This window comes from Ciconia boyciana, chromosome 10 (assembly GCF_034638445.1).
Source record: "Ciconia boyciana chromosome 10, ASM3463844v1, whole genome shotgun sequence".
Taxonomy (NCBI): domain Eukaryota; kingdom Metazoa; phylum Chordata; class Aves; order Ciconiiformes; family Ciconiidae; genus Ciconia; species Ciconia boyciana.
Genome location: NC_132943.1, coordinates 40,040,684 through 40,327,892, shown reverse-complemented (window position 1 = coordinate 40,327,892; position 287,209 = coordinate 40,040,684). Strand labels below are relative to the sequence as shown.

Sequence of the window (287,209 nt, the reverse complement as noted above, 5' to 3'; positions counted from 1 at the left end):
CATGGGTTACCTTACTTAGTGCAAATGTAACGGCTGAAATTTTGGCAATTAGATTACACAGGAAAAAGACAGTTTGTGTTAAACAGCAACTCTGATGAAAAAGTGTAAAAACATAACCCTTTTGCCCTAGTCTTTTTTTCACACTGAGAACGGCCAGCAAGCTGGGTGTAATTGTGATGTTTAGCCCAAATCCTCTTCTATCTGAAGGAAGATGGGTAGGACCAAAAGCAAGTCCATTTTTCTAACTACATCAGCTAGCCTAACTCAAAAATATTATCATTCCTCCCAAACTGTGCCTAAAGAACAGCAGGTTTAAACACAGGAAGAATGTAGCAATAATCTTTAAACTTCGCACACTTAATTATGTAACAGACAAAATAGCCCTGTAGGTTTAGGCTTTATGGCAAGTGGCATAAGAGTGGACTGGTTTTCCATACAACTCTAAGCTGTCCAATTGGACATTTTCAGACTTGACATCTCACTTGCCTCAGTTTCCAGAACCCACCACAAGACTCCCTGTATGAAATTGGGCTCAAAGCACGATGGCACCTGGACTGAACAACAACTGCAGGCATCTCGAGCTACAACCCTGCCAGTGCTCTCATTCTCCACCTGTAAAATGGAGGCGAATGCCCTCTCGCCAACTTCAGCCATTCCCCAATACCCTCAAGTGGTGAGCGCAGTCCGTATATGAGAAGTATTGTGACCGTTAAAGCACTTTGCCTGTTTCATCATCACACAGAACACAGTGTCTTAATTAGCATTTGATCAACACTACCATTGATGTAGATTAATATTAACAAGTAACCATGATTCTCAACATTGAGAAAACATTGATGAAATCGGTCCCTGTGTCTTGGGATGACAGCAGTACCGATACACACAGGCCAAAAGCTTCATTCTGAAAATCCAGTCTGAACTGGCACTGGAAGCTAGAATCCAGCTCTGGGTCCAGGTTTTGCAGATGGACTTTGTAAATTCATCCAAAGCCTCCATGCCTGAATGTTTACTCTTGCAGACACGTGTAAGTCTGGATCTCAGCTTTGCAGCTTAGTCCACCTTGGAGTTATCAAGCATGATGACATTTCATTGCAAATATAGTTTTACAGAGCCACCGGTTGTTAGGATACAGCTTTGTTCGCCACAGTTAACCGTACCATCTCAATTCATCACGTACCCACTGTACCATAAATCTGTTAATTAAAGAGAGACTCATCTCCTACTACAGTATTCTTATAACAGCCTTCCTCCTAGGCACATATTCAGTTATGTTTCTTTCACTGTACTTTATCAGCTTTGTTTCCACTGGTCACAGCTAATTAGGACTGAGTGAGCTGTACTATTGTAGATCTAAAATGCTGACGTTCTAAGCAGCTCATACCCATCTCCTGCCTATGTCCCCAACATGGGAGGGCGAGAGGAACCTCCTGAAGAAGCAGGACTCTCCATAGCAGCCTCCCTGCTCTCCCAGCCGTAGCAACCACTTTATATGGCCCCCTTAAAACTGCCCAGGAGAAAAGACTAAGCAAAACTTGACCAGGCTCAGCTGGTTTCAACACCAAAGCTTGTATGCAGCTGCTGTGAAGCACAGCCCACATCCAGCAGGTCAGATATGAAAAAGCAGCAGAGCAGAGGTCTCCACATCTGAACGCTTACAGAAGGGACCATTTGACTTGGTCTCCGTTAAGCTATATGCCATTATCGATGCTGAAAGCCTGTATGAGGAGCGTTGGCTTTGCCCATAAGAGTTCCCTGCTTTTTCTGTAATTATATCAGTGAAAATGAGGGCCCTTAATAGGGATATTTATAATCTTTGCCTGAACCATCCTCTTTACTCCTTAGCCATTACTGCATAAAGATCTTTACTTCTGCACAGGGAATTTATATTCCAACTGTGTCAGTTCCTCTAATAGTGTATTGGCTGTTCCTTTATTAGAGAAAAAAATTCAAGATCTGTTAAAACGGAGGAAAAAAAGATCCCATGGGGGTGAATGGTCTTTGGGTTACGTCCCCATGGAAGCTTTTTTCCTCCTGACAAAGCCGAGTAAATTTCCACAGACCAAGCATTATTGAGGCAACCCATTAATAGCAAAAAAAAAAAAAAATCAAGCATTTGCAATTTTCTTTCCTTCTCAGGTGTTGTCACATCAACTTGTCTCTTGTGACAGTGATAAACCATGGCCACTGAGGACACATGTATGTTGTCCACAACTGATGGAGAGACAGCGAGCCTCCAACAAAACATTTCTTTCCTCCAAAGCAGATAAGCGGTGCACATAGTAAAGACATATATGGTAGGTAAATTGTGCATTAAGGCACACAGTGCCCACTCCTCCCTGCGGCATTTTATCCGCTACGTGACAAAACACTGCCAGCGGAGCCGGGATCCCTGCCAGGCAGAACCGCACAGTCCAAGCACCGCTTTTACTCAGGTTTCTCATCAGTGCCTTGTCAATATAGGTAAAGGGTCTTGAAATTTTCCTGAACAGCCAACAGATCCTCAGACTCTGGTTACCTTCTCCAAGTACAGAAAGACCTAAAAGTCCCTTTTCCTTATCTCAGCTTTCAGAGCATTGGTTCACATTGTAAAATCTTTTCAAAACTTCTCCATGCATCACAGACTTTCCTTTCCTTTAAAAAGAAAATTATTTTTTAATGTTTAAAAAAGCGAGGCACTTTTACATTTTCATGTATTGGGTCTTAAGTGCGAGGCCATTTTGTAGCTCACGCCTTGAATTCATTGTGGTATTTCCCCCAGGATGTTGTGCTACCCAGTTTCTCTCCGAACCAGCAACTTTACACATTGACAAACTATAAGAAGGGCTTCTGCTACAGAATGAAGACTCAGTAGCTGTCTACTTGGACAGCCTCAAAAAGTGCTTAACTTTTAATTGAATGCTGGAAAAGAAACTGCAAAGTGCAAGAGCTCAAAACAGCATGAAGCCTGCATAATTATCCTTCTCCTTGCAGTTCCTTGTGCAGACTAGAGACTAATTAAACATGCACGCAGGCTAGAAAATGATTTGCAAAGATATATCTTTTGTCAGTTTGCAAGGGGACCTAACCAGAAGGAAAGTACTAGCAAGGAACAGGAGCCATTGCCAGTTGTCTTGTACCATCATTTTCACTAGTACCTTGGTTTTCAATTTCACTTATCTAGAGCAAAGACAAATTAGGTTTTGCATCTGCTTTACAATGAGAGGAACAAAGTAAAGGACAACAGCGAACTCGGGCCCCAGGCTTCAAGAGCAATAGGGACACATATGCAGGGGTTTTAAGGCATTTCGGTGCTGGCTTCATGCACTACACAAGTATATTTTCCATTATAAAGCTACCTATCCTAACATGACCCATTTATAACATAGAGATTTTTAAAAGCATTTGTCTTCTTTCTGTTGCAGAAAGGCAAAACCAAGTAAAGCCTTCAATCTTAAAATCCATGTGTTAATATTTATCATGCTAACAAAAAGGTCTAAAACATCTATTAAAAAACATATTTAGTACAGTATTTCTCCAACATACAATCATTACCTACCTCTTCTTCCTCCTTTCCAGGAGAAAAAAACATCTCAGCCTGCTCACCGGGGCCTTAAATCATGTCTCTTTTCATGTCCAAAGTGAAAGCACCTGCTCAGGCTGGCTCTCAGCTGGCAGGATTGAATTAGAGCCCAGCAACCATTGCCCTAATAGGAGGCAATATTATTAACTTTAATTCATTCACATCAGCATTGATCAGAAGCAGCTACTGAGTATCAGGAAGACATCGGGATGTCAGTACATGGCGTTCAAGGCCAGCGTAATTACCACAGAAATGAAGGATGCTGAGATCAGTCCAAACAATCGGGTGTAATTATAATGGAAAATTCGGATCTTTTGTGGTTTTCACCCCGCATGCACCATCTGAAGACTCACATCGTTCAAAGGCTTGTGGTTTCTGTGAGTCTGGAGTCCAAAACAAAGGTGTCAGCTGCTCCAAAAACTGTAGCTGGTGAGTACATTTTTAAGGTGATGATGACAATGTTCAAATGATATTTCCCACCAGTGAACCACTGTAAGGCAAGGGAAAGGAGACTGCACTGCTCATAACTGATGCTGCTCCAGGCTTTCAAACCCCTGTGCAAATTCAAGTGAAATTTTAAGTGTGTTATGGCACTGTGCGGCTCTGGCAGAATAGTTCAATGCCACTTGAGGATTCCAGGAGGGCTGGTGGAGCAAGACTGCAAGACTTTGGATGTGTCAGTCTCTCCAATAAAGCGTTAGGTTTAGGTATCCAAAAGCCTGAAATCCCACATGCAGAGGGATGCCTTCCTGAAAACACATCTGCTGTGAGAAGGGCTGTGACAGAAGTTGGGAGGGGAGAAATCTTCCAAGATGAATGATCCTTTCTCATCTTTACCAGCCATTGCACTCCATCATCATTTTAAAACCTCCCATGTAAATAAATGCACCGCTATATCCTGTCTCCGGTTCTCCTCCATTTCCCGGGCTCCTCTCCTCCTGCCAGACATCCCCTTTCTCCCTCCGCACCTGGGGAAGCACAGGAAGGGTTGGCAGGATGCAGCATTGGCAGATGACTGGTCTCTTCTGCTCTCACTCCAGTCCCTCCAGATGAAGCCCCTTTCATTAGCACCACTGCCCCCCACCCCAGCGGGAACCTTCTGTCCCCAAACTCCATCCGTCCTCTTTCCAAAACACGGAAAGCAGGAGGGGACAGCGGGGACGAGAAGGCTGGTTGCCCACGTGTCCTATGGCAAGTATCACGCTCGGATTCAGCTCAGTGAATACCACGCTGGCCACGCGTGGGCTGCCTGGGGCCGCTTCATGCCATAAAATATCCCAGAGCTGCCAGGGAGTAACACTTTTAATTTCCGTGTGGTGAAACATCAGCTCTGGACGAGCTTTGCAGGGCCTGGCGGCGCGTGCACGACCGGACTGCTTCGTGTCCCCACGCACGGCTGGCCCTGCGCTCCCCTGCTTGCACGGCCCTTATAGCTCAGCACCTATAGCTCATGCAGGATGCACAGCTCTTGCGAGCGCAACCGGGGCTGCTGCAAGTCCCCATTGCGCGGCCAATGCTGCCACCCTAATGCAAAGCAAAGAATATATGTGCACCAGGCGGAGAGCCTCCGTCCCCGTCCCTGCACCCTGGCCGCGCAGCCCTGCGGCGTGCGTGCGGAGCCCGCCGGGGAACCACGCTGGGGGCATGGAGCTGGGGGATGCTTTACCCGCTGGTTCTCAGAGCTTCCAGAACGGGCACAATCGGCCTCCTGCAAGGCGCGGGAGTTTATGGGAAAGCCGTCCCAGGCTGGTAAAACGGATGCACGGTGCTACAGGTGCGGCCCTCGCTGACGGAGAGCGGGGAGAAGAGAAGAGAAGAGAAGAGAAGAGAAGAGAAGAGAAGAGAAGAGAAGAGAAGAGAAGAGAAGAGAAGAGAAGAGAAGAGAAGAGAAGAGAAGAGAAGAGAAGAGAAGAGAAGAGAAGAGAAGAGAGGCCGCTTGCCCTTCTCAGCCCCTGTGTGGCCAAATGAAGAAAGAATTTCTTACATGCTCTTTCTCACGGTCACATGATGTGAAAAATCGTTAAAAGAAACCTGAAAAGAGTATCCGGCAGAGCATCAGACCGATGGAAAAAGACTTGGCGCTGTCATTTTTATCCGTCTTGGGACACTAGGTAACAGGACCGTTTTAAAAAAGCATCGAAATGTGCCGAATAACTAAACCAAATGCTCTTGCCTATTAGTTTAATATTTTCCCTCTGTGACTATTTCACTAATTTCTCCTCCAATGAAAATTGCCTCCCAAAAGCAGGCGGGGAGGCCGTTCGGCGGGCCTGCTCCCGCTAGGAAAATGGCAATGCTGACACCTACCGTCGGCAGCGCTCCGGCACCGCCCGCAGCCGGCCCGCCGCGCCTCAGCCCCGGCCCCGGCCCCGGGCCCGGCCTGCCGGGCCTGCCGGGCCTGCCGGGCCTGCCGGGCCTGCCGAGCCTGCCGGGCCTGCCGGGCCTGCCGAGCCTGCCGGGCCTGCCGGGCCTGCCGGGCCTGCCGAGCCTGCCGGGCCTGCCGGCGGGCTGGGGGCAAGCACCCACCCGTCAGCTGAGGAAGTGTAACCCGTGCCCTGATGGGCCGGCCCGGAGAACGACCCGAAGGGCAGATGTGTAGAGGAGGGCGTATTGCACCGATCGCGTTTTTGTCGTTCCAAAGGTACGTACGTCGTGGGCTAAGGTGCCTTCAAAGTATACATACTCAGTGCAGGTAAACTTGCTTTAGGAGACCCACAGGACTTTTACGCATTCATTCTCTCCCTTTTCTAGATTTATTTTCTCTATGAAGTTTTACACTGAGTTTTCCTTTCATCCAATTAGCACTAAAATATTTTTTCGTCACGGTGCAGATAGGAAACGTTTCATTTCCTGCGGCAAGAAAGAATAAACTGCCCCCGAAAAGCCTTAAAGCTGACAAATGAAGCTTATAACGGTGTTTGTGCCTCTGCTGCGGCGTTTGAACGCTGCGTCTCTAATAACGTTGAGGTGACGTTCCGGAGGCCCTTGTTGGGTATGTGCTAGGAACCATCAACGGGGGGAGGAATAAAACCAAATGCAATACTGAGAGACACTGGCTATTAATAGAAACAGAGAAATGGTGTATGGCCGTGCATACGCTACGGAGGATAAGCAGAATCCACCGTTTCCACGCACGGCAAAGCAAGCAAAGTGGCTTTTTCAAAAAGTTGCAGAAGTTTATTGTAAGATGAGTTATTCCTAATTACATTTTTTAAGAGTGCCCTTACTGGAGCATTCCCAATTATAAGCAATTAATTTATTTATAAACCGGTACTACAGCCATTCCCGCTAGCATCTCCTCGACACATTATGCACGACAAGCAGCTATTGTTGCAAAGTACAACTGAAATGATCCTGCCATTTCTGACGTATCTCATCAAAAGTCATTTGAAAATAACAGAAGCTTGGGGCTTGTTTTTCCTCTCACATCTTTATCAATATTCAGAGCTAGTATGCGAGAGGCCCAGCTGTGGTGCATTGGCATGAAACTATGTAAGATCAACACCTGATGAGCATTTTAACTATAATACAAGGTGTATTTAAGCAGGGGTGATGGTTTTGGTGGGGCTCTTGGGAGGAAGGCAGCAGCTGGGCTGGTTGGAAATTGTCTAGTGAATGACTTCATCAAGAAGAGCAACTCCTCAGACAGGTTGGTAATGGTGGGGCTCTCTGGTATGCTGGAGAGCTTGAGCCAAGCCCCTGTGTTGCTCAATTTGGGCTTAAATCTCCTTCCTGCTTCCCTGCTTCCTTTGGTGTTGGCTAATTTGGAGGAGCAATGTTTTTTCTCCCTGCTTCAACAATATTGCATTCTCAATCAGAAAGGGGGGACCTCAAAAAAAGCTCTGTTTTTGCAAGCTAGAAAAATGGTATCTTGCTAAGCTGTTCTCTACCCTAGTATTTATGTTGCAACACCATCTGCCTCCTGCAATGTGTTTGCTGTATGTGTGTACCCCAAAGAGCTGTTTGCTTGGTGGATGGATGCAGGAAGACCAGCGAGGTCATGGTGCTGCCTCTATCCCAGTTGTCTCTTTGTGGTTAGCTCAGATTTTCTCTTTGCAGGGGGGCTTGCATCTCCCTCCTGCACAAGAGTGCAATGTCTCCTGTGATGATGTTCATTTGTCTTAGGGAAACATTTGCAGACCCTCACTGGGGTGGAGGAGTTCATGCTCTGGGCACTGAGCACAGAAGAGCTCCCAGGTAAGCGTCAGGGAGGGAGGAGGAGGAAGGACTGCATGAGCCAGCAAGGTGAAGCCTGGCAGTCTGTGGGATCCTGGTGGCTAGGAGCCACCCGGCCACCACTCAGCAAGGAGCTAACACATGGTCATCGTGGCTGAAGCTCCTTGGGGAAAGAAGGGGGTTTGGACAGTTTCCAGGTACCTGCAGCCCAGGAGGTCCTACCTACAGCCCTGAAGCTAGGGGAGACTGGGGCTGTGTGGAAGAGCTACTTTGAGGGAGATGCAGTCCTTTCCAACACAATAATAAAATAAAACCCAGCTGCCTCTAAATGGGAGGAGGAAAAAAGCCTGGAGAGCAATGCTCTTCTGCCCCAAGTCAGAGTATTCAGCCCTACCTGCATGCCAGGGTGCTAAAACCAGTGGTGTATCAGCAGAGCAGAGACAATGTGGTGTTGGCACAGGGCTGGCTGCTCTCACTTGGGTATCTCATGGGTTTTGGGCACCTTCTAACTTTACTAACATGTAGGGAGAGGTAGGGGAAAGTATTTCAAAGCAATGATATAATCCCACTCTCTTTTTTCAGCGTATGAGGTAATGAACATCTTTAGTGCTTAAAGGTGCTGTGAGAAGCTGCAGGGCATGTGTGAATGCCAATGTTTTATGGAAGGGGTGGTTTTACTGCCAGCAGACTTTTAAAAAAAAAAATCCCTGCAGTTTATATTAATAAGACTGGATGTTATTGCGTGTCAGGAGTTATTGTGATTTATAAAGTACTTCTTACTTGGTGTGTAATGAAAACACTTGGCTCTCGGTCCCAGTCACTAACGGGAGATGATAGTAGCTTTATCTGCAATAGCCAACTTGACCTGGAACCTTCTATCATTTTTAATGATATTTTAGTGCTGCCTTTTGCTTTCACCTGAGCTTAGGGTAGCCTCAACTTTCCTAATGTGAATAAATAATAGAATCCTTTTTATAAAAGAAGGAATTTCAGAAGAAAGGGAGGCAACTGCACTGCTTGGTATTAATGCCCCAAATGGCACTGCTCCATGAGTGCAGATCCTCATTGTGCAAAGCTGTGGAGTTGGTCCTTTAATAACATGCTCTGCTTGCTGTTCCCAAGCCTCTCATTCAGGACTATTATTCTTCTGTTGAGAATTTGACACATATTAAAGATGCCAAAAATATAACAGGGGGAAAGGGGTGGAGATGGGTGTAAGTAGATGGATGGGTCCAGAGCTAAATAATTGTTCCCAAGCGTGCTGCTTTGAAAAAACACCCTGTATTTAACACCAAAAGTGTATTACTGCAAAATAGCTGTGAGTGGGGAAAAGACCCTTTCAGAAGGGGACTCCTCAGGACCATGCTGGATTATTCTTTGCCCCAAAAGCATGTGCATATATGTAAATTTTAAAAAGCAAGAGAACTGACATGCACAGGGCTGCCTTTGCTACTCCCCTGTTCAGCTGTTCTTTAAATGATTAGGTAAGGTATGGGTATAGCTTTAACTGGGGATCACTAGCCCTGCAAAGGCAGGGCTGGCCCCTAAGATAACGCCTTCCCTTGTTGGCTCCTACCATGATAACACAACCCAGTATAAAACTTTCTACCTGTGCCTCATCTTTGCAACGTGAGCTGTTTTGGTGTAGTCCTATGGCATCCCTGGGGTTAGAGCACATGGGAATTACTGGGGAGGCTGGGAAGAGCTCAGCAAACTCCCTGAGTGGGGAAAGGTGTCAGAAATAGCTCCTGCCTGAGCAAAGCCCCAGTGCACAGTAATACTGCACTGGCTCCATCTAGCTGCAGGGAAAGTTTTATTTAAAAAACAAAACTAGAAGTAGCTAATGCATCCTGCTGGTCTAAATCACAGGATTGTATAGGTTGGAAAAGACCTTTAAGATCGAGTCCAACCGTCAAATGCAACAAGGCTCGTGCCCTCTCCTGGGAGCAGCAGGAAAGCTGGGCACAGAGGCCCCCTTCTCGTGCAGAGCTGCGTTTCCTTGGTGCATGTGGATGCAGGGCTGCAGGAACAGAGGAGACCCTGCCCTTGCCTGTCCTGCTGTGCCTGCGACTGCCTGTGAGAAGCCTGGCCCACCTGGCAGGGAACCAGCAAAAAAGCATCATGCTTGGGCTGCTTGTAAGTTGGATGCCGGAAACAAGTACAATATAACTCTTTTCCAGGAGCGAGGAAAAGAGCTTCCCACCTAGGGGACTGAAAAAATCTCATAAATACCCAGAAATGTGGACATTTTTTGGTGGAGAAGATGGGTGATGTCACCTGATCTTGTCTGCTCTTGTCTTGTCCCTGAGCAAGGCTGGCCCCATCCAGCCCCACTTGGCATGGAAAAAGCTCCCATCAGCCTCCCATGGAATTTCTATACTTGTAAAACCCCATGAGCTATTTCACCAGCAGCTGGGACATGTGATAGGGCCAAATCAAGAAGCTGGAAAAACCTAGGTGAGAGGAATTGGTACTAGATATCTTGTCACTGTACCTGGCAGTCTGGTCTTTTAGGCTGTGCTTATTTTATAACTAAATGTAAGACTAGGTCCAAGGCAGAAATACGATGTAAAAGGAGAATAAAGATAAAATACACTTAACTTTAGGCGATGAATGCCATCTTCCTTTGAGATGGGATGGTGCATCAGGAAAATGGCAAGGGATAGTCTTCTATAGAATCACTGTAGCAGCCGTGAGAGCCAAGTACAAGGGATGGTACAATTACCTGAGAAAATGGCAAATATTTTACAGGCAGCCTCCCTCTGGAATGCGGGTGGAGAATGACCACAGATGCTTACAGGAGACTTAATTGTCCTTGCCAGCAAGGCTCATTATCCATACATAAACATATGTGCTGCTGCTTAACAGCAAAGTGAATTTTTTTCAAGAGAATATTTTAGATCTGAACTGCTTGAGTGTCAAATTAGTTGAGTCTGGCTTCATTTTAATTACACCAGCCATTGGATTGTGCAGGAGCATGAGGGATGTGCTACTTTTGTAGTCAGAAGAAGAAATGTTTGCAAAATGACTACCTATAAAACATTGCTCTGTCATTCAGCGTTGCCACAGGAGCAATGTCGGAGGTCAGCAATGAGTCTTAATGTGTCTTTCAGTGGGTTTTTGCTCAGGGCCTCAGCCAGGGTTACCTTTTTGAGAGGTTTCTGCCTCTCATTGATTGAAACTATGTAAAGTGAGAGCTGCACCTTGGGTCTGTTGCCCTACACCTCCTGCAGTCTCTTGTATCAGAGCAGGCAGGTGGAGAACACAGCCAGGTTAGACTAAACTTTATTAATCCTCGTTCTGCATTTGTGTAAGGCACTGGAGAGCCTGATCCCAGGGAAGCAGGCGATTTCCTGCAGGTATTTAACAAGGTGTGGCAGGAAAATGGGGAGAGGGCAGCAGCTCTGGAGGCAGAATTGCCAATGAAGTGGTTTTCTCTCCTCAGGCTCCATTTAGAACCACCTTGCTGGTGATGAGCATGAGGCCCAGGTACTTCAAAGCATGTGTAATGTTAGGAGTGGGCTCAAAGAGCAGCCTTTGAAGTGTGAATTGAAGAATAGTGGGTTGGGCATGGGATGAGTGGGGAGAGCATCCTGACAAGTGGAACAGGTTGGGTGAAAGGAGGGAGGGAATTTTTTTTTGCCAAGCTAGCATATCAGTGTTAACCAGGAGACCTGTTTGCATCTCTTCAGCTTGGTCAGATATTTCAAATAATAAAGTTAACTGTGGCAGTAATCAAGCTGTTGGATATTGTAATGGGTGAAGTATAATTGAAACATGCCAGAACACAGCTGCTGTCAGATGGTGCTCGATGAATGAGAGGCTTGTCATGGGCTGGTGCTCACTCCCCCCTTCTCATGGGCAGGAGTGAACAAAACCCATTTCAGCAAGTGAGCTGGGCTTGGCTGGGCATGGCACCCCAAGCTTGCAGAGCTTGGGCAATCCTGCACTTCACAGAAAATTAAATAAAATCACCAGGGTTATTTTGCATGTCCCCCAGTCCTTTCTGCAGCTCAGCAGTGCAAAGGGATGCTGCTAACACCCAGCCTCTGCTGTCTCCCTGCAGCCTGAGCATGGCATTTCTAAAGCACAACTTGTGATTTTATTTTTTTTTATTTCCTAGGACTGAAAAAGATGCTCAGCACAGCATGGCTGCCTGTCAGGGCAAGATACATCCTTGTATGGGTTTCTCCCATGAGCGGATGGCAGATTTTACAAGCATGTTGTTGGGGTGTCTTACTTTTTCTGATAGCCAACTCATTACATTTGAATGTGGATTTTTGGGGATGATGAAAGCCAAAGTTACAACATTGTAAGCCTTTAAAAAGTCCATCTGTCCTTGTACTGTAAACTTAGCAGAAAAAGCTCTGAGTGTGCAGGAATGGAAACCCAATGCCTGCAGCAAGTCTCAGCTCATACTGTTTGTGAATAAAGGTTAATAACGTTTGAAACTCTTAAAACTCAGGGTTCAGTCTATTATCCTTAGGCAAAAAAAGCTTTAAGAATTAATTCAGGATTTCCCTTGTCAGAGCAGGGCCCTGAACTGAGGATCTGCAGCTCCTGAGTGCTGCTTCCAAAATCCCAAGCTGCTTGGTATTCCTCGTATCAAAATCAGGAGGGGAAATATGAGTGATGGCTGTTCCTTCTAAATTGGTACTGAAACAGGGAGTCCTGCCTGCTTGTACCAAATAAAACATCATCTTGGCAGGGCTGCTGTTTGATGAGCAGTTCAGGCTATAGCTGGTGTCAGACTCCATGCACAGCAGGAAAACAAGTAGCACACTTTGTCCCATCTCTTACCAAGAACAGCAAACCAATATGTACAATCAAGCCCAGGCATTAAAAAAAAAACCCACCCACAACAAAGCCAAAGTATAACTGACCAAGCAGCAAGAGATTAAAAGCCAGAAAAAGGCATTACAGTCTACCATAATCCCCACCTCTTCCTGCCAATGTTTCAGTGTTTAGGGCGCTCATTCTCACTTTTCCCAGCTGAAGGTGCTCAGTGTTCACTTTTTTCTACCTCCCTTGTTACCATGAGCTTTTCCTCACAAAAAAAGGAGATTTCTAACTCTAATGGGACATCTAGAAAACAAAGTGATGTCCCAAGACTGAGGCAGAAGTCACAAGCAATGCTAACACATTGAACAAAACAGGCACGAGATGAAACAGACAATTAAAAGAACACCCAACATATTTATATCTCCCTTCTCATTAGTAAGACCCAAAAAAAGGTGCAAACCCACAAAAGAAAATCCTCTAGTGAATAGGGAGCATGAATAGCAAGCATATCTGAGCCCCATGGGCCGTTCCTGCTCTTGTGGGGGGAGTGATGACTGCAGCCCCACAGCTCGAAGGAGCTCGGCGGGACAAGAGGGGACACAGGACTGGGGGAGCACAGGAGGACGAGGGCTGCTACCGAGATCGTGCCCTTGTTTGGATTCCAAAACCCCCAGTGCTTGGCTTTTCCCCTGTATTCAAAAGTTATGAGCCAAATCCTGCAGAAACTGTCAGTGGTTTTAAAGAAAAGCACCCCAAGCCAGGTTTTTTCATTGATCTGCTTTTGTTTTCTTTCTGGGTTTTTGAGCCCGGTAAGTGTTGCTGAATCAGGGTTTTCCATAACCATGAGAGCTACAAATTTGCCTCTGGAAAACTATGAAATCACTTGGGGTACTGACAAAAAGTCTGGTGATGGAGCAGCTCTGGGATTTGGCTGCAGCTGAAGGTGGTCACATTAACAGCTTTCAATTACCATCAGCTACAACCTGAGGTCTGGGGCTTGTTAAGGTAGGAGTATTTTTGGTTTAAAAGCCTCCTGTGCCCCACTTAAGAGTGCCCTGAGTGAAGGGGGGAGAAGTTGGAGCTCTCAGCCATGTGGGGTTGTGAAGCTGCTTGGTGAGTCCTGTTGCCTTTATCCTTTGGAGAATCTGGAGGTCTGTTCTCCAGCTGGTCCTCTGTGCCTGAAATGGTTTTGCAGGCTTGGTCCTGGGTATAGCTGGTGGCTGCTGCCCACAGCATGTGGGGTCTGTCTCTTACGGAGTGGCCTGAGTCCCAACTTGGTCCTCCAGGAGTGAGCAGAGTATAAATAAGGATGATAATATTCCTTGTTTGTGCTAGTTTGGCTCGTTCTCTTACCTTGCTTGCTTGTAAAGAGACAACTTGCCCCATGTGCCCAGCTTTCTGCAGCAGAGCGCTCGCGGAGCCTAATCTCAGCCTGGTCACAGTCTGGGTAGAAAAGCCTCACTTGTGCTAACAAGGTCATAAATCTTCCCCGGTCCCACACTGGACTGATTGCCCTTCTGAGGAGCTTGCTCGGAGCCTCTGAAATCGCTGGAGTCTCCCACTGTGTGTAGATCAAAGGGAGCAGCTCTCTGTGATAAAGGTAGGAGCTATCAGGATGTCAATAAATAAATTGGACTTCTGGCCAAGCTGTCAGAGCTTGTGTCTGAACATAGGGTGGGTGACAGCCAGGCACTATTATTATGGAAAATACCATATCTGAGATGATATCCCCCTGACCCTGTCCTTCCAGGTGCAATACACACCAAAAAAGTCTCTGCCTTGAAGATTTTACTGCTTGAGCAGGGTTACGTGGGGAGGAAGGGAATTGCTCCGGGTTACATGACAGCTTGGGGCAGAGCTAAGGATAGACGTGGGCTTTGCCAGTTGTTGTCCTAGCAGAGCTCGCACGCAGCTCCTGCAACAGGAGCAGGCTGGCAGCTCTCATATTGCCTGTGCAGGGGAGGGACATCTTGTAAAAATAGTCAACAGTTTCTCTTTTCCCCTATTCTTGCTCACTTTCCTATTTCCCAGGGGACTTCTGAGAATACTGATGCTGTAGTGTTTGTGCACGTGGAGCAGGCTTCCTCTAACGTTTGGTCTCATCCCACCGAACCCATCTTGTGTGTCGGCTGCTTCCCCTGCTCTCCTCCTGCACGCCTTCCCGGGGAGCAGGGGCTGCAGCCTCCTCCTCCGTTACGGTGTCTGAAAGGGCTCTGCCAAAGTTTCACACGCAGATTTGCTGCCATCGAGGTTTTCTTCGTTTTCCCTTAGCTGAATTATTGTGAACATTTAAATTTAGCAAGAGAAGAGCCTCAAAAGTGTCGGCTTCTGTGCTCAGGGAGAGAGATTGCTGCTTCTTTTAAGGTTTTCCTAAAAAGTGCATGTTGCAGAAGGAAAACCCATGCAAGCGAGGCAGGCCGCTGGCAAAGCAGCGGCCTGCTTGGCTCCTCCTTGCCGTTTTCAGGATGCTCAGGTGCTGTTTCAGGGCACAGCAACGAGCTTTCCATTGCCAGAAAGGCTGCTCTGTGTGGGTGACTACTTTGTTTTCTTTCCTTTTTTCTTCCCCCCGCCCCAGCCAGAGCCTCGGCACAACTTCTGGATCTCCTACGTTGCCATCTGACTGCAGCACGTGCCTTGCCCGGCGCTTGGCACCCGCAGAAGGGTGTCCGGGCACGGCTTTTAGCGAGGAACCGGGAAGTCTCTGCGCCGTGCTAGGGATGCGCTGCAGCCCCGGGTTGACGTGGGTGATATCTCTCCTGGGGCTTTTTGCCCCGATGCCCTAACAGGGAGCTCCTTCTGCAGAGGAGAGAGCAGGCAAAGGAAAGCCAAAATTCAGGCTTCTGCAAGATGTGCTGTGTATTAGCTAGCTTGCTTTCAGTGACTCAGGGGGGATATCATCATCGTTTTACCTCTTGCTTATTTTTGAGACCAGGCAGAACACCTTCCTTATTTTATCATCGCAATTGCATAACATGCAGCGCTTCCCTTCCTCCCTTAAAGAACTTGCTTTACAAATCATCGCCTTTTCTTTTTTTCTTTCATGTGATGGCAAAAGGAGGCTCTTTCATTACTGAAATGTACTCGATGGTTAATTGTATGCATGTGTACTTCTGAGTTTGCCCAGAGGGCTGTGATAATCCCCAGATCTGCTGCAAAAGCCAGCCTGGTCTCCCCATCCTCTCTCCTCTGGGCAGCTTGTGACAGCCTGAAGTTTAAATAGGTGAGGAAGGCTGGGGGATCTCAGGGATGGGCCATTAGGACATTTAAATGTTTCTCCTAAATGCTAGGAAGGGCCTCAGTAGGGAGGAAAAAAAAAATAGGATGCTTAATTAACTGACCAAGATAATTAATACACACCCAGCTTCAGGCCTGCAGGGAGTGTACTGGAGTCAATGGGAAGAGCCACGTGAGGTGTGGCAGACGTTAACCCTGTGCTTTGCCTGCTGAATTGGCACTGGGATGGGGACGCGCATGGGGTGTAAAGCCCTGGTTAAGGGATCCTGCGAGCTTGGGGAAGACTGATTGGGTTTAATGCCAAATGCCCCTGGCCTGTGGACCCAGCTGTTAAATAACAGTGGTAACGCTATCCCCCTGCTCCATCGGTGAGGCCAGGAGAAGTGTAGTGGACTAATGGCTTTTATAGCCGAAATATTAGGAAGAAGCCATCCCAACTCTCTTAGAGCATCGGGGCTTAGGGGATTTTCTGCTCCTGGCCCGAAGAGGCTTCCTGCACAGGGCAGAGCCTGTTCCTGCCCGACCCCGGCATGCCTGGGGCGGTGGATGGGGATGCTGAGCTTCTGCAGGTGCCTTTGGGGAAAACGCTGCCAGGCTTGGGATCTGCCAAGCCTTCCCTGTGGGTAGACTGGAGGTGAAAAACAAGCGGGTTTGTTCCACGCTGAACATGCCCACGTCTTGTCACACAAATGTGCAGCACAGATGAAAACAAAAAACAAGCTACAGATGGACACTGGCAACCTGTCGCTAAGCACAAGCCTCTAAATTCAAAATAAACATAATGCAGCAGCTAGCGTCTTCTGAATGGGATCTACTGAATTCCCACTGCAGATATTGTAACGTCCTGATCGTCATTTGCAACCGGGACTTAATTTCATCCCAAATTTTGTCAGCGTGTAAAATAACTTCCTTGGATGGGTCATAAATTCTTATATTTGTTATTGGTGCCGCAGCAGAGTGTCTGAGTCCCGGTGAGGTATAGGGCCCCTGGGGAATTGCAGCAAGCTTGCTCAGAAGAAACTCCTGAAGATGACTGGAGCTGTCCTGAGACTCGCAGATGCTGCTTAGGTCATCCCTGCGAGGTGTCTCTAATCTTAGAAAGCACTAATAACAAAGGCGCCGCAACCGCCACGGGCAGTTCATCTGTTCCCCTGCCACTGGAAAGTTTTTCCTTCGTGCCTCTCCTAGCCCTCCTTCGCTGCAGGTGGCACCTCTTGCTTGCCCTGCCCTGTGCTACACAAGCCCAGGAGAGGAGGCAGCTCTCCCCAGCGGGTCTGGCAGGCTGCACGCAACAGAAATAGCCAAAGGAAACCACGCAGACGTTGTTCTTGACGTATATAAAACTGTCCTGGCTAAACGGGGTCATTTCTGGAGGGCGGGAGCCAAGAGCAGCCCGGAGAGGCGGCGGCAAAGGCGTTTTTCTAGAGCTGCAGCTCCTCTGGGCTGGCTCCCATGCAGAACTTCTTCTGGAGGCACTTAAGAGGCTTTAACTTAAGCTGCTCGCGATGTGCCAAGGCTTTCTTCTCCTACCCAAGGAGATAAGAGCAGCTGCGCTTGGCCGGACCCGAGCTCCCTCTCGCCTGGTATTTTGTCTTTGGCTGAGATCGGAAGTGGTTGTGAGGAGGGGAAGGTGGGCGCTTCCCTCCCCTAACCTCCTCGCCAGCCTCACGCCCCGTGGCTGTGGCTCCCGGGGCACTGAAAAACCCTGTGCCCGCCTCTCCCTGGAAGGGGGTCCCAGTCAGGCACGGGGAAATCAAGGGCCAAACTGCAGAGAAAGGTTTGTTGTTGACTGTGGTGGAGCCCCTGCAAAGTTCTCTGAGCTCCGAGTAATTAATCACGGAGCACGTGTATTTGTGTGTGTGCCCAGAGTAATTAACTGAAGTGAAGCACATGTATTTCCAATCTTACATGCTGTGGTTAAGATAGAAATGAAGATGACCGTCAAATTGAATTATTTCTGTATTAGCAAGGCTCAGGGACATCTCTACAGCTACGTAATGAATTTTAATTGTGCATATGATTGATTCCTGTCAGGGTTTCAAGTGAGATACTGCATCTGTATCCCACGAGGAAGACACTAACTATTAGCGTATAGGAAGGTATATGGAGAGTTAAGATTTGGGGACCTATTTTCCTTTCATGTTTGAAAATTTTCAAGCTGATGAAAACAGAGAAGCTCCTCCCAAGAATGTCCCTCTTCCCCGACGGACTGAAAAAAGGATCTCTGCACATCAATATACAGCTTGATGTTTTATACTTGGATTTACACAAAAAGAGAACTGAAAACAGAATTGATGCTCTGGTCCTGCAAGTATTCTCTCAAATGTCACAACTGACACCAGCCGCTCCATGGTGAACATCTGGGAGGTCCTCGCATCTCACTCCTATTCATGTTCGCCTCACTTTGATTAGTTGGGGTTTATTACCCAATATCTGCTCCTCGAGGTGCTGTGCGGCCTCCAGGTATGTCAAGGAGTTTCTCGGTACGCTAACACGCGTGCAGAGAGCAAGTCACAGCACAGGGAGGACTTCTACAGCCACAGAAGGACTTTGCTGTCGTCTTCTCTCTGCCGTGATGTTGCTGATAAACCTGGACAAAGACGGTGGCAGCGTGGTGACTTTCCCCGCCGTTAAAAGGCGCGTCGTTTCTACCTCTCCGCGGCACCACGCAGGGATGCTCTGCGATATACGTTGGACAAAAGTTATTCGTGGTTAAGCTGGTGGAGGAGACGCACACGTGAGGGCAACGCTATTCCAGGTGGGGTCGGGGAACGCCGAAATGGGGAACTCCAGCAGAGCGAGGCAAGTCCTGTGCGCGTCTCCCTGTGTCGTGAAGCAGGTATAGCCCTTCTGTGTGACACACGATTTTTAGTTATCCGCATAGTAATTTAACATAAAACACTTTTCAAAGGGCTAAGCGTTAAAGCACAAAGCAGAGTTACAAATATAACCTTTATCATTACCATTGTGAGGAAAATATTTCCATTGCTTAGCTTTCGTTTGCTGATGAAATACCATCTAGTGGCATCGGAAAAAAAAAAACCCCAAACTATGCTATGTTTTAATTGCAGCCTGGCTTTTGATCAGATGTGTATTTTGGAAAAAAAAAAAAAAAAAGTGGCTTTGTGTGTATTCTGTGTTACATTATTATTCAGTAAGCCCTAAATCACAAAAGCTCCTACGGGAAGATTCATTATCGCATTAAGCACGAGATAGGGAGGGGATGCCTTGCTGGCAGCCGCAGACAACGTGTTGCTGTTTTACTTTGTTTGGGTTGGTCCCCCCTCCCCTTTGGGGGCCATGTGCTCTAGAGAAACAGTTTAAGACACAGTTGGATGGAAAAAAAAAAAAAAAAAGAAAGAAGAAAGCCAGAAAGAGGCAAGTGACCTCAGTGCAAAGCGCTGCTTCGGCAGGCTGGAGGTTTCTAACGGCTTCCCTCCGACTTCAAACACCTCCCCAGCCTGCAGCGAGCCCTCGCCGAGCACCTTTGCAGCCTGATAAGCATCGCCAGTGAGACACGCTGCGGTACCCGGCCTCACCCCACGGGCATCTCCTCGTCCCCCCGAGGAGCTGGGCTCTCCAGCCCCGCGCCAGGGACTTCCACCGTCTCTACTTCTCTGCGATGCTGGCTTTTGTCCCCTGGTGTTTTCTCCCGCCCTCTGAAAGCTTTTCTCGCTTTCCGTGGGGTGATGGGGAGGGTGATGGCCCACCTCTGTCAGGGAAAGGACCTTCTGGAAAGAACCAAAACTCTTTGCAGAGCACCCAGATCTCCGTGTTGCAAGTAACAGGGAAATGAAAGCATTTTCTTCCCCGAATCGCTGATTTACGGTGGCTCAGCTTGTGGGTGACCGATCTGAGCCAGCAGCGGGGAAAAAAAGAGCCAAGATTTTGGAAAACGCTCAACACCTGTCTTCTGACAGGAGGCAGGCTGGGGGTGCGTCGCATGGGATGCTCACTGACAAATAGCCTGGCAAGCAGGGCTTTTTTTTTTTAAAAAAAGTGTAGGCCATGTTCTCAAAGCGACGATACACTTAAAAAAAAAAACAAAAACCAAAAAGGATATTAAAGCCCATTTATTCTGCTTTGAAAACTAAAATCCATGCGATGGAGGCCTCGCCTGGATTGTTCTTTTGGTTACAAAACCCCGTTCTTCCTGCGAGGGAATTCCGCAGTTTCAAGACTGACTGGTTCCCTAATTTGTGTCTTTAAAAAAAACAAAACCAAAGATACATCGCTTGTGTGTTACATTTTATTGATGTTACTGTAAAATACATATTTGCTTGCATTCCTAATTGGGGAAGCACAGATGGCAGTGGCTTCTGCTAGAGTGATATGCTCTTTAAAGTATCTGGTAACATTACAACAAAGTATAGTCATTAAAATGAGTCTCTGCCTGTGCCGCAGGAGTTTTGTTCTCAGGAGCAAGGCGCTCTCCTGGTTTAAGGAGGGAGGGCTTGGTTTAACCCGTCCCTGGGCTGGTACCTGGCACGGCGGGATAAATCCGGCACGGCAGGATAAATCTAGCGCGGCGGGATAAATCCGGCACGGTTCACCTGAGCACGAAACCGCTCGCTTGAGGGCGAATGGATCCTTCCTGCGTGGAGGCGTTCATAAGGGGGTGATGTGCCCGCAGGGTCTGGCACTGGTAGAAGTCACAGGTAAATTTATTTTGGTGTCGTGTTCCCTGCGGGCAGTGCGAGCAATGAAAGGGGAGCTAAGGAGCAGCGGCTGCCTCCTTGGCAATGCGTTGGTGCTTACGCCGCCTTGAGGACTTGGCCCTTGGAAGGGTAGCACTGCTTTGAAAGAAAAAATGAGAAAGAAAGAAAAAAAGGTAGCGTTGGGTGCAGGTCGTTCATCTTCTTCAGAAGGCTGTTTTAATTCTCTCTTCTCATCCAAATCAAGCTGTCACGAGCAACCGCAGAGCAAGTGAGCAGCATTTTGCAGAGCGCTTGCAATGTGTTGGCAGCTAGCAGCGAGCGCGCGCTGGGAGGGAGGGCGAAGCTCTTTCAGTCATTTCGTTTTAGAAGCAGTTTTGCGAGGAAGCTGCCGCTGGGTATCCTATGCTCTTTGATGCGCTCCTCTCCCCCGCTGCAGCTCCCTGCCCCAGAAAGCTCACCGCAACCAGGGCGTTTCACCGCCGACACCTCGGCCAACTCTGGTTTGGGGACAGCTCTGCATACGCCGATGCCCTTACGCCTCCCCTCACGTTAGGAGGGTTAAAATACTAACAGCTCGTCAGGAGCTGGAGTTTCATTAACTTTATGTTTTGAGAGGCTCCGCTCCAGCCGTGCGTTCGCACGCGTACCTGGTGTTACTGGTTTTGCAGTCTCCGGTGAGACTGATCGCGTGCTTGGCTTCTTGCAAAGTCCCCGTCCCCATCGGCCAGGGTGTTTTTGGGGACCTTCCCGAGCCTTGGCGGAGCTGTGCGGGTTGGGGAGGGGGACGGCAGAGCCCGCTCCCGCAGCCTGGCTGCCGGCAGGCGTTATGAGACACACGGAGCCATCAGCTCCTTCGGTTTTAATTAGAAGCCGTAACTATCCAGCTCGCAGAGCTGTGCAGTTACAAGGGCCTCCGGATTGTGGTTTGCTGCGGAAATTAAGGCTGGCTGGTAAAAATCCAGGCCTTTGGGACAAGAGGGAGCGAGCAGCTGACGGCAAGGTATGGAAAGCATACGTCCCCTGCCTGCCTGCTCTGCTTCCTTTTGCTGGAGTGGAAAAGGTTGCTATAGGATGGTATACGATGGCTATAGGGTCATTATACACCTTCTAATGGCAAGATTGCCCTTCATTCAGTTGTGGCAGGATTGAAGGAGCCGTAGGGAGTGCCATGGATGTAAACACGTCTCGTTGTTTAACACAAAGTGTGATTTACTAATGAGTTGGGTTTTTTTTCCCCCCCTACTACTTGTGGGTTGAATTTCGTAGGTGTGTGAGGACTTGAGGGAGAGGGAGAAAAGCCCCAGGGAAGGGTCCAAAAAGGTCCAAATGGTCCAAAATGGCAGTTTGGGGATCCAAACCATTCATCAAACCCATGCTTCAGGGGGTGGAACTGGGGCCTGTGACCCAGGTGCCATTTGCCAATGACCTTATTGATGTAGCCAGCTTTCTTCAGCAACTCTGGAAGCAGCAATTCAGAATCTGGGATTCCTCCTACTATATCCTGTGGCGTGTATGCGTTTCTGGTGTGTGCGTTCGTGGTGTAAAAACCATTCCTCACTGGGAGACGGCCCGTCAACAGTGCTGCCCTTGACAGAGAACAGAGGGGGTTGGCAGTGTCAAGATCCAGGAAAATCCCTTACAGCATCACGCCCTCCCGTTGGACGCGTTTCCAGCGCCCGGGACCGGGGAAGGTGGGCCAGCTGACCCGCTCTAAGCTTCATACAAGCTGTCAACGCGCTGCTAAGAGAGAGGCAGCTGGGGAAGAAGATGCCTCCGGCTCCCCGAGAAGATGCTCGCCCAGGCAGCATCCCCCGTGGGGCACCAGCACCTTGCTGGAAGGACGGGGGACTTCGGGGGAGCGCTCCCCCAGGCAGCGGCGAAGCGCGTTTCACGCGGAGCAGGTAAGCAGCCATAGATGCACACGCGGCATTGGTTTTGTCTGAGGTATCCATACGCCTCCAGCCAGGGGCTGCGCGGGGAGGAGGGTGGGAGAGAGGGGGGCGAGGTACCAGCTGCGTTACTAAGCCCGATCCCGAACCCTTTGAAGTCAATAGAAAAATTATCCTCGACTTTGATACACTTCGGATTGGGCCTTTTAAGTCATGTGAAAGACATTCGTGTTGTTAAAACAACAGCAGAAGATCACTGTCGGTTACATCTGCCTTTATTTTTTAATGGCAATGGTAGGTTTAGCCTTGGGCACTATCTGAGACTCATAAATAACCCATGTCAAGTGTAACACACCTACTGAACAGCCACAGAAGACAGAGGACTTGGCTGTTTATCTCCCTGCATTTTTCAGTAACGAGCCACTTGTACGTTAGGAGGGGTAGATGTCCTCTAGCATTCATTAATAAAGCATCCTTAAACAGCCAGGCTTCTCCTTGATCATGCAGGGCTAATGCGATAAATATCTTCTTTCCACACTCTCCTGACAACTGAAAGACAGGAATGCAGTCTAACTTACAACATTAGTTGTGCAAGAATATTACAGGACTTATTTCTTGTACGCATGTGTCACAGCTAGGTACGGCACCCACTTGCTGCCAGGAGAGTGAAGCAAAGCAAAGGCTTCCTGAAAAAGCATTCCCAGTACAGCACTGGAGTCAGCCCCCATGGTTACGGGATGCTGTGAAACCCCATGGGAAACCCAGGGTCGCGTCTAAACGTTATTCCATAGGCGCCCGCGTGGATGTGCTACGCAAGCCCCAGCCCGCTCGGTCAGCGGGTGCAGCTGCTGAAGGTCGGATGCCACCATCAAAATACCTTTGGGACCACCAGTCGCTGTCAGGAGTCAAAGCGGGCCTAAGCTATCTGAACCTCTTCATCGCTGCTTTCATCCAGTGTTTGGGTTTCTATTTCCCAATGGTTCACTGCAGCAGCAAGGCCTTATGTAAATAGATAGCACTGTCCACACCGATAATGTATAGGTACCAGCCATGTGGCCATTGACCTACGGCACCGGCGCGTCCCACAGCAGCCACGGAGAAGCATTGGTTTAATTCAGGCAGCGCAGAATCCCACCGGAGACTCAATGTAGACCATTGCATCACTTGCAGCACGCCAGTCCTTGAAAACCCTACAGGTGTGTGAGCTTGCATTGGGTTTTTTGCTTATCTAATGTGTTTTATTTACTTCCACCTCTTTCCAAGTATGTAGGCGTCTTGTCCGAGCCCTCCCGTTTTCGGAGAGGAGAAGGGGACAGACTCAGCTGCTGAGTGCTGTGCATAGATATTTTTTTCTCCTCTTTTTTTTCCTCTCTTTTCCCACCTCTGCCACCTGCTAATGACCGAGGAGAGCTATACCATTCCTGAACGGCCCAGTAGCTCTGGGGCGGATGTTGCTGGGGGCTGACTGCTGTTTTATTCTGTCGATTTAACAGTGAGGCAAAGCCAGGGCTTCCCGTTTAGGACACCTAAGATATTTTGTGGGGAACAGGGCTGCAGCGAGCTGCGTTCACAGTAAAAACAGCGGGATTACTGCGGACGCCTGGTCTAGAGCAGTCTGAAACGCTGATCCAAAGAGGGTTTGTTTCTAAGCTATTTAACCCCTTACCAGAAGAAAAAATGCGGTCAACCATGAAAGGGAATTTAATAAATGCAGCTCATACATAAATATTTGCTTCTGCTCCCAAGTGCCCGATTCCTCTAGTTCCTCTCGTTAAAGAAGAATCCCCGTGGGACACTCAAGTTTAAAAATGTTTCTGTTTCCAAAGCTTTTTAAAGACCTTACGTCCATACAGCCTGTATTGCTGTGGGGCAGGGAGAGGGGCCCGAAGGGACCGGCATATGCAGAAGCAGCTGTCCAACAGCCCCCCTCCTCCCTGGTAGGGGTGCGGAGCAGACCCCCCTCCCTCCAAAAAGTTGTTACCCGTTTTCTTCCCCTCCCTGTGCCCTCGCCTGGCAGCAGGTTGAGGTCTGTAAGGCTTTCCCCTTGTTGGGAGCAGATCCACCCTATCCTCAGGGCAGCAAAATTCAAGGAGGAGCGCAGTGAAAGAGCATCTCCGGAGCTGCCAGCCTATTTCCAGGCCGCCCTGCCGCGGAAAGGGCGAGCCGAAGGACAGAGCTGGGGACAGCGGCAGCTCTTCCCTCTGCCGCGCTTTCGTGCCTAGGAACTGGGCTACAGGAGCCGAAACAGGATGGAGCAGGCAGGGCTTCAGGCAGGAGGCTGCCTTTGGGGAGTGTGAATTAATCCCCCTCCTTAACCCCTGTTTAAATGGTCACGGGCTGGGGGGTATTTTAGAAGAAGCTAAAAGGCAGACATTTCGCTGCCTTACCCCTATGGCTTTGGATTTGCAAAGGACTTTGAGTATGCAGAAAGATTTTTACTCCACGGGGGCAATGTGTTCTCAGCGGTCTCCTTTTCTTACCCTGTCTTTTCATCTCCCTGGTCCCTTTCTCCCCGTCGCTGAGCCATGTCTTCCCTGAAACAAAAGCCTCCCTAAAAAAAAAAGACAGTTTAAGCACTCAGCCTGTGTTTTCCTCGCTGAGATTCGGACACGCAAGCGACAGTCCTTCTCAGCAGAAACCTTAGAGAAAAAGTGTTAATTGCTGAAGATTTGGGGTTTGGTTTTGCTAACCACAAATGCAAGTGGAAACAGCCTCATAGGATACGGTTGCGCTGAAAGCTGGCAGGTGTTAAATAGCACACCCAGGGCTTCGGCATCCTCCGGCTCCGCAGCTTTGTGGTGGTTTCTGACTAATAGGCACCAACTTCATTTTTACCTTTGAGGAGCCTTGGCAGATACTCACCGAACCCCCTCTTTCCCCCGGGGCTCAAGCCGCACTAAGTTAAAACCTTAGTTAAACCCTCGGAGGCATAGTCCGTCCCACAAACCAGTGCATCAAACCGGGCTGCTACACCAGTGTCTTAAAAGCAGCTTTCCACTCTCTTGCATGTGGGCAGAAACCCCGAGTCCTAATGACATCTGTACGAAACTGCCTCTTTCATGTCGAGCAGTTTCCATCCAAGACATTGAACTGAAATTTTATTTTGACGTACGAAGTGTACCTGAGGTTAGTTTCTTATAGGCCAGGAGATGGGTGCTTCCAACCATCGGGAAGCAACCACGAGATGGTTGCTTCCACTTTCAGAAAACAGATCTTACTCAAAGACCATTTAAACATCTCCCTTCTCCCCCCAGCCTCCTCTTTCCACCTCCTGATCTTTTTCGCAGGTAGGAACAAAAGGGGTTTTGCTGACTTGCTGTATTTCTAGCACCAGATGCCACAGTGGGACACCTGCACACGTGCCAGTTGGGAGAGCCAAAGCCCGGACCTGCTTTGGTTTTACCAAACGGGGCCGTTGGCTCTAGCGCACACACACGATCCTGTGTCTAGACTTTACACATTTATGATCCTCTGCGTGCAACAGGGCTTTTTTAGTACAAGAAGTTGGTTATCGGGCTTTGCAAGATCGGGAACGCTCTAAGTTTCTCTTTTAACGTCTAAAAAAAAATATGGGGCAGCCAGGAAGCTCCTGATTTTGCCAAACCTCACAGCATTTCTGCTTATATGAAGAGGGTTTTAAATGAGAGCTTGTTCTAGCCCTCGTGCTTCCAGCCGAAAGGCTGAACGTGGGACCTGCGTGCGTGCCGAAAGCCCAAACCGGAGTGCTAGCAAGGACCAGGACCACAAACTGAAGATTTATTTTCAGGTGGGTGAAGGAAGAACCAGCTCTCCCCAGCCCTGGCGATTCAGAGCGCTGGTAGTCCAAACGCAATCAAACCAGCGTTGAATCTAGGACAACCCCCTTGGGTAGAGGTCACCTCATCCCCCCGGCGCGTTGCAGAGGAGACGTGGCCGAGGGTCTCCGAGCAGAGGCAATGCCAGCGCACAGGCCGTGGTGCCATGAGTAAGGAAGGGGCTGTGTGCTCCTTCTGCCTGTCTCAGATACGAAAATGGCTCCTTAAATGCAGCTTTTCCCATTCAGAGCCTCATCCTGCCCCGTATGTCTCATCTCCTCGCCCTTCCCCCTGCACACCTGCCTCTTTAGTTGGGTAGCTTCCTTCCTCTGCCCATGGAAGCTGCCCACACGCCGTGCTGGGGCCAGGGGACACCCAGCCGCACGGCATCTCCCTTTCTCCACCAGCCCCCGACCCCCTGGGTGCCCCTGGCAGCGTTTTGGCCACGTTTGACGGAGGGGTAACCGCCGTCAGAACAAGCAGCACCCTCAGTTTTCATGACTGGGAGCAGGTGGGGAGAGGGGAGGCACCCAGGTGGGTGTTCGCTCTCTGCCAGCACATCTGGAGCCCACAGCTGGCAAGCAGGGCCACAGCTTGCCATGCCCTCAAATGGAAGCGGCTCTTCCGTGCAGAGAAACCTTTTTTTGGGGAAAGAGTGAGAAATGAAGGAAGCACAAGAAATACACGGAGGCTGGGAGGGGGCGATGAGGGGGTGGTGTAGCCAGAGCACAACTCCCTCCTCCTCCCTGCCTGCCCTCCGTTGTGCCCCTTCGATGCCGCAGCGCTCGACCCCCTCCTCAGGGGTGTCAGAGCCCGAACCCCGCGGGTATTTTGGGCTGGGCATCTCGGACCCCCCCATGGCCTCCCCCTGACCGTGGGGACGTGCGGTACCTCTCGGGGCTGGCTGTGCCTGAGTCCAGCAGTAGGTGATTAAGCATCCCTACTGCATGGCCCAGCCAAATTCATCCTCGAAACAAAATTAGAGTCTTACAATGCCATGGGAGGGGAAGAGGTGAAGGTGAGTATTTTGCGGGGGGTGTTAGTACGGCGTTTTTGCGTTGGTAAGATTTTCTTCTTATTTTATAAAACTCAAAACTGAGAACTGGATTTTATCAAAATGTCCCTTCTTGCACACCTGGTAAGAGGGAGGAAAGGAGATTTTTTTTTTTTTACCTGCAGAACGCACAGGAATTAAAACATCTCTGCAGATCTTAAAATCCTGATTACTCCTGCATTCACTCAGAAGCTGACGATGGGCAGAGTTTAATTTTAAAGCCCTCGTTCTGCGGCTTTGAAACAAACACTCTCTTCCTTCTGATAAATGATGAAAGTACCAGCAATTTATTTTTTAAAGCAAAAGATCACAGGAATTTCTGAGCTCCACACCCTGACTCAGATATAGATTTGTCCTTGCTGAGGTGATACTCTGTACTTTAACCATCGTATACTTCCCACCCTAGCGACACAGGGAACAAAAAGGTGTTGCCCCGAAATAATATATGTAGTGACAAAGAAATGGTAGCTTTAGTAAGGTTTTCCTGATGCGCTTGATGTACCAATTTCCAGTGGTGACTTTGTGGCATTGATTCCAGTAACAGTGAATTTGGCTTTTCAGGTTTTTTTTGTGTGTGCTTTGGCTTTTAAAAAAGTTATTACAAGCAATGTTATGGACAAACTTGAAGGTATAAGATTTTATTCTTCCTCTGCCACCACAGATAATGAAGTTTTATCAACTGCCTTTTATTATAGTAATCTAAAACTGTATCCTGTAATAGGGTCATAAAAATTTAATGAAACTCAATGCTGTATGAATAAAAAAAAAGAGAGAAAGAGAGGCTTTAGGGTGGACAAACGGAGAACAAAAGGGAATCCAAGTAGCTCAGGTGTCTCTAGTCCGGAGCCTCAGCAAACGATGCTCCTCCATCCTCATCTCCGTGCTGGCGTGTAGCCCGGGCACTCTTGCCCAATTCCCATTAGTGGGGTTTTGCCCCGGGTGTAAACTTTACCATACCCAAACTGATGTGCTGAAATGCAGCCCTGATCTTTATGATTTTTTTTTGTCTTTTTCCTACCGTTTAAACCCTTTCTGGTATGTTCTGCGGGGACTTTTAATGTATTGTTTCATCGCCTACTTAAAACGAAGGGGATGTTAATTACTCTGACACCAGGAAAAGCGCACATGCCGCCTAACTGACATTCACCGGTGCATTTCAAAGAGCAGATGTATACTACTATAGCATGGCAGTTACATTAGCTCTGCGCAATGACAATAGGAAAAACTGATAATAAACATCAAACTCATCTGCCTTTTACCACAGAAAAAAGAAAGTTCGAGTGTAGTGGAAAGTTTTGGGGGTTGTTTTGTAAATTACCCCTCTCTTTCCTGCTCTGAAACCTTTGGCCGGGGAAAGTTTTCAGGCTGGAGAAGAGAGCGAGCAGCCCACGTGCTCCTTAATTCTGGTTTTGCAAGGGCTGCTTGCGGCCCTGCTTCCCTCTTGCGCGGGGGTTTTACCAGGATGCGTTGAGAGGACGGTGAAGAGTTTGGGAAGGATGGATGCCCTACACGGATGGCTCTGGAGAGCACTAGGAGCTAAGTTCGTGGAAAGACGCGGAGCGTGTTTTGCTCTGGAAGGGTTCAAAGAGATTCCCTGCAAACGCGTGCAACTGCAAAGGCAACTTCTGCGGCGCAATGTTTTCTCATCTGCTCTCGATCCATCAAAAATGCACACCTAAAAATATCTGTCATTCATTTTGGGTAGCCAGCCTATTGTAAATGATAGGAGGTATTCCCTCCTTGGGCAGTAGCCGATACTAGACAAAATATGATAACCTGGCCTGTTATCAAAATACGCTAGCATGGCCTTTGCCACGCCAAAATTGGCTTCTAGCGCTCTAAAACAAATAGGTGCGCATAGGGGTAGGAGGTGATATGTCACTTTGGTTTTCTTACTGGCAAACATAAAAATGGCCAGAAATATTATAGTTCCTTTTGTGTAAGGCCGGTTGATGAGAGCCACTCACGCTCGGCAACGTGAACCTCAGTTTGTGCGGGGGGGTAACGTATGCAGAGAAAAAAACCGATCTGGAATGCCTGATATTTGTGACTGTGGCCTTGGTTTCATTTGTTAAATATCGTGGCAAGAAATCATTGAATATTGGAAACTTGATCAGAATAAGGCAAATAATGTTATTCCTTAGTTATTCTCCATGTGTTTTCCTTTCACAGAGCTTTTGCTGGGGACTTCTCCTTGTTTCCATCCTCTCTTCGGTCTGTTGCCATGCCTGCAGGTATGGACTAAAAGCAAGAATAAAGATTAAAACGAGCGGAAAAATTTTAATCAAAAGATTTTTAACAGAAAATTTGAATTTTAACTAAAAAAACTTGGCAGTGAAATAATTTCCATTCACAGTGCTGTTTTTTTCTTGAGAAAACTGAAGACCCCAAATCCAGAAATATGTTTCCAAAAGTAGAAAACTTAAGTTTGGGGTGGACATTTTTCAAGTTTGACTGGCAGAAATGAAAATGGAGGAAAAAAACCCAACAGTTTGGGGTTTTGATGGAAAACATTCCACCAAATTGCACATTTTTCTATCTGTTGAGGTAAATTGTAAAGGATGGGTCTTCAGGTACAATGAACTTGCATAGCTTTTTTTTTTTTTTTTCTGTTTCTCCTGTTCGGAACTAATGATCTTGACAAATTTATAGTAATTTGTACTAAATTCCAGCTTCCCCATATTTTTTTGATCTTACGATGCATGGTGTAGGTTGTGGCCTAAAAGGACTAATGTGATATTGAGAGTGAAGTGATAGAAATTTTATTCTTCATCTACATAGGTTTCCCTTTAGGTATATCACAGGTGGGCTTTTTTTTTCCCCCCGTTTATTTTAGTGAAAATGGAGAACATCGTGGTGAAAAGGGAAGCTTTAAAAATAACGTGTGATCTGGAAGCGTGAGTGCATAAATTATCAGAGCCAACTTTTGAAATATGCATTTGCAAGTGTTACAATCAGACACATTTCTGAAAGTAAACTGTAGTGGTTGTAAGATAAATGGCTCCCCAGAGGAAAGCAATAAATAGTACAGCCACACGCTCACTACACCTCGGCTGTGTGTTCCCATTATTTATGAAAAGGTAGAAAGCGAGCTACAATTCCAGAAAACCCTTTGATCAGCGTATTTATTTTTCAAGTACCTTTAAAAGTAGTATTAAAAACCCCCAAACCGAAGAGTCATTGAAAGACTGGAAATTGGCTGTGGATTTTGAATAGGCATGAAGGGCAAAAAATTGGGATGAGTACCCAATTTCTCTTGAAACCGCTCCCTGATATCCATGATACTGCAAAAAAGTATTAGACCACTGGAAACCAACTTTTTCTCTGCACCTTATTTTGCCCTTTCTTTCTCTGTCTTTGCTTCTTGTATATGTGGATTATAACATCTTTGAGCTTTTTGTTCTGTGATGGCCATGGGAGACTCTTACAGAAAATATTAAGTACTGTTACCATTAATATGTGTGTGTGTGTGTGTATTTTAGGTTGGAAGGGACACCTCTGGAGCTCATCTAATTCAACCTCCTGATGAAAAGAAAAAGGGCTAACTTCAAATGAAGATATTGGTTTAAGTGCTTTGTTGGATTGAGACCTAAACCTGAAAATTGAAAGGAAAAAGTCTGCATGTTTCCTGCAGCTGAAAGGAAGGCTGAAAGACCAGGAAAAAAAATAACCAACCACATCTGCAGTTCTTAGTTATCAAAGTAAAAAAACAAGCAGTTGTCTCACAACAGAAGCATAGCTGGTAAAATCATGGAAATACTGGTTGTGAGTCTATAAACAAGTTTGCGTTGAAAACACTGTTAAAACTGGCTCTTGGGATTTCCTCCCTGAATTCACATCACTTATAGAAAGTGTCTGGATTGCAAGTCTAGGCTGGATGTCTGGATCTCTGTAGAGGTTTTGAGACATCTCGGTGAAGGTATGGGAAGTCAGAAGGGCTCTTAGCCCTTGACTTTTTTCAGGGTTTCAGTGTCTTGAAGTTCTTCTCATTTTATACCGAACCCTCAGCCAACAAGTAAGCGTATATAAACATATGGTAACATGTGGGGTATGTGATTAGTCTTTACCCAGCAGCACAAACTTGCTGGGTACCGTCTCCATCCGTGTATGATCCCAGTGAAATATATTGATAGATGACTTTGAAGGGTCTCCACGTTGTCTCTCTCTGAGGGATTTCTCAGCATCCAAACCTTCAAATGTGTCTGTGTCAGTCTGCAAAGGGCTCCGGCCTGCGTTTCGGAAGTGTCCTCGAATCATTTGTCGGTATGTAGGAAACACTACCGTTTCCGTTGCTGCAGGTATATGGCTCAGTATTAATACGAGAAGACAGAAACAGGCGTAGTTAAGATACTAACCTCACAGTTTATGGCACAGTGAAGAGGTCTCACTAGGATGCAGTAGAGTGGATGTGAAGTCTAGTTTTAAAGAGTCAAACATTAATAAGATCAGGGTTGTACATCAACACCATACATTTAATATGGACTTCAGGACTGGGCTTTCAGAACGATGACCTGATAGCATGGGAGAGCGCAGGGACTCGGTGTTCAAACGTGTCCGCAAAATTGCACGACCAAAATGGGTCCTGTGCCTCTGCAAACATGCAGCCTCTTCTTGTGCCCCCACAATGAGAGCTGGAGCAAATTATCTGGCTTTGCAGACCTTGAATAAGCAAATACTCAGGAGGGTGATGGGGTGGGTCCTTTTTCAGAAATTGCTTTGAAAAATGAAATTTGAAAGCTAAACAACACGATGTTTGTCTATATAAACAATTCTCTCCCCCAGGAATCTCACTATATAGAGACAAATCTAGTCTGAATAAGGAAAAGAATATTCAAATGGAAGCCAGCAGAGAAAGCATATCATTTGTGTGGGCATGAATCGAGGTGGGGACTTACCCGTATTCTCACAACCCCATGATTACCTAAGGCATAGCCTGAAAATCCCAGGACTCTTTAGTGAATATCTTTTTTTTCCCCTCCCTTTTTACCATAAGAAGCAATTTACTGACAAATCATTCTGATGTAATGGATTTTTGCATGCCTGAAATCATGGCTAAGCTTTAAGCAAGGAAAATCAATATATGATCTGTAGCTGTCAGCCATGTATACGGCAGCTTAGTATTATTTTAATAGTGTTATCACCGCGGAAGGAAAGCAGGCGAGACGTATCTGCTGCTTCGGTTCAGTGTTGAGCGTGACCCCCTCTCTGTGGAGGGAGCTCAGGGAGCCCAGTCCCCCCCAGTAAGGCCACAAGGCATCCTACCAGTGGCCACCACCTCTGGGAAATGGTGACATCTGGGGATGAACAGGCTCCATATTCTCCAAGTAACCACCTCATCCTCTGGCCATGAGGCTACACATTATGGTTTGGGAGAACCTGTAATTCGGGCAAGACTAGAAACCAAAGTGAGATGCAATAAAGAATATTTGTACTGCGAGGGACAAGTTCTTGGTTGGCGCTTTCTGTAATAGCTCTGCTGAAGCCGGCGACCCTTCCCGGTACGTCTGTGCTTGGATGGGACTTTCCCTCCAGCTCCTTCCCCACTGTTCCCAAATGCTTGGGCAGATAGGGCATCTCTGCATGCTCACAAATTACAGCGTACAGCCGTGGGCCAAGTAGTTTTGTCTTGTTAACCCAGACCCACAACTTGTCCCTCAGGGACCCCTGTGAAAGGGTAACGCTTCAGAGCTGGGCTGGACTAACCACCGGGCTAAGTCAAAGCAGTTGGACCCTGGACTTGGGAAGTCAAGGCGGGATCTTCCTCCCTTGTAATATTGACGCTGGTTATGTGGCAATGAGTGGCCCCAAAATCTTCGGCCGGTTCCCCCTGACAGCACTGTCAGAGGTATTTGTGCTTGTGTCCCCTAAGGACCCGCCAGCCTCCATGCAGCCTGCCCTGAAGTCAGGCTGCGGGCGAGAGGCATTTGTTGAGGCTGAAGTGGATGTATATATAGTATCAGGGAAATACAGAGCAACACTGTGGCCTCTATGCCCCTTAGAGAGGCTGCTCTCACATGTCGCCTTCAACTTATTAATTAACCAGCTATTAAACATCATCAGATAATCTTGTAACTTCATCAAGTTCCTCTCCAGCAATCCATGGTGATGTTTTGCTCACCTGGAGAAGTTAAAAGGAGAACTGTAAAATGAAGTCAGAGCATTCATTTCTGCGAGGGGTCTCCAAAAAACAATTATTTAAAATATTAGAGTAGCTTGCCTTTTCTCAAAAAGCCTCGTGAGACGATCTGAATGTAGGAGTGTTCAGAAAGGGAGAGCATGGTTTACCCCGCTTTCCTTTTTCCCTTGAGGCTGAGCCAGCTCCGGCAGTGGCACAGGCAGGGAGCGTGGCATGGATGAAGCTGCTCAGTGTTAAAAAACATTCTTCCCCGTTTAACGACGTAAGTTACTCTACACAGCCTGGAAACTGTGATAAGACACAGGACAGCGCTTTAGAGATACCGTGCTTTAAATTTTGAATAATGTACTACCGGGATGTTTAAAATAGCTAAAGTGCAAACTGATCACGCAGGCATAAAAGGGCACGCTGGTTACATAAAATATAATAATGTACCCTTCAGCAAAGTGACATGTTCCGTGTAGCAGATAATGTACTATATGAACTCACTAACATATAAGAGAGGGGAGAAGAGTTTCAAAGAGAGACGGGAGCAAGGAATAATACCAGAGAGTAGCACATGATGATATATGACATGTGGAGGAAATAAGAGAATTAGATTGAATCTCAGGGAAGATTGAAGTTCTCCATGAGGAGATAAATATAATCTAAACCAAAGATATTTGGTAGGAAGGAGCTACTTACAAGGCAATCATGTTGGAAGTGCCTAAGTGGATAGCAAATCAGATATGAGCATGCAATGCGATTGAAAAATAAATGTATAAATGCCAACGTAATTCTGGCCTGTGCTGTGACAGGGAGGCAGAAAGGGCCACTTCACACAACACACAGGCGACAGTACTTGGCAGGACACAATAGCTTTGGGAGCCTTGAAAATAAAGCTCCAGCAATCAGAGGTGACAGTGTGACGAGGAACGAGGATACCGCAGAGAAATCTGGGACGCAGAAGAGACGGACCTCCGCCGGAGCAGAATTGAGTAAGTCTGGCTGAGTGGCAGCCAGCATATGGATGGGTGCTTGCAAATAGCTGATGCAGGGAAGTGTGGTGGACTGTGGGCACAGCAAGCCCGAGACCGATCGAATGAAAAGTCATCCTGCATTCCAGGGGAAAAATGGTCAGTAAAGCTGGTCCATCTTCCTACAGAAAGGGACAGGACCCTGTCATTTGTCGTGTAAAAGGAGTTTATACGACTGACTCGCTAAGGAGAGAAAGGGAGCCGGAGCGTTCCGTCATGCGTCCTCCCACTTCGTGGCAGTGGGGTTTTGGGGCTGCCACGGCTGAGGCCGTGCGCCGTGAGGAAGAAGGGCTGAGATGAGCTAGAAGGTTGTTCCACCTCTCGCTTCTCCTGCTCTGCCCTGGAGCAAGGATTGCTCGATAGCTCAAAATGTTTCCAGTACTGGGGGTGGCCAGTGGGTGTCAGTTTTGCTCTATGAAGCAGCTGATGGAGCTTCCCTTATCTAAAGTAAGAAACTACCTCTTAAAGGAGGCAGTGGAAAAAAAACATTCCCATGGAGACATGTGAGGTCAGCCCCCCAGTTTGGCATTTTGGTTTTTTCATAGCTCTGTCTACTTTAAGAGCAGCCAGAGATCATAATTCTTAGAGAAGTCGTCGTCTCAGTTTTTCCCCTTTCAGTATCTCTGCTTTTAGGGCGATGACAACTAAGCGAGGGTTTTCAACAGAGCTCTTTTGTCTTACAAAAGAAGAAGGCACCATCTACAGCCACACAAACACTTTATTTCAAAGGGTCGTATGTGCAAATGTCTTGCATGAGCCATCTAGGATAACCTCGCTGGAGGGTCATGATTTTGTTGTCAGCCAACTAAGGCAACTCAATATAGTGTAGAAATCACTTAAAGATCAAGTCAATGCTAAAGACCTATAGCTTCATTGGAGACAATTTCCATGGAAAACATCTTCAGATTTTTAAGGATCGTTTTCAATAGCTATTTTTAACCAAACTTCAGAGCCGAATGTAAAATTATACCCTTGTTGAATTAAAAACCATCCCAACAAAGCCAAACCAGCAGCAAGCCCGTACAAAAAGCATTTGCCTTTCTAATGCAATGAGTAAACTGAGATCTGGTCCTTCTGTAGGGCTTCATAATAAACTCTGTGAGTGTTTTGCACGAGGAAAGTTTTCTTATGAGAGGAACACTCTTTAGCAGTGTACGGACGCAGTAAAGTGGCAAAAGCAATTCAGAGAAGAATTTTAAAGACAAAGATGATGATAAGATCTGCAAAGGTTTTTCTGTTTATGTCCTCATTCATAGTGCTGTAAAATTTGGATTTTTTTTTTTTTACTTTTGTAGATTTTAGACAGGGTCTTTTCAGCTGAAGTCAGTAGGAGAATTTCTGTTAATATCAAGTGGTATAAGCTCAGGCCTGTGCAGTGAAGAAAAGATACCTGATAAAATGACATCTTCTTTAGCCATCATTCTATCACCCAAAATCTTAATTAGAAGAATCCCTCATGTTGCTAATAAACAGAAAGTAACATTTGTTCTCCCAGATTTCAGAAAAAAATGACAGTGTATTGACAGTAGCTGGGAGTAAAAGATTGTCTTTTTAATATAGAGACGGAATGACGTCGTCATTGATTTAAATTCCCAAAGGAGAACTAAAAAATGGAAACGCCTCCCTCTTAAAAACAAACAAATAAACAGGAAAGGAGGCGTTTTCAAACCACAAGAATGAAGTTATGCTTTCTTTGCTTGCACAGTTATGTGTGGGTAATGTCTGGATGCAGAGAAATGTTATTCCTTTCCTGGAGTAAAATAAAACTTAGTAGAATAATAAATAAAACTTTGAAAAATTAAGAAATCCTCTACCACTAAACGAATCAGTCTCCTAAAAAAGGCTGTGGAGCACTCCATCAGCTCTGCTGCTGGAGTGAGGCAGAGGAATGCTTCGCAATAAAAATTAACACGCAGCTTTAAAAGGCTGTGGTCAAACGTTGTTTCGGGTAACACTGAGAGGAACGTAAAAAGATGCTAATGTTTTATTTTTATGATCTAAATTGTTGCTTGTGGTTAATCAAAGTTAACCTGGCTCCACTTTAAAACTGCTTATGTGGCCACTTAATTTAAGGTGACTGTATTTGCACAACCGAACCCCAGGACACTTCTGTGATGACACTTTGCTTACGGGCACGAGAGAGGCATACAGCCCCCCTATTTTTTAAGTGGCTCTCTTGCACACTCGCACGGCCTCTATCACAGCTGTATCCAAGTCCCTGCCCCTCTCACTGGGGTGTTCCTGTTCCTCAACACAGTTGACAGAGGAGAAGAAATACTATCAGCTTTATTTTCTAGGTGAAGAATGGAAGTATGAACAGGGATACTCACCCACTGTAAGTAACTAATTTAGCCAGCTGCTATCTCCAGCCCCCCTGTATAGTCACTGGAGAAAGAAATGCTCCTCTGGAGAGTGCCTACAAGCAGGAATCTAATTTTGGTGCTTGGAGTTGCAATCTGGACCCACCACTCCTTTCCATAGACTCCAGGAGCAGCCGAGGAATAGGAGGCTAAACAAGGTGCCTATAGCAGAATACCCCTTGTAAATGGATGGGGAAATGAATATCCTCCTCCAAAGCAAGGCACTGAAAGCGAGTCATCCACAATCCAGACTTAGGCTTAGTCCCCAGGCTGTCCTTAACCTCTGAGGTGACAGAGTGTCAGCCTTTGGCTCAGCTGTGCCACTTCTGGGGGTGGAGGGCTGGGTGTTTTTGTTTTCTCAGACAATTTTACGTTCTGGCTTCATTACTCACGAGTCTCTGACGACATACCATTTCTGCAATGATCAAACGACTGGTTTGGATGGCAGTTTTTCACCCCCAGCGCCCACTGTAGAGGTGGTACTTCACACTGAACCGCGCACTTTGAGTCCATGCGTTGCGCGGAGCAGCACCAAGGGGACTAATCCCTGCCCTGCTCCCCTGGCCTGGGACAGCCGTGCCTGTCCCCTGGTTCAGGTCATGTTACAGAGCCCCACACCTGCAGGAGCTGCTGTCAGCCTGAAAGATGCTTCAGCTGTTTAGTCCCTGACCACCACAGCAACTAGCTTTTGACCCAGCACCACTGTCTCTCCCCGGCTCCCTCCAAGCACCAGCATGATGCTGGAAAAGCAGTGAACGAATAGGGACAAGGACTAAGAAGGGTAAAGTACATGCCAGTAAATCTGTGCTGACTTTTTTGTAGCTGTGCACGCTGAACAGGAGCGGTGTCGTTTTTAGAAATGTGGCGAATGAGGAGTGAAGTGAATAAACAGGACATCCGTCACGAGTGTTGAATAAAGGCCCTGGGACCCTGAGGGAAATCATGCAACCACCCAGGTAGAGTCAGGGAAAACAGCCTGTTTAACTTCCAGGGAGATCCACAAGCTCCTGCAAGGTAAGGTGAGACGTGAGCTTAAAACATGCCTGTGACTTCCCTCCTGCACAGCATCGCTCTTCAGCAACGGAGGAGCAGGATGCCTAACAGCTCCTGCTGAGCAAGAGCGTGCAGTGTCAATTAGACTCTCTAACTTTATGATAAGGTCAGCTCTTTCTTTCCTTGTTTGAAAACGCCTCTCCATAGTAGTTCCGAGCTGAAGCTGGGTTGGCAGTGGGAGGACCCTGCAGGCACTAACAGACCCTAATAGCCCTGATCAGCCTCGGCTGGGCCCTCCACCCACACTCCCACCATTGGGCCAGGAGCCCATTTAAGCTCAGCTCTATGCTTTGCTCTTTCTTTGGGCTATATTGGAGGAGTGCTGGTCTCCTGCTTGGCCATAGTTGTGCCCCTGCCTAGCCACGGACCTTGCTGATCCTGACCTGCAGAGTGACTTCTTGGCTTGACCTCAGACCTGCCTCATCACTGCAGGCTTGCCTGAAGATCAGGGCTCTTGGTTAGACCTGGCCATCATCTCTGGCCCACCCTACTCCCTTGCTGGGAGCTGTGGGATGGACCCTGGCTGATGAGGTTCCTGCCATGCTGCCCTGGGGCATCGCTGCGGCTCCTGACCCCCAGGGAGCCGCTGGCCCACGCTGCGCACTGACAGGTAGGTTGGATTCAAAGAGAAAATGTCCTTACAGCTCAATTCTTTGCCAAGCTTTAAAGAGCTGTAGTGGAAACTCTTCACGTTCAGAAATGTATGCATAGGGTGGCATTATCTATTCTGTTTTTCACCCAAGATGAGAACCAGGAATATAGCTGCAGTATGTCAGGTTGAACCCAGAAGTTAAGTGTCAGAAGCCTTACGTGACCTGCTCCCATGATGTTTGCAGCTTAATTTGGTAGCCTCAGGACAGTTGCTTATGCAAGTCTTCTGTATTGTAGAATCCCCTTCAAACCCAACTGGAAACTTTTGACCTTTTGAGATTCAACCTTTATGTTAATCCTGTCATAGAGAAATGGAAGAAGAACTCTATTCCTGCCAAATTTTCAGATGTTGCAAAGCCATGAGTCTGCTCATTTGTCACTGAACGTTCCCAGGTACTTTGCAATACTCAACAGAACTGACACCTATAATTTTTCCACATTTCAGCTCAGGTAACAACTGTCTATCTGCCTAAATGCCCCCACCAACTCCAGTAATTTAAATAAATCCAGCACACTTTTGTATCGGCTGCTTCATGAACTTCATAATTCTGTGTTGTTCACTGTTCAGTACTGGATGTATGTAATTCTGTTGGTACTGTGATTTCTAGCCATAAGCAAAGCAAGAGTTAATTCTTATTTTTGTTGAAGTACTAAGTGGGAAGCTAGGTCATGCATAAATCCTCATTGTGCTAGGTGCTGTACAAGCAAAGAATAAAAATGATCCCAGGCTCAAGGCTTCTCTGTTAGCAGCTCTTGTCATAATTAAATTTTGTTAGGACACTTTAGAATTGCCCTTCCTCCTAAGTGATATATCCATATACATTTATATCTCCATAGTAAAAGAGAAAACCTGTACACTTTTATTATTGATAATAAAACAGAAAATATAATACTATTTTCCAAGTAACTGGGATATAGCAATTGGAATACATGGGGGTGAGGGAAGGGATCTTTGCTTCTTGTATACTTTGGGGTTACATACACCTAAAGTTGCCCACTTTATAAAAGAAGAACTATTTGTTGTGAAAATTGTCTTATACAGAGCACACAATTCAGGTGGAGAGTACAGAGGAGGAGCTGGTGCCCTTTTAAGAATAAAATATTGTGTCTTGATGAATAAAGCTCTAACAGTAAAGATAAGAGAAGAAAATACAGCAACCATGTGATATATTAGCAGAATGTTTTACAAAGTCCCCCACAAAGCATCCGCTGCTCTTGAAAAGCCTAACCAGCCCAAGTGAGAAACTATTCACAAATTTAGTATTCAGATTACATACTCTGCCTTTTCAACTGCTCTCTGTACAATGAATGCCTGTACAACTACAGTAACAGACACAGATCTACAGTTTCTGTGGCCTTTGAGCTATTATGAGTATTGTGCCTCTCCATAAATTACATCTGCATGTCCTGAAAATACCAACTGTTTTAATAGGAATTAATCTATAGGCTTTTATCTTGGTGAAATACAAGGGGTACAGTATGTTGTGTCCCTTTTAAAATTAATAGGGTATGCTCTGAAGATATTCAAGGATGTTCATTATTTTCTTTATAGGTCTCTCTATTGATGCATATAAGCATAAAACAGTGCTTTATTGTAGTAAAGAGGAGGAGATGGAATAATGAATAGATTAGTGCTTATATGGTTTTTAGCTTGCCCAACGCACAGCCAAGTAAAGAAAGGTCTACGTTTGTCCTCTTCAAAGTATATTGGGATTTGATCCAGTTTGTCTTCAAAGTGCCCCTTCTGGGGGTAGAGAGGAGAGGCTTCAGCCTAATGGCAAGAAAGCTGATGCAGGGGTCTGCCGCTCTGCGGTGTTCATAGCTGTCCAAGGCAAGAGCGTTAGAGATGTCTTTTTTAATTTGCTGAGTATAAATAAATCTGGAGCTTTTGCTGCGATTAACTATTACTTATGTGAATACCTGATACAAGCTTTTTGGGAGTGAACTCCTAGAATACCTTGACCTTATACAGGCATATAAAAAAGGAGAACTAGACAATTTAAACCAGAATTTACATAAAAAGCATTACGGTTGTTTCGGATAATAATTCTCACACACATGCTTGTGCACATGCACACATATATAGGGCTTAGATGTTTAAAATATTTTGCTGAAAACAGGCTGAGCCCATCGCTGGCCTATCAAAGCACATTACTGACAAGCGACGAGCAATTAAATTCTCCTCCCAGGGTCCCTGTGAGATGGGGAGCTCTATTTTCTCCAGCACACAGGAGGAGAACTGAGGCCCGTGGAGACCGAGCGAATGCCTGGAGGGACAGCGCAGATCTCAAGAGTAGGTGGCTGCTGGCACAGCCTGTGATCCCCGGGGCAGCTGGGCTCGTGTGTCAGGACACTGTCCCGGGGCAGGCAGCAAGGAAGGCTGTGTGTGTGTGAAGGCTGCTTAGGTCTTGTCAATGGAAGTAGAAGGGAAAGGGGCTGCCCACCAAGCTCACAGGAGCTCCGGAAATGGCTCTTTCAGAGGTGTGCCGAAGTGACCTCTATAATGTGGCAGAAGTCCACAGCAAAGCTGAGAATGGCTCTTGGGGCGTTGCTCGGCAGAAGAAAAACTCTCATTGCGTTGTTCACCGTGTTTTAGAAATGGAGAACCGAAACGCAGAGAAATTACGACTTGGCTGAAATTACGTGGAGGACCTCTGACCGTGGTTGGATGTGAACCCTGGTCTCCTGATCCCCAAACCATCACTTGGTCCTCAAGATGATGGCAGCTGCTCTGCTGAGCAGCATTTGGGGGCAGGTGTGTGCTTGATGTTAACCACCGTGGAGCTCTTGCGGCAGCCCCCGAGCTGAGTTTTGCATTGAAACCAGTGATTCACCCCCGTGTTGCTGTAGTGAAGACGCGCTCATCTCTGCAGTCCTTGGAGTTAACAAGACTATTTTTAAAGGCAAACCCTTTCACTTCATTCCCTGCCCCTTACTTTTCCTTTGGTCACTCCTCCATGTTTTCACAGCTTCATTTGGCTTTGAAAGCTTATGGAGCAGCGGGATTAAAAAATCAGAAATAATTACTGTAGAGGATGGGTCTGGCTTTTCCCATCAGCTTCCATGGCTCAAGCAGGTTCCAGCAGCTTTGGGAGAAAAGCTGTTAGCTATTAAATTATTACCTGTGAGGAGAGCCAGCTGGAAGCTTTCAGTTTTCAACATTTTGATGAAAAGCACCATAAAAATCTTGACAACAAGAGTTGTAGCATTTCAATGACATGCTTTGCATTTGTCCCTGCTTTTCAATGGTCTGTAAAAGTGATCAAAGACTTCAAAATGCTGCCGAGATCTGCATCTCAGGAATTTTGACCCCCCAAAATGAAGAGGGGGGGAAAAGAAAAAGGCAAAACCCAAAGTGCGTGCTGTTGAGGGGATTCATTCGGACAGCTTTTGGGAAGTCACTTTCCATCGGGAGGAGAATGTCCGCAAGGAGAGTTATTCCGGCATAAACTGTTATGGTATAATTACACAGCTATAGCTATGCCAGTCTATTTTCTGATGTAGGCAAGCCAAGTCTAGTTGTTGAAACGTAGGCGTGGGAAACAAGAAGTCTGCTTTCGAGGCTCAGCTCTGAGTGCTCTTTGTGGCCTTGGGCCAGTCCCCTAACCTTTCTGCCTCCTTCCTATGCAAAATAAGAAGAGTTAAATTAACCCACTTCACAGATGTGTGATAGTAATGACTAATTGGCTAAAATCTGTAACACTGGGGAGCGAGAGCTGTCTGTTAACTTCAGTGTCTTTGGCTGGCTGAATAATTGAATGTATTGTTAGAAGTGGAGTTTGTCTCCCTCTCTCAGGATACGGTGGCTCTGCCACCACAAAGCAGAATGTCACTTGATGTGAAGTGGCCGAGCTACTAAAACCTGGGCTTTACTTTGCTGCCTCTAACAACAGTATTGTGCTCGCATGTAGCTGGAGCAAGAGTTAAGGCCGTAGTTAAGATTTTGCTTGAAAGCAAAACTTACAGGTACCTAGAGCATTTGCAGGCTCTTGATACATGGAGAACGTGGGTATGTAGCGATGAAGGTACTCCCATCAGTGCATGTCTGAAACTCACTGGCAAAATGTGTGTGTTATTCCCCTTCGGTACCAGTGGAAATAAAGGATAACTCCTGGTTATTCCTGTCGGCTGCTCTGTTGGGTGAAAAGGGTCAAGGATGTATGGGCAGCTTGAATTCCGATGCTTCCTCGTGTCTGTGTGCTTAAGTTGGCAAATTTAAATGTAATGATATCTGCGTATACGATGTGTGACATACGCAACCACAGATTCTTAATGGACCGTTAACTCTGGTGCCTAATAATGGCATTACCACAGTCACCAGCACCCAGCAGTTCGGCTTTGACAAAGAGATGCTGGAATTAAAAAGGCGGATGCTGTTGCACCTGATCTAAGACCTGTCGAAGGCAGGGAAAGCTCCTGTGAGAAAGCACATCAAGGGTTCACCACCGGCCCCGAAGAGCCTGGGTGCTGCCTTGGTGTGGAGGTGCCAACCGGCTGCGGTGGGCTTGGGGCAGGGCCCCGAGCTGGGACTGGGGCAGCTGGAGGTGTCGCTTCAGCCTCGGCTGCGAGTCGGGGCAAGGGTTTTCCTCAGGAGAATAATTCCCCACCACACCGACTTCTCAAGAGAAGGGAAAAACAGCGTGGAAAGGCTTTTATTTTAACCGGGCTTTCTCTCTAAGCGTAACACTTACAAAAAGAGAAAGAAATTACCTCATATGTACTTTGAATGCTCAATGAGATAACAAGCACGGCAGCTCTGAACCCTTCTCCTCCGGCCGCCCCCTCGGCCTCCCACCGCGGCGGTCATTCGAGCAACGCCAATGCAGGCGGGAGAGCGGCGGGACCGGCCGCGGCGAGGGTTATTAAAAATAGAAGTGCTGAATCATGACTCCGCCGGCGACTTCACCCTCCCGGCGGCAGCGGCCCAGCGGCTGCCGCTCCGGAGGGGAGGAGGAGGCGGGGGGGGGGGGACGACGACGACGCGGGGCAGCGGTGCCCGGGGAGGGGAGAAGGGGACGGGGACGCACAGACACCCACAGACCCGCACACCCGGCCGGGGACGCGGCGGTGCCCTGAGGGGGCGGCGCGCGCGCGTGTGTCCGCCCGCGTGAGGCGCGGAGCGCAGCCGGCGGTGGCGGCGGCACTTGTCCGCTAATCGATTGCCGAGCGTGCTGAGCGGCCCTGCCGGCGCGGGCACCCGCCCCCCGCGCCCCCCTCCCTCCCCGCCCGTCCTCCCCCGCCGCGCGCTTGCCGCGCCGGCCCTTGGGTGAGGCGCCGCGGGGCGGCTGGGGCGGCGCGCGCCCGCGGCGGTGCGCGCGCGCGCGCGCGCGTGGGCGCCGGCGGCCGCGCGTGTGGCGGTGCGAGCGCGCGTGTACGTGCGAGCGTGTGTGTGTGTGTGTGTGTGTGTGTGTGCGTGCGTGTGTGCGTGTGAGAGTGAGTGAGTGAGTGCGGGCGTGCGGCTGCCGCCGCCGCCGGATCGGTTTCTCGGGGTTTGACCAGCTGTCCCAGGCTAACCCTGCTCTCTGAAGATGGAGGAAGTAAAAACAGGATTACCCTTAGCTACAGCTCCACTGCCTTAGTTTCCATAGCCAACTGCCGTGCACAAACACACCTCCACTAGGCAGAGAGAGCCGACACTAATAAAAACACAAACAAAAGGGTGATGGAAGTGATTCACTGCCTGCGCGGCTGAGGTAAATCTGCGCCTGGCTTCTTTTTATTTCTTTCTTTTTCTTTTTTTTTTTTCCCCTTCCCTCCCCCCCCCCCCCTCTTTCTTTCCCGGGTGGGGAGGACAGCTCCGTCCGGTGTGCGAGGCGGCTGCGGGGACGGCGGGGCTCCGTGTGTGTGTGTGTGTGTGCGGAGGGGTCCCCGACTAAAGTGCGGTTGTGCAGCATCTCCCGCACGGCGGTGGGCTCCAATGACTTGTTGCTGTTAGCCCAGGAAAAAAAAAAAAAAAAAAAAAGCCCCCCAAATCCATCCCAAGCGGGCGGAGAGCGGCGGCGGGGGTGGGCGTGCGTGTGCCGGGGGGCGGCGGGGCTCGCCCGGTCCGTTAGTCAGCGCCGGCCCCAACTGCCATTTCCCTCAGCGCCCGCCGCCACCTGCGGGCCCCCGGGGGGCTGCGGCCTGGCGCGGCGGCGAGGGGGGAGAGACGACCGGGGGGGGGGGGGTGTGTGCGTGTGTGGAAGGGAAAGGGATAAAATAAAATAAAATGAAAAATGAGGCAGGACTTCCATGACTTTGACAGGTTGTGGTATGGGCGGGGAGAGGCAGGGATGAGGCGCGGAGCCCGGCGTCGCCCAGGGCCGGAGCAGCACTCCGGGGAAGTTGGCCTAGGTTTCCTGCGCGGGGTGTGAGTGCGCCTGCCGGCCCCCCCTCACCCCATCCCTCCCCACATCCCCTCGCCCCATCCCTCCCCACATCCCCTCCTCTCCCCCCGTTTTCGTGCCGATTCGTAACGAACCGGTGGATCAAGTTTTTCTCTCCCCTCTCTCTCTCTCTCTCTCTCCCCGCTGGTTAATCGCATTGCTGTAGCACCGGCTGACCTCCCTCCCTCCCTCTCCCTCTCTTTTTTTTTGTTCTTCATCTTCCTTAAAAGTGTGTGCCATTCCTGAGCGAGTTTCCCCGCCGGCTCATCCCCGGGGCTGCCCGGCTCCCCGGCTCCGCATGCCCCACCTGTAAGTGCCGGGGGCGGGTTTCTCTCCCTCTCCCTCTCCCCCCCACTTCTCTCTCTCCCCCCCCTCCTTTTCCTTTAAAAATTATTTTTTTTAAACTTTCCCCATCTTGCTGTGTCTTCAGCCCGAGCAAAACTCTCTCCATTCGTTGTGGAGAGGGAGGCTTAGCAGCTGGGATTTGCCATCACCAGCCTAAAAATGGTGACCAAACTTTTTTCTTGCCCCCTCCTCTTCCTCCTCCTCCCCCCCCCCTTGAAGAAATAAAAAATAAAAATCAAACCGTGTTTTAATTTCGGTTATGGATGTTTCTGTGTTTCTTTTTGTCTTTCTTTCTCTTCCTCCTCCCTTCCTCCCCTTTCTTTCCTTCCACTTCATTGGCTGGGATGATCTTTCCCTGTTGCTTCTGATGTTTCTTTCTTTTTCTCAGTGTGTGCCTGCCTACCTGGACTAGGGGGAAGATAAGGTAATTTTGAAGGGCTTGAGGAAGCGGCTTACCTGTTTTGGAAACTTTTTTTTTTTTTGAGATTTCTTTTTAAGAGTCATGTGAAAATCAGTAATTGAAGAGAGTTTGGTAGCAGCTGGGCAGGTTGAAATTTAAGTGTTATGTGCTGAATGCCTTGGGAATTTGATCTGCTTTATACCAAAGAAGAACACAGAGAAAAGTATTTATTTATTGGGGGAAAGGCGGGGTGGGGGGGGAAGGAAAGCGGGTTAAGGGAGGGGGAGGGAAGTGGTTTTGGAGACAAGAAGTGAAGCTGCCTGTTTTCCAGTAAGTAATGGAGAAATTCCAGGAGCCAGGGCTAAATATACTTGGCGATCAATACAGAAATGGCTCATTGTGAATAATTTAGCTGCCTGGTGCAGTGAGAGTTTTGAAACTAAAGGCAAAAAAGAGGCCGTGGAGGGAGAGAGGAAATAAAATTCTCCTCTGGTCATGTCAGATTCTTAACTTTTCCACTTAAAAGAACATAGTTATGATTATTGATCTCTCTCTCTCTTTCTCTTTTTTTCCCCCCTCAATATATATCAAATGATAGCTAGGGGGTGTCATTCTATACAGTTACTTGGGTTTCTGGAAAGTAATAGCTTGTTCTGTGTCAGCAAAGTGCTTCCAGAAACTTTAAGATTGCTTCACGCCACAAAATGCATGATCTGGGAGTATTAAGTGTGACGTTCGGCCCCATGCTGTGGCAGATAAATAGGGTTAGAGTGAACAGGTGTGTGTACAGGTGTGTGTGCACATACGGTGGTATGAGAGACAGAGTTGTAATGACTCTCTCGAAGGGGAACGGCGACTGGAGGGCTTTATTTTGTTTAGATCAGGATGGAGTCTCTTGGAGTGTGTGTGAAAAGAGCAATTGTTAATCGTATCCATCTCCTCAAAGTCTGTTCTGGCTGCGAGAGCTGATAATTGATAAAGCGTTACCATCCCAGCTTGAACAAAACAAGTGGAAAGGCGGGGGAAAAAACTCTCAGATCAGGTAAAAATGGGAGTGGGGGACAGAGGGAGAGGTATGGTCAGACCAAGATGATCCCAGTGCCTCCTGCCCAGGAGGCAGCTGAATTTCTCTACTCAGATAATTTGCAGGAAGAGTTCAGTGATTTGCGAATGAGCACATGCAGCACACTTGTGTGTTTCTCTAGGCAATGGTTGCAGCAGCAGTAAAATGGGCAACTACTTAGGGCTTTAAGTAAGTTTAATCATTTAATGGTTGGTACTGACAGGCATCTTTGAGGGTGTACTTTTCTGCCTTGCAGCACTGCACTTTGACTATGGAAGCAGAGGCTGCTGATGGATATATAACATGTAAGTAGTCATTTCATTTGATTATTCTGAACTATTTTGCTTTTCCCACTATCCTTCCTGTAATGCAGACACCTGAAACTTTAGCTTCCTTGTGTATGGTCTTTGCATTGAGATGACACTGAATTAATAGGATTTAAACAAAAATGTTTAAACATTAAATTTAAACATAAATTTCGGTCATTTGTGTATGACTGAAAAATGCATGGGGAGGGGTGCATGGGTGAGTAGCTCTAGGTTTAAATGAACTTTGCAAATGAGATGAATGAACTTTGCAAATGAGAGAGAGTTTATCCTCAGAAATTCAAATTGCAACCAAAAACTTGTTATGACTTTCACTAGGCATTTCTCCCGTTTTCTGTGTCAGGGCGAAATGTCTTAGTTTAAGTGCTTTGTTTAACTGTCAGTTAACTGTGGGATCTTTGGAAGGGAAGGTCTATATGTTAAAGTGCTACTTCAGTCTTCCCCTGCCCAGCCCCAATTCTCGGTGTCTGCAAATGGAAAAGTAATCCTAACTTCTCTTGAGACAAAGCAGCTGGGGCAAGGTTTGTCACAGGTGTGTGCACAGAAGGCTGGTGACAGTAGGTTTGGGGGGGCTTTTCAGTTCGGTCAGTCAGATGTTTACTTGTGGCCGCTGAGAGTCCAGCGTTTACAGGCTGTGGAAGACCCCGCCGGTAAAGGAGGGAAGGGCGAAGGGAGCGGGCGAGTCGTACTTTTTAATCCTTGTGTTGCTCTGCCGGAGAAGGGGATGGAAACTGACGGAGGACTTGTTTTGTGAAAGCAGGTGACAATGAGCTTTCGCCCGAAAGGGAGCACTCCGGGATGGCCATTGACCTCACCTCCAGCACACCCAATGGGCAGCATACCTCCCCCAGTCACATGGCAAGCAGTAAGTCTCTTCTTAAACCTGTTTCTCTCTAGCAGTGGGTTTGGGTTAGTCTGGTCCTCCGGGTCCTCGGCTTGCTTAGCGGGTCTTAACCACTGCTGTGGGCGTTGCTAATAAAAGAAGAGAAGGACAGGGTAGATTTTTTTTTTTTCCCCCCTGTTCTTTCTTGTTCATGCTGGTGTCTCATCTAAACATGAACGGGATTACTAGTCTGAACTATTCCAAGCTGGCATTTGAGAGCTGGTCCTTACCTGTTCCAGGTAGGAAAACACTAGGCTTGACATGTGCTGGTTTTGTTTCGTCAGGTTTTGAAATCCAAATGGAAATAGTTGTTATTATTACTTACTGTGCTTCCCAAAACAGCTTGAAGTAGCTTTATTTGAAAACAAACACATTTTATTTACAAAAAGGCTTTACTCTGGCAAAAGTATAAAGTTAAAATATCTGGGTTTGATGACAGGTTGTATTTTACTATTCCATATAGAAACTTCAGCGTCCTATTCATTACCTCAGCTTTGTCTTGGCAAGTCCAAAAGTGTCTGGGATAACTGGAAGTTTATGGCACTCGGTAGTCGACTCTCTAACAAACTGAAAGGATTTTGTTTTAGAGTGTCAGGGGAGAAATTGAGAAAATGCAGAGATTTGGGAGTCCACTGAGAGTGTCAGGTGCTGATGATATTTTTATAATTATTTTCATGCTATATTTCGGAGGTGGATAAATGTAGTTTACATGCATTTCATATGACCAACATCCTTTCTTTCGTGCGGGTGTATGTGTGTGAGTGCCATAGCTTGTTTTACTGTTGGTTACAATGTTACTTCAAGATATTTACCTTAAAGTACCTCTGTACTTGTATTCAAAAATAACGTGAGGTGCTTTGCTTCCAGTATACTTTCAGAGGGTTCCTCTCTGTGATACTAATTTTCTTTCTCGTGTGTGTACTGTAGATACGTATTTATCTTTTTAAACTGTTTGTGTAATACTCCACCGAAAACTGTGAAAGAAAAAGAGAGCTTTTAGGGTTGCTTGCTTTAAAATACAGAGTGTATTGCCTTCAAAGTCTTTCTTACTGAGAAAAAGATGTTACTTTCCTTTAAGAATTCTTCTTTCCTCCTGCAAATTACGAGTAAAACGCAGTTTTTATGAGCCTTTAAAACTGAGGGTTATTATGAAGATCTCCCAATTATATACATGTTGCGAGAGAATATGATTGCTAATACTCTGGACTGAACTTTATATGACAACCGATCATAATTCAGCATCTTTAGACAATTCCAATCCTGCTGCACTGGGATTCTGATATATTTTATTATGTTGTAAAAGTTTTACTGCTCACTTTCTTCATTTTCTTTGTTTCCTTTTTATTAATGGGGAGCCTTCATTGGAAGGGGAAAAAAGCTCCCTGTTTTAAATCTTCTTTATAATCTAGACTAAAAACCAGAGTCAAATTAGGGAATAAAAAGATCTAGGATGAAGTCATGCAAAAATACTTTAACACATTCAATATTTTCGTGCTCATTGTGTTAACATTTTCAATGATTTTTAAGCTTCGTTAGTTCTTGCAACACACATGTATCTGCAGCCTTGGTGAAGATCTTATTTTTTTTCAATGTGTTTTGTGGTATCTCACAGGTATCTCAACTGCTTTTATCACTGCTGCTCTGTTTAGCATGTGCTGCTGTTGAAAAATTAGGGGCTCTGCCTGGGATTCTTAAGCCAAGCAAAACTTGAGCTTCTTAAATTTGTTGTAGTTTATTTACTCTTTGCAGACATAAGAATGTTTTGCAGAGAGGCGGTTTGTTCTGTCTTAAACATGGAAGGTATTGATTAGAGGTTGTCGGCTTTTGTGGCAGCTGTTACGTTGGTTCACTTAAGGTTTTTGGCCAAATCTTGAATCCAGCATGTGTAGACTAAATCACCAGGCTGTGCTTTAGAGCTTTTCGCTTGTTTTGCGGGGTACAGGAAATCCTTTTAAAGGTTCAGTAACCCAGGGGCCTGTGACCTCTGGGGAGGGGGGGGTGGGTTTTTTTGTTTTTGTTTGTAAGGAGAGGTGGAGGTGGGAAAGCAAGAAGGAATAGCTGTTTGAAGTATTTTGTATGAATTTGGTAGCTCCTGTTGGATCGATCCATCACCCTTCGTTGTAAGTGGAGGAAGTGGCTGTGTTGTATTTCAGTATGGTTTAATTTCTAGTGGAGTCACTGGAGACTGATCTACTGTTGGCCTGCTGCTATAGCGAAGCCCAAGGCACATCATTCTGGCTGGGCAGGCTTTGCTAATGGAGGAGGTGGTACGTAAAGTGGTACGTGGGATCAGACCCCAGATGTTTCGCTCCCGATTTTGTCGCCGGTCATCCCCAGAAGGTGGATGGCCCTGTTTAGCTGTGTGCTCAGGATGCGCACCTGCAGGGCAGAGATCTAAGTTTTGACCTTTGTTCTTGCGTTCCATTGAATTGTTTTGAACCACAGCTCTTAATTTAGCCTTAATTTGTGTCTGGCTCAAACAGAGACAAAACCATAAGAAGCAAATTTCTTGGATGTGTACCGAAACAACTGAGCAGTGCTCTCCCAGCAACAGTAAAATTATGTGCTAGGTAAAGAGTTTTCTATGTTCATTAGCCCCCGGCAATCCGTGTTAGTAGGAGTTCTGGCTGGGCTACTGATGTTTTCAGGTCCTATTCCAAGAGGTTTCAGGTTAAATATTTTGGCTCGTGTTGGAGAGTTGTCTACTGCATCCTTCAGCCTATTACCATTTTCAAGTATCTAGACGGTATGTATAGGTTATGGATGGGGCTGACACTCAATTTTCCTTGTGAATGAGATGATCCTGAAAGATAAATCACAGTAAATCGCCTGTCATAGCTAACTAATGATCTTACATACACCTTACGGTATATATCTGCCTTTAGCAGAATACTGTATGTATGTTGGCAGATGCTCTGTTCTAAAATACTTTATTGTAGTTTTATGTAAGCAAAGATTTAAAATACGTGTAAATAGTCGAACTGAATAGGTTGATAGATAATCTCACTTTCCTCTACAGCAAAAGACAAATTAGTGCTATACCTGCTGAGTACAGATGATACGTTTACATAGCCCCAAATCTGGAAGTCCAGATTTTCTTCTGATCTTCCGCAGGAAAACTCTTCCAAGGGCTGACACGCAGAGCTGGGCGTCAAAGGCCTGCTCAATTAACTTTGTGTTGGTACTGGAGAGTTCCCTGCAAGGCCCTAAGCCATCCTCTAGACCCCACCGAGTTCAAGGGAGCCTGTCTCGTTGCCTTCGGGGGATGTTGAACTGGGCTGTAAGTGACCAGGAACCTCAGAATAGGAACTGGCATGCTAATTGAAGGCTGATGGGGAATCCTTATAAAAGAGGCTTTAAAAATAAATAATTCCCAGTCACCTCCTCATAATACCATGGTGAGTTCTTACTATAGTTATTTGAGAGATATATTACTACTTTTTCCCTGTAGGTTAAAATGGACTTAGAAGAACGCCCCCTTTAGAAACTGCAGTTGTTCGGTTAGCTGACTCGATGACCACTTTGTATAGGATGAAGGGTACTTCTCTAAGACCACTTGCCCGGTATCATATGGAAAATAGTAACAGCAGCTATTAGCATCCAACAGTCAGTGACGGAGGAAATTTCCTCTTAAATTAGAGACTTTACAGTGGGTGTCCTAGGTAACTTTCTTATCTTTGCTTTCATAGACAAAAGGAGCCATTAAACAAAACAGAGTCAGAACAATCGTAAATATCAAACCCAACATCTGATGTTTGAAACTGATTAAAATTGTGGTATGCTTTCCAGATGCGTTGATAGTAGCTTAAAGTGTTACTAAATTATGAGAAATAATTTATTAAGAAAATAAGCATTGTCAGCTGATTCTGTTGCTGAAAATAATGAGGTGATTGCATTTTCTCGATGGTGGGGAATGATCGCGCTGTCTGACAAGATAGCTATTAGGACAACAGTATTCGGTGTGAGTGATTTCAGCAGCAGTAGTTAAATACAACTCGGGCAGGGTCTTATTATAATGTAGTCAATACTGTATTCCCAGTGATTGGGGTAGACTGGGGTGGACTATCAGTTGCGCTCTTTTTTTGTAACTTCAAAGCCCCAAATCTTTCTTGATTGCTTTCGTTTTTCAGCTCTAATTGTGATACAAGCCCTGTTTTGTCACAGTCGTGTTGCCCCGGGCAGAAAGTTTCACGTACCACAGCTGTATCAGCGCCACATCTGTATGGGTAAAGAAATGTAACCGTGGAGTCTGCCTTTTGGAATGAAAATGCTTAAAATTAGAGGATGCTTCATGCCTCAACTACGCGGCAAACAAGCCTTGCCATCGCCAGGGTCTACAGCCCAGGCACGTGAGGCTGGACCTTGCACTGGGATTCTTTTTGGCTCAGTATGTGTCTTTTCAGTAGGATGAGGTGACGGAGGCTGAGCCTCTGTGGGAGGCTTTTCTTTAGGGAGGGTGGTTGGAGCTGTCTGGGCTGGGCTGCAGGGGGGAACTGAATTAGTGCTTTGAGGCAGTCACTCCCCTGACATGTGCGCTGGGGCATGAAGAATTCTGGCAGCCAAACTGCTGTGCTCTGAAGTGGGGATTCAGGTCTCCAGTTCTTCCAAATATCTTGGGAAGTGTGAAACACTGCATATGGTGCTAAAAACTTGGACTGGATAACCTGGAGATGCTGAGGAATCTCTTTCCTCAGTGGCCTTTAAGGAGTAGCATAGGCAATGTCTATTGGTCTGGGTATCTTTGATCCTGCCTCAGTGCAGGGCGGTGGACTTTCGACAGTCACTTGAGATGTCCTTCAGTCCTTTGTGTCTGACTTTCCAACCTTGACAGTCTGATGTTTAGAGAGCTCAGCTGTGGAATTTCACGATGATGCCCGATACAGACGTACCTGTGGTTTTACAGGTTGAAGGGTGGTGAAGATGCAGTATGCCAAGATGAGCTTAAACATAAGGGATGAGCTCAATAAAGTGTGGCAGGGAACTGGGAGAAGTGAGCTACTTCGACACTACGGAAGCAATGACTTTGCTTCAGTCTTTTAACCTCAGACTCCCTGAGAATTGCCAGGGGAATAATAGTCATGAAAGTTTTAGCCAGTGGGTTTAGCTTTCTTGAATTTTAAGGAGGAAAAATAAAACAAGAAAAAAAAGAGGTGACGATCAGGCTTTAACAGAAATCTAAGATTTTGTCCACAGGTATGAAACCGAAGCTCTGCAGAGTAGTGTTACACCGCGTGTTTCTTTCTTTTCTTCAAAAAAAAAAAAAAAAAGTTACCTGGAAATGAAATACCTGCTGGGATGCACCTTGGATTGTTGTACCTTCATACACGTCAGCTTAGATTTTTCACACTGGTATGGTTAAAATCATGAAATAGTTCCTCTGATACAAACTCTGTGCGTAGATGAAAACTGAGTAGCCACTGAAACTATCAGGTGTTTAAGTAACTACTGTCTGTAGTTCACACTCCAATGGCGGAGGGTTCCCCTGTGTGTTTTTCCTATCTTCTGTCACGGTCTCTCTGGCATTCCCTATGGAATCAGATACCGGATGCAAAAACATTCCTCTTTCTCAGTGAGTGTTATAACGAGGGTGGAGCGAAATGATCAGTTAATCTCATTAAATAGGTTTTTATTCATTCTGATGGAAGTCTCTTGGGAGGTCATCTGCCAGGGCTTTGTTGCAGCCCACACCTTTCTTGGGGAGCTTCTGTTATTCTCTTGGACTGTCAGGTTCTGTTAACTTTTGTTGGTACACACCCTGTTACAGCACTCGGTGCTCTCAGTAGCTTCGTAGTCAGCAAGTTTTCAATGTTTGCTTCTGGAATTTCAGTTCCTTTTCAGACATGCCAATGAAAAGAGCAATCCTCGTCTTCCTTGAAATGTGGCACTTTGACAGCAGCTGGACAATGAGGTACCTGTTAGAAAGCACTCTGTCTTTCCCGTCCCTGAATCTGGGGGAAGGTGCCACTCCTGTTGAAATCGATGAGTATTTTCTCCTGGTGATGTAAGGGCCGTGTGGGATAACACTAGGAAATTGGATCAAGGGGTTTGTTTCCCATTCCTGTGGGCCACTGGCTCTGTCTAGTCCTCCGGCTAAATGGCAGTTTGCAGGACTAGGTTTTACAGGTGAAAATGCAGCTACCTGTGTCATCTGTGTGCATTACTGAGGGTGAGCGATGCTCCTTCTCCTTCCAGTGCCACGAGGGCACTTTGGAGGAGCGATGCTATTCTAGCCAGGAGGAAAAAGGCATAGCCCTCTTCTGCTTTTTCCTCAGTAATCCCAGTGAATGAAACTCCTTGGGGGATCCACCTTGAAGCAGCTCTGTAGAAAACTTAAGAGAAGGCTGTGCCGCTGCTCTCTGTAGTAACAAGACCTGTTGCCAGCCCGGGCGTGGAGCCTGTGCCACGGCGTGTTGTCCCTTGCCTAGAGCGGTGAACGCTTGTTTGGAGTCCGGGCGGCTGACTGCTGCATCCCAATGGAAGGAAGCAGAGCTGCAATTGTCGCCGAGAAGCAATGAGGTCTGACAGGTATGGCTCTGGGCTAGGTGACCAGAGGCCCGGTCTTTCTCCTGACTCGTGTCATCGGAGGGGAGCCCCTTCATGTTTCTGTGCCGCTTTTTTCCCCTCCTGCCTTTTTTCTGAATCACAGAGGCCGTAGATCATTCGAGATGGAGGTTTAGATGGCACACGTTAGGCCTTGTCAAAAGTAGGAATTTTATTGTGATAGCTGCTTTGCTTAAGGGTTGTTTTGCATTTAATTTTTGCAGCCCCGTAATGAGACGTGTTCAGAAGTACCTTAATACCGGCGTAGCTTATTTCCTGTCCCGCGCAGGAATAATTGCAGTAGTCCTAAAGCACCCTGTTCTGGTGTGATTACTTTAGAGCAACCACAGCATTTTAACTCTTCCCATACAGCTAAGCATTACCAGGTCTGTGCGTGGACAAACCCCAAACTGCCCAGCAAAACGTGCCCTTGATCCGGAGCCAGGTCTACATTACCGGCTTCTGCTGGCACCGTCGTGTCAGCCTGTGGCTTTGAAGAGCTGTAATCCCTCACAGGAGGAGTGATGCTGGCAGAAGCTCCTGCTGCGAGCATAGCCCTGGCTGGCAGGGTCACCCGCAAGTGGCGTTACAGGTGGTACATTGGGGTGTACCATAAAACAGCAGGCACTGTTCCTGGAAAAGCATGGGGTTGATTCATCCCCCTTGTTTCTGTGCTCATAGGTCATTTAAACTTCTGTGAATTACAACCTCCTATTTGCTTGGGGTTTTTTTAACTGACTTTTGCTTTCTCCACACCTCTTATTTTTGACCCTGCTTTCCAGTGTTGGTGTTTATTTCTTTAACGCTGCGTGGCCAAGGCATAGCACCACAGAGGTGCTGGGCTCCATGTGCGCGGTACCCGCTCTTTTAGCTCGTGGCTGCTCTGTGTTCGGCCTGTCCAGAGAGGTCGTAGGGCTCGTGGTCTCCTCTCTGGTGAAGCTGAGATTGCCTGTCGATGCCTGTGTCCCTTCAGGAATGGGGGGAACAGCTGTAGGTGGTTGGAGGTCAGCCCGAGGACCAAACTGCCCTCCCAGCCCCGGTGTGGAGGGGGTGAATATCTGCATCGACCAGCCAGTGGTGAATGAAAAAGAGAGTGGACTTTAAGTGCATCATCTCCCTAAACAGGTAGGGGTCCCTTCTCTTAGCAGGCTGTGGGTTTTACGCAAGGCATGGGCCAAGGAATCCGCTTCACCCCAGACCTACCTCCGCTCTCCCCACCATGGCTTCATGTTACCAGGAGAAGCTGCACAGACTGTTTTTCCACCCCCTCCTTCTGCTGAGGTATTGGTACCACCTGTGAGGCTGTTCTGGGCACAGGTGTAGTCACTGCACTAGGGGAGAGAGAAAGGAAAAGACTAGTGGGAATATTAAAGTCCCTTCCCTATCACTGGGCTGGAGAAGGCCTTTTGAGGATTCAGCTCTACTGTCCACCCTGAAGCTTCATGCAGTGGGGATAGAAGACCCAGCCACATCTTGGTGCTGCCGGTGTCAGGCCCTTTGTCCTGGGGGGTGGAAGTCTGAAGCAGTTTCCAAAGAAGGTAGGACATACTGAAGCACAGAAAATCCATTCACCTTGTCTGCCTGTCCTGTCTATCACCTTTTTTCTCATGAAGTTTCCTCTTATGTGAGGAGGTAAGACAGTCTGTGTTTCATCTCCGACTAATGGGATATCTGGGCAGGGCTTACCATAGAGGTGCTCCATTTGCAGTTAAATCACATACATGACAAAGCTTGAGTTTCTGATGAGGGATATTTTCTTGTTTATCCCCTTTGTTCCTCTATTTGAACAGAACAAGTGTTATCCTAAAGATACCTATGCTGTGACCTTCAACAGTACACTGGAGTCTTCTTGGCTCCTTATTAGTCATGTTTCCCTTGCATTCCCCTCAGCCTCCAAAAACCCTTAATTCCATCAGAAGAAAGTGATGTTGTCCTCTTTTTTTCTCAAGGGACATGTGTTCCCTCAGTCCATGAAAGTTATGTTGGTGAGTGGCACAGAAAGCTGGCTGGAGAAGCCTGTGGTATGCCCAAGTCCATGTTAATTTTTCTCATAATTACTCTTTGATTTGGGAATGTGTGTGTGCGTGCAGTCATATGACAATTCGCGCTTACTCTTTCCTAGTCCCCAGCTCAGTCTTTGGACATTTTGTGATTCCCTCTGCAAGCAAATGTGCTCTCTTAGGTAATGGTCTAGCCGTAAAACACAAACTGAGAGAATTTTTGGTAACTGTATCTGTGCATCCTTTAAACTCCAGCAGCGTGAATTAAACACCCGCTTCTGTCCAAAGAGCAACAAGCGGGATGGTGTGAATTCCCTTCTTTTGAAAATGAAAGAAGTTGCCTCTTTCTGTATGAAAACAGCAAGTAATTTTACACAGAAGAGGTATGAGGTCTATTCATTTGGGGAAGAGTAGCTATTCTCTTTAAGTCATGGATGGTTTAATGGTTTCCAGGAAAGAGTCGCAGCAGACTGAAAACCTTGTTCTGGTTAGCAGCCAGGTCTGTGATAAGGGGAGAAGGCTCAGGCAAAAGAAGAAAACGGGGTTTGGTTTTGGTGGTTTTTAATCTTATTTCTTGAGAAATTGATATCCTGCAGTGTGTGTTTTGCCTTGTCCAGATAATGGCCCCTGAAGGGGAACAAATCTTGTTAATTAGTGGTGCATACTGCTTTTAATTGTCTCTTCCTAGGTACGGCCTTTGTATTGCATGTGTAGTATCATGGTGAGGGCCCTCTCTCCCTGCATCTCTGGATTTTGATCGGGCACATGTGCAGAGTTTGCCCAAGTACAGAAATATTTTAGAATACACCATTGTGCCTTAAATTCAGTCAGTGCCTTAATCCTCATCACCTTTCAGATGTAGGCGTGTCCTAGATGTAGATGTATTTAATAGATTTACAGTTTAATCTCCCCAAATTGGGTCAACTTTACCAGTTGTTTCGACCTTGTTACCAGCACAGGTGGTTCCTGGGTGAGTTTAATACATCTCCATGCAGCTGTGTGGAACAATCTGGGGTATCAGCTTTACTTGAAAGCCCCTGTTTGAAATTTTCCCTCTAGCTTAAATACGCAGGCCTCCCTCTCCATCACTGTTAGGTATTATCCTTTGGATAATCTGTTCTTCTAGAGTGTAATGTAATAATATCTCCTCATTATATCATGCTTTTTCAACAATAAATCTTTAAGATCTTCACAAAGGATGCCAATTGAAGAGATACAAATGGGTGAATAAAATTATAGGCTGAAGAGGTGGAGAAAATTTAGAGAAATTAGTATGAATTCAGCTCCTATAGGTGGGAGGCAGGCAGGTTTATCATTTGTGTATGTGACTTCAAAATGTCAAATTATAGGTAGCTCTTGAGTTCAGAAGAATGATGTGCCAGTTGTGTATTTAAGGGTCAAGTAGTATATGACGTTAGCAGACTGCGAGAGCTCTGTGAGTTTATTTTTGCGTTCCCTTAAATTTGTATCCTGTCAGTTGCACAATTTCTTTATTTTTCCAAAATCCCATGCACTCGTATGTGAATCCCAGAGTGTTCTCAGAGTATAAATGTTGTCACCAGTCAGCTGCCCCCAGATTAGTTAATACCAAGTAAGGACGGTTAGCAGCTGGAGAAAAAAATATGAAAATGTGTCCAGCCCTGGCTTCTGACAAGCCTGTACATGTGTGATGTGTGTAAATACAAACTGAAGGCACTTATAGAGAGTTTCGGTCCCATATGATAGAGGTGTACAGGCTTGAAAAATATTAGAATCATGGAAGTCTCATGAAATTAGGAAGCCGGAAAGAGGAGAGGTATGTGAATTGTGCCTCTGCTGAAGGAAAAGCTATTAAGTGCCACCCTTTTCAAATGTCAAATGCATGGGAAAAAGTTGTTGGAAGCCAGTCTCTGCTAAGTCTGCTGCTTGCAGAACCTACTTTTTGTTAGACGTTTGTGCAAAATCACCTCTCTGGTCGGACTGTGAGACCAGACATGACTCAGGCTGTCAGCACGTAACATGGTTTCAGGCTGCTGTCTTACTGCTCTTGCGTTAAAACGCTGTAAAGAGGTATTTGCTTTTTTCTCACACTTTTGAAGTGCTTCGTTTACTTAATGTCATTGGTGCTATTGTTACTTAAATTTAGCTTCTGACTGGTAACCATTAAATATTTATAGAAAAATCAATAGTAGTGAGATTTTTGCTATAGTAAATATATATCACATGTATTCAAAACCAAAGCAAACTGCAGTGCATTCCAGGAAATAATCTATAATGATGCTCTGTAAAGTACTTGCTCATCTTCATGTCAAGATGCTTTATCTGTGTCCCAACTGCAGCCATTCCTGCAGTGGAACCCTGGTTGTTTTTTTAATAGCCTAGAACAACAGAGTACAGTGCCTTAGGAAAAGAGTAAAAATAGCGTTCTTATTGTAGAAATGTGAGTGATAATTGCGGTATAATTATCCAAGGTTCCTTAGTGACTGTATACGGGGAGATCCTTAAGTTTTATGTTGCATCTGTTAGACGGCACCCCAGCAACACACTACTGTGCTAGAAGAGAGTTGTGCTAAGGTATCGGTTCTGCTTTCCTTATGCTGATTGCTATCATCCATTCTGTTTTCTGAAACGCGTGAATGTCGTTCAGTGCCCCAGCTTGTCATGTTTTCCTCGCCTTTGCTGCGGCATCCGAACGCCCTTATGAAACTAGTGGTGTGTGAGAGTCCCTTTGAGGAATTTCTGATGTGTCTCCTGTTGTGAGGTCAGTACTCAGGTCTGGGTGGAGGCAAAACCAGCCCTGCGTTTGGGAAGGGGAAAGTGTTTTTGAGAGAAGGTGGCAATGTGGCGACTGAAGACAATGGTTTAAAACCTTCTAAAGTCAATGCCTAGTTAAAAAACTAGGACTGTGACTTTAAACTGGCCTCAGAGGCAGGCTAGTGTTCGTTGGAAGGGGTATGGACAAAGGTATGAGATATATGGGACGCCTGACGTGTGGACAAGACAATTTCTTCTCCAACTTGTGTCTCCGCCTCATTTTCTTCTGTGACTGTAAATAGAATAGGTCTTGGTAGACCATCAAGGAGATGAGCTGAATTAATTGCTCTGGCCAGGTGTTTTGGAAGGGGGAAAGCTTCCTTACGAGTTGGTGACGAAATTTCAATTTATAATTACGCCTGTAATTGGTAATAATAATTCTAATTATATATATAAACAGTTTAATGTACTATAATGTAATATGGTAACATTTGCTGAGCTTTGGCTGCTTTCAGATGGTGAAAATGTGCTGGTGGTTGTTGGCTAGGATTCAGAAACATTTGTCAAAATTTTGTGCACTATGGGAACAACAAAATTTTGTGTGGATTATGCAATTATTAATTCTCTCCCATTATCCGTCAGATAAAACTACAACTAACTCATTAACCAAAATTAATCGTAAATAAAGCCGATCTGTTGTTGAGGAGGCTAATTAGAACAGTAATTGTGCAATGATGATGCATTTAATTTCAAAATGCAGATTTAAAAGCTACTCCTTTTGGCAGTGATAGAGCAAGGTGTTCTGAAATGAAGCGGGATGCTTATCGCTGTCATTGTCCTCTTAATTAATACCACCAGGATTGCCTGTGTCTTCAGTCTTATTAGTGTCCCCTATAGAGCACTCAGAAATGTCCTAATTCTGCTCACATTGAAGCCAGTGGTTAAACTGGTTTTTTACTTCAATGGGAAGAAGGTGCTACATGAAAGTGCTGGTGTAAGACATGGCACGCTCCTGGATTTACTACTGTGGCAGCGCATCTGCATGTCTGAGCTCTGGGAATACTGGCTGTGCTTTGGGATTTGCTCTGACTTACCGTGGAGATAGATCTGGAGTTTCAGGCCAACAAAACTGAATTGTGACTCAACGTTTTAAAAATGATTGAGTGAGTAATTTTCCATGCAGTTTCATTACAGTATCTTTTGCCCTAAGGATTATTTACTGTAGATTAACTTCCAGCAGTTTTTCACTGCTATATGTAATCTGGAATTTTAATAAGAAAGGAATTGTTGAAATAGGGTACTGTTTTTATCCCAAATTGCCTGGTTCTAATGGTAAAATTAGCATCACTAGTAAAATCAGCAGTTGTACCTGCTAGCCTGTATGCACAATTTCTTGTTTCTTTTTTTTTTATCTGTTGTCAAAATACAGTAAATGCTATTATGAGGTGTTGGGTTTTTTTAGCATAGCGTGTTTTATTTTAACAAACTACCGTTTGAATCATTAACAAAGAAATGGGCATTGGATACAGAATATATGATCACCTTTTCTCATCATTTGTAATCACTCTACTGATTTTTTTTTTCCTTCTGACTTGGTTTAGAGGGAATTGCAGAACTGAAGCATTGAATTAATCTTGAATGTTCCTACTAATCAGACTTGAAGGGAATATTGAGCATAAATACATTTCACCTATTTTATTTTTAACTTTTCCTCTGCGAGTTTTTTTTTGTTTTCTTGTGCTTCCTGGTTCATGGGGAGAAAAACCCTACGAGCATGTTTTAGTTACATCACTAATATTAGAACTGAGTAATCGGGTGGCTTTGGCAGCAGTCTCGTTTATAAGTTGTTGGTGAGCAGATGGCTCACCAAGTTGGCATGCCAACTCCAAACTTTCACAATCATGAGTCAAGTTTGAAATCGCAAGATTGCCTTACATGCCATGAGATTTTTTGTGTGTGTGTGTTTGTTTAATAAATGTAATTCTCGATGCACCTTCTCGTTTCTGAGCTGGGTTTTGCACTGAAGCATGGCTTTTTCAGCCATCTCTGGGCTTGGGAATGCCGTATTTTCTTAATGAAAGTGGAGGCTCTTGTAGTCACTTATCTGAAAATCTTGCTTGCTAAGAAAAAATGGTAAATATTGGGCTAAGAGACATAAAAGTGATACTTGGCAATCCTGGCTAATGTCAAAGAGTTCAAATGGTTGAGATAATTCACAATTATACTTTTAGCAACTCCTGGTTTGTAGGCACAATAATTTGGTAGAAATAATTTGCTGATATCTGTAATCCTGCATATGCAAATCTGTGCCAGTTTGTTTGTTTCCTGAGTGCAGGGCTTAAGTCATTAGGAGGCATAGAGTACAAATGTTACATTTTGAAATGCAAGAGCGAGTATTTTCTGTAAGCAAAATGTAGCAATAAGAAGAGAGAGCTGAGCTGGAGTGCTCAGATGTTCTCACTGTGAACACAGTGAAGTTCCAAAAGGGTCAGATCTTGATCCACTTGAGAATTTGGACAAATATTACTGGAAGGATTTTTTTCTTTTTTTTGTCTTTTTAAGCTATTCCTTCAACTAAAATTAACATGGTATATGTGGGTTATAATGCATTGTGGGACCTGTTACAGAATGATAATTAGACCTTATTTCTAAATGATTCCACACAAAGCATGCTGTTGTAAATGCTAAACAACTGCGTTTCATCCATAATCATGTAATTGGTGTGTGCAGCTAATTAGTGTGTGTTCAATTTAGGCCCAGATTTTTTGGAAATGTCTCCTGTTCTGGTCCTGATTTAGCAAAGCTCTTAAACAGATGATTAACTTCCATTGGCTTTAATAGGACTTAAGCACATTCTTAATCAGGGCCATTGTGTCAAATCATGTCTCTTGGTGACAATCAGAACAACCTGCCAGAGCTGTAGTAAAAATATCTGTAGGTCCTCCTTAAATTTAGATTAATCATTTCTTTAACTTGTGAAGCATTTTGTTTCAGAATCTGAAACTGTGTAGATCTCTCTCTTTCTCTTTTTTTAAAAGCAAACGGTTATTGTCACAATCTAATTGTATGTATAAAGTTTAAAGATTTTAACTAGCTTGGCAGGAGGCTGTTTACATCAAATCTACTCAATACACCTTTGAGATGGAGAAGAAGAAAATATGCATCTGAGAGTGCCTCGCTGGAATATAAATGTCAGCGCTGATAGATATCTATGATAGAAAATTTGTGTGGGAGTAATAATTTAGTAATAAAATAGGTCAAATTAATTCTTACGCTGAAGGGGATACCTTACAATAACCATTTTGTAATTTTATGTTTGACAGTTTGCTCTGCATTATGTGGATAGGTGGAGCTGAGATAATGTAATCCATTTCCAATTGTAAACAAGATTGCTTTAAGAGCTGCTGTAGTAAGATGCATGTTGGCTGACTTTAAGCTGAAAGGTAATTGCCTCTGAATATTAATGTGCATGTGGGGATTTTGTTTTTAATTCTGGGATTTCATCTTTGCCCTATAGCAGCTCTGAAGAGGCCCTTGTTTTCCCAAACCCCACTTTGCTGCTAATTGAAGCTGATGGCAAGTGTTGCGCTTTGGGCCCTTTGCTTTTATTTTATGTGGCCTGTGTACCTTGGAGAACGCTGCTTTCTTTGGCTGTTTTCTTTTTTTGTTAACCACCTTCTGACTAGATGAGGGTTTTTTGGAGATACTCTTGCTGTCCTACAGAAGCTATGTGCAATTCCTGGGCTAGGGGGGGAACGATAGGTTGTGAGAAAGGGGAGAAGTTGCTGTACTAATTGAATTGTAGCCTCTTAGAGAAATGAGAGTTAAGGTGCTGATCCTGTGCTGTGTAGCTGGAGAGCTTCCTCAGGACTAATTTAGGACCTGATCCAAAGCCCACTGCACTTTGTGGGAGATTCTCCATCTAGTTCCACACGCTTTTGGAGCAGACCCCTATCATGGGGGCAAGTTGTAGGTAGTGACAAGCTTAGTCTGGGGCAACATCAACTGGCTGCATTTGTATATGAAATTGTTTTAGATATGGAAGGGAACAGCCAGATTACAATCAAGTTGTACCTCGTCTTTGCATTTAAATTCTAGCACTTGGCTTCTACGAGCTATTCTATTACCTGCTGCTTACAGCAAGACTCAGCACTGGGTACAGTGGGATGGGTGTTGAGCAGGGGGTAACTGCAACTCTGCTCTGGAGCAAGCTGCAGTCGAACAGCGCTGCAGGAGCTTGAAAATCTGTTGTGTGCCAGGTTTTGACCTGCATGTGTGTTAATGGCACCGGATGTGTGGGCTGTCATTAGTTAGGACGGTTTAAAGATGTTATGACTGGCAAGTGCCCCACATGCCCTTCTAGCAGAGATGACTATTCCTAAGGCAAGCATTCGAAGCAGAGTTCAACGTGCCTTGTTCTCTGTGGCAATGCCAGCGGTTTTTCTAAAAAAGAAAGACGAAAAAACAAAATGGGGTATTTTTAGCTTGGATCGATTCACGGATCCAGTTTGCTGCATGGTCTCACACAGTGAGAGGGTGGTGTCTGAGCAGGGGTGGGAGCTCCTGGTGCTGATGTTTCTGCAGAGGCAAAGGTACGCTGAACTGTGCTAATGCCTGCAGCTAACAGATCTGAAAATTGCATTGGTCAAGGAGGCAGCGAATTGGCTTTTCTGCTGCCTCTACCCTGGTGCAAAGGGTGGTCACCTCTTGCAGAGAGAGGGGGCCAGCAGCTGAGAGGCACTGGCTTCACAACCAGCCCTTTTGCACATCACCTTTAGCTCATGGCTCGCAGTTGGACTATAATCTCATATAATGTCTCTAGTTAAACAGCGGGCTGAAGATAGGTGGTGTTATGGGTGGGAACCACTGAACAGACCCAGTCTTGAATCTTCCACATTCCTGCACCTTGCACAAACTTTGGGGTATTGAGGTTTTTGTTTTAGAATCTTTTTTTTTTTTTTTAATTTCCGTAGTGTCCTGTATCCAGTGACTTGGTCTGACACTCCTTGAAGTCGAGGGGAGTCCTTGTGGTAATTCAGTCATTTTTGCAAAGTGATGCTGCTTGTAGCAAAGCTGTTCTATGGGTGCCTTCACTAAAAAATTAGTTAGCTACAGAAACATTTGACTGTAGGCTGGTAAGCAGAAAAGGTGAGGGTGTGTGGGTTTGTGAATGTATGTTGCCCATTAAGGAGTCTCACTCTATGCTGGGGCTGCATCATTACTATGATAAAAATAACATAAAAGGATTCTAATAACTAATTAACTTGTTCATTAATGGATCAAGCATTGTCTTAAGGGCGGCAGTTTAAAAGAGTCCGTTTAATGAAAGTTGACTAGAGGTATGTCCTGTGGCTATTACAAACTTTGTTTTATAATAGCATGTATTTTTCAGTAGCTCCTTGCCATGCTGTAATGTGGTTGGAGTGGGAGAAATAGAAAACTGGCCATTTCCCGGCAGATAGCGATAAGTTTCTACTCAGTCAGAATGCTCTATGCGCTGTGATAGGTTTATAATTATTATCCTAAGATTGATGTTTTTGGGGGGAGTGTAAATTTGTGCAGCAGTAATCCATTAAGAAATCAATAATCATTCCATCCTGAAATGCAGCTTCTCTACAACATTATAAATACACACCAAAGATTTGAAACTCTGCTTGTCTCCCCTTCTCCGCCCCCCTCCTCCTGCTTCCCTGAACTCCAAGTTCAATCTTCCTTGCTGTGTTGGAGAAGCAATTATGTGGTAGGACTCTTCTGTTGGAAAAAACAAGGGTGGTAGTATTAACATAATCCTGAGAGCCAGTAAAACTTTTTAGTGTGAACTTTGCTTTCTCCCCAGTACCCTTCTGTTCTCGGGGAAATTCCCCCTCTTCTCTGCCTCGGTTTCATCCCTGGTAGATGGGGATGATGAAGATTCATGCCTTGTTTTTCTGTTGAGGACTGTGGAGAGGAAGTGTTGTATAAGTGTGAAGTCGTGGTATGTGTACATTTCCTTTTCCAAACTCCTCCTCATTCAGTCTTGGTTCTTCATGTAACAGTACGGAGGTTTGACTATCGGAGGCCAGCGCGTCCTGCAGGACTTCTCTTTTTGCTCTGAATTCTCCCCAGTTGGGCAAACACGTTTTCGAAATGCTGCTATAAGTTATCCCCTGATCTAGAGACCTGGAAACGTACTTTATCTCAGAGTAAAGGTGTTTGTAGCTGATAAATAGTAGACTGTATGAGGGAGACTGAGAGTATTATTTATGTTTCTCGGTGGAAGGCTAAATTATATGGAGTGAGGTGCTGGGCCCGTCTGGTTTTGGTCTTGCAAAAAAAGTTGTGGATGGGCAGGGAGATGCTATTACTGTAGTAAGAGCCACAAAACATGGTGTACTTTATTACTTTTTTACAATTCCGTGTATTTTATTTTCATTCGTCCTCTACTTCCTTTTTGTTAGAGCTTGTTGAAAAATCAGTTTTAATGAAAAATACCTCCATTTTCTGTTTGAGTTTAAGTTACTATTATTTTTAGCCAGCTCTGCTGTTGATTGAAAAATGGGGCATTCTTTCATGGCAGACTTGTATCTTACATCTGTGATACTTGTTGTCCAGGTCTAACTTCACTCCCTGTTTTCTCATCTGCCCCAATAAAAGGCATGCTGGGCTTGGGATGGATGTGATACATCAGTACCTGGCTTTTACTCTTCTGAGAACATTGTCATCTAGTGCATGGATGCCCACCAGCCTTTTCAGCTTTGAGAGGGAGAGCAAGACCAGAGCGTTCATCACATCTTTCCTTTTGACGTTTGAGAATCTCAGGTTATGTCCAGAGGTCTGGCAAATGTAAAGTGTGAGTTTTGCTTTTGATTTGGCACATGTATACCTTGGCTTACGAGAGCAGGCCATGGGAATACCCACGTGGACACAATTATTCATGTGTTTCTGTGTTCACAGGCTTGCGTCTTAGGCAGGGGGTGTGGAAGAGCTGGTGATGAGCGAAACTGGACACTTAAAAGCCAAACACTCTTTCTCAACTGTGTAGTTGCTCTAAAACAATTTACGGCTACTGTCATGGTAAATGCCCTTGCTGTAATCCTGTATGGGGACAGCTTTCACACATGGCTTGACTGGCGGGGCAGATGGACTTTCACTGGTTTGCATTGGAAAGTGTGAAGTTGTCATGCTAATAGGAAAAGGCCCAGATGCCAGCAAAAAAAGTTGGTCTTGTCAATTGTGTTCAGGAGGTTTCCATTCAGCATGGATTTTTTTGTCTGGTGAATTGCTTTTTTCCTTCTTTAAGGCCACGAACCCCATACTGGGTCGCTTTCCCATCAATAGAGAATACTTCCTCGTTTACCTAAAACTGTCCCTCTTGCTCAGATGCTGGTAGCATATGAGTTTAGCGAGGGCTGGCACTTTGTGGGTTTTGACTCTTCTTGATTCGATACCTTGTAACTTGCATCACTTCTCCGTGGGCCCAGGTACCGATCAGTGGCTTTTATACATCAACACAATTCTTAATTTTGAAAATCACTTCCCCCCCCCCCCCATCAATTTGTGATATAGAAGCAGCAGCTGATTGACAGCTGATTTTTCTGCAATGATTTGCTGAAGTGTTCATGCAAATGACATGTGGCTTTTCAGCGAAATAGGAAGACTTTATCACATCTTTTTGGGTTTTACCCATTACCATTTTTTTCCAGTGGTTTGCAGAATGGTGAGTGTTAAAAGCCCAGTATCAGCTCACAGGATGCTGAGTTCAACAGATAGGGCTTTATTAGCTCTCAGTTGCACTTGTCTTTACTTCACAAGTCTCTATTTAGAATTACCTGTGAATGGTTATTTTCCAATGTGGTTTTCTAAGACAAACCTTTTTTTGCTTTTTGTTGTTGCTGCTGTTTTTTTTAACTACTAAAAGCTTATCACCATGCATATAACTCTTATGAATGTGTATGTGTCCACTGATAGCTTGAATGGTGAGTTACAGAAATTGGTGTAAGTGGCTCTTTGGAAAGAAAATTCTTCAAAGAGAAATATTTAACAAATTGAACGATTAAGAGATGCCATCTCAATCAATAAGTTAGAGTTAATTGGCTGTGTACAAAGCATTTTTAAACAGCTTTCCTGAAGATTCTGCATATTAGGCTTAGAGTGCCTTTCTAGTGAGGCTAGACTGTGAGGCTACTTTCAAAGGCCGGTTTCTTCTAAACGGTGCTTATTTTCAATTTTTTTTTTTTTTTCCCCAGACCTAAACCCATTTTGGATTGTAGCTAGGGGTCTCACTGAGTGAATTTAAGACTGCTTAATAACAGCTTTGCATTTCTTCTTTGTGTGTGTGCATCCCATGCTCTGGTGACTGCAAACTGCTGCTCTAGAAAACAGTCGTCAGCCACTCTCAGCCCGTGGGCAATAGCTGTGCTGCAAACGTATTGTATTCACGTATCTGTGTCACCTCAGTTTTCTATTTCTGTTGCCGTGAGCATTACCAAAGTCTCCCAAGTGTAACACATTGACCACAAGCCACATGTAGGGCCAATGGTCCTAAACTGCTAGTTCAACTTTATGCTTGTAGACATGGCTTAAACCCTATTGGAATTCAAAGGGAAAAAGAATCTCAGGCCCCCTTATGAGTGCTATGGATAAGGTTCAGAAACGGTATTTCATCCAAAGGTTTCAAAGCCCTCTTTAATGATGAACAAGCAGCATCCTCTGTACTTTCAGAGAACGGAGGTGGGAGAAAAGTTTATCCTCTCTTTTAGCAAGAGCCACCTGTCTTTGGAATGCCTCACTTGGGGTATTGTAGGCCTGACTTTTACAGATGGCGTGGATTGCTAGACCATTTGAAAATGGGTCAAGAATACATGAAGTTGGACTCTTGAAGAGTTGGTCCTAAGTGAGTTGGTCAATGACATGCAGTGAGTCAGCGACCGAGCCACAATGAGCTGAAACGCTTGTCTTTCAGCTATGAGTTCACTTCACCAGACCAGCATTTCTTGCTCTGTTGGTTGTGTAGAAGTGTTAAATGTGTTTAATGAAGCTCCCTCCCTCTTATTTTTTTTTCCTCCCTCAAATGTTACCTCTAAAAGTCAAGGTAAAGTTTAAGAAAGAAAGAAATCCCTAGCATAAAATTAGTAGAATTAAGTAGTTCAAAGCAAAATGCTTTCTCTCCCTTAAATGCTTGTCCTCAAAATTGTTCTTCCCTTTTGGCCCGCCAAAGGTCCTCACCGAGCCTCGTAAGCTGAAGGAGGTTAATAGTTCTCAAATCATTTGAGCAGTGCTGTATTCGAATGGAGAAATGTTAACAAATCTTGTTCAGGCTAATTCTCCCTAGCTTGGTTGGGAAAAAGAGGGGGGAGTAAATCATTGAGTAGGTATATCTTCCATTCAGCAGGAGCTGCACATGATGGGATTATTAGTATTTCTAAACTAAAGCCCCTGACAGATCCTTGGATGCTTAAAGCTGTTGTGATGCTTTACCAGATGGTTCAGAAACTCAGACTGGAATATCTCATTGGCTGGTGCTGAACAATGACATTTCAAACCCACACGTTCGTTTGGATTTTAATTTTCAGGAGGATTAAAGCTTTTTGGGATATGGGCTGTCTCTTTCCATATATATGCTCAGCACCTTATGTAGTTTAGATGCTTTTGCAGTGTCTTTATAATTCATCATATTACTTATGAAAGAGCAGTTTGAACCGTTGCACGTTCTTAGCCGTACGCCTGGTCCAGCAAAGTGCAGTCAGGATAGGTGTGCAAGTTGTGGCCTCAATGCAATGAGCATGACGACTGCCACTGCCTTGTCTGATATCTGGTAATTGTGTGAACAGGTGATTATGCTGAAACACGCCATTTTTGATGCCGTATCCCTCTGTTCTTTCCCCTTTTCAAATCTTGTCTTTAAAGCCCCAATCCTGCAAATACTAATGCGTTTGCATAACTTGGATCAAGCGGAGTGTCGGTGTTTATTCCTGCTAGGTGTTGAGCTGGTCAGTCCTGACTCTACAAAGTACTTTGAATGAGACCCCGCTGCTCTGGGGGAGAAGGTCAAAGGAAATTGGTTGGGTTTTACTCCCTTTCAGTCCCATGGCATTTTGAAAACAGGATGGAGTGCCCCTCTGGCAAAATTTAAAAAATTTTTAGGGTCTGCCAAGTTAGGCAGTCCTCCCTGCCTCCCAGACCGCATGACTGTCCTGGTTAGAACTAGGACCTTTCTGCTGCTTCTGAACTGCCTTGAACCAGGGATGGGAGTATTACTATTAAATTCCCTTCTAAATTCCTTAGGGCAAAGATGGCTATTTTGTTGTGTGTAGATCTATCAGGTGGCTGTCGGTTACTGTGTAAAAATGTAAGTGCACACATGATTTTGGGATGGGAGAAGGATTTGAGCTTAGTGTTTGAGGAATGGAAAACTTACTTATAACGCTTGTTTAAACAACAGTGTTAATGCACATGCTGCAGAGCAATGAACCAGGATGCTTTGCTGACAAGTCTGAGAGGTTTTGCCTTTTTTTTTTTGCCCTCTCTTACCCCTGACAACTCTATTAAGAGAAAAGCATCGGTGGGAAAAGAGTTTGGTTACGTTGAGAAGAAAAAGGACATTTTGTATAATTATTTTCTTGTGTTAGACTGGTACATTCAATCCCACCGTTCTCCATATGATTCATTCTATTTGTACACGACTGTTGCACAGTATTAAATAATGTGCGGGTTTTTTTCTGTTAAACAAGTATTCCCTTAGCTTGTCACCAAAAGCTGACACATGTTCGTTCTTCACTCAGGGAGTTCTGCATCTGTCGACACTTCAGACATAATCAGTTTAGATTTCCGCAGCTGATTAGTGCTCACCTCTAACCAAACTGAGAAGCTGCTCCTCCAAATGGTAACAAATAATATCCTAATTAGTCCTCTGCATAACGATGGCGGGAGTCTTAGCTGAAAGCTACTGATCTCGGAGGCCTTTCTGTTCTAGTCCACTGGCTTTACAGACTGTTGTATCAGCATTTATACTGAGCTTTTATTCCCCCTGCCTCAAAATGCCTCACAGAGCAATTAATTATGCACCTGAAGATATGCATTAGGCACGCAATAATATTCCGCACACAGTTATGAACGTTTCATTAGTGCCAGTTAATTTATGTATGATTATGAAAGCAAGAGAAGGAATGCTGGGCAGGACTCCAGGATTATCCTATAGCGCTTGTAGATGTTAAGTGTCCCTGTGAAGCTATTTGACCTGGCCAGCTGGTGCAGATGAGTTCAGCTTGCGCTGCCTTAAATGCTGGTTTGCTCAAAGCAGGAACCCACAGAGTGAACGGAGCAGAAAATGAAGGGAGGAGGACAATATGGAGAGCGACTCCTCTGTACTCCAGTGACTGGCTGGTTGTGACAGCACCAGGTTTTACCAGGAAGTTTTAAATGGGTTTATGCTTTTCTGAGTCTGATTAGCCAGTTAGCAAAACATGCCCATCCCTGTCTATTAAACTCTGTGTACTTCCTCTTAGCTAACACTATTTTGCACAAGCCTGGGATTTTTAAATAAATAAATGTCTGCAAAAGCATAATTTAATAAATAGCATTCACAGGGATGGCACAGTAGCCACTGGCATTTCTCGGGACAAAAGTGATGTGGGCAACCATAGCTGGATTAGTGTGACCTCGATAGTGCAAAGAATTGAGGAAAGAAAAGAGGGAGAGAGGATGGGGCGGGGAACGTCTTAAGATGCCTTCAGGACCATGTGCAACCAAAGTTGTCCAAAGGCAGGCTGAGCAAGCAGAACACCAGAGTACATAAATATCCGATAGCTTAAAAAGGAAGTTTTAAAATGTGAATTGGATTTTCAGGTTCAATTCAATAACTTTTTAAAACCCTGCTTAAGTTTGAAATTGAGAACCTATTTTAAAACATAAATCGACTGTAACAGAAAAATCACTTAAATAACAGCAAAAGTGCTGTTTAAATATTTGCTGCTGAAATGTTAAAGAATGCCTAGCTACTAAAATTGGGGATGTCACAAAATCAGCACCTAAAAGCAGAGCTTGTTGCTGAAAATGCGTTATTACTATAGTTGTTGCTTTTTCTGTTGGTACAGGGATATTTTCTTCAGTTTATTCAGAGTTCAGTCAAAGCGGGTAAGACGGCTAGGAGATGAAAAAGCAGAAAGATTTGTTCTCCTCTGCAAGCTGGTGAATAAAAACTGGTTTGGGAGGTTGAGGCCGATTCCAGTTTGCGTTCAGGATAAGGTTGACATAAATAATGAATTTAAAAATCATCTAGGTAATGAAGCTGTTAATTATCCTTTAATATATTAACATGTAAAACAAATGTGTGAATAAATGAATGTTAAGCTTTTTAAATAAGTGTACGGTATATCCCCTGAGGTAATAAAAAGAAGTGCCAGATCTACTATAAAGCTTACATTTATTTGCAAAATCACTGGTCTCTGTACCTAATAGTTTTTGTTTAGAAAACAACTGAGAAGTCCAAATGCGAGACAAGGTTAAGCTACAGTATTTAAACTGAAGTTTGTTAGTTGCTTTTTTAAACCCCAACTTTAAAAGGTGATTAAATCACTTGATTATCAATTGATTCACCATGTCTTTCTCTTTAATAAAATATATTTATCTTAGAAACAAGAAACACAACATACCTAATCTATCTGGATTTTGGTAGAGCAGCTGATATGCTATTGCTGAGAATGTTGTTAGTTAAACTAAGGTGATAGAAATTGATACAGCTATTATAAAGCACATGAGAAAATGTCTAAATGGAAGATCATGGCAGGCTATAATAGATGGGAATTATCAGGCTACAAGAAGGTTGCGAGCTCCTTCTGGTTCAGTCTCAAAATGGATTTGTTTCAAATATTTGTTAATGAATTGCCATTATAAACGAGGAGGTCCTGATGTATCTTCCAAGTCAAATCAGAAGGCAATATCAACATGAAAGAGAATCAGAAAATCGTACAGAAAGAGTTGACACATTTGGGCTGGAGCAGGGAAAATGAGATGAAACATGACAGTGCACGGTGCAAGGTTGGGCACACAGGGACTACTAAGAATTTCTGTTGTAACCTGCATGCCTGAAAATGACAGGGGAGGAAAAAGATCTGAATGTTTTTAGGTAACACAAGATGTCTGCCAGGCACCAACTCGAAGTTAGAAAACAGGCACATGCCATGACGTGATATTGCAGGTAAAGCATTTCCAGTGGAGAAGGGAAATGTTGACGCTGTTTTACAAGCCTGAGAATCAGGGTAGCTTAGCCCACACAGCGGTCTGCGCTTCAGCGACTAGACGTCTTCCGTTTCATGAACTCCCTTTTAAAACTAGCTCGGGAATCTCTCCTCTCTGTCAAGAAATGAAGGTGTATTCTGCCAAGTCTAGTCAGCCTGGTAAATTAAACCTTTTGAAAGGGTATGGGATTGAGCCTATTGAAAAGTAGAGGAAGAGGTAAGTATCAGAGAGGGTGGCAAGCTATTTAAACTTACAAAATCGTCACGAGAAGCAGCAGACAACGAATAAAGCAAAGTTACCCTTTGCTTCTGCCAGAATGTGGGCAGGAGTCTGACACATTTCTGAATGGGATCATATGGCATGACGGCCTGACAGCGAAGAGCTGAAAGTCACGTAGGGCAACAGGGCGCCTTTTCGCTTTATAGAGGTCACCGATTGTGTGGCCTGCCTGGAGCCATAAGCAACACCTTTCTCATCTTCTCAAATTCTCACTCAAAGGCTGATGGCAGTCCCGCATTACTCTGAAGTTCAAGCCAAGGCCTGCAATGTCTGCACCTACACAAGGTCTTGCTTTTCATGGGCCACAGTTCAGTTGTGCAGCAGCAGAAACATCATTTCCATGTACTTTTTGTGACTTTCTGCTACTCTAACAGGAGTTTGCTACCCTGTTGATTGATGTGAGCTCCAGTAGGAAAGCCAAAGTTTTCCTTGGTAAGACCTATACTAGGCCTATATCAAGGAAGCAGTTGCCTACAAGAAGTCCTGAGATACATGGAAGCATGGTTATGAACTCCTTTTAGTTGGACAAGGTGTTCCATATTTTACTGTAGAGCTGGGGGACCTTGGAGTTCATTCGGACCTAAGAGTCTGTTTCTTCTTTTTTTTTTTTTTTTTGCTCTGCAGCAAGGCAATGCAAAAATGAAAGTCTTCAGACATTTGCATTTCCTTCTCTCCTTACAAGCGGAAGGTGAAAGAAGGAAAGTCATCTCACTGAGCATCTGTGGAAGGAGTCTAAATGATGTGGCATTTTGGCACTGTTCAGTGTTGCTCCTTCGTTAGCTGGTGGGAGCACGGTGACTTCACTTCTCTGTAATAACCCTTGCTACCCGAACTCGAGCCCAGCCATGCAGCAGGCTAAATATTTTGAGGAGGGGAAGAACAAGTAGAGAAAAAGAACATTTTAAACAATATCTCCCTATTCCTAACAAATATAATTAAAATACATAGGTTTTGGCCTGACATTTTTCCCTTGGAAATTGTTTCAGACTCCTTATATGTATTTTAAGTGACTTTCATATTATTTTCTATACCCCTATACTCAGAACCTAATCGTGAGTACAAGGGAAAAGTTAAATCGAGAGAGTAAGTCTGAGGATTCAGTGTTCCTCGCTGGCGATGAGTGGCAGTAGGCGCGGAGTCTGAAAACCTAGTGTGTTCCTTTTTCCACTTGCTTTGTTCAGGGCAAGGTTAGGCCTATCTTCAATTTTAAGTGAATGAGTAGCGGCAGAAATCAAGGCTCAGGCCTGTGTCTGGAGCACCGGAGATTTAACTCTCCTTTGGCTAACTGAAATTCCAATGGCTATGAAAGCTTTGACTTAACCATATATCTTTTTTTTTATAAAGCCTAATGTAAGTTGTGTATAAATATTCTGGCAAGTTTGCTTTGATGTTTAGGGAAGATGTTCATACAGAACCAAAATCCTCAGCTGGTGCCAAATTTTCCTTTGGTGTAAAGTGCCATAAGTATAGATCTAATATAGGGTTTCTGATGTAGAGCATCTGATGTTCTAGTTTACTAACTATCATTTATTTCATTTTTTAAAATGTGCTATCTTTTAAATTTAACATAAAGCTCCATAATAAAACATTGTTTGGTTTCCTTATATTTATCATAAGGAAACTTATGATAAATCACTCCCATATATTTATCATAAGAAGAGAAGGAATGCCATTCTTCTGTAGTATGGTTGAAATAATGAATTCACTCCAATGATCAAAATTCAATTTTACAATTGACCTCTCCTCTACTATGAAATAGGATGGTGTAATGCCACTTCTGTCGGCCAAACGAGGTATGCTGCCCAGGTAGTAAATGAGACAAGGGATTAATTTGGGCTGGCTAACTGGAATTTTTGGACGATAGTTAGTAGGCCGGTGTTTTCTTAGAAAGAATAAATTATCATGTCTTTGAGATTTGTAAATTGTGTATGTTAATGCCAAAACAGTCTGGGATATATTTTCAAAGCAGTGTTCACTAATCCTGTTAACAAATAATGGGATTTGTGCATGTACCTCCCATGAGCTGCTTTGAAAATATACCCTTAAGTGTCAGAAGTTTTCTGGACACACATTTAAGACTTAGCGTATTCTTTAAAGACTAAGAATAGGAATTTCCCAATGCTCTCAGTTTTTATCGTATCTAAAGTACACACTGGCAGAAACTACTACAAGTGGTTCTTAAAAAAAAAAAAACAACAAAAACCAACAAACTACCTCAAAATTATCCTTCAATGCAGAATTTTCACGTCTGTGGGCTGCCTGATGTGACAATGAAAGAGGCTGGGCTTTTCTAGGAGATAAATACGTTCATTATGTTTATGTAGGAGAATATATCTATAGTGAGGCTATTCTGACCACCCTTACCTCAAGATACCTTGTCTGTCAAACCTGAACAATAGGAAATTGTGCCTGTATATGCATTGAATGTAATTTTGGTGTTTTGGTGGGGTTTTTTGGGGGTAAGATTCACCACAGATCAGTACCTGCTCACCCTGAGGTTGGTTCTTGGAATACGATAATTCATCCTGTCACGGACAATGTGACAAATAAGAATCACTTCTTGCAAATTCATTTCTGTGTCTACACCTCTTTCCACTGCTGGGTTACTATCTCTACAAGGGCTGCTTGACAAGAGGAAGGAAAAGCACATTTTGGCTGAAAACTGTCACTGACTTTTTACCCGTTTCCTTTAAATGGAAGAGGGAACATAATGTATTTCTTTTTTTATCAAGGAATTTGTTTGCTGGAGGCAAGCTGAAAAATGGCACCTGGGGTCTATGGGTGCACACAGACCGCAGTGTAATACAGCATCCTTTAAATATTGCATTAGCAATATTAGTAAGACCTGACTCGTCCAGGATTTTTCTATGCCCAAAGCCTGCAGTAAAGCTGGAGAAAAGCAAAACAGTTGACTTGAGAAATATTTGTGTCTAAAAGCCAGAAAGTAGAGAAGCGTCTTCCTCTGTTCTCATGGTAGTTCTGCTGAATAATCACTTGGCAAACAGCCGTGACACATTAGAGAAGCTCGCAGTTGCAGTTTAGGTATAGCATATTTTGAGAGGCCAAAGGCTTTGCTAACATTTAGCTGGATGTAAGAACTGCTGTGTGATAAGAACGTTGTTTCCTCTTTTTCTTAAACCCTGTCAGTGATCTACAGCATTTGAGGTACTTAGTGCAAACGAGCAAAGCTGATGTTTTTGTCTGCTTGATGGTGGTGGAACTGGCAAAATTGAGGACACGTTAGGGAAAGGAGACAGTCTTTGGAATAACTTTATTTTTTACTTTTCTTTCCTGAAAAAAGTATCAGGTGGCCTATACTCACTGTCTTTTATTCCTTCTGAGCTCCTGGAGCTGAATTTTTGCTGTTGGCTGGATTTTCAGCAGACTGGTCCAACACAAACCAGTTGATTGGGAGCTTAGGTGGATTCATCCAGAACTGCTATTTAGTAAGTCTTCTCTAAGCTGTGAAAAACTTCAGTTTTCTTCTCCAAGTTACACTTGCCCAAGTTAACCAGGCATTGAAGCAAATCTGTTTACTTCTGTTCTTCTTTTTACACTGCTCCCTCTTTTGTGGACCTTTTACCACTGTGAAACAGTTGGCATGTAAATTATGTTTGTCCCTCCTGTACTGATAAAAAATTTCAGAAAGGACTCCTAGAAATTCTCTCTTCCGCTCGGAATCAGCCTGCCTCCTTCAGTTGTTCTTCATAATGTATCGGTTTTGGTATTTGGCATCTTCCTGATTGCTTTTCATTGAAATGTTTCTGGGATAGTAATAATATGTCCTTGAGGAACTGAATTGGGATTTATTCAAGTTAATCAATATTAATTCAGTAGCACACTATTTAGTTCAACAGTTACATGCTTGTTTACCTTTGAGTAATCCTCTCCCCATTCACCAGGAGTCTGAAGACACTAGCAAGCCCCTTTTGGCTTCTACAGGATTTGAGTGTGCACCTAAGAGCCTTGTCGAATGAAGCATTCTAGAAGAATAACCACATACTTTGCTTTTTTACTGGTTCCTGTGTATGGTACTGGAATTTCTCAGCCATGTTTCTGCTGTGATCCCTGGTTAAGAACAGAGGAGCGTTTCCATCTTCTGTGCTCTTTTAGCCATGAAATACTATCTTAGCCATGGTAGAGGCAACTGTGTCTTAATTACCTTAAGCTCCACCTTGAATTTGGCTTAGGCTTTTTGCTCCCTCTCCTCCACAGCTTTTCTAGACCTTTTCTAGTTTCCAGGACAAATGTCTTTGTGACCCACGTACATGCAGCCTAGTCCTTTTTTTTTTTTTTTTTTTCTTGACCAATGTACTGGGTTGTGGTTTTGAGTACTTGTGTATACTAACCCTCAAGTATGAACTATTTAGGTGCACACGGCTGCATACCGATGTAGGTACTTCAGGGTAAAACATCTATCAAACATCACTTGATGTACGATGGCTCTATTTCTTCACTGATCTAGTCCTGTTTCAATTTAGTTTCATTGTTTTGCTCTTTAGCAACTGTAACGTGATGTGCAAATGTAATACACTGATACATGGAAGGGAAGAGCGAACCAAAACCACATTATGGACGACTTATACTTCTGTCAAACACATCAATAGGCAAGAAGAGCCTGTGTAAATAAATGAGTACCTATGTATTTTTTAAAAGAGGTTTAAACTGACCTCTGGAGTGATTTTCTTTTGATTTAATTCCAACCTGAAATATTTTCACTTTTGGTACCCTTTGGCTCCTGTTCTTAACTCTATTTACTGTATAGGCTCCTACTTTAGATCTTCTTCCAAAACTCTTCACCTTAGCTGTTGCTGTCTGGTGCAGAATCTCGTGAAATGCTTTTTAGCGTTCTGAGTATAAAACATCCCCCGAAATTCCTTCACGTCACTGCAGTGCTGTCCCCGGGGAATTCCTGAGGCTTTGCTAAGCATGACCTCTCCTGTCTCGGTCCAGCCACCACAGTCTTAAGCACATCGCTTTCCACATTTTCCACATTTTCCTAGCGTTTCATTCTTATGGCATGCAGTTTCCAAAACTTTCTCCCCACAGTTGATTTTCAGCATACTGGCTAATAATGTTGCCGCTTATCTCTTGACCTGATATTAAGTGATACTAAACTGAAGGCTTTTCTAACATAATTCACTGAAGATTAAGCCTGTGTTGTAGAAATCTTGGTACAGGGTCATTTGTGTGACAGCATCATTCTTGTGACGGACTAGAGTTAAGCTACTGTTTATGTACAAGTTCATATTTCTGTTAAAAGTTTGACATGAATAAAAAAGTTTTTGGCTTGTTGCTCATGGGGATGCAAGTTTGTGGCCTTCCTTCATTTTTCTTGGATGGTATTATCTGAAAACAACGTAATATGCTTATTTCTGGTTTGCAGAGAAGGCATTTTTAGAGCGAGCTAATAGTGAGCCAAAGTCTCTGAAACCTTAAAGTTGTGGTTAGCAGACAGCCAGTCTAGGAAATTAGGTCACCATTACCTCACTTTTTAAAAAAAATTATTATTATTATTTTTTTTAAATCCTGTAGTTGACACTGTCTTACCAATGGCACCCAAGATGTGTTGGATCCCAAGCTGGCAGCGGGAAGGAGACCGAAGGAAGGGTCTGAGGCTTCAGAGGGGTGAATTCAGAGTGTGAAATCAGTGCCAGGAGCGGAGCAGCAGTGGAGGATGGCTGGCTTATTTGGGAAGGAAGGTCTGAGCATAAGCTGATCTTTGACACTGCAGGAGTAGGTTGGGTTTGGGGATCTGGGTGGTTTGCAGAGCTCGTGGTGGGAGTTGCTTCCGCGAGGACTGTGCCTCAGCAGAGAGGAGCCTGGGCGCGATCGTGGTCCTCGGGGGGAGGCAGTTGCAGGCACTCTGCCTGCCTGAGTGGGTATTTGCCTCTGCGCTCTCAGCTGTTACAGCCTCCACTGCAGCAGAAATCATCCCCGTGTGGGTTGGTGGGATGAGGTGGGAGCAAAAGTAACTTGAAAACCCATACCTATTTATATAGATAGAAAAAAATTTTGATTTTTCTTCTCTTAGAAATGCTATTAGCGGAGTCTGGGAGTAGCTGAAAGCTTTATTCCCATCTGTTACACTGTGCATGGCTCTTCTAAGGTGTGACCTTATCAAGGCTGGAATCAAAACACAAAGTAAAACTCAAGGCAGGCTCAATCTAGTTGAGATTCCCTTCAGTAGACCATGGCATTGGGGAACAATGGATGTGCTGCTGAAGTTCATTCTTTCCTTAAGTGTGGTTTTATCAGCAATTAGTGTGTAAAAATAGTGCTTACTGGCTTCAGGATCCTTCCCCCTGCTTTCAGACTTGTATTTGCTCACTTTGCCTAAAAACAAGGGAGGTTTCTACTCCAACTGTAGTATTCACTGAGCCAGTAGAGTCATAACTGCCACGTTAGATAGAAGAACAGGTATTTGTGCCTCGTCAGTGGGATTATTTGTTAAGTTCCAGCTGCAGAACTTTTACTGTTGGGTTTTCTTCATGGGCTAGGAGAACAATTTGAATCTTGGATTAGTCTTCCAGGCCCAGGACAATAAATCCTTTCAGAGAAAGCTAACCTATCCTTGTATGGAGCTGGATTTTTTGGTTGCTTTTCAGGTGTGCTTTCAGTGCTTTGTGAGGGCTTTCATGAGTCAGTGGGAATATTCTGACTAACTTGGTCATGATACGTTGTAGGGAGAAAAGAGACTGAAAAGGGAAAGAAGAGATTCAGTGGGCAGACTTTGTTCTTTGTGCTTGTCTGTAATCCCCTGACTCCGGCAGAGTAGCAGACTACTCGAGCGGATAAAGGTAAAATTGGCATCTCCCCCATTAACCTGAGCCTCTCAGCCTGCACTTAATGTCTAGAGAAAATGTTTGACCCCAGAGGTTTGGTTTTTTGGAGGGGTGGTTGTTTTGGGGGAGGCAGTTCTTGATGCAAGTTGGAAGATGGGAACTGTATTTCGTATGTTCTTGAATTAGCTTTCAGGAGCTTAACAAATACTAAAGCATCAGCCTTTGCTTTTATTTTTCCTTTTCTTTTTTTTTTACTACTTCACCTGTGACAGCTTCAGTTTACAGACTCCATTCTTCTTGTGGAAATTTTATTGTGTGACCGTTTCCTTGTTTAGTAATACAGTGGCTTGGGAGGAAGCAACTTTATACATTTGATCTAATTTTAAAGCCTCAGAATAGGTCATTCACTCCTCCAAACAATTTCTAAAGATTTTCAAATAAGGCATAACTTGATTTAGAAGGCAAGGAGTAAAGTGTCAGGGCCAAAACTTGGAAGGAGCTTTTATGTGTAACCTTATTGGGATTTTTAATGGGCTAAATACAGCATTGTAGGCAGAAGCTGTAAGCTGAGAAGCCCTCCATCTCAGCAGATCCTTGGGGATATGCCCTTGGGAGGGTTTCAGACTGCAAGAAAATGTGGAAAAACAAGAAGATTGCTCTGCAGGGATGGACATAATGTAGGGAGAGGTTGGGAAAGATAAATCCTTCTGGCCCCCTTCATTATGAAAGTAAAACGACACTTTTGGCTAGAGGCCAGTGAAACCTGGGAGATCTAGGATGGTGCAGACAGGACTAGCAACAAGTTTTGTCAGGGAATGGATTGGATGAGTGCAGATCTGCCTCAGCGTTGTGGTTTTTGTTCTGAATACGAGCGTTAACCCCTCCGTTCCTGCTGCTTTCCAGAAGCAGAAACGAGGCAGAGGCGCTCAACCCCTCAGAGCAGATGGGAAAATATTGTGGTGGATTTTAATTAAACTTGGAAAAACAAGCGGAGGTAGAGGAATGCTCTGACAGGAGGTGTAGGATTGTCGGAGGAGCATGTTGTTGTGATGCTGACCCGACGATACAGAGGTTAACAGCCATCCCGTCTTGCCCATGCAATCAAAATTCAGCAGCAACGTGGAGAGGGGGCTGCCAGGCAGATCTGCTTACTCACAAAGAGCATTCAAAAAAACCAAATGTATTTTTTATCAAAAGAAACTGAAAATTAGTTTCAGCCAGAAATGCTGCAATCCATCATCCCGAAAGGTGGTGATTTTGATTTAAAATTTTGACACGCCCTTTTGGTTTCACCTATGTTGGCCCACCAAGGTATGGCTGAGGTGGTGCTTTCAAGGAGACGGGGAAAATGCTTGTGATCTTGAAAGTCTTAACTCTTAAATAAGGTAACATGCAGCACCCTTCTTATGCCTATGGAAACTCATTTTTCTGTAACTGTAAATTTGTCAAGTCTGCGATGGGTGAAAAAGTTTGTCTTTGAAATGAGACCATTAAGGGCTAGGTTTTCAAAAGAATTTGGGGTCGCTCTGCTCCCCTCAAAGTACATCTATGGTGTGGTCAGAGGTGTGAATGCACCTTCTGCAGATTTACCTGGGCTGGCTTTACGTGAGCTTGCGCGTAGGTGTAGGGAGGGCCAGCGCTGCAGCCCGGCAGCACAGGCTTCGTGTGTTGGGTATCGACCCTGACTGCAGCCCGGGGAGCCCACGGGCACTGCGGCCGTGGCACCGGCACCCGCGAGAGCAGGGGAGAGACAGATGCCGCCTTAGAGGAACCCCTGAAAAGCTGGCTCTGGCCAGGTTGGGCACGCCTGGGAGCCCGTGTGTATTTGCACGATCTCATGATCTTCAGGGGACGGTATTTAATTTTTTTATTGGAGCTGCATGTAAACGTGGGAGGGTAGAATTTGGCCTGTAAATAGGATCTATTTGGGAGTAAGCCTTTTTCAGAGCTATATAATGATAGTTTTCATTTCTTCAGTCAGAAGCAAATGAGGGCCACAATCCTAAAAAGGCTTACATGGAGGCTTTATTTTAAGATTCACCAAGTACTGAAATTAGCCTGTAACTTCAGGGCTTTTAAGTTAAGCGTGCTCTTTTTCAGAGCCTCTGGCCATAGAGCATTTCACCTTGGAATATTTGTACTGTTCCAACTGCTGTAAGTCTAGGCATGATATCTTTCTGTTTCCAGAGCCTAACATTTATTTTAAAGTCCAACTTTTTACAACCAGGAGATAGCAAGGGGCATTGCTGTCTAATGATACGAGGTAGAGCTGGCTGGTCTAATAAAATTTCCTATTTCTAACTTGGAGGAATTAGCAATTGTGTTTTAGAATAGGAGGTCAGAATGTCAGAAAACACCCACAAAGGATAACTCGGAACTGCCTGGTCTCGTTTGAACCTTCTGGTAACCAAAAACCCTAGGAAATACACTTTAAAAGATTTAAGGACACAAGGCATTCAATTTTACGTCCCACGGGTTTTTGTACTGGCAGTGCCCTAAGGAATGATACCACTGATAAAATGTTTTTTTTTTTCCTGAAACTTACGACTAATTTTTGCTGCGGGAGGAGGAAGGAGGTGGGGAGAGGGTACCGAGTTGTTAGCTGAGCGTAGTACTGGGCATTCATGGCAGACATCTGAATCGCCTTGTGTCTGAAGGCTTCTGAGGGCACTGGAGAAGTGCGAAAGGAGTTGCTGTTTGCAGTCAGGTTGTCATGCTTAGCACAGCGCCTTAGCTCCAGTCCTAATTTTATGCCTTTACCTACTCGCTTTCAAATATTATCAGCCTCCACTGTTCCAAGGGTGCTCAGCTATAAATCACACCAAACCTTTGAATCCTTGAGTCATTTTTCGCTATGACTTTTCCTCCTCTGTGGTATGAAGTACATGTGTGTTATCTGCTCACCTGGAGCAGATCTGAGAGGTGGTGTGGTCTGCAGGAATGAAAACTGGGTTGGGAGGCAGGAGGTGGTGAAATCTAGTTCTGGCTCACGGGGCAGACTTAAGCAAGCTGCTTCACCTTTCTGCTTCATTTTTCTCCCCTCTGCAAGGGAAGGGGTAAGGACGTTTCCCTGCCTGCCTCCCAGGATGGGTGTTGGGCAGAATAGTTAATTAAATCCCACCTGAATCTTCGGAAACATCATCATACAGGAGACGAATATCCTTTAGTGGCTATTAACGGTGGTCTGATACACAGCAGTAGTCTGTCCTTATTTGCTCTGCAGTCGGTCTGTGTGGTGCATGTGTGATCTGTGCTTTTTGCGTTCCTCATCGTGTTTACCTGTGGCTCTGAAGAAGGAGATGTACCAAAGGTCGGCCGGCTCCGTGCATTTTCATACAGACCAATATAAACTCCAGTTTTCTGGTGCGGGGTGCCTTCGTGTTCTGACATACACTTCGGTTGTTCAACGTGGCCAAAGTGTGCATGCCCACTGAACACCGAAAAGTCACGGAGGGGAATCCTGGTTCTCACTTTTTGCTTTTCTTCTGCAGGTTTACTTTATGAGCACCTTTCCTCCAGTTGGGGGAAAGGCTGGCAAACAAACACCCTCACACCTGCCAGCAAGGACCACACCTTGGGCTTCCTGAGAGTCATAGCAGTCAATAATTTATTGCAGGGAGTACAAATCTGGTTTCCAGCTCTGCTCAGGCAGCAACCAAAGAACTCAAACCAACTGGTGATAATGCTTATTAGAATAATCTCTAACCTGAGAGCAGCCGTTCTTAATATAAGCCAAACAGTCACTTTTTTTCCCCTTAAATAGCACAGAAAACCTGTTGATCCTTTGCAGTTTCACTGTAGGAAGAAGTGATTATTTTTTCCATCCCTCAGATCAGGACCCAGGCTCACATGGTATTGCCGTGCTGTTGTTCCAGCAGCAGTGTTGCTGGCAACAGGGAGAGGGTAGGACCCTCATCCCTTGCCTGCTTGTTCTCATATCCCTGCTACCGCCGGCTGTGTGCTGCCTGTTCTTCTGGTCGAGTTATGTGTGACCAGGCTGGGCTTCAAAAATCAGGAGAAAACCCAGAGCTGTGAAAAGCCAGAGTTTAAAAACCAAAACCAAAACACAGTGTTTTCTGGGAGAGGATTTTTTTCATTTCTAATTTTTATGTAGCAGATCTGGTTTAGAACATAGCTGGTACAACTCTCTTGAGCACTAACTAGCTTTTATAAAAATTACTTTAAAAAAAGAAGAAATTTTTAAAATTCTTTTAAAAAAATTGTCTTTAAAAAAATAAATAAGTAGTTATTTTTCTCCTTTACTTTTTTTTTAATGTCCTAGAAAATATCCAAGTGTAGCTAAATTCTCTGTGTGTTTCTTTAGGACCTTTTTTCTGTCTGTCTTTTTCCCCCCCCGCCCCTTTGAGAAAACCCGTAGGGTTTCTTTTCTGTTTAAGTTTATAGGTCTCTTTGACAAGGTTGCTTCTTTCAGGGAGGGTGGGGAACTGTATGAGTCAGCTTGCAGGACTTCTGCCCTAGCAATACTTGGGGAGTTAGGAGGAACTCCAGCTTCTATTAATCCGCACTTTTCCAGCGGTATGCTCTCATGTGCGCTCATAACCTGGGATTAAACCTGGCCTTGCTCAGTGTCCTGGCTGGAAGCTTGGCGGGAAGGAATACTTAGCATGGTGGACAGCCAAGCGCAGCCACGTGTCCTGGTATTTTCAGGGCGGCTCACAGCACGCCTGTAATGAATCCTGAGTTAATTACATCGGTCACATCATTAGAGTTCAGGACTGTCCTCAGAAGAGCTGTGTACGTAACATGCTTGTCGATTACAAGGGAGTGAAACAAGTTGATAGAAACCTTTGAACTACCTGCCTCTGGCACCTGCAGAGAAAGAGCGTCAGTGGTTTAGGGAAAGATAACAGCCAACGAGCTGTGGCTTCTGTGCAGGCATTGGCAGGAGAAGCTCTGTGGGTAGAGAGGTCAGACTAGAAGATCATAACAACCTCTTCTGATCTTAATGTGTCCAAATCCTACCTGACTCTGGACTTCTCAAACCATCCTACCCCCTTCGTTTTTGGTAGTTTTCCTTTCACTGTTTCACGGTGACTTAACGGTAGGTTCTGTCTCACCGTACGATGCTTTGCGTGAATGCTTGTAAGCTCATTGCAAAGTTGTAGTATGTGAAAGCTTTCATAGGTGAGTGTGTCTCTCCGTGTCTTTGCACTCCTGCTGTTTCTCTGTAGTTGTTTCTCCCATGGGAATAGGGGAAAGAAAAGGGTCTGGTTTTTACCGCTGTAGAGCAGAAGAGTAGATCTTGGGCATTATTAAAACCAGCATCGTTGGAAGGACTTTGACTGTATGTGGAAGACAAGTGCACATTATCTTTCCCTCTTCCCAGTTTGCGTTTGTATTTCTTTTTCCAAGAATCAATAAAGTAATTAAACAAGTACAAGATTTTCTTCTGGCATAAATTAATCCATGATCTGTAAAAGGAAATTTGGTATAAGAAATTCCAGTACCATAAAATACTCTGACTAAAACTTTCTCAAATCCAGACAGGGCTTATAATATTGTAAACTTGACTTCAGCATCACGTGCAAAACATGGAAATGAAGGCATGGGTAAGCCATGTCCTTTTAGGATTTTTGAAGGGACAAAACAGGCAAGAAAGTAGAACAGAGGTGGTGGTGGGCCATCTGAACATCCCCCCCGAAGCTGGGAAGGCATAGCAATATGGTCCAGCTTTGCTTGAATATCTAGTGAGGACGACTTGCTCTGAAGATGATTTAGGACTGTTGTCTTAGTAATAAATGGTTTCAGCTGAAATGGCTGGTAAAAGATTTCCCAACGTCTGTGGAAGGGTCTGTGAAGTTCTGCACTGATGAATAGTCCTGTCCACGTGGAGTTCATTTTGAGGAACTTCAGCCTTGCAGAAGCTAGATATCTAGTCCAAACTAGTCATTTCATCTTATTCTGTAGGCTCCTCCAGAAATCATCATCTCACAGAACAGGTGGGATTAAATTATTTGCCCTCTGGAGATGCTTATTTATTTGGATTGACTTCACAGAGATCCTAGACAGTGCTAGCTGGGACTTGGCTAACTAGCTGTTAGATGTGTAAAGCTAGGTGGCATAAATTTGCCCTCGCAGCAGTAAATGGTGAGGTGATAGTTAAACTCACCATGGAGAAGGACAAAGACAGATGGGAATGCGTGCACAAAACCATTCTGGAATTTGAGTATGGCGAGGACATCTCTCATGTTGGTTACTTTAAATACAGTGGTTGTTTTGATATACTATATGCTCATAACAGTAATGATCTTTGTAGCATCATCCAGGGTGCTGTCTGCTAGTGGAACTCGCATGCGCTATAATGAGGAGTTTGGTTAAGTGCACACACCACCAGATGATTACGTTTGAGATTTAAACTGGGGATAAAAATGACAGACTTCTCCGTTTGCTCCAATAGCAGAGACATAGCAACTGCTGTCCAAGCTTGATGATACTTTTTATTCCTTCTGGTATTACTGTGGTACCTGGAATCCTTATCGAGGAGCAAAGTATTTATTGAACTTCATAAATATGAAACACTTTCACTTTTCTCTGCTTACTTTGCTGATACGACAAACTAAAGTAACCAGCCCCACTAAAACCCTAACACTCCTTATGCAATACTTCACTCAGGCTTATTCCTCCACCATCTCCCATTGCCCATCTCCGTTCTGGTTATTTGGTCTGTGGACTTTATGGAGTTTTCTGTGATTTTTAAGAAGGAGTGGGGGAAAGGGTCCCAGTCTGGAAAGGGCTTACACTTATATATCATGGTCAGAAATATGTCAAGGGTCTTCCTTGTTCTTACGTGGTCCCTACGTAGGAGGTGTGCCAGTTTTTGTCTCCTCAAGGAACTGACCGACCGGCATCACACCCACCTGCCTTTGGTTCCCTGTCTCAGATAAAGCAGATATCCATTTACAGCTGAATTGATTCAGAATGGCTTTAGAATTGATTCAGATGGCTTCACCTAGAGCAGGGCTCTGCTTCTGTAGCCAGACAGCACAGCCGCTTTGCAAAGGGCTGGTTTCACTGAAGAAGCCTTTGTGGATTAAGATCCAATTTAGCATTTGTAAGGTTGTCACAAGTAATAGTACAGCTTGACAAACAGCATAGTCAATAAAATAATGCAGTCCCTCTATGTACTGTAGTTTTCTGCTCTAGGTGAGGTGCAGAGCCCCATTTTGGAGTTATTAGGTCTGAAGCTTATCTTGTTCACTAACCTGTAAATTCAGAAAAGTAGTTTTGTTGAAGGCAGCAGGATGTAGGCAGCATACAAGACCTGCCGCTGCCGAGTCTGAGCTTGTGAGTGTTGGTCTTGAGTGTGAATGGTATAGAGAGAGAGAGAGATACATATTTTTTTTTAGCTCATAATAGTATCCTGCTTTCTGCTGCCAATAGCTACTGGACTTTTTTTTTTCTTTTTAGTGAAATTTCTGCTGAAAACATGAAAAGTTTGAATAACTAATGAAATATGAGGCCAGCTTCTTATCTTCAGTGCATTCCCCACTATCTCTGTTGCATCTCCAGATACGTAGTTTTGCAGACTGACTAGATCTTTCCCTCCTCCCTGCCCCCTAATCCATCAAACTGTGTCCAGATTGCTACAATTCTGAGGTTTTCAGTTGCTGCTTGGTTTGGGTTTTTTGGGTTTTTTTGTTTGTTTGTTTTGTTTTGTTTTTAAATTGGGACAAGTCCATATTCTCACTAGCAAATACCCTGACACCCAGCCAACGCAAGTATAGAGCCAGCTACTAGTTATTTATCATTTATTGTAAACTATTTTTCATGAAGCTCCCTCACTAGATCCACAGTTCCTTAAGAGAGCAACTGGGTGTTAATCCAGCAAGTAGAAAGTGTGCAGAGTTTGTTTCCAAGAAGCTGCTGCAGCCTTTGACCAGCAACGAGCAGTCTTGATAGCATCTGTTGTGTGAGCATAAGGATTGGAAATGGCAAGGACAGTTTTGGAACAACTGTATCCTTGTTTCTCTACCCTTGAGGACGAGGGGGACAAGTGCCTACATGTGTTGGATTTTGTTAGCTGGATCCAGTTGCTGTGTTGAGTTAATGAAGGTCATGTTAGTCTGTGGAATGCTGGGAAAGCAGGAGAAGCCGAAACTGAGCTGGCCCATCCCCAGGCAAACTGGTTTTAACCAGGAAAAAGTCAGAGAATGCGAAGAAACTTCTTGTACATCACCTCAGGCGGTTATGTATTCTGTTTCCTAGTTACATTTTTTTTTTTCCTGGTATCAATTCCAAAACAAACAAATGGAGAGAGAGAGAGTGAGAGAGAGAAAGGGGAGGGGGGAAGCATTCCTTAAAATAACCCTTTAACATCTTGGGCCAAATTCTCTTCTCCTCAGGCCTGAAGATACAGTCTGTCTGTGCTGATATTGGTAGAGAGCACCCCGGATCTATGCTGCAGTGATCCTAAAATGAAACTGTGAAGCCTTTTTATTCATTCAGAAGTAAAATAAGAATGGTAGGACTGTGGCATGTATTTGGCACTACTCTAAATAACAGGATAGATAAGTGGGCACCGCAGGTACGGGCCTCCTGACTTTCTGCTGTTGTACCTTTTTCTTACTCTGGGTAAAACAGAGCACTGGGCAGGAAGGGACCCTGGCATCGTTTGGGGTCTGTAGGCACAGCTCTGATGGAAGGGGTAGTAGTAAGTCTGTTCATACAGCAACATGGGTATTTAGAAGTAGTAGTTCAAGTGTTTCCTGTTGGGCTTACTGGGAGAAACGACACAGCCAAACGCAGCTCCCCGAGTGCTTCAGTTAGCTGACTTCCCTTGTGAATGCTGAAACCTCAGGCCTCCAGTACTGACTGCAAATTTTCACTTCACTGGGGCATTTGCAATGCATGATTGTCATACTGCAATGCTTGAATAAACCTTCTTTTTTTGTCTGTGGGTGGTCACATCCACTTTCCCCTCCTACTCTGTGTTATTCTAGTCTTTCAACTAACTTTTGACTCCAAAAATTTAGGGACTTGATCATGCCCCACTTTGGAATTGACCATTTGATCTGCTTGACAGCAAAAGCAGAAGACATTTCTCAACTTCCCTGCACCACTGCCCTCTATGTCATCCTGTTTCGAGCTCCTCTATACAGCTCTTGAAGTGCTATATAAGGTTCTGAAAAGTATCACGTTGCTTGGCTTGGTGCTTAAGGCAGTAGGGCACACAGTCTCTTTGGCGTGCTCCAGCAGCCAGTAGAAACAAGGGTAAGCCAGCTCGTGTACATCTTAGCTTTGGCAAGGATCATCAGAGCCATAGCTCAGCAAGAAATCAGCATTCTTTCTGCAAGTGAAAGGTCAGGAATGCAGAAGGCTCACTGCCTTTTTAAGAAGGTTGAAAGTTTGCCCTCCCTTTTTTCCAAAAAGAGGGCAAATAGGAGGATAACCATCCCATTTTTTTTGTTTGTGTTTGGCTGAGAATGTGTCATCTAATCTGTTTAAGGAATGGCCATGTGTAATATTTTGAAAGGTTGCTAACCTCTGGGTCAAATCTGTTCCATTCAGTCCTGCCATTTGCTTGACTCACTGGTTGCCGATGATGTTTGGTATCCAGCTGATTATCCACGTTCTTTCCTGCACCTAAATTCTCCAGCCAGCAGATAAAGATATGGTAGCAACAAAACCTATCAGCATAGATAGGCATTTGCTCATTAAAACCTGTGGTGCTGGGCTCTAGGGCAGAGAGTTTTCTGATGAGTTCGGGATGCTGTGATATTTTTCAAGCAGGGACATCCAAACCCGAGCTAAGAAGAGAGCATAGCTTCACCAGCAGAAGCACATGTGTGTACATATATATGTGTGTACCTTTTCTATCCAACAGCACAGGCGCAAATGTACTGTTATCAGTCTTTCTGCGAGAGTGGGTGGGAAACTATTCAGAGAAGCTTTTTTTCCACTGGAAGCCTTTGGTGTCTAGAAATCAAAGCTCTCTGCAGATGCGTGCAAGTCTTGATGAGATCTAAATTGAGAAGATTTCTAAAATCCAGATGGAATTTCTGATGAAAACAGATGCGTGATCAACACCCTTGCCAGCTGAGAAGGTAGAGGCTGTAGCAGTGCCATGGAGAGCTTGGGCTCAGTTGACCTGAGCAAGTGCTCAAAGTGTTGCTGTAGACCCCAAAAGGGGTAGGGTTTTTCTCTCTGCTTGAATCGGGGTCTGCCTCATCTTCATGATTTTCTCAATGACAGCCTTGACATTTTCTACATAATTAAACCCTTCTTTAATGCCAACACTAGTCATACGCTGTGTTTATAGAGGGAGAGAATAAAATGTATTAAATATTAGATAGGATTTTGTTCCGTGTCTCTGTAGTTTTGTTCCATTCAAGTAGATATTATTTTAGTAGATATAGTTACTTTTTCATTCCAAATTACTATTAATGACATATATTTTGCCTTAAATTAATATCCAGAATCTAATTTTTTTAATCAATATATTCTGTTTGCAGTATAAAAACGTACTGTAGCGACACAAACTAATTTTCCTTCTTAGCACAGTGTCCAGCCATACTTTCCTTCTAACATTGGAAATAATGAGTCATGGAATCAACCGCACGTGATGTGGTCTTTGTGAAAGACATCTCAACTGGCATGGGGTCATGTTATAAGACATTAGCATTAGAAATTTCTTCCCACTCACTTGAACAATTTCTCTTTTGTGCAAGCATATGCAAAGTCCTGCCTGCCTTTCTTTTTCTTGCAGCCTGTGTTAAACTTCAGTTGCTGCTTGAATTTACGTTCCAAGTTTTTCTGCATCAATTTCATTGAACCCAACAGTAGAGAACTTAAAGGATGTACAGAGATATTTTTTCTGAAGGGCTCATAAAAGAGGCAGGCTGCTACAACTAGCTTGAGCCAAAATATACGGAGTAAAAATTGTTCAAGTTTCTTTGTGAGCAGATGTATCTTGTTGCTGATAGAGAAGGCACTGGCTTTACAAATGCTGGGGTTCCTGTAAGCAGTGTATACCACTTACGCTGAATTAGGATTTGTTTCTGCTTCCATTGACTTCAGCACAGGAACATTAATCTCCAATATTAATCAACTGATTGTCGCTGAACCCCCATAAGATAAAGAATTACAACCTCTATTTTGTAGATGAACTGAGTTGCAAAGAGATTTAGATTCCTGTTTAAACGTGTGTTTAGGCACCTAAGGATGCGACTAGATGCCAAGTAAGATTTATGAAAGTAGCTTAACTGATTTTGAGTGGGCCCAGAGAAGTGAGGGGCCTTTATAAATTCGGCTAGGCACTGGAGTATCTATAGCAGCCTCGTGCTGACTTCCCTGGTCTCATCTGTGTTTGGGAGCAGAACTAGAGCCGAACCCAGACTCGCTTCTCACGGTAGGCAGAAAGTGCATGCAGGAGATGAAAGCTGGGTCCTTGAGGAGCCTGCGGCTCGCGTTTGGGGACAGCACTGCTCATGCAGGCATACACAGCCACTACTCCCCCTTTCCATTTGTTCCCAGGCTCGCACTTCGTATTAGCAACCCCCTTCCCACTTCGGGTTGTTTTTCAGCTGGATCAATTTCAGGCACAGCAGAGGGGACGGCACCAGGACGCACGACTGGGAGGTGTAAGGACTGCAGAGTTCCTACATCCCAGCCGTGGCTGGGCAGCCAGGGACACAGTGAAGGCTTCGGAATTGAGCATCTGTGCTGAAGAAAGGGATAGGAGGCACAGCTGTTTCAGTCTCCAAAATATTACGTAACTATGCCATCATACAGTGAAGGACATATGGAGGTTTCAAATGTTTGCTTTTTTATTATTATTATTTTTTAAAAATTCATTTATTTCATTTTAAACAATGCCTGTTTCAGAAATCCCTTGATTTAAAGGAGTTCAGTGCTTCCTTAGTTCCTGATGCAGACTAGCTCGAGACTGGTTTGCATCCTTGCAGCCTGCTGGGAACGAGCTTGCTGTGGAAACCGCTAGGTGGAAATGACAAGTAATAAATTTGTCGAAAAAGGCAGCTCGTGAGCAGGACCAGAATGAAATTTGAGTCAAGTTAGATGAAAATGTTGGTGGAGAAAACACTTCAGCAACATTGAAATGGCTTTTGATGTTTGAAAGTAGAAAACATTTCCATGTTTGTTTCAAAATGATGTATTTCAGCTCAAAAGGGCCAGCACTTGAAAGGGGGAGGTTATACAACTTCAGAAATGTTTTATTTTCTTTTTGCTCAAATAAACGTATTGAGTCAACTGAAATTATTTTCATAGCAAATGAAACATTTCTGTTTGTTTGACCCGTATGATTAGTTCTTTCTCTTTGTCTTCAGTAGTCACTGCAAAAACTCCTTTTTCCTTATTTCTCCCACCAGAACTGAAAGTTGGAGACTGGAATATTCCACCTCCGTGTGTGCGGGGTGCAGCTGCCTAAAATAAATCTCCAAGCTTTAAGCATCTCAGGCTCTGCCTCATGGTAGATGCTTTATTCTTACCCTAGAGTGAGAATCCCCTGTTGATGATATCTTTAAGGAAGCCAGTGATCCCAAAGCCCCAAGCCAGAAGCTTGACAACGGAGTCGTAACAAGGCATTGCTTATATGAGCAAGTCACTTTCTGCAAAGGCTGTTAAGCATATATGCATGAATAATGGCGGTTATGAATGTTTGGGAACATTAAAGGAAATCAATGGATCCACTATGCACACGAAAGCAGATAAATGAAGCACCGCATGCGATAGATAAAATTTTATGTCCTACCTGGGAGTACGCATACTGCCTTCCTGAACCCCTCAGATCAAATCTGGCACCAGGGTAGTTGAATCTAACACGGTTCCGATCGTAACCTTTGCAACTAGAATTGTGCGGGTACATACACTTGATGAGAATGTGACAAGAGAAAATTGAATGTAAAGTCCACTAGACAGCCAATAAATTTGTTTTATATCTTTATCTTTTCCTTGCTTGGCAATTATTTCAGCAGGTGCTGAACTACTTTCTGCTTGCTGTGAGCGAGGGTACTCAAATGACCTACTGTAAATTCTTGATATTTCCTGTACTTAGGAGTAGACATAATCATCTGAGGAACTTGTATATTTAGTGTGGATTAAGACAATTTTTTAAATAATGCTTTTTTTAATTTTTTTTTTAAAAAAGACCAAGATTGGCCATAACTAATGGTAGGCTACGTAGTACTGTATAACTGAAATGTGTTCATATTGTCACCAAACCCCTGTTATCTATTTTTAAAATAGTGGGGTGGAGTTGTCGCTCAGCTGTCAACAATTATTTGTTGTAATTCAAGTAGACTGTTAAGGACAGCATATCGCTATTTGGTTATGCCCCTCCTAGCTTATGATTTTTAGAACCATAAAGCAAGAGTTGCAGGATTTCAGAGGTTGATTACAGAGAGGAGTTTATTGTTATTTCTTACACTTAAATCTGCTAGGTAAGTTAAAACAGCCAAGTAGGAGATCTGGAATAGAAATGATGTGCAGTTAAACACTGAAAAAATTTCTACCACTTCTCTACAGAAGAGCTATTAAACTATTGCTTATCGTACATTAGTATTCTGTGTTTGTTATCTGAAATGCTACTACAGGCAGTAGTTTGAGCAGGCTATTACCATTTCTAACTTCATGCTACAGAGTTCTCGCTTGTCTGCACAGTTGACCCGATCCTGTATGTCATCAGGGAGGAGATGTTTAACTTGTGACACTACTAATCCTTTCCTGAAGGCTTTTTGTTCTTCCTGCACGTTGTCCTTTCATTGCTTTTGTGAGCTGGAACACGCTTGCTCAGCCCAATGATGAATTAATGTAATTACCTATGTATGTACTGAAGTCCTGTTGACTTTAACATTAAAGATCAGTGATTGCTTAAGTATTGCGCTGAATCAGGACCCCCAGGCATTTTCACATGCACAAGCTAATTTGGGAATTGGTGCACCTTATTGTAGTTCTCCACCGATGGGAATGAACAGCAGGCTCGGGACACTCCTGCAGCCTGGCTGTCACTGCAAGCGCCTGGCTGTGCACAAGACAGCTGGGAGCACGGCAGCCCGACTGGGTGCTCATCTACCCCCAGGTAAATCTGCAGGCCACAGTTGGCCTGTATGCCTTTGCGTTAGCGCAGGTGGGATATGTGGAAACAAGTAATGATGTTAGACAAAGTTCAGAGTGTGTATTTGGTTAATCCAATTCTAGAAAGCCTCATTAGTCTGTGTGTAGGTATGAGTTATGCAAAAGCACGTGTCCGCACCAGGAATCTGCATCCCGGTGTAGCTCTGTGTGCGTACCTCTGCAGACACCCTGTTTGCAGGAGCTCGTGGTGCAGAGTCCTTTCTTTCTCAGCCAAGTTCTCACACAGGGATATGGATGATTTTCCGTGTGCCTCTTGAAAATGTGCTTGCCTCCACATTTTTATTTTGCTGATCTAAATACACCTACTGCATTGTGATAGTGCTGTGTTTTATAGAGAAGGCTGCACTGCTGTCAAGCCCAAAGAGTCTAGGTTGGTCTTGGTGTATGTAGGCATCAAGCCTTCAGAGAATATGATTGTCCTCAGCTGGAATGACTGACAGTCCCGGGAATCACATGTGAATTACAAAAAACCTTGGGTCTCCAGTTCATATGTTGTCATAACCCAGTAGACGCAGCATATATTCCCTTTAGAGACTCATTTGTGATCCTTTCTAATACAGTTTCCACTCAGAATAGCATTAGCCCTTTAATAAGAGGGGAGATGTTGCTGTTAGAGCAGTTCCAGTCTGGGCTTCTGCCGGAGCTCTGTGGCATTGCTTTCCCAGATTGATGATGAAGGAGTGGACTTTTGCTTTCTCCATCCCTTCAGAAGCCATCCGTGCTGCTTCCTCAGTGCTTTGATATTCTGCCAGCCGAGGGAGGGAAGAGCCATTTATAAATATTTCTGGTAATACAGTAAGTACTCTCACATGTTTTGCTCACTCATTTTCCGTATCCAGAAATCTATCCGACCAGAATCGGTTCACTCTCTTTTATTAGCAGAAATAGATCCACAACAATTAAAATTGATTTAAAAAAAAAAAAAAAAGAGAGAGAGAAGCAGCAGCAGCAAGCACAACATCATATTGACTGACTGTGTGTATATTCACACTGGCTTCGAATCCATGCATAATTACCCCTCAGAGATTGTGTGCTATGTACAGTACGGTGATGGAATTATGCACTTTAAAGAGCTTTAGTGAGGCTCTTAGGATGCCAAATTCTTCCCCCCCCCCCCTTTTCATTGCAGTGAGTAATGATTTTTAAATGCACATGACCCACCCTCAAAAACAAAGTCAGGCATGTCAGTGATGTTTGGTGTCTCTGGGTCTCAATTTTCTTGAACTAACACAAGAGAAGAAGTGTACCCCTGAGATGAAATTTGAGGCATGGTCAGAGGATCTTTTGGGATTGCTGGCCTTTGTTAGTGAGGGGAGAGGCGAGTGGAATTCGGATGTTATTCGTTCTGTTTGTCAGCAGGTACCCCAGCTGGGATTACTGCAAGGAAAGAGGGCTTGAAAGAGACCATGGGTACAAATCCATAGAAAAGCAGGCTTCATTAGTTTGGCCGGTCATGGAGCACCTTACTTGAACGATAAGAACCAGTGGTGGTGGTTTCTCCGATCTCTTTGTCAGAGCCAGTTGAACTGTTTTGATTTGCAGTTTCACACACAAAAAAATTTAAAATATTGCCTACAAATTTCAACCTAAATTGTTTTTGGCAAAGTGATAAGCAAGTAAAAAACAGGGCCTCATCGTAGGAAGTGTCAAGCAATCTTAATTTTAGGCAGAGATACCAGCTCCTCCTAGAGGAAAAGAGCCAGTACGTAAATAGCTCCCAACAGATCCTTCACCCAAGGAGACAAAAGGTTGACGTGCAGAAGTTGCTGCTAAGGCCAAATTTAAGCTTTCCAATGGGAATGTGTCGTGTAGGTGAGGTCTCAGTTTGTCTGTCGATGTGACTTGATGTTCAGGCAGGAGTGTTTCTTGATACTCTGTGATATTTTGGAGGTATTAACAGCTCTCCAGATCCATTGGAGATCTTTGGAGAACCTCTCCAAAGGTACTATCATGGGAGCTGAAAAAGGAGGTGCTTTTTAAAACATAGCAATAGGGAATGAAGCTGCAGGGCTGCTGTACTCCCCCGTGGCAGGCGCTTGCTCTTTGACCGTCCCTGCAGCTATGTTTACAAATTTTTATCTTTTGTTGATGTCTTTAACGAATGTTTAGTAACAGTGAGTGGTGCTGCATCCCGTTCCACCAGCCTGGACCAGCGGGCTGTTGTGTTAAAGGGAGGGCTCCCAAAGACAACTTGTTGCCCCAAAAGAGACTCTCTAACTGGGACAGACTGTAGCAGCTACGAGGTCCCCACAGCTGCCCTGCTCCTGCTCAAGGATGAGTGAAGGTGGGCCTGGGAGCGCTCCCAGGAGTCGGTTTGTATGTACAAGCCAGCCCTCGCCCCCCATCCCACCTTCCTCAGGGCCCTGTGCCCCAGGAGGAGCAGTGTCCCCAGGCTCCCCGTGTAACCCGGGCTGCAGAAGGTAGAACACGGCAAACAAGGACCTTCCTTGATGCTGCCCAGCCTCGGCCCCTTAATAAAACAAAGGACGCACACTGCTTTACGGCTGACCAAAGAGAAGCAAATGAAATAGTTCTGCCGTCCATCAGAGAGGCTGCGTGCCCGGCTGTACGTGGTGGTTGAACATGCAGTTTCCACGGAGTAGCTGAGTTTATGGGACGTGTTTGGGAGAGGGCTGCGTCTATCTCCTGAGGAAGTATCGGATGCTTCAGTCTATGAATCTGTTAACGTCTCCATCTTCTTGACTCTTCTGGGATAATACCGAGTGGTGCTCAAAGCCACTTGCAGCAGCTTTCAGCTTGTTGGTGATGGTGCATCATATGCCCTCCTCAGCGGCCTGAAATGTTTCAGCCTGGGGTTCGGTCCTGCAGTCCCTAGTCCTTGCTTGTTTGAGCAGTCGGTGGGAGTATCTGCTCAGCACCCTTGGGCACCGTGGTGAAAATGTGGTGGGTGCTTTTGGTGTTTAAGTGATTGATATGATAAAATGTGTGTGTGTCCTCCTCCTTATTGTTTTAATCTAACTTGAGGAAACATTCCTTACTTATTAGATATGTAAATTTTTAGGTACCTAATTATCTGTTTCACTTGCCAGCTCCCTCCAGCCCCTTTCTTCCATGATCCCACCACCCTCTTCCCTTCTCATTCCCTTAAATATGTGTAGATGATGAATAGCAAATCTTCTTATAGAATGCTTCAGGAATATTTACTGTAGAGTTTTGCTTTTGTTTGCTTTTCTGGTGACTTGGAGATGGCATGGTGAGAAAAGAAACATGTGAGCTAAACCTGTTGGTTTGAACATTGTGTCAGAAAATATCCATAAATTGCAAGTTACTACACAGATGTATAGATTTAATGAGACTGTGTAATGCCATTTATTTATGCTAAAGAATCTGACACATACGGTACTGAAAAAAAGTTAATACTCTAAGAGTTATTTTATATTTTTCCATTGCCATCTGTCACTGCCTACATAATAATGATACAGGTGAAAGCCTAGCACTGCTTTTAAAAAAAAAATCAGAATGAATAGTCATTTAAATATCTTGCTGCTTTAATAGCTGGTGTGTTTTAAGTTGTGGGAAGGAGGCAACAGAGATACCCTCCCCCCATTTTTAGTATATTAAATTTTGGGTTTAAACAGATATAGATTCTTGAAGTGACTTCTGAAAGTGGAAAATTATTATAAACTCTTCTGTCCTTTAAATTTGGAAAAGTTAAGGGACTAAACCAGATTCTGCCATCCTTATAACATACCGTCTGGCTGGTTCTTGGAGTAGCCTTTTCATGTGCATCTTTAGATGTAGGTGAATTTTTGCGCTCTAAGTCCTGCCTTAATGTGCTGAATTCAATACTGCTGGGGTCTCTGAACTGTGAGCGGGTCTCTCTGGATCCCAGATCCCCAAATCCTGGTCCCCATTGGCCATCTGAAATAAGTAAAGAAAAAAAAAATGTAAGGGAAATACACTTTTTCGGCTGTCTCAAGCAAAAATACATGTCTCAAAGCAGCACCGTGCTGACAGAACTTGGCATTTACAAAGACACTGGCTTTTAAGAGTTTTCCTTCAACTTTATGCAGTCATGCTGTGGTTAGGCAAAACTGCTTTCCCTTTGTTTTAATCACAGTGGAGTCCAACACAGCAATGACTGTGAAGGGCATGGTGAGAAGTCCCTGCGCTCAGACATTTGCAGTGATCCAGGGCTGCAAATGGTCCTGTACCTGGGGATCTGCCCGTTGCTTTGCATCAGCCACCTGCCTCCAAGGGTGCAGACAAGGCTTTGACTCAAATAAATAAACGAACAGGTTTTGTTGTTAATCTCCTTTTTACAATGTAGTGACAAAGTCAGAAAATATTTTCGTGGCAGGTGACTATCCTATAATTTTCCATGGGTTGATGACTCAGGGGAGGTGCCTCCTTTAGAGGAGGAGGACATGGCTAGGTCAGGTTGCATTAAGATGATTTAGAGTTTATATAATTAAGAATAAATACATCTTTTCCTGAAAGCTGTGAATGATCCAAAGGTGGAACTTGTCATGAAAGCCTTTCACTTACTTAAAATAATGTCTCTAGTGGTAAAAATGCCAGAAAATGAAGCAAAGTACCTGGTCCAGACCCAGGGAAGTCATTCCATTGTCTTCAAACAACTTTGTCGGGTGTATTTTCAAATATAGTGCAGATCCCTAATGGAAAGTTCCTTATAAATGAAATAATCATTACTGTTATAATTACTACTCTGCGTACGTTGGAAAGCATTTTAGGAAGTCATGCACTTTTTAAGAAGCAGAGATGACAATGAGTGAGCAATGAGGTTTTGGTCACTTTAAGTGGATGTTACAAATCACTTTATTTTTGTTTATAAGAGATGATCCATATATAGCTGTAGTTTGTCAGCATTTTCCATTACAAAATTCTAGTTTTGGGCACCTTATAGAGCTCTCAGCAGCCTCTTAGAAAATCCGCTTAGAGGTGAAGTCGTGTCATTGCTCAATGAGTATATGTTTCTTCTGTTCCCTTATTAGAATTTGAACCGGTCTTAAAAATAAAAAGGTGTTCATGGTCTTAATGTTTTGAGAAACAGGGTATTTCATTACAGGACTGAGCCTGATTTTATTTTTCCTCCTCTCTCTGCTTTCCAGTGTGCATCAGAAATAACTCTACTGAAGTAAAAAAGAGCTGTGGTAGGAGAGGAGACTGACGGTATTTAATGTACATGTTGCACAGAGTAAGAGACTTGCTTTAGATCGGCAAGGGAAAGGGCTGTGAAAGACCACCCACATCACCGAACCCTGCCTCCTGCAATTCACGGTAACTGTGAAATAAAAGTTTATGATGAAAAGGGGCCCTGGGCAGGACCTGCTATGCACCACAGCCCCCCCCCCTCCCCAACATCACCTGCCCGTCTGTAACAAATGTAAAATCATTAAGACAAAGGCAGAAAGTCTTAGTGATTATGGTGTGTGGCAGGAGAGAGCAGGGGAGCACAGGGGCTGACCAGGTGTTGCATAAAGGCAGAAAGTTTGCTAGATGACATTTGCCCAGAAAAGCATGTTTCATACAACAGAAAAAGGGGAGAGGAAAAACAAAAACCCTACTTCCTCTCACCCCATCAAAACAGCCCAAAAAGTAGCAGAACAAATAAACAGGTATCCAACAATTGCTCCTAACTTGACCTTAGGGAAAAATCCCTAAGTCAAAGCCTAATAACTGGCTTAGCTGGAGCCATCAGTAGAGGGGACAGCAGCTAGGAGCCCAGTACCGCTGCGTTTCACAGGGGCCAGGTTCTGACATGGCAAATGGATAGAGGGGCATGGGGATGAGGAAGCTCGTCCTTGCACCTATAGGGCATCAGCAGAAACCTTGTATTGTGTTAAGCACACTACGTGTTGCACCATAATTACTTTGTAAGCATAGGCAACAAAGGAGGGGAGGGATGGGTCATCAGGAGTGATCTTCCTACCCTGGGATATGAATACATGACTCTTAGTTGTGTAAGTACAAGTTGCATAGATGCATTTGTGGGTGAAATTTGGCCCGAGGTCCTTCTGGAGAGGAATCTTGCGACACTGAGCCATCGTATATATTCAATTAGGAGTTCTTACTCTTGCCAAATGGAGGTATGCAGAATGGGTGACTTGTGGTGAGCAAACAGTCATGCCTAAAGGCTGGGCACATGGGGCAAATTCTGGTCGAGATACCGCCATCCTTACTTATACCAAGATACTCCTTACTCAGCATCTCAGCCTTTGGACTTCGGCAGGGTTCTCACTGAATGCGACTCAAAAATCATTGAAACCTTCAGAATTTGGTCCTGTGATTGAAAAGAAATTTCAGGTCTTAATGCTGCACTTGCTGGGATGCTGTGTGCTTAAATCAGAGCCCTTCCAACTGTAACTGTGGTCTTTTCAATTTAATATTTGTATAAGCTTGTATAGCCATTTGAGCAGAAAAGTTGTTCCACAGGTTTCACTGCTCCAGTCCTCATTCCTTGTGTCTGGCCATGGACAGCTGGGCTGGGAGAAGCCTCCTGGTATTTTAAAACCATTGCCACTGAAAGCATGCAGTGACATCCAGGGTGCTGCTCCACATCAGCCAAAGCTGGTTCTTGTGATGGCACGGTATGCCTGGTCAGGGGCCTGGTCCAGCTGAAAATGGTTGATTTTTCTCAGGAAAGTTAGTTTTCAACCAGATTGGTTTACCACCCAGTTCCATGAGCACTAGTGCCAGTATAAAGGATGGAAGAGGTGGGGAACGAGAGGATGGCAACCATGGTTTGTGTCAGCTATAACCTGACTGAAGCTTGGCTTAGCTATGCAACCACATCCTAATTTAAACTAAACTTGGGTGTAACAGACTTGTTAGTCTACACTTACTGCACACACCACCTCCAGAAGATATGAAATAAGTATTCTGTTGCATTTAGTGAGAGTTTAAATTGACTTCAGAGATAGCAGGCTTAAACTGAGATTCTTCAACGTGAAAACTAAAAATTTCTAAGGATGCCTAAATAAGCTGATCATTTCTCACTGAATTTCTGGTGTATTAACCACCTCCATGTGGGCTTGAAGAATCCCGTTTGTAGCATGCAGAAAAGAACTCGGCGCAAGGCTTCTAAATCTTTCCTTTCCTTCCTTCCTTCTTTATATCGGTTATGAAATATTTGGTTTGATTTACCTGTTACGAATGGACATAACCCTGCTGAGGTCACCGTGACACCATCTAAGATTCACACTGGCTCAGTGGCCAACAGCTAAATCTTTGGCAGCTTGCGATAAGCAAATTTGACACCCAGCATCGGGGATGTCCGTGTGTAATGTAAGAGGCGCTGCTTGGGCTTTTGTCGCTTGGCTCGAGAAAGGAATTGGGTAATTCCCCATTCTCTGCAGGTGACGTTCACCTTTGTTTGTTCCATCCAGATACAGCTTCACTTCTCTCTGAGCCTCCAGAAAGCCTCAATCTACTGTGAAAGCAGAACTGGGAAACACTCCTTTCTAAGCCCAAACTGAAACATCTTCCATGGCAGTGTTGTTAGGGCAGCACTGCCCGCAGGTGGTGTTTAAGAGACACCTTCCTTTCTCCTGGAGATCACTGTTATCTAGCCCAAAGCAGCAGATGCGCTGCCAGTGCCTTGAGCAGACCTGACCCTCCTTCTTCCTCAGCATCACACCTACGCAGCTTTGGAGCGATACCTGCTTTGCACCAGCACGGCACGAGGAGAAGGGGAGGCCTGTTTGTTTCTCAGGAGCTAAATATAATTCCCAGTTAATTTGCTTTTTAATGTCAACCTGTTTGCCAAGTGCTTTGTGGCTACGAGGCGACAACAGACCAGATTCCTCTCTTGGTTCTGCTGCTGCTCGGCTGGCATTCACACCCTTTGTATGTGTGCCTTTTTAAAAAGGGAAGATTGGTCGGTGGTCCCTTGTTTACACATTTAATAGCTCACAATTAAGCCAAAATGGACTTGAAAAGCCTCATTAATTAAGAGCCAAATTCTACCAGCAACAAGAAACTCAAAGATGAAGTTTTCTTTTCACTAAGACCCCTTTATACTATTCCAGGAGGAAAGTATGTTTAAACATGCATTACAGTCTCACTACACTTCTGGAGTGGTGTAAACACCCTCTTCAAGGACCCTTTTTGCTACCAGAGTGCTCTTAGACTGAACAAGAGTCAGGGCTCATTGTTTCCAGCTTTTGGCATTCCTTACCTTGAATTTTCAAAATCTGTCAAGACAGAAGAGTTCTCCCTCCTGCCTCCCCCCCCGGCCCTTAATTTTCATTTGACAAAATGCTTGTCGGGTTGTCACCCCAGCTTTTAAAATTAAATGCATTCCACTCACCATTACCGAGTACTTTTAATAGTATAGAAACAGGGCATTTAATAGTATAGAAACACTCCACATCTGAGTCTTGCGATGGATGTGTAAGAACTAGGTACCCAGGTTCAAAACATGCAAGAAGCTGGGTCATTTTCTATTTGTCTTTAGCTGCCAATTAGCAATGTCATTAATCCACTGCCTAGGAAAAGTTCATGATTAAAATAGACGGTGTCACTGACCACTGATAAGACGGTATGCAGAAGGTTGTGCTGTAGCTGCCTGTCACTGTGCTGCAGTAGTTAGAGCTCAGCCTCGTTTTCCAGAGGGAAGTAACAATTTTTTAATTTCTTTGCGTGCTGGGGTAAAGAGAGACACATTATCCAGGCTTTGAATGTTGCATTATATTGTGTTCTGGACAGGGAATCTGCAGCAGACCCCGGGAGAGCTAATGCACCACCCCTCTATCAGACGAGTTTGGTTAGAGGACGCGTTGTGTCTGCATTAGCCGCAAACGTCCTTTGCCGTGTTCGCCCACAGAGCCACCCCAAGGCTCTTCGGGGGCGGCAGATTTGAATTTTGCCTCCTCAAGGATGAGTATCTGAAGCTGGGCCAAAGCTTCGTTTCCTGCTGGCGAGAGAAGAGGGATGGGGGAAGAGGCGCGGGAGGGCTTGAGGGCTCCGGCTTGCTTTTTCTGCTGCTCCGGGGGCAGCAGGAAGAGGCCGGTGGTGCATGGCTGCTGCCAGGAAGGGCTAACCTCTAGCTGGAGACCACAAACCCTTGGTGACAGTGGCCAGCCTGGTTTTCCAAGGCCACAGATAAAATAAGCAACGACCTAGGACAGCAGACAGTGGAGGAGACGGAGGGGCACAGTCCTGCTGCTTGCTCCCTGGTGTGTTGGACAGAAGGAACTTTGTTTGGTAGTGGGAATTGCACTCTAGCTTGCTTGCTTAAGAAGACGATGACCAGTGCTTTAATTTACACCCCACCTGGGGATCAAATCTCTCAGCAAGACCGGAGTGGTTTTTTTTCCCCCAGATCTCACTTTTGAGGGAAACAAATTTCCATGACAGAGGATGAAATACTAGGAATATTTTTCTTAGGTGGATCTTCCAACTTCTGGTTTGTAGCTCCACTAATTTGTGGGTGAAGGAAATATTTTGGTACTGAAAACTTGCCAAAATGCTGTTTAACAGGGAATTGCAGTTTAATTAGCACTTATGAGACATTAACAATAATTGTATTCAGTTTGGCCACTCAGGATAAAGTGTGATTCAGGATCAGCTGGTTGGTGCTCTGGGAAAAAAAAAAAAAAAAGAAAGAAAAAAGAAAGAAACATTGCTGTGTGGTCTGGTGAATATGTGCCATTAGGTTCGTGGTCATAGGTAGAAGCTTTTGTGACTGCTTGTCTCTTCTCCCCACCCCCCCGTATGAGGTTGTGCTGGACTGGGAAAAAGTGGAAGGAACTTATATTAACTGGAGGGAAATGGTTTGATTTCAAGTTCATGCTTTTGCAGCCAGCTGGATTACAGTTTATCCCTTCTATCTCTTTTGCTGTGATTTTTAGGAAAAGTGCCAAAAACTTAAAAATTTTTTTCCATTTACTTATTTATGCTTTGCTTTGCCAAGGAATGAGAAAGCCTGCCACTTTTAGCAAGTGTGTGAACAAGAAAGGCAAGGGAACCCAGGGTGAAATTTGATGTGGAGACTTGTGTACGATGCAGGATAGCCATAAACATCCCTTGAATATTTCTTTTTTTCTTTGCAGCAGAGTTCATTATGCTCTCTGAGTTTGTGGCTGTAGGTGAAAACAAAGACAGTGCCACAAAATGATTGTAGTTTCAAAGGCTGGTTGAGAACAGAGAAAACAAACTATGTGCAATTTAAGCACCTGTTTATATGCAGGCTACCACACAAGCCTAATATATACACCAGTATGATGTAAGGCAGTGGAGATGACCTGATTAGCAAAGCCCTCGCAACGAGCTGAGGAGATCCCTGCTGCACCAGTGCACCCCTCCTTGGAGACCCGCGACTAGTCCCAGCTGAAGGAAACCTTCCTGCAGAAACAAGAGCTCGTGGAGGGCTTCTGAAAATGGCAACGATGGTGCTCTGTGCGGGAAGGTGGTGGAAGTAAGAAGAGTAAACAGCCTGCACAACTTTGCAGAATAGCTGGGATATTATGAAAGATGTAACATGAATTGCTTGGGCTTTGTGAGCTATGTTTGCAGGAGTTGCGGAGCACTGTGTGTTTGGGGAGGCTGCATTTCAGCAAAAGGCTCGCTCCATTTTCTTGTGCTGTTTATCCTGTTGGATGAAAGCCATCATTCAGCAGAAAGAAGCGCTAGGGCAAGATAAAGTAAGTGATCTTCCAGTTTGTAAGCTCTTGCAGCCTTGCTTTCATACGTGCTGAGCAGGCAGAGGTCCACAGACTTGAATGGGAAATTGTGGTGCTCAGCACTTATTACAGTAGAGTGTTTATTATTCCATGCCAGAGAAATAGAGACAAAAATTTATATACGTAAGAAGACACATAAGATACGAGGCTTTCTATCTCTCTTGTGAGTACGTATAAATATACACAATTGGTATGAGGTTTTTTTGGTTATTTTGTGCGTTGCTGTGCGTGGAGAGTGCGCAGGCTTGTGGCAGAAACCGGGGGTTTTAGGTGAGGAGCATGGGGCACTATTTCTGGCTCTACCCTAGCTACTTGTGTGGCCAAGTGTATTAAATCCTGCTCCTGAAGACAGCAAACCGTTTATTCGGGCTTCATTCTCAGACTCGCTGAATACCCCAAAAGGCTGCTATTATTAGAGGGAACTGCCATTCCTTAGCTCTTAAAATGGGCTGTCCATAAATCACCAACACGTGCTTTCCACAGGGAGGTGGGACTAGGACCTCAGCTTCCTCCCTGCCAGCCCATGGAGCTGGCAGAGCTCCCACTCATTCTCCCTTCTGCTCAGCCCCTCCACCGAGGGTGCGTCGTCCTGCTCACGAGGCTGGCGACGGCCGTGCCACCCACCGTACCTTGGGCTCTGCACAAGCATCAGATGGCCTCCCATTGCTTCCGTGGTGGGATGGGCCCCCTCGCGCTTGCCATGCAAGCACCCTCCTGTTGACCTGTTTCTGCCTTTCTTCCTCCCCTTGTTGAGGCGGTGGTGGGCTCACAGAAGAAGCTATTAAGAAAAAACGTATCTCGTCCTTGGGGGATGATTTGCAATTACATAAAGTTTAACGCCATCTTTTGCATAGCTAGCAAGAGGTTGCTTTCATCTGCGTATTTCCCTGTGCATGCTGTTGGTACCAGGGTTGGCACTGTGGAGCGGAGAGCCATCCCTGGGGACCGTGCTCTTCCACCACGCTGGGCGCAGGTGGGGACGGACATCCTGCGCCCAGGCCAGCACAGCCGCGCACTGCCCCGGGCAGCCGTCTGGGGCCGGGTCACGGTCAAGCTCTCAGTCTGTGCCGTGGTTTCTTTTTTTAAACAATAAATGCATCTCTGTGGCAACAAAAATATCAATTCCCTTCTATAAATGAAGCGCTCAAATATTTTGTAGTTACAGACCATTTCGATGACGGTGCCTGTGCTGATACTAGTCTGCTGTGATCTGATCTGGCCGTGTCCTTGCTCTGGATGGGCTTTGCCGTAATAGTGCTTTCATTCCTTCTCTCCCATTAGTACACTGATGAATAGCGGAAGATGCATTTCAATAATTTTATGATTAAAAAGCAACATCTTAGTGTTGTTTGGTCTCTGGTACCTTTACCCTGTTCATTATGCTTTACTGAGGAGTAACAGCAATGATTTAGAATTGCGACATCAACATCAGTCTCTGAACCTTGTGTTTTCTTTAACCATAAATTCTGGAGAAGGAGGAGAAATGAAGGAGGAAGTCTAAGTAGTAGGGTTTGTTCTCCTGACATTTCCAGGCCTGCCGCTTGAAACTGTGATGCCTCACAGCGACCAGACACCCTTACTCCTACCTCTCTCCCTGGGTTCCCGGACAGGGTCCCCTTGGGCGGCTGCTCTGGAGCACATCTGGCCGGGGTTCGGAGACGCCAGCCAGGCCCGGGGCACGCAGCTGCACCCCGGGTCCACTGCTGTCACCGGCACTCGTGCTAATGGCCTTAGTACAGAGGTCAAAGACTGCTTAGATATGAAGGCTGAATCGCCTCCTTTTTAAACCCCTCAGCAGGATCAAGGCTTAGGGGAGCAGACACGTGGGCTTGCCTTCTGGCTGACAGCGTGGATGGAGAGGGTGGCTCTGGAACAGGCCTTTCAGCAGTTTCGAGCAACCATTGAGGCATTGAAATGGGGATGTCTGGTGATTAAAACCCCCCTGCGCCTACACCCCTATGTGAAAAAGCCTGATGCACTCATTTTCTTTAAAGATTTGCTGATCCCACAAGCTCTTGCGAGTTAGAGGAGGTTTGTCCTGTGACCTGAGGATCACAGAAATCAGTGGTGAGCCCGTCAGTCTAACCAAGCAGATGTGAAAGATCTTCAACTGCGCTTATTTCACTTGCAAATATAAATAAGCCAGCAGCATAGCTCTCACTTCAGGCCCGTTTGCCTTGACAGCGTCCCATTTACGTGAATCAGAAGATGGTAGCAAAAAAGCACTGGAGGCTCATCCGGAGATTGGTTTCCCCTCCGTCAGGAAACCTTCCCATGCAGGCAGGGTGATTTGGAGATTACCGACACAGGTCACGAGCCCGGCTTCGCTTGGTCCCTGCATTTTGAACAATCCTGCCTGCAAAGGGCGCTTGTTTCCGCGAGCTGTGGCGGTGCAGTGTCCTGTCTTCGGAAACCCTGCGCCTTGGTGCGCTGGGCAGGAGAGACCTGGAGGAAGCAGCTCTGGCTGTGTCCTTTGCTCTTGGGACTTGGGCTCCTTGAAAGGAAGGGGGCTCCTGTGTTTCAAGCTGAGAAGCAGGAGGTCAGTTTTTAAGACGGTTGCATCTCTGCAACTTTTGGTAGGTCTCCGGATCACGCCGTGCCTTAGTTTCTAAGCTGTAAATAGGGATAGAAATTAGGAATTAAAAAAAAAAAAAACAACAAACCCAAAGCCTTGAAGAAAGATGCAGTTGTAACTTGTGGTGTCATCACCACCATGAGGCCCTCATGTTGGTTTGAGCTTCAAGGCTGTGCTTTAATATTGATAACAGTGGAAATTTATCATTATATTAGCCATTGGGAACTTAGAAAATACATGTTTTTAATTATTTTTTTAAATTTTTTTTCTTATTTCAGCAAATTCAGTAAAGCTAGAAATGCAAAGTGATGAGGAATGTGACAGGAAGCCCCTGAGTCAGGAAGATGAGATCAGGGCTCATGATGAAGGAAGCAGCCTGGAAGAGCCCCTCACTGAGAGTAACGAGATGGCGGATAACAGAAAGATCCAGGAGCTATCGAGCGAGGGAGGAATCCGGCTTCCGAATGGTAAACTGAAATGTGACGTCTGTGGCATGGTTTGCATTGGGCCCAATGTGCTAATGGTACATAAAAGGAGCCACACTGGTAAGCAGCTGAAAGAAAATCTGATGACTGCCTGTGGCGTCTGATGTTGATATTACCTGACAACTCTTCTCTCTTCCTTTTTCATTCGTGGGGTAGCAGGAGGCTGGGGAGGGGAAAGACGGGCTTTGTTGTTTTGGTTCTCCCCCTGCTCCCCAAATTCTGGTGATGCTGTGTGTCTGGCAAGCATGGTGCTTCCTTGATATTGATTTCCAGCCTTTGGTTCTTAAAAACAGCACCGAAGTCTGGAAATCGCCTTTTTTACTGTTCTTGACCAGGGGCAGGATGGTGAGAGTCATTCTCTGGCATGGGGGGGTGTGTGTGTTCACGTGTGTGCGCATGTGCAAGGCTTTTGAGCCTTTAAGGTGGGTCTTAGATGGTCTTCCCTTGGAGGTGCTCACAGGTGGACAATGCCAGCAGCTTCCTGGGGATCTCACACCTCCTTTGCAAGTGGCTGGGCGTGATGCCGGTGGCCCAGCAAACCTGGGATTAGCAAACCCCGCAGGGGACACACGTTACCTAGCGATCCTGATGCCAGGGTGGGCTTGCTGCTCGTCCTGTGACAGCTCCATCAGGGAGACCTCACCTGAACCGCTCTTGTGGGCTGGCGCTTGGCTCCCCCTCACCATCCAGATACCATTTTTGTGGCACCTTTCAATGCTTGCATTCTCCTATCATTTATTTTTATTACTATTAGTACTACTACTGTTTGGAGACCAAAACAACTTACTAGGCTTATGGATTTGAGAATTCAAGAGGCAGACAAAAACTCTGTGATACGCTGATTGACCGGGTCTTTGAGGCCTGAAAGATGAGGCCTCAAGTTCAAAACAGGGAATTTCGGGGGAGTTTTGGCTAATATGACAAACTGGGGTGCCCAAGAGGCTGGTAGTCACTCGCCTCTGCTGCTCCTCCGGTGGGAGAGACAGTCACCTCCAACAGGATAAAAGTACAGATGGGTGCCAGAAGACGATGCTCTCCAGTCTTGTAGAGGTCTACCTGGCAGAGCCTTTGACTCAAAAAAGCACTTAAGCTTGTGCTTAACTTTTATGAGATCTAGGCACGTGTAAGTCACCTGAAGTGCTGCAATATATGCTTAAGATACACACTTAAATCTTATTAAGGTTAAGCACAGGTTTCTGTGTTGGAGCCTCAGTGGGTGTTCGTTCTTCATATTTTTTGGACAAAATGAAAGATATTTTGTTTTTTATCTTTCTCTGCTATCTTTTAATGGGTTGAGAGACTCACACTGACTGTGAGATATCTGCTAGGATATAAAAAGAAAAGTGGGGTTTTAAGGTAGAGTAAGAAAGACTTTGTGTAATCCCTTTGTAAACCTGGTAGTTTGCAGTCAAGTGGTGTGCTCTTGATGGGAAAGAAATCAATAGAATTTCTGTACAAGGAATAATAAATATATATTACATAGTTAATGCCCTGTATATAAGTTGTATTGATAATAACTTAGCATAAATGTATAATGCAAAGCATTGCAGTATCGTTTATGATGCAGTCATGATTTTAGACAGCAGTTACGACAGGGGAAAGGCATTAGCTGGAGAACCAAAACCTTGATTAACAAATTGACATGCTATTACTAGGGAAGGCAGAGAGAATAGAGAATGTAACAGACTGCGTCCCCAGCTTTCAACCTCCCTAAAAGTTTTCATTGGCACTTGCACGTATCTGAGCATATGTATTGTAGGTGCATCGGAGTCCACATATTTGAACTTCAGCAGCTAAATTAGACCTGCTAAATTTAGATTTAGGTACTTAATTAAATGGTCTGCATTTTTTGAGATACTGAATAGCTAGCACATCTTTTAAATACAGACAAGCTGCCTTTTTCCTGTTAAAGAAGACATGCAAATTCACAGCGAACAGAAGAAAATCTCGTCTGCGTGCAGGCAAGGCGGCTGTATGCGGGTGCATGGGTAGGAATTGCATAACTGGTAGCTTTTTCCTTCGGGCTACTGCTGGTTCCTCGTCGGGCTCTGACTCTTTTCCCCTCTGAGCAGAGGAGCTGTGATGTATTGCTCTATACAGATGATTTCAAGCATATAGAAATGGCATTCCTTTCAATGTGCAGCTCGGTGCTCTACTCTCAGTAAACCAGTTGGCAAATTTTGTGGGGGATTTTTTTTTCCCCCTCACTTTGTTTGTTTGTTTTTTAATACATGCTGCTACTTCACTGTCCACAACAGAAGGAGAAGTTTGCTTGGATTTCCACATCCTTGATTTTAAGGAGTATTTTTAACATAGTGGTATCTATCTTCTAAAGTGCAGTATTTCAAAATATATTGCCACTTCCTCGGCAGCCGGGTGCGATGGGCTGGCCCCAGCTCTGGAATGAGCCCTGACCTGTGGGTAGTCTGGTTTTGCAGCCCAAGGGAGAATGGTGGAGGGAAGGGAGGTTGTCCCTAATAAGTGGAAACCGATGATATTCTTTATCAGCTAATGCAACTGGCATGTAAATCCTTACCTCTCAAAGCCAACTTAAGTATGTTTGGGGAGCTGAATCCCGCCTTACTCTCCTCTTTATCTGTACACAACCAAAGTATGGTCTGGCCAGTTGTTTGCATTGGCAAAAACTAAAGTCCTTTTCACTTCCCAAAAAACCTGTCAGCATTCTATGTAAATCACACAAAATGCTGCGGTCCATAGTAGAGGCTGTAATTTGCATGTGTGCTGGGATGAGAGTGTGGCTTTCCTTACACCGGGGACCCAGGCTTTGCGAGAAGCTGTGCCATATGGCTTTGGCTGCGTTACGCACGTACAGGAGCACAGTTTTCGCCAGCCATTACTCATCTGTTCCTGAGGAGCAGTTGTCTTCCTCTGCCATATGATGGTAGTTCAATCAAACAGATACAGGGACGGGGAAAATAATCTGTGCTGCGGATGAAGGCAGAGTAGATGAGCTCAGTGTCCCATCTCTCATCCTCATGTGCTGGAGCATCCATTTCCTCTGATGCCTGCAGTCGCCCCTTCCTGTCATAGACCGAGCCGGGGATTTCCCATTCATCCTTGGGATCTGCACAAGCGCTGCCTCGTGCACGTGGTGCAAGCGATGCTTTGGTCCACGGCACCTCCGTCACGGAGCCCTTGGCATTGCTCATCTGATACCACCGAACACAACATTTCTCGGAAACACTGATAATTCAGGTGAAGTGTTTTTGTAATCTGCACGGCCATCAGGAGAAGGCCTTTCTATTTTTTTGTCATCACTGACAGAAAATAAATAAAACGCTTAATGTGGGAATTAAGCGTGATGCACTCCCTGCGTTAGTGAGCGGGGTAACCCCCCACCCTCTCCCTCACATGCCGTGTCCTCGTGTCAGAAAAATAGCATATGTCAGGTTTGATTTATTTTCTTCCTTTCCCATACTATCTTCTTTTGGTCCAAATTTCGTATTCCACAGCACATGCCCTGAGTTGCAGCATCTTTATCAGAGTTTTTTTGTCACTGCAGGAGATGACTGGGCACATAACGTCACCACTGGATACTCCAGGGGCTTGTGCTTGAGGATGTTGAGGGAAGGGGAGAGGAAGAAGATAAGGCTTTCTGCTAGTGGGCCTGAACTGAAATTTCCTCACTCCTCATTTTTGGCAAAGCAGAAACGGTTTGCTGGTGCAGCCGTGCTGCTGCCTCTGTGATCTGCGCGGTCCAACGTGTTGTTCTCCATTGCGCTGTGAATTGTGATTTTTCCTCCACTGTAATGTCCGGTACTTTATCTAGTCCACTGCTGGATTTTGAAACACTTTTTATTTCGAAGGGAGGGTTGGGATCATCCTCATTGTTTTAAGAACACCCAGAGCTTAAATGCTTTTCCTCTGTGTGGATGCAGCGGGACAGTGGCAGAGCAAAGCCGGGTCCCCGGGTACGGGACACAGTGCAGAAGGCAGCGGGGATAGCAGTCTTGTCCCATTCTCACTTGGGCTGCTGATAGGTTATTTTTAGGCTTTTTTGGAGTGCTAACCACAGGGGGGTCTCAGGTCTTTGCTTGTCCTCCACGTGGATTTTAGTGCCATAAAGTCAGTGAGATGAGATACATTATGGTAGTTCAGTCCAACATGAGGGAAATCTTCAAGTTCTGCTTCAGCATCCGTAGCGTTATAATTGAACGTATGCAACACTGGAACTCTGAATGCTATTTAATTTTTTTTTCTTCATGCAGAGTTCAAGGTTTTGGGACACAATTAATAAATGAGGAAAAACCCAACCGTGCTGTTCAGTATGAAAGACTTTTATGCCTAAAGCAGCTAACCAGGAACAATTTTAAACAAATAGTCATATTAACGCATTACGATTAACTCCGTTGGACTGCCTGTCTTATTCTTCTAGTAGAAAGGTTTTATTTGGTTTAATTTGTAATTTGTAACCTAGTGCAGGCTCTTACCTCTTGCAATAGGAATCGATTTGGCACTGAATTAGAAATTGTAGGGCCAAATTTCTAAAAGTGATATTTTCTACTTAGGTTCCTAACTCAAATTTTTCCAAAAGTCTCATTTTCTACTTAAGCATAAAGAAGGGGAGCTTAAGTTTTTAAAATCGCTCTCTGCATAAGGATGTTTTACTTGCAGTACTGACTAGCTGAACCCTTCTGATAATTTTACCAATTCACTTAAAGGATTTTTCTCTCTTAAGAATATGGTCATAAATTTGGGTACAGAGGACACTTGGAAATCACCCAGGATTTCCCAGGAATTTTTCATGAGAGATTTGTCACTACTGTTTTATAATAAATTGCCCTATCTGGAAGTAGGTTTTCCCAACAAAAACCCCTAGTAAAATCAGTGATTTCAAGTGATGTGCAGCCCGTCAAGTGAATCTGGTAGAACAGTAAGTAGGCATGCAGACTAGCTAGTCCCCAGACTAACAAAGACAGAAATTGAGCAAAGTCTGCTGCTGTGTATTTTGCTTGGAGAAAGGCAGGTTGCAACTCACTGCCTGTCGGTGTGTTGGTAGCGCAGCTAATATTTCATTTGTGCTCCTGGGACAGAGCAGAATCAGAGCAGTTTCAGCATCTGATGAATCACAAGAAATGTTTTAACTGAATATTAACAAAAAAGCCTACTTCAGAAGGGTGAAAATCAGTATTATTAGTATGAGCAAATACTTTCTGATGGCAGTATGGGCACAGTAATTTTGCATTAAGAGGTTAAAAAAAAAAAAAAATCCTGTTTAAGAAGTACCTAAGCTATCCTTTGCATATCAAAAGTATGTGCCAGACAAAAAAGGCTGAGATATTAGATATACATTTAACCAGGACAGATGTTAAATGTAGTCCCATTGAAGCTGGTTCTTATATTTAGAAGAACTCTATCCTGGCTTTTCTTGTTATTGTGAAGGGACTTTAAAACCAGTGGTTTTTTAAAAAAAAAGTAATTAAAACATTCCCAGGAAGGGACCTGAGCACTGCTGCAGACAGAACCAGGCCTCGCCGTTGAGAACGTTATTATGTATTATTGTGTGAGTTGCTCCGTTTGATTTCAAAGGGACAAAAGTTACCAACCAAAGGTTATGAAAATCTAAGTCTCCTTGGTTGCAAGGTCTGCGGGCTCTTTGTCCTCAGTTAAATTTCTGTTTTGATACAGAAAATAGCACTGATGTATTTTGCAGTGGTATGAGATTCGAAGAAGGATAACTCATACTGAAACTTCTGCGCAGCACTTCCGTGCTGAGGCGGTAAAGGAGAGTTATTGTGCAGGGAAGCTTCCAATTAAGCAGAAAAAGGAGTTGGTTTGCTTTCTGAAATAACATTTGACATATACACAGTAAAATATGAAAGCTATTAGTAGGAAGTTAATCAGTTCATTCGCCTGGTTTCAGGTTGTATCAGCTAGCCAGCGTTCGTAGCTTGTGCTACGAAGTCCCCAGCCAGCTGCAGATATTAAAGATACTTATGAAAGGACCGTGTCTTGCTAATCACCCTGACTCCGTTGGTCCACTTCGCCTTTCATCTCAGTATTTGTTAACGCAACAGCAAGGTAACTTGTGGACTTTAGATACTGGTGTAGCTAAAGAGCAGTATTGTTTCATTATTATTTTTCCTGGAGGAGACACGGCTGTAATGGATGCATGTTAAACAATGAACTGTGAAATTTCAGCAGTATTTTACTGTCATTTAGAGCTAAATATTTGAAATCATACCTTTTAATTAATACTTTATTTAACTTAAAATGATAAACCCCCATGGATTGATTTATTTATTAATTTAATTATCAGGGCTGTTCCCTGGCACAAGCCCCTCTTACTAAGCCTTTACGAAAGGCAATATTTTGCAGCTCTGGCTTACCTTGCCTTGTCCATTCCTGAAGTAACTTTAGATAATTAAATTCCCTTCACGGAGAACAAAGCTTTTTAGGCATTCTTGGTTTTGTCTGGCTTCAGATCTTAAATCTGGAGTTGAAATGAAACATCTTTTTTGTTTGGTTAGCTGTTCCTCCCCCTCTCCCCACTCAGAAACTTTTTCTTTTTTTTTTTAATCACTAAGGTTTGAGGTTTTTCTGCCCTGGTTTTTTAGCTTAAAATAGAGAAAAGGTTTGATACTTAAAGTAGACTAAAAATATTTTGCAGTCACATAGTTTCCAGTGTTGAAAAGCAAAAAGCTTGCTTAGTCACATTTCAGTACATGTCCTTCTTATAAGGAGTTCTTATTTTAATAAATCAGTATAAGTTTATAGAGTCAAACAGTAAATAGATAGCTACAATTGTGAAATAAACACCATGCTTATTATTATCAGTAGCCTCTTGTAGTCGCATATGCCACTTGTTTAATAGGTCTTTAGTTTCTGGTACGTCTGTGCTGCTGTCACCCTCAAAGATAGGAAAACATTTTAAACACAGCCAGGGGCTGCCATGTAGAGAAGAAATGTATTTAGGTGAAGACTTTTAGTGAGTGGATGTTTAGTGTGAAGTGCAATTAATTTCAGCCTATGAATGAAAACTTCTACTTTCCACGGAAGTGTGAGGGAAGTGAACAAGGATGTCAAGGTCGTTATTTTGTTATTAGGAAACAGTAATCCTGGAGAACGGCTTACAAACATACTAGGAAAAGGCAGCGGGAGAAATAATTGGAAAACAGTCTTCTCAAGGCACTGAAGTGGTAAAGAAGGCTGGTTTGCTAGTATCTGGAGTGGCATCAGACAGCAGAGTTCTTGGAAAACCAGCAAAATCTTCTTATTATTCAGTCTTTAGGGTTTTTTGTGCACCCTTCTATTGGATAATGGTCTCTCAGATTAGCTGTGCTAAATGTAAAAGCTGCTAATCAATAGCACGAAGGTGTGACTAAAATGAATGGTCATCCCAGAAGCCTGCAGCTTAAACAAGGAGCAGGAATCAAATGATTGGACAAAAGTATAATAAACAGATCAAAGCAGTTATTTACCCAGAATTAAGCCAGTAGGAAAAATGAATTCATGCTGGCTTTAAATAGGTACAAAGGTTATTTAAGGTAAAATGTGCTATTGTAGCAGATTCTGTCTGTTGCAAGAGAGGAGCAGACTGTTGGTGACTTTGTGGTGAGTGTTTTCAAGTCATCCTTGCCACTGAACTTTAGTGCAGGGATTATTTGAATTGCTGACCAAAGGCTTTCAGCATCTCTTCAGCTGCCGGTTTATTGAGGAATAATACCTGCTCATATGTGGCCTCCAGAATATCAAAGATAAGCAGGTGATGTAGTGGATAAAACACATGAACTGCATAGTTTTAAATACAACAGGAGTAAAAGGAAAGACTTTAGACTTGGTAAGAAACTCGCTACCTGCTTTTAATGTTGTCATCCTGAAACTGAAGCTACCATTCCTGAATACTGAGAAACATGTCAAAGGAAGGGGTTTTGCTTGTTTTCTCAGACAGCGAAAGCAAAACAGAAAAGAAAAAAAACCCATATATTTTTCTACTGCAGTCTCTTTACATATCTCTGTTATGGACATTTTGAAATGATATAAAAGAAGATAATGGCTAATCAGATCCTTTAAGTATAGTGTGGGAGGTTAAAAGGGAAACCACAAACTCTTTATCAATTCCAATGAGCTCGTGTTTAGTGTATTGAAAGATGAGCTTGATGCCCTGATTTTTTTTATAATTACTCCATAATGTTCTTGGCAAGATTGTAGGAACCTTAGTACCTTCTTCAGTGCATCTGCAGTGGTTTCAGATGTAATTTCCAGCTCACACACGTGAAGTGAAGTTCCAGAGGGTATGGCATACATATGGCACACCTGCCTTCTGCTGCCCTCCTGGTAGGACTGTAATGCTGGCAGTGATTTAAACCACTGAAGCAAGAATTGCTAGTGGACATCTTAAAGAGCTCTCTTCCTCTTTCCATTTGAATCAACAGACATATGTTGGACTTTACACTAGACGCATGATCTACTTAGATAAAAACATAGCATTAATTTTGTGCAGCAAGGGAGTAATCATTTTAAAGCAACTGAAAAAGGCTTTGGAGAGATGTGACAGATCAGAGAACGCGTTTGTTTTTCACGAGAGCTGTGCTTCAGGCCAGTGAATTCAACCTCAGAAAGTCCCACCAGCCATTGACCAAGGCTCCATAATAGGTGATATGCTGAAAAAATGAATGAGACCGCTTACATCTGAAATCTGATGTTCAGGACCTGGTTGAACTGGGGCTCTCGTTGGTGAAAACATTTCAGCATCTAGAGCCCAGCTGCAGTAAAGCACTTCGGCAAGTGGCCAGCATGAATATATGCTTGTGCCCTATTGATTTGCACTGTACCCGGTGGGACATAAGTAGATGATTAAAGCTGACTGCCTGCCCAAGAATGCTGGAACAGACCGAGTGTCCTCAACAAACGTTGACACAGAGTATGGTTTTGATAATATTTCACAAAACCTGTGTGGGTTTGCCAGGGGTTTTCCTCTAAGTAATAATAATAAAAAAAAAATTGTTGGTGTTTGTTGTTATGGACCCCATCCCCACTGTCCCAAGCAAATATGAAGGATTAACATCAAAATAAGTTGTGTGTGTGTGAATGCATGGGGTGAAGGGAGAGGGTAAGGTGTAGAGTTTCTGTTAATTTTTTCTTTTTCCCATCAAACAAGTCTTTTCAATTAGTTTTACTTAGAGCACAAATTTGCTTATTTCACAGTTTAATGGTATAAGATTTTTCTCAGTGTTTGCTACTGCCTAAAGCTTTGGGCCTGATCCTCACTTGCATTGATTCTCTTCATATCACTCTAGCAATGCAAAGCAGCCTTCAAAAAGGGATTTCAATTAAATTATTATGTAAGCAAAAGATTTGGTTTGAAGCAAAGACCTTAACATGTCCAGGTCCAATTGTTATGATCAGTTCTAAATACTCCTATGGATTGGACCTATACTAAAAATAAGTGCAAAACCATGGAGATAAATACCACAAAACCACAGTTATGGATCTAAATTTTGAGCAGAGCTCATCTCTTATGAAGGATAACACCTCCAAGGTGGAGAACTTTATGAAAATCAGACTGCGTTAATCACCTTAAGCTGATGCTGCAGAAGGAAAGAGCTCCAAATCACTATTGGAGGCTTTACCCCTTGTGCAAAAGAAACGGCCTCTGACTTCAGCAAGTGCCGTGTGATGGTGGTGGTGGGCACCGTACCTATGTAAGATGGCAGTGTTACAAAGAGAGGGGTAACGGGCTCCGTGCATCTTCTGATGTTTCTTGACAGCTCTCTCCCTTGCATTTCTCTTTCAGGTGAACGCCCCTTCCACTGTAACCAATGTGGAGCTTCTTTTACCCAGAAGGGGAACCTGCTGAGGCACATCAAGTTGCACTCTGGGGAGAAACCGTTCAAATGTCCCTTCTGCAGCTATGCCTGCCGACGGAGGGACGCACTCACAGGACACCTCAGGACGCACTCTGGTGAGCCTGCCTTGGCTTCTCTTCCCTCTTGTTTTTTCTTTTGTCATTACTGTTCAAGTGAAGCGGGTTGTGAAAATAACCGTGTGCTCCTGGTGGCTCTGGGTCTGTACCATCCTCTTCAGATAGTGCAGCTCTGAACTTTGGGAAAGCCTTGATGTGAATCAGAAAAGTTGTGGTTCAGTCACACCTCTCCTTTTGTGTAACTGAGCTCCTCTGCTGATGCTACTGTATTTCCCTTTGAACGTCTCTTTGGGGGTATCCAGGCTTCGCTGGCAGATTGTTTTGACACTCTCAGCCCCAAAGTGGCTGTGAAATTCCAAAGATCGCAAAGAATAACTGTGCTCTTGGAAGCTTGCTTTGCAGTTCATACCCATTTCTTCATCTAATAAATGGTGGAGTTCATACTTGTTAATCTTTCAAAATACTCCTAATTGCATTTTTGATTCAGTTACATCTCGCTGTAAAGTCCTAATCCATGGCAGCCACAGCACTCGCCCTAGAGCAGAAGGTGTCGGAGAGAGATTGTGTTTGTCTTGCTGTCCTACTTGATAGTATCATGCCTATATCAAGTCTACTTGATATAATTTATTGATACGTTCTAAAGAAATACCTGTCGCATAACTGCATGTTAGTAGTCACATTGATAGCCCTGATGATCAGTATCAGATCATCTGCTCCCTGTACGCTACACCAAGGGGCCGCATTCTGCCCACTTGCTCATTCGTGTAGGACTCTTGAGTAAGATTTTAACTTGCTGCGTGTTTTATTTCCTAGGATGTTCAACTTCTGTGCCCAGGCCATTTATAGGAGACTGTGTTTTTCATTGTTGAATGAGCAGAGGTAATTGGACTGGTTACAAGTGACAGCATTACAGATGAACTTTTTTGAGATGTTAGCAAATGTGCGACTACTGAAACACAGTGGTTGAAGTGCAGCCGCAGACTGCATGCAGACTCTGCCTGTGAAAATGCAATCATGGGGCTACCTGACTCTTTATACACATTTCTTCTACAGGGTCAGCCTCACTTCAGTAGAGGTTTCTGGTTTATGAGCGTTAGGTTGGTCTTAGGATACAGAGTTGCCTTGACATTTCCAAGAATCAGAAAGGATAAGCTGGTATGCTTCTCCAGGTAGACTTTGGAGTGCACAGGAGGCTGTATTGCTGCAAACGTACTGCTGACAGAAAGCATGAACTTCCAAGGGAGTGCAAGTGTGGGACTAGGCTAAGAAAGAATTGCTTGAGAGTTGTCAGCCGAGAGGATTTGATCTGAAAGTCACAAGGGAAAACGTCTGTGGAACCGTGAGCCGTAATTTTCACACATCTGACCATAACCATAGATTCAACTTGAAATTTAGTAAAAAAGAAAACACGGTAAAAATATTCACAATTAAAATAAAAAAAGGGAGTTGTGACATAAAATAGCCCACATTACAAAACATGAACATTGTGGTTGAAGATTGTTTTCATAATATGAATATAGATTTTGTTACCTAGACACAGCCATTGATAGAGATCGTTCACTCTTTCTGTGTGAAAAGTACACGGCTGATGTTTCTGCTTTTTGCATGAGGATGAAATGTAAAGGTGTGGGATTTTCAGAAGGCACCTAGGCTGCTTAGGTACATGAGTTTCCCTGGAACTCTTTCCCTAAATGTGTTCAGCTGTGCTCAATTTGTAATTTTATGTTTTGTTTTCAGTGGAGAAAGTGTCACCCCTCTAAGCAGTCAGCTACCACAGTTTTCAGCAGAGGGCCAGCAGGAACGGACAAGCTCTCCCACAATACTCTCCAAGACAATTCTTAGAGTAGCGCTCACAGATGAAGAGTTAAAAACCTGAGATATTGCCCTAAAACCTGGCATGCACCTACACGAAGGTGAAATGCCAATCTGAACATAAGCATGGAAGTTAAGGTGTCTTTCTGTCCCTGTCGTATAGGCGAGCTTGGTTGATTTATGCATTCGTATGTAACCTGCTTCATGGAGAAGATGGGTAGATGTTCCCTAGAGATTTTAAACAGTTTCATATCGGTGTACTACGCAAGCACTTTCTGCTTCAATAAAGCACACATCAAAGTCCACAAGTAGACCTTGAAGGTATAGCAAATCTAGTAAACTTCATCGAATGTTTACATCTTCTGCTGTTTCTGACATAAAAGAGGATATCAGATAAAATATAGAAAGAAGAGGTTGAAAACTATTTTGAAATATGAGACTTCAATCCAGTTTCAATCTGGAACACTTCATGTCTAAATTGAGGTGAGTCTGAATACATTTTTATATTTACAAAAGGAATGCTCTTTAGATCAGATCCTCAGCTGATATAGATTGGAATTACATCTTCTAAGCAAGGAAAGTACTGTTATTTTGCACCAGCTGAGAATCTGGCACATGATTTCATAAATGCAAGACCAGTTTCCTTTTTTATGTTGCGTGTCCTTTTCCTCCTTAAATAGGAGAGTACTATTAATCAAAAAAACCCACTCTTTTTTCCTTCCCAAGAAGGTTTTAAACTACTCATTTTTTTAATGGAAGGCAGAGTATGCAAGAAAGAAATTGAAGAATTTTTTAATATCTTTTTTTTTTTTTTGCTCCTAGCTAGTTTGATCTGTGAATTTGAAAGCACTTTGTTTGTGTCACCACATAGTCAGTTACACCCTCTCACTACTGCCAGTTAGTCAATTTTTCCTGTGCTTAGTGCAGGGTTTTCATACAGTAAGACAGGAAAGGTGAAAAAATAAGGAAATGTAATTGCAAACAGAAATTAGCAGAAACATCTCAGAGGTATTTGAAATAGCTGAAACTACTATTAACTTAAAAAATATTTTGCAAAATTTGTGACAGCTTTTTTTTTTTTTGCTTTGGATAGATTTTTTTTGTTGCTGTTGTTCATGCTTTTTAATATTATTTCCTATTTATTTGAAAATGTTTCTAAGCATCACAATCCACATTTTTGGCTTCCTTTCTTGTACAGAATAATATCTTTCTATATAAGTGTTCCCAGGATGAGTGGTTAACAAAATATTACTTCGCATCTGTAATGCTGCTGCTGTTTAACCCTAAATAATTAAGGACTTATCTTGCTGTGTTTCACTCCTGCGATTATTTACCTTTTACTGACATAGGGAGTTCTGATGAACTTTGTGTCTATATTTTCCTCCCACACGCAGCTTCTTTGATTTCGGGAATATAATGATGCCTTCAGGACATCAGTAGGATAACGCCTGGGGAGAGATTCATGCACAGAATTACACTAAGAGTGGGCATGAGCCTCAAGGTACTTACAGGACTTTCAGATGTTGTTTTCAGAATTAACTCCATAGTTCCACAACACAGATAATACAGGAGAGGTGCCCGACTGGGCTTCCAGGACGTGAGTGTAAGGACAGGCTGTGGAGGGCTGGGGCAAAAGTTGGTAGCCCCCTCCTGTGGGATGCACTTGACAAACCAGCAGGAATTGGCTTCACCTTGCCTAGCTTTTGCTGGTTTTAAAGAGGAAAACATCCAGGCAAAGCCAATCTCCTGATGGCAGTCACAGAGTACCTGCTATCTCACCCTGAGACGTGCCCATCTTCTTTGGCATCTCTAGAACTGCACAACTAGACAAAGGCAGATACAAAACAGATGAGATGAATTCTACTCTAGGCGGTTAATGAACAAAAAGCAGAAGTTTTAAGGAAGACAGTTGATCTGACAGATCAATCTGATGGTTAAAGCACCTGGATGTTGACCTCTGTACTTTGAAAGATATGATGTACAACCTGATGCTGTTTTACCCTGAAAAGCTAGGCATCCTCAAATGGGCACATACAATTAGCAGTTATGTTTTGATATGAGTTTCTCTTGTGTCTAAAATGGAGCCAAGTCAGCCCTCCCCTCGTAATGCTATTGTAAACATAAATGCTTTGATAGGTCTTAAAAAAAGTCAAGGCTGCGATGATGAGCAATCTGGAAGAGCCCATAGAAAACATGAGTGCATTAGTTTTCAGAGCAGGGCTTGAGCAGTAAGCCGTAAATAAGGGATAGGATCACTTGCTAAGGGGAAAACAAAACAGAGAATAGGTTTTCATTAAGTGAGAACCATTCATCCATCCTTTGCACTAAGTAAGGACGGTCCTGTGGGCAAATTATTTTGTGATTTTTGTGCTTTTTAAGACTGTCTCATCATGCATACACACAGACTGGCCGTATGAAGCCTTCTCAGGCAACCTTAATTCTGGAACTTCCTGATTTTTCTGTCTTTATCTTGGCAACTTCAATCACATTCCCTTACTGTGGGAGTGTGTAAGTGTTATGCATATATGAAAGCAGTTTTACTGTTTATTTCTTCCTAAAAAATGGGTAGTCAGATCATTTATTTTTTCCTGTCACAGAAGCTTTTCCTCACAATACATTTTAAAATTTGCTTCCAAGATACTTCTTTCCTGTTTAGAAAATTATTTTTCCCCTTTTCTGCTTTTAGCAAATATTTGCTTTTTCCTCCCCCTTGTCTTCCTGTGTTGCTGCTGCGTGTGGTTCGTTACTGCCCAGATCTTCAGTAGCACTGAACTAATGGTATCATTTTATTTGCAAAAGAAAAGCAGTGAAGCATTTGTTTTGAAAAGAGAGGCTTAGGCAAAAACTCCCAAAAGCACAATCTCAGCAAACTATGTACAGTGCGCAAGATAAAAGGCATGTATAATTAAAAAGGAAAATGCCCCGTTCATGGAAAGGTAGTTTAGTAACTCTTTTTACGTTTCTTGGTTTGCTAGTCTATCTTTCTCATCTCTTCTTCTCCGTAAGGACTTTCTTCTCAGCTCCTCCTGTGTGGTAGTGAGCCATTTGAGATGTCCTACATGCCTGCAATTGTATGGCTGTGGTCGGCAGAACTGACAGGGGATGTCTGCGTGTGCGGCTGTGGTCAGAGGCAGAAGGAATCTGGTTCCTAATTCCGATGACGTGCCTGACTCAATACATGTTTGGGAGAGTCATTCCACCTGTGAGTGTCTCAGTCCAGCTGAAAAATTGGATGAACAAGCACAGTGCTGAAAAACACAATGCTGTGCATGAAGTCCTGCCTGTCAAAAGCCAGTGAGAATTATTGAAACAGTGGCAAGGATGGTTATGAAGAATAATGAAGAGTCAATGTTTTAAACTGCTTTTTTCATCTTGAAGAGACTTTTACCACTATTAACATCTCTGCTCTCAAAAGACTCAGTACCTACTCTGTAACCATGTTTTTGAGAATGGGAACATCATAATTAGAAGAATCTCGGGACCTGAAATTCTCATTACACTCTGAGCTGGACTGACTCAAACACGTTATGAATGGGGAAAAAAAATAAATGGGAACAAGTAGGACACTATTTGTGAAAAATGAAGCAAGTATGTGAAGAGGAAAGGGGATATTTTGCATACAAATCCCAGTTCTGCAAATACGTTAGCGAACAGCATCTTCCCTCAGTTGTGATGAGCCGGTGGGCATTTATTCTGTTGATCTGATACTTAGAGCTCTATTTAATGAGGCAGAGCTGCTCTTCCTCTCAGGTTTTCTTACGTTGTTTCAGTTAAACTCAGTGGAATTAACCTCGTCACAAAATCATTTTGTGTTTGTCTTATCGGACTCCAGGTTCCAAACTGTTATTAGCAGGTACACAATATTGCAGCAGCTCTGCTTTCTCATTAATGCTTCCAGTACCTAGAGGCCTTCACTCTTGTGTTGTAGAGTCTCTAAAATCTCTGGTATTCTGCTTTCCATATTGTTTGTATATGGATTTTTGGAAGGTAAGATCAAAATGTGTACAAGGGTAGGAGTTTGGTATGCCAGCTCTTTCATGCCCTAGGCATCCTTATTTAAAGTTTAATCCTCTGTAGAGCCAACTTGTATCCCATGCTTCGCTAAAGCCCCATCTGAACCTGATCCTTGAAATGGTGGGGTCATCTTTATCTCCAGAGCACTACTGTGAAAAGTATTAGTATCAGCTAGATGAAAATATCATCTTTTATGTCCTCAGAATTATCTCACGATGCAAGCTTGGTCATGCTAAGCCTTGTCTACAGAGCATAATTATCACTGAGAAACCATCTTTGATTTAAAGATGCTGTAGGATCATGATCTTTCCAGAAAAAGTACATTTCGGCTTTGTTTTTGGGGGAACTTGTGAAAGGATGTGGTTCCACCCAAAGCAAGAAGTGTTGACTTTTTTCTTGTTAGACTTTTAAAAGTCTTGAAATTCCATAAAGATTCCCTCTTATCTGTGTTTGTTATGGATCAATCTTTGACTGTTCAACCCAGGAGATCTGTTTCCGACAGATAAGATGGAGAAACAGGAGAAGTGGTCTTGGCAAGCAAAGGTAGATGTGCTGTCTACCAGCCTCATGAATATCTCTCTCTCTCTTAGGACTGGGTATCAGCTTTTTTTCCTTTTTTTTTTTTTTTTTTTTCCCCCTCCCTGTCTCCAGGGTGTGGGATTGGGATGACAAAGGAACAGACGCTGTGCGGCTCCCTGCTTCTCGTGGTGCCCCAGTGTCAGTGGGAGATGCCCAGTTCCTTTAGAGCTTGGGGGCTGCCTGTAAATTGGCTGAATAAAGACTCACCCACTCTGCTAGCGATGAGAGACACCAATACCATGGGAGTACCCTCGTTCTAAATATCAGTTCACAGCAAGATTAGTAGGTGCTAAGAATTATCGTGGTATCTGTGAGACAAGTCTTGTGCCTCCTGCTATATCTCTCGGTGGAACGTGGCTTTGCTACATCTCTGCCACCTGCAGGTCTACCAGCAAGTCCTCCCTTCTTCAGCAGAGAGAAGGGGAAGAACAGGTCTGGAGAGAGGTTGCCTTGTCTCCTTCTTTTCCCTGATCATCCAAGTTTCCTCTCCTTAATGAGCCAGGGCGGCAGAATTGTGCGTTTGGTGTCAGGTTAGGTCTCTGGACCCTTGGCAAGGAAGAGTTTTGTGTCAAGGTAGGAAGTCCTGCACCCCAAAATGGGGAAGAAGATGGAGTACTAATGCCCCAACACTGCAGCTTCACCACGAGGGAAAGCTCCCCAGGGCAGATTTCAGTTCTGCAGTGCAACAAGGTGCTCATAAGGAGGGGACAGGGTGTCCTTTGCCCTTTTCTTCAGACCTCCTGAACCTGCTGTCACCTCATCCAGAAGGTCAGATAGCACCGCAGCACTGAGGGGTAGGAAGGTCCTTGTTTAGACAGCATCAGCATGGTGTAAGATTCACATGGGGTCATCCCTCATTAATTTTGACCAGTTCCTTTCTTCCTCATGGGATGCCTGTGCCAAGATGGAAGTGTGTTTGGGACCCGACTGCTGATGTCCAGTTTTCTGCATGTTTTCTGTCTCCCCTCCATGTTAGCAATTCACATCCTGGCATCATCAGCCAGATTCTGTCCCTCTTTGTGTTGCCTCAGGCCATATACAACCAGAACGAAGCACCTGGTCGTGCCCTACTGGGCTGCTATTTGGAGAGAAAAAGGACACTTCTTCACTGCTGGGTGATGCCAGTTCTTACGCCAGCCATCCTGCTTCGGAGGAGCAAATGAGACACTGGCTTTCTTTGTCTTCTGGGCTTTTCTTCTGTCACAGTGCTATATGTGGGATTTCACTGGCATCAAAAAAGAAGATGAATGTGGTAAGACTTCTGCATATAGAGCAGCAGTCCTTCTGAACAGCACGCCTAACCTGTTTTTTAAACATCCAGAGAGATGGTGTTGCTATCACCTCCCTAGGGAGACAATTCCACTTCCCATCTGCTTTTTATAGCTGTGACTCTCATCCTGATATTTAACCTAAACTATCCTTTCTTTTGCTGCAGATTATTGCTCTTCCTAACACTGCCTTCTGTGACTGTGAGTAATTCCTGTGCTCAGTTTACACTGTGATAGGCTGTAGTCATATGTCTGGCATAGATTCTGTTCTAGTCTGTCTTTATCTTCCAATCCTCTCATCTCCTTTTTTTCAATTACTAATTTTGAATTTTTTGCTACTCTTATTCACTCATTTATGAGGGACCTAAGTTGCGAAGTCATTTTACGCTTTGGAAACACGGGCCAGTACAGATGCAGACCCCTTAACCTCATCTCTGCCTCAGTTGCCTGTCAATGAAATCAAAATAAAGTTCACTTCTCAACCTTGTCGTGATGGTGAGAGGGCAGGATGCAGGAATGATTGCAAGGCGCACGCATATTGCTGCAATGAAGGTCACGTAAGTACGTAGCAGAGTATTCCAGTGCTGCTGGTGCCCCTGCTGCATAGCATTGCGTATTATCTCCTTAGTTTTACTTAGCCTTTGTGCAATAGTGAAATGAGATAATTACAAAGTGGAAGAATAATAACTTTGTATTGTTACCATAACCACTGAGGTATTATACCCTGATACCGGCGTGATTATCTTAGACACAATAGTAAGGTGATTATTAATAATGCTAAAGGACTTACTACTTAGCCTGCAATTTTTGCGTCTTGTTTCTTTTATGAACCCTATCTATTTCATCAGCCCAAAGCCTGTGTGAAGTGGGTATGTGTTGTTGCCTCGTTGTTATCCATTTTTCGGTGATGGGAAAATGAAATAGGAAAAAACCCTATGAGACCAAATTTGCAAATTCAGGTACCTGAGCACCAAGGTAGCTTCATGTGAATGACTTGTCTTTCTGCACCAGAACTACTATGGACAGGCTGGCAGGTGAGGGTCTAGTAGCTTAGGTATTTAAAGATGTGCAGTCCTTTGCTCCTTTAAGTTCAAGCTATAGAGGCCTCTTTTGGCCTTGTTTTCCTTGTCATCAGGGATTGTTTCACAAATCCAATATTTTTATGCTCAAGTTGGCATGTGTACGTACAAAACCAGAATGTGAAGTACAGCTGTAAACACAGGCGTTGCATGGCCAGGCTCCAGACCGTCTTTGGGAGCTGGGTGTCTCATTGCATTAGAATAAGCTTGAGGGACATGGTGCAGTGCATCAGGAGTCCTCCTGCTCCAGAGGCAGCCTTTGGAGGAGGTTTTTGCAGTGGTTTTTGCAGAACAAGAGGTGACTGAAAGCTTTCTCGTGCACTTGAGATGAGAACATGGTTTTGACTTGACGAAGCCACGTCTCAGCAAAACTAAGACTACTTCTTGCACATACTCTGTTTCAGCAGCAAAATACCACAGCAGCTCTAAAGAGGAAAAAAGTATTTTTTTTTTCCCCTGAGAAAATTATTTTTAAGGGCAAAAAGCTTTTGTATATTGCCTCTGAGAAAAGGAGATCCAGCATTTGGAGCTGGCCTTTGCCAGCTTCTTGAAGGAGATTGTGAAACCTTTCAGCTTGAGAAAGTTTGAGCTTGGAATCAAACGGTGGTTTGAGGCCATCTTTCACTGCTATCTCAGAGTTGTTTTATGGGGCAGTGCGAAATGGAGAACGGCCACTGACATTTTTGATAATATATGAGTGCTTTAAAGTGTAAGAGAGGTATTTTTGCCATCTGGAAAGGAAGCCAAGAGAAACTAAAGGGGAAAAAAATAACCCAGTTAACACCACACCATAGCAGAGCTGAAGAAAGCTGCTACTGATATATTCTCCCGAGCTCTCAGCAACCTGTAATTATGAATTGGCTTACAGCTAAGATATTGATGGATATCACATACGAAGGAAAATGAGAGTGTCTAGATATTTTTACAGTGAACCTGTACTGAACTTTGTGTGACTCTCCTCCTATTTATAACCCTGCGTGAAGTTCAAGGAAACTTGTCCTGGAGGTTTCCCATGAGAGGGAACTGTGTTTTTACCTGACTAAAGCTCTCTGGATTTTTTCCCATTTTTTATTTGATCTAAGTGTGAACTTTCTCCACCCTCTGCCCCTCCTTCCTTTCTGGAGTGGTTAGAGAAGTTGATTACAGCCAGGATTACACAAGAGATGCCAGTTGCACACATGTTTTGCATAACTCTGCTGTGTTGATTTCAGACAGGGTGCCCCAAGTTCCCTCCGTGCCTTGCAACAGAGAGTCAAGATCTCTATCTTCATTCCTGAAGCTGGAGAAATGCTGTCGAGGCCCTGCCTATTGAAACTTTGACAAAGAGCACCTGGCTGGGACGCTCCCCAACCACTTGGTTATCTGTAGGCTGCAAAGCACTAGCTTTCGGAAAAGCCTCTACTTAAGGGTTGTTCGTTCTTCTTGTATTAAATATGCAAGACTCCCTGCACGCCTGTGGCAAACGCTGTGAGGGATCAGTGGGGCAGTGTAATTCAGTAGGATTTTCAGTGTAAGGCAACAGAGTTCCCCGGGATGCTGCTGCTGCCCTGAGACTCCTCCTGCCCCAAGAGCCAGGTACTCCGTATTAAGGATGGGGGAATGTGCTCCTCAAGCACGTCCTTTCCCTTCCGTCCAGCGAGGCAGGCACGAATGCTCTCATGTGCTCTGAGACGGTCGAGGGCCCGCAGTGAGGATCCTGACTGGAAAATTAAGACAAGCTCATCCTAGTACTGTTTCTGGGGCCAGTTCACTGTGGCTCCTATCTTCAAAAGCACTGAGGTCTGCTTGATTTCAGCAAAAATTAGGGGCTTTGACAGTCTGGGTGTTAGCCTGTGTTTCTGTTCCTTTTGCTGGGAAATAGGTACTTTCTTCCTCCTGCCTCTGGTTTGGAGTGGAAGTCTAGGACAGCACAGTGTTCCCCCAGCCGAACAGGACCGGGGCTGTTCCGAGCTGCCTACGGCACGGTACGGTATCATGGGAAAGAGCTGGTCTCACAGGTAGGCAGAGCCCAGGCTATTTAAGGGCTCCACGATCTTCCCAGAAAATAAATCACATGCAAAGGGTACACTGCTGAGAATCTGATGATGAAATTTTTATATAGAAAAGCGACATGGGCCGTAGACTCTCTCTCACTTGGATACCCTTCATGTGAATGCATTTTGCTCGTCTCCTTGGAGACAGTGGCTTGTCTGAGAGCAGCTAGCCTTGGCTAGGAAAGGCCTGACATTTCTGGTTTGTGGGATGAAGCTGTGCTGCTGAATTTTCCAACAACCACAGAGGCACGATTTGATACGAGCATAAGCAGTGCTGTACGAGGTTATCGAGTGAGCATCTCTCTAATACCTCTCTGGGGACACCGCTTGGGTCCCTGGTGTGAAAGACGGGTTCGAAGATCCTGAAGGAGAGCCTTGCGAACCCCATCCCTCAGATATCAGAAACGTTTGTGCAATTTCTCCCTTCCCTTTCCTTCTTCCGAAGAGCTGAGTCAGCTGGACTGGCATGTCTGGAACTCTGTGGCACCACGAGCAGGCAGTCTGCCAGCTGCATTACACACCGCATCCAAAGGAACACGTCACTCCTCTCTCTCCCTCTCTCCCTCCCCCTTTGCAATCTCCACCCTCTCCCTTTTATTTTTCCTTGTTGATCCGTGTAGGTGAGTCAGAGAAACCTGCTCATCCACAACCTGTTCCTTCTTGCCAAATCCTGGAGCAGCACTCCCAGTTCTTGTTAGGTGTCAGGAATAGGTTATGAAAACAAAAACTGATACAGGCAGCGTACTGGGTATAGAGCGCATACTGTAAATGAAAATTAAATGCATAGTGAATGTGCCACTTAGAATGTGTTCCTGATAGAGTGATGTCTTTTGTAGGAGGCACTTTATTGTGTGATTCATATATAATATTAGTTTTCTTCTTATAAAACACCAGCATGGAACGGGGAAATTATTTAAGGCATAAGTAAAAGCACAGTTAGGGAGAAAAGCCATCTTTACTCCACTAGATTTTAAAACAACAGGAGAGTGGAAAATTTCCAGCAGGAAAATAGGTGGTTCCCAAAAGTGTTTTTGAACAAAATGACTGAGCTTTTGATATCAATTGTAGTTGTACTAATCTGAAGAAACTCCATTGATACTGGCATGATTCCTCAGGGTTTACGCTATTGACGTGTTTCTAACCCCAGGAATTAAAAAATCATGAATCTGGGTCCCCCAGATCATAGACACTTACAGATGAGCAGAGTGAAAGGTGATAAATTGGCCTTTTATTTACCTTATGATATTTATTTCATGAGCGGGGAGGGAGTGAGAAAACATGCAAGCTAACTTTTCTCTTTGGTCCCCTGACTCCTGGAGATGAAGGAAAGCATAGTATCATATCTGACTTAGGGTGAAACTGCAGGTGTTGGTAACGCTGTAGGATCAGGTCTGTCTCAATAGCCATAGCTATGTTTCCGTTGAGCAGCATCAAAGGATGGATTTTTGGCATATTTTGTTGGAATGAAGCTGCTCAGCTTCAAAGAATAGATCATCCACCAGGAAAAGTGCTTTGTTTGACTTTTACGTGCCACAGTAAAATGTCCACGTTAGCTGTATTGTGAAAAACGTATCCGTTATGTTCATATCGTTAGTCTTCTACAAGCAATGAGTTTGTCCCAAGGGCTAATGATGAGCCAACTTCAGGAGACTGCAAGTACAGTTTTGGTGGAGATGCATGAGATTTCTGCCTTGATCAGCATGAAGTCCGGGACAAGTTTGACCTGGCTGATGTAGTCCCTTGCATAAGATTATACTGTTGCTGAAAAGAAGGAGAAGGACCATTTTGTGTCAGGTAATATATAACTCGGAGAGAGAGACACTCATTTCTGAGATTGTTCAAGCCCAAGACAAGAAGACAGCAAGGTTTACTGCCCAGCCACCTTCTGCAGAGGATGAACCTGGAGTACAGACAAAAAGGGACTTGTCAAAGGCATTCAAGACATCAGTGTCGCAGATAGGAATGAACCCAGATGTCCTAAATCCCTGTCTGCTGAATCTGTTGTAAGACTCTCCACACACAAAGAAAAAAAAATAGATGTAAGAAAATGAGAAAAAGAGAGATTTTTCTTCTCCTTTCTCAATACCTTGGAGAAGTTTTACACTCTTTCACTCTTGATTCAGACCTCTCAGAGAAATCACCTCTTTTTAATAGCCTAGTGGAACCTTCAGTATGAATTTTTGTTTGGGTTTTTTTCCGTCAAGGAATGCAGTTAAGTATGTTCAGAGTTTCCTAAACTCGCTGTTTTTACAGGAAACCTTTTTAAAGTACTTCAGAATGTTTAGAGTGCTCTGTTTTGTATCCTTCAGCTTTTCTGTCTTTACTTTCAACCCAAGCAGTTGCTTTTTCTTTCCTTCTTTTCTTTTTCTTCTTTGGGTTTAATTTCACACCCATATTTAATTTCCTTTCATTTTGTCTGCCTCCCTTTCAGCCACAATAACAGTTTCTGAATCTAGCCAGGGCTTGTAGTGCAAAACTAATTGCACCAAAAAAGAAACATCCTAAAACCCCCAATCTTTCCTCTCTCTCTCCCTTCTCATTCTCTCTACTGAGCAAACCTAAAAAATCCTGAGTTTTAGGAAGTGCTCTGGAACTGTCGTTATTTATTTTTTGTGTTACCAAAAAAAAAATGCAACTAGGAAAGATATTGAGGCTAACAGGAATCGCTGAAGTTTATTACCCAGAAAAGATTAATGTAGCTTCAATGTCAGACATAGAGACTTGATGTAGAGGTTTGTGCTAGAACAGAAGCTGTCCAGTATCCCAGATTCATCTCTTGGAGAGTTAAAGGATCCCATCATCCTTTAAAAGGTATCTTTACTGTTAATTTTTGTTGTGCTAAGAATTGTTTTCATACAAAATGGTCCTGATTTCCCTTGCCAAATACTGTGGCTAACTTTGAATGTGGAGCAGTGAAGACCACAAGTGTTGGTGACGAGCGTGCTGGGGAAAGAAGGCGTCTGTCCAGCCCTGGTAGCCGCAGATTCGTTTGCCGAATCTTACTCCAGAAGCTGGAGTAAGTGCTCTGGGTGTTGGGAAGAGCATTTGGGAGCAGCGAGCTGGCCCAAAAAGCCTCATCCTGGAGGAGCCTTTAGCATCTGAGGTTTTCCAAAGTATGCAGCACAGCTCGGCTCAGCACTGTTGGCTTGCGAAAAGTTCTATCCTTATTTCGAGCTCCTCTGTAACGTCGGTGGTAAATATATACGTTGTCAGGCAGAGAGCAACAGGAGGAGATAGGAAAACTGCATAGGTAAAAGGAGTCGGTCAGCTCTTTTTCTGTTTGACCTCATTTTACATCTGTGCAAGGCATGACAAAACCACCTGCTTGAATAGCAGATCTTTACAAGGGTAGCACAAAGGCATGGGCCACACTGGTTCTTGGGCAGTAAGGAAAGTATGAATAAAAATGTTCATGTCCCAAAGGAGCCCATTAGTTTCACAGCCTGACCTGTTTTTGGAAGCAAGGTTCCCTTCACTGCTGGCTTTGATCAAAGTATGTGAAAACTCCCAACTTCAGTGGCTGGGAAAAGAAGAGGAGCTGTCAATATTACTCTTCCCATGTCGCTATTATCTTCGTGACAGCTTGCTGTTAATAGTCTGTTTCCAAAACTTTGTTTCTGACAGTGACAAGAAAAGGGAAAACTTACTTACGTAAAGGGAAACTGGAGCGCGTTTTTCCTATCTCCTAATATGAGACATAAAATTGAAAGGTGTCAGGTGCTAAAAGAAATGCTTTTTCTCGTGCGGGAACGTGTAGGTGGAACAGTGGAACTCATTGCCACGGGATGAGAAGAAATGAGCTAGAGTTGAGGGCTCGTTCAGTGGTTTTGTGCAGAAGAAAACTACCTAGTGCTATAGTGAAAGTTAAATGTCGTATTCTGTCTGTCTCCCTTTGTTTATATAGTATAAAATAACGGGTAACACTATGTTTGGCACTGCTTGCTTCAGATAACTCATAGATTCTGTTGGCTTTATAATGCTAAAGGGCTTCTGCGAGATACGCAAAGGGGCAGCACTTGGAATAAATATAAACTGTAAGCAGCTGATGTAAATTGACTTCAGGGTATTCCTTCCATTGATACTACCTACGAATCTGGCCCAACATCTACACTTGTTTTACCCAAAGGGGGAAAACAAACCCCAAAACAAACAAGAGCACTTCTCAAGGGAGTGTTTGTCCAGCAGCATTCCTGATCTGCAGCGAGGTACCCACACCCTGCGCTGCGTGTGTGAGCTGTTCCTCTCTGCCTGCAGCCGGTCGCTCGGAGCTCTGGATCTCCCGTCACCTCCTTAAATTCCTGCTGAGCTGTGGCACTGATGGGGAGCGGACAGGACAGGGCAGAAAAGAACAACAGACCGACCTAAACTTGTTTTCATTTTTCCTACTCGCTGTGTCGCAGGAGCAGGGTTAAAATAAAGAGAAGCCAACAAGCCTATTTTGGAAGGTTTGTCATGTTGAACCAATTAACACTCCACTTATCAAGTCGACTTTAATATAATGTTAAAGGTCTGAAGTGGAGTGGAAAGTACAGAGCCAGTACATAGAGTTAAGGTTTAACCTCTGCCTTAAGCCGGTTCCCACCCACATCCAGATAGTGCGGAGGCATTGCAGGGAGGAGGCTCCTTTCCGAAGCCACCTCTCGTATTCATTGCAGAGCCTCTCTTCCTTTAAAAGTAAGTTGCCGTAAACCTGGTTGCCTTTAAGCAATTTTGAAGCTGGCCAGGTGATAAAACGCCCAGTTATTTTGTGGACTTCCTGGTTTTTGTTAGTTTATCTCACCACCAGAGTGCTCTTTAAACAGAGTCCCTTTTTAGATAGTATTTAACCATTTTGGAGTTGGTGTAAAATCCCTGGTGGAACCCCACCAGTGCCAGGGGTGCCTGGAGGACTGGGACATGTTGGTATGGGACAAGGACAGTGCGCCTGGCTCAGTGGCCTCACAGTGCAAGCACAGAACAATTGCGCTTGAGATTTTCAGATATATATGGGGGATCTGAGAGCTCCATTGCCATTAATATAAACTAACAGGGAGTGTTGAGGGCCGTTGGCCAGCTTTGAACCTCTTATATTGAAGGAAATAAAGGTAAGCCAAGAGAAATAGATGAGGAGAGCTTCTGTTGCAATATATGTTTCTTGGGACACGGAATTGGAGCAAGCGTCCATGGATTTCGTCTTTTTCAGAACTAAATACAACGTTAGTGCCCTTATCTGTGTTTTCCTTGATTTACTTTGTAATTTATTTGCATGGTTTCACATAGACAAGTACATTTTTCTTTGTTTTTCACACGTACATAGATACAACATACAAACCTACAAAGTGAACTGTTTGTCTTGTGTGCTGCAAAGGAAGAAAATGGGGTGTAAGATACTTGCTTTTCTGTTTGTAATTATTTAATGGATGCTGCAAGACTGTGGCAGGAGCCCTGCAAGTATCTGGACCGTTAGGGAGATTTCAGTAATTCTGTGACTGTGCCAATGAAACAGGAGTTTGTTTGTTTGTTTGTGAAACTTCTGGCACAAAAATGCCACCTACTTATTTATAACCCTGTGGCAGATTGGAACATTGTTTTATCTGTAAAATCCTGCAGATCAGTTAATAAATAGACACAATCTGATGAATCAGATTAAATAACAGAGCCACCAGTAGCTGCAAGATAAATCATCATAAACTACAAAAGTAATAAAAGGCTGCAGACAGAACCACCTTGGAGGTACAAATAAGGACCCCAACGCCTTAGCTGTTGTACATGAGCACTAATGTTTACTGATTTACACCAGATTCTGGCCCCTGTTTTTATATGTAGAGAAGGTATAGATGCTTGAAAGTTTGTCCTGACTAGTGTATTTAGTTGTTTTCCGCATGTTCGTGCGCATGTTTTTGTGGTCCGTTCTAGCCAAAATGTAGCACGGATGAAGTCTTCAGAGTTTATATATAATCTGATGTTTAATACTGCTTGCCGCAGAAGATCAAGGGAGGACTAAACGCTAGTACAGTATTTTACCGCTTATTTTACAATACCGTAAACAACTGGCAGGTAGATGCAGGTGTCAAGCTGCTGGTTTGTGCCCTGGAGATATTTATAGGAAAGGCAGGCATGTCTAGAAAACAAAGGGTGCGTAGGTGCAATGTTTTGCCGTCGTTTTACTGCGTGCTGATGTACCAGGAGTCTCTTGTGGTGGTTCACTGCTAGCTGCATAGGGCTACTGTAATAGTACGTGGTAGTTGTTGACAGAAATAACTTATCATTGACTCCCGCTGTGCAAAAAGTCAGGACAAGCCGTTTTTCATTTGCTGGGAGGCTCACAAAATGTTGAACAGCCACATATATATCAATAGGCAATTGATAATAATCTTTACTAAGAGGCATTGGGCCACAAGGTCATGAAGTGAGTCAAGTGCTCTATTTCAAGCTCCAGGTCAAGAAAGTACTAGTTGCTTAATGGCATGTATGTAGGCTTCTCCTGTTGTAATGCTGCATTTTGGGTTTTGAACCTTTTGAGATGTCCAGAGTGTCCAGAAACCTTTTCAAGCACAGATCTAGCTGTATGGTCTCCTCTACCGCATGATCTAGTGAAGCTGTCCTTTACCACATGACCTCACGAACCCTAATACTTGGCCCAAAATATGATAATGTAAAGAGTGCTTGTAGAATGGAGACATCAGAACTCCATGAGGTCCAGAAATGTATCTGCATCCCATGCAACATACCCCAGGTATTGCTGCCTAAAAGATTAAGGCAAAGTTTTCATAACGTAATTAGAGATTTGGTTCTTTCTGAAAATCAGAGTGCTTTAAGATCTCACAGGTTGGGCGCTTGGAAGCGGAGGTACTTGACACTGCGCGTCACAGGTCTGCGTGTTTGTGTGCTCCAGCAGCCTGGAGCTGTATTTTAGATGTTTACATGTTGTGACTTCTGCATGCAGGTTGTCTTGGACTGTCTTGGGTTAGCTGTGGGACTTGCTGTTATTTTTGAACTCCAGTATATACTGATTAGTGTGTGTGTGTGTGTAATCTCCCAGGCAAAAAAAAAAAGCAACAAATCAAAGAGCCCCCATGAATTTCAATGAACACATTTCCAGTCATTAAGCACAGCAGCGAGATGCAGCATCGGAGTGGGAGGCAGTTTCCTTTGCAAAGCTGCGTGCTGCTCAGAGCCAGCATGGGCTTAGGTCTCACTTCCATTTTATTTTTTTTTTTGTGATTAATTCATTCAGGGGTCTATTATTCATGTAAATATTTTTGTGTGTGAAGCTTTGAGCTAGGCAGCTCTGGAAAAGCCGAAGTGTGCTGTTTAATTACAGTAGTGAACCGGAGGGACCGTGTGTTGCCTCTCTGCAGCCTCAGCCCTCTTGCCGAAACCTCAGCGCTGCCTCGGCCCTCCCCAGCTCTGACGATTGCTTCCTTGGCTCAGGGAAGCTGGAGGTGGGAAGGACCGCAGCAGCTATTATATCCACCTTTTTGTGACTATTGCACACTCTCTTTTTTTTGTCCTGTGTGGTGTTAAATGTCACCAAGCTCAGGGGCATTTTGCATTTCCCTGGGCTGACCGTTTCACGACCTGAAAGGACACCATGCCTGCAAATTGCCTCATATGCCACCTATTTTTTTTCTGATTTGATTTTCTTATTCCTGCTTGATCCTCTACTCTGTGCCATCCTAAATATCTCCTCCTGCTCTTTAATGTTCACTCCCATATCTAATAAAATCACAGCGTATTATTAAGTCCTTAATTTCTCAGTAGAGATACGGGCCGTATTTTTGTGTGTCTACCTACTTGCGTGAGCTTTACCAAATTAGCCTCTGTGCATCTCGCAAAGTGCATGAATTCATTTACATGCTGTGAAGAAGGGAATTATTACCTTAATCATACGTATGAATAATTGAAGCACAGGAAATCAGAATAACTTGCCTGCAGTCACAAAATTTGTAGCATAACTAAGACTTGAACCCTACACTCCCTAGTCCCAACCCAGTGCCTTAATCATATTTCCTACCTCTGTGTTAAAACTGATCTTACTGTGATAAGTCCTGTTCAAGGCAAAGGGCTGCTTTATGGTAGGCACTGTGTAACTGCAGAACAGCTCCCCTCTCCCAAGCAGCTTCCAGTTTTAGGGAAGAAAGAAGAAATAATGAGTTAATAATGGTTATGATCGTGACAGACAATTCTGCAACTTCACTGATAGGTGTAAGTATCAGCCCCAAAGAACATTTTAACTTCTTTGATGCTGCTTCAGAAAGCTTCATTAGCGAGTACTGGGGTTTCCTCCAGCTCTGGGGTGCTAGGGGCTGAGTGGGAGTTCAGATTTCACAGAAATAAGTCATGCTCGGTGCGCTGCTATCAGAGGGACTTCCTCAGACCAAAAGTAGCTACATCAGATGGCCACTTAGTTCAGAAATCTTGGCTGGCTTCCCTTTTGGGGCAATAATGCAGAAATAACAAAGGTCTGGTACAAAGCTCAGTGCAAAGTCTCTAGTCCTTGGCTTGGGCTGACGTATGTCACACGGCCGTAGTAGCATGAGCTGGTCGTGTGAGCGGTTGAGCAGTCGCAGGGACTCGGGATACGGGCAGGTGGATGGGATCTGCGCTGCTGCAGAGGAGAACGTGGTACCCAAAACGGAAATGTGGGAGGAGTTAATCCTGACTGCTGAAACCGGTGCACGTTTTGTCATTGGTCTTAACGGAGGCAGGATTTTAGCTCAGCAAAGTGTATCGTTGCTCTTAAGCTGTTCTGTGAGCCTTTCTCATGTTATATGCTTATGGCAAGGTATTACCTGGGATGCCTTGTTATTTGCCGTTGACTTACTTTATATTCTGCTATGCACTCCCATCTTTTTTGAGTACAAAATGCTGCACGAATGCCTTATGGGCTCTTTCTCTTTCACTGACCTTTTTTTATGACTTTAAAGAAGTTTCCCTAGGCCCAAGTCTGCTTTCTGTCTTGAATATTGACCTTAGAGTTACACCATCTCATTGTCACTGCACGCAGGCTTCTCAGCTATCAAAGTTCACCCGCAGGACTCAAAGTATTCCTAACTCAGAAACACCTTGCCTTTTATGTCCTTCTCCTCTTCCCCCTCCTCCCTCCACATAAGCATTTTAATTTCACAAGCAAACTCCGTTTCTCTGTGAATTTCGACAAGTGGTTTACCTGTTTCATGGTAAAAATTGTTATTCAAATTTAAATATCTTTTTCACTGTGACTGTCATAATATTTTCCATTTGAGGCTGAGACTCCACTGTGGGTTTTCTGTGCCACATTGTCATCTGTATGAATCTGAGCTTAAATGCGTGGAAATTCTGACATTTCAGTAAGAAATATAAAGTGGTTTTTTATGTTCTTCAAGTTAGCTGTTTCATAGGTATGGCCGCTGGGTTTTGCCCAGTGCCCTGGTCTTTCCCAGTTGAACAACAGATCAGAGATTTCTCAAGATTTTGGGCTTGTTTGCATTCACTGTAGCGTGTCATTTCTATGAGAATGAGTGATGGTAATTTTTTATCTGATTGCTTACCCTGAAAAGGTGGTAAAGGAATAATTACCCCAAACCAGGGATTTCCAAACTAACTTTGCTTGGGCGCCGCTACCATTGGCAGCGGCGGTTACACACAATGCCGAATCTTGCGTCCTTGTGCCGTGGTCTTCAGTGAGGATCTCGGAGAAGGCAGCTTCATACCAAGCAAGCTGAGCCAAACTTTGAGGGGCTTCACAGTGGAAATGGCTCCATGGTGGAAAGAGCTGCCTTTAGAGGGGGCTTGGAGAGGGTTTTGGTAGACTATAGCACTGTGGAACTCTGCCTTCAAGTCAATGGCCTATAGACCAAGGCTGCTCGTGCCCCGTAGTGCAAGCCACGTGTTTTGGGGGCAAATTTTGACTATTAACATTTATCTACTATACAGTATTTGGCAAAGGCTGAAATCTCTCTTGGCAGTCATGTGGTTTCCTACGGTGGTTTGTTATGTGGAACTAAGTATGCTGTTGAGGAGATCATCGGAATTGAATTCTTTAATACACTTTTACAGCTTTCTATTGGGTAATATGAAATATGGAAAAATGTACACCCACTGACAAAGTTCACATACACAAATATATATATTTTTTGTCTTTAGTTGCTTTGAGAATACAAGGGGAAATTTGCAGCTATTTCAATGACTTGACATTTGCCACGACGACAAGGTTTCTAAAATCCAGACCGTAATTGCTACCTCAGCTAGCTGCACCTCTTACCAAACAGTTGTGAGAATTGCTGGTGACACAAACTGCTGCTATCAGAACTGATTTTGTTGTGGTCTGACCTGATCAATTGTGCAGCAGCCCAAGTCACAGTCACTTTGTGTAATTTTATAGTATAAATCATATTTTACACGTGTGGGGCTATGATGTGATTGCATCTGTAGAGCGGGAGGACAGAATTTGGAAATGAGCCCAAGGGAGTTGTATTTGATCTTACTCGACTGGAGCTCACAAACTTCATTCTTCACGGCTGTGTCTGAGCAGCTTCCAGTTATGTATTAGGCAACATGATTAACATTTGTCACATGTTTATTCTCTTATCTTCTCCCCAGAGGAAGGAGTGTGTGCGCTGGAGTATTTCTTTCCTTGGGGAGTTACGTTCCTCAAATCCCATATTGTGTGTAGAAATCGTGCCTTTATCGTTAGCTTTTATCATCTCTATGAACCTTGAAATTTGATGGAATTTGGATAGCTGACCGTCATTGGAAAAGCTCAGCCTTGTTGTCTGTGAATAGTTTGTGAAATTGTTGCAATGCAGGGAGCAACGATTTGAAGAGGTGTAATACCAACTTTTTTTTGATTGTTGAATCAATTTTTCATACTGCGAGCTTGTAGGGGAATGTGTTTCTCTATGCTAAACGATAATATATTTAATTAATTATAGCTACCTCTGGAATAGCTGAAAGCAATCATCCCTTTCCCTTGCATCTTACAGTTTATCTAAGTTGCTTGATAACCTGGTGTAGCCAAACCAGGTGGGCTAATTCAGCCCTGCTTCAGCTCGGTTAACTTAATCCCTTCAATTGCATTGGATTTTTTTGATTAGACACCAAGTTAGCTTCTAATAAAGGCGTCAGACTGACAGGCGTTGATGCCATCTAGATGCATGATGAAGCATTGTAATGGTGATGATAAAAGTCTTTCCATCCTAGGGAGCTGCCAGTATGTTTTCCTAAAGGTGCTTCCAGAATGAGATGGCTGGTTTAAGTTTAAGAGCTGAGGCTCGATCCAGATAGTTCACGTCAAGGGCAATTACTCTGGGAATGATAATGAGCCTCACGCTCGGCCTCCACTGAGATTCCCGGTACCAGTGCCAGTTACGGCAACAGTGTAAGCTAGTGAGCAAAATACAGTAAAGGCCACAACAACCGTTTGGCCTAAGACACAATACTTTCCTGAGGATTAACCTTATCTCCAAATAAAGAGAAATAAATCCACAGTTTGGACACTTACTAAAAGCAGCTTGTTTGAAAAACTTGGTTGTGTCACTGAACTGCACGTACAAACAACCTTTTTGAGAAAACCAGAAACGTTCTGCAAGCATATTGATTTCATCAAATCCCTTTTTTCTGAGACAAAAACTTGTGAAACTTGTTGACCAGCTCCGATACCAGAGGCTCAGGCTTTTTCATCTTCCATCATATAGGTGATGTGGGGCACAGACTGTGGTATGTGCTGGTCCTACAGAGGCCCCTGAGAAGTTCCCTGACTCTGGGTCTTTCGTGTTTAGGGCTTCAGCCCCAAGGCAAGGAGCCCTCTGTCCAGCTTCTTGTTGGCTACGGGTGTCCTCCCCGCAGTGTCCCCTGCATTTTCCCATCCCAGTGGTGACGGTACATTTTGGCTGCAATTAGTGCAGCTTGGATTTCATTAAGTAAATGACTGTGAAAAGCTTTCAATGTTGGGATGAACCCAATAGAAACATGTATATTATCCAACAGAGGATGTTCTCAGTTTCTTTGGCTGGAAACTAAAATTCTTACCTAAGATTTTCAAAACTCTGGAAGAAGCTTGACCTTCCCCATCCCTCAGCCACCTCTGAAAATCGCAGCTGGTGGTGTTTTACTAGACTTGCAGTACTGACTTAATAGCTCCTTAGTTATTAGAGAATAAATGTTCATGTTCTACAAGTTTAAATTATATTAAAAACCTTTATTAGCACGGCTTGGCAAGATACACTTCTGGCTAGCTTTCTGGCCTTGGGTTGGGCCATTCTTGTGGTTTCTTAACGACATGCTACGAAAGGGATCTACTTTATGAGAATCTGGTGCCAGGTTTTGCATGTATTAAGAGGCATTTGCCATATGTTCATAACGCAGCTGAGTGAAACAAAAAACAAATTAAAAATTAGAGTTATATCTTGCATTCATCTGGCTTGATTTTCATTGTACATGGCCTTTTATATTTTTATATATGTATGTTTACATTATATATATTTTAGTATTATCTAGTCTCTATGAATTACTGGTGGCAGCTCAGCTCTGGCGTGTAACAGTGCTGTTACCAAAGTTACTTTCTGTTGTCTTTTTTTTCCCAAGCTTCCCTTAGTAATTTTGGCAAAGTTGTCTCAATGAAAGAAGAACTCCTCTGGGCCACGTAATGGGTTTCCCCACCGTTGGGAGCAGAATTAGGCCACTGGGGCAGCCCATTTTTGTGAAGACAACTGTTTGTACCATGGGCAAAATGTCTCAGAGGTTTCTTTCCCACGAGACTTGGTGACACACAGGCAGTGCTGGGGTGTGATTCAGCTGTTTGGTTTGCTTTCCCCTCTTGTCGTCTGTCTATTTGCTTTGCGATCAACAAGTCCGCCTCTTTTTCCTTCTGCTGATACTGCGCGTTAGTGTGAAAAACGGATGGGGCGAAGTATCCGGCGGGTGGGAGGAGGTGTGTGCGGTGGGAAAATGGGGCTGGGAAAAAGGTCTGGGACTTGAGTAACCTTTCTTAGGTGTCTTTCCATCGCAAGAGTTGTTTGTTGCAAGGGTGTGATTTTTGATAGCAAAAAGTGGGTTGCAGTGGGTCTGACCTGATGCTCTCGTTCTTTCCGCAGTGGGGAAGCCTCACAAGTGCAACTACTGCGGCCGGAGCTACAAGCAGCGCAGTTCGCTGGAGGAGCACAAGGAACGCTGCCACAACTATCTGCAGAATGTCAGTATGGAGGCTGCTGGGCAGGTCATGAGTCACCATGGTGGGTGGAAACAGCCTTTTGAGGTCTCTTGGACTTGGAGCATCTCTTGCGGGTTTTTTTCCATCTGTTTTTCTTCCTTCCTGTCAGCTTTTTATCGCTTCCATCTTATAGATTGCTTATACTCAGATAGGCAGGAGGAGAAAAGATGGGCTGAAATCCTCACTCTGTCCAATTTAACAGCACTGGTTTTGCTGATTTTTATTTATTTATTTATTTATTTATTTAATATGCAGACATGAAAATAAAGCAAAGTCACGTGTGCAAAGTCACCCTAAAAATGAACTAAGCCATGTATAAAATGTATGACTCCCCTTCCTTTCTGATAGCGACTGATAATTATAAGAGTTAAGGATGGTGGAGGCATTCAGAAGTCATTATTTCTACTCTGTGTAAAGTTATCTTATATCCCAAAACAAGGGAGGGCTAGATATAAAAATCTTCAGAGCAGAATGGAATTCAACAATGTTGATGAAAGTAATTATAACAAAAAAAAATGTTTATATGCATTTACATGTGTTAGTATTAATATGTTAACTAACACTGCATGTGTTAATATGCATGAAGACTGAAGATTGCCAGAAAGATTGTTGAAAGCAAGAAATGTCAAACGCTGTGGATTTGTTTTCAAAAATTTCTGTAGCTGTTAGTATGGATAATGAGCATAATATCTCAGACTGCAGGGTTGTAGGCTTATCTGTAGTGCTAAATACGAAATGGTAGCTGTCCAAAAATTGTTATAATTTCATTCAAAATTAGTGTTTCGGAAACTCTTCTAAACTGAACATCTTTTCACTTTTAAAAGTTGTCTTTAGATGTTTGGTACTTGAAGTCTTTAAAATTTTTTACTAATCAGAAAATATAAAAATTACACATTTTCCAATTTGATTAAAAATTACCATATACCTAAGAATACCAAAAAGTTAGATTGTAGGTAAATAAAAGGTGAAAGAACATTTCCTCTTTTTTTTCCATTTTGCTTTTCATTGTTGAGTGGAGTCATATGGCTTCATTTGGAAATTAATTATGTAAAAGTTCTGAAAGGTCATGTCTAAAAACCTAAAAATACAAGCTGAAATAAAACCTAGTCAGCACTTCTAATATGGGCTATTTTTTGGTGAAAAAAATCACAAAAAAATTTTAAAGAGTACTTTTCCATGAACAATTTAATCCTATAAAGGCATTCTAAATGTATTTAATACGTATTGCCAAAACGTTCATACAGCTCTGTTAAGTAATTACTGTCTTTGTAGACACCCTGGAGACTAAAATCAACATTAAAAATGTAATGGATGACTTTAAAGACATTGAAGTTAGTGATTATCTGCTTTAGGCCTGACTTAACGCTTATAAAAGTCAGTGGGAAGAGTGATTTCAGGGCTTTGCTATTTGGAGGTACCTGTTGTGTGCTTGGTCTGTTAGATGGAGCGCTTAGTTGATAGTAGGAGTTTAACCATCGACTCCATTCCCAACAAAATACACGTTCTTCACTCTACAAGGGTGTGCCTGTCTTGCTAACCAGTGAGGTGGCGATTTCACCCAGCCTTTCCTTTGGGGAGTTACAGTAGGCTGGTATAGCTATGACACCCAGGATGTTTCAGAGATCACGTTGTGGAGGATCTTCCCAAATTCCACTCAACTTCTGGGTTTATTATTCAGTTATTTATTAAAATTGGATTTACTCCTGCTGATAGTGTACTTCTGAGGAAATCTAAAGCTTTTTCTAAGCTGCTTAATGCTATGACAAGAACAGTAAGTCCTTAACCTTGTCTACCCAAAGAAGCTGGAATGGTTGACCTTGCATTGATTTTTCTACCACCTGAGGTTAAACCAGTGCAAGCCCCATGTGGACAGTTCTTTTATTTACAGCCTGACTGACTTTGCTTGGGCTTATAGTAGAAATGTTCACACAACCACTTTCTTTTTCTCAACAAAATTAGCTTAAAACAGCACTTTGAATTCAACTAGTGCCTCTTTCTCCTCTAGGCAAATATGCCTAAATCTCCCCTGGTGAACGTTTAAGGGATGTTTGATCCCCTGTCTTCGTTGCGCTGTTTAGCGAGGGCATAACGAGGACAGGCAGCAAGAGGGAGCTCCAAATTCAGCTGGGACTAGTAATAAATCTCACCTCGCATCCCAGCATCACTCCCACCCGTGAAGCTCAGCGTGGGAGTGAGGGTCATGAGCACCAACCTGTAGACGTCTGCAGCAAAGTCCTTTCTCCTGGGACTATAAAGACACCAGGGAAGAGTACACAGATGATTACTCAGCTTAAAGTTAGGTCTTAGTCTAACCCTGAAAAATGTATTAATTTCCTTCTCTCCCATGTCACACATGGAAAGGGTATTCCTGAGGATGAGTGGGTGCGTGCTTTGGAGATTTTGATCGTTGGTTTATTTTGCATCACATTGGGGTTAAGTTTTTCTGACTCTCTTTCCAAATACTTTTTAAATTATTTTGTTCTTGCTGAGTGTTTTGAAGCCTCTGAATGCATTTTGGTATGAATCCTGGTCACAACTTCACTGTTATGCACAGAATGGGTAGAGGTGGGGATTTTCTTATCCCTACCGGCATCCTGCTTTAAGGACGCAGGTGGCTGTGCTGGGTCTCAACCAATATGGCCAACGTTTAACATCGGTCTAAACTATTTCTGCAGAGATTAATTGTTCCAGAAAACTGGAGGCAGCCCCTAGAGAGTTTGGATTTTTTCAAGCATTGTGCTCAAGCTGATCAGTTTATAGGCATGCTACAGACATCTACTTGGGTGCTTTTGCCGTGGCCTGATGAGGCCTTTAATTTCAATTATCTTTGTCTTGCAGATGGCTAGATCCCCTGACTAAAGGCACAAGGGGAAGCGGGAGGAGGGGAAGGAGGGCTAGTTTCGGTGTGTGGGTAGGAATGTACAAGTCTCCGGGTCTCTCTCCATCCGCTCGCAGGGTGCCGGTTGCTTGCTGAGCCGCCCCTCCTTGTGGCTAGGTCCTGTTCCCTGCTCAGCACGACGGCTGCTGCAAGAGAGCTCCCATGACTTTATTGTTGGCAATTCTTGGCTAAGCAGTGCTGGCCCTGGAGGTAGAAATTAGTCTGTGGTCTCCTAACTAGCAGCATGTTGAGGGTGACAAAAGTGACAGTCTGAATGCTAAGAACACTGAATGCTATGACTTTTGCGGGAACGAACAGGGAGAAATGTTGAATGCTGGCTATGGTTTACACCCGGTTATATGTTGTTCTCCATCTCACAAAGCAAAAAGTCCAGGGAAATTCTTAAAGTAGAGTGGAGAAGGGTACCCTTTAGGAGGAGGAGAAAGAAGCCTAGCCCTAGGCTGTGCGAGGCTCAAAGGCCAGCTCCACATTAAACACACAATGGCCTTGTGTCCTTCCCTCTTACATAGTTGCTTCAAACATCGTTAAAATGCTGGTCCCACAGGAGACTTCACACCAGGGTCCATGGGAATATTTCCTGTCATTTCTCTGCACACACACACTTTTTTTAAATAGCAATACTATGAGCTTAGGAAAAGAAATTGAGTTTGATGGAGTGATGCTAATTTATGCCAGCTGAGACTTAGCCCAGTGACTGTTGTCTGCACACAAAACTATTTATCAGTAAAACGCACACTGGGTAATTTTTTTCCTTCTTTTTTCCCTTATTCTTTCCTCACTGGGACAGCATAAACTTTTTTCATAGTATGTGTGGTTTCTTACAAATTAAGAATCAAAAACTAAACGGTAGGCACTTTGAGCACTATGACTGAAAGACCAATGTCTTCAGGAGAATAAAGACTTTGTTCTGAAGACCATCCAGGTTTGTGTATTGAGAGTTTGGGCTTAGAAACAACATTTGGTGTTAACTGCAACTGAGAACATTAACAGTGTCAGAGACGGTAAATGTTTGCATGGGCAGTCCAGGCGCGCACCCTGATAGCTGGTTAAGAACATTCCTGAGCAGAAACATACTCAAGCGTGGGCTTTTCATGGATTAGATGCTTGATTTTTAGAATAAAAAAACCTTCCTGAGCTGTGAGACCATAAGTTCACAGCATAAAATGAGTTGCTGTCTCAAAGCTAGTTATAATGTGTTAGCTGTTCTTTGGTAGCTGCCACTACCAAGGTAATGAAGTACAATGAAATACAACAAAAAATGAATTGCATTTACCACAGAATAAATGTATCCGCATGAGTTTCTACCACAGAGCAGCTGATTTGTGACAACTGTTGGTTGTGTGTGATCGGTTTGCTTTTCCCCTTTTTTATTTTGTTTTTCCTCAAAAAAAAATAAGATGCAGGCTGGGCTATTTATCCTTTATTTGTATATTTTTAAATTGAAATGAAAATTAATGTATCTAGAATTGACGATGTGATCTTTCGCTTAACTCTTTGGGTTTCTCAAATGCGACATCTCACCTGTTTGGTCCGGTTTTGCGTGCAATTTAAATGATTTCAGAATCTAGGCTATTTCCATCTCTCCCTTCTCCCAGGAAATCTACATAACAAAACAATTCTGGTAACTTATTCCCTTCGTAACACAAATATTGGCATGATTCTGTTGCAAAAGAGCCATGCCCTGAATTATAGAGTTGAGTTCTGAGGTGGGATAAAGAGCTTGCAGCATGAAAGATAGAAAAGAAAATGCTTTTATTGGTGATGATTTTACTTTTAAAAGGAGTCCAAGCAGAATTCTTTCCTGACTTAGAGAAGAGCAGATGTCTTTTTTAGCACTATTCAATTTTCATGGAGGAAAGGTTTCAAATTCCGTCTAGGAAATTTTACACACATATGCCCAACAGTAGAATTATTTAATTATTACTTAATTGTTGTAAGACATGCAAGTGTCACTACATTTGGAGCTTAATCAGATGGCTATGAAAGTAAGCAGGAGGTTTTCAACTGGTTCTATGGGCAAGTACAGTCCTACAAAGCCAGCATACCTTTAGGAAGTCTTCCTAGGAGGGATATAGAGCCCTCTGCACCTCCCTAGGTCCCCACCACCAGCCTCGTGTGTCCTGTACACCACCGTCTGGAAATTCTTGAAGTGGCACTCACGTGCAAACCTGGCCCATGGCAGGGAGGGTGGGTATTGCCACTGGGCAGGGATCCAGGGTTTCACACAGACCGTGAGTGCATGTGCATGCATACGCTGATTTTTGGTAAGCCAAGAGGACAGTCAGATGCCAGTTCCCAGTGAAAATTACCAGGCATAATCTTTCCTTTCTTCCAAAATCTGCCCGGTAAATACTTGAGTAGAACTAGTGCAGATAGCTCCTGACCAAGCACAGTATTTAAATAACCTTACAAATTTAGCCTTAGCTACTAAAGTATTCCAGACCTCCCAGTCTGCATTGGGCATTAATTAGGTCACTCGAACACTGCATCCCATTTTGTTGCAACATTAGATTCATTTCATATTTATGCTTTTTCTTCCTCTCTTTCACTGATGCCAGCAGGACTGCCTTGTAAATGAGAAACCATTGTGTTTCTCAGGGGGAGCATCCTGCACAAATAAAAAAAGCAGCAGAGTAAATCATTTTATAGCATATGGTAGATTCTAAGCCTCAAAGTACTCAGCTTTCCATAGCAGCAGAGGCACAAATGGAATCAAATGAATAAATTGCCATGTTTTCTTATTATGAATGTCTGAATTGCGAAGTTCACCTGAGCAGATACTCTGTTTTGTAATTGCCTGGTATTTGCTCTTCTTTACTAGAAAGAAGGCAAAGACAAGGCTTTTATCACCCCATTTTTCATATATTATGTGCTAGCAAACAGCTGCGTGTTTAAGAACAAGGGTGTGATTCTTCCATATTGGGATCCTGAAGTAGTAAAGTTACATGGGAGGAAAGGAGGCTGGTGGTGTTCATTTATGGCACAGTCTCAGGGAGAAGGTATCTGTGACAGGCAAGGCTGCTGCGGTGAGAGGCGGGCTAGCAGAAGATGCGAGTTTCAGTCCTTCTCTACTACCTCTGCAATACCACCGTGACTCCTCTGGGAGACTTCTCTAATAAGGAGAAGGCAATGGGTTGCTCACAGTTTACAAATTGTAGGAACTCTTTGCAAGATCATCCCAGTTTCTATTTCTCTGCCATCCATTCTTCTCCTCAAATAATTTTTTACACCTCAGCCATCCCGTTAGTGCACGGACTAGTAGCTGATCCTTCTCAGGTTTCTCTTGCTACCTCGTGAAGATGAATGTGGGACAGTTAGGCCATGTATTAAATCCGTGGCAGCAGAGCAGTGGGAAGAGGTACATGTGGAATCACGCTTTTGACATATATTGCAAATGACTTGGACTCTCTGAGCCTGATCCGCAGTATGGTACCACTGACCCTTCTTGGTGTTTATAAGAAAATGCTCAACAAAACCAGAGTACTCTGTCGGTATTTAGTGAGTAGCTATGCCAGCGAGTGACATAAAACCCTGTGCAAGTCGGTTGCTACCCTGGTTGGTAGCCCATGCAATTCCTATACGGCTTTTGCTCTAGCACCTTATTCCCTAACCCAACAAGTGACAAAGAGTGAAATGAGTAAAGACAGAAGGGATCATTAATTTCTTGTTATTGTCTTAAAGACAGTGTATGAGCATTCCCCTAACCTAGTTAGCACAGGGATGCTCCCTGCTGATCCCAAAAAGTGGGAAGACAGACACAGAAGACTTGCATTCACCGGTTGTTAGGTCTGTGTTTGAAAGGATAAAATATTACTTAAAAATTTGATAGTTTCTGTGACTGATTCTGAAGGGAATTTCCATACGATGTCAATCCTGTAATTCCAGTACAGCGTTTGTTGATTTTACAATCTCGTGTATAGAAAGAGAAAACACACTTTAACAAACAGATCCTTCGTTCCGGAAGCCTTTGTCGTGGGGAATGCACAGCCAGGCCCAGGAAACAGAAGTTATGAATGCCTTGTATGTTTTTTAGTTATTGAGATTAGCGTGAAAAGAAAATAGGAACGGTAAGCATGCCATATGATAAGCGTGAAGTTAAGGGAATACACAAAGAATGATACCTAAAAAGTTACATTGGCAACAGGTGACCATGTTAAAAGGCGAATAACAGAAAATGTCATCTACAGAGTGAGGTTTCAAAAATGTCCCCTCCTCGCTGGGGATCTTGAGTATTCAGAGCAAAACAAGTCCTGTAATAAATGCTTAAAATTGGGCTTCTGCTAAATAAGGTGGTCCCAAACAGAGGCATTTTGTAAATGTGGCTCTGGTTAAAGGTGAATGCTATCTTGATGCCCAGTGTGTTCTTGCACCTTTCTTTATTTTGTGTTGCACCTATTGCGCAATCAGCAGGGCTCAAATGATTTGTGTTGCCTGTGAAGTGTAGACCAGACTTGTCTGATATGATTTTTTGGTTTTATGTAGTACCTCCTATGGAAGATTGTAAGGAACAAGAGCCTGTGATGGACAACAATATTTCTCTGGTGCCTTTTGAGAGACCTGCTGTTATAGAGAAGCTGACAAGCAACATGGGAAAGCGTAAAAGCTCCACCCCACAGAAGTTTGTGGGTAAGCTTGAAATACGCCTTTTATTATTTTTAGTGCGTAGGTATAGGTTACTTGTTATTCGTAATAGCCAAAAGAACAAGGGGAAGAGTAGCACTCTCAGAACTTGGTTGTAATGGGGAGGGACAACGATGGAGATGGTTAAATCACAGCAAGAGATCCTGAAAATTATTGAATTAATTTTACCAACCCAGAGAATTCAAAAGTGAGGTCCCCAGAATAATGAAAATGGCTTAGAAAATCTTGAGCTTTTTATTGTGCCTTAAGGCTGGTTTGTTTTTTTTATTTTTTCTCTGGCCCTTTTCAGATTTAGACTTGTCATCCTTCCCTCTCCTTGCCCCAGCAAATAAAAACCAAGACTTTCATATAATTATCTGTCTCCATATGCGTGTGTGTTAAAAACAAAAAACAACAAGTATCTCAAGGCTTGTAACTTGTATTAAATTCTTGGGAGTTGGCAACAACTGGTCTGATAATACCGGCATGAGGAAGTAAAATCACATCACTTCTGTTGGAAGAAGTGCTTGCTCCAAGCGCAGCGTTCTGCACACAATAAACTTATTAACGCATGAATATAAAACAGCATTGGATGACTTTTGGTTACCAAATTCAGAATCCTAGGCCCAAAATTCATATTTTGCTTTGTATCTTGACATCTTAAAATTGTGCAGCTTGTAACAGGAGACAGTATGGGGAATTTTACTTGGTTTGAGCTGTAGCTTAAAGCTTCTTTTTACTGCTACTGAGGCAGTGCTAAACTTAGGAGGGGAGCTGGGACAGAGAATTATTTGGGGTAAGCATATACTGCTAGACTCCAAAGTCATGTAATACGCGTTTTCCATGCTCACTCCCTGGAAGGACAGTCGTACAGATTTTTAAGGGTGTCATATACTCATTCTGCCTACACTGAGGACACTTAAAGTGAGAGGATCAGAGGACTGTAAGCAATTAACACAGCCATTTAGAAAAGTCATTGCCCCTCAGCTAAATGCAGATTCAGATGGATTTGTTAAATTACCGCTGAAGGTGGTTTTAAGCTAACCCACATGCCTTTGAATAGTAGGGGGCTAGCAGCATGCAGCAGCTCACCTGGGGGGCACTGACACGTTGACCTGGCTGCTCTCAGTCATCTGACCATTCCCAAATATCAGTGCTAAGCCAAGGCTAGGTCAGGAACAATCCAACCCGCAGGAGGAACGCTGGGAGGCATCAGTATTTCCTATATCGTTATTAGTCCTTCTGAGATAAAAGCTTAATTCTTAGGCTGTTGTCTTTAAGAGTAGTCTGAAATGAATTACTGTGTAGCTGATAAGAACTGGAGGATTTATACTCTGATTTAATTTACTGCTGTGACAACAGTTGGGGTTGAAGAGGGTGGAAATGGGAGCAGGACTCTCTACTGACAAGCCAAATACAGCTTTATGAGGTTGTAAACATGGCCCCATCAGAGCAGGTTTCCCTGGTGTTGTCTCAGCAAGTGCTGTACGTTCTTGCAGGTTGTGATCAACAGTGAAATAGTTAACCGTGCTGACACTTGAACTGCTGTGTCTAGACCTCTCACTCTTTTTCCCCCCAGGTTGTCCACGGGCTTGAACAGAATTGTGTTTGCAATACCTCTCAGAGGTTACCTTTGCAGGGGCTAGAGGCTTTATCTGAGAGGGCTGGAGACCTTGCTCCCTGCCCTTAAATTCTGGTGTACCCATGCCTGCTCTCAAAGCAGTATAGTTCACTGATTATAAGTATACCTCGCAGCTGAGGCAACCCCCTTTTTGGATGGTATAAATGGAATCCATCTTTGGAAGCTGTAGATGATGGTCTCTTTTGTAGAGCAGGAAGGTTATTTTACTTGTCCACTCGCGTGCAATTGACCGTATTTTGTCATTGTCTTCAAAGGCAAATTTACTGATTGGAAATCCTTGCCTGAGATACGCCGTAGCAGATTATTATTCTCTTCAGTAGGGTATACTACTTTGTTGTTAGATAAACCTGTTTCTTCTATAGGTGTAACAGATCATTTTGGTATTCCATTTTTCTGGGCTAGGAATTCAGGGTTTCATGTGACATGCAGCTTTTTATCCAGATCCAGCTGTAGGGGAAAAGTATCCTCTTTCATATTTACTCTGTCTTATTTTTCTGCCTTTTCTGATCTTTCATGGCACCACAGTGTTTGAATTGAAAAACAGCAGTCTCTGCTTTGCTACTTTTCTTTTTTTTCACCATGACCTTACTTTTCTTCCCGTTTTCTCCCCAATGAAATGTTGTTCAACTCTATCAGGAAGAACTTGTAATGGTTTTCTTGCTTGCAGGAAATTTTCCTGTGCATACTGCAAGTGTGGCACCTGTCCAAAACAACTTAATGGTGTTTATGAGAAGGTCATGTAAGCGTACGCTGAAATCTTTGCATGCTGCATCTATCAATGCTTTACTGCTCTTTCTGATCAGCAGTCTCCAAGGGACCTTGGTTATGGACCACAGTCTGTACTCTGGCTGAAATTTCGGGAGGAAAGGAAGCAGCATACAGCAAATAGAGTTAATTTCTGCGTGAGAGGCTTGGTTATGTATCTGCTATTGAGGTACTAGTCTTACCAAACCTGTTGAAATAGTGGAGGCAGAAAGTATAACTTAGGATGCTCAGGAGTCTGAGTACTTCTTTTTGCCTCTCCTTCAATGAAGGGAGAAGCAGACACTAGTGAAATTGAAAGCAACCATCTTCAAGCTGATCACATGAAGCAGATTCACATATTTTCAGTTTGAATGTGATGTTTACTCTCGCAGAACGTCACTGAGGTTAAGAACAGGCAGGATACAAAAGGAGACATTTATGTGGCTTACGATAAGACCGTGGTTGTTATAGTAAGAGTTAAAAATACACAGGCATCTCGGAACAGATGAAGATCAACCGGCTTCCAGAATTAGAGTCAGCTTCTAGTTAATGAGGGTCAGAAAGAAATTTACCCACTGGTAAATTCTGTAACTGCTTTCTCCAAGATTGCTTGCAGCTTTCTCCCAAGTGTCCGTCATTGCAGTTGCTGTAGATACTTGATGAGATGGACTACAGGTATCACAGGACAGCTGTGTCTGTGTGCTTTCATCTACCTTCAAATACCTGTTTTGAGGGTTTTTTGAATGTCGTACGATAAGATGACCACAGTGGAGAATGTTTCTTCTTCTACTTCACTAATGTAGGGCAAGAATAAATAGAATTTGAGCATAATTTTTCATGAAAATTCAAAATGATGAATCTGATTAGTTAGTTTTAAGTACAGATTTGTCTAAAGAGGAATTAAAATTGAAAACCATGTTGGACTGGTTTGTTAATGCTTCTTCTGAGCTCTGTGTTTTACGCCCTCTCCTCCCCATGTTGTTATTTATTTTACTTTTTTATGTCACGCTCCATTTCTAAGGCTCTGACATCTTTGGAACCGGTTCATAATTAAAGGAGTGAATAATTCAGGTCACTGGCAATTTGCAGTTTTCTCTACCCTGCTGTCTGTGGTGGAGTAACTAAATGTGGAAGATAAAAGGAATCAAAATAAGGTTTGCGTCATTCATCCAAGTAGTCCATAAAGGATAGGTATTATTTCTTGATCTATGTAGCCTCCAAAGGACTGACAGTGTGTTTGGAGGCCGGATCAGATTCTCACCAGATCCAGTTCTTTATTCAAACACAGGAACGATACAGGTGGCAGGGACCAAAGGACTTTTCCATTTTCATTTTTTTCTTCCCACTCCGCCAAAGACACCACGTGCCTCCTGGAGCTGGCCTCCAGTCCCACTTTGGCCCCACCTGGGAAGGAGCTGCTCGGTTTCAAGTGGGGCTGGAGGCATCTCCCGTTACAGAGTTGTCCGTCCTTTCAGCGGCAGGACAGCCATCACAGACAGCGAAACTGCCAGCCCATGCCAGAAACACTGAAGAGAGGATGTTTGATGGCAAGAATCATCCTTAGGTCATGTTTAGATTACAAGGGCCATCGTTGTAGCACCGTTTGCTTCTTCCTTCCCTGTTTTTCTCCAAATGTCTAATGTGTAACAAAGGACCAGTTTTCTATGTTATGCTTTCTTTCGGTAAGCTGTAAGTGTAACACAGCCGGCTGTAGGGAAACGTAGTGAGGAACGTGAACACGGTGTCTAATCAGAAGCATGTGAGCAGTGCTGCTGAAGAGAGTAGGAATATCCACGTGCTTCACTTTAGACTTGCATTTAATTACCTTGCTAATCAGGGCTAAGTTCCCAACCAAAAGTGGTGCATCATCTCCAAAGATAACCTGATTGTTCCATGGGTAATGTAAAATTATTTCTCTCTTTATGCATCACTTTAAGATAAGCGGCACTAAGTGGAATGAATTATTATAGTCAAAAATAAAATGCTGAGTGATAGCTATGTTGAAATGTACTAATGCTATTTGGAAGAGATTTGGGATTACAGTTCTGTTTCTTTCTTATGGTGGTTTATACACATTTGGTTCCAAGCGATTTTGACAAAAGGTGATAGAAGATTCTTGAGTTCTTTAATTCTTGGATAGCCAAACCAGATGTATGTAGTGACTCCTTGAATTTATTAGCTTACAGTGTTGAAGAAAAGTCTGGTTTTATGTACCGAGGCAGTGAAAAGTAACAAAGACAATGAAAACCAACCAAGATTATTTGTCAGACTTTGTAAAATCAGCTTAAAATGTTAACTGTCAACAACTAGATAATATTTGTGTGTGTGTGAACACATATGAGCATGTATATCTTGTATCTTACACGTATAGTTATACATATAACCTTTTCTATTTAAAAAGAAGAGTTATTATATGAACTTTCCTTGTACTGACACTCTAAAGCCATCACTGGAAAAGCAGTGCTGCTGAGCTGAGCCCTGATGTAAGTAGTGGTAAATTTGTTAACTTCAAAGGAGAGCTGTGATACGTAACGTGCCCTGTGACTGGCATAATTGACGAGCATGTGGTTCTGGTTTCGCATATCTGTAATGCCATTGATTTAAAAAGGTTACAAGGATGTGAATTTGGATTCACATAGTGATGAATCAGCCGGCTTCATCATTATTATGTATTTATTTATCTTGTGTCAATGAAAGTTGCTTTTGCCTTTTACCAAATGAAACTAAGCTATGCACGTAGTTTTCCTATTTTGTTTTCTTGTCTAAATAGACACTGGGGGGTATCTTTTTTTCTCAGTCCAAAACATCAGGGTAGGATTTTTTATTTTTTTTTTTGAGGGGGTGAATTACAAAGATATTATAGCCTGAATGCAAGATGGTAGATCAGCCCCCAGTGCTCCTGGTACCTGCTCCGTTCTGTGGCTGCACGCAGTTATTTTATATTTTTTCTGCTGGTTGAAGGATTTACACATTGTGGCTCTAAAGTTGACACCGTACGAGCCCTCTGTACGAGTCGCTTAGGTTTCTTGCTATGCAGCCCTGTTGTAAGGTATGTATGAGGCACCTCAGAGTGCGGGGGACATGTGGTACTGCCTCTTTTAATTTTGGGAGAGTGTCTAATGGTATAAACCGGCAGAGCTTCATTGACCTCGGTGGTTCAATCCCATTTTCTACCAGTTAATGTATATTTCCTAACTTGAAGCATGGGCACAGCCAGGCCCAGTGGAAGGTTTGGTATTGGTCGGGAGGTCACTGCAGCTGCATGTTTCACCTGGAATTAAAAAAAAAAAAAAGCTGTTGGTGAGGTTGCTATTTTACCCATCTCAGGACAAAAACTTTGCAGGAGGTCAGTAAACAAGTAGGAGGAGGCTAACTCTGGACTCTGGAATGCATTTCAGCCCAAGTCAGGGGTTTTCTGTCCCTCCCCACCCCTCTTACAGTGAAACCTTGGAGTGATTACATTGATTTTTCTCATTCATTTGCTCTTGTCCCTTAGGTGAAAAACTCATGAGATTTGGCTATCCAGATATTCCCTTTGATATGAACCTAACCTACGAGAAGGAGGCTGAGCTGATGCAGTCTCACATGATGGACCAAGCCATCAACAATGCAATCACCTACCTTGGAGCTGAGGCGCTTCACCCCCTGATGCAGCACACACCAAGCACAATTGCAGAGGTGGCCCCGGTCATCAGCTCAGCTTACGCTCAGGTCTATCATCCTAACAGGATAGAAAGGCCCATTAGCAGGGAAACAGCTGACAGTCACGAGAACAACATGGATGGCCCGATCTCCCTCATCAGACCAAAGAGTCGAACCCACGATAGAGAGGGCTCCCCCAGCAATAGCTGCCTGGATTCTACTGACTCAGAGAGCAGCCACGAAGACCGCCAGTCCTACCAAGGAAACTCTGCCTTAAATCCCAAGAGAAAGCCAAGCCCGGCTTACATGAAGGAGGACGCCAAGGCTTTGGATGCCACAAAAGCTTCTAAGGGCTCTTTAAAGGATATCTACAAGGTCATCAACGGCGAAGGGGAGCAGATTAGGGCTTTCAAGTGCGAGCACTGTCGCGTCCTTTTCCTGGACCATGTCATGTACACCATCCACATGGGCTGCCACGGCTACCGGGACCCGCTAGAGTGCAACATCTGTGGCTACCGAAGCCAGGACCGCTATGAGTTCTCGTCGCACATAGTCCGAGGGGAGCACACATTCCACTAGGCCTTCTCATCCAAAGGGGACTCGTATGAAGTAGAAGAACTGCACATGAAGAAATACTGCACTTACAATCCCACTTTTTCCTCAGACATTGAGACGCCTATTTTGTTGTTGTTGCTGTTGTTGTTGTTGCTGTTGTTTAATTATTATTATTAACCTTATTTTTTGTGGACCCAACCTCATTTGCTCTGCCCATCTTAAGAATGGAAAGAAGGAAGGGAAGGGATTAAAAGAGGGGTTTGTTGTTGCTGTCACTTTTTGGTGAGTGACCCGCCTGGCTTTCAGTGGGAATTGAAAGGCAGTCCGTTTCTGTCTCAATCAGCCGTACATCATGTCCTGTTTTGGGATATCGCTCAACCCTGCTAGGTGCTTTAAAGTCCCGACGAGATGCCACTCATTTACAATTTCAGATGACTAGGTAGAAACATTTCAGAGGAGAGCCTTTTTCAAACATGTAGATATGGTGCGGGGTTTCGGTGGCTGGAGGAGAAGGGGGGAATTTTATTCTGCAGAATGAACAATTATTTTTAAAGCAAAACTGTTAGGGTTTTAGGAGCATGAATCAAAGTCGGTATTCCTTTCAAAATTACTTTCTAGGGTGAGCTGTTTTTCCGGGTTCAGTGTGTGTTGCCCCTCTAGAATGTTTAAAAAAAAAAAAAAAAAAAAAAAGAAATGTATGTCTTAACACTGTACCACATCACAGCAGTTTAGTTTCATAAGTCTGAGGGCCTTCTGTGGTAAGTCTGAGGCTTTGTATTTTTATTTTCCTTAACTTATGAAGCACCTTTTTTAGAATTGTTGATTTGCTGTTACTCCATGCCTATGTGTTGACTCACTGGCTTCTTAGAGACCCATGGGAGCCTTACTTATTTAGTTGCACCCTGTGTTTTAAGAAATAGCATTTAGAAGTAACATTTAAACTTGCTTCTAGGACAGTAAGTGGCCTAGGAGTGGGTGAGAGAGTCTGTAGTTTACTCAAGAGGTTCTGCTGCTCTTCTGAAATAATTTTGTTTTAAAATTACGGATATTAAAATGACAAAAGTACTAGTAGCAAAGTGTTCTTTAAATATAATTATATATCTATATATACCTATATAAATACTTTCTCATTCTATTATCACAGTGTTAACCTCTTGGCAACAGCCTAAACTAAGACTTGCAGCTGGGAAAACGCTAGGAGCCAGGTCCTCGGCTGGCATTAATCCTTTTAGCTCCGTTGAATTTAATGGAACTACCCCAACTACTTCAGCTACATCAGGATCTGAGCCTTGGCCATTTTTCCTCTTGTTGACATCTTATTTGCTAATTTGCTGAACCAGTGACTTCCTTTTGTTTTTAAGTCATCAGTTCTGCTTTAATTTAGGGGTGGAAGTGTTTGCAGATTTTGCTGGATAGCCTTTGCTCTTGGAGAGCACAGAAGCCCTGCAAATGAACAGATCACATATGACCTTCCCTGCTTCCTTAGAAAGTGAGACATGGAGGTGCAGATGCTGTGCTTTGATTTGGATTTGCAGATTTCACTTTTATTCCTAATTTATTAATTTCACTCTAGGGAATACAAATGGAGAAACGAACTCCAGAGCAAGTCCTTGAACTACAGACTGGACAAGAGAAAAAAACCACCAATCTGTTTTGTTTCCTTTCCTTCTCTCCTAGTAAATAACAAAGCCAGCAACGACCCAGCAAGTTGCAGGTTGCATCAGTAAAAACTGGGCTTAAACCTATGTGACAGATTGCCATTGAAACCCAACTGTTTGTACCAATCACAATTGAAATGTTGTTGTTTGGCAACAAGAGCACAGCTTGAGAATGGAAAGATCTGCATGGGTTTAACCCCTTCCGTGCACACGGTCTCCATACGCTTGGTGAGACCTTTTCCAAAGTATAAAGTTACTGAAGTATAAAAGAGAGAGCAAGATCAGGCCATAATGAATTCCCATCTGCACACTTCAATCTGCGTACTTGATGCATATGCCAGTTTGCTGTTCGCTTCGAGGGTACTGGGTTTTTTTCTTCTTCTCTTCCTAGACCTGGAGCATTTGAAAGTAGGAGCTGAGTGGTATTGATTGAAATCTTTTTATGGTGACATTCTTGGCAGCTAGAACCTGTGCTTCGAAAGGATACAGTAGATCATGGCCAGATTACCTGATGACTGCTTCCCAGCACTGAAATGCTATTAAGTAGGAGCTGGTAAAGTCTTGCAGTAGCCTATTAATTATAATACAATATGGAGAGAAATGTCATCTTGTGTAATGTGAGAGCTATCAAGGCTGGGAATATATGGCCTTTGGAGAGACAGATTTAAAGACCTATTCCCAACATTGTTCTTAATGTCGTTGGGTTCCTCCCCCTCCTTCTTTCTTTGTCCTAATGTAGAGGAAACTCAGGCAAATGAACCGCTGCCGTCCTCCAGACCATTCTCATTTTCTTGTGCTTGGTGCAATCAAGGGAGTTTGTGCAGGAGAAAAATGGGGAGATGCTGGAGGGCATCACTTCTATTCCATATGGCTGATTCTCTGCAGCTGTGAAGGCTGGCTTTGGAGGCGGCCGGCCACGTTCTGCATCAGGATGTGCTTGGAAATTCAGAAAAGGGGGGTTGCTTTTACAGCATGTCGCTCCCAGAAAAAGTGGTTGTGATTTCTGCTGAGGCAGCAAAGGTCTTTCAAGAACGACGTGCAAAGGGAAAGGTGCTGGGCCTGAAGGTCACTGGCCTTGCATGGGCCTCCAGAAGACACGTGCCTGAGCCAGAGAAAAGGGTTGCTGGCAATCCCTTTCAGTCTCTGGGGGTCAGCGCTCCGTTCTCCCCTCTGTGGTCAGCGGAAAGAACTTAGGCTGTGGTTTCTTGGAATAGTTAGCGCTGGGGAAAAAGTGTTAAAAAATTCTGCCTGTGTTTGGGAAAGCACCGGAATACGGGAAAGGCAGAAGAGAATCTCTTGTGTATCCACAAATAAGTTGGCTGCAATTATATCTGCAGTTCATTAGTGTGCACTTTCATTCATTGGTGATTCATTGATACCTCCTGTAGTGTATATTCTGTAGATCTTTAAAAGATCAGACAGGGAGGCTTGGTGGTTCTGTAGCTGGCTTCAGTCAAGCTCGACTTCTTGTTCCAATGGTAGCATGCAAGATCTGTATGTGAGCACTGCCATGTCCTGGTATCACAGAAAGAGAGAACTGGGGAGGCAGAGGGGAGATGCTGGTTTAGTTATCTTCCAAAAAATGCATTTTTTGTAGAGCAAGAAGCTGGGTTGCATTGATTTTGATTATCAGTGTCCTTTTCTGAACACTCACTGAAGTTTTTCTTCCTAGAGCTAGGGAAAGGAGAAAGATTAAATTCTATTTCAAATTTTGAACAAAGTTTTGGACTAGCATTTATTTTAGCATTCACTTCCTACTGAAAATTATGTGAGGGTTTTATATAAATCAGTTTGCCCCTACATGGAAGTGTGCAAAATGGGACCTCAGAGATTTTTTTTTTCCTTGCTTGCTCTCTGCAAATTTCTAAGAAAAGCTCTTGAGTGTTGTCGAGTTCATTAGTCATTCACAGTGCACTAGGAATTTCAGTAGACAATCCTTGGCCTGCGGATCCATTTGTTCTAAGTATTTGGTGCTAGGAATTGAACCTGGCTGATTTTTATTGGACTCTCTTGAAATTCTTGAAATCAAGTTTCCAGTTAAAAACATGCATTTGCAAATTTAGAATTGGCTTCCTGTGAGCATTCCCCATTTTCATTAAGAAAAAAAAAAAAAAAGCCATTTCTGCACACATCCCTGCCAGTAAACCCTTTCGCTGCTTTTTGCATCAGAATTGTAGGATTCTGACTCAATTTAGAGTATTACAAGCCTATTAAATGAAATAGAAGTGTGACTGCTTATTCTGCTCTTGGTATGATCCATATTCTTGGAGCAAAGGGCGTTATCTATATATCTGCTGTTATGGCCAATGAATTTTACAGCCACCTCTCTTTGCAATCAGTTAGGAGTGCACATCAAAATATATAGCGTTTTTCAGTAAAGCCAGCTCTTTACTCAGTAACTTATGGGATTAAAACAATTTTATTCTCCTTAAAAAGTGCTTCCATCTATGATGTGATGTGAAAGGTGTCTAGGCATTAACCTCTATCGGTCTGGTTTAGAGAGAAAGAATCTAAATTTGTTAATTGGCCTGATTTTTTAATGGTAGTAGTTTCTACAATGTGAGGACACAGCTCACAAAATAGCTATGTGGAACTAAAGTATATTTAGTAAAAGGTGAAGAAATTCTCAATTTTAAGAGTTTCCAAATTTCTTTCTGTTTACAAGGGTATTCCTAAATTGGGGCTGTCAGGCAGAAGAGGAGGCCAGGAACTAAACCAAACCCTTCAAAACTGGCCTTTAATAGGACATTATTACTGTTGTCTAGGTCCTGAGCTGGCTTTTTCATATTTGGAAAAAAAAAACAAAACTCCATTGAAAGAAGCCAGACAACAGACACTCCTTCCAGAAAGAAACTTGGGAGATAATTTAGGGAAAGGCGCTTATTTCGGCCAGGGACAGGAGCCGCAGTAATACACTTCCTTCGCTAGATAATTCTCCTTTCCTTAACTCTCGCTGTGCATTATAAGGTAATGAGGAGGGAGAAGGGAGGCTGCACTGACGCCCGCGTCGGCTAAACTCACTGTGGGACTTTAGGAAAAGTGCGATGAAATTGGCTTTGACGCTAGAAATGTGCATCTTAGCTTGGCTTAGTATCATTTAAAGACAAAAATGTATGGTAGTAATGGCCTGCGGTCTAGGGCAGCTGGAGATTTTGAGAAAGTATATTTATATATATGGTATCATATAATTAGATATATGCTTTATTGTATATGTGCCTTTTTCAAATGCATTTTGGAAGTTTGTGATGTCGTTCATGATATCCTACCATACCCTTTCAGAATGCACGACAAAAACCAACCAAAAGTAAACGTCCCTTCTCCTGCAGCACAGGGAGGCAGATCCCTCTCCCCTTCCGCACCCTCCTTGGCCGCTTGACCCGGAGAGAGGACCATGGACCTTCTTAGTACTTTGCTGTGAGATTTCCTGGAGTCAGCTGGCTTTTAGGAGTGGGAAGGGCTGAAAATTACCCTAGCAAAGTGCATTCCAGCTATCCAGCCAGAGCTGGTCTCAGCTGGTCCCAACCAACACAGGGTCCCCAGAGCAGCACCGAGACTCACCCCAAAAGCCCCCAGCTGCACAGTGCCCCATGGGGTGCCAGGGCAGCCGTCTCCTGATTTCTTCCCCTCCCCAGCTTTAAGTAAAGCACGCTTGAAAATGGACTTTGCTGTGCTTTTAACTTCCTATTGAGGAATGGGAGCAGGCTTTAAAGCATCTGCCACTTGCTTTAACCCAGAAAAAGAAATCCAGCAAGAACAAAAGTCCTTTGGAAATGGTTTGCAAGTTTGACTGTCACACTGCTGCCACCCTAATAATTGACGTAGAGATGAGAGAAGCCCATCTGTAGAAGATGTAATGCTTTGGTGAGAAGCGCAGTGTTGTTTTGGTACTTTCCTGGCAGGTTGTTGACCTAGTTTCAGATCTAGTTATTTACGCTGCACGGGTGCAGCATCGAAGCGGGCCGGCACGGGCACGGCACGAAGCTTGCCGGCAGGGGAGGTGACTAAGCCAGCCCGCTTTTGGTCAGACCCCGAGCCCAGCGGCAGCCTGGTGCCAGCTCCTCAGCACCTCTCTGCAGGGGTCCGGGCCCACGGCAGTCACAGAGGGTACGTGGGAGGAGGAATTAGGTAGAAAAGAGGCAGAATTTGCTGCGTAGTAAATATATTCCCTTTATCCCGTTAAGAGTTGTCTTGAAGTATAGGCCAAGGAGAACATCACCGGTTTCTAATTTAGCCTCCTGCAGCCATGCCTGGCAGCGTGTGATTTCTGCCCTCCTTCTCCACTGAGGCTCTGAAGTGAGTGGAGGACAGTCAGTAGGAGGTGGTGTGCTGGCGTTTTGCCATGCTGCACGCTTAACAGGCCAAGATTACAATAAAACTGGTATCTATTTAAATCACCTAGCTTTTCAGTTGTTCATGCAGACAAGCGTTGCCGGTTCCCGTTCGCTTCCAGCCTTCGGAAAGGTGGTTATCGGTATGCTCACGTGGATCCTCATTTGGGAGGATAACTGCCCATGCTCTCTCCTTCTGTAAAAACTTTTCCTTTACATACAAATCACGGGAACTAATTAATCAGTGGCCAGAAATGCCCGTTTCAACAAAGACTTACATTGCTGTAGTAAAACCTAATGTTATTTACAGTTACAAAAAATATGCTGTGATGTACTTGCTAGCAGTATGTGAAGTATTTTAAAAGAGTGAATGATGACGAAGTTAATCGGATCATGTCTTGAGAGGGGCTCGCATGATGTGTACTCTGTTGGGAGAAAGGGAGCAGCTTGACCCAAAGCTTGGGCTGATGCTTCCTTCCTGCAGCAGGGATTGATTTAGGCGACTGCACTGCAGCCCAGGAAAACATTTGAGCACATGCTTCGCCTCCTGCCATCCCTTCGATTAGATCTGGAAGGGCAGAGGAGCTTTGCAGTTAGCTGTGTGCTTTTAATAATTGCCATTATTTGTGAGATGAGGGCCTTATTCGCTAATTGGTGCAGCTCTGGTTAGGTCTCGGTCGTTCAGCACTCAGTGGCAGGGCTCTGCGGTGAAGACGCGGTCGCTTACATTTGTATAGTAGCCTTAATCCCTCGCGCTCGGCGGTACGTGAATACCGGTAGCCTCTAGTCTGTATTATCAGTCTCGGATAAAATACGGATGCCTCCCGCAAGGCGTAGTGGAGGGCACGACTCCGTTATTGGCACAACGAGGCCAGTTTGCAGTAAATCGGGCCATTTAGTTTTACCTCAAGTGACATCGAATAAGAAAAGCTTCTCGAAGGGGTAGAGGTCACTGAATCCCTTACTATGCACTTACTGGGATTTGGCATTGCTTACTGGAAATGGATGTTCGTTCCTGAACACACTGTAACAAGGGAAGGACTTTTTGGTTATTGTTGTAGTCGTTCAGATTCTGAAACTGTGATCAATTATTTGACGATTTGTCAAGTGTCCTCAGAGCTTGAACATGTTCACTTCCTCTGCCATGTAGCAGTCTCCTCGGGCTTTCAGTGGTTTTCTCTTTCTCTCTCCCCCTTTTCCTTCTCCGAGCTTTACGTCTGGGCCTGCTCTTATCTCCTGTAGCTTTGGGCTGTCTAGGGTTTGGGGGTTTGTTTTGGGGGGGTTTTTTTGTTCATTGGCTGTACAGTCTGTTTACATATTTTTGTACTCAAGTGTAGTTTTATATTAAAAACAGGAAAAAGAAAAAAAGATAGTTGATTTGAGAAAAAAAAAAATTAAGATATGTACTCTTTGTAACACTTTAAAGATCTAGGGTACCTTCCGAGATGACTCCACAGTGATGTAATTATAATACTGTATATTTGCCTTCCTTTTTAGTTGGTTTTATTTTCCGGTTGTATTTTTTTTTTTTTCCTAAAATGTATATCTTTTTATGAGAAACTGGAAACTTTTAATGCAAATGTTTAGAAAGATTTAAAATTGTAAAGTAAAAAAAGTCATATAATTTTTTTTTCCTGTTGGAAGAAAATGCTTTAAAAAAAGTTTTACTACTGTTGTATTCCAGGGTGGGGGTTACCAACCCCAAATTTGCTTCTTATGCTTCATTCTTGGATCCTGCTTTCTAAACATGCTCATTGCAGACATGGATGATTTGCTTATATTAGTTAAAAAAAAAAAAAAACACACCAACAAAACCACCTTTTTGGGTTATTTTTCTGTTCAAGTGCAATACTTTCCCTGACGTCTTATTAACGTACAACGGTTTCTTTTTTCTTTCCCCAGTCCATACAAATCAGTGAAACAAAATGCTGTCTTAAATACATTCAAAGATAAGGTTCAAGTAACTACGTGAATTAAGATTGTGACTGACAAAAGGTGAGAAACTGTAAGTTAAGGCTAAAGCCCATACTTTAACTCCTGCTTTTATTTGACATTGAAACACATCCAGTGTAGGAATTAAGGACATACCTGTTCTTGCCTCGTCCTTCCTTTTCTTTTCTAATTGCAGCTTTCTTTTTAAGAAAAGCACTTAATATTGATGTTTATTAAAAATAACAACAACAACAAAAAAAAGATCTTTTGGTCTGATCCAAAACCCACTCAGTGGAGACTCTTGTTGACTTTGACGATGGATTTTGGATTAGGCCTAATCTCTTAGCTAGGGCAAAACTGCCATTTACTCTAATGGGAGAGATTTGCCTCTGTAAGAATTACAGGACTCGTGTCCTTTATCTACCTGAGAGACCAGAAAAGCTTCTTTAGAGTTCTCCTTGTCTTATATAAGTTTAGATGGGACTTGTTTTACATATCATACATATTTATATATAGTGTATTTTTAATGCCTTTTTTTTTCCCCCAGTAGACTGAAGCCGCTGTTCTGTAAATATGTATTTAGGTACGTAATAAAATAAAAAAAAAATCCCGTCGAGATTTCTTTGAAAGGCAGTTACTGCGCATGCACAGTAGCCACTTTTGTCTTTTAAATTTGTATTTAAGATGTTTCTTTTTAATAATAACAGAGGTAAGAAGACTGTATCCCGTTCTGATTGATTGCCAAAATTATTTCCCAGACTCTTGTGTTTGAGTTCAAGAAGAAAAATGCATTCAGTGGGTGACCGTCGCGGTCGCCCATGGGTTCACGCTCCTAGGGCCAAATTCTGGTAACCTCACGTAGGTTGCTCAGGTCCTCCCACCGAAAGGGACCTCGCTGCAGCAGTGGGCTCGTAGCAAAGCACGCCCCATTTGGTGAGCGTCATTTCAGGCTATGGGGTCTGACCCATTTGTCACGGCATCGTCCCTGACTCACACAGAGTTGCACTCTGCCCACTTCAGTGCTGTTTTCCTGAAGCCAGCTGGGTGAGTAATCTGGCAAATGACCACCTTTCTCGCAGATTACGGTTTTTTAGTTCTGTGACAGATGTTCTGAGCTCAAATTGAGGAATCTTTTAAATTAAAAAAATTAAATTAAAAAGGAAATCAGAAAATCAGAGTTTATTCCAAAAGCCAGTGAAGACCCTGGGAATTGTCCCATTGCTTTATGTGGTCATAGGAACATGCTCTTGTCAAAGGAGTTTAGAACTGATCACTATGACAGTGGTGCATGTGAGCAACCCTAATGTAAACCTGTATCCCCCCGCTAAAAAAGTTTTGCCACTAGAGACTGAACTATGGGACTTGTTGTTATTTTTTTTTTCTTCTTAGTATACATGCATACATATGGTTCCACATCTGTATGCGTGTACTCTGTACATGTGTGAGTGTTGTACAGCCATGTGAGAGTGTGAGTCCGTATGTGTGTATAAATAAAAGAAGCTGCAGAAACTTTGTAATACTTTGTGAAAAGGATTATATTATAAAGGTTTGTACTGTCTTGAGTGCACAGCTACTGGAATAAATGTAGGGAATCTCAGGAACAAGCATATAATTTGTCCAAGAATTATTTCTTCTCAGAAGTGTAAGTGCAGTTTTTAATTCTGTATATTATTTAATATTTTACCAATAAAAATAAACTTCTGACATGAAAGGGTTTTCCATTCAAGCTTTCTGGAAACGTTGGTGTGTGCATGCATTTTTCTTTCTTGCAGCAGGAAACGCGCATGGCAATTTGGCACCTCAAAGGAATTGCATTTCTACCTGATAACAAATCCTATTAATTAACTAGAGGGACTCAATGCGTTATGAGTTGGGGTTATGCGTATGGGTTATGAGACTGGCAAACTGGGCACAGATCCACTTTTAATATTCATTGAAGCGAATGACATTCTTTTCATCAGCTTCAGTATGAAGTTAGAGAAGTATTCCCCCTAAGGTCCTACTACATAAAATGGTGGCATTGGTCACCTGCCACTTGGTCTACCGTGTTTTTGAAATGAGTTGGTGGCCCGAGGTCCAGCTTTTTCTGGAAAACACTCAGACCACATAAACAATTCCTCTGAACCCTTCCCATGGGTTTTTGGCTGAGCTGCTCTCTGTTGTATCCGGAGGTGAGCTTCCCAGTAGGGATTTATTGGGTAGTTCACATCACCTAACTTGTTCTTTCTTTCGTAACGCAGCTATCGGTCTGGTAGCATTCACGGTACAAACTCTTCAGAATAAAAGGAAGATCTCATGAAGCTTCGTAAGTTGTTTGTTGTTTGTTTTAAGAATCTCTTGTAAATTCTTGGTTAAAGATTAACCAGCCTCTCCCCGTAATAAAAGTGTTCATCATTGACATGAGAATGGAAACTCCTTAAGATATCATCTGAATAAAACTTAATTTCCCCTTAAGTCATGTTTGATGTATGTTGTCTCCAAGGAATGCTTCTGTCCAATGAGCAGAATTTCCCCTGTTTTCCTTCACTCAGGATTGCCAGATTACTGGTTTTGCTTCAAAAAGACCCAAGATTCAGCTAATGGAACAGTCCAAATCTTTAATGCATAGAGGAGAAACCATGTTGTGCCATCGTAAGACAGAAACGACTGGCTTGACTGACTCAAGGTCCTGTCCCAAAACTTGCTGGAGGTGGTGATGCTCTTTTCATTGGCTTCAGATAAGGGTCTGAGAAGACGAGGGGAGAGCTCATAGGCAGAAACTAAACAACTGATAATACATTAAGGCTGCCAAGTCATTTGCAGGAGGGAGATTCTGTGCATGGCCTCATGTTATTAAGGAAGAGCGTCTTAGAAATCTCCTGGCCGTGATTCAGGGCCAGTGTGGTGTTTGTGCTTGTTGAAGTGTCTGGGTGAGAGTCGCACCGTGGTGTACCATCACCTTTGTCTCTAGATCACCCTGTCAGTGACTGCAAGCAAAGGGCAGGTTGACCTCACCCGTCAGCTTTATCTAGGCAACAGGGAATCGCCTCTAATCCTTCCCCTGCATCACTTTTGCTGGGAAACTCTTGCTCTTGAAAACAGCCCTTTCCTGCTTTATAGCAACAGAGGCTTAAAAATTACTCCGGTGACGAGTGCCTGCATACGCTGTCATCCTCGAGTCTTAATTTGGTCTACAGGAGGCAACTGGTTTCCAAATATTGCATAGTTTTCTCTGTTACTGAATCAAATGATGTAATCACAGCGGGTCTTTTAAACTGCAGCATCACCCTTCATGTTGATTGACTGGATCAATCTAGTAGCCGGGTAAGTGACGTCTGTCTGACCTGCCTGTCTAGCACCTTGGCATTAAGCTGAAATTCCCCTTGTCGCCAACCAGCAGTGACAGCGCAAGTGAATTTTGAGCAGCGCGTTCTGACAAGTGCTTTACCAAAACCAATATAATTGTCCCCGTTAACTAAAGATCAAGTGTTGGTTCCTGGCTTTCGCTTCTATAGCGCTAATATTTCTATTTTTATGCAGTACTTTCAAGAAATTGCTAAAGCTTCATCTGAGGGTGAATTTGTGTTTTTGAAGCGTGATGAATCAAAGTGTGTTTTTCTCCATCTCTGTGCTCGAATGTCAAACCCCAGCCCCCCAATGAATCATTTCCCACCGAGACACCGCAGACTATATAACCGAACCGTGTTAATGGGAGGCAACGGTAGGCCCTCAAAATCGCATTAGGAAACTCACAATAATCGAGGGACTAAATATAAATTTTGCTTGGATTGCAGGTTGAACATGCTTGGTGGTGGTTTTTTTTCTTTTTAGTCAATCCTAATGTAGTTAGTCCTCAATAAACCCACCTTTACCCTTCTGCCCTTCAGTGCTTATTTTTGTCTCTTCTTGGTGCATCGTGTAAGCATGTCATAATTTCCAGCATGCAATTATCAGTGTTTATTTTTTTTCACAGCAGAGTACCTTAGGAGCCACAACGACTTCTGGATTCAGTGAAATATGAGTTGAAAGGATTACTGCGTAAGTACTCGGGTTGCTTAAAATTTAAGGCTAAGAATGAAAGATCTTTTCAAAGGAACATACTTGTGAAATAGCCTGTGTGTGTCCTATTAATTCCTGGTACAGAGATTAGGGATGGAGTCCCAGAATATGACATTTCCCAGGGATTTCTGTCGGTGGAGAAACCGAGCCCTTCTAATGAGACTATATAAATGCTCAATATTATCTCATTATTTTTCATTAATCCGCGCACACCAGCCCGCCTCCACACGCTGTAATTCCATGTTACCACCCATGTTCACATTAAAATAGGAACAGATTATTCAAGACTCCCACACAAATCGTGAACCTCTATCCCTTCTGATCTGTCACCGGCCGTCCCTGGGACGGAGGAACCTCTCCCCTAGGCAAGAAGAAGCCTTTAACCCTGGCAACCCGGCCCTTCGGAGCTAAATGCCTATTTTTATTCCTGACAAACGCTCCTGTGGCATCCAACATCTGAGCCCGGATGAAACTACCCTGTCAAAACTGATTTTTAACAGAAAATTGCTTTTCAATGAACCCATTCTCTATGGAAAGTGTCTGCTTTTCATAGATTTGGGAGGATTTGGGGATTTTTTTTCTCAATAAGAAAGCCTGAAACTCTAAACCCTCCAAAGGCTTCTGGGTTATTTTGTTTGGTTTCAAGAGGAAATACTTCCCTGCCCTCAACTCCTGTTTTCGTATCAGTTCAAATAATGTCAAGACACTATTTGCTGCTCTTTCCCATTATTTTTGTTACTTTTCCTGTTTCAGGCTGCCTGTGTGTAGTTTATAGGGTGTGGTGAGGAATGTAAATTATTATTTTCATGTAGGTGTGGTAGCTATTCAGTTGTAAATCCTGTTTTCAATCCTTCTGACTATTTTATTTGTGATCTGTAATATTGATCTGTCTTCAGGGCAGAGAAGGCTGTAATCTATCAGGAGCAGGGACTTTTATTCCTTGCTAAAATAAAGCATTCAAAGCACTCCCAGAAATCTCCGAGATGGAAAAAAAGAGATCTTGCTTGAAGCCTTTCTCTTTCTTTTTTTTTTTTTTTTTTTTTCCCCCTCTTTGAAATGAGTAGAGGAATTTGTTTCTGCGGTTGATTTGTTTTTATCAGTTAGTTGCAAAATCTGACCGGCCTCCCTTTACAAATTCATCTCCTATGGTAGCCTGCCACTGGCTGTCTCTTGATAACTGACTTTAAAAAAAAAAAAAAAAGCAAACAAATCTAAAGGTTTGCTTCTGAATGTGATTCATGATGCTGAAGAAACAGGAGTAATCTACAAAAGAGAGCTCTGCGGTTGCTGTTGGACTCGAGTGAAGTTGTCAAGCTGTTTTCGGTTCCACGCGAGCCGTGGCAGACATGCCTGGAACGCAGCTGTATTTGCACGCAAGCTGTGAAGAGGCATTTTGGCATCCTGCTGTCAGCGGTACCGCAGATGCTCCGGCTCTCCAAACCGCTTTTCTGAAGCAGTCCCGTCTCAGGAAGGCCGAGCTGCTGTACGAGGCACGAGGGGGTACATCGCCCGTAGAACCAGATCCTCAGCTGCTACAAATCTCCGTGGCCTGAGCAGCCTTGCTGGAGCTAAGCTGAGTTACCCTGTTTCTCTGCGAGGCGCGAGTGCTCCTTCGGAGCTCTCTGGGCTGTTGTGCGCTCCTATGGATATGCTCTCATCTCCGCGTATCCTCTCGTACGTACCTGTTCTGGTGATAGCCATTATAACCACCAAAATGGGTCATTTTGAGACAGCATCTGCCTGTGTTAGTGCAACTTGACTTCTAGTTGTCAGCTCAGTCTGCATCTCATTTATGGATAAATCCAGACATCTAGGAGTACGGTCACTGCAGATTTTTTTTACTTTTTTTTTTTTTTTGGATGCTTAGCTCGAGGCGCGTAGAGTCCTTGTGCCTGAGGTTGCGGCTAGTATCAGTCATTGGTCTCCATCAAAACTAGTTTAGGCGTTGCATGCTGCATATTCAAAACTGATGGCCACGCTTGACCGTTTTGGCCAGCATACTACGAAAAGTGTGGAATATAGTTGCCCTTGGATACCTCTGTATATTGTTATCTATCAAAAAGATGTTTTGATGGCTGACCTGAAAACAACCCGAGCCCTACCTGCTTGAAAAGCTTCTCCTTTTACTGAAGTGGCAGAAATGTGTAGTGTTTGGGCACCGGTTGCGTTTCCCGAGCAGTGAATCACGGTTCGGATGCCTGCCGTACACACCGAGCGTTACGCTGCTGCTGTGTGGCCATGATAAGGCATTTAAAGTGCTTTTTCTTGGGAGTTCTTTTTAAAAATGAATTTATTCAGTCAAATGTTCTCTTTATTTGCATTCAACTCGTCCCCCTTTCTTCCAGTAAGAAAACAGAAGTTGTCAGCAGACACTAGAACACAGCAAGGTTTAAATCAATCCAGGCTGATATTGATTATTTGCATTATGTTAGTTCTTAGAAGTCCTTCAGAGCTAGGTGGTGTTCTAGCACGGAGCAAAAATAGGTCCTCGCTAGCACTAATGGTTTTATCATCTAATTATAAAAAAACCCCAAGCTGCTTCTCATTTTCAGAAGTCCAAAGATATTTTTGTAATGCTATTCTGACTCCTTTATTTGTCAAAGCATGGATACCAGACTTGGAGACAGTGTTCCAGTACCTGTCTTGCTGCTTCTTCTGGGGACTGTTCCTCATGTACTTATAGATGGGTATATACAGAGATATAAAGACATGGAGAAATATCTCCTTGTGTTCCCCTAAATGGCTTTTCAGTATTTGTGGAGCAGTGAGCTGTGCTTACAGTTGTGCGTTGCACTTTGGCCCTGTGTTTAGCTGACCTCTAAGCTTTGGCTGAATCACTGCTTTTCAGAATACAACGCTCCTCCGTATGAATGGGACCAACATCACTGGTCCTTGGATGTCTGATCCGGAGCTGAGATGTGCTAAAACACGTGTTGGTCAAATGAGTCCAGCTACCCAAGAGATGCGGGTGGCTTTGGATAACTGACATCCTCATCTTTATCGTGCTGTCACAGATCTGCCTCATCTGTGAACGTTACTGGCTCTATTTCTCTGGGTTTTTGGTTAGATCTTTTGATAAGATATTAAATGATCTGGGTCAAAACCAGATCTACATGAGACCTTGCTAGAAACACTGCAGCTGGATGATGCCCTATGCGCAGTTCCTATGGAAAACTCTCCTGTACGTAGGTGGGCTGTGATCCGTTTAATATGTGAGCATTGATTTTTTGTTTTCTCCAGAGAGGGTGAAAGCGATAACAGTATCGATAGGATACCATTTTTATGCTGGTCATATCTGCTGGCGAGGAAGTTTTTAAGATTAAGCTGGTGTGATGCACCCTGTACAAGACACTTCAACTGCTCTTAGGAGACAGCTTTATGTAACAGATGAAGGGTGAAGGACTTTCTGTGTTGGCTATAGACTCGGCTATAAAAGAAAACTTAAGCTCTTAAGGAAGGAATGGTTTTGAAGATAACATCACTAGCCAGTTCATTCAGCTTCACGTGAAATTGCCGATTTTTTAGTGACCTCTGACTCTCCTGTCCTGCCAAATTCAGATGACCGCAGCGCTGCCCACATACTTCATTTCATCGTATGTATTGCTGCATTGCCGAGACTTCCTCGAGACCTAGGCTGTGAATAGGGAAGCCTTTGCTGTTATTTCAGGCTGATCTGTGCAAGCCCAAGCTAGGCTGAATAAACCGTGCGTGACCTCTGAGGCCATTTTATCTTTAGTCATTTGCCCCATTCTGCTACCAAGCTTACACACGGCCAGAATCCCTCATTGAAGTTTCTTTTTAGGGGAAAATGGTGGTGGATAAGCCAAACGATTTTATGGCACAGTAGTTCTCTCTCGGGGTACCCTCTAATTCGTCATTCTCGGAGCTTTGCACTACTCATCCCATTCCGCCCTGGACCAAAAAGCGGGTTTGGTGCCAAGCGCTGTGGATCTGTCTCGGGAGGTATTTAGGCAGGGGTATTCCACAACAGCTATTTTGGGATACTTCCCCACACAGAGAAGCTCTAGTGCTTATCTCGATGGAACGAACATCAGGCCTGTTTTCCCCTCCAACTGCCTGATGGCTTATCTCTGGTCTTGCGGCATCACTCGTAACCCTTCTCCTGACCCACTTAACTTTCTGCTTTTAGCAGAGCTGGGGTGGGGGGAGGGAGGCTTGATTCATGAATAATATTCGCTTTCTTTTAATGTGAAAAACTCTTCGAGTGCTCCATGCTCACATAATTAGGAGAGAAATCTCTATTCTTAATCAGCTGATAAATTATCTACAGGCAAAGCTTTAAGAATGTATTTCTGGTGTGTTTGGTTCACATAAATTAGTGGGGTTTAAGCATTTTTAAGAATCTCCTAACGAAGAAAACAACTCTAATAATATCATTTGACACTTGTCACCTTGTTTTCTTTGCCTTTTTAAAACAAAACAAAACAAAACTGTGTTATCTCTTTTCCATATCCAGAGCAGTTTGTATGAAATCAATATTTTAGCAAGCAGAGCAATCTAGTAGTGCTGGCCTTTTGAGCCTCGAAAAATAGGTAAGGACTGAATATAGGTAGTCAAGGCACTGAATACATTGTCTCTTAAATTTCGGTTTCGGCCCACTGGCAGGTACAGCCAACGCAAGCTTGTTTGTTAATCTGTTTGGAATGAGGCTGGTACCTTTAAGCCATTTCCTAGTGAATTATTATCTATCAAAATGTTTTTATCAGCTGGAGCTGACTGGTGTTAATTCAGACAGTTTCTTGGAGAGCCACCACATACGTAGCTAAGCAGAATTCAGTCCAGTTTCCTATTTGAATGTTAATTTTAGTGAATGCCTCTGTTCTACACAGCATGGCAGGGACTGCTCAGAAAATGCTCTTCTCCCTGAATCTGTGTGCGAAGAAATCCGGCGGTGTGATAGAGACGATCCTGTCCATGCGTTGCCACGGGATGGTCTGGCAAAAGAAGGAAGGATAAAAATTCTGGCAGTTGTGAGTAAGATTATTCAGTGGTGGGACTCTGGACCCTCCAGGATAGACTGCTGGGAGGAAGCCATGGACGCGAGTTGAAGCCGTGGTTACAAAGTGGGACTAACATAAGGGTTTTCCCCTTCCTCCCCAAACCAGTTTAAGGGGCTGGCTGGAGGGCTGCCAAGGGGCAGGTGACAAGACGCTTGGTTGACTTTATAGTTTCAGCTCCAAGGAGAGGAAAGAAGGGGTGTAACCGTGTGCACATCCAAGTGGTAAGGGTTGCTGCCAGGTTCTGCTTTGGGGAAATGGCAAAACAAGCAAGCAAATCAGTTAATGAATACCGTAACGCGGCACACAGCCTTTCGCATTCTTGCATTTACCTTCATTGCTTCCATTAATCGTATGACGTGTCACCGTTACACCCACTGCTTCCCAAGGACAATTTCACCACGTCACCTTTGATTTTATTTTTTATTTTTTCCATGCGTTCATCCGTAGGCGGAGAGGAAGAATGAAACCTGCTTTACTTAGCCAGTGTGGAGCTGTGATTTCATTACGCTGGCATATTGAGTTGCAGCCATGTGTCACAGATCTTTTGCTTGTCACCTCCCATGTTCTTACTATTGCCTGTCACTTTAAAATTAATTCATTGCTAATCACTTACTCCACCCAGATGATACCCATATTCTTCTACTCACAGGGCACTACCTGGTGCTTCATTTGGGGAGGATGGAGAGAGGGGAAAAGAAAACCTGAGGATTGCACGCTGAACCAGTATAATTAACATATCCCGTATGTGACATCTAATTTAAACAGCATTAATAATGTAGCTGGCTCTTTGGTCAGAGCATTGCTTTGCCAGATACTGCAATGTAATTTTGTCTACACAAGGGAGCAGAAAGAGGAAAGGAGTCAAATCTTCCTCTCTGAGTTCATACGGGATCTAGCCCTCCTAGCTCTTGGTGGATGATTGGGGCGATTTGGCACTAATGTCGTGCGAATCATAGTTATATTGAAAAGGAACCGTCTTCTCTGTGCCATTGCCAAAGTCACTTTTGGTAGCTGTGCTCTGAGTCCAGGCTGGAGCTTTCTGAATCACAGAACAGTTGAGCTTGGCAGGGACCTCGAAAGATCATCTGGTCTCCGTCACCAAGCAGGGTCACCTAGAGCGGGTTGCCCAGGGCTGTGCCCAGCTGGCTTTTGACTATCTCCAAGCATGGAGTCTCCACAACCTCTCCGGGCAACCTGTGCCAGCGTTTGACCACCCTCACGGTAAAAATGTGTTTTTCTTGTGCAAAGATCACGGCAGCGTTGGGAAACAGGATGCTCGCGTGGAGCAAGGCGGGGTGTTGCACGCGCCGGAAGGATAAGATCAGGGCAGAGCTCCTTTTTCGGTTGGTGCCAGTTGCTGGGCTCTGCTCCCTGCTTGCAGCACGTGTAGCGGCGGGGAGCCGCCTTATCTGCCGGCCCTGAGCAAGGAAGCCTCAAACCACGGCTGGGAACATTTTGAAACAGATTTTTGTCACCCCAGAGGAAACATCATAGGGGAATAACAGGCCCTAGTAGCTGTAAACCAGCGATGACAAGATAAAAGGCACTCAACTTGTCCTTTGCACATATCTAATAGTGCAACAGCAACGACTTTTAATCCCTTTATTTCAGGGCGGGGAGGAACAGGGAGATTTCTCTTTCTCAGCTCTTCTCACTGTTCTGTTTCCTATGTGTACACCTATTTCTTAATGTATATATAGACATGCAGGAGGCCTGGGGGTCTGTATGCACATACAGAGAAGTAGGATGTGCTAAAATGGTGATCATCAGTGTGGAGTTTGAGGAAACACAGCCACGAAAGTTGTGCGGAGCATCTCGCCTACCACTCGGAGCCCAGAGACCTGGCACTGTAGGCTTTGCTGGACTCGGCTGATGTGTGACCTCAAGCCCAATTCGGAGAAGTAAATTTTGACCAAAGGCAGTACCTTTCTCTGTTTGAAGGATGCCTTGTGCTTGCAGAGCAGTTCTAGAAAAACGTAGATGGTGGAAAATGCCCAGAGAAGGCAAAGCTGGTTGAGAAAGGGTTCTTCAGAAGACAAGTTGGGTTGACCCTGACAACTGTCATCAGGTAATTGATTGCCATTACTGCTTTCCTCATTAAAATAATACACCAAGTATTAAATCTCTGTGGAAGAATGCAGGAAGGAGAGCCAGAAAATCTGTGGAATGGGTTCATATAAAAAGCTGCAGTATTCCAGATAAAATTGATTCACTTTGTTTACTCACAAATAAGCACCTGAATCAGTATAAATCAATACTAATGGAATCAATAAATGTATCTCAATTTAGTCTAGTTTAAAATCTATTTCAAAGGAGAACTGAAGGTAGGCTCTCAGAAAGCCTTTTAATACACTGATGCATGAAATACTGCTGTCAGATAAATTGAGATTATCCTGGATAAGGGTATTATAACACAGAATGAAAAGAGGCAGCAGAGATATAAAAGCAAAGAAACTGTTAGTGCTGATTTCTTGGGAAACATCAAAAAGGGTGACGTGAGAAGTGCTGGGGTTCAAGTCCCAGCACCAGCTAACATCTGTATCGCTGCTGTTCGCCCTACGCTTCTGCAGCAGTAAGAGCGAGCGCTCCGTCTCCAGCAATGTCAAATAATACTATTTTATTTAACTTTTTAAATTTTACCAATAAATGAGAAGTATGTCGTGTTTTTCTTCAAAACGTAGTCATCTCTGACACACCTGGCACCACTTCTGTTTTGCAGAAGGTGGTATCGTTTCCCAAATTGTAATGACTCCTGAATTCTTTGAAACCTAATTGCGGAGTACGTTAATCTGGTTTTTATAGTGTTTGCTAATGCGAATTGGTGTCGGTGCACGTTTCTGCCCAGTTTGCAACACGTGCCACCCAAAAAAGATGAAGTTAACATGAAAGCCAACCAAAAGCTGGACTAATGAAAAGGTCAAAAATATTATTAGGCATTAAAATTCTGAGAAGTCCCTGTTGTGCAGGAGATCGTAACAAGAAGAGGAAACAGCACAGCATGAGCGATCTCCGTGATAAAGATCTGGTGAGCAGAGAAGAGCGGAGGAAGTGGAGCATGTGTGATGATTCCTGTTACAGGACGTGGCCCTCCTCCTCCTCATCAGGTGGTCTGCTCAGGGCTTTGGCTCCAACTATGTTGGAATTTGGTTAAACTCAGACAGGATTTTACCTTTTTGCTTTTTTCAAAACCTTTGATTTTATAGTTACAGAAAGGCATCTGAGGCTGAAGTTGTCCGATCCCAATAAAGCATCCTCTTCTCCTCTGGCCCCCAGCACACCTCGGACCTCGCCTGCAAGGAGTGGGTGCCACGTCTCTCCAGGATCACCGCCTCTGTAATGTGCCTCCTGTGTGACTCGGACACCTATTCTCTGAGACCTGGGCTAGGACTGGTCTAGAGCTGTCCCATTTTGGTCTAGGACTGGTCTAGCGCTGTCCCATTTTGGCACCAAACAGGTTGGTACCCGATTGCCAGGGCTGGTGACAAGTAGGGCCACAAACAAAGACTGCGTTTAAGCTGCTCTTGTGAAAAACGTGAAAGGTTTTAAAGCCCCTGTCGTTACTGTAAGGCTCGAGCGGGTTTGCAATATTTAGACACATCATCTGAGGGATGAGCAAAAGTTGGTTAAATGACCTCAGATATAAAGAAATAAATTATTATTACTGTCACTCAGTACAATCTGCTGTGTGCCTCCACCATGGAGGCTTGGGTTTTGTGTCAATTAATGATTAGCCCCTGCTTTCACCCACAGGCAAACCCAATAAACGAGGCGAGGGTGATAGAGGTCCACCTATGTCCATCTGTACCATAGCTCTAGTTCATCCAGGAACGTACAGATGCCGAGTCTCAGAGGATGGAGTGAGGTGGTACGACTTCTGAGGGTACCATCCTCTTCAGACACCCTGCCTCGGACTGGACCTGGGCTCGGCTCTGCGGGTGAGTGGGTAGCTGGATTTCCTCCTCCGATGGGGACGCTGGCCAGATGACAAGCAGACGGTCTTCCCGTTGCCAGCAGGTGTTGCTGTGGGGGTTTTGCAGCCCTGCTGAATTGCAGAGCAGTAGTGGGGGCATCACTCTTTCTTTTTTTTTCTCCCCCCATGTAGGCACAAGGAAGTGAAGTGAGGAGAGGAGGAAAACAGCCAAATTTCACAAAGCTCCCCAAACAGCCACGGGTGATGAATAGGTGAGGGTTGCTGACGGCAGACCGGGTGGGGTTTGCTAATTCACCCATGCATGCAATTTCACTGGGGGGTGAGAAGAGGCGATGGCGTGGCAACGTGTCACGAAAGGCATGGGGGAAAGCAAGGAGCGAGGGGAAACGCCTGCGCTGTGCCCAGAGAGGAGAGGAATCGCCTCATCTCTTGCATTTGGAAAACGCTGGTATACGCACAGAGGTGCAGGCACCAGCCAGGAACGCATGGTGGTCCAGGGGAGTTTTTGACATGAAGAAGGTCATTCTAAAACTCGATCGACAAAAAAATAAAAGGTGAAAGAAGTGAGTCCACCACCTTCCCTCGCCACACAAGTTTTTATCTAGCTCCAGTAAGAAGTTAGAAGCACAGAAATGTAGCGCTGAAATGGACTGTAGGAGACCAAGCAGCCTGACACCACCACACAGAGACAAGAACAAGTTCAACTCTCATGGTAAAAAAATTACATCGGGATAGTATTTATTCAAGCCTTTGTGCAGGCTGTCTGCAGGGGAGATTGATTGTGCGAGGGGGACATGCAGCATTTTTAAAGGCCGGGACTTTTTTAAAATGTTGACATAAGGAGGTTTTTTCATTTCTTTCTTCCCTTCCCCTTCACCTCAGAAGGAAAAAGGATCCGAACAAAAGCGTAATGGATGCCTGTTGTTTTGATTACTTCCATGCTTCTGTTTCTCCTTGTTGCTTGGTACCTAGAGTTGTCCCTGCCTTTGGAGGTGCTAGTGAAGAAGCAAAACGGGAAATGAAACTCCGGTGATGCAATATTTTCCAGATACATCTATGTTTTGCTATGTGGAGGTGAAAAGGAAAAATTCACACCAACCCTGAGATGTTTCAGTTTCAGGCCTACAGGTAATATTCTAACCCCCTTGCAAGCACTTTAGGAGAGAAAACTCTCTTGCTATGCGCATAGACAGCAAAGAAACGATCCTTTTCTGATCTTACCACGGGAACCCCTTACATTACGCTGTCCTATCAGCCGTGCAGCTGGTTTGAAGATCTGTGTGATTTGTCTTCTAAAAAAAAAAAAAATAATAATCTTTCCAAAAACAAAGAGCGTCCTTTTACCTCCTTCAGACGCCTTTCTGGCGAGGGCTGGTTTTAGGTCAAGAACCTGCCTCTGGTTTCAGGTGGCAGCTTGTCAGGCAGGATTTTATCTTAATTTTTTTTTTTTTGGCCTCACGGATGAATGATTGGCCTAATTCAGGAATTCTAAAATTATTATTATTCTCTCTGGGCATGAGAAACACACCTGTAATTTCTCACGGAGTATGCTTTGTGGCAGAAAAATTGCATTCCCTCCCGCGCCGATGCATGAAACGTATCCTTATGTAAAGAGCAGCTTAGCTCATCTGTTTATTGCTCCATCAGACTCGGCGGCCGTATGTAAACGCTTGGCGTGTTTGTTTGTGTGCCGGTGGTTAATGCTCATTAAGCGGAGAGACTAATAGCACTGCCTGGAGCCAAGCAAAGTGGAAGGCAGTTGCCGTACGAATTTCCCCAGCTTGATTTGGCGAGCGTGGGTGGTGCTTAACCTGCGGCACCCCTGCTGCTCCTCTTGCCAGTGTCGGCTGCGCGAGCTTGTGCCGAAGCCCGAGATGGCTTTGTGAACGGCGTCTCCCTGCGCAAAAGGCGCCGATGCCTGGGGTGGGCGAGCGGTGGGCTGCCGCCGTATGAGGGATAGTGATGGAGCCGTCCTGGTGGTCCTGGTCCGCCCGGGTTTCCTCTGCTTTTCCAAGCTGTGGTCCCCTCCGCTGTCCCCTGCTCCTCCCAGGCACCCTCCGCTCCATTTTCTTCGGGCTTTGCTGGCTAATTTCTCCCCCAGCTTCTTCTTTTGCACCCAGGGGATTATCTATGTGTGACAGCAGAGGGGAAACTGAGGCACCTGGCTGTAGAGTGTGTCGTGAGAGAGATGTCAGCAGTGTTCTGGTGCTAAACGATGAGAAAATATCACCAGGCTGACAGGTCAGAGGAAGATCAAGGTGCTGATAGCTCTCTGCTCTCTCCAGACAGAGGAGACAGGCCAGGGGTGAAAATCTGGCATAGCACCGAGGGCAACATGGGTTTCCCCAACCCGTTTGCATCCTGTGCGCTTAGAGAAAAGCTTTAATTAGGGAGAAAGATGAGAAGCGTTTTGGTTTTGTTCTGAAGTTTGATTCTCAGGGATAAACAAGCCTTAGGTACCCAGAACGGGTTTTTTTTCCCCAGAAAAATTGTACCTGTGAAGTTGGGGTGTCCGCTGAGCTGGCCCATATCTGTCAGCAAGCGTGAGAACGGCTGCGATGAGAGGTGTCCACAGAGACAATGCCCAGGGGATGTGCCTTATCGAGGGCATCGGATCCCAGCTCTGACAGCTATGAAATCACCTTGTCAGCTCTGCTGGGTGGATGAAATGCAGAACAGACCCTGCAAGGGAGCTAATGTGTTAGGAGGTTATCAAGGAGCCGGGCTCCAAATGGAGTCGCTCGTTTCTAATGTTAGAATTTTATTAGAGTCGTCTTGTTTGGACTTGGCAAGGTTTGACGAAGTCTCGTCTTGTGACAGGAGTGATTGCAGGTGTGTGCGGCAAGGGCTGGGGTCTGACTCCAGGCAGGCGTTTGAAGGTAAAACGTAGCGTGATGCTCCCTGCTGTGGCTGGAGACTTCCCGAGGGACGCTGGGGGACACGACGGCAAAAGAGCCTGGGGCATGGGCTGACAGCAGGGCACCATGTTTGTGGAGAGAGGGCTTGAGGCACTGTGCATCCCTTTGAACCGAGGGAGAGCTTTTCTCCAAGGTCCCTTGGGAGGAGGAGAGCTGCAGGGGTCTTCACCAAGGTTTCGGATGCTCGGGATTGGGCTGGGCACAGAGCAGGTGGATGTGGCAGGGAAGCTGGCAGTGCCCACTTCTGCCTGCCCTGGGGCTCTGGCCATGGCTGTGCCGAAGAGGCCAAGCTTTGGTCCAGGCACATGCAGAAAACCACGCCTGGGGAAATGTCATGCTGGTAAAAAAAAAAAGCCAACTAAAGAAAAGCTAATCGGTCTTGGTGGATGTGGTTGGGGATTCTGCCATATGTGGAGCATCTGGCTTTAAGTCTCTTGGGATGAAACCCATCGCATTTTTCTCTTGTAGAAAGGGGAAGATCTCAAGTCCATAAAGAAAGACTCTGTTGGGTGGTCAAAGAACGCACAAGTGAGGTCTGAAGGGCATTGTCCTCAATACTTAGGGTTAAGCAGGTGGTTAAAATGGAGAGTGTTAATACTAGAAAAATTAGGCAGTGCTTACAGCATCCATACGGTATTTCTCTGATAAGCTGTGGCTGGGATGTACAAAAGTGTCTAAGGGACTTGGGCACCAAAGTCTCACCCATTTTGTCTGACAGCTTTGGGCTTCTCAGCCTTCTGCAAACATTAACATAACTTGTCTGGATGGTGAGTGCTTATGTTCAAGTTGTTATCACCAGATAACTTTGAGTCTCACCGAGTGGTGGTGGCTCCATAATAAAAGTTACCTTTTCTCCTGGATGAGCTAGTCTTGAGTGACAATTTCACTCTTTCACTCTGCAGAAAAGATGCACCCGATCTTCAGACAGAGGTTGAAATTAGGTCTCAAGTGTTTGGTGAAAATTATTTAATCAATGACATCCTGAATGAAAGCTTTTGCTTTTTGCTTTTTCCTTCTCCTTTTTCCTTTTTGGAAGGAGAATTATCCCGCTCAAATTCTTACTCTGAAAGATTGAAGTGCCACACTGAGGAGTGAATCTCAAGCATGATGAAATCCCAGGAGTGCAGAGTTATGGGGAGGTGAGATGAAAGATACCTCCATCCTCATCGTTCCCTCACTGAAGGTTTCCTAGTCCTTTGTTGAGCTGGGGCAACTGCCCCTTGGTGTGATGCTTAAAAGGATCTTGTCTTGAGACATGTGGCTCTTCCTACCCATTCACAGCCCAGGGAACATCTCCATCCGCTCCAGGCTCAGGTTTCTGCTATGGGGACCAGCCTCTTGGGAGCTCTGGTAAGGCTCAAGGCTGCAGCCCTCCAGTCTCTTTCTCAAAAGCTTGACCCAGTAAAGTCAATGAGAGTGTAACCATGGCCTCTGAGAGCCTTAGGACTCACCTATGTCTAGAGCACATCCCTAAGGATTGATGTACTGAATGCAACATAGAGTAGCACTCATTCTGCAATAAGAGTTGATTTATTTTAACTTGACTTAATAAAGTTCTTATTCTAGCTTAAGAGCATCCAGAAAAGCTCTTCTAGTCAATTTTCAAGTGTCAACAAGCTGTTTTTCTTGGTCTCGCAAACTCATCTTTGAAATGGGAATAACTTAGTCTCCCATATGGTGTTGAAAGCTACTTCATAGCGGAAATCTCCTTTATATTCATACAAAATTTTAGAGGAGCAGGTGGAAATTATCTGGCAATTAAAGTTAGTGCTATGGAGCTAGGACTTGGAATGACATAGTCAATCTATTCAAAGTTCACATCTCCCACTGCCAGCAGTTGGGTACATGACTGTTCATCATGCTGCTCCTCAGGAGGGGAAGAAGCCCTTGAAGAGATGGCAAAAGATTTCAGCTGATTTCTGATAACTGCGTTTGAGCAGATGATTACATTTATCTGAAAGGAAATGGTTAAAAGCAGTTCTTTAACAGTTCTGGCTCTGACGTCGTTCTCCAGACTTATTGGGGTATTAACGAAGAAAAGTAGCTTTCTGTGAATGCAGGAAGTGGCCTCCAATAAAGTTTACAAAATTTCACAGAAAAACGGACATAAAAAGGTCAAGACTCTCCTCAGCCATTCACGTCTAATTTTATTTCGAGCAGCAGATTTCTCTACTCACTTGAAATACTCAGGTCTGAGCAATAATATAGGACTGTTGCCATCATCCTGAAGGGGAAGTGTTCATCATCCTCTTGCAGCAGCAGCTAAAGGTGTGTCAGTCACCATTTTCCAGAATTGCACGGTTTTTTTGTGACTATTCGTAGCTGATGTTAGATCACCAATGAAACATTTTTCTCCGTTGCAGAAATGGCAAACTTCAAGATTTTTTTGTTGTTGTTTCTCTGGCTTTTTTCAATTTACGCAGAACTAATTATTCTCGTAACTCCCTGAAAGGGTTTGCTCAAACTTTCCAAACTAACTTGGCTGGAAGCCCCGATGAACTATTTCAGAATGCATGACTTGTAGGGAGGAATAAGCATGTATAAACAGCTGGTTTGGCTGGAAATTGGTTTACAATATTGTTTCAAATATATAAAAAATGAAGCACAACACTCCAACGAGGCCCCATCAGGAAGATTTGCTACCTGTGTCTTGTAGACACTGCTCCTGTTTAAATTTCTCTCTGATGTTACGGTGAGGAGCATCGTGGCGTTGCCGTGAAAATGCTGACGTGCCATGAGAGTCCCAGAGAGCCTCCTCGGCAGCGTGGATGCTCGTCCACTCCTGACTACGGGGTGGATGGACCACGTGGAGCCGATCACTGCGTCTCCCACTTTTCAGTCAGCAGCATCTCATCTGCAACTTCAAAACGGGAGCAAAGCTGCATGGCTGGTGGGGATGGAGGAGGTCCCATGGGGTGGCAAACGGTACTGATGGAGAGAAGCGCTTCAGAGTCAGCCGTGAGGGTTTTGAGAATCAGCTGGGGGCTGTCGTTCTCAACAGGTAAAACTGCATATTCACTTCGCCATGTGAGTAGTAAAAATGGGTATGAGCAACCCAGGTGAGACCAGTTCCCCAGGGAGCAGATGCTCAGAGCACCAGTAGCATCCTAGAGCTATTTGGGGCCTGATGCTCAGGGAGCCGAGGGCTCTCTCCATCCCGCTGGGGCCAGAGGGTGAGCGGGGAATTCAGCGCTTGGCGTGAGCGGTCTTGGAAGAAGGGAGAGTTTAGCTGGCTTAAAATTAAGCAATGAAAATTAAAAGGGAGCACGATCGATCTCAGCTGGAAGTTGGTGCATTTTAAATATGGGATGGTTCTTTATTGCAACCTGTGTAAGAGTTTGCTAATGCCCCTGATTTATTATAGAAGCTGAAAGAAATAGCTTCACACAGCGGGATAAGCATGCATTTGACTTGGTTCCAGGTATGACAATAGCTAAGAGCCATCAAAACTAGGAAGAAAATAGCTGCCAACAGTCCTGTCTAACTTGGATGATCCTGATTTTCTACTTGCTCTGTCAAACCCTGCTCCCTCGTTCCTTTCTGATCGAGCCGAGGACAGAATTTCCCTTTGAGAGCAGCTTTTGTTTCTATCAGCATTAACCATGTTTTCTCTGTAGGATATGAAGAGCGTTGGAAAGAAAACTGTCTCCTCTGCCTTCCTCTGCTTCGCCGGCAAGAACCATCGGGTACCGAGCACGGAGGACACACGGGATGGAAAGAGGTTTGACCTCTAAGGCTCAGAGTATGCCAGCAGGCAACAGCAACACATCTAAGATGATATTCAGGGAGGCATTTTTGAAGAAAAAACATTTGCCATTGGAAGTTACCGAAGGAATATTGTCACCTGCTCGTGACTACAGCAACTGGAAATACCAGACCAGCTCTTTTTTCCCCATCCTCCCTGAAAAGGGCAGCGAGAGACCGGGTAAGCCTTCTCCACCCCTTGGCAAGAAAATACCTGTGCTGGGGAAATCGGTACGTGTGGACGGGGTGGATGCTAGAAGATGTGCGCTATTAGGCTATGGGATTCTGGTCTGAAATAAACCCAAAGCCTGGGTGTTTGAGGTTTCCTGACGCAGAAGATGAATATATTTTTGCAATTGTTTGCGATGGGGGTTATGTGCGTGCTGTGCAGTTGCAATGCTTTGTCTTGCATGCTCATGTAGCACTGCACCTGGAGTTTTATGGTGCTTTTCCTCTTGTTCTGGGAGGAACACCTTCCCAGACAGGTGAAGGATGCTATGTCTTTGGAACACCAACTAGGTACGGTGATATATAAAACAAGAATGAAAAATATGACATTCTCACTGGAAAAATATAAACTTCAGGCGTTTGGGCACTTTCATAGTCCTTTTAACCATCTGTTTCCGAGTTATGTTAAAGTTGGCTAAGAATATTTACCCCTAGTCACAGATCAAGCAAAATGGCTATTTCATGCCTTTTTTTCCCCCATCAGGCTGTTTAAACTTGGTAAGAAATTAGTTTTGACTGTAACTTTTCATGCATAATGTGATCTGTACACATTTTTTTTTTCTTCTAATATGTAAAATAATTGGATTTTGAACAACGTCGTAGATTTGAAGCTAGTCAGACATGTAACTAATGGTTATGAAATATGGAGGGGGTTTCAGGTCATTCTTTGAGGGTGAAAATGCTAAAGAAAGCCACGAATTGGAGCACTTAATTTCAAAGACTTTCTTGGCTGCAGCTTTTGGTCTGTCCTGTGAATTCCCATTCTTTGCCAGGATATTGGGGATAAAGGCTGTCCGGAAGAAAAACAACTTTTAAATAGTAAATAATACTGCAGTACGAGCATAGGGTGTGTGGCATGTGTAAGCTGGCCACCACCTGTATGGGAAGGCTTATATTGAAACTTTAAACGTGCAATCCATAGTTTTAAAGGAGAAGATATGGGGGTTTTGCCTTGTTTGAGGAATTTGATCTTGAACTGAATAATATAGCCTTTAAAAGCCCATAGTGGTGATGCCTGTCTTTCAGAAACCTGTGCAGGTGTGTAACTCGGTACTTTTGTACCCAAAGACATTTCTCCACGTGCTTCTTCGTGGACTAAGACTCAGAAATGCCACACCGAAGTGCAATGATGCTTAGGGATGACTGCAATGATTGCTTAGGGAAACTGAAGATAGCCTTGCCTTGAAATCCTGTCTCTTCACTGCTAGATGCGTCTGAAGGCGTGTGTTATAACTGCCCTTATAGTCATAAGCTATATAATTTTAAGCTACATATAGTTATAAGCTATAGTTATAAGTCATTATAAGCTACTTGGATACCCTAAAAACCGTGGAGGTGGGAAGGGTGAAATGTTTCAGGAGGGCTTGGGCAGAAAGAGGAGCCCAGGCTTAGGGAAACATCTCCCCTGTTACGCACAGAGGTGCAGGAGAGGAGAAGTGGGCTTGGAGAGAAGCCCCTGCTGGGTGTAAGGCAGGGAGCCTCGGGATGCTCTGGCCCCAGCCGTAGTGTCCCGCTCTAGCAGTTGTCCACACATTTGCTATTATTCGAAGGTTTGGGTCTGCTTTGGAGTGAATTTTGACCATCGGTGCAGAGTGTAAGGACTGCTGCTTCGCATTGGTAAGAGGAGCAGCGTGTTTGTTCACCAGCTGCTGTCAACTGGATCTCAGGGCAAAGAGGGAGGAGGACAAGCTGTGTAAGTTTGGATTATGAGCGCCTTTCAAGACTATTCTGCCTCGGCCAGCAGTTTTCGTAGCTTTACAGCCAGTGTTGAGCGTGTGGGTGGGTGGGGATTTCTTCCCTTCTCACCCAAAGAAGAAATCTGTCATATCCGCAGCAAAATCCATCAATCCCAAGCTCCTTTCCCCTCCAAAAACCCTTGTGCTCCACTCACCTGCCCCCTGCCTGGCACACGGCTCTGGTACTTCCCAGCCCCTTGCTCCTTCTTCCTCCACACCTTTCCAAGGGGCTTCAGATTTGGGATGCAAGTCTCTTTTTCCCTTCCCCTCCCTTCCTTTGGTGGATTCATCCCAATCCAACTCTGGAGCCTGGGATGGCACAGAGGTTGCCAGAGGGAGGGTGAGCTCATGCCCCCGTGGCAAGACGAGCCCTGATGACGTGGGTCAAATTCAGATGTCTGGCAAATCTGAAGTCAGGCAGGCGGAGGGGTGGGAGAGATGATAAATGAGTCACAAAAATGCTGCTCTCGGTGCGCAGTAAGTGCTACAGGGCTCCAGAATAGATCGGAAAACTTAACTCCTCGGTACGTGCAAGCCGTGTCTCCCAAGGCTGGGAGTAGCACCCTTGCTGTCTGACAGCCCGACAGCAGCCGGGGAAGGCGGCGTAGTCGCAGTCATTATTTTATGACATGACAGATGACAGAAAAAGGCCCGTGGGAAGAAACACACGGACTGTCCAGTTCTCTGTTCCAGCTTTTTGCACATCTATGTCCTTAGAAACACAGTCCGGACAGGCACAGCATCCCCTTCTGAGCCCGCAGCAACAGGTTCGCAAGCTCTGGTCCTTCGTGGAGACCGTCTCAGATGCTTGGCATTGGTCTTGAAGATGCAAATTGGTGGTAACTGAGAAGATTTTGTTCTTCCTGAGGTTAAACGTCATGTTTTGTCAGCAGCGGCTTCAACTCTAAATTAAGCCAGGTTTCATCTGGGAGGTATCTGACACACAGCTTGCCACTTGCTAAATCTGAAATTAAGATGCCACTTTGGATCAAAACAAAATCCCCTTATATTAAGATATTATAGCTGTATTTTCTCCTGTAGGACACTGAATAGAAGCTGCTATTTAAAGGTGTTGTAGTGGGAAGCATCCACAGATGCTGATAGCAGCTCTCTCTGCTATCTGCCTATAGGATGCAGACATCCTTGTTCTGTTTCTAGACACTATGTCCACATGCTAAACTTAAAGATTGAGTTTTTTCTCAAGCTTTTTAGGTCTGTGACTCGCATCGCTCAGGGATTATGGTGCAAATCCTATTTCTTTTTTTTGCAAGATCAGCACAATCAGGCCATATGATCTGGCTGTGCTCTGGACTGAGTGGCCGCAGTCTTCATCCTGGAGTACCACTATCTCGTGGCAGAAATGAAATAAGCTCATTTGGGTTTTGTAGGTGACAGTCCCTGTTACCCAAAGACCACAGGGTATGTGCAGGAGTGTTAGTCTGATATGGATCTAACCAAGCTTTTAAGGAGAATTCCCCTGGGAGTTGCAGTTCACACTTGACATTTTTTACTAATATTTATTTTCAAAGGCAACGTGTCAGCTCAAAGAGGACACTCTTAATATGGAAAAAGTAAAATTCCAGCGAATTTGACACTGGGTCTGACCTAGATTTCTGGCCAGCAAGTCTGATTGGTGTGAAGCAGCTACCCTGAAGTTCTTGCTCTCCAATTAGGGAGATGTCAGTGAGCACACGGCTAAGCAGCAGTCTGGTAAACATAGGGATGTTTTTATTAAACAGCTTTGGGATACAAAATTATTTATACTGACCTTGTTTTCCAGCTCTTCAGAGGCCCAAGGAGAAAGCTTGAGACTCTGTAAGAAGTAAGGCTCCTTCATTATACTGCTTCCCATCTGTCGGGTTAGTTTTTAGGATCTATATGTATTCATCTCTCAGGGAGTAATGGGGATTTCACAGGCGAGAAAACACACGAGTGAAACTTTGTTTATCAATGAAGGGTCTAAGAGCGCTTTCATGTGTCATATGGACATGAACTTAATGACAGGTGAGTGGGGTGAGCAAGCTCGGGTTAGTTCCTTGCTATATTGCAGAGCACGTAACCTGTAAGTGCTGTATCCAGAGGCATGGATGGATGGGGGGGGTACACGAAGTGGGACCTCAGGTTCACGTGCAAGGAAATCAAAGCCTTTGGTTGCAAGACGGAAGAGAGGTGAGGTAACCTCTCCCCTTGGTGTCTGGGATGATGATTTCCTAAAGACATCATATAAGGTTGCGATTCTCCTGAATGGTTGAGGGGATGACAGTCTGTAAGTACTCTGATGGTATAACCAGTGAGAGCAACGCCTACACCTGGATAAAGGCTATGATTTTCCCCAGCGCTTAAGGAGACTCATCATTTCCACTTCAAGTCCTACGATAACTTAAGAGGATGTGTTTCCCTTTTTCATTTTCGGTGCCTGGTGAAATATTCGGAGGAGCAGCCACATCTGAAACACAGAGTGCCACATGCATGCAGCCACCGCGGGGATGCGAGCCAGGTCCCGACGGGCATCGGCTGGGCAGAAGGCTGCGAGAAGCAGCCTGGGCTTCCCAGATTTGCCGCAGCAGTAAGCAGTGCTTCTTGCGAGGGGTGACGTGGCACCAGGCTTGACAAGCAAGCGCCTGGCGGTTCGTATTCGCTTTAATGGAGCTATTTATTACCTTTTGGAAAACGTAATTAAAAGTGAAATCACCCATTTGACATATGGTTTATTGGCCCCATCTAATTAAAGTCTGCCTGGGAGAGAAGTGCTGCGGCGAGCGCAGGTGGGATCCCAGTGAAATCCTACGCCTGAAATGCCTTCCCAAGGCATGTGCAGACCAGGGGAAAGGAAGGTGGAATAAAAACAAGTAATGCTGGCTGCAGGAAACAGGTGAGATGATTTCCTATTACCCCTAGCGTGCTTCTCCTCATTGCCGTCCCCAGTGGATAGAGGCAGGCGTGGGGCAGTGCTGCACGTGTGAGGTCGTCCCCAAGCTGTACTCAGAGCTGGCAAACTCGTAATGGGTTTTTACCATCATTCTGCACCGCAGGGGCCCCACGTAGCTGTTTGCCTCTTGCCCTGCCGTTGATAGGCTTTCAGGTATATTCTTGCCATTTCAGAAAGCTCAGTCAGTCCTTTGTAAATTGGAGGCAATCTCTCTGGCACTTTTGCTCGGCGTTGGTGTTCAGCAGGTTAAAACATGCCCTGAAGTCAGATGCGTTGATGCTCATTTTTCCCCGTGCAGGGACAGCGAGGCGCGTTCCTCTGTGCATGGCTGGGGCGTGCATGGGAATTGCGAAACCAGGCACCTTCTTGGGAGGGGAGGCAGCTCTGGCAGCGGGTTAGGACCAGCTCTAAACCTTGCAGCGGTTATGGTGTCTTGCAGGAGGAAGGTCACTTGGAGTATGTGAACAGCACTGTCTTTGCGACCTGGGTAAGCTGGCGGGCACTGAGTAGCATCGGGTCACGTCCACAGAAGTCTGGTTGCTGGAGCCTATGCTGCCATCGCTGCCTGTGCTAGCTGGCGTAGAGAAAGGTAGCCTGTCTGCTCAAGATGCAAGGACCTCTGTGTGCTGCGGTATTGGTGTTCTTGACCTCTTTTATTGAAGGACCTTGAAATAAATGTAACTCCAGAGTCCTTTAGAAATAGACCCATGTAAGTGAGGAAGTGGTGTCTTCAAGAGAAATCAGTATGCATCCCATGCTGTAGCTTTTCCTACCCAACCCGGAACACATTAAATGAGTTTAAACGAGCAGTGAAGCACATGGTGTAGAGCCACACTCAGGGACACGGAGCCCTTCTCCATCAGCCTTTTCCTCAACACCCTGTACCTGTCTGGGCCCAAGCGCCAGGGTGTTGCTCTGGCAATAGTGGAGTTGGTTGTAACATGCATCACCAGAAGAAACTAATTTTTCTTTCAGGGTTGCCCTCATGGGGTTTTTTTGCTGCTCTGTCAGTGCTTGGTGTTTCACCTAACACCTGGCTTCAGATAACTGATGGAGCGTAGAGGGCTTCTGCTCCTGTTAGAAAGCATGGGCCTCGCTCCGGTGGCTGCAGCTGCAGCTCCCAGCCCAGTGCTCTGCATCAGCCCTGGCTCTCCTCCTCCTCAGCCCCTCGCCCAAGCCCTCCCAATGCCTCCTGAGGTGCACCTGGGTCTCTTCTGGACACCGCACCGAGGTGTAATCAGGGCATGTCCCTAAATTACCGTGCATGAGTGAAAACCTTGAGAAAGCAGGAGACAAGTAACCTTTCTTCCCCAGTTCCTGAGTTTCGAGGCAGTATTGGGATTCACTGTGGAGCAAGCAGTTTGTCAGCTCTTAAAAGCTAAGAGAGTTACTCCATTTGGCGTGACGATGGCGTGCCCGCCTTCTTAGAGGCAAAGCAGTCGTGGCCTCTCATCCTCCAGTACCGAGCCGCGTTCAGCCTTTCCCACAGCTCCTTCCAGTTCTCCGCAGCCAGATTGCTCTAGACTAGAGCAAACCTCGAAAGAAGGTGCCTTCCCTCAGCCAGCGAACGAGGGCGAGCTCTGCAAAGCTGCCGTCGGGAAGCGGGGAGAGCTTTCCTCCTGCTTGCTGCAGAGCTGGGCTCTTTGGCAGCCCCCGTTTGTTAACCCTTGCTCTCACACCTGTTCTCGCTCTCGCACCTCCGGAGCTCCGGAGCCACTTCTTGCACCTCCCACAAGTGCACATGCTTTTGCTCCCAGAGCCTCCCTGGATTTCGGACCTGTATGTGATCAGAATGAATTAGACTTGGCTGAGGCATGGGATTATTGCAGACCTGTCACTTCACAGTATGTTCCTGTTACAGCCCACACTCGTGTCTGCTAGTATTTTAAAGTAAACTTTAATTAGCATCTTCCAAAGAGTGCGAATAAATTGTTTTGTTGTTGTTTTAGGTTTGGTTTTGTTTTAAGGAAAAGAGTGTTTACTCACCAAGGACGTGTTTCCAAACTCTTCATCCACTCTAGTCCTGGTTTTCTGGTATCTCACTGTGTGTGTTGCTGTAAGCTCTGCACGGTGCTGTTGGTGGGAGCAAGGTTGCTCAGCGGCGTGGTGGGATGTGCCGTGGAGGCACACGCGAGTGCGGGAGTATTTTTGGGCCATGTTGGAGCAATGCTGTCAGGCTCCTGATGGCCACGTGTCACCCATTTACTAGCAAACTATCCCAGGAGAGTCACTGCAGGGTAGGTAGATCTGTGTCCGCCTCGGTTCGGTGTCGCAGCCCCTTTACCTATAGTCCAATGGGCACGGCTTGGGTTCAGTGCCCTCAAAGGTCTTAAATAGCTTAGGATCCTCTGTCTAACAGTGCTGCAATCCAGCAACACTGGAGAGATCTCCCCCTTATTGTAAAAAACCTGTCTGAGACGCTCTTTGCAAGGGGTGGTGAGCATGTTTCCTAGCCTTCACTCCAGAAAGGGTGGATCAGGTATCTGATGTGGTCCAGAGATCTGCTCATAGACAGCAAAGGGACGCAAAGGAGGTTTTGTACATGGATGTACAAAATTCAGTAATACTGCTGAATTCCTGCAGAATTCCTTTACTGCTGAAATGAAGTGTATTAATACTGTGTAAAGGTTTCTACCCACCCAACCCATTTACTAGACTGAATCTGTGAAAGTGGTGGAATCATGGATTGGAAGGGGATGAGCTACAGACCTGTTTGCCCTCTTTATGGGGAGAGCGTTAAGGAAGGGCTGAGAAATCAGGCTGGGGCCGGGGCGTTGCCTCCTGGTGCTGGCACAGAGTCGTGATCCCCACCCCATACCATCTGTTTTAAAAGGTGGTGTGTGGTGTGAGGAAGGTAAAGCCCCTGTCTGGAATACTGGAGGCAGGAAGAAGTAAGCGAGCAGCGGGGGCAAAAGGCTAAATTTAAAGGCCTGGGGGGTAAGCAAAATTTTTCAGAGGAAAGAAGGTGTTGACTTGGGTGAGCTGTGAGGACCTCATGGGCTTTTGCATTGCAAGGATATGTACTGGAGCAAATGTGCTGGTATGAAGTATTCAGGCACATAGATTGAACTCCTTTTAGTTTCACCCATGCATGACTTCGGTTCCACCCATCTTGTTTAAACAAACATACTTGGTGGGGATAAGGCAAGGAAAATCCTGTTCTCTGCTTGTGTTTGTTCTTCCCTCTGCTCCTCCAGCAGGGACACTCGAAACACAGATGGAGCTCAAGGCGTTAGGTTTTAACAGATCCAAATCAATTTGATGTGCCCTTAAAAAATCCCACAGTCATTTCCAGCGGCATCCGCAGAGCTGCTAACAGCCGAGCGTGTGCCCAGTCACTAGCTGCTGATGAATTGGTTTTTTCATACTGAAAACCATTCTTTTCCTGTCATGTGAAGGCTTCAAGTGTGGCTTTTTGGTGGCATCAACACAAGAGCATCTTTAGAAGTTACGAAGTGGCGTTGCCTGGAGTACGAACGTGGGAGCAGCAGGGCAGTGGAGACTGGGTTGTCATCTTGTGCTTCTAAACCAGTTGTTCCCAGTTTCCTGGTGAGACCTCTGTCAGTGAGTGCCACATAAAAAGGCCCCCGTAGGCAGTCAAAAAAAGGAGAACGTCTGGGAATCGAAACACCCAATTCTCTGACCTGTCAGTAGTGAAAATGGGCTACCTGCACGGCTCAGCCCTCAGTCCCTTCCAGCAGTTCCCCAGAAGACACAACCCACTGCTCGGAGGAGGACCCTCTGCCTACTGGGAAGGACTGGAGAAGAGTTGGCCCCCGTTGCTTCCTCATATGAAATGGTGGGGATGCAAAAGAACTGGCAGCCCATGCTGTGCTTACCCACTGGTGTATGGCATTGTCCTCATTTGCATGAAAATACGTATCTGATGACTTGCAAAAGTAACAAGAGGCTTCCAAATAGGAAGGATTATTCTCTTTATGCCGCTTCTGCTTTATTCCTTCTCCCAAGGTCTCACAGAAGTGGTGGTGGGAATGGACCTCAGGAGATCTGTAATCCAACCTCCCAACTGGAGCAGGGCTGTCTCCAGCACCAGATCAGGTCAGCTGTGGCTTTGACTACCCAAAGCCTGATCACTGGAGATGTCACCACCTCTCTGGGTGACCTGTTCCAGGTCTGTGCTACCCTCCTAGTGCAAATTTTTTTTTCTTAATGTCCAATCTGAACCTTATAAGCCACAATATGTGGCCATGGCCCCTACCTGCCGTGACCAAGAAGAGCGGCCCTGTTGTCATTGAAACTCCCCTTCAAATCCTGTGGGCAGGAGCTTGACCACAGAAGGTGGCACCACTTTCCCTTTTTTACTGGTTTTGTGTTCGGGAATGACTCTTCGTACTCCTTGGCATTGCTACTGGTGGAGAAAGCGGTTTTCTGTGGCCATGACCTTCCCAGCTGGGGAAGAGCTGTGCCAGATCCAAGCCCTAGAGGAAGGGTGGGAAAGTCCAACCCATGCAAGCCCATAGGGCAAACTGTTTCTCTGAAGAAGAGTTCACTTGCTTTCTTCTAAGGCTTATTCTACTGAAATCGAAGAGAGAGAGAGAATTCAGTAGCTATTAACATTGATTATCAGTATAAAGGACTATAAGGGACTGCGCTCCCATCAGGAAGCTCTGATGCAAGTTCCCAGTCTTCCCTATTATTTTCCCCTTCTTCTGACTTACCTGGTCTGTTTGCTGCGTGTTGCTCCATCCTGGGGGAAGCAGAGCGCTCACACATTGCTCACCTCTCCTGTGACCTCTCTGGTGCCGCACCTTTGTTGGATGACAGCAACAAAAACAGCACAGAGAATTCCCAAAAGGGTGAGGACTCCTTAATCCCTTCAGAAAACCAACCCGATACTTCATGGGTGGGTCCCCGCAGGTCTCAGAGCAGATTAACATCTCCTTCCTCATCCACAGCTCTCTGCCTTTCTGATCACACTAAACACGAGTGCCGATCCCATGCGCCTCTGGCCAGTCTGCCTCCTTGTTTGCAAAGGTAGTGCCTCATGGGGACAAGGGTCTTGCCCTCTTAAAATCCCAGCCGTATTTCCCTTTTCCTAGTTCCACATATGGCTATCTAATCATGGGTCAAGTTGTCCGCCTAGCAGCCAGTGAGACAGTCCCCTCATTATCACTGGTTTAGATCGACCGACAGTTTTGCTACTTCTTCAGTGACCTCCCTCAGTGTTTTCCATAGCTGTGTTTCTCTTTAGACTGAGTCCTTCATCTATTTATTTAGCACCTTTCTCCCAGCCTGTATTTTGTACAGTCACATCACCATGGTATCGAGACTCCCTGTGGTCAGTATTAGACGTTAGACATTAGACGTTAGTCGTTAGATGTTAGACATCTCCAACATTAGATGTTGGAGAATTTGCCTCCATTTTCAGAGAAAAAGGCTAAAATAAGTCTATTGCCCAGGTTACACGATAGATTCCAGATGAGACTGGACTCACAGGACCCCACTCCTGTCTAAGTCAGACCATTGTTTCCATTCGGTGCCCCAAGACAGACATGTTCCCTAGGGCAGACCCCAGCTCACAATCCCTGTGTTAAGAGATCTTGAAGTTTTCCTGCCTTTCCCTGGATTTGTAAGGTTGTGATTTATCAAGCAAGAACATAGCAAACCAACATCTTGTTCTACAGCTTCACTGCAGGGATGATTCATATGGACTGCTGATGGCATCTGGCACCAGGTTTTGGCTGCTTTTCTGGAAATAGTGAGCCCTTTGTGGATATCTGGTCACTAGATTATGAATTTTTGTTTGCTTTCACCTGAACTCAATTCAGACTTAGGTGCCACACATCTTCATTAATCCTCTTAGCCCTGATTTGGTTGCACCCTCTTACCTGAAAGAAAGGAATTTGATAATGCACCGATGAAATGAGCTGCAGCGATCTGCCATTCAAACCCAGACAAACAAAACTCTCGACTCACTTGGAGAAAAACCACATCAATTACACTGTCAGTTGTATTTACCTTGCGCAGTCCTGAACCATCCCAAGGCTGAAACATGTGCCGTCAACGTCTGGGGCAATGCCTCTGCGGTTAAGGATGTGCCCCGGTTGCTGGGATGGACGGGGGGCACAGCACGCAGAGGTGGATCCGTAGGCTGAACGAGCCTGCAGGAACGCGGAGGAGCAAAGTCTCCAACACACAAATGCCACAAAATCTGACTGAGATCAGCAAAGCACATTTTGTAAGCTTGGGCTTGTTTAAAACAAAAAAAAAGGGAAAGGAAAAAAAGAAAGAACCTGCTGGAAATGAGGGGTTTCCCAAGTTCCTGCGATATTAGACATTGCTTGCATTCCTGTGCCATGAGGACAGTGTAGTCCAGAAATGCTCACTTTGGTTATTTTTCCGCCGGCCTTTCCTTCTTATGTCCAGCAATTTGCACTGTACAGCAATGCTCTCCTCTCCGGTGCCTGGGGTTAGAATGGAAACTTTGCTCCTTACGGTAAGCTGGGAATAGCTGGCTGCGTGCCCGTGCGAGGGAGCAGAGGGCAAGCGCCCTGCTCGAGCCCTGGGCTTGCAACACCCATCGCTCTTGTCTTTTTTTTTCCCAGCACGGCTGGTGCATCGCTTCTCTGAGCTCGGAAACCTGCCATCGCAGCTCTCGAGAGCGGCTCTCCTCCCGAGGCCGATGAGCAGCGAATAAGGAGGGTATTGTTTTGCTGTCGTCTGCCTCTGCACCTTCAATGGGGAGAAATAAAACAGACACATGAACGGATTAGGTGTCAGAAAACGTCTAATTATGGCTTATAAAATTACCGGCTCGGTGGCTTATGAATGGAAATGTGCAGGGGAACCCTGTATCAGTGTAGTCTCCAGCTTATCCTTGAAAGCCTTATTTCTAGAGAAAAGGGAAAGGAGCAAACCCATCAGAGCTGTCCTCTACGGCCGTGGCAGATGCAGACAGTCCAGATCCCATTGTGTCTGGTTCCTTGGGAGCAGTGTGTGCCCTGTGTTTCAAAACAGCCTGTCTCCTGTAGGATCGCAGAAGATACGCTACTATTCATCACTTAGGTCCTCTCTGCTGTCATGGTTTTTGCTGAATGGCAGGGATCGACGCTGCTCGTCGCACCGCCGCAGCGCTTGGAGTCTGTGCCTACCTGTGCGATGCTTCAAGAAATTCAGATGGAAGCCTTTACCCGTCCAAATTTATGATTTGATGGCTTAATGGTTATGGTTTGATTATGGTTTAATGATACATAATGATTTAATACTTCTCACTTTTAACAGTTTTCCGTGAAATGGAGGGATGACAGCAAATACATTTTGCTCTCAGTTTTGAGCATAGCGTGTTTTATGGTGTAACACGTAGCCTGTATGACAAAGACTGTCCCCAGAGCTGTCTGCCAAGGCATGGCAAGGCAGAGGTGTGACTCCCCAGTGGGTAATTACTTGCTTATCAAAATTTATTGGGAGTTTTTGATGGATTTTGTGTGCGTGTGAAATGCATACACGCAAAGAGGAATTCACCGAGGTTTTTTGCAGCAATGTCCTTAAACCTTTCAGTGAAACTTCGGTGCAGAAGCAGGAAAAGTGTGACAACTTCTTTTTAAACTTTCTGCAAGGTCGCCAAAAACCTGACCTTTCATAACATACCAGCTGCATCCCTAAGTATTGGAGAGCCTGTATCCCTCTCAGTAACTAATATCCTATCTCTAGGATGTCGTATCCATCTTCCTGATGGTTCAGAAGCCAAGTGCTGCTGCGGGTCCGACGGCCAAATCTTGGATTAGCTCAGCTTGGTATCATATAGGCCATACATGCAATGGCTTTCTTCTTAGTGACTCATATGAAAATAGGTGTGCTCTCAACTTCTTTTGGAGCATTTAAGTGGAATAACTCAAATGGAAAGGGAACGCCTTATAGCTTACCCTGTGTGCTTGTACTGGTCTTGGCACAGCACGGGTGAAGACCCAGAGTTTTAGTCCTGCCTTAGAGAGATCCTGGGCACAAGGTTGCATGGGGAGTTGTTCAAAATGGGTTATGTTTTACTGGAAATAGCGTTTGGTCATTTTGTGTTTTAAAATGGATTGCAAGGGATGCATATCCCTGGGCTTCAAATCTCTATCCTTTGAATATTTACCTGTGCAAACCTGAGGAGTGTTTTACTCAGCTTTTCTATGCAATTTCCTATAATGCCTTAATTTTGTAACCAAGATGAAGTTCTCCTTGAGAAAATCCCCGAGCCACTACTACCTGGACCGCTACCAACCCTTGAAGTGACATGTCGAAAATCTTAGTAACTTTGAGAGCAAAGTTTTGTAGGAGTGGGTGAATAAGGATACAAGGCTCTCCAACAGAGCTGGTTGCCCTGAACAGGTCACCGCAATACCTGAGATGGCTGGGGTTGCGTGTACACAAAAAACTCATAGGCTTGGACTTGTCTGTCTTCTACTTTGTCTCCATCTTCATCCAAATTTGTAGGTTTTCAGAAAGTTAATATGAAAGCTTTAACTGAATCTGCTGGAATCAAGACCTTTTCCTCAAGGAAAGGAAAGGTGCTCCTCCGAGGCGGGCGGGCAGGTATTATATGCCAGCAAAGTGAAAGGCTATACTGCAGCTGCATGGGCTTTTGCAGGCAGAACGCTGCATGACCTGGCCACCCCGCTGACTGCGTCGGAGCAAGTCTGAAACCGAGCGTTGCGGGCTGGCTTTGGCAGGTGATGCTCTCAGCACTGCTCAGCGTATTTGCTCAAGCACAGCATCTTCAGATTGCACATGTCCCACTTAGGCACAAGCCTGCAATGGCCGCAGCTATCATACCCACCGGTATACCTACCAGTAGCAATGCGGTCTGAATATTGGGGGCCGGTTTGGGGCCATTGAGACCATTTTTTAGACCAGTGACCTTAACCCGAGCGAATGGGCTGGTCCTAGTTGTAGCTATTGTCCTGAGATGCGTTTGATGGGATGTCTCTGTCACTCCACGTGCAGAGCGTGACCTGGAGAGCCAGTTTGCACCCGTGAACATCAGTGCCACTTTTGGTCAACCCCGTGCAGTGTTTAACATCCTAAAGGAGGAGTCCTGACCCCGACGTGGCGAATAGCAAAGTCCCCGTGGGGCTATGGTTTCACAGGACTGTCCCAGAAACACAGCTTGTCAGATTTATGGTGCAGCTTCCTCTTTTCCTTTGGTGCAAAGTTGGGTTTTTTTCACTACAAATGACCTTTTTCATGTGCACATCTGCTTTCCACCCCAAATCTTGGTATTTATATATCACACTACTGACAACCAAGCTGTTCTGGCTGAAAACCAAAGTATTTTTGTGCAAAATGGCATTAGCATATCTCGTGGGAATTGTGGTTTTCAGTACCTTCTGCTTCCATTCTCCTTTCCGGGCCAAGTTTTGTTGCAACCTGCAGCTCCCAGGATGTGCGTAGACAGAGAGAGCGTGTGCTAAGCTAGGAATGTCTTTAGCTTTCAAGGTCTTATGAATTTCAGTGAAAAAACTTAGGCTACAAAACAAAAAGTGGAAAAAAAACCCCTTAAGGGACAAAACCTGAAGCACAGTGACATGTTTTTGAGTCATGATATTTTACTGAAAAATATTTTTCTCCTGTGGAAAATTCTGATAAAACCAAAATTGCGTATCAGCACTTCCTAGAGGAAAATGCCTTTTCCTCCAATTTTCAGTCTAGTCTACTCCTATAACAAGAAAAAAGTTTTGACTCTAGTTGGCTTATGTGGGATTTTAACAACCCAACCAAATGCATCAAAAGCCTTCAGGACATTTCATAGAAAAATTCTCTTGAGTTTCATAATGTTTGTCCAGCGTCCTGAAATTCAGGAAAGTATTTTCATACCTGAAAAGTTTATTTGCAGAATTACCGAGTCGGATGTGTAGCTGGCTGAAATCAATCTACCTCCATTGACTTTAGTGCTACAGTGATTTACAGCCCTGGCGAGTGTCGCTCGGTGATTTGAGCTTGCAGTTTGCTGTGCATACAGCCGTCAGAATCCGGGGCTGCTCAGTACGCCCAGCCTGTGCTGCTTTCATTTATTGATATGGGAAAAGTGGGATAATGTGGCTGCAACTGTTTTATATAAATGTGCTTGTTTGCATGAAGGAAAAGGATTTTTAAATTTTTTTTGGTGGGTTTTTTTTTTAATTTATTTAACTATGTCCAGAGTAGTGGTTTTCTGGTATTAACTGTGTTTTGTAAATTATAGCACCTCTGCTGACATTCTGAGGGCTGGGTGTACGTTAGTCCCATTTGAGAAAAATATGAGCTTTTTTCGGTTAAAAAGTTCCTCTTGGAGTCGGCAGGCAACACATTCAACTACACCAATCCATGGAGATCACTGGTTGTGTTTATACAGCAATTAAAGGGGGATTACAGCCGCCGTGGAGCTCGGCACCCCGGTCCCATCCCCTCCCCTGTACGCGCCGGGGGCCTCAAAGCCACATTGTTCCCTGTAGCCGTCAACGCCAGCCCGGGGACAGGGTGGGTCATGAAAATGGGAGAGGGTAGTTTCTGCCAGGGAGTGAGATTTAAAAAATAAAAAATAACAAAAACAACGAAAAAAGGGTGGAGGAAGGAATGACAGTTATGTTTTCTTCTTCCAAAGGTGTTTTCCATGGCCATCCTTGGTGCAGGGCAGCGGGGAAGGGAAGCGTCCTTTCCAAGTGCACCCTGGAAATCATCCTTCGGGGGACGTGTTGTGCAAGGTGTTGTACGAGCACGTGGGCAGAGGTCGTCCTTGCCCTGAAAGCGCTGGCTTAGCGTGAAGGACTCTGCTTTGGAGGTGGCATCCTGAGGGCCTGTGCTCCGGCTCTGCTCAGACATCTTGCCAAACCCTCACGCCGGGAATGGGGTGAATGACGGAGGCGAACGTGTGTCTCCGTTTCGGCAGGATCCCTCAGGCTCAGTGCAGCGGGACGGCCGCCAGCAGAGCCGGATTCCTGCTCCCCATGGAAACAGCCTCCTGTAGCGCCCACCCCTGCCCAGACAGCCCTAATCCTCCCTCCGCGGTCACCCTGAAGAGCCTCCTGGCTCTCTTATCAGCGAGGATCGCCCTTCAGCAAATATTTAGAAGAGGCTGCTTTGCGGTGGGGGCGGTGAGCCACGGCGGGTGGTGGGGGCCCACGCTGCGGAGGAGGTGCTGGCGGGGACAGGACGGGGGGGCACGGCGTGGCCATGGGGTCCCTGCAGTGTATGGGGCCACCGCAGTCCCCGGTCACGCTCCCGTGGTGGGGAGACCTGGCCGTGCTCCCGCGGGTTGCAGCATCCCAACCTCTGTTGCCAGCAGGAAATCTTTAAAACAAATGTCGGGGTGACTCTCCTGGGGGAGCCATGATTGTCTGGTGACAGGGAGCGTGGTTGGAGGCGGGGAGATGTGGGTTTTGCTCAGAAAAGAGCAAATGGCTTTTCTTGCAGAGAGGAGAAGTTTAGGGGGGACGGGGAGCCCTGCTCCACAAGTGCTGAGGAGCCACAGGCTATTGCTGAGAGGCAACGGCTTTGCAGTTAAATGGTCAGATAGCTCCATTCTCAGCTCTCAGATTTTTTTTAAGACCCACCAGAAAACAAAATCCAGCATTTATCCTGCCTCACGGGAGGTGGATGGAGGGTTGTCCAGAAAACACATCCTCTGGACACAGCAAGCAGCAGCAGAGACGTCGGTCCCTCCCTAACGTAGGGTACAAATCCAAGCCTGTGCATGGGTTACCCTGATGCTCGCAGAGGCATTTATTTCCACAAGTAAATGTATTTTTACTTGGCGGTGGGGCAGGAGCTGTTTTGGGGTGCTGCTGTGGAGGTTGCGAGCTGACGTCCCCCGAGCAGAGCCAGCGTGCGGGCTGGGCGAGCAGCGCCTGGTGGGGTTTTACAGCCCTGGTGGGAAACGGACTCAGGTTCATACCAGAGAGGGAAAGAGAGGGCTACCACAGAAGCAGAGGAGGAGACCTGGGCGCTCGGGACGAGGAGACAACGCAAACACATGCACGGTACCGCTGGGTTTTGACACAGCGACTCAAAGTGTGGGACTGTGAGAAAAGCTCGAGCAACCGATGAGAGATGATCCTGGCAGCGGCGTCTTGGACAGACCAGCGAGAGTCAAAATGAGTCACGAGGCGCTTCCTGCCCAGCCTCTCCATCCGCGGGAGGTGCCTGTTGGTACAGACCAGGCTGCAGGTCCAACCCCCAGATCTCCGTTTCTCGGAGTGCTCAGAACCACGTAGCCAGGTTTGTAGCTGAAATTCATAGCGAAACCGGTGCTCGTCCCACCCACGGGGGCACACGAAGCTTGGGTAATCTCTGCAAAGAACAGGGAGATCTTCAAAGGAATTGAAAAAGAAAACACCACCACCAAAAAAACCAAAACAACCCCAAAAAACAGGCTTTGGGAAAGTAACAGGCCCTGTCCCAGCTTTTGGTCTGACCTTTGTTGTGGCCACGGATACACCAAACCTGAGTGCCTCACTCCTAAAGATGACAGCACCTTGGTCCATAAATACCTGTGCATATAGACATAAACTCACTTTTTCTTTCTTTTCCCTTTGCAGTCAATCATGCTTTACAAAGGAAAAGTGAATATGAAGGCTGGAGGGGCTTTGTTACCCTGCTAATGGTATGTAAAATAAACAGGGGCCTGAGAACCCTTGAGCTGAAAGCACTAATCAGCCTGTGTGATAACATCCTTCACCCTGGACAGGCAGCATCGAGAGCATCTGGGGAAATGAGTTGACACTGCGTAGTGCAGCACAGTAAGTGAACGATACCTGAAGGCTTTTGCAGCATTAGTTGGCTTTTTACACCTCCCCGTATTGCTCTTTTGCACCATGCAAATGGGCCAGTGGAAAAGAAGACGTGCCTTCACTCGTGCAACAGCCCAAACACCAGCACAGGGGACGGTCAAGGGCCATTGAGGTCTGGCGTTGGTTCTGAAGCCCCTTTGCACACACACCCCGTGTCCCTTGGGAGAGATGCGATGAGAGCGATGCTGGTTAAAGAGGTAACGCTCACTGTCAAAAACCCTGGCAAAGAAATAAATACATCTTCTACTTGGGTTGAGCCTCAGCTTTGTCTCTCCTGCCTGCCCCAAGCCAGGCGGTGCCCAGCAGACTGCGTGGCTTGCAGGGGCATCTAGTGGCTGAATGCTGTACGAGGGATCGGGGATTGCAATGCGCTTTATACCCTCCTCTAATACCAGCTTCAGTCAGCCCCTCATCCTATACAGGTTACTGTCCCTCGTACACGAATAAAATCCACACCTGGAGGTCAGAAATGTTGCCAATAATCTGATTTAAAAGATACGCCTCTCGCCATTCCCCGCCTCCTCCTTCCCAAAATACCCATTTCGGAGAAGAAGCAAAACTTTGCAGGTGGCTTCAATGCCACTAAGCGTTATCGCCACACATCCAACGGGAGGAGAATCCTCCTTAGTGGCAGTGGCATCCCTTCATACTTCGCTGTGGCTTCCCCAAGCACACCGAGGAGCTGCCACGAGGAAGCCTGGGTGCAAACATCTGTTTGGAGGAAGCCTGCTGCTACTCCAAAATTTTTGGTCGCATGATTTATTTAGCTGAGGCTTGTCTCAGCTTCAAAAGATCAAAGAAATCACAGAATTGGGTGGGAGAAAGAAAAATCAAGTCTTCACGTGATGTTTTGCAAAGCCAAAACTTCTTAGCACCTTACAGGTCTTCAGGACCAAAGCTCCTGCTGCCAGCAGCGAGATGCCCGGGGAGAGCGTGGCGCAGCGGAGCCTGTGGCCATCCCCGGCTCCGGGGATGGGAAGGGGACAGGGAGGAGCGGGGGACACCGCAGTGCCACTGAGCGCTGCGTTCGCTTTCTTTACATCTTTAGAGGACGATACCTGTGGCAAACACTCCCTGAAAGTAAGTAAAAGTGCAATATAGCGTATTCGAGGCTGATACACAAGGCTCTTTTGTAAGGACCAGTGACTCATGTCTCCTGGATTTATAAGAAAATGCACGTAAGAGCTATTACTGGGGTGTGAATTATTTCGTTTCTTAATGGTCTGACATTTTTGACAGCTCCTAGCTTGTTATCTATCACAAACTCTCTTGATCTCCCGACTTTAATATGACTTTTAATTATACTTTCGTATAAGTAAAAGGACAGACGATCTATAGTCTGGTTTCCATTTAGTCTAACATATTTAAACAATAAGGGAAACTTTTCCTCCTAGCAGGGTAAAAAGGGTGATTTGGCTGTCTAATGTGGTAGATATTAAAAAGAAAAAAACCAAATAGTTCAGAGTCTCTTCTTTGTATGAATGGAGGGTGGATCAGTGCTTTCCTCGCCTTCCCTTCGGAGCCACCAGGAAAGCCTTCTCCTCCTGGCCGTGAACTGGCTGGCCTTTGCTACGCCTGTGTTTGCCAACGGAGGTCTGAGTTTGGCGTGCAGCTGCGGGTGTTGTTCCCAGCAGGGTCCGATCAGGGAGGTGATGCCTCCCCGCCTGGCTGGGAAGGAGATGGGGACGTGGGGAGGACCCTGAGGGGCTCAGCTCCACACCGGGCACGGTAGAGGTACGGGGGTTGCCACGTGTCCCAGGCTGTAGGGAAGCTTCAGAGCTCTCTCTGGAGACTCCAGTTTAGGGCAAATTTATTTTCACGGTGGGAGAAAAATGCCTTTTGGTGAACCTGGTAGAGCTTTTGGTTTCCCACCCAATCCCAAACATGTGCAAGGTTCCTCAGCGTAACAGCAGTTGCTTCCCAAAATTATAACAAGTCTAGCTAATTGCTCTCCATAGTTAAAAAGTGAAAAAACCTTTTAATTCAGAATTTAAAAAATAAGAAATCGTTTAATCACCATAGGCCTGAGCTACCAATGCCTTTGCAATGTACCTTGCTGTAAGGGCAGTAAGCTGCACTACCTCACCTAGAAGACCCTTTTCCTTTCCAAAACATGGGCTTGCCTTCCCCGTCCTGCTGATGCCCAGCAGCATCGTCCGTCTTGGCCCCCGTGGCCCATGTTCCTCCTGCTCAGCCCCTGGTCCAAGAGCAATTACGGGCCAGCACACAATATACCTAACCTAAAGGCTAGGTATATTAAGGATTACAAACGAAGAACGTGGGAGCTATAGTGATAGACATCACGTACACTGAAAGAGGTAAGATGTGAGCTGGAAATAAAGTGTAAATCAAAGTTAGGAAGGTTACGCTAAAATTACAAGGAAAGCCACAATGAAGTTTACTGTGTTCTTCCAGGTCAGTCATTTAAAAGTTAGGAGGGACCGAGTTTAGGACTGCTTGCGCAACACATTTTTTTTCAGCTTGTGTATGTGCATTAAAACACATTCTTTAATGCTATCTTCATGTATTAATTTTTCCATATGACCTGTTATGAGCATCTCTTATAATATTGGAAAAGAACAGCATATATGTCCAGAAGGCCTCTGGAGTTGCAGAGATATTAAATAGATCCCATACATCAGCTGTTTGTTGGTCTGTCTAGTGACAGGCCGCTGTTTATCTTATGATAAAATAGCATGTTAGGGAAATGCCTCTCTCAACTGCATTTCTATAGAAAATGTTTTTGTAGAGAGAAAATATAAGGAAAAGGTAAGATGAGAAAAGTAAAAAAAAAAAAAAAGTAACTCGAGAAATTCAGGGGCAATAAATCACCACACCAGATGGTATTCATCTGTGAATGCTGTGCAGAACTATCAATTTAAAAAATTGCACAGGAGTGTGCCATTAAAATGCAGACATAATATCTGCCCATTTTCACTGCCCATCTTCGTGGTGTCTGGGCAGGTAAGAGGGGACTTGGTTCCACCTGCCATCATCTCCAGGTGCCTTCAGAGCCTACGGGCGTCCTCACCACAGCCTTGGAAAACTTGACCCAGAAGATTATGTGTCTATTTACTTACTAATTCTCTTAATTATAGTGAGGAAGTGCAACTAAAGAGGTGTATTCTGGATAATATTTTAAAAATCCATGAGATATTGATTTACAATGATATTTCTGCCAACTCCTGCAGAGAAAAATGCTTTATGTCGAGCTAACATGCCTCTCGTCCCAGGTTTTAGTGGGCTTTTGGGTGTGTTGGCCCCGTGTATGGATGAGGAGAGAGCCTGCGCTACCCCTCCATGTAGTTCTGAAGATCAGGAATGAATTCTCACGTTGCCATCAATGTGTAATCCAGCGGAGGCGGCTCTTGCTGTCAGGACCACTCTACAGACCCATCCTGGTCACTCCGAGTGGGGCTTTTCAGGTCATTCCCATGGTTGGGGTACATCGGGTGGGAAATAATATGTCTTAATCCAGTCTTGGGTCTGCAAGACAGAGCATCATCAATGAGAAAGCATCCCCAGCTGGTCGGTGGGAGCTACCTGCTCTCCCAGAGAACAATGTTATGTAGGGACCAAGCTATAAAATACTGGGAGGGTGCAATCAGTGTGTCAGCTATAAGGAAAAAAACCCCCAGCTTTATCTAATTTGGGATTTTTAGCAATACTTTGAAAGCGTCAGCAAAATAATGGACGTAAGGGAATCCAGGAAAAGATGCAGAAGAAGGTAGCGCGCGGATTATGAAGCTTACATTGAGAGCTTGGGAAATTGCAGTCTGCACCAGCTGGGACTTCAGTGACGTTAAGTAAACCCCTCCATCTCTTGAACCCTTTTTTCCCTTCCTTGTGGATGGCAGCGTGAGGATAAATTCAGTAAAAGACTGTGAAGATATGGTGGCAGGTACACAGTTGCATAAAATAAGGGAGTCCGCACCTGGTAACCTGCGATACGGTTCTGCTGTCGTTTAAGATTTGGTAAAGAAAAGGAAAATAAAGTCTGGTGAGGAAGCCGTGGTTGTGGCAACGTGCAAACGTTTCTGCTCGTTGCAGTCAGAGCTCCCTGCCATGCCGGCGACACGGCTTAATAAGTGGACCAAGAAACAGGGCCCTGGGGATCAGCTTTTGCCTGGAGGGGAGGAAGGAAGGAGCGGCGTGCACACGTGAGGATGCACGCCGAATGGGGTAAACTCTCCATATTGGCTTGTAATTGAGAAAATATTTCTCCCGTTTTAGATTAAAGTGGGAGATGCTGGCTTTATGCCCTGTGAGTCCCATGTAGAATATATTCAGAGTGTGGGGATGTTTTTTTAAAGTTAATAAAGAAAAAAAGCGTTGTTTCATTCGCCAGTCCTAAAGTGATGATTTGTAAAGAAAAGAAAATTGATTTAAAGGCCACAGGAACAAATTGAGGGGTCAATTTTGACTTTAATTCCAACAATTAATTAAGGAACTCTTCTGGAGAGGTTTGTAAAATGAATATTGATCTCAGATCTCGGGCACTCTGCAGTCATGTCTCCGTCCTGGTTTATATCCTCCCATTTTGATTTATGGATCGGGTTTAGCAATAGTGGAGCTACATGACAGGGCTGCTCGACAGCACTGTGCGAGCACCCATCCTGAGAGCACAAAGCTCATTGCAGTCATCTGTACAGCGGAGCTGGAATATTTTAACGGCGTGAGCGATGGATGTGTCACGTTCGGTGTGTGCTTTGATGACCAGGAGTCCTGTACGGCTCTCCTGCCCCAGCTCACCCTCCTGGCTTCCAGTAAATGTTCATCTGAGCAATATTTTTGTCCCTACAGCAGCGTAAAACGAACTAAATTCTGCATTGTTGGGAGGCCGAAAGTGCGTTTGATTCTGGAAGAAGCAGAAATAGTTAATAGCCTTTATTTTAAAGGAAACTTGTCTGTGGAAGGACTGCCACGGTTGCGTTAGGGTTTTCGAGTTGTTTTGGTCAGTTGGGTTGGGGTTTCTTCATGGCAGGGCTGGGGTCTGTTGCTGCCTGGTGTCTCTGCTGAAGAAGCGGTGCTTGGGGTAGGTGTGGGTGCGGGCCGGCAGAGAGGCTCCTCCTGGTACCAGCTGCCGATGGGCTTGCTCCTCTGGGATGTACTGCTCCATAGCATGGGCACTGCAAGGCTGGGCAGAAGGACAGCCTTCACTCCCTCAAGAGCGTGCCTTTTCTCTCCCCACCAACATCTCATCCCATCCCACGGTAACAAAAAGAAAAATCCTGCAATACTTACAGGAAAAAAAAAATTAAAAAAATTAAAACTGTCTCATAGGTGACATTTTCTCTTTTATTAGCTTTTCTTTATTCTCTCTCTTCTTCCTACTCCCTGTGAACACTTGTTTTAAGCCAACAGATTTGAGAGGCGTGGATTTGGGGTGAAGGACATAGCTCTGTTTCCTGTCAACCTCTGCTTTGCCCTAACAGAAAATTTTAGGAAGGGTTAATCTGAACAGCTGCCCGTAGCACTTTACTCCTTTCTCTTCTTGCAGGTGCCTTTATACTGGTTACAAAGCCCAGCTCTCTCCAGCTGAGTGAGATGAGTTTGCCAGGAAAATCGCCTCTGCCCGGGAAAGGCTCGGTGGTACGAAAACTGCCCCAACATTTGCAATCCTACAGTAAGCGACAACATCAAACGAGCAGAAGTTTCTAGTGTCACCTGGACCTAAACCAAGCAGCATCAGATTTAACACTATTGATGCATGTAGAAGCCTGGGAAACAAATTTCTAGCTTCAGAAAACATTCCTACCTGCGCAGTATAAAACATGTCCTCTCTTCGTGGGAGGATAATCAGATTAAACAGGTGAGAGATATTTAGCATAACTTAAAGAGATTAGGTGTGAATTCTAGTCACAGTGTAGCGTAAAAAGTAAAAATCAAGGTTTTTAACATTGGGAATTACTGCGCGGCTGAAAAAATACCCCTGACTATGAAATACAGCTGATATTTAGAGTCTTATTGTTTTATTTACTACTGCATTTACAGCACACCCAGCTAGTTAGCCAACTACTTATAAAATATATTTAATGTTTGGAGGCACTCAGTACGGCTATAAACTGATTTTTAAGGGCATGCAAACATAGTGTGTTAACAGCATTACACGCACTCGAGTTCCCTCTGGAAAAAAACCGAACCAACCCCCATTTTCCGAGTGGACTCGATCATCTCATCCTGAGTTTCGTAGATGGGCTACACAGCTCAAACTGGTTGACTTCCCAGCACTTGATGGGAGCCACTTAAAAGGGTAAACTCGAAGAGATCAATACCCCCTACAGACTATAAGCAATGTAGCACCGAGTACTCCAGGGCTGTTAAAAATTCTGCGATAAAGGACTGCTCAGAAATTAAACAAGAGGGAAAAAAACCCCACACGGTGTTTGTAGGGACTTAGTCCCGTATCATTGCACGGGGGATTTATCTGCAGAGGTGGGGGCTGATGATAATCTTTCAGGCAGGTTTTCCTCTGGTTTTATTCCTGATTTATACCGGCAGCAACGAAAACAATATCAGACAGAAAGTCTGTGAGCAGGCAGGGATGAGAAGAGGCGCCGGGGAGAGAGGCACCCGCTTGCGTGTTTATCCATTTATGAGAATGGGGAATCCAGAGGCAAACATGCTCAGCAGTCCCTCAGTGCAGATAATTGAAAGTGAGCGCTGAAAGCGTGCGCTCCTCTTTCATGCTCCAAGGGTTAATAGTCTTCTGGGGCACTTAAGACAAAGCTCCTTTGAGAGTCCACATGATATCTCCTGCCTATCCCTCAACCATTACTTTGTTTCTCCTTTCAGTAAATTCTTATTATTTAGGACAGAGTGGTGGTTTTTTTCCCTGGCAAAACTCATCCTGGCTCACTCTTTGCATATTATGTTCATCAGGAGGCTCTACAGCTTTCCCTAAGGATCTTTGCTGCTACTTTTCCTGGTAGTGTGGGGAGGGACTGGGAGTCCTGGGAGAACCATTAGTTCCTTTTGAAAGGATTGATACGGACCTGGCCTTCTTCCAGTCCCTCCGCTGTCGAAATTGTAATTTATCGTTAAAAAGCATACATCATTTTTGTTAGCAGTTCAGCTACTTCATTCTCGGTTCCTTCAACTTTTCTGGACGGGTGCCATGGAAACCCAAATGATTTATTATAATTTAGTGGTTGGGATTGAACGGGCACCCCTTCATCGCTATCCGTAGATCTCCACCAGCTCTGGGCGTGGCACAGAGCGACGCAGCCCCGACACCCGGTGCAGGAGGGATCCAGCGAGGAGATAGAGAACATGTTCAGCATCGGCTGCTGAAGTTGCTCAGCCCTGTGGCAATGGCAGCAAGCTGAGTCTGACCTGGAGGCAGAGCCCAGCTTGCCGTCTGCTTCACGCCTTCCTTGAGTGCGTTGGGGTTCTGAACTGGAAGGAGTAAAGGCAAGAGACACCTCTCCTTCCGCATGCTGCAGTAGGAACATATTGACATATTCGGGCACGCATCAGGGCTGCTGTTACGCTGCATTAGTCATTTTGCTGTCTCACCGAGGTGCATGCAGTGTCCCACGTCTAGCTGGCTCCCAGCCTTTCCTGTAAAGCTGACGTGTAAGACCAGGTCTTAAACTTGTTTCCCATTATCTGAACAACCCTTGCTTCTTTGCTTTGGGGCACTACTTGCTGCCCTATTGGCATGGGAGTAGAAATAAGAACAGGGAGACTGAAGACTCATCAGCATCTTCTCAGTGAACCCTCCCTCTTCACTGACATTTACAGATTTTCTTCCAGTTGCCCCAGACATTTTCCTCAACTCAGTAGAAGAATCTCAGCAGAAATATTGCACTGAAAGAAGTAATGACTCTGTGCTGCCCTATTGCAGGTAGGAACGCTACACGTGCTACGCTAACAAATTTATAAGCCAGAGTAATGCAACAAGCGTGCTGCTACCTCACATCTGCATGCACCTATGGACAGGTAATATATAGCACACATAATGCTGCCTTACGTTAACAGCAGGACGGCCAAATAATACAGGACAGCAAACTTTCTCTCCTGAGATTATGTTGCTGATGCAGACACCAAGGCTGAGACAAGAAGATGCAGATCCCTGAGGCTGAACATAAAATATTTATATGAAGAGACCGTGGACCAATAAATTTCAGTTATAAATGTTTACAGCTGAAGGTAGTAATAAATAACCTTCCAAAAGCAATATTTCAATTTGCACTTATTGTACTTCTACTACACGTTGTATTTTCAGGAAACAATAATAATTATAGCAGGACATGGAATTAGCTCATGTTTAATGAATGATTACCCAGTTTAGTTGTGATCGTTATAACATCAGGACACAATTAAAACTGTGAAATGTTGTTTATTCTGGAGAGAGATGGGACTGCTTCTCCCTGGCTACCATTTATATGTCCAACCAATGCATAATCTGTTCATTAATTTGTGACAGAGGTGGGTACGCTTTAATAAATTTGTCAGACAACTCCTAGTTCTTGAATTTCCAGTCATCTAACTTCAGCTGTGCAGGCTTCACATGGTCTTTGGCAACAAAGAGTTAAAGCCAGGAGAAAATTTACTCTTCAGTGAGCTTAATGGCCATCTCCTACCGATCTGCAAGAACCCAAGTTCAGATCATTGCAGGTCATTCTCCTCCTTCCCTCCTGCGCGTTCGCTGTACCCAGCGTGGCCGCTTTCTCCTCGTTACTTAGGGCAATACTGTTGTCTTCTTCTTTAAGCTGTGTATCTCTTGAAGGCAAGGCGTAGCTTTGTTTCAAGTTGCCATCTTGCAATTAAGCGCTTGGGATGGGTTTTAAAGAGAAATACCTTCTCTGGTGACACAGATGTAGATGCTGTGTCGACATCTATGTCAGGTTGATCCAGTCTTGCCTGGTGCAAGTGGAGGGGTTTATGCTACATAAAAACAAGTCACTCCTGGTGCGGGGAAGCACCTGCTAATAAATGTCATTGTCTATCTCACCTTCTGGTGACTGCAGCTGTCCTGCGGTAGGGCCCAGTAAGCTCCTTCCAGAAGGTTGTCCGTCTGGCACATCAGCCTCACACAGGGAGGGAGATAACAGAGTTACAAATAACTCTATTTTGACTTTGCTTGCATGTTGGAGAGCTCTTATCTAACCTGAACCTCTAACGGATGGGCTTCACCTTTCATTAGGAATGGCAGCTGTGCAAAACTGTTAAGCACAGTCCCTAGGCTCCTGCGGGCAGCGCGGAGAGAGGGAGAGGCATCTCCTAGGGACCATTTACCCCACCCCTGTCATAGGATGCTGTGTGAGTCTTCTAGGGAGGCTTACTGCTTGTTGTTGACTGTAGACAGTGCTCTACAATGGTCTCTGACTGATCAGCTTCCACTAGACAGACAGCTCTTGGGTGGCTAAAGCTGATGAGATAACATGTCCTCTCTAATGTTTTTGAGATCCTCTGAGTGAGTGTCTCCTGCCTAGTTGCACACTGATAATTTTTCCCTTCTTTTTTTTCTGTTTGTCTTTGTCTTTCCCCAGTGCTCTGTGTCTGGCTGCCTTTATCTAGCCCACATGTCTCTCTGGAGAAAAGACTGACTTTGGCAGGAAATATGTTCTTAGCCTTTCCCGGAGAGGACATGACTTACTGCAAGGATAGATGGGAGCTGCAGACGGGCTGAACCACTGCGCAAGGTGCCTCCAAAGCCCTCTAGAGTTAGGTCTCAGATGTGTCTTGGCCAGCCTGGTATTCAGGTGTGCTGGTTTTGGCTGGGATAGAGTTAACGTTCTTCATAGTGGCTGCTATGGGGCTCTGTTTTGGATTTGTGCTGGAAACAGTGTTGATAATACAGAGATGTTTTAGTTGTTGCTGCACTGGTCAAGGACTTTTCAGCTTCCCATGCTCTGCCAGGTGCACAAGAAGCTGGGAGGGGGCACAGCCGGGACAGCTGACCCCAGCTGACCAAAGGGACATCCCACACCGTATGGCGTCATGCTCAGCATGTAAAGCTGGGGGAAGAAGGAAGAGGGGGATGTTCTGAGTGATGGCGTTTGTCTTCCCAAGTCACCGTTACACCTGATGGAGCCCTGCTTTCCTGGAGATGGCTGAACACCTGCCTGCCCGTGGGAAGCAGTGAATGAATTCCTTGCTTTGCTTTGCTTGCATGAGCGGCTTTTGCTTTCCCTATTAAACTGTCTTTCTCTCAACCCACGAGTTTTCTCACTTTCACTCTTCTGATTCTCTCCCCCATCCCACCGGGGGGGAGTGAGCGAGCGGCTGGGTGGGGCTTAGTTGCTGGCTGGGGTTAAACCACGACATCAGGATACCCCTGGGGACATGAAGGTGCCTAAGGGGTGATGCTTTAGAAGTGAGGCATCTCTATAACTTCAAGGCATGAGTCTTCATGATAGTGCTGTGACTGTGTTGCTTTAAAGATACGCGTGAAACAAGGTCTGCAAGCACCAAGTAATGTATTGAATAAACTACCATAGCTAGCAGGAGAAAACAGAGAAGCCTCAGGTCATGCAAGCATAGAGTAGAAACAGCTTGATAATAAAACCAGCAAATTTCAATGCTAAATGCAAGCTGAGCACAGCTCCTCCAAGTCTAGTTAGATATGCATCAGGTTAGCTGTGAGAAAAAGTGGTGGGCACAAGTAGAGGAGAGGGTTTATTGGTAATATGGGAGAGGTGATTAGATGGCTGTCTCCTAAGTGAGAAGTACCAGCAGTTTATAACCTGGACAACTTTTTACTGGCTTTGCAGTTAATAAAAGTTACGTGTATTTCCCAGGCGATGTCTAGACGCATTTGGTGGGCATTGGACTGCTGCACTCGCTTTTGATGAAGTTTAGCATCAATGGGAAAGCTGTTTGGAGGCTGGGAAGGGGCAGCGCTGGAAAAAAGGTGAGGCAGAGTTTACTTTTCTTAGACTCTCCCTGGTCTAATGCACTCAGTGAGCTGCCTTCTTTTCTTTTCTTTTCTTTTCTTTTCTTTTCTTTTCTTTTCTTTTCTTTTCTTTTCTTTTCTTTTCTTTTCTTTTCTTTTCTTTTCTTTTCTTTTCTTTTCTTTTTTCTTTTCTTTTCTTTTCTTTTCTTTTCTTTTCTTTTCTTTTCTTTTCTTTTCTTTTCTTTTCTTTTCTTTTCCTTTCTCTTCCTTTCTCTTCCTTTCTCTTCCTTTCTTTTCTTTTCTTTTCTTTTCTTTTCTTTTCTTTTCTTTTCTTTTCTTTTCTTTTCTTTTCTTTCCCTTTCCCTTTCCCTTTCCCTTTCCCTTTCCCTTTCCCTTTCCCTTTCCCTTCCCTTCCCTTCCCTTCCCTTCCCTTCCCTTCCCTTCCCTTCCCTTCCCTTCCCTTCCCTTCCCTTCCCTTCCTTTCCTTTCCTTTCCTTTTCTTTTCTTTTCTTTTTTCTTTTTTTTCTTTTCTTTTTCTTTTCTTTTTCTTTTCTTTTTCTTTTTCTTTTCTTTTCAAGAGAGTATGAGAAAGCTGCCAAATTTCCCCCTCATAGTCCACATCTCCCCTAATAACCACCTGAGGTAAATTTAGCCAGGAAACCAAACCGGTTGGGTTGCCTTTTGGGGGAAAGCAACCAATTTGCAGGCTTTGATCTTCGCTACAACGTTTGGAATGTGCAAGGAGACAGAAAAAGCAGAAATGGGCAAATATTTGAACACGGCCCTCCGTCACAGCTCCCCTTAGCAAGCACTCCACCCAAAAGCCCCTTGGAGAGCTTTCGGCTGCGTTATCTCAGCAGTGGCCCTTAAATGGGCAGAATAAGATGGCAAAGGCAAGACTAAGAGTAATGACACGTCTGCTAAGGATGCACTGTGTTTCCGCGCTCTCCTCCACACTTCTGAACAAGCTCTTGTACAAGGTTGTGAGCCTTGTCCCCAAAAAGAGTATTTCAGGCAAATTTTTCCCATTAATGAAAGCAGAAGCAGTATTTCCAAAAGCTCCGGAAAGAGCTTTTCCAAATTTTTCCAATACTTTTCCAGTATTTCCAAAAGCTTCCAGTAGGAGCTGGACTGGGCTCTAACACCCAATGCACGAAGGTTGCTCTGCTGCCATCGGTGAACCGCTCTTGCTCTTAAAGCCAAGAGCACGGTTGAATGCTTTGGTGTGTTGGGACCTTGGAGTAGATACAAGATCGTGTGCTCTGCACCTGCCCTCGCAAAATGCATCACCTCGGGCTCTCGTTCAGCGGCTTTATGGTAGCTTTGCGCAGACAGATGGAAGAATGGGCAAACAGACAAAATGATGAAAATATTAATACGTATTGAGATTCCCATTAGTAATTGAATTACTAATTCAATTATTGAAGAATAATTATTAATATTTATAGCATCCAGATTGGCGATGATAGATTAACCGTGATGGCATAATTTAGCAGATATTTTTAAATAAAACATTTAACAAATAACATTTCCACCATTTTTCCATCTTAAAAAGAAAAGTGTGAAGGGTTCATGAAGGTATGCCCTCTTTACTGATTTTAAAACATGTTTTTGTATGTTTTATTTTTAGTATGGATTGCTTTATTGTAGATTTTATCCTCAAGTTGTTTCCCAACAAACTACTTCTACGCTCTCTAAGAGAGAAAGAAACCTATGACAAAATAAGCTTATAGTAACAGCACTATAAATCTATGGTGTAAGCATACTAGTAAGTAAATGTATAATATAGCTCCATTTCTTTCTACTGATTTCTCTTTCTGAAGTCTCTGTAACACAGTGATTGATATATATGAAAACCATTTAGCACATATTAAACTGGGAAGTCAAAATATTATTTTAAAGTTTTCCAAGATATGTTGATCCAAATTTATGTCAGAATCTCCTGAAAGGTTACGTTGGCCCATGTTTTGCAATATTCATTTTTCATTGCAAAAGTTCCTACGTGACATCTTCCACAGCAGTGGTATTGCAGTAAAATCTGACATATATATGCATACCAAAATGCAAAATTCCACGAAGAGAATTTCTGAAACAAAACAACAAGTGAAATTTGCAGCCTCTGCAAAATGTCAGATTTGTAAAGGCTTGTTTGGGCTTCTTTGTCAAAAAAGATTTGCTAATATTTTTAGGTTTATTCTAAAGGTTTCTATTCAAAAGGTTTATTCTATTGGAAAAAAAGTTTGGGGGGAGATCGCTCCACCTGATCTTATGATAAGCCTATGCCTGCCAAATTTTTAAGGCTCGTCTGTAGTAACTCTTTCAACAGATGTTTGCTGTGTGTGATATTATAATGTTTTCTCTAAAGTATTTAACTGCGCTTCATAGGAAAAAACGATTCTTCGACTTCCTTCACAATAACATCATGTCAAAAATAGACTTGAGATCTCGTTATTTATATTACTGAAGTACTGAATGGCCTTGCCTGAGAACAGACTGTTCTAGCGTCAAATAGAGTACCAAATTACGGTGGGAGATGGTCTTTGCTCTGAAGAACTAACATTTGAGGTAAACAAGACAGACAAGGAGAAGGCGGCAAATGGAGCATCCTAAAACTGCTGCACAGAAGTGGTGGAACACAAGTGGCAAACCTAAGCCATTTTCTAAAGTATCCCACCATTTTCTTTTTATTCATCTCTCCTCCCCATCCTTCCTCTCTGGCAGCTGGGATGGGCCTGGGATGTGCTCCTGGTGACAAGAGGTAAAAAATTCCTGCTTTGCTCTGGTGTTTATACTGAGAAATGAGCTTATTAAGGAAGCAGATCTAGAAATGCCCCAGGTTGTACCTTGTAACTCAGCTGAAGATGAGCCGAAAAGGAATGAGGATGACTAAATTTATTCATTCAGTGGGTGGACATTCCTGTCTTGCAAACCACGATGACTGATCCATCATAAAAAGTTGGGCTATTAAATTGCTATTTAGCAAATACAAACTGAAACACCTCCTGTACATCTGAAATGATGCATCTTCGCAAGGTGTGGGGGTCAAGCTGGCCCACCTGCCCATGCGATTGCTTTACCTCTTCATGAGGTTACCTCTTCATAGGCATGGCTAGTGAGGCGGTCCTTTAGGAGGTCATCTACCCTGAAGCTCAGAAAGGAAGCTGGCTTACAGATTCCTTTTATTTAAATGCGTCTATGATAATTTATTTATTCTGGGGAAAAAAAATAACTGAAAACGTACAGTTTTTCCAAAGCATCGGAGTAAGTTTCTAATTTTGTCATTGGTGCCCTTTTCAGGATGCACGTGCCACTCCATGTGAGTGCTCTGGACTTCAGTTTCTTCTGCCCTGGGTCATATTGCAGCTGTAATCTCTCTGCCATGAATTTACTGGAGAATATGTAGAGTTTGCAAATAATATCTCCTTGCCTAAAAGACAAGGTGATGCTTCTTTAGCAGCTGCTGTTCTTTGAACTTATCCGAGGGCTTTGTTGGCAAGCGAGCTCTCTTCAGGATTCTGCTTCCTCTGATATATTGGAGGCTATTTCTTGGCATGAAGTAATTAGAGGCAAGGCAATTTTACAGTGGAAAGCATGGGGATGCTCGCTAATCACGGTCTTCTCCCTGCTCAAGTGCTGCACTTGCTGACGAACCCCTCCTTGCTGGAGGCAATTGTGTTTTCTGGGGCAAATCAGGTCACCAAGATCTGCATGCTTCCTGGCGGCTAATGCAATAAGCAGGAGCTACAGGGGACATCTTCAAGATGGCATTTGCTATGGGTGAATGTGGGCACCCTGCGAGGGGGAGGCGGTCATTAACTGTCCACCTGGCAGAGTCTGGGGACGGGAGCTGGTCCGGCGGGGTGTTCATTTGCAAACAGGTGCTTGTGCTCATCCAAGCCTGAAGAGGGAATGGCTCTGATATCTTCTCCAGAACGCGAGGCTTTGCCAGCAGAGTTTGTGCTCCACGTGAAGGGAGGTGATCTTTCGCAACATCCCGAGCACCTGCAGAGGGAAAGCAGAACCGTGCGAGGCTGTCGCACGTCCCGCGGACAACGCCGATGTTCCCCAAACTGCTGATTGTTTTAGAAACACCTCTGAATGAGCAGGATGGTGGCCTGAAGTCTTTTTACTGATGACTGCAGATATAAATGGAGAGTTTCATTGTGCAGGATATAAGGGAAACCCAGATGTGACCCAACTAAGTGTCTGAAGAGGTTGACCTGTTTAGCTCCCTCTGCAATTCAGGTCACGATGATCTTCCCAAACTGAAGCTCTTCTCACTTTACATGAAGAGTTTGAAACTGCTGCTTGTCTACAGCCACAGGACCAGGATGGGTCTGTGCCATGCAAAGAGCTTGTTTTCTGATAAGTATTTGTGTAAGGAGATGTAGTTTCTCCAAAGAGACAGCAGTTCCCTTCTTCACCTTCGTCACCACAGCTGGAAGCCAAAATGGATTATTTCTTTTTTTTTCAAGTATTAGGTTCCTGTAAAGAAGATTCAAGTGGAGCTTTGCTTGGTGGGACTCCTCCAAATGGTCTCGTTTCAGGTTTTCCAAGGAGAAGCTGCTGGTTTTATCCTGCTTCCCTGCTCACGCAAAGGTGGTCAGTGCTCAGTTCAGCACTAGGGCATGGCAGGTTGATGGAGCTGTCTTTTGAGATGTGCAGCTCCTCAAGGGCCCATGCTGAAGGGCAGATACATGGCGAAACAGCAGTTTTCTTTGCCAGGAGGTATGGGGACAGAGGAAAATGGTGGCAGTAACATAGCAGTTTTTCCTGCTTGTCCCTGTTCTTATTCTCAAAGTTAAAATCTAGCATCCTTGCAGGAGAAGCAATGCAGGACGGGAGCGGTGCCTTATCCTTTACTGGTGAAGTCACACCTGGTGAGGAGAGAAACCAGAGAGAAAATGGGTTTTCTGGAGAAAAAAAGTCTTCTCGGCAGATGGCTCGGCCAGCCAGCAAGGATTACAAACCTCTTTGGGAATCCTTTCTTTATGGCTAGTGAGAAGGTGATATTGCTAGTGACAGCACAGAAAGATTGGCTGAAATAAAATAAAGAGGTTTCCATGGTGATCCCTTCATATCGCAGTAAATTTCATCTTGCAGTCAGCTGGGTGTGTTTCTTCCCCCGGAGGAAGAGTCCTCTGCTCCCCCCGCGTTATTAGTTACTACTGGTGTTAACGAAATGCCGGCAGACCCCAAGCAAAGCCGGCGACACGGACATCTCTGCGATGGCCTTGTTAATTATCCCAAAGAGGTCAGACTGGCCCGGCAGCCTGCAGGTGCTTTAGAAATAATCCTGCTTTCTATTTTAAACTGCAAATACGTAAAGATTAGATATAAAGACATAGCTGTGACTAAAGATAATAGAGGAAAGAAGGAGGTTTCTTCCCATTTTACAGCTGGGGAAAGAACCATAGTCAAATCGTGTCACTGTCCCAAAACCAGAGCCCAGCTGGTGTTAGAGGTGGGAATGGAATGTGTAATTCCGAAACTCCAGCACAGAAGATGCCTTTTCTCCTGAGGTTAATGCTGGGGAAGGCACTGCAGAGAGATTGCTGGCGGGGAAGGGAAGCTCTTTGCACCTGGGTGACCGATGCAATACCAGCTACGGGAGCGTAGCAAAGGGAAGAGGCGAGGGGTTCTCCCAGATTGTATGCTGACAGGGGTGAAAACTGTCCAACGAAAGAATGACCTTTCATTCTGGGAGACGAGGAAATCCCTCCAGCTGTTGAAGCCGATTGCTTGCAGGTTCCACATAAGCATGACCTCTCCTACCGTGCTGAAGAAATGAGCAGCCGCAAGATGTGTCTTGCTCTGGGTAGGCTCAGCGATGAGCTTCCCTGCTCGTTCCTGGGATGTCGGCATCTTTCCACCTGCATCTGAATTCAAGAGTCACGAATGCAGTGCTAGTCAAGCTTTGCCACCCAAAGCATGCTTAATAAGAAAAGCATTTCCCTAAGAAGGTGTGTCATTGAATGCAAATGTATGCTGCCTTAGGATCATGTTAATTTATGCTGCAGAGAAAATCTCTTCTATCTGCTGAATGCACTACGCAACCAAAAAAACGTTGACCTACCCGTGGCCACACTCAAACCTCTGTCTTTGGGACTGCTTATTTTATATTATACACGATTAAATAATATGCTGGAGACCTGAGAAGCAGAGAGGGATGTGCAGGAGGAATACCCTGATTATTGCTAGCTGTAACGGCTCAGGGTGTGCAGGGACTCTTGGGAGAGCAGGAAGAAGGTGCATGGGGGTGAGCTGCTCCTAAACATCAAAATTGCTGGGGTCGGCGACTAGCTCCGGCTGGGAACTCATCACAGGGAAGGATAAAATGAAGCCTCTGAAGGCCTTTTTATTTTCCTTTTTTCCCCTGAAGTTAACCTTTCTTCCAGAGCTTGGGAAAGCTGAGATTTGTTTCTCTTGAAGCCGTTATGCTCGGCTTTGGCAAAATGCTGGATCCCACCTTCTGCTTTCCCATTAGTAAATCTGCTACTACTGCTCTGTCAGGAAGCTGCTTGCCACGATTGCAGCCCTGGGCTTGGAAAGCACCAGCCCGCACAGCCTGGCAAATGGGCCGGTCCTCATACTGTCTGCTACGCACGGCAGCCGCGGTGGCCAAGGGCATGATGGTGAGGGTCCGCTGGCCACCAAACCAGCTGGTTGGACAGGCTGATGCACTTGGAGGTAATTGCACCGTCTGTGTTGGGAAGTTATACCCGGAGCCTTGGGATTAATGTGCTCTGGTTTGTTTAGCCCCAGCCCCTTTTCAAGATAACCTTTCATCAGGTGGGGCATGTTTTGAGACAACCTTTCATCAGATGGAGCTGAGAGAGAGGGCTGCTTGAACTATGGGACCTGTTTGTTGGATTTTTTTTCTTATTTTGCAGTATTTGGAAGAAAACTGTTGCATCCATCTCCTGGGGGACTGGATCAGTGCTCCACAAGGATGTCTTTTGGGAGGACCCAGGACAAATGGGAGCTTTGGTAGGGAAAGGAACTGGCATGAAGTTGCCACTGACCAAGAAAGTCATCTCAAGTGCTAATTTCCTGCCGTTGTCGGTGTGAATTGGGGCTCAACCCTCTAGTTTGCAGTAGGGCAGCTACAAAAACATGTTTGGCAGCCGGCTTTTAATGTGCAACCAGTACCACTCATATTGTTATGTTTAGGGAAAGCTGTGATTCTTCTGCAAAGAAAAGGGCTATTTAAAAAAACCAACCACAGAAAACAATGAGAGATCAAGACACGTGCTGACTGACTGCAAGGAGAGCTTGAGAAAGTATTATGAGGCAAAATAAAAAGATACAGGCTGGAGGCTGTGATTGTTATCCCAGTCCAGTGCTGTTGAGCTGCAGTGCCTCGGCATCAGCCAGGCAATCTGCTCAGGGTGATTGCTCACATCTCCCTCGCTTCTCCCCGGGAGTGACATGTGTGTGTTACCGGGGTAAATTTGCTTTGCATATCTATCTTTGTATCTTCAGATTAGCTTTATTTGCTCAAGGATTTTGGAGGTAATGTGGGGGAATATTCATGCTTCTATTAGTTAAATTTTCTGCTTCTTGTTAACATCATACCAGCGTGTCATTCAAGGCAAGCCCCTAAAGCGGGTATTTTTGGGATTAGAGACGCATTTTTTTCTTTGCTTTTAAGTCATTTCTCTTGAAGTTACTGACTCCATCGTGGGTAAGTCTCTGCTGTGCTCGCTGCTGGGAGTACAGCTTAGGTTGACCATTGGCTCCTGCTTTTGCGAGGTGGGAGTACTGCTTAGCAGCACAGCTGAAAAACCGCTGAGCCCGGTTTATACAGTAAAGCCACCTAAGGACACAGGTAAACATTAACACTCAGCACCGCCCGTGTAGGTGTGCTTTTGCTGTCCGGTGCTCTCGGCTCTGCTGGTAGTGCATCCTTCATCCTCCTGCAAGCACCTCTCAGAACTGCATCCTTCTGCTCAGAACCCGACAGCAAGTTAGGAGCGCAGTACCTGATCTTTTGGCTGTGAAGGCTAAGCAGTCATGTCTTGCCGCTTGCTCTTCTGAGTAACACAGCATTAATTTGGGGGATGATGTGAGAAACAGAACCTGACCAGCTGTGCTCTCAAAGCTGGAGAGGGGGAAGCAAAAGGTCCCGGGTCATGTTATTTAGTCATCTGCCTGTGCCAGAGGAGCCTTGTGATGCTCTCCCACCTGCCAGTTTTATTCCCAGCAGAATGGTTTATCGTAGGCTTCTTTATTTAAGGCAGAGAAAAACTCCTCTCAGTAGGAATTTTTGCCTCAGACCAGCCTTGCCCCACAGCGTTGGGAAATCTGATGCACATCCAAATGACCTGGCCTAACGACCTCAGCACGTTGCACCTTGTAAACGGGGGATTTTCATTCAAAGACCATGGGCAGATGCACAGAAGAGTCAAAGGGTTTCTTCAAAGCATAGGAAGAGGGGAGGAAAACCATTATGGGGTTTTATAGCGTAGTAAAATACATTGAAATTGCACAGAATTATGAATTCTGATCTCAAAACTATCTTTGGCTACCTGGCAAAAAAGCTTCGGTTTTTCCACCAGCAACACTTCCTGGAGATAGGCTAGAGATGGTAGAGCAGACGAACAAGAGATGAAAAGGTGTGGGCTATTGCCACAGAGGCAATACTGCACACCACGCAAATCTTCTTGGTACAGTTAGGTGAGGCCAAGAGGGTGTCTCGTTGCCCTTCCTCAAGCTGCAAAGAAGCAGAGCTTCTGCTTGGTTTAACCACCAGGTTGGCTGCCCAGGATGCTGGTGGACATGGAGGCAGGGAAGTAGGAGAGCTGCAAGAGAAGAGCATTAGCCAAAATGTGCTGCCTGGATGGCCCAGACCTCAGGGATTACCCAGAGTTTGGGAGCAACAGAGAACGAAACACGGTAAGAAAAGTAGCCTTGCCTGAATCTCTGCTGAGGTTCAAAGAAGCCCAGAAGTTTCTTCTGATGTCTCAATCTTTGTCCTCACAGGCTCTGAAACCGGAGAGGGGCTGTATTACCTGCTCTGCTCTGCTGCAGGACTCTCTGCAGGTCACAGACGGACCACTGCATGCGATCGGCGTAGGCATCCATCCACCAGAAACCATTAGCAGCATGCTCAGAAATTGCATTGAGGTAGACAACCACCAACTCCAACAATGTGGTACCTGCAGGAATTTGTTACTCTTTCTAAAAAAAAAAAAGTGTCATTTTTTTACAATTCCCATTCGTTAAAAATGTGCAAGCACCTCATTAACTCTGATGGTACGATATTTTTGGCTAGCTGCATTGCTAAGCATGTGTTAAGCTCTGATGAAGTGCAAGAAATTACCTTTGTAACAGCAGTGGTGTCTTCTGAATGCAGTTAGCACCTCCCCAGCGCTGATAAGGTGAAAAAATGATCTTCCCATCTACAGTTGTGTCAACTGAATGCAATTAGCACCTCTACATGTGTTCAAAATCATGACCGCAGGTTATACGTTTCAGCAGCCTGCAATACATTAGCACTTAATCCCATCTTTGTGGATCGAGGAAAAAAATTGCTGCAAAACCAGTGCAATGAATACAATTAAGTGCCATTAACATTCCATTAACTATTTTTAATGAAGTAAATCCAATCCCAGATTGGTGAACAATGGACTAGGGAATTTTCAGAGCTCCCAGACAGCAGTAGTTTGTTGTATAGACATGTGTCAGAGGGAGATCTCTTTACTCCTGCTAGACCTTCTTTAAACAGCTCTGTTAAGCTGGGGTGGCAAAGCCAGGCTCTTCCCTTTGTTCTTAGGGCACAGGCACCCTGGGACGCTGCAGGGAGTGCAGGATGCTCCTCCCCAAAATGCTGCCTTCTCTGAGGGGAAAAAGAGAGAGAAAGAGGGAGAGAAAAGCACAGTAGGTATTTTTTTCTTCGGTGCAAGCAGCCAAGTTCCAGTGTATTGATCATTTATTATATCCCTCTCAGGATATTAATCTCTTCTCTAACTGCACTAAAAGAGATCCAGTCTATGTCTCTGTGTGGAAGCCTCTCCATGTCCAAACACTTATTGACAGCAGTCTCCAAACTCCTCCTTTTCCTGCTCTTTTCCTTCCAAGTTTGACTGACTATAACTTACTATATATGGAGGATTAGTGTGACTTACACAAGAGCTTCAGTAATTTTTTTTCATGCAAACACAGTGTGCATACAGAATGGTCATCTTCAGAGGTCAAATACTTACACTTTTCTTATGAATATTTGAAAGCTGTACCTAAAAAAGTAATACAGACACACATCTCAATGGGACTGAAAAATACTTTCATCCCAAACACACTTTTACAATATATATTGAACGAACGCTGAGTCCGAGCCATTTTCTGTGCTGGGACTCGTCTGGCCCTCTTTGCCCAAAGCCATACTTTTCAAGAAGTTTTGCTGAAATCACTGGCAACACTCTACAATAGCGAGCATCCTCACGCTGGGGCTTGGGATGGAAGCTGCATGCAGTAGCAGCAGCTTCTATCTCTCACTTCTATTCATTTTTTAAAAGCCAGCTATTGATTTTTCACTTTCAAGAGGGATCTGCAACAGCTGTGACTATTTTTTTTCATTTTATTTCCATTTTTTTCACTAAATTTGTAACTGAAACAGACCGATCCCCATCTGGAACACTTGACAGTGGATGTACAGGGCTTCTCCTACTGCTGGCAGCAGCCCCATGCTGGTCCGTAGACTCTATCTTGTTAGGGCAGAAGGAAACACCATGCCCAACTCGTTTCAGTCCCTACATAACACAGGACATAAAGCTTTACTCAGTGATTCCTGCACAGAGCCAAATAACTTGTGGCCAAACTAGGGCATATCTTTGAGGAAGACACACTCAATCTCGCTGTAATTTATTCTTGGCCATCCTTTATTTTCTCTGTATTTCCACAACGCACGACACTCTGCACAGGAGTAACTGCTCTGAAAAAGATTAACATCTGCAAAGAGCTCTGTGAGAGTGATATTGTCCTGGTTCTGAACCTAAATCCAAACCCTATCCCCGTTAATAGAAATGTCTACTGTGAATTTAGATGTTCATGTTTTTTTCTTCTCAATGAAGCAAAGGTTGCTGCTGCAAGTCGGGGTGGGGGGCTCCTTCCTTTCCCCTCTCTCCCCTCGGCATATGAGGTGAAGTTATCATACAAGATGAATGCCCGCATCAAAAAAGTCCCTCTCAGCCCTAAGAAGCCTCCACGGCAGCCGGGATGCGAATGCCTGATGGTGAGTGCCTGGGATGCTGCTGTTGCCTTTTGCCTCGGCACAGCAGCACAAAGTGATCTCCTCCTCTGTGTTCTTCTGAAAACTGCCCCGCAAAATTCCTTCTGCCAGCTGTAAATATTGCATTTTCATGAAGCAGTGGGCACGCATGTTCTGCGTATTGCTGCAAACACGACCTGTGTTCCTTGGGCAGCCAGGGCTCAACTTCACGTACCACAATCCACTGACTTTCTGGTGCCCTTGGGGAAGGGTCACCATCTTTTCCCAGGTACAAAAGATTGAGGTATTGTGATGTACAAGGCTTGAAGCGCTCCTTTATGTAGTCTGGGGAAAAAAAAAACCAAACAGTTTTAAAGGTTACCCTTCTACACCCATGTCTGAAAGCACCATGAGAGCTTGGGCATCCAACTCGGTCTTCTGGATCAACAGTGTTCACCGAAAGGGGCCTGATCTGAAGGCTGCTGAAGGCAGTAGGGTCGGTGGATAAGTCTGGCTCATGTTGGCTTCGCTGGCTATTTCTTTGACTTTTTGGTGGGGCTTGCATGAGACCTACAGGTCCCAGTGTGGATGTCGGGCGTTGGGGAATCACACCTGTGCTTCTTTTATTAAATCACCTATTTTAGTGGTTCCCTTACTGCATTGGGATAAATGCCTCTCTGCTACATATATCCGTGTGTAACGATACCCCACGGTGTCTCAACCCTATTTTTCACTGGCCTAATGTTGCCGAAAGCCGCAACATCAATCTGACCGTGCTCCTTTTCTCGGAGCAATTTCTGCTGGCTCTGGGCTCTAGGAGTCACAGCAACTGCCGCAGCAAGAGCTGCTGGGGGGAAACAGCACCCCAGCAAGATGAGCTTGCACCTCACAGGCAACGCAGCGCAAGGGTCACTGCTGGCTGAGGGTGAATTTGGGGGGCAAAGTGGCTGTGCTGAATTGTTACCTCCTCGCCCCTCTGACAGGCGATGCAACGTTGCGGTCAACAAAGCAGGTCAAGAAGAAATGAATCTGTTTGAAGGAAAAGTCCTGAAGCTGGAGGTGAGAAGAGACAATTCAGCATCATTAAGTGTAAGTGGATTTGGGGCCGCGTGCCCGGCTGGGGCTAGCCGGCGCTGCGGCAGCCTCTCGCCTGGAGCCGGAGCGTTCTGCAGTCCCACTCGGATGCAGCGGGGAGGATGCGGCGCTGACAGCCATCCATTCTGTAAATTAAATTTCACTCCCCTCGGTCATCCTCGGCTCATGGCTCCTCTCGCTTGCCGAAGGATTGCTGATCGCGCAGATTATTATGGGCTGAGTCCAAAACCTGTGAGATCAGCGAGAAAGACTTTGGCAGCCCAGGGAGACGCAAGCTAGGTGCTCCAGGAGTGGGCTTCAGCTCACACATCGCCTCCAACCATGGGCATGAGGGGTGGGGTGGGACTGGGGACCTCTTTTGCTGCTGGTGGGCTGTTGGTCAGCACGTAAAACGTTTGATGTTGTGGGATGCAGGAGCTGAACCTGGCTGTCCTGCTGCCGTGACCGGGCTGGGACAGGCAGTATTCCCCCAGAGCCTGCCTGGTTTCCCTTCTTCTCCCTCCCAGCCTGAAACCTCTCAACAAGGACTGAACTAATGGACCAACGAGCCCAAACCATCTTGTTCAAAGCAGTGAGAGGGGACCGCAATCAGCCGCAGGGTCAAGCGTCTCTCCTTGAACCAGGGTGCAAATCCCTGTTACAATATCCTGCCTCTGTGGGCTGAAGTCCCTGCACCTGGGAAGGGGAGAGGAAAATGTGAGCAGTTAACAGGAGCTGGGAGAGTACTGCTCTGTCAGCAGGGTCTGAGGGGACCTTCTGGCCTCAGAAGCAGAAAATCCTGAAAAACAAAAGCGTGATCCTTGCTTGTGACTCCTGCTGGGTTTTCCAGTGATACGCTGGGGAAAAACAGTCTGTTTAGGTTATTGCACAATGCAGATATTTATAAAATTGTATCTATTTAAACAGAGGAATGTGCTTGTTCCCAATGACGTCTCTGAAAAAACAGCAGTATGTCGCTTGACCCAGGTCTTTAACTGGAACTGTCTTGGCAATTTAATGAAATTAAATGGCTGGACTATGGGGAGTTCATTAGTAAGTAATCCAAAGGCTAAAGCTCTCTCAGCTAGTTCAGCTCTCAAACGCTTATTTGTGTTTGCCAGATTCAGTAAAGCAAAACCCCTTAATAGGAGCTGGCAGTATTTGTAACATGCTCTCCTCTGATCTGGAGACAGTAACATATGTACTGGGGTGACTTCATATTTCTGCATGAGATTTCCAAAAAAAACCCAAAGCACCTCCAGGACGGCCCTGCGTTTCCCTGGGCAGGCTCGGGTGGATTTGCAGAGGCACTTCTGCTGCTCAACGTCTCAAACCTCTTGCTTCTGGCAAAGCAAGGGAGGGAACCTCATTTATTTCCAAAAAGGCTTTCAGAGATGGCTGCTGCTGAACCTGCGAGGGACTCTGGCTTTCTTGTCACGCTGGGCCATGGACGGGATTATGAGCTGTTTTATTTCATGCCATTTGCCCAAGGGGGGACCAAGGATGTAAAGCGCCTTTAGGATTTTGGTGGGTTGTAAAAAAGGATGCTGAATTGCTGCTTATTTCCTTTGAGTGGGGATTCAGAGGAGTGAGAAGGGTAAGGATCTTCCTCCTGCTGCGTAAAGGAAACTGGAATCTCAGAAACCACATGAACATGCTTAATTTTCACACTATTTAATTTACCAGGTAGAAACAAGATTTACAAATAAGTGAGCTTTGGCACCACTAAAGGTTTAGCAGGGAATTCACTAAAGGATGCTTGAGATAGTCAAAGGAAGATCCTGACTCCAATATACCTGAATTTATTTTTTAAGGTAGCATGTAAAGACCAACCAAAGCCTGTGCTGGCCCTTAAGGGTTGTCCACCATGAAAGCCCCCAGGGAAGGCTTTCTATGCCACGTCCTAGAAGTAGCATTTAGTTTTTTAAAAACTCATTAAAACCTGTTGGTGTGAATTTGGTAGAAGTCCAACGCAATCATGTGGTCAGCCCTTGGGCTGGAGTTGAAGGGCTGTGGATTAGATCCATGTGGGAAAACTTCCCTGACTTGAGTTAAAGCTGGTGACATCCTAGGAGGAAATGGGGTTTTCTAGAATTGAAACCCATTTCGTGGAAAAATTCTTGCTGGGCTTTGGTGTAGCTGCTGCACAAGTTCTTCTAAAAGTAAATAATACCATCTGCCAGGTGCTTCTTGCAAAGGAATTCTGGTGTGAATATTACTGAGGGAAAAACATCAATCTGAGTAATAGCCCAAATATTGTCAGATCTGCAGTGGCTTCAGCAGTGCAGTTCTTGTTCTGGAGTGTGTGAAATGCCCCAAGAACAAGTGGATTTTGAAAGGCTGGTCCCTGCCAAACACGCAGGGGATCTGCGTCTTTTTACTGGGGGTGCCTGAACCTGTCTCAATTTACACAATGGCACTGCATCCCCAAAAGAGCTTCCACTAAATTGGGCATTGCCAAATGCAACTTCCATGTCTTAAATTTACGGTATGGAAAAAGACTGGAGATTTTATCCAGAGGTAGGATGTGAAAGGTCTCATGGCAGCTACAGGAGACTTTAAGTTCTGCTGAAGCCCATGTAGCAATCCCATCTTCTCTTCTTTGAGCTCGGGCCAGCTGCTAAGCTTTGCAGCCACCTCCTCTTCTCCTTCCAGGCTTTTGCTAGCCTGGCTCGATGAAGTCCAAGGGCTGATGAAGAGCCAGAATTAGCCACAGCTCTAAAAGTCTCCATTCCCAGCATGGTGTTGGGAAGAGTGGTCCCCTGCCCTTCTCCCCGGGGGCCGTACAAGCACAGGCATCCACCCTACAGCAATGAGGGGTGTGGTTTTATTCGTAAACCCTTCTTTCCACATAAGACAGAATCCCTGCAATCCCATCCAAGTCTTTCTGGACTTGCTGTGTCTGTCCAAGGCAGCCCTGCACTCAAAGTCCAGGCAGGGCGAAGTCCACGCGCGACCCGGGCCGTGTCTCAAAGTGCTGCTGCAAGTCCTGCGCACCCACGCCATGGCCGTGGCACGGGAGGAGACCCGTGGACGCTCGCTCACGCACTGGGATGAGCAAAACGCGGGTACCGTTCTCCGAGGCTGGCATTTTAGCAAGAGAGAAGCACGGGTCAGGTCTGCAGCTTCGGCAACATCGAGCGCGTTGTTTTGCTGGGCGCTTCGGGAAGCCTGTCCGTAAATGTCACTGGAGGAGTGGGGTGCTCCCAAGGAAATGGCCTGGAGCAGGCGAGTTGGGCTTTGGCTGGGAAAGGTGGTGCGTTGCCCTGCGAGGGAAGCGGGGCTGGGCAGGAGGGACAAAAGCGGCACAGCAACGACATCTTGTGATGCACAGCGACGGCTGCATGTGCTCGCTGGGAGAGCGGAGCGCTGGCGGCTGGGAAGCCCCTTGTCCCCCTGCCCAGCCGGAGCACTCGGCAATGTTCTCGCTGGGAGGGCAGGGGCTGCGGGGCAGGGAGCGGGGAGCCGCTAGACGGGGAGCGACGTTGTCCCCAGCGCGTTGGGATGAGCCAGAGCCAAAGCTGGGTTTTGGCAACGGCAGAGCGGAGGTGGGAGTGAAAAGGCTACACAAGAAAGTCCTGCTTATTGCATCCTCTTCTTTTTTTTCTTTCAGTGTGGCATTGCTGCACTGAAAGCTCTCTCGAGTGCTCTGTGGAAACCTGCGCTCTACCCGTCTGCAGATACCTGCTGAAATAGGTACACAAGTAACATTTAATTTTCTTTTTGCAAGAAGTGTGCAAGTGCAAATATTCTGTCTTGTATCTGAGGATCACCGTGGCTGAAGACCCCACACCTCAAGATGCAGACTGGCGTTTCATCCCAGACAAGGGCAGTAGTACCCATCCCTTCCCGCTTTGATTGCACCAAAGTGGAGCAGTGGCAAAAGTTGCTCCAGACTTGCACCCTGGGACTCAAAATTCAATGTTTCTAGTGGAAAAGAGGCAGCAAAGCTGAGGGCAGGTTGAGTTGGTGCCCCACCATTGCCCAGCTGCTGAAGAGCGGCCTCTTTAAAGTGTCAGCCCAACCTAGCAAATGGACAATTCTTCGTAAGGCCCCTTAGCTGTAACCTAGGTTGAATTATACTTTTATACTGAACTCACACAAAATCAGAAAGTTTTGAAAACATGGTGGCTGAGTTTCGTTTTGAGACTTTGTCTTTGTTCACACCAGTGCTTCAGTGCAAAGCTTGCAAGACGGAGGTCACGCTCTGAGATGCATCAGAATAAAGGAAAGCCTCTGCATGAAGCCCCGCAACATCAAACTGCTGTGCTTAAGGTAATCACGAGCAGAAAACAGGAGGCTGAGCTGCGCGCTCCTGTCCGACCTGTGTTGCGTTACGTCTCTGGGTAGGATTTTTGGAGACACCTAAGGCATGTAGCAGAAGAATTGCAACTGCAAGTCAATGAGACTTTGTTCAGAACAGCCTCAGGTGCTTTTGAAAGACTTGTCCTCTTGTGCATTGCTTTAAAGACTTGTAAATTATAGTTAATTCCTATGGCTTAGGTGTATTAGCCAATAGAGCCCAGGATTACATTCCTGTCCTCCTTAGGGTCCCACTGCTGGGGCCTCCTCCTAGACAGCCGGATTGAAAGGTCGGCAGGGCTCAGGAGTAGCAACTCCTGCCTTCAACTGCATGAGAGAGCCATGAGCGTTGCTCGTGTCCCAGTGTCCCATTCCCAGCCTGAAGGGACAGGTCTGCATACTGCATCTGGGACAGTGCTCTTGCACCACAAGAACTCAAACTTACTCAATGCAAGCTTCTGGGGACAGAATAAAGCAGGTTGAGCTGTGGTCATCCTCCAGGTCACCTCCAGCTGAAAAACCATGCTACTTGCAGGGCATCTCCGCGAGGAAAATGAGAGCGGCTGCGGTTTTGCGTGGTTTGTGAGGCCGACTTCTGTCTTTCATGTGGAAACAGAGGTCCCTGTTGCACTCAGACTGAAATTAATGCCAGCAAGGATTGTAACTAGGCCACAGAGCCATTGTGCCATTACATGTCTGTGAAGGTTTTCTCGTTGACTTTGGTTTGGGGTTTTTTTTAGGGCATATCAGTCCTTTGCATGTTCTTCACAGGTTATCAGGAAGAAGTACTCCCCATAAGTGAGATAAAAACCTGACAAGTTCCTGTCTGACCCGTTATTCACTTTGGAGAAACTTAGGAAATTGGCTGCAGGTGGTGAACCAGCTGCAAGGTTTTGTCTGCTTATCGCTGGGTTTGCCAGCACATTCTGGTCAGAAACAGCTTGTTGCCTCCAGTGAGCCTGGCCCGGGCTGTTGGCTTCAGGCACATTAATCTTGCCCTATAGGTGAGACAGGTAAAACATGGTCTGCAGGAGACAGCAGAGGACTGAGGGTAGGAGGAGGGGGTTGATAACAGTCTTTTGCAGAAAAGTCACTGTTTTTGCCCAGAAACCAGTGTCACAGCTCAAAACATCGTAGGCAAGGGTTGGTGTTTTCATGTGGATGCTTGTGCTGTGGGACCACCAGACTCCTCAATTTTCATTGTGGGGTTGGGCTTTGGTGCTGGACTACATCAGAAAGGAGGGACAGCTGCGCCTGTCCTCTGGGTCTGATGGGAGAGTTCAGCTGTCAGAGACAATTTGCAGTATTGTGACAGCATATCTCAATTCTGCCTGAAATTTCATAGAAAAACCTCAGAAAAACCTTAGCTGCCTAGCTAGCTCCACAGGCAGGTTCAAAATGAAGACCAAGGTTGTCCCCTCTGTGCGTACTGCAGTAAAATATAAATTCCAAAATATATCCAGGTGCTTTGCTGCTCTAAGCCTTGCTCCGCTGGACTGGAAAAGGTCCATATAATTTAATTCGTAATATCTTGGGGGGAGCTCAGAGTAAATAGAGCTGAGCAGAAGACAAGGCCACGGCTGCAGAAAGGGGCTCCTGTCTGCACCTTGGGTTGTAGATCAACTCTTTCAGATGACTGCTGGGTTTTGTGGGACTTTCCCAGTGTGGTTGTCACAGCCCTGAAGGTGACATTGTGTAACAGAGCTGTAAGTCACCACTGCCACCAGATCCTGGTTTGGAAACTTTTTCAGATGGTGCCTGACCCACTGCCTCGGCCAAAGCAAAGGAGGAGCAACGGCCATGGCTCCTCGCTGCTATCGTGGGTTTTGAAGAGGATGCTGACTCCAGAAGCTGGGCTGGGTAAAATCATACCAGGGATACGCAGTAAATCAAAGGTTAGCCGTGTCACCTTCTTTTTCTTAATCCCTGCAGACAGAAAGCCCAGCTGCTGATGAATCAGGAAACGGTGATTCATAGTGGAAATGGCTCTTGCACCGAGAAGAAGCTGATGCTGTCTTCACAGTGCCCACACTGAAGACTAAAACCTTTTCATTGAAATTGGAAAGGACAGTTGGATTATTCTTAGTCATCTCCAATGCCTGTGTGGATGAGGCTGGAGGTGGGTGGCGGGTGTGATTTTGTTTTAATTACTTTTCTTTTTCCCTTGCGCCTACAGATCAAAGTGTCTGCGGTGTTGTTGCTCAAGGGCCGCCAGCTTCTCTGAGCAGCGCTGAGTTTGCAGAGGTCCATGAGTGCTCAGGCTTGCTCTCGGGACTACGAGGGCAGCAGAAATAAATGAATGAAGGCAGGAGAGCCACAAGTAAAGCTGTGAATCAGCCTTGGTGCATAGGGCATTGTGGAATGAGACGGGGCTCGGCTGACCCTGGCATGCTTGTTGAGGAGATGCCTATCTGGGTGCAGCGGAAAAAACTTGCAGAGTGAAGTGCTCGTGAACTATTTTAAGGTTGCAGCATTGTTCATCTTACAAAGATAAGTTAAGTGTCAAACCCCTTGGTGCCTTGTGGGTTTTTAATCTCTTAAAACAGATTCTCAGGTGCTATGTTTTCTGCTAATCAATGCACAAAATGGCGTTGTATTATCATACAATATGTCAGCTAATATAAAAGAGAGATTGTCCGTTAAACTACAGCGTTTGTGCAACATCTGATGCCACGATTTTTGTAAACAAAGAGAAGTCTTGTGTCCTTATGAAACCACTCGGTCATTCCCTGGGAAGACTTGAACTCGTTGGCTGATTTCTGTCCCATCTCTTGGTTTCTCCAGGCCTTATGAGAAGAGGTTGGGTGAAGCAGCACTCCCCACAGAGGGTCCCCAGGGAGAAACAGGCTCCCAGCACGGGCTCACTTTTTATTAGTTTCCAACAAATTCAGCAGCACACAAAAATAGAGAGAAGGAGACTTCAGTCATTTTTGCTGCTCGTGGAACTGACTCTTCGTCTTGACTAGCGAACTATTTGTATAACTGTACGGGAGGAAAAACCTGCTCGAAACCTCTCTGTGCTGATTGCCATCTATAAAAAGATCTTGACAACCTCTCCTGTGAAAAGCTCTCACACCTCCACTCTGCAGCGCGCCTTTGATGCTTTAGCAAGTGGGTAGTCCTCAGGCTACTGAAGTGCCTTTCCTTTGTCTTCTGTGCTGCTCAGCTCCCGCCCGCCTGCACGCGGTGGAGGTGGACCCCCTGGATACATCAGAAGCCCTCACCTTCGGTGGTGCAGGAGCAAGGAGATGCTTGGGGGGGTCCTCGTTTTGCTCAGGTACCACAGGTTTGTCGGCTGCAGGGACTATAGACTGCAGATCGTCAGATTTCTGGGGGAGGGAAGAAGATATTTAGCACTGAAACTAAGCTTGGGCCAGATTCTCCATCCTTCTTTAGTCAGGGGTTCAAGAGCAATCCCTTCTCTGCTCCTTGGCTCCTATTTCATATTTGACTGATATAAAGGAAGCATCATCCATTGGCATAATGGGATCACATTAAAACAGGGATCACAGAAAAACAATGAGGCATGAAATGATTTTCATTCTTTCCCAGATAAATCCCTTCTTGTAAATTAAGTAGTTTATCCATTTAACTACAGGTAAATCACCAATGCCTGCATAAGTCTACTGTTAATAAGGAGAGAGATTATCCAGGACAAACTTTCAAACCTCTTGGGTCTCTCTTGCTAATGATGAAGAAATGTTCTTCACAAGTTATGTTATCACCAAGATTATGGGGAAGCTGGGGAAGGAGCACAGCATCAGCTGCTCTCAGTGTGTGGGATCTGGATGGATCCTGGAGGTGAGGGTGATATCCCCACCCTTTAACTATTATCCAGTTCTCCATGCAGAAAAGGAAGTTTCTTTTGAAAAGAAACTTGGGATTAGCATTGGATCAAGTTGCCCATGCAGGCAAACCTTGCAGCAGGTGGACAGACAGCTTTCCCAAGGTGGGCAGGAGCGTCCCTCCCGGCTGGGCTGTGCCAGCGGCAGAGCTGGAGCCCAGGGCAGGGTGTCCATCGATGGGCTGTGCTAAGGGACCCTGCACGGTGAGCTTCACATTCATTAACTTCCCCGGTAAAATCTCAAACTACATGCATACCACAGCAAATGCAATCAAGTACAACCAAGCTAACAGAAAGACAGGACTCATCCTATTTTTCACTGAATTTCTTTCAAAATGAGTTGGAAATACTGTTTGTTTTACATAGTGGATATCAATTATTTTTCAAAGGGCTTGAAGTGTGGTGAGAGTTTTATCCCCATGTTTTGGGGATCGAGCCCTGAGAAGGCTTTACTGTGTGATAGGAAGAGTTAGTGATGGGAAACTTATTAGCAAGAAGGGCAAGAGTTGAGCCCCTCCGGCCGCCGAGTGCAAGGTTGTCCAGTGCCAGCGGCAGGAGTCACTGATGTTTCTGACTGGTCAAGTATTGACGGGGTCCTAACAAAGATAACAGAAAATGACTGCGAGCAGCAGGCTTTCATGGAAGGAACAAGTTCATGTTTTCCTCCTGCAGCCAGAGCTTTCCTGTCCTCCCATGGCTCAACTTGCCTGTCCCAGTCCCACGTGGTGGTGCAGAAACACTGCTGAGGGTCATGCTTCCCACCATGATGAAACAGGGCTTTACCATCTAGAAAGTAGATTTAGAGGTGATGTTATGTATTCTTTTAAAGCCATGTGATTTGGAGGCCTCATTCTGGTAATTAAAGACACTTACAAGTCATTGAGGCACAAGTGCATATGGACTTCAGTGTCATCACCCGGTGCCAAAACCTCCCTCCTCCCCAGCCCAAATTCACAAGCTGTTGTTAGTAATACAGTGAAGAAACTTTTCCAACACAACACCTATGTGTATCCACAGACCTGGCGAAAGCCATTTCTTGATGCCCACGTAACATGCTGGCTCAGGGCTCCCGTGCCCTGGTGGGAAGCTTGTGGTTGAGTGGGTTCCCACAAAGAGGGAACAAAGCCTAAATTCAGTATTTTCATGTCTTATATCTGCTTCTGGCAAACCCACATTTCTCTGGGGAGAAGAGGTTGTCTGACACCTGCCAAGCTCTACTTGATGCTTCCCAAATCTGCGCAGCCTAGCACCTCTCGCAGCTTGTGGGAACTGGGTTTGAGGAGCGGTTCCCCCCCCCCGCCTCCATCCTTGTGCTGTCTGCAGCATTGCTGATCCTAAAGCAGAGCCCATGGCCGCCGCGTCTGCTTGGACCTCTAATCCCAGCCGCATTGCTTCTCATTAGCAATTCACTTGCATTAAGATTGTATTGGTTCAGGTTCTTGGGGAGTTTTTGTAAAAATTGGTGTTTTCCTTTAGATTGGGCTTATGAACTGCTTGTCTCCTGCCTTGGCTGGCATGTAAAGATGTCTCCAGGCAGATATTTGGACTAAAATGTTTCCAAAATCCCTTTAGTGGCTCTTAGGTTATTGAGACTACAAACAAGGTTGGAGATGGAAGACATGTTGCGCGGGTGTTGGTTTTGGGGGGGTTTAAGGCAGCTTATCCTCCCTGTGGGAAGGCAAGTTCACTCGGGCATTGACCTGGTGTTTGGCAATGACCTCTGCAGGATTTGCAAAGGGGAGGAAAGCCCTGACATCCCATAAGATCTTGTCTCTTTTGTACATGTTTCAGGGCACAGTCTTAGGAGATGTTTAGTTGCCTTATGTGGAAGAGCCGCTGAAAGTTCAACTCTGGATTTCAGTGGGTTTCTTATCTTCCAGTTGGTTCAACAAAGGGGTTTTGTTTGGTGTTGCTGCCATCTTGCTGCCCTGCACATCATGTCTGGAGAACCACCCCCTCTAAGGCTCTTCCAGCCTTACATTAGTATGACTAAACCAGACTCCTGGCCTTTCTCACACGTTGAGCAAAGCCGTTCTGCACTCCAAGCACCAAGCCAGGCAGAAATCCTCCTTTCTGTTGATACGCAAGGTATGTACATTTTTCCTCTTGCAAAAGTTTCAAAGGTAGGGAGATAAAAATGCTGTCCTGCTTTATGGGAGAACAAAAGGGACAAGGGGCACAAAAGGACTGGCAGATTTAGGAACATTTGAGTGTAAACCCACTGAATGCTCTGCAGCGTCTTAACAGTATGTCCTGCTTCTGAGAGATTATATCGATGGACATGCAGTTTGGGAAATGATTTACAAAGCTACAGTAAACATGCCTGTTCAGGCAAATAAGTGGTGAGCCTATTGCTTAATCCTGTTTTCCGAAGCACTAACGTAATATCAAGAAGCATCAGCTTCATGAAAGCATCAGCTGAAAAACATGAAGTTAGTTTTCCTATGCCTTCCATTACCTTTCCTTTTTGGAAGCAGGAATAAACCTGCTTAGGTTTATTTAGAGGAATAAACCTCCTTTTAGAGGAATAAACCAAACCTTCGTCAGAGCTAGAGTTTCATGCTGAGATTAACATTTCTCCCCTTTGGTGACATTGATGCTGCTATAACAGCCTCATCCGCAGCTGAAATGCCCTCCAAGAGTATCACGCTCAGAAGAAATAGGACGCTGAAATCACAGCCTTCTCAAGGGTCACCTACTCCCTCTCTGCTAAGGCAAAATCAGTCAGATCAAACGGAACTGGATCAGAATCAGAAGTGGATCTGACGAAGGCTGCTCGCTATCCCCAGCCACCCAGTGCTTCTCCCTTCTCATCGTTAGAAATTTGCTTCCTAACGTAAACTTAAACCTCTCGATCCTTCCACCATTCGGGAGCACCTTGAAGAAATTGTTTCCTTCCTGTCGACAGCAGTCATGGAAGGATTTTTATATTGTCTCCTCTTCTTCAGACCTGATCTTCCACCCTTTCCTGCTGGATCATGTCTTCTGGATGTCTGCTCCTGCCTGTGCTCTTCTGCAGTCCATGTCTTTGCCTTAAAGTCAGTGCAGTGCTTATCCAAGGACTGCTTTGTTTCTTACTGATGATATTTAAGCTGCAATAATCCTGCAAGGGCTTTTTCTACCTGATATCAAAGACAAATTGTTCAAATTTTGATCCTGTTGTAAGGACCAGCCTACCACTTTCACAAAAGCTAGAGTCAGCAAGAGAGATTTAAGTTAAGCAGCATTTTTCCTGTTACCTAAGACATTTTTGCTTTATATTGGGAGTAGAATTAGTTCCACAGTTACCACTAAAATAATGTAATGTTTCTGCCTAAGTTAGCAAAAAATGCCTGATTAGTCCCCTAAAAACTCCCAAGTGCCTATAACTCGTGGTCGTAGCTCACAGAGGATTTGGATCCAGCTCCATAACAAACTGTGGTGGAAATCCTACCCCACTGCCTCTGACTGCTTTTAGATCATTCCCCGCATCTCCGATTTAATTTGACCTAACTATAGCTCACTGGCAAATGACAATTCATAGTTAGGCAATTTTCAAAGTCTAATTGCTCCAGAGTTTTCTCAGTACTTCAGAATTTCTTAATTGTATTAGCCAAGGTGAGGATAATTGCTGCTTTCATATCCTTGAAACTTCTCATACAAAAGAGGCTTATGCAAGAATCTGCTCATTCTCTCCAATAAATGATCTCTCTGTTATTAAGGAGTGTGCATTGGGGGACTGCTGGGAAGCATTCCACTGCACCATTATGTACTTGAACAAAACCTGAAACTTGCAGATACAAGACTAAATTATAGTCTGGGGCAATCATCAGAACACACTTCTTTTTTTCCTGGAGGTTGCTCTTTCAGAAGAAGAAGAAGCCCCAAATCTACAAATAACCCGGTATTTTGCATTTTGGGGATCTTCTGGGTGGGGGAAATCTCCTATTTATAGGTCACTGGGGCTCCGACATTGCTCCTGAGCACAGACACCAAAGCTGTGCTGTTTAAAACTACCAGTCTGTGCCAGTCAGCCGCTTTATTTTTTGCTTTGTTTACGAAATCCTTGAGCAGGCACCATTTCTTCCCCTGGTTTGTATTGTTTTGGGATCTTGAGCAATACGCGGGGCTTCTAGATGTCTAGGTATTGCAGCTGTGGGCTTGTGCATAAAGTGCAATAAAGTCACTCCAGCAGAGAATTAGACATAATATTCTTCCTTAAGCTCCAACAATTAAATGTAAACATATGCATGCACAATAAAATGCCATGTATCACTTCTGAGACTACAACTACCACTTTAAAAAAAAAAAAGAGGATGAACCATGTATTTTCTAACACGCCAATTCGATAGACTGAATGTGGGAAGGAGGCATTCAGTGAGTCAAACAATCCAAAAAGCAAGTTCTACACAAATTACTGATAAGGTAGACAAATTTCACAGCCTGTTCTGGGGAAAATATTACATTTCATGGTGCTTTACAGATGACAAGAAATCCTATTAAAATCCTGAAAAAATATGTATAGACATTAACGTGGCTATTTAAAATGATCTGTGTTTTTGGATGCAGGATAAGAAGTGAAATGAACATCTCTTAGGGATAATAGCAAGTGTCATAGAGATTTTACACAGGGTCCTTGGTAAGAAGTAATCTTATTATAGTTACAGACCAATTTCTCTTGCACTACATGAAATAACGCTCAGAAATAGTCTAAGTATTTCTTTCAATCGCTAGACAAACTCAGAGGATAAATAAGATGGAGACTCTAATGGTGAATGTTTGAAGGACTGCAAGAATATCAAACCTTTCAGGTAAGCTGTTTCCTCATGCCAGGGCTTTAAATCAAGGTGGGCTATGCCATCATTTTGAGGCAGCTGAGCTATAATTTAGGAGCTTTTTCCAGTTACCGTGACTGGCTGAAGTACAATGGTATGAGCTTTGCAGAGGTTTAAATGATTGATTTTTAAAATCAGATGCTAGTGCTCTGACTGCAGAGCTACGTGGATGCAGCAGAATATGCTGCCTACTGTATGCCCCGTCCACCTGGGTGTGAAGTGGATCCACACCCATTCGTACCCACCTTGGCATCCATACCTTTTGTGTTACACGTACTTTAAAATCCTCCACCTGGATTCTGTCTCTCCAGGATTAGACGGGTCTCCAAATAGTTCTGAAACTTTTGGTAGCAACGTAAAATTTCTCCAGATCAGGAAGGGGGACACCTTGACCTCTAGTGACCAGGTGCTTTACGAACATTGTGCTCCAGGGGGGCTTCGCACTTTACTTCTCACGCATTAACCCATATAATTGCAAACCTCCTGACCTCGTGGAGTACTGAATCTCCCCTGAGAGGAGCTCCTCGTGGTCAGCACAAGACTTGGCATTTGGAGAAACCCTAACTCTCCTGGGAGTTAGTGCCACGTAATGACCCAATGGAGGAACTCTGCTCCTGAGGGACAGATGTTTGCAGAGGCCACGGCAAATGTTTTCGCTAACCTTCCTAGTGCTTTTTGACCACCAAGTGACGTCAAGCGAGAAACTCTCCTCTAAGAGTGTGGCACGCTTTGGATGAGAGCACAAACATGGACCCAACCCAGCCATGCCCCATTTCCTTGTTATAAACCAGGTACTGCTGAATTCCTGCATTGGTCTGTTTTCATTCGCTGCAGTACTTACAGAAATGAGAAAATGTTTTGAGACATGAATCCTAGCAGTGTGACAAAGACCCCAGCAGATGAACTAGATGGCTCTATCTGCCATGGATCCACGAGACTCTGGTTTCCCACAGGCTCATCCTGCACCTTGGCACCTCGGCGTGCTCCAAAGTCCAACCAGGAGCTGTTGCTTTCCTGTAACCCAATACAAAACCAAGAGTCCGGAATAATTGGTCTTGGAAACTTAATGCCAACTTATTTGCTGAACTTCAGTAAGAACCATCACTTCTTCATGACAGTTAAGTACTGGGAGGTGCTAAAATGGTCATAAGTGACCTTCTCTAGTGAAGGATGAGAAATGATTAGTTTGTGGGGGCTGTGTCAGTTATCAAACACCCAGAAATATTCGAGGGGAAAAATTGCCTCCAAACACAGATTAGTTTACTAAAAATAGCACCAGGAATGACTCTTATGTCAGATGGTGTGAAATGATGTAAAAAACAAAGCCTTTTCGAGAGCCTCTATTACAAGGGATGTATGGGATGCTGCTATAATAGTCATTTATATGGTTGCCTGCCAGCAGGTCCATATATTTGTTACCGGCAATGAATGTCCACGCTCTTGGAGGGAGAAATGTTTGTCCTCAGACTCTGACAAGATAGGTTATCCACTTCGGATGGAGGGAGAGGCTCTCAAAGGAGAATTATATTCCCAGTTGCTCTCCCTGCCTCTGGAAGCTCTTCCCGGAGCATTTCACGACTGCGCTACAAGCCAGCTCGGCTCCTGCGAGGTTTCACAGGGGCACATTGACTTTGGGAGCAGGAAGAGGACGTGAAGTTTTCAATTTGACTGTCAGGGTTCGGATGTGAAATTCTGGTTGAACACAAAGAGATGAGACCGGCAAGCTTACACACGTATCTTCTCGGAGGAAGGGAAATACAACCTGGAAGGACAAAGAAAAGCTTTCTAACAAGAAGAACTAGAGCTGGCTGGGTGTGGTGGTGGGGTGTGGAGCGGAGAAGAAGGTGGCTTATCCCCAACGTGCTGTGGTACTGGAAGAGCAGGAGAAGAGGGAGGAGATGCCAACAGGGTGCAGTGGCCGGAGGGAGCCCAGAATAGCAAAGGATCAGGGCTTCCTTGCTGCTCTGCCAGCGTGACTGCTCATCTGGCCCACCTATCACACCAGGAACATTCTTTCATTAAAAAACTTTTAAGAAGGGGGATCGTCCTAATTTTCTTTTTATAATTCAAAAGAACTAGAAAATCACCTTTGAAAATGAAAAGGAGACTTGAAACAACTTTCAGGCATGAAACTACTTGCTATTCAGTTGTGAAATTATATGGCTACAGTGAGGAAGCATTTTTTGATTAATATTTTCAACTAAAAACTAGCTCAATGACGAGTGACAGGTCAAAACACCACGATGAGGTTCCCAAGTCTGTAAATATGCATTTAATAACATGCTCATCTACACGAGGCAAAAAAAGAAAAAAAGATAAAAGTTGGCATGAAGTAGCAAAAAACTGGCATGTGCCTTTTGGTATGGGAGATGTTTGCCATCATTATTTAATAGGAAACCTTAGGAACTGGTTTTGCTCTCAGGACATGTGATGTCTATTCTTATAAGCATGCTCAGAAACATGTTTAAAGCTGTTTGTATAAAGTGAAAGGCGCAACTGTGGGAGAAACTGTAAACCTCATTTTGGAAATCTTGCTCCCATTTTCTAAGGGACCTGAGAGCAAAGCCGGACTGGAGGAGATTTGTGGCTGAGTTTGGGTCCCAGCGTGTGCTCAGGAGCAAAGGCTGGTAATATTTGCTGACATCAGCTGACTTGGTAGCAATGCACAAGATTTATGGGAAAGCCCCTTCACTGTGCATGGTTCTGGCAAACAAAATGGATGGGTTAATTTTCCTGGGACCAAGACCCTAAATTTTCTGTGGCACTTCCCTGCGAGCCTTGAGAAATTTCTCAGGTGTAGTTACCTGCCGGAGAGGCACTCCTGGCTGCCCGCCAAGGATGCTGAGAGCTGCTTATGTGGCTTGAATAGGTTGCAGCTGCCTTCCCTTTCAGGCATTCAGAAAAACCACATGCTCTCCTGCCAAGAGTGCTCCCGAGCCCCTTGCAGAACTGCTGGAGAGTTTCTTGAAGCCCAAAGCAGGGCTGACAGCCTTCCCACTGAAACTTTTTATGCTGAAGAAGCCGGGTTTGCAGCTAATCAACTCTGCTATTTCAGGGAATTACATTCTCAAGGGTTTCTTCTTTTTGCCTTCTCTTTCGAACAGCATTTTTCTTACTTTCCCAGAGGTATGTTCTCTGCCCCATTAAATCTCCTGGAGCGCCCTTCTCCCCAGGGTGAGGCAAGGAGACCACGAAAGCCCTGGTGGTATGTGTTCCTGGCTTCAGGAGACTTCACATGGGCCTTGCTGCCCTGCCATGCAACAAGACATGTAGATGTGGTGCTTAGGGACGTGTTTTAGTGGTGGACTAGGTAGTGTTAGGTTAACAGTTGGACTTGATGATCTCAAGGGTCTTTTCCAACCTAAATGATTCTGTGATTCTAAGGTGATGGGAGACCTTCTCTGGTAGGAGAAGATGAGGAAAGGCCAGGACTCCTGACTGGGGGCTGGTTGCAGGTGAAAGCGGTTTGGAAATTACCTAATGGGAAAGGTCATGTGTGGATAAAAGAAGAAGGTGGGGTTGTTCATTCATTCTTGGTTGTCTGTGTAAGTTTTAAGCTGGGGGACCTGGCTATGTACCTTTTCTTGGCTGTGGTCTAAGGTTTTCTGTCTCTTTGTATATGATCCTGAAAGCTAAGAAGAGGTACCACCTGAAATGTGGGTCCTTCACCTCTTAAAACATTTCTGCCCTCCCACAGGGGCACCTCCAGCAAAGGAGGACGAGCTGATACAGACCTGGCTTTTCCCAGCAGCCTGCTCAGAAGGTGCAGCTATGGAAGAGGAAACATCTCCTTGCCTGGTACAAGGTCTTTCTCATGCTATGGCGATACAGGTTTCTCTTCTGTTTCTTGTCAGCCTCAAAGGTGGGCAGAAATAGTGTGTTGTGACTTGATGTTGTCGGAGGAAGCAAGCCCATTTCTGGTCTTATAGAGACACCCCGGTGGGGCTTCCAACAGGGCCGGGAGCTTGTGGATAAGAGCACCTTGAGTGCCTGTTCATAATGCTGCAATTTGCGGTGCGTTGCGATGCTTTCTGGAAGTGTTTAGATAACTTAATGGGCCCCTTATGGCATCTGAGGAGACAAGATTTGACATTCCTTAGTCAGCGCTTTGACGAGGAGAACATTTGTATTTAATTAATACTGCTCTACAGTAATGGGTACAAGGCTGTGGAAAGCTGAGTGGGGATGAGATGAACATTGCCCAAGTCCAGCAATGCAGAAAGAAATTATTAGTTTAACGGGGCATGAAATTATCCATTCTGTTTTCTTCAAAGTTAATCGTAGTTCACAATATAGTCTGCCATGGCTGATGAAACCCTGTCAGGGTTGCCCACACAAGAAACCCAAAAACATTTGTCTTCAGTGTAGGACTCTGATGTGGAGCTGTATGAGGACTATTAGCAGATTATCTGCCCCTGGACACGAAAAGGGACCAAAGACTGTTACCTAGCAAAGCTCACCTGCTTATTCTTTTATAACTTCTTTTTCCTGTTTATCACCCTCTGTGGCAGGGCATTTGGAGGGCTGCCAAGTATAAAGCGTTTTTATCAAATTCATGACTTTTCTGCAAGGGGCAAGGGCCACAGGATGGGTTTGCTGAGCGTGCCTTGTGGTGGTGGTGTGACAAGTGGGAGGACACGCTCCCGGCTCAGCCCAGGAGTTACAGATCCAGATGGAGAATCCAGAAAATGCTGAATTTGGTCCCTGAAATCGCTAATGCCAAAGACATGGGAAATGAGAAACTTCAAGGCTTTCTTAGAGTTGATGGATGATAGTTGATAGTAAATTGATGAATGAAAATATGATGCTCTAAGGAGCTGGTTTTAATTCTTCCCAGGGAGGAAAGCTACATGGCTGGGTTCCTGGGCTGCTTTGGGCATAGAGATGTGGGAATAGGACAACGATATTTCTCCAAATACTGAACAGACTTTTGCATTCTCATTTTGTACCATTCAAATGGTGGAAAATTTGTCCAAACCCAGAACTGCTTCAGAGTAAAATTGTCTATGTCTAAGAAGTCTTAAAATGTAGCTGATTACATGAATAGGTGAAGGTCCAATAGTGGATGAGTGATAAAAGAGTGAGCAAATCTCACTCTTATCACAGTAGCAAATAGCAAAAATCTCAGACCCTTGCAGTCAATTTGTGACTGAATCCGAAGTCAAAACTTTCTGAATACTGTTTTTTAGCTCAGACTTGAAAGCTGTCCCATTCCCACCCCATTTTAAGCCCACACCAGCCATCCCTGACTCAGCATCCTTTACCTCTGCAGTCTTGTCTGTGGTTTCGGTGGGGGGGTTCTTCAGCAGAAATGTGTAACGACACGAGAATTTATTTCTCTTGCTATTGTGCAGATGGAAAATTGGCTGCTCTTCCAGTGTTAATTAGATGTGGCTATGTGGCACGTGGCCCTCTTCTGACATACCGCCATAAAGAGAGATGCTGTTGCATGTGATAGAAAGAGGGAGAACCTTTAAAGTTAAAATATAAACATAAACCACTTGCAAATGTGTAGCTGTTGGCTAAAATTACAGCTGTTAATGGCCTTATATGAAATTATTGAGAACCCATTGCTTAACCAGCCCGTCAAGTCTCACAGTAATTGCTCTGGCGTTGAAATCAATGACAAAACTGTCACTGATTTCCCAGGGACCGGGCAAGAAGACAAATCCTTTCTATTTGCTGGAAACTTTAACTGAATTGTGAGCAACGCTTTAAAAGGAAGGAATAAAACCTTGGGGCTGATCTACATATATTTTTGCACAGGCGTAACTTGAGTTGCACAGAGCAACACTGATTTCTACCTGCCTCTGATACGGAGGGCTTACCAGCTTGTATTTCTTCTATGCTTTGGTGGTCTCCAAACTAGGAGACCTTTTTATGAACATCTTTAGACAGTAGTGGGATGGCTGAGCGCTCTTGATCAATTTTATCCTGTCCAAACTAGCCTGACTATAAGGAAAAGTTTGACGAGTGAGTGGCCTGCAGTACGTGGATTAGTTCTGCCTTGCCTGGTAGCAGTGGCTGCAAAACCAAAGGTGCATGGCTGATGGCTTATTCACAAGACTTCAGAGGTTTGGGTGCTCTGCTTTAAAAAGTGAAACGCTGACACAGTCACAGGTTTCCTTCAGCAGCACTTTGTTCTGACCGTGCTTTTTTTTTCACGTCGGTGGGAGTTGAGGCCATAGCAAACCACACGCGAGGTGCTGACAAGTGATTCCTGATATGGTTTAAAAATAAGCTTGTTGTGGATTGTTAAACTCTCGGAGTATCTGTCTGCTGGCTCTCCTTTCTCTCCCGGTAAGCTGACTTGACTTTTCAGCGGAGACTGGATTTCACCAAAGCAAATTGATATTTTGTGCTAGGATATAAAGTTGATTTATGGTTGATAGTTTGATTTATCGCTTCCAGCCAATACAACAGTTGAAATGTCAATTTATATTATCTTCCCTTCAAACCTATATTAATAGGGACCCTTTGAGCCATTGTTAGCGCAGCAGAACAAAAGGCGGCTGGGAGAGATCTCCGGTCACCCGCTGTGGGGACATCAGGCTCCGAAAGCCACGATACAGCATGCTTCCCAAGGCGTTCATCTATTCCTTTGGAGAAACCGCTTCATTGTGTCACAAGCTTTTTAAATCCCATGTTAAGAAGGGAAGCGATTACTGTTTCCTTGCTTACGCCCTATCCTGCTGGTCCTGGGTCTGCCCGGCATACGCTTTCCTCCCTGAAAAACCCCTCTGCTAAGCGTGAGTAACAGATGCCAATCTTCCTCAGCGTGTGTCGGGATATAACGTAGGCCAGAGTGATTAGATTTGCTTTGACTTGTTCCTACCACACTGCTTCAAGGCCCAGATTCATCAGGCTGGAGGAACACTAATGACTTTTCAACATTTGAGACGGGATGGATCATTAGATGGTCACTGATAGTTTTGGGTTTGTTTTTTTTCTTTTATTCTTCAGGAAGTAGACCAGAAAATTGGAATTTTTTAATTTTTTTTTCCTTTTGGCCAGGCTTTGTCTAAAAATAAGCCATAAATGTAGCATTGTGTTTGGCTGTATCATTACCAGCTACCTCTGAAGCACAAAGGTCCTTGATATATTCTTCTAGAGGGCAGCTTAGCCTTAGATTTAATTTCAAATATGAGTATATCTCTGTCCTTTCAGTAAAGTTTTACAATTTTCTGTACTTGCTTGGAATCTGTACGACCTTTGCAACTCTTCGTTTATGAGGAGTGACATAACAAGATTAACACTGATCTTTCTGCAGCAAAGGTGCTCCCCTGCCTTTCCCCTGAGGCCCGTATGCTGCCGTTGAGTAACACATACTTGAAATTCCATGTTGAGCTTAATGCATAGGTAGCCTGGAAAAAAAAAAAAAGGAGCATGTATTTATTTTGTGGTATACCTACTTGATGGCACACAATTTCTCATTGAATCAACACATGCAAAGTGAGATACAGCCTACACATACAAAAGATAACATGAAACCTACCTCTAAAATTTGCAGGTGTTCATCTTTCAGGTTGTTTTTTTTTTTGCTACTCATTTATAAGCATTTTGGTTTTTTCTAACTTAGGAGTACTCTGAATGGCAAACAACAATTTGTTGTGGTTGTCCATCAAGGAGCACCTTTGATGGTCCAAGAGGGAGTTGAGCGGTCGCTCTCCTTCAGCCCTGTGTCGGGGGGAGAGTGGGAACAAAAAGGATTTGGGGAGAGGAGCAGAAAGGTGATACATCGGAGGTAGGACCACCTGGAAGGCAAGGAGATCTGCTAATTCCTGCAGTTATTGGTATCTCAGGAGGTTGCATGGGTTAATTTAAACTGTATTTGTGCTGAAGTCCAGCCCCAGTCAAGCCAATAGTCCGCACGGCAGTTTGCTACAACCTTTATTTCAGAAATGCTCCTCTTCAAGGACTGAAAAATTTTATTTCAGGAGGACATAATTTTTACTGGTGTAAGGTAACCATGCATGGGATGATCTGCAAGGAAACTGTAATTAAGTAGTAACCTCTCAGTCAGCGTGCATCAGTAGCCAACAGCTTCATTTTCCTAAGATATTTTCAACTTTGGACTTAAAAAACATAATCCAAATATATGCAGCCATCCCGCTTTTGGGACCCCAGGTTCCATCTCTGATGCCGGCTAACAGCAACACGCTTAGCGGAAAACACGCTGGGGGTCTTGCCGTATGGGAAAAAGTCTCAGTAGATCCACAACCCAGCGTGGCTCACGGGCTCCTGTTTTGTCTGTGAACAGAAGCTCACATCAGCTTCAAAATCCAGCCTGAACTTCCAGAAACCTAAGGAAGACATTTCCTTTCGCCAGGTTTGTAGGCAGGCTGAGGGCATAGCTCTAGGCAGGCAGGCAGCAGGGTTAATGCAGTCCCTCTCCTGTCTGTCACGGCTATAAATCCTAGCCGACACGTCAGCCAGGTGAAGGTGGGACACGCCACCAAGTACATGGGAGGCAAGGTAGCAGGTGTGCTGATGTATTAATTGAAAAGTATAAGGAATGACTAGGTTTTGAGTTAACAGTGCAAGTTTGGTAATGCTGGAGTACTTTATTTTGTGCTGAGACAGAAGCAAAAGGTTTATTTAAGAGCTATCTTCCGCCCCTCCTCTGCTTTCCCCCAGATTTTTAAAATCCAAGTTCCTTTAAAAGCGCATTGCACAAACAGACCATGTGTGCACAAGGAGAAGGGATGGGACGGGACTATATTTTAAACCATGTAACGTATTGCTAACCTGATATGGAGGTGATGATGGGATACAATATACTTGGGTTACATTTTTCTTAATCACTTGGTTTGAGAAATTTTTGGTTTTCTAATTCAAATCTAAATGAAGGGTGGCTGTCCTATTGGCATGAACTAAATGTCGAAGATACCAGCTTCGGTTAATGTTGTCAATGTGTTTGAACCCATTTTCTTACCTGAACTTAAAACCAGTTTAAGATCTTAGTAAAATTGCTTCTGACAAAAATATGAAACTCTTTCATATAGCTAAAAAACCACTCGATTTCTTTTTCCAGGTCAAAACCTTGATGAATGTTATACAATGTAGAAAAAAGGTTTCAAAGAAATGGGCCTATTCCTTCCTTATATTAAAAATTCTTGGCTAGGTCTGTTAAGCTTTTAGCAAACGTAGGCATATTTTGAACTCTAGGTAATACTGGCAGGTACCTTTGGTGTCATGCATCTGTTTGACTCGGCTCCTCTTCTTTAAACTCCTATTTCTGCACATAAGCAAACTGGGGAGGGGGGAAAGTACGACTTTCTCTCGGAAACCTTTTGACCACCTGAGGGAAGGAGAGTTTGCTGCTCTTTCGATGGGGCCTCAGTCCTGAAGACGCTTTATACTTTTATTTATTTATTAGTAACTCTTCATTCACCGTGAGTGGAAATTTCTGTAAGTGTAGGTAAAACACTGACATCTAGTGCCTAAATCAAAGCATCCAAACATGCTCTGAGACCAGTCTTGTGTCTTCTGTGCTGGACGTCGGCTGTCCAATCGTATTATGAACTGGCCAGTATTATGGATATTATATAAATACTGTGGTTTGGCTCTGGATCAGTGAAAGGAAATTACTGGTTTGTGCACTTGATATCACGAAATGCAGCTGGAGGGTGGCTGGTGAGATGGCGTGGGAGATGAAGGTCTGTGTCTCCTGGGAGCTGGGTGTACTGGGATGCTGGACTGGGGGCGGTCAAACAACAAGAAAATCAAACCTACACACTATCTCTTACAGTTTTGAAAATATATTACCTTTAAAATTCCTCATGTTAAAATATAGTAATATAGCACACTTAAATACAGGACATAAAGGAAAAAAGCAAAGCTTTTTTCATGAGTCTGAGTGCCATCCTTACTGATCCGGATTGGAAGGACGTTGCAGGGTCAGATTGTTCATCAGACCTGCAGAGGCAAAGCTGTTAACCAAAAAATGGCTCTAGTCCAGAAAATGGCCATCGAGGGCCAGGTCTGAGAGCTGGAAAACCCTCCCCTTGCTCAGGGAATGCCATTGAGGGGGCAGCAATACCCTTCACCCAACACCTCGGGCAAGTCCTTACTGTTACCAACCTGGTGTCTTCCATTGCCCGTTGCAATGGTAACAAAATACTAGGAAAAATTGAAATTTTTTGAGCAATGGCAACTGATAATGTTCCACTTCTCACTCGTTTCTTTTTATTTATTTATTTTTTAAGCCAGCCAGATGTCTCGCTTCTGTTTCAGCCCAGTGTTTGCTGATGCCTCACAGTGTGGCGGTTTGAGTGCTGGTGGCCCCATGTGTCAGAGGCTTTTTCTGAAACACCACAAATGTCAAAGTAAAATCCCTATGGAGATGGCAGGGATGTGAACCTCACGTGCAGCATCGTAAGGCAGCATGTCTGTAAGGGCATGCAGTCTCGGGCCTCGATAAATAAATCTGGGTTGATGCATTGTGTTGGCTCAAAAACTGGAACTGGTCGGAGTCAACCCTAACTAGAAGTAGCTGATGTCCAACAGAAAGTTGTCCAAACTTCTCTCATTTTGCAGCCTTGTTCCTATATGCCAGTTGATCAACACGGGACTTAAAGCTGGTGTGGTCTCACCCACCAGCTCTCCCGGCCGCCTCGCCCACGGCTGAGCACACCAGCCAAGAGGAAAGGCTTAGCTCTTTTCCCATGTGAATGCAAAAAAGAGAACAAACCTGCTTTGTTGTGCCTCTGCTATGTTACTAACTTGGCTCAAGCAGCTAGGAAAATAAGATTCCTTTTGGAAACCAACAGTACAACAGGGCTAGCAGGTGCTTCTCCCACAATGGTGCCCAACTGATTAAAAATGTGTCTTGGACACGTGGTCCAGAGCGGCTATTTCTTCATTGTTGTTACCCCAGCTGTGGGAACGTCATGATGCTGGTCCTGGTTTGCTGGCGGTCAGCCCTCTGGGAGATGGCAATATAGCAATGTTGGTGTTTGGAGGTGCAAATAAGCAGGGCCTGATCCTGGGGCAGTTTGCTGTAGTTGATGTTCCCCTGAAGCATTTAGTGTGTGGGAGTATGTGGGAAAAGGTTTGGAAGGTTTGTAAAATCTGAGGATATCTTCAGCGGGTCTCATATCTGAGTGGCAGGTGAAGATGTGCAGAACCCGGCCACAAAACACTTAACCCTCATCTTAAATTTGGATGATGTTAATTGATGTTTATTATTCCTGGGTGTAAAGATTAGCATATTCCTAATTGTCTTGCTAGTTTCAAAATAAGCAAACAAGGTGTGCCACTGAGCAGCCTGGGAGGACACGACGGCTCCTCGGAGCTGAGGACCTTGCAGTCGGTCTCCATCAAGTAACTCTTTGCATAGCTGTGTCAAGCCCCATATAAGAAGTGGCTATCTCTTCTGGCCTGTATTATTCCTCTTGGAGGGCTGCTCCATAAATAGATGTTGCTAATGGTCCTCTAATCTGTTTTGAAGTTCAAACTTAACATATTTGTGGCCATCTAGACTGACTTGCTCTTGTGCCATTGCTAATCTTCATTTTCTACAGGAGACAGAAGGAGAAGCTGAGCTAAACACCAGCTGGTAGAAGCAACTCCTTGAAGTGATCTGTCTCACCGGCACACTCAGTTCCTTCCCGTCTCCTCCAAAAAGGTCTCCTGATCCCTTTTGGAGTTGCTTTTGCCTTTTCTGTAGCAGTCTCATGCTGATGGTCCAGAGGCAGCCGACAGACCTCTGAGGAGCCGGGGGTTTCCCCCTCTCAGTTGTCGCCAGCTGATGGACTCTGCTAGCAGCAGAGCCATTATTCACTGCAAAATATGTTACTTAACATTGTATGCCTTTATTATTATACAAGGCCTTAGAATTACTTATTTCCTTCTCTTTATGATGATCTGTATTAATGACGACTTCCAGCAAACGCTTCCAAAGAATCTCAAAGACCCACAGTGTCAGGGACCAAAACTTTCAGGAATTAACAATCCTGGCGGCAGGACTCCTCTCCCCAGCTTCACTCCTGAAGCTGCCCTTCAAAAAAAAAAAAGGCAACCCAAAAAATCCAAAACCAAACACCCCCCCCAAAAAAAAAAACCCAAACCAACCAAACAACAACAACAAACCTTGAACTGCAGTTATGCCCCTAGATTTGATCATTTTTTCCCACTGCAAATAACGAAGCCCGTGCAAAATCTGCTTAAAATGCTTTTCTTGCCAAGTGGATCATTAAAATGCCTTCCTTTCCTTTTTCTTATGCTTCTTTTTATTATTTTTTCCTTTACCTTCATTATTTTATGGTTCTGAACAAGAGAGTCCTTTTGAGACAATTTAAGAGCAAGAGGGAGCTTACAGGCAGGCTCCCAGGTGCTCTCGTGGCAGCGGGTGCAAGTTTGCCTTCTCCTTGAGCAAACTTGTTTGGAGTTCCTCCTCCCCACGCTCTTTCCCTTGCCATACCCAGCAGCACATTTAACTCATCCGAGGCTCAGGCACCACGAGCTTTTCTGGCAGCCTGTGTGCAGTTACCTTCTTAAGCCAGGGCTGCATACTGATATTTAACTGGCATTTTAATTTTTTGGTTTTTAATAGTAATTTCAAGGCCATTGTGAAAATGGCAGAAGAAAGCTCTGGTTTGCTTCAGTACCGCTGCCCCCTCATGCCCTTACCCCCTTCCCCTTTCTTTAGGCTTAATGAGGATTTTTTTTTAGTCATTTAGCAAGATGAATAGTGCAGACAGGCACAGCTAAGTCCACCAAGGGAGGGCAAAAATGCAGTGGGGTTTGCAAGGCTATTTTTTATAGGTCAGGTTTTAGTGGCTAAACTGCATAAAAACACAAGTTCTTCTGCCCCTGCAAGGCCTCGGATCATAAAAGAGCATTTGAAATCCACATTCAGGCTGATAACGTACCAACTTAAACGTCTTTAAAAACAAACAACAAAACCCAAGCAAAAAATATTTGTCAGGTTTAGGTTTTTCTATATGCAGAAACCAGCAAGACGAATATTCACTCACACGTTATTTCTACAGGCAACGCTGGCGCTTCCAGGTACGACAATGAAGGAAGCCAAATTGCTTTTGTGTAGATGCTTTCCTAACAAAGGTTCATCAGACTTCCCAGACGCCACGTTACAGAAGTCCCTCGCCTTGCTCGGGCCGTATGGTGCTGATGAGCTTGACAGAAGCAGAAAGGCAAGCCTATAGCACAGGCTGGGAGCCACATTGAGTGGGCTATGAAAAAAAATGTATATACCGATAGTTGGCTATACTTATTTCTCCAGAGGAGGTAGCTAAGTCTTTAAAATCAGCTAAGAAACCGGCTCAACTGCCTGGAATAATTATAGGGCAGTTCTCACTCGTTTTTATATAATCCATTAAGTATATCCTAGATTTCTCTTCCTATTTCTGCCGTTATATGTCATTTGCAGTTTCTAGTCTAAATAACTATATTTATGGGATTAGGCAACAGACAGGCTGCCCCTCAGATGAGACTTGGTATCTGGGATCTAAGCTCAGGAGCAAGGATTTATTTCGGTCTGCCGTGAACAACCCTTTGTGTTTGTTTTGCATCTCTTGTCTAAATGAAGTAGTGAACATGTTCTAGATAACTTTTGTTTCATTCTGGCCACTAAAATAGAGGAATTAGAGAAACTTTCTATGCCAGCCTGTCTTTTAGGAAACCTGAAATCATATCTGAGTTGTTAAAGTTTAATAGCTAGTGGGGGGGGGGGGGGAATAATTACTTCCCATAACATCTTTCTCTATCAAGAATTCTGTTGTAACCCTTGATGCAAAATTATTCCACTGGCATTATAAACTGCGGTGTAATGTCTTATAATGTCACCTCTTACTACCACGGAGAAACCTTTATGTTATGACTTAGATTATACATTCATAACCTACACCAAAAATGAAGATGAACATAATGAAAGTAGATAGCTAATGTGTCAAGGTGGCATTTGAGCTGAGAAATTTTTTTTAAATATATATGTGAGAACATGAAATAAATTAGCCAGATTTTTGCCTTGCCAAAAAAGGAGCCGAACTCAATTGTCTTCAATGGTGTTTTGCCAATTTTCCATCAATAGAAATGGTGTCAGTAAATCTCAGATTTGCTTTTGACTTCACTGTTGGTTCTTTAGTGGGGGTTTTTTTTTGGCATGGTTGCTGGTGATTTTTTTTTTTTAATGCCATTTCTTTAAACAGAAGAAGAAAAGCCTGATGTTGGGTTTGTCCTTCAGCTATCGGACTGATTGTCCCTAATTTAAAGTCCCCCCCTCACCCTTTTCTTCACCCTTCCTCATTCCCAGAATCACAGAATCGTATAGGTTGGAAAAGACCTTTAAGATCATCAAGTCCAACTGTAAACCTAACACTACCAAGACCACCACTACACCATGTCCCTGAGCACCTCATCCAAACGTCTTTTAGATACCTCCAGGGATGGCGACTCAACCCCTTCCCTGGGCAGCCTGTTCCAGTGCTTGAGCACCCTTCCAGTGAAGTAAAATTCCCTAATATCCAGTCTAAACCTCCCCTGGCGCAACTTGAGGCCATTTCCTCTCATCCTGTCACTTGTTACCTGTGAGAAGAGACTGACCCCCACCTCTCTACAGCCTCCTTTCAGGCAGCTGTAGAGAGCGATAAGGTCTCCCCTCAGCCTCCTTTTCTCCAGGCTGAACAACCCCAGGTCCCTCAGCCGCTCCCCATCAGCCTTGTGCTCCAGACCCTTCCCCAGCTCCGTTGCCCTTCTCTGGACACGCTCCAGCCCTCAATGTCTCTCTTGGAGAGAGGGGCCCAAACCTGAACACAGTATTTGAGGTGCGGCCTCACCAGTGCCCAGTACAGGGGCACGATCACTGCCCTAGTCCTGCTGGCCACACTATTCCTGCTACAAGCCAGGATGCCATTGGCTTTCTTGGCCACCTGGGCACACTGCTGGCTCATATTGAGCCGGCTGTCAACCAACACCCCCAGGTCCTTTTCTGCCAGGCAGCTTTCCAGCCACTCTTCCCCAAGCCTGTAGCGTTGCATGGGGTTGCTGTGGCCCAAGTGCAGGACCTGGCATTTGGCCTTGTTAAACCTCATACAACTGACCTCGGCCCATCGATCCAGCCTGTCCAGGTCCCTCTGCAGAGCCTTCCTCCCCTCAAGCAGATTGACACTCCCGCACAACTTGGTGTCGTCTGCAAACTTACTGAGGGTGCACTCGATCCCTTCGTCCAGATCATTGATAAAGATATTAAACAGGACTGGCCCCAACACCGAGCCCTGGGGAACACCGCTTGTGACTGGCCACCAACTGGAGTAAACTCCATTCACCACCACTCTTTGGGCCCAGCCATCCAGCCAGTTCTTTACCCATTCCTCACCAGAAACCCCACACAGACTAGAGAGGATGCAGAGAAGAGCAGCTCCATCTCCAGGGGCTCCTCAGCATCTGACTTATCTTGGATCTATATCAATTAAAAGCCCCGTTGTAGTGTATGTTTTACAGTAGTTAGAACACTAACCTGTGTGAATAAGACCTTTACGTGCCCACACACAAACTTGCAAAACACCAACACCTCTACGTTTCAGCCTGCTCCTGGCCAGATGGGTCGACAGCCTTCTTCCATGCTAGGCTCCACTTACTAGACATGGTGGGACTTTATAGAACATGCATCAAACCTCTGGAAGACTCAAAGTCTCTGGTTGATCCTAAATTTACAGAGTGACGGCTCTCTCTTGCCCTAGGGTATGGAGGATTTTGTGAATGTTGTGGGGCCATAAGCAGATGTCTGAGCTTCTCTGAATAGGAGGTTTATTAGAAACTATCAGGAAGTCCTTTCAGGCATCTTTCCCATGAGATCACACCCCATGGGAAGTCATACTATCAGAAACGATGTTGGGAGCAAATAGTGCTTATGGACATCTTTCTTGGCATCTGGGTCATCCCTCTCCAACAACAGATCTAGTGACTCTTCTTACATGAAGGAGATGGAGGTATAGCAATGGTAAGCAAGTAGGCATCTGTAAATGACAGCACTATAGTCTCCTGGCGCATTTTCAGTAAGCGCAAATGATCCTGCTCTCCTGCTGATCTTCCGTTGCCCAGAACCAGGCCAATAATTAATTTATTTTGGATGCATGAGAAGTGCAACTCCTTATCTGACTTCCTCAACTTCAGAGACTCAGGGAAAATGGTGCTAAAGTTGGAGCAAGCCTGGACATCTTGTGAAATATCTTCCTTGGCTGATCCAGGGAAATCCTTGTTTTTTTAATGGAAGACAGTCCTTGCTGTGGCAACTTGGTAGGAAACGTACTGGAGATATTAGATCCTTTTTTTTTTCCTCCCCCTTTTTTGCTGGTAATAACTTTGCTGGTATGAAATTCATATCAGCACCACGGTATTTCAGTGTCCTTCCTCTGAAATAAAGTCTAGCCAGGCATGGGTAGGATGGCAGTGAAGAGTTTCCCATGAAACATTTTGCTCTTGGAAAAGATGAGATTTGTTCAAATAAAACACAATGCAGGAATGTGTCAGGTGTAATCAGTGGTGGACAGAAGGATGTCAAACATGAAATCTTTATTTGCTACCTGTTCATTTTGATGTTGAAATGCTTTGCTTGAACTTTCTTTAATTTAGTTTTGACTTTGTGCTTCTTTTTATTTTTAACCTTAAGTATAGGATGTTGCACTGAAGAATTCGTACGGTAGGGAAATAGGAATATCTGTATAAAATTTCAGCTTTATTAGAAAGAAATTACTTGGTATTTTTGAATTAGACTATTTTGTGGACCTTTTTTTTTTTCCCCTTGGGTCTTTGATTTATTCTTAAATGCTATATTCCTGGGATGGAAAGGTAATTTCTGACTACTTCTGTATGGGAGCTGAATTGTTTTAAGGGCATCAAAACACATCAACTTCAAGTTCTTCAAACTCAAAGTAGCTTCTATCTCTAACTGTCAGCTACAGCCTGAATTGCTTTTTCCTTTTTTCTTCTTCTTTTTTTTTTTTTTTTCATAGCAGCAGTCATATTATTATAGTGAGGTTGTTTGCCTCGCCAAAAAATTTCCTAATGCCCGTCAGCAGAGACGGGTTTCTGACACACGTGGTGGTTCTGCTGATCGTATTTCAAGTGACCCTCGTAATTGGTGAGCATCAACTGGCAGTGAAGTTTCAGCATCACGCTTTAACTTCTCTCATTTGGGGTCTTAATTGTGCTTTGAAACGTTTGATGGCTTGGCTGACCTTTTTCTGGGTTAGCTGAAGACTGAGATTTGTCTGCCAGGAGAGAAGCCACTGAGGAAACCTTGGAGCATAGCACTTTATTGGTTTCAATCAGGCAGCGTGGTCTGGTATCTCTCAGTTTAGAAATGCCTCTGAGCTTTTTATGGGTTTTGAATGGAGCTATAGGAAAAAGAAGGCACTGGGAATACCAAGAATTTTACAAAGAGCAGGCAATGACTATAAGTTGAAGAGCTACTTATATTAAATGCAGGGATAGGATGCTGTAATCCCTTTTTGTACTTCTAAAGCATTTCTAAACCTTCCTTTCCCCGTGGGAAATTTCCCAGGGGTGCGGCAAATGTCCCCTGCTAGTGGGAAAGTCTGGCATTGCCATCTACCCCAGACAGCTTCCCTGCTGCCACGGGGACGGGCGCCCTGGCTCCCAGCGCCAGGCGAGGGCACCCCGCACGGGGCCGGGTTGATACCTTTGCCGAAAAGCCTTACCGCTTGCAAAAACTTATTTTTCTGACCTGCAGCTGTTTCGGAAACCTGCAGTTTTCTCCAAAACTAGCAAAAATGGGTTTTTTTTCTTTAGGTGTGATTCAACACTACGTACACGATGCATATGATGAATGCAGATATTGCATGTGTAGACTTTTTCCCAACCCTACGAACGCTCTTGATTTCCATGCTGGCCTTCTGGCTCTGTGCTGACATTTGTTCTGCTGGTCCCTGTGGAGCTCGGCACCGGCGCTGTGTCCCAAACCACCTGGTGGGGATGCAGCCCTCATCACCATCTAATTAGTCTAAGAGCCGCAAGACGTCAGAAACGTTGCCTGGCCCTCTTTGTGCAGGAGGCAAAGGGCAATATCAAACGCAGACGGTAAGCAGCGGGGTGGGAAGGTAAATTCAGCCTGAGGGATGATTTGGGGCAGTGTGGCTAACGAAGGGGGCTCATCTGAGGGGGGTGCAGGGCCTGCGTGCCACCTAGGGCCAGGAGGCAAAACATCCTTTGGGATGCTGCTCTTCAAACCTCCGTTCTTGATGGCAAAAGGGAATTTGGTGCCTGAAAACAAATCCTCTGAAGTCCTGCAGTAAGGATGCACAGGCTCGTCCCAGATTAGCTGTGTCCCAGCCTGCAGGTAGTGCCCATATTCCCACTGGACTCGGGAGCCCTTTCGTTAGCACGACCCATGGGATCTGGATCAGACCCCGATGGCCAGCCTCCATCCTCCGTTTCTCACTGATGCTGGCATCTTACCATGGGGCTCCCAGTGCTCCCGCTCTCAGCATACCATCCCCATGCATTTAGAAGTCCTCTGCCTTTGGCTGATACCTTGTTAAATATTGGCCTCCTGCGATAATATTTTATCTTGTATTTATAAACCCAGAGAGCTGAGAGAGAAATAGTAAGATGAATACTGTCCATTACCTTACCTTCATCCTTCAGAGCATTGGGTTAACCCCAGCCACTGAATAATTGCACCTGCAAAATAGGTTTTATTGGAAGAAACAAGAGCGGGAGGACTCTGCGGTTGGCAGAGATCAAGATCGGTTGCCTTCGTAAAACAGTTTCAAGCCTCTGGGCTTGAGACTACATCGTTAGCTCATGTCGGTGACTGATTTGTGGACTATTTATTTTACATACACAGTTTAGTCCATAATCTATTTTCTTTCCGTTGCCAGAGCATGGTACAGTAGCGGGTTGCAGCTAATACTGAACAAAACTCTGACCTGTGCAGAAACACCTTTCGATGACTTTGCTTGCCATTTATTTTCCTATCGGGAATGAGTCTGGGAGAGCTCCGTCTCTTGGCAAAACCCTGCCAGTTATTTTTCCTGCTCTGGTAGGCCTTGGTCCTCAGCTCATTGGCGATGCTCCGTTGAGATTGTGGTTTAAGCACCGTCCGGTCGGAGCCACCGTGGAGAAGGGCAGTGACAGCGGCTGATGAGCAGAGGAGCGTGGAGCCGGAGGCCACAAGTCCGCAACCAGAAAGGAAAAGTTGAGACTCAAAGTTTTTCAGTGAGTCTTGCAGATCAGGAAAAAACTGAAGTGGAGAGACTGGAACATTATTGCGGATGGCTTACTGTTGGGCTGGCAGCATCCAAGTGCAGCTCGCACTTGTACCTGCCTGTTTTATTTCCAGCTCAGGAGTCTGAGCTGTGCAACAGAGACGGCTGTATGTGGCTGTATGGTCAATTTTTGATAGTATCTTGCACCTTTGTGATTTGGTTGGGTTTGCTTTTTTTTTTTTTTTTTTTTTTTAAGTGCCTGAGGTGCCCAGGGAGTTATTTGCTTGAAAACTGAATGCAGGAATTGCTTACACAGAGGAGACCTGCCAGACTGGAGCTCAGGGGGCACAGCTACCTGCTGGGGATGACAGCATTTGTTTTCCAGCACGTGTAAACTGAAAACCCACCATTTGGTATGGGCACGATCGATATGCTTGGGCCAAAGTAATGGGCACGAGCTGGCGGGAATGAGACTGGGCAGAAGAGCAACCTCCCAGCCCTCCACGGCACAGCCAAAATAGGGTTTGGACCCTGTGGTCACTTTGGGGGGAGAAGGACAGGCAATGCCGGGGGGGCCTCTTCCCCCTTCTCGGTGCCAGGGTGAAGGGGCAGGGAGAGCACACTGCAATTTTTTTTTTCCTCCATCCCAGCCGTGTCTGCTGCCCGCACACCCTTCAGGGGCCTGGGGCAGCACCCAGCTTGGCTTTCCCAGGCATCGGCAGTGGCAAATCCTGCTGCCTTGTCACCTATCGAGGACACCTGCCCTGGGCAAACGTCTCCTTCACCTGGGCTTAGGGCTGACTTGATGATACCAAGGGAAGTTTTTCCATGTTAAGAAGGAAAACTGTTCCTTTTCAGTTTGCACGGCAAGGTTAAAGCAAGGAGAACGTGTGTCGGCAGCAGTCAGCGCGGTGACGTGCGCTTCTGTGCTTACGGTTTTCTGTGTGGGTGTAAACCTGGGGAGAAGGCTCGGTTCAGCGTGGAAGCAGGGTGTTGCAGCACGCCGGGCGCTGGTGGCTCGGCAATCCCTTTGGTTTCATCCCCCCGTATCGGTGACAAATGACTGCGGAGCAGGAATCAAAGCCGCCCATCCCACCTTCAGCCTGGGGAGCGGATGAGGGATGCGGGGGGCTGGATCCCTGCAGCGCTCTGCCTCCGTGTAAAACGGGCTGCACCCCCCAGGGGTGCTAGAGGGGGTATAACCCCAGGATTTTAGGCCGGGATTAGCTGGGTGCCCCGGGGAAGGCTGGCTTTCGGCAGCAGGAGCCGTGAGAGGGCAGTGTTGCATTGCGGGAGGATGCTGCGGCATCCCCGGCGCTCTCCAGGAGCAGTTGGGCTGCCTTTTTGTGGTGTCTTTGCAACAGGGAGTAGTTGCAACAGACACCCTGTTGCAAAATTAAATTTGGCCTTGAAAGGAATTTAAAGATAGAAGTAAAAAACTTTTTTTTTTTTTTTTTTTTTGAGGGAGCTCTCCGGCCTTCCAGCGGCGCTTACGGAGGAGCACCTGCGGGCTGGAGGGTGACTGTTCATCAGCTGAACATCCCCGGAATCAGCGGCTGACGGGTGGGCAGGTGCCCCAGCCAAGATGCCCACGCTGCCCCGCCACATCCCACGCGCTCCTGAGCTGACGGTCAGCCCAGCCAAACCCCAGCGTCGCGGCCACCTCTGCTGCCTGCCTGCTGGGGTGACCCCCCGGCCATCGAGCCCGGGAGAAGTGGTTACGCCGCAGGTTTTCCCTGGTTTAAAAAGAATAAAAAGCCTCACTGGTGACAGCAATTTAGGTGAAAACGTGCCATGTCATTTTGCCTTGCGCAGTGCAAAGCTGCCCGTTTCCCTACGCTGCTTTGTTTTATCTCATTTTTTGACTGCTAAGCGATTGCAAATTATCTTCTCTTATTTGCTTGCCTTTCATTTCCTGGAACCAAAAACTTTTGATAGGTGCAAACTATTGCACCCAAGCATGTGTGGTAGTGAGCTGCCTTCACCTTTATCTGATGCTGTAGGACAGATGAATCCACACTACAGCAGAGCACTTGCAGATAATTACCTTTCTTTCATGAAAATTTACTTATCGGTATAAATGGCTTCTCAAGGTGGGAAAACAGGAGTTTGTGTACTTCACCTTTCTTTCAGAAGGTCAAACAATGGGGAGACGATGATTTTCTTGTACTATTGTAGCAAAGCCACCAGCTCATTTTAGGTTCCCATGCTGTACGACAAGAACATTAAGAGCGGGAGGGAAAGACAAAGCTTTGAGGGACCAGCTCCGCACCTCGCGGTTGATGAAGGGGAGTCTGCCCAGGGGGGTGGAAGGATGGCTCTTGCCAAGGCAGACAGTGCAAACATCTCTACACTCATCTAGACTAAGTGGGTCCTTAATGTTCAAGCTAACCTCTTCCTTCACTGCAGTTGCCTTTCTGCATTGGGGAGGCTTTCCTTAATATGTCGATAAACTGAAGGACTGAACAGCCCCAGCAATGACTGGAACAGGAGTTATTCCTTATCGAAAGCATACCCTGCTGTACCCCTTTCTGCCACACTTGTCAGGCTAAGGAAAGTGAATGACCAATACAAGATGACTTTTTTGTTTTTTTTCTTGGACTCCCTTAGGTTAAAGTTTCGAGAGGATAAGGATTATCTCTGGGACCGAATCTTGCTTTTGACTTGACTGATCCACTGCAGGCTCCCTTCCCACCCTCAGCTCCCTCCAACAGCAGGTGTGTGCAAACCAGAAAAGTAACCAGCGGCAGCCCCGTGTTAATTAAGATAATTCATCTGAAGAGGCAGTGACACTCGTAACGTCACCTTTTAGCGAGGTGGCTCTCATGCTCTGGAAAGCTGGGGGCATGTCCAGCCCCTCATGGCTCCCCGGGCCTTGGTCCTGCAAGGGAGCTCAGCACCGAGAGGGCATCAGGAAAAATGCGGGGAAGCCTTGTGAAGATCAGGAAGCTGCTCGGCAAGAAGCCCCTTCCAGCACTGAGTTTTACAGCGTCCGACTGGCTGGCAGGTGCGGTTTCTTTTACCTGGCCTCCGATGCAGAGAGGGAAGGAAGGTTTGGTCATTTTGATCTTTAATAAGTCTAGTAAATATTTAAGAAGAAAGTGGTCCACCTGTTCTGCACAGTCAAAAAAATAGGCACTCCAAAACACCATGGAGGGAATATCTGTCTATCTGTATCAGTGATGCTAAACTGGCATTTCAGCCCATTCCCCTGGACAATTTTTCCAGGTAGTTAAAAGAAATGCTGCTTGCTCATGGCTTTGTTAAGCATGGAGATCAACAGAAGTGAATATATAAGATTTATCTTTACACCTGAGCCTGCGAAGAGAGGATGGGTTAGTTTAATGACTCTCTATTTTTATTGAAATCCATCTCTGTTAGGTACCGCGGGGTTTACAGTGACTAATACCTTTCCATAACGCATCTCTCTATCAACAGAGACAACTATGCTTACAGGGCAACATTTTTCACCCGCTTGTCAGCATGTCGAGCACCAGCAAAATACGCAATCTCCTTCTGAATCCCACAGCTAATCACTCATTTATTTAAACGTTGCGTGGTGTCAGTAACGGTACTGGAGATGGGTTGACACAGCCATGCTTCTGCGTACCTACGGAGAGATGGAGATGTTCAGAGCATCTACCAGATGCCACCAGTTAGAAGGAAACCCTCCTTGGAAATAGTGGGTTTTTTTCTTGCAGTTAACTGTAGATACACTTTAAAAGAAAAAAACAAAAAACCAACCTAGCTGGCTATTAACAAGTTGGTATAACGTTGACAGCGGTGCTTTTCGGCGTAGTGGGAGGCGTAATCTGCTTCATGTCACACGGCAGAGCAGCCTTTCAGTTCACATCTCTTCTATACACGCTGGTGGCAGAGGTTCCCCCAGATATTGCAAGCCTCATGTTTCATTTCTAAGGGAGGTTTATTAATAACAAAGGAGGAAAAAAATTGATCAGCCGATCCATGGGAGGGAAAAAGCGTGCTAGGGGATAAGTCACGAGAATTAAGATGGGCAGACAGATTTCTACAACTCGTATACGTAAATCTGTGCCTGGTAGACTTTAGCTGTGTTAAAGGTCTCATCCTTTTAGCTGTATCTCTCCAACCCCCATAAATATTTCTGTCCATTGGAAAAGAAGGAAATTTCATTTTTCATAAAACCTCTACAGTGATCCCGTTATTAAAAACAGAGGGAAAAGATATATCGGCAAGTCAAAGCAGTTGCAGCCACATAGTTGTTTTCAATAATCCAGTGAGTCACAACATCTGAACAGCCTTCCATTTCTCCCCGTGGTTCAGACTAAATTGTTTATTAGAACTTTTGTGCATTATTTAAAAAAAAAAAAAAGAGAAAGGAAATCGTAGCTCTTTATTTTAAAGACTGCTGCAATAAAAATTCAGATTATTCAAATTTATCAAGTGCATTGTATAAGGCAGTAACCACAGCTATTTTTTTTTAATACCACAAGATATTCACTGGCTTTTCCATCTCATTCATAGTCATAAATAAGCAGGCTGTTTACAAGACATTGCTACAGGGAGGAAAAATATAAAAATGAAAACTTGATCCAGCCAATGGCTGGAATTGTAATGAAAGACCTAAGTGGAAGGGAAACACCAGCTTAACGTAATTCTTTAAACATAATTCTTGAAAAGTCATGCATAATAGCTGCAAAGGGGATGTGTACTTCAGATCTTCACCCATGTAGAGGTGTGGAATAGCAACACGGCTATATGCATATATAGCTATACGCATCGCTATAATACACACGAGAGCTGCCAGAACAGGCAAGCACAAATATTTGAGATATTTCACTATTTCCTCTCATTGCAGGGTAAAAAATTCATGTCGGGACCAATAACCCAGGTGGCTTTTGGGACCCTGCAGCAGCCCCATCACCTTGCTCCTCGCCTGTGGCTTTTCCCCTGCCATCTGAGGGGTCTTTTTCCCATTTACGTGCTGACTCAACTCAATATTTGGATCAGCAAAGCCTCACAGTTGTGCAGGGTGAGGGAGGAAAACCAGAACAAATGGCTCTTTAGATCACAAAGATAGCAAACTTGGGTTTTTTTATGGAAATCGGACAATTTTAAAATAAAAGGAGGCTGGCTGAACGCATCCCGGAGTTCTACAGGGATTTCTTATGTCATTTCAAGGGAAGATTCCCTGTGTTCTCAAACGTGTAAATATTGTTTGGGGTTTGTTTTGATTTTGTTTTTTGCTTGCCAAGCAAATTGAACCTTACAAACATAATTAGCCAGGGGCTGAACATTTAATCTTACATTTTGAGTCTTCATTAAGTCTTAATTTAAACCTTAGGAGGGAAGCGCACGACGATTCCTCGCTTGCAGGGATGGATGCATTTTGTGGCAGGTTTTTATGGCAGAAGAGGGAAACTACTCAAATGAGGAAAGCTCAGAAAAACTGCACTGAAGGCGGTAAGTGGTCAAGCGGTTGTATGGTGGATAGTGGGACGAGATCCGGACTCGAGTCACCTCTTGTGTGATCAAAGCAGGCTGATAAGGAAACGGAGCGGGTGGTATGGGAGAGCTGGAGGGCTTGGTGTGTTGAAGGGCAAGGGTTTTCCCTTCCTACGAGGGTTACTCCAAATCAGGATGGGGTGTTTTGGGGTGGTTTGGTTTTTTCCTTGGGTGATCTTCCCATGCCACTAACCACTAACCAATGCCAATGCCACTAACAACGGCATTGTTAGTTTTACCTAAAAAAAGGAAAAAAGGGTACATTTCTGAATGTGGATCATTTGTAGTCTATCTGTTGAGATTAATTAAACTGCTATTATTGAACTTGAGATCAATTTCTAAATTAGAGATGGGGGGGGGACTGGAGGGAGAAAAATTAATTAAAACAGGACCTTATATTTCCTTCTGCAAGTGCTCCTACAAGCTGGGAAATCATGGAGAAAGGTGAAGGGACTGTGATTTTTCCTACACCTCCCTTTCAGCTTTTTCAGTGATAAGAGGCATCAAGCAATCTCTCTCTGAGGGACGTGCCAGGCCCTCTGCACACAGAATAAGGCCCCGAAAGCAGCAGAATTAATTCCTGTGACTGTTTGTGACAACTCTGTTCTCCTGTGTGATGTTGCCAGGGTGGTGGGACTTTTGTCATAACTTGAAGTAGCATTCTTTTTTTTTTTTCCCGACTGCCAAATATCCAGAGAATCAGTAACAGAGGTTAAAAATAGATTTGAAAATAAATTTAAAATTAAATAAAAAGATTTATATAGTATCTAGTACTTGCTGAAAGTTTATTTTTCTAGTGCACGCTCTTGAAAGAAAGAAAAAGCAGTGCAAGAAGAGAGCATTCACCTCGCAAATGGCTGGATTCCAGGAAAAAAAGAAAAAAAAAGAAAAAAAAAGGCAAAAAGGGAAAATTCGGGCGGAGATTTGCACGGCTGCCTGCAGACAAGGCGACCCACTGGCCTGCTGCCTGCTCCTGGCCTGCCAGCGGAAGTTTTGCCCTTGCCTTGGCAGCAGCGCCCTGAAATCCTGCTTGGCTCTGTGCTGTGGTTGCCGGTGGGCTGCGGGCGCGGGAGGAGGCGGGGGGGTGCCCCGCGTGCGAGAGCACCCGCGCGTGAGCCGCCTGCCAAGCGGCGCCCGGAGCCCTGGGTCCCACCTCGGCATCAGCCAGCGCCGCCCCATCGCCTCGGCTCTCGCCACCTTGACCAGGACAAGCGATTTTGCTCGCTGAATTTATAACAAGCCGGGTTTTAAAATCCTCTTTGGTGCAGTTTGCTAAGTTGTTGAGTGCTTCCGCTCACGTCGGCAGCTGCGTGACTCCTACAACTATGTGGAAAATTAAGAATTAATACAACTGTTTGACACGGGAACAACAACCTGAAAGGATCTGACTGGTGCAGTCATTCCTACAAATAAACTCAGTATAAGCCTGCGCTCGGCCGCTTATAAGCAAATGGGCTGGTCCCCTGGAAGCGACCGAACATCTCGTCCTAGGCATATTAACGACCGAGCCTGAAATAACGGTGTTTTTTGGAAGCCGATTTTGATAATGAGGCTCTATTTGTAAGGTATTTGGCGCTAATAAAGCTATCGAGGTTCTGGGAGTGCCCTTCTCCTCAAACACAATGGGAAACTCTTCTCGGCAGGATTGCTATAGAAACAATGAATTATCGGGCAAATGGTACCATGCGGCAAATTGTGCCAGACCGGGGATGGGTGCTGATAACGCAGCGTTGTTAATTTTCTCTATTTTGCTATAAGTAGAGCTTGCATCGCCTATAGAAATGTAAAGAGGCAGGTGAGCTGGACCATCTATTATTTATAGACACATTCCGTGCTGTATAAATGAATTTTTCATAGGAAAACTTTGTACAAAAAAAGGCATCAGAAACTGCTTCATAAATAATCGTGACTGGGAGCTTCAAACATGCTTCGGGGAACGGGTGGATATCCTTTAGTCCCCCTTAAAATTTTCCAGATACAACCCTGAATGTGTTGAAAACAGTGGGGTGCTTTGACCCCGGAGGAGAAATCTCAGCCCCATTATTGTCCATCTGTAGCACCAGGCTTGCAAAATGCTGAACCGCAGCTTGTGTCGCCTTCAGTCGCCTTGCAAAATTGAGTCCCCCATGAGCAAATGCAAACATTATCAGTATGTGGATATGCTTGCATTGTATGGCTTGAGAAGCGATGTATCAGGACCGGACTGAAGTACGATCCACCAACCACAAGAAGAAACAAGAAGAAACTCTTCTGGCATCAAGCGGGTGATCTTTATATTGTCTTTACTGCACTCTACTCAATGCCTGTTGGGAAGAGGTTCTTTTATTTTTAAAAAGAGGGAAGACATGAAACATGGCAGGAAATCATTGAGCTGTGAGGAGCTGGCTGCGGATGTGAGACCCACCACCATCGGGATCATGAAGAAGGTAGGGGGGCGGTGGGAAAGAAGGATGAGTGAGAGAGGTCTAGGCAAGAGGATGCTGTATCTGGATGTCATATATGACTCTGGCATGAGAAAAACCCAAACACGCCCACCTTCTTGCATGTGGACAAGGAAAAAAGGGGCTGCATCTTCTATTGGGCTGAGAACCAGAGCACTTTAAGAGAAGGAGCTGTGAAATGTAAGTGAGGCCCTTGGAAAGGCAGGTTACCAAGGAGATCGATATATACAGGAGGACCACAAAAAATTTTTTAAAAAAGAAACAATATGATGCCCTAATTTAAAGAGGACCTCGTAGACCTGTCTTAGGTCTCCTTAAATTGAGAGCGTACTTAAATCCTTTTGCTATGAATGAGACATAAACACCATTAAAAACCAAGCGTGGTCTAAAATGTTTTCTTGAGCTCGGTCCTTAGTTCCAGAAAACACAGTTACGAAGCCTGTGTTGTATTGATTTACCTATTACTTTTGAAATCTCATGTTTCATAATTTTTCTATGATCTAATTGGCTGGCCTCTTTCAGGTTCCCAGAATCCACGTCTTTGTGCTCCAGGGGAATTTTTGTTACTCCCCAAACAATAATTCTGCAAAAAAAAGACAAACTAGTGCATGGCAGCATCCTACAATGAGCCCACTGTTGATGCCGGATTAACTGGCCCCGGTCAATGGCTGAGCTCACATCTCGCAGCCCACTCGGAGCTCCACTCTGCTTTGCCTCCGCGGTTATGATATCATCTCTGAAGTCCTGCAAACACAGCTGAGCTCCACACTGCTCCCATTGTAGGTCCCACTTCTCTAAATGTGGAGCTGGGGATCTCAGCCGAGCGGCAGAGCATCTTCTCTGCAGGAGACGGAGGCGGTGGGGATGCCTCCGTGCCACTCCTTTTCTCCCCCCAGCCATTCACCACTGTTACCCACAAAAGCAATGTACTTCCAAAGCGCTGCTCACGGGGGTGTGTGCCTATAGATCCTGTATTTATTGTCCTGCTTGTCCACGTGTGAAGGGAAATGCCTGCACCTATAAAAAAACCCTCCATAATTAACTGTCTCGACATCAGTTTGAGGTGGGCTGGTTGGCATTTCCAAGGGTCCTGGCTGCCTGGAGGTGAGAAGCCATCATCTTCTTCTCGCACAAGCTTTCTTCTCGCACAAGCTTTCTTCTCGCACAAGGTTTTGGCTGCTCATCACACATACGTAAGGCTGTGCTCGTAGACGAGGGGGTACCTGAGTGAATATTTCTTTCACGCAATGCGTTGCTGTTTGTTTCAAGGCTGCTGGCAACTCTTTGCTGACCCGCTCTGCGCAGAGAGGCTCGCTTCCAGCTTCACGCGCTCTGGCACGTGTTGCCTAATGGCCAGGGCTCCTCGTTCGGCATGGCTGACACGGAGCATCTCTGTCACCGCAGCTGACACGCTTGCTTTGTTAAATGACATAGGGTGCTGCTGTGCAAGGCACAAGTTCTCCCATGCTTTCAGCTAAACAATTTACTACTGTGATGTATATATCCGTCTCCAGCCCAGCGAGCAGGAGGAACCCGGAGTTTGTTATACTTGTGCCAGCTTGGCCAGCTCTGTCCCACTTGATATTGCGAGAAGCGGTGAAAAGAAAGTGATGCGTTGACCTAATGGCTTACACGTATGATTCAAACCTGCTCTGCGTGACATCTCGGGAGGCGCTTTGCACTCTCAAACTGCCTGCTGAGGTTTAGCCCAGTGCAGCATTTCTTGCTCTGCTCCATTGCAGCTTCTGCAGCCCTCCCACCTCTGCACCATCCCGGGTGTAAGCAAACCCAGGGATTTGGAAAGCATGATTATGGCTGCAAAATGCAGGATTTTCTGCAAATCAAATGCTCATCGGTGACTGGGAACATAACCAAAGATTTGGAGGAGGAGAGGAGGAAACCATGCTTGATCCCACAGAAACCACAAACCTAATTTCACACAGAAGGTAATTAGCCAGGCACTCATTTGGTTAGGATGGCTGCGCTACTTTGTAAAACGTGACCTTTAAATGAGCTTGGGTTTAGATCTGGGGGTTGGATCTGAGTTTGTGCTAGTCTGCACTGGCAAAGGGAAAGTACCGGCGATAAATTACCATCAGGAGAGAGGAGCAAGGGTGAAGCAACCATCGAAACCGGCTCTGTGCACGCCCGAGTCCTGCTCCGCACGGTGGGCCCATGCGCTCGACCCCACGCCACCAGGCTCAGCGTCCCTCCCAAAGCCACCGGGATGCTGTGGCATCCTTGGATTGGCAGCGCTGACTCAGGCGGACAGGCCCGTGCCCGCTCCCTGCGCTGCTCTCTCCCAGATATTTCACAACTAGATATAAAAATCCCTGAGTGAGATGTTTGTGGCTGTGCTCCCTGCGAGGGGAAGCAGTAAAAGGCTGATTTATGCTCTGAACCACAAAAAGACTTTTATTGCTTCTATTTTTTTTTTAATGTAACCGTCTTGCACTTAAATGTCTAATCCCTTTCTAACAGTCCCGTGGAAGCAGCAGGGCTCTCCATGGGTTAAATGTGCTGTTTTTCAAGAGGATCAAGATGTTCACCAGCTCCCCAAATCCCCACTTGCCCTGGCAAGGGTCATCCTCCTCCTCTTGGAGAAGGAAGGAGGGCAGCAGCAAGCTGTCTGCTGTTGGCGTGGTCCAGCACGCTCGCCCATCCCTCAGCTTTCTGGGGTTTTCGGAGGGTTATTCCATCACTCGGAGTATTCCCTGACAGTCATGGGAACTGCTGCTCCTTCGGGGGAGAAAAAAAAAATCCAGGCTGCTCTAAGTGAAACAGGGATTTAGGAGTTTGACTCCAGGCATATACATTTAAGGATATTGCCCAATTATTTCTTCATTTTAATTAATTACCGTTAGTCATTTATGGCTCCTTTTTAATTCAACCTCTCAAGAAAAATATTACTTCAGAAAAAATAAAAAAGTCATTTCATGAACAATTAGCAAAAGCTACAGCTGCGCCATAAAAGAGAAATACTTGGGGGGAAGAAATGTTTCAAATTGAGCGGGGCATGCGAGTTGTCAGATGGATGGGAGGCCAGCCGAGATCCTAACGAAAGGGTGATGCTGGAGAGGGTGATGGGGGCAGGGGAAAGTACGCAGCGTGGCATCGCTGGGTTCATCATCAGGCCTGCTCTTCATTACCAGCCTTATTAATGATGTGGAAGCAATGGGAAACGTTGTGTTACGTCGGAAAACGACACTACATTGGGAAGAGCCAAAACCAGCAGTGAGAGCAGAAGAAAGAGCGGAGAGAGACGCAGGGAGGCTGCGGATGGGAGCAGAGGGCTGGGGGAATACAACAGCAGGATTTTATTTGATTCAGGCTCCAAGGGCTTTTCTATGGTTTTCCCTGCTAAAAGAGCACCGATAGTGTTTGTGGTGTGGATGTGGATGTGGATGTGGAGGGGGCCCACAAGAGGTCAGACAGGAGGGTCTGGTCCGAGGCAGGCGCCCATGGGGAGCCTTCCCGCCGCCCTCGGTGGAGGGATGGAGCCTTGCCTGCAGTATTGGCCACGCGGGGTCCAGGCAGAACAAAATCGATCGGCTTGGTGGGGCGGCTGATTTCGGAAGTCCTGCCTGCCTCTAGATTATATAGCAGAGCGCAATCTAGAGCATTTAAAAGAAAACTGTAGCACTGCAAAAGTTAACACATGGCTCTGCCTGCTGTGCAGCCAAACTGAAGGAAGGGGGAGAAACAAGAATCCTAAATCCAGATAAATTTAGAAATCGTGTTTAATGATAATCTAGAGAAACCATACGGCAAAACCGAGGGAGCGAGCTGCCGCAAGCTGTCAGGGAGGAAACCCTCTGCCCACCGGATGCCACTGTTGCTCAACATTAAATCACATGGAGAAAACTCCTGTGGCAAGAGAATATTCGGTGCTTAAAGACACCCAGCGCTCCAGCCACCCAAACGCCGCCCCTTTCAGCAACGCACTTGCAACTTATTTGGTGGTGGAGTTAAATCTTTTTTTGCAACTCGTCATCCTGGAGGTAGGCTAAGGTGGCAAAGCCAAGGACGAAGGACTGCGTAAAATTTTACTTTTACTAAGTGGGCCCTAAAACGCCCAACCGGAGTTTTATTGCGCGGCTCCTCGGGCTGACAGTCTCCATTAACCATCGCCTAATACTGCAGAGTCAGAGCAACCCTGGTGTCGCGGCCCTGCGCTATTAGAAAGCGTCCTTCGTCCCAGCGAAAGACCTCAGGGTGAGAATATTTTGCATGAATAGCTACCGGCACAAGAGCCGAGCCTCTCGGCTCTGCATTGCAGTCGGCGTGGCGCGCGCCATCCCTCCACGCCCCAAATAAATCTACAATTTCTCAGCTGGGTGCCTTTGGAAGCCACACGCTAATACGCTTAAACAGGAAGAGAGAGCAGACAAGGTTCAAATAAAGAGCTCATGTAATAAATAAACATGAGGTCAGTATGGGAACAGCAATAATTGCTTTGTATGACAAGATTTGCATAGCAAACATTTGTGATTAATGTACAGCCAACGTTAGGTAAGGAGCCTTCGCTATCGTTGCTCCATCTGCACCTTCCAATCTTGAAGGTACGGCAGCTCCATCCAGAGCAATTAGTCACTGTTTACCGAGAGGCAGATAGAGCAAAATTTTTCTAGTTCAATATTTGAGCGAGTTTCATCCCGCAGCCTCCCGTCGGATCCGCTTCTGCGACAGAAAGGAATTACGCTTCCTTCCTCGGGCTGACGAGGAGGAGGGACGATTAGCATTGCTGCTAATCCCGTTGGCAAGGGCACGGGCTGGCTCCCGGCCTCTCCTGGCCGGGCTCACCCAAGTGATGTTTTCGTGGAAAACCCTAAGCAAGACGCCGAAGACCCTGCACGTCAGGGCTCTGCTTCCCCGCTGCCTTTTCCTTCTCCCGCCTCTGTGCTGGCTGGTGGAATTGCCACTTTGCCACCGCTGATGTACGCCGAGCTGTCGCGGGGCGGTGGGATGCAGCACCGGGGGCAATAAACCTTCCTTCTTTACAGCCCCTTTTCTGCAGAGCCCAGCTAATTCTTTTCAGCTAAAACTTCTGGCTCTTTGGAGAAAGAGCTGTAATCTGACTTGAAATACCATCTTGATTTGGGGATTTTTTTTTTTTTTTAAAGACAAGAGAGCCTCCGGCTTTGCTGGAAAAGAGGCAGAATGGCAGGAGGGGCTGGGTGAGGGTGGGGTCGATCCTCTGAGGTTGAGTGAATTCCTCTGGGAAAACTCTTCCGTCAGAGCTGACTGGAGGGAAGATGCTCGCTGCCATGGTCTTCCACTAAATCTGCTCAGGGGTGCCGGGGAAAGCCGACGGGTTGCTGGGAAGAGGAGCACTCCAAGAAGCGTTGCGTGGACCAGACAGAAAGGGGTGAGGAGAGCTCCTTCATGTTGAGGAGCTCCACAAGGGCTGGATCGGGGTGTGGAGGCAGGAAAAACTTATCTCGAAGCTCACGTTTTAGGGAAATAAAGGGAAAGAAACCGAAGACGCTTCTACGTTCTTCTCTCGCACGCTTGCAGAGTTCAGTTCAGCACTGACGGAGGCTCTGAGGATGCCAATCAACTCGTCAAGAGTGATAAATGGCAGCTACTGCCTCAAACCTGTGATGAGATGTTGAGATTTTCAGTCACCGTCTTGCTGAGGCAAGCCTTGCCGAGACGCCAGTCTCCTGGAGCCATTAGGGAGGATGTCTGTGTTGGCATTTCACCCCTGCGCCGGCGTGGGCGATAGCGAGGGGGATGCTGTGGCAGCTTGGCTGGTGCGTGCAGAACCCCTGCACTGCAGCTGTCCCCACCCGGGTGCAGCCAGGAGGTGCCACCAGGCTGGCAGGGGCCATCAAGACGGCGGATACTTAACACAACTGGTGGGAGATGCCACGGCACCTCGGTGCCCCACGGCTTCGCAGGCGGGCTGCAAAACGTGGCCGCTCACCAGCCGCTTCAGCACAAAGTCCACCCGCCACGCTGGAGAGGGAGGTCCAAGGTGCCACCACGCTGCCCCATCGCCCTTAAAACCTCGCCCTCCTTTCCACCTCTTCCACCGCAGCTTCCCAGTCGCCCCGCCTGAGCGCTGGGTGCCTGCAGCCCCCAAATTTACCGGGGGCCGGCTGTCCTGCACGGCACCCCGGCGCTGGGAGCGTAGCGCGGGGCACTCTGGCCTTCGCACGTGACGTGGGGAGGCGCGGGGCTGCGAGCACCCGGCGGGGGGGGCGTGTAGCGCACCAAGGGAGCACCCAGGGAGGAGGGTGATGTGCCACGGCCCCGTCTGGGTCAGGCGTGGGGGGAAGCCTAAAGCGGAGAGGAGCCCGAGCGTGCTCCCGGCCGTCCCTGACGCTTTCCACGCTTCCCCTCCGGCCGCGGCTTTTCGCGCTTCAGCCCGGCACATCGCTTAATTCAGCTTCGCCCTCCGCCACTTCCCGGGGGCTCCCCTCCCCTCGGCTACCCCGGGACGCGCCCCCGTGTCCCGGGCCGTGTGCTGCCACGGGACGGCGGCAGAAGGGAAAAGTTTCCTTCGGCGGCCGCCTGCTGTCCCCCGGGCCACGCACGCTCGCAGGCACGCGCCCAGCCCCGATGTCCGCACGCTCCCTCTCACGCACGCACGCACCCGCGCACACCCGCGCACACCCACCCGGGTTTTTTGCACGGCAAAGCGCGCGCGCACGCGCGCGGCCGCCCACGCCCGACCCAGCCGCCCCTGGCTTTCGGCGGGGAAAGCGAAAGCGCGCACCGGCCCGCTCGCGGAGGCGCGCGGCAATGCCCGGCCTGGGCGCGGGAAAGTGGCAGCACGCGCGCGCGCGCGCACCTGCTCCCCGCGTTCGCACGGGCGGGGCGGGAGCGCACGGAGGCGCGCGCCCGCAGCGGGGCGCGCGCGCGGCAGCCGCGCAGCCCCCCGCCGCCCCGCGCGGCTCCGCAGGTGCGGAGGGAGCGGGGAGGGGACGCACGGGGGGCGCGCGGGGCGGGGCGGTCCCGCGCGGCGCCGGCCCCCGCCCGCCGCCCGCCCCCTCGCTCCGTCCCGCCGCTCCTCCTCCTCCTCCTCCTCCTCCTCCTCCTCCTCCTCCTCCTCCTCCTCCCCCTCCTCCCGCTCCCGCTCCCGCCGCTCCGCGCCGCTCCGCGCGTGCTGGCGGCGCAGCGCCCCGCGGCCGGCAGCGGCGGCCGCCCCGTCGGGGCCGCGGCGCGCCCGCGGAGGGGCGGCGCTGGGGGCGGCGGCTCGGCGGCGGCAACTTTTGGGAGCCGGCGGCGGCAGCGCGGAGGCTGCGCGGGGGATGGCGGCGGCGGCGGGGCGGCGGCGCTGAGGCAGCGGCGGCGGCGGCGCGATGCCGGCGGCGGCCGGGGGGCTGCTGTGGTGGAGCTGCTGCGTGCTGGCGGCGGCGGCCGGGGCTCCGCGGGTCGCCGCGGCGGCGCAGGCAGGTGGGTGAGCGGCGCGGTGCGCGGTGAGGGGCGGAGAGGAGGGCTGCGGGGCCGGCGGAGCGGCGCCCCGCCGCCAACTTCTCCGCCAGCCCGGCGGGGCTGCGGGCGGAGGGTCCCCGTCCGCTGCGCGGGGCCGCGGGAGTTTGTTCGGGTCCCACGGAGAGGCGGCGGCCAGAGGGCGACAAGCCCTTGCGGGAGCCGCCGCGCGGCGGAGCGGAGCCGGGGCCGCGGATCCTCCGCGCAGCCCGCCGCGTCCAGGCAGCGGCGCGGCGACGCCCCCTCACTTTCTTCTTCTTCTTCGTATATTATAGGCGATGGCGTGTGCCGGGCTGGGGGGGGGGGGGTCTCGCCTCCAGCCCCCCGGGGAGCGGCTGCCCCTTCCCGGCCGCCGCTCCGCGGTGTCCCCGCTCGGGTGGCGGCTGCCCGGGCTCCGGGGGCCGCCCCTGCCCTGCCAGAGCCCCGGCCGGGCGCGCTGTCCCCGCCGCGCAGGTGCCGCTGCCGCCCCGACGGGGCTGCGCGCTCGGAAACTTCGCGCTGCGCCGGGCGGACGGGGAAGCTTTCCCCTTACACGTATACGTTAGAGCTATAAGGTGTGTCCAAACGCTGCAACATAAACACAAGTCCGAGTGGATTTGCGCACGGGGGAAGGCGAGCAGGCGGCTTGGAAGTTAAACCCAGGAAAGGAGCGTTTTCCTCCGGCAGGGTCTGTCCCGATTTTTTAACTTTCTGGAGGGAAACTTGCAGCGTTGGCTTCATTCCCCCCCCCCCCCCCCCCCCGCTTTGGCATCGGAGCAGCGCTCTCCGCCGCCGTACGACGGGGCTGTGGTCGCCCGGGGAGGGCACCGGGATCGCCGCCCGCTGCATCGCGCTTCTCGGGAGCCTTTGTTGTGAATAAAACATGAAAAGGAAATCTCTTCAATCTTTGTAACTTTTTTCTTTTTTTTCCCCCCTCCCCGGTGATGCAAAATTTATGATGTTTGGGCGGTATTGGTGCAACAGCTCCTCATTCTCACAATTCAGTTTATATTTTGGGGCTTTATGTAACTGAGATGATGATATGTTTGATGAGAAGCGAAAGAAGCGTGTCCCGGCTTCGCTTGCCTGGCTAGGCTTCGCAGGCAGTTTTGATCTTGGTGCACAGTTTACTTTTTCTGTGCGTGATTGTTCCCTAATCCTTGAAATCAGGAGGGGTGAGAGGCTGGGCTGCTGCTGCTGTTTTCTCTTACATTTTCTTTTCCTGCGGTTTGAATCGGTAAATCCCAGCTGAAGGAGCATTGCATTCCTTGTTTCACAGGCTCTGGTTTGCTGTACCTTTCTTGCCTGCCTCCCTGTTTACATGCAGCCTGTCTCTTCTTCTGACTTGGTACTTTTCTGTCTCAGACTTTCCCCCGTAGCCTGCCCCGAATTTGGGCAGCAGCCGGCCCCACCGGGCTGCTCCCACGCTCTCCAGCCCTCCTTCCTCACCGCTCGGACGTGGCTGTCGGAGTGGGCGATCACAGAGACGCTCCCTTGCTGGATTTATACCCCAGTGAAAATAAAAAGCATCGGCCCAGGATCGCTCGCCTGCCTTCCTGCCGCCTCTGGGGAAGCCTCCTGCCTCCGTGCTGCGGAAAAGCCTCTATGCCCTGCACTGTACAAAAAAGAAAATCCGTTTATTAAAATAACGGGCTTGGAGGGACATTTCCCTGTTTGGAGGGGTTTGGGCGCTGCTGTGGGCGATGGCAGCTATTGATGATTGACGCTGCTTGGCACTTGCAGAAATAGCGAGGCAGGCTGCACAGGTGAGCTGTGATTTCTAAGGATTTAGGACTCTCCAGAATTTGGGCTCTCCTGACTTTTGGGGGCGTTAGGATGGGGCTCTGGCTGCCACCTTCATTTCAGGCACGTCAAGGGAGATGACGACACCTTTGCTCGTGCAAGCAAGCCGTCGCCCAAACTTTTGATTTCGTTATCCGGTGTCTGTTGGCTAAGATGCGAAGATGTGAATACATTGGGGTTTTTCGATTTCTTCTCTCTCCATGCTCGGGCATATAATGTTTGCAGTGCACAGCTCAGCCAGGGTCACGTGAGCCAAACAGCTTGGGCTGTTACCTGGAAGCTGGCAAGTCTTTGTTCTGCTTGGAAATAGCTGATAAATTAACTCCTTTTTCTGATATATGGGGCTGTTGAGTTGTTAAATAATTACAGCCAAATTAACTTAGTGCTGTTTGAAGTATTTAACTGCTCTGAGAAATTAATTGTACTTCAAATATTTTTGCAGCGTGGTTTTTTTGGTTGGGTTTTTTTTTTTTTCCCAGTGAGGAGCATGTTCAGGCTGATGTATGGGCAGGCTTCAGTTTCATGCCACTGCTCCTCTCCAGGCCACGTCGGATGGGACATGCCACATGCCTTTGGAGAGCTGCAGCTCCTCTCCTTTGCAGCAGCCCTCCTTGGCACCTCTCCCGTTTATTCTGCCACGATGTCTATTTGATGGTTAAAATTAGGCTGAGCTCTGAGTGCCTTTGCAAAGGCACGATAAATATTGACTGGGAGTTTCAGCCTGTAGCTGCCATCAGATGACTCAGTCCCTGCAAAGGGGACGTCCCGTCTCAGCCCTTTCACCGAAGGGGAGCGGGTGGTGTTACGACCCTGCGTCCCTCCTGGGTGTCCCGCTCCCCCCCATGCGTGTCTGACTTCAGGGCTGTGGTGCGGGGGTCTGTGGAGAGGTCTCTGGGTGGTAGCCAGGGCAGACTGCTGCTGTCCCTGCCTGTCCCCTAAGAGCGTTGCCAGCCAGCGCTGCTGCGGGGCACAGGAGAGTGGATCTGGCCCTGCTGTTTGGGGCATCCCCAGGGAGCCTGGGGCAGCTTTGGCACTGGGTTGCACGGTGCAGCCTGCATGAGTGCAGCCGCCCTGCCGATACTGGCGCTGCAAAGTGCCCGAGTGACTTAGTTGTGACTTATTTCTTTTTTCTTTTTTTTTTTAAAGAGATGGTAATTGATATATATGTGTATGGATTCTGGCACTGAGAGCTGCGCTTGTAATTAACATGAAAACAGTAATAAGGACCTGAAATACATGCCTGTGAGTAAACCAAATGAGACTTGGCATTAGCAGCTCACGAAGGGAGAAGCTCTTCTCCTGAACCCCCGTGGTAGCAAAGCGGGACGGGGAGCGGGGAAAGCTGTGTTGGGTCCCCTGCGAGCGTGGCAGCGGAGGGTCCAGCACCCTGCAGGTGCACCGAGCTGAGCTGCAAGTGCTGCTTTGCACTCCTGACCTTAGTTTGTAATGCTGAGTTGTTCTGAAATATGCCCTCGGTTTTCTAGCAGGGAATTAGCCACAGCCCTTAATTTAACTAAATGTTTTCTTCTCGTTTTCAGGGGATGTTAGAGGGTGGGTTTTGTGGTTTTTTTGTTTTTTTTTTTTAATTAAGTAAATTTAAGCAAACCACAGCAAGTTCACTCGCAGTGTATGTGAAAGCGCAGCCTGTCATCGAGAGCATGCATGTATTCAAAGGCTTTATGGAAAAACCGCTTGATGGGAGTCACTGCCAGAGCTGGTGAGCTGCTGGGGTGGGTTGTGAGCCTTTGCTGCGGGGTGCGACGATGGGGTGCGCGGGGCAGCGTGCCCGCAGCCTTGCTGCGTGAGCATCTCTAGGTGGCAGCAGCCCCCAGGAGCTCCCAGGCAGCAGGACGCGCAGCCCAGAGTTGGAGCCGGGATTTCCCAGGCTCTGGTCCCACTGCTCGGCACCCCCCTGCTCCCCTCTCCTAGTCCGGGGAGCAGCTTTTTGGGTGCCTGGAGGGGAAGAAGGGTGCAGGGGATTGTCCGTCCCTGGATTCCCGTCCCCACCTCCCGTGCCCGTGCTTGCAGGGTAGCGGAGGTGTAATAATGCGCTGGGAGTGTGACTCAAAGACTATGAAGTGCTTCAGATGAGCAACCGAAGGAGCTCAGGTGACTTCAAGGGGGAGTTAAGGATGATTTGATCATACTCAAAGGTGCTTAATACCAGGAGCGAATTTTAGGTTTATATTCTAGAGGACTTGTTAAGCTAATCAGTAAGTCAGGACCAGACTGGTGACCGGGTACTGAAGGTGAACAAGTTCAAACTAGAAATTAAGTGCATGCCCTTAACAGTGTAGTAACTGTTGTGGCAAGCTAGGAAAGAAAAAAGAAGACATCCTGTCACTAAGCACCATTAACTGGGATCAGATGGTCCTTCTAAAATACATGCACTTGCTCAAAAGGGTAGCGTAGCCCATAGGTTTCTTTATTCTTTTTTAAATGTTCATCCTGGTCCTTTTCTCAAAATGCAGATGCTTTAGCATCACAACGAACCCTCTCCTGATTCCTTTAGGACAGTAAGGGTGAGCTGGTGCATGGTAGTAGGTATGGGGCAATATGATGGTTCCTGGAAGCTTCTAAACTTGCTTTGTGTCCTGCCTGCACAGACAGGGGTTTAACGCTGTGCAACCAGACGTTTATGCTCTTAAGACTACTGCTAAGCAGTGGCAGCTCTGTAGGAACAGCTAAGCCAGGTCTGGCCCCGTGGACTCTGCCACTGTTAGTGTGCTGAGGCAGCTTTGCCGGGAAAGGAGTGCGGGCTTGTTCCTGGGATTTACTTTTCGCTATGGCATGGGTGAAGGCAGGAGGAGCGACCTTGGCTGGGCTGTTTCCCGTGCATCGCACGTGTGCTGACAAGTCCTCGGGGTGTGCCACGGGCTCTTGTTTTCACCGACTTAAAGGTTTTCCTTCTGCAAACAAGTGCAGGCTGCTGGTGGATTTTATGTGTGTCCACGTAGCCGAAGCTGAATTATCCCATGGGAGCACTGGAGTCTGCCAGAAAGATTCATCATTTCAGCAACTTTAGTTAATGTTTGTTTAGCAACTTCTTGCTTTGGACGAACAGTTTAAGCCGTGCTTGGTGGCAGCTTCCCTGTGATGAGCTGTGCGTCCACGTGATAAATGGACGGTCTCATTTCTGCACTGTCAGCTACCTCTGCTGGGCATACGGGCACATGCCAAGCCTCCTGAAGTCTTTGAACAGCTGCTGCTATATATATATCTCATTTTTTTTTTTCTCAGCCTGCCAGGGAAACTCGTCCTTCTTCCCACTTTGCATAAAGGGGATGCAAAGTCCAGGACAGAGGAATATTTGCTCATGCATCAGTGATACCCGAGGGTCTGACGCTGGCAGGTGTTTGGACAGCAAAGTCTGTAACTCAAACTACAGGAGCACATACTAGTCACACTGTAAACTTGTACTGTAAGAATATAAATACGTACGAGGAATAGGAATTCATACGGTAAAAACATTGAGAAGTATTTCTGCTTTCCAGTGATAACTGCTTTTTGTTTCCATGCCTGAAGCCTATAGAATCTAGCTCCTGACAAGGGAGGAGGTGGGAAAATAAAGTAAATAAATGGGGAAGTAAGCCTCAAACTTTTAGTGGATGCAGTTCTTTTCAGAGCTATAAAAAATGACTATTCATCGTGTACTGTTTCTGTAAAGTCCTTTTTAGAGATTTCTAAGATGTACTCATTTTGTCTTTGCTTCCTCTTTCTCCTGAAGTCTGGGAAGCTGGACATACAGTAACTGAACGGGTGTTTATAACCTGATCTGTCTTAAATCTTTTTCTAATAAATCAGTGTTGCAGTGTGGGCTCTTGGCACATGGTGACACGAATCCTGCATCTCATCACTAGCTGGTGTTGAGCTTACAGAAATACAGAGGTTACAGAAATCTTCAAAAACCTGTCCAGTTGGGCATCGGTCTCGGGGACCAGCCCATAGCTGATGCCAGGGAGGGATGAACCCTTCCTCCCCAGTAGTCATGGCTGGTTTCCAGCCATGCTAGGGAGATGCTGATGCATCCTTGCCTCCAGCAGCATTGACCCACTCCACCGAACGCGGGCAGCCCCTTGTCTCCCGCTGTTACGTGGGGTGGCACCTACCCGCTGTAAACCTCAGTGCCTCCGTTTTTTGGAGTGTGCACCAAACCATCGGTGCAACCGGGAGACTTAAGAAGGTCAGGGAAATGGGGCCCGGCGGGACTTGGGGAGGGCATAGCCCACGAGGTGCAGCTCAGCCCTGTGCTGGCAGTGGGGCCAGGGCCTGAGCTGCCCCATGGCAGGCGGGTCTCCATCCCAGTGTGGCTGGGGAGGATGCTGAGCTGTGGGACATGCTGCTGACAGGTTTTAAATTCATGTGGGGAGGTTACTGTGGCACTGCAGGACATTATCTGACCCTTCGCCTGCAGCTGCTTGACTAAACTGCCTAATAAATGTCTATTAAGAGCTGTAATACCTGACCTCTCTCTTTTTTTTTTCACCCCTCCCCTGAGTTTTGTGGCGTTGTGATTCATGAAGGAAATGGGTCGAGTCAGAGGGAGGTTGAAGAAAAAAGCTTGCATGCTACTGAAAAATAAACCACTTCTGAACAAAGTTGTGTTATGAATAAGTTGGAAAAGCCCAAAGCGCTGTGAAACGGCGACGCAGCCTTGGCAGTAGTAGCATTGCTGCAAGGGAGCACGCTACTCTTGTGTCCGGGGTCAGTGATGATACACTGGGTAAAGCTCGGAAACCTGCCCCTGTCCTACTCACTTTCGGCATGGCTTAGCTCCTGCTGCTCATCCGGGCCTTTCCAAACGGTGCTTCCACACCTTCGCCTCCTGTTTTCCCAAGAAAGCATCACCTGCAGGGCAGGCATCCCTTGCTTGTGCTTGCAGCTTGGTGAGGTGCCAGAGCAGATACTGCAGATCCGCTTGCACGCTTTATGTTTCAGCACGCGCGTAAATACCTCGGTGTGCAGAGCTGAAGGTGCCGGGAGGAGATTTGCAGCAGCGCTTTGCTTGCTTGAACCCCAGCGAGCTGCTGAGGACCATCTCCCGTGGATGTAGCTCCTGCGGCAGGAGCCGGCACTGGCAGGATGGAGCAGTTTTGGTGCACGGACAGGAAGAAAAATCATCACACTTAACTTGATACACATCCTAATGTTCAATTTCCATTAATTGAAATTACGTTGAAATATCGAACATTTTAAGCATAAAAGTTTATGTACCATGGTTAGTATGCTAATGGAATATTTTAGTAATCTTTTAAGGTTAGCCTTGCAGCCAGATGCAATGATAAGCATTTGTTCGTAAGAGTTATTTTGCTTTAACCCCTTTTCCAAGAGTGTCCGTATACTGGCGACTGTTCATCGGCTGTGCTGTGGCTGCCGTCCAGCTATAATTTTAAGATTTTTTTGATCCGATCCGCTATGCAAAGTTGAATTGTGGATATTTTTGCTCATTATCTTTGGCAGTAAAAATGTATATATCTAAATTTAAATTGCTGTTTGCTGAGAATATGTGACAGTATTTAGAATTCAGTATTATTTTATTATCTCTTTGAAAGGATAAAAAAAGGCTCATTTATTTCAAGAGATATTTCTGTAGCACATAAAAATACCAGTGAAGTAGCTAACGTTTTCCAGTTGTTGTTGACTTCAAATTTAGCAACCATTGTCCCTGTTGATATATTTGATGCTCTAAAAATGTACTTGCCATTAAGTAGGAAGCTGAAGTGATTGGTAGGCAGATAATATTCTTTAGTAGCTATTAATAATGCTCAGAGGACGTATGCATTGGAGTGTATGGAAAAAGCCATGGAATTGTGTAGGAAGGAGGCAAAAATAAGGTGTATGGCTGCTTTGTTTGAAAGCCGCCTTTATTACTCTGTATGTACCACAGCGATCGCTGCCCGAATTAGCACATCGTGAGCAGGAGAAACTGATACGCAAACAGAATGGTGTGCAGCTAATTTTGTTTAGCAAATTGAGATCTGATCCCTGCTATTTCACGCCCTCCGCGAGCTGACTCAGTTGCTCGTCGCAGGGTCCTGGTGAAATGCCTGGGGACCTGATTCTGCCGGGGGGGTCGGTGGTGTACGGTGGGACTCGCTTCCCCCGGCGCCAGCGGAGCTCACGGGAGTAAGGGAATTAATATCCCATTAAGAGGAAAAGGAAATTTTCGAACGAATGTAAAGCCGTCGTGGCTTTTCTCTCTCCTTTTGTCTGTTCCTTGAGCCAGAGGAGGGCTTTTGTGCCGGCGCTGATCTGCTCCCAGTTGCTGCAAGTTTCTCCCCGGATTTCTCCGTGCGGAGCTGCTGCTTTGTCTCCCAGAGTTTACAGCTGCTCTGAAAATCCCGCACACTTTGGTCCTCTCGTGCAACACGTTTAAAACTGCTGCCAGCTCGCACAGCCGCGTAGCCCCGGTGTCACCCAGGGGCTGTACTTTGTGTTGGGAAGATCATAGTAGAAAAATGTATAAATTGTTAAGAGTCTATAAATAGTGGCAATAACTTTTACAGCATTTACATCGCCCTTGTGCTGCATAACATACTGAAGTCACGGGCTAGATTTGCTTCTAGTGTTGCTTCACGTGTCGCTGTGAAACCTCATTATATCGTGATATAACAAGCAGCTGCTGCATTGATAACGTGGTGCCTGCAGCACGGGTGGGGGGGTTTCTTTCTGTTGTCGCTAGCGACTGTAGCGATGCTTTACATTTTCTGTGGCTCCGTCCAACTTCTCAGAAAGGAAATAAAAGTCAGGTCTGTGCTGAGTGTTTCTGGCTGCCCAAGGGTTTTGGTGTGCAGCTCGAACCTTTAATAAAATGGCTTTTAAGAAGCCTTTTGTTAGCATTTACTTTCTTGTAGTAACTTAAGAAGGAGAATGCTTTCTTTTTTCTTCTTTCTTTGGAAGATTTACAAATAGATTCACACGGTGTTATTGGCCGCAAATTTCTTTGTGTTAATTTTATCCCAAGATCTTGGAGTCGTGAGAATCTCAGTCTTTGCATAAAGAATGAAAAGCATCTTTAGCTGCTCTCTGTGCAGAGAAAAGTTAAAACTCCTGTAGCTTAAGAAATGGGGGAAGAAGTCCAAGAATTTTTTTAATAAGCCATGGTTTTTAACTCATTTGTAAGATTTTATGCAGGGGCTGGTTGACTTACTGTTTTCCAATGTCTGGGAAATATTGCTGGTGACTTTGGAGATGGAAACATGGGTTTATTAGGACTCTTAATAGCTTTAGTCTGATTGCTGCCATGACATGTGGTTAAGGCATTAAAATGTATGGGTTGTGCCTCATGCTACAGTAGAGCTATTACCGGGTAGGTGTCCTTCGATATTGGAAAATGATCTTGCCAAACTTCTGCGGTCAACTTGAGTAATCTCAGTCTTCCTGAAGGCCCGTAGAAATGAGGAAAAAAGCATTGTGAATAGTAACTTTCTCCAAGTGAAGGCCATATGAAGGTGTGCGGCTTCTGTAGGTCCTGCCTATCCCAGATGGATCCTGTCCATTTGGGCAGAAAGCTTCTGCTCCAAATAGTATCTATCCCGGGCTTCTCCTGGGTTAAAAGTGTCTAAATTGTCCTAGGTTATGCAAGAGTTGTTGTGATACTTGTTTCCATTTGGGTTTTTGAGTCTAGCCTGACTGTTTTTTGCAGTGATGTGATAAAATGACGTCAACTACGGGACATCCATGACATCAGTGTAAGAGCATCCTTTTTGGCTCACTGATGACTGGGTCCTTCCTCCAACGGGGGAGCTTTGGCGTTGGGTAGCCTCTGTCAGGTTTAGAGTCGTTTGTGTTGCCTTCTGGGGCCAATTTAAGGTTTTTGTTGTTTGTCCTGAGCCTTAACGATGCTGGTGTCTCCCCGGAGCACGGATGGTGTTTAAGCACTTTATGGAGGGAGTGCTGCTGTGGGCTCTTGGAGGATGAGCGCTGGAGCAATGCCAGGCGAAGAGAAGGGATGCACTGCTACCCGGGTTGTTGCTCTTTGATTTGGATCGTGCTGATGCGAGCCAAAGTGCCAGGGTTTTTTGGGATCCCAGCTGACTCTTGCAGAACGTGCCTAACATCACCGAAGCTCATCTTAATCTGTGTTTCTTAAACCGGTTGTTGATTAAGTTCTCTGAGAACTTGTGTGAACCGGAGCATGCCTGTGTTTCTAGGAATATCTGGAATAAAGCCTCGGTTTATTTGGTGGCACAGGCTCAGAGGCTTATTTTGCCAGGTAAAATAAGGCTTTCCTTGGGAGTCAACAGTATGAGGTGCTGGAAGAGCATCACTTCTCAGATGATGGAAGATGCTGGAAGACTATCGCTTCTCGGGCTTAGTAATATCGAGAAGGGTATATCTGGGTGCCGAGTAATACGGGGCCTTAGTGGCACGTGGAGATGTGATAGAAATAAACATAAGCATCAGGTACCAAAGTACCAGGGAAGGGCGGAGAGAGGAGCAAGCGCTACCTCAGATCCTCTCTGTGGTCTAAGTATAGGTGTGATGGATTAAATACAGGCTTGAGGGCGTTGGAGTTGCTTTTCCTCGGGTCTCTGCAAACGTATGTACGACTCAAGGACCGTGATATCAGGTCTTTCGACCGACATGCATACCGAGGGAGCTGGCAGTTACTACCTCGGCGGTAGTCTTTGTTTTTAACACTCTACTTCATTTCTTTCCCACCGAGTTTGGGTTTCCAACAATATGATTACTTATGGATTTGTAAGTCAGAAATAGCTTGGTAATTGCTATATTGCTTTGCCCGCAATGGCAACAAGCGTCTTAAATTTAATGCATCATCCACACAGAAAATTGATATTTGGCCAAAACTCGAGGTCTCTGACAGCTAATCTTAAAGAGCTTTTGGTTGACATGTAAAATAGAGACTTGTGGATGACATTCACAGGAAAATTGTCGGTCTTTAGGATTATTCCATAAAAGAAAAATGTTCCTTACGATTGGCTGAAAATGCTTGAGGATGATGAAGTTTACATGGAAACCTCTCCTTAGAGGTCAGCAATGTGAAAGCCTGGGACCTTAACTGCTTGGATCCCATGCAAAAAACCCGTGCCACCTCATAATCCAAAGCCTGAATTTCTCCTGATCTTCAGGGTTCGTCTGATGAAACCACACTCAAGAGCTGCTGACTGGCTTGCTAGGTTTCTTTTAATGTGCTTTTACTTTGATTTTCCTCCCTAGAATACAACCTAATCAGCAAGAATGCCCCAGAACAAGTCTTCCTCTGGAAAAAATTACAATAAGGAACACTGGCATGCAAGATGAAGATATCTGGCATGTTTGTATGGATACGCGTGCCTACATTGATTATGTATTTTGCTGTCCATCGCAGTTTAAAGGACTAGAAGTTTCAGCAGAGAAACTTGCGGCTCAGTTTGGTGGGCACGTGCTGCTTTACGCCAGGGTTACGTGATGCTCTTTTTTGGGTAAATACACATTTCAGCATGTTTTGTCAATATTTGGTTTTGAGTCAGTAGGTCTGGATGACTTTGTTTCAAAACTACTCAATATCTATTTATTAAATACAGTGCTCGTGTTCAACAGAAAATGTAAGACCCAATTTCAAAATTAGGCCCACACAATTATGCAATCAGGTAATCGCGCGTGTAATTGCTTGCACAAATGGTCAGTTAGATGTGTAACTGTCCATTTGCATGCAAAATTAACCAATTTTGCAAATTGGGCTTTGAATATTCATGGTAGAAACCAGCTTTCTAGAGATGGCTGCGTTGTGTTGCACCTTCCCCTTCCGTTGGTGTCCTCCCTTTACGAGCCTTGTGCGTTTTGTCTTTGCTTAAATCTTAGTAAGAAGCTGCTGGAAGTGAAGGAAAGAAGTCTTTTCCCTTTGAAACTTAATATATATCAGTACACTTTCAATGAGGAAAAAAAAAAGAAGATGAGTGTCTGGTGAGAAATACTCCTGAAATACAGGTTGTGGCACGGTAGTTCATTACTGTGCAAAAGGCATGCTAGAGACTTTGCCCGATTGGTACGGATAAGCACCAGATAAAAGAAAAAAAAATAGAGAAAACCAAAAGCCACTTGCAGCTATGTGGAGGGCTTTAGTGAGCAGGCGGCAGGTTGAACAGTTAAGCTGTGGATGCAAGCGCTCCTTCGGTTGCAGGTGAGCCAGCATAAAAGATGCTTTTCTGTGTTCAGCCGTCAGCGGTTTGTTGCTCCGTCCTCTTAGGATAGAGCTCTCCTCCGCAGATGTAGAATGCGATTCTTACATTGCAGTCCTACATTACTTGTACAGTAGACTTTAACAGCATTGCAGCCAAGGTTGGTATTGCTATCAGTGTAACGCATGCAAGCAAAGCATTGGGGAGTAGGGTGGGTAGCCCATGTGCCAAAGGCTTACTAGTTTAAAGCCAAAGATGGAAAGAAAAGGATGCGATGCCGAGGAGTGATGTGACATATGCACCTTTGTACAAGTCGGGGGCAAAGCCAAAAGTAGCATTGAGCTCTCCTGGCTTAAGTCTAGCACGTTTGGGTTTTGCTTTTGCTGCGGCATTGTGCTCTGGATCTGTGACAGTTGTTGAAGGGCCACGGAGGGTGCGTGTGTGTTACACCTGCGCACGTGTATTAAATGGAAGACCTGTTAACATGCACGCAACCTCATTGCTCTGGAATTTACTGTTTTGCAAACGTGTGATGTGATGCTTTTGCAATGACAAAAGCAATTGTTTGATTTATATTCTTTTATGTATATATACACACACATACACTTAGGAGGTTTTTTGTTTGTTTTGATTTTGTCTGGTGCGCTGCCAGAGTATTTCTTTTCAATGAAAGAACTCAAAACCATAGCTGAAGAATCTGTAGAAATACTTGCAACCACCACTTTGCAGTTAGTGCAAGCTCTCACTCGTCCGGCGTGGTCCCTGGGTGCTGGCATGAGCAAGGTTTTTGGTCGCTGTGGCCATGGCCGTTGGGTGTGTCAGGACAGTTAATGCCATCTCCAAGAAAAACCAAAGAACTGTGTAACTGGCTCACGTATGTAGGCTGTAACCCCCTGAGATACGCAGTAATGATTTGTTATCAAAATTTGGCGCTGCTTCCAAGGAGGGAGTACTTCTTTGTGCCTTTAGAGAAAGGCGTGTGCTTATGTCTCTCTCCAGACTGGGATGAAGGAAATACCGTTGTCCAAGCTGTTCCCACAGAGCCCCGTTGCCATCCAAGGCAGTCACCCGACTGCACCGTGCTTCCCAGTGCAAATCTCTAGTGCGTGTGCCTATTTTAGGGCTCGGTGTGGCAGTTTCTCATGCCTGAGAAGGCAGATTCAGCTGAAATCTTTAGGATTTGTTGCCTGGGACCCCAGAGTTTTGAAACTCTGAATGGGAGAAGCCACAGGCTAGCAAAGCCTTCAGGCCTGACCTGCGGCAGAGGGATGAGCGCAGGTAGGCGTTATAAATTAAATATATATATTTTTGTAAAAAAAGTACTTTGGGTGGAGTTTTTCCTTGCAGCTTCAACAGCAGCTGTGCCCCCGTGCTTGCCTGCGACAGGATGGGTGCTCCTGTGCGAAGTGCCCATTGCTTCTGCATAGGTGGGTTGAGAGGCAAAAGCAATTTCTCATGTGAACCTCCTCATTAAAACCTGGCCTTTTGAGCCCCAACCCCCCTGACTTTCCATGAGAACGAGCTTTCTTAAGTAGTTATCTGCAAATGAGGTCTGCACTCTGTGCTTTCCAGCACTGTGTTGTCCAGGCGTGGATGCAGCCACCCTCTTCTCGGTGTGCTTCTGCCGCTGCGCAGGAGAGGGGTTATTCGACAGCCCTGCGTGGTACCTGCACTTCTGCTGCTGCGGTACTCCCTCTTGGCAAAGGATTTTCCATGAGGAGATATTTTCCACAAGGAGACACCTAATGCACGTATGGGGTGGATGCTTTCACCCGGGGCGAAGCGGCACCTTGGTTTCACGCTGGGTTGCCTTCTCAAAGCGATGGTACGCTGAGCCCAGGAAGGATTAAGCGGGAGTGTATTAAGGTCACTTTTTATTCCTGAGCGAGAGGTTTATGTCCTCTGTGCATATTAATTTCATGGCTTGGGACACGGTAGAAAGGAGAGCAAATAAAGAGTGCGAGCGTGTTGGGTAGCCTCGGCAATTGAACTGGAAGAGAGCGAGCTCAGACTAAAAAGCTGCCTTTCCTTCCCACGCTGCATTAACACGGCTGCTGTAAAAATGATGAAAAGATCCAAACCCGAAACTCCAAAATGACCAACGCTGTATTTTCATTTTGTTTATGCCTGCATGGCATTTAATTCATTTTGGCTGGTGTTCGTGGGAGGTTATGGGGAGGAAGAACAGGGAGTCGCAGGTTGCCGTATGCAAAATTTACGTCTTTCATGTATTAAACGCATATAAGCCAGAGCTTGCAAAACTCTTCCTCGTGCCTTCCCGGTAGCTTTGATGAGGATCACACTTCCACAGAGGGTGAAGGAGATGGCATCAGAAAAGCACAGTTTGTAGGTGAGCTGCAGCCAAAAACGCAGGTGAAGGGCTGCCCCTGCAATGTCTGAACGAGGCGGCCGGGAGCGGTGTCGGGGCGCGTGAGGCTTGTTGAGCTCTGTCTTGGCATGCTGAGTGCTCATCGCCCGGCTCGGCAAAGCACGTAGGAGCTGCAGAGGAGTTGCTGCAGTGGGGTAAACATAGCTACTCCCTGGGCATCAGCTGCTCTATGGGAACCGCTGAGATGCGTTAAAAAAAAAAAAAAGCATGCTTTTTACTTTGTTTGTAAGGGTAGGATAACCTCCCCTGCTTATTTAGGCTTCAGCTACGCCACGTGTTTGTCTCAAAACCTCTAAAGCGCTTTTGATAAACTAAAAACCCTATGACTTCTTGCAGGATGCGCAGGCAGTCCTTCCAAATTCCAGTGCAGGTGATTATTGCATTTTCTTTATTCGCCTGTGTAGAGACCCATCAGCCTCCTGCCTTTGGGGAGGATGAGACCTTGGTAGGGGATTTGTGGGCAGGAGCTGGTGGCTCCTTGATGGTAGCTGTGGGTTGGTGTTGCTGGACCTCGCAGAGCGTTTAGATGTTGCTGGAAAGGCTTTGGTGGCCATCTGTGACCACCAACTCGCCTTTCTCTGTTGACGCCTTGAGGATTGGGAGACACAGTCCTGAAGACTTGAAAGCTCTCCAAAAGCGTGAATTTCTGGTCTGTGGTCTCTCAGTTCAGGCTGATGCCTTGGATGGTCTTTTTAGTAAAGCTATAATTCTGTAAAGCGTTTTGGGATAGAAAAGGATAAAATTGTGCTGTGTAAATTATAATACTAATTATATTATCAGCAGAAGAGCTAATAGCTATCCTTGCTCCATAGCAACTGCTATGCTCTGTTACAGATACCGCTGCGAGAAAACGCAGATGAAAGGGTTAAAGTGTGTTATCCCGTGATAACTGATGTAGCGGAGGACACAGGACTGCTCTCTTCCGACTCATGTGTTGGTCCCGTGGGCGAGAGTTGGCTGCGTGACTTAGAAGTGCTGTGGGGTCCGTGGGTTGTCAGGCTTGACCCCACGGGTGGGTGGAAGCCAGCCCCACGGGGAGCTTGCAGAAGCCTTTTTGCCTTCGTGTTTGGGTCGCCATGCCTCCTCCCGAATCGCCGCTGCAACTCCCATAGCCTTTGGTACAGACTCGCTTATCTCTTAATCTGGCCGTGAAGTGAAACATTAGAGGTGAATTAAAAGATCTTTTTATTAAGGCAGTTCTGGCTTACTGTTAGCGACCTAAAAATAGGCTGTGGATATTCTTGATTTTTAGAGTCATTAGCCTACCTTTAAAAAACAAGTAAGGAATCTGTTATTTTATACACAGCTCTCAGCACTGTATGAAAAAAAGCAGACTACAAAGCACAGCGCAGGAAAATTGATTTATCATCAATTTATTGCTCGGAGCTCTAGGCAAACTCATCTCAAGACAGAACAGAGATCTATAAAATCTTTTCATCTGAAACTATGAATTAAATTGGGAGGAACTGCTGATGAGAGACCAGAACCAACCCTTCAACCAGACAGGCTTTTGGGAACGGGTCTCCTGGTGCAGCAAGGGGAGTTGGAGGGATGATGCTGATTTACACCAGCCGAGGATGTGGAGCTTAATTTCTTATTACACGATTTCTTTCCTTAGTATGACTCTGGCTTATGCAGGAGCAAGCCTACGGTACTCCCCCCACCCCCTTCTTGATTTCAGTATAAATTTTCCTTTCTTCATCGGCGCGTCTTGTTAATCTTGCAGTTTCTTTTCCTGACGTGTACTCTTTTCTTCTATTGTGTGTGTGGATTCTTAAACCTCCTAATAACAGGGTAACTTGCCTTTTTCAGCAGGAAGCCTCTGAAAACAAGCTGATGCATCTCGGTTGTCAGATTGCTATATAAATAAATAAAACCTGTTCATACATTCAAAGAAGTGAGTGAGACAATGCTAAAGAACTCTCTTCCCTGCCTTTTTTTTTTGCACTGGGGGGGGAAACCTGTAT

The 287,209-nt window shown here is 45.3% G+C and overlaps 1 protein-coding gene and 1 long non-coding RNA gene across 10 annotated transcripts; both read left to right on the top strand.

Annotated features, from left to right (window-relative positions):
• The first annotated feature begins 5,956 nt into the window (after positions 1-5,956).
• On the top strand, positions 5,957-31,064 carry LOC140657748 (uncharacterized). Its single transcript, XR_012044471.1, has 3 exons — positions 5,957-6,200; positions 29,319-29,380; positions 30,629-31,064. It is a non-coding gene; the product is annotated as an uncharacterized lncRNA (long non-coding RNA).
• A 12,741-nt stretch (positions 31,065-43,805) lies between these two features.
• On the top strand, positions 43,806-162,871 carry IKZF2 (IKAROS family zinc finger 2). 9 transcript variants are annotated; one of them, XM_072874562.1, is made up of 11 exons: positions 43,806-44,055; positions 44,607-44,711; positions 44,958-45,036; positions 45,461-45,496; positions 46,792-46,840; positions 47,622-47,726; positions 106,929-107,195; positions 116,893-117,060; positions 140,862-140,999; positions 148,359-148,502; positions 154,379-162,871. In XM_072874562.1, exons 5-11 carry the CDS (start codon positions 46,807-46,809, stop codon positions 155,101-155,103), a joined length of 1,581 nt encoding a protein of 526 aa, XP_072730663.1. In that variant the 5' UTR covers positions 43,806-44,055; positions 44,607-44,711; positions 44,958-45,036; positions 45,461-45,496; positions 46,792-46,806; the 3' UTR covers positions 155,104-162,871. The 9 variants fall into 9 exon arrangements, with proteins under 9 accessions (XP_072730663.1, XP_072730660.1, XP_072730661.1 ...); XM_072874559.1 differs by lacking the exon at positions 44,607-44,711 and having other exon boundaries at positions 47,619-47,726; XM_072874560.1 differs by lacking the exons at positions 44,607-44,711; positions 45,461-45,496 and having other exon boundaries at positions 47,619-47,726.
• The last annotated feature ends 124,338 nt before the right edge of the window (positions 162,872-287,209 follow it).

Bases quoted from the DNA above. Each gene is read 5' to 3' on its own strand.
- IKZF2 (XM_072874558.1), top strand. From the start codon at position 46,807: ATGGAAGCAGAGGCTGCTGATGGATATATAACAT. The intron at 117,061-140,861 runs GTGAGCCTGCCT...TTCTTTCCGCAG, and splicing joins ACACCTCAGGACGCACTCTG to TGGGGAAGCCTCACAAGTGC. The intron at 141,000-148,358 runs GTGGGTGGAAAC...GGTTTTATGTAG, and splicing joins GCAGGTCATGAGTCACCATG to TACCTCCTATGGAAGATTGT.